Source organism: Oryzias latipes, chromosome 9 (assembly GCF_053564925.1).
Source record: "Oryzias latipes strain Hd-rR chromosome 9, Olatipes_Hd-rR_3.1".
NCBI lineage: Eukaryota > Metazoa > Chordata > Actinopteri > Beloniformes > Adrianichthyidae > Oryzias > Oryzias latipes.
In genome coordinates, this window is record NC_136245.1 from 29147895 (window position 1) to 29429922 (window position 282028).

General features: G+C 39.1%; 19 protein-coding genes and 1 non-coding gene across 41 annotated transcripts in view; 11 read left to right on the forward strand and 9 right to left on the reverse strand.

Annotated features, from left to right (window-relative positions):
- The first annotated feature begins 388 nt into the window (after positions 1-388).
- Positions 389-4062, forward strand: ufd1l (ubiquitin recognition factor in ER associated degradation 1). Its single transcript, XM_004072170.4, has 12 exons — positions 389-587; positions 811-943; positions 1489-1521; positions 1606-1727; positions 2439-2569; positions 2651-2723; positions 2798-2866; positions 2949-3017; positions 3086-3136; positions 3217-3305; positions 3682-3766; positions 3862-4062. The coding sequence occupies exons 1-12, from the start codon at positions 585-587 to the stop codon at positions 3934-3936; spliced, it is 933 nt and encodes a 310-aa protein (XP_004072218.1). The 5' UTR covers positions 389-584; the 3' UTR covers positions 3937-4062.
- Positions 4063-4771: 709 nt separating this feature from the next.
- Positions 4772-5931, forward strand: LOC101172821 (uncharacterized). The gene is made up of 3 exons (XR_013658204.1): positions 4772-4859; positions 5650-5817; positions 5896-5931. It is a non-coding gene; the product is annotated as an uncharacterized LOC101172821 (transcript).
- Positions 5932-6261: 330 nt separating this feature from the next.
- Positions 6262-8042, reverse strand: mrpl40 (mitochondrial ribosomal protein L40). The gene is made up of 5 exons (XM_004072173.4): positions 7843-8042; positions 7626-7709; positions 7257-7412; positions 7072-7153; positions 6262-6955 (listed from the first exon to the last, which is right to left on the reverse strand). The coding sequence occupies exons 1-5, from the start codon at positions 7902-7904 to the stop codon at positions 6728-6730; spliced, it is 612 nt and encodes a 203-aa protein (XP_004072221.1). The 5' UTR covers positions 7905-8042; the 3' UTR covers positions 6262-6727.
- acaa2 (acetyl-CoA acyltransferase 2) lies at positions 8042-14116 on the forward strand. Its single transcript, XM_004072169.5, has 10 exons — positions 8042-8416; positions 10669-10835; positions 10929-11057; positions 11152-11268; positions 11364-11511; positions 11625-11800; positions 12164-12293; positions 12422-12492; positions 13111-13265; positions 13351-14116. The coding sequence occupies exons 1-10, from the start codon at positions 8401-8403 to the stop codon at positions 13430-13432; spliced, it is 1191 nt and encodes a 396-aa protein (XP_004072217.1). The 5' UTR covers positions 8042-8400; the 3' UTR covers positions 13433-14116.
- A 1679-nt stretch (positions 14117-15795) lies between these two features.
- On the forward strand, positions 15796-20684 carry rpl6 (ribosomal protein L6). The gene is made up of 6 exons (XM_078953246.1): positions 15796-16613; positions 16698-16802; positions 19030-19173; positions 20095-20143; positions 20231-20415; positions 20501-20684. Exons 1-6 carry the CDS (start codon positions 16467-16469, stop codon positions 20651-20653), a joined length of 783 nt encoding a protein of 260 aa, XP_078809372.1. The 5' UTR covers positions 15796-16466; the 3' UTR covers positions 20654-20684.
- A 555-nt stretch (positions 20685-21239) lies between these two features.
- Positions 21240-23037, reverse strand: dynll1 (dynein, light chain, LC8-type 1). The gene is made up of 3 exons (XM_004072168.4): positions 22898-23037; positions 22116-22254; positions 21240-21633 (listed from the first exon to the last, which is right to left on the reverse strand). Exons 2-3 carry the CDS (start codon positions 22245-22247, stop codon positions 21496-21498), a joined length of 270 nt encoding a protein of 89 aa, XP_004072216.1. The 5' UTR covers positions 22248-22254; positions 22898-23037; the 3' UTR covers positions 21240-21495.
- A 622-nt stretch (positions 23038-23659) lies between these two features.
- On the reverse strand, positions 23660-28061 carry polb (polymerase (DNA directed), beta). The gene is made up of 14 exons (XM_004072167.5): positions 27827-28061; positions 27473-27530; positions 26531-26597; positions 26234-26308; positions 26092-26150; positions 25897-25946; positions 25731-25782; positions 25606-25660; positions 25443-25515; positions 25303-25373; positions 25142-25228; positions 24932-25005; positions 24536-24675; positions 23660-24367 (listed from the first exon to the last, which is right to left on the reverse strand). The coding sequence occupies exons 1-14, from the start codon at positions 27885-27887 to the stop codon at positions 24273-24275; spliced, it is 1017 nt and encodes a 338-aa protein (XP_004072215.1). The 5' UTR covers positions 27888-28061; the 3' UTR covers positions 23660-24272.
- Positions 28062-28128: 67 nt separating this feature from the next.
- On the reverse strand, positions 28129-32156 carry enkd1 (enkurin domain containing 1). Of its 4 annotated transcripts, none has more exons than XM_023958270.2 (8): positions 31974-32156; positions 31076-31160; positions 30667-30894; positions 30223-30395; positions 30007-30141; positions 28975-29111; positions 28703-28839; positions 28129-28600 (listed from the first exon to the last, which is right to left on the reverse strand). In XM_023958270.2, the coding sequence occupies exons 2-8, from the start codon at positions 31158-31160 to the stop codon at positions 28440-28442; spliced, it is 1056 nt and encodes a 351-aa protein (XP_023814038.1). In that variant the 5' UTR covers positions 31974-32156; the 3' UTR covers positions 28129-28439. The 4 variants fall into 4 exon arrangements, with proteins under 4 accessions (XP_023814038.1, XP_078809369.1, XP_023814039.1 ...); XM_078953243.1 differs by having other exon boundaries at positions 28703-28869; XM_023958271.2 differs by having other exon boundaries at positions 31076-31175; positions 31974-32107.
- Positions 32157-32551: 395 nt separating this feature from the next.
- vdac3 (voltage-dependent anion channel 3) lies at positions 32552-41549 on the forward strand. 3 transcript variants are annotated; one of them, XM_004072166.5, is made up of 10 exons: positions 32577-32690; positions 35138-35307; positions 36735-36806; positions 37626-37675; positions 38406-38558; positions 38655-38707; positions 38799-39026; positions 39137-39287; positions 40567-40624; positions 41280-41549. In XM_004072166.5, the coding sequence occupies exons 2-10, from the start codon at positions 35196-35198 to the stop codon at positions 41369-41371; spliced, it is 969 nt and encodes a 322-aa protein (XP_004072214.1). In that variant the 5' UTR covers positions 32577-32690; positions 35138-35195; the 3' UTR covers positions 41372-41549. The 3 variants fall into 3 exon arrangements, with proteins under 3 accessions (XP_011477191.1, XP_004072214.1, XP_011477190.1); XM_011478888.4 differs by having other exon boundaries at positions 32593-32690; positions 35192-35307; XM_011478889.4 differs by lacking the exon at positions 35138-35307 and having other exon boundaries at positions 32552-32690.
- A 753-nt stretch (positions 41550-42302) lies between these two features.
- ikbkb (inhibitor of nuclear factor kappa B kinase subunit beta) lies at positions 42303-69676 on the reverse strand. The gene is made up of 22 exons (XM_004072165.5): positions 69448-69676; positions 68000-68115; positions 64061-64155; positions 61269-61389; positions 59593-59662; positions 54523-54611; positions 52987-53076; positions 52780-52904; positions 52347-52454; positions 52134-52263; positions 50170-50364; positions 49986-50100; positions 47586-47709; positions 47347-47498; positions 46421-46482; positions 46246-46346; positions 46121-46170; positions 45878-45977; positions 45425-45572; positions 45210-45307; positions 44177-44270; positions 42303-44098 (listed from the first exon to the last, which is right to left on the reverse strand). Exons 1-22 carry the CDS (start codon positions 69608-69610, stop codon positions 44039-44041), a joined length of 2406 nt encoding a protein of 801 aa, XP_004072213.3. The 5' UTR covers positions 69611-69676; the 3' UTR covers positions 42303-44038.
- Positions 69677-74186: 4510 nt separating this feature from the next.
- plat (plasminogen activator, tissue) lies at positions 74187-91064 on the forward strand. 5 transcript variants are annotated; one of them, XM_011478843.4, is made up of 15 exons: positions 74187-74357; positions 79747-79852; positions 80082-80205; positions 80355-80489; positions 81093-81203; positions 83456-83630; positions 84223-84314; positions 84394-84568; positions 85187-85272; positions 85386-85448; positions 85523-85727; positions 85805-85941; positions 88696-88836; positions 89004-89152; positions 89234-91064. In XM_011478843.4, exons 2-15 carry the CDS (start codon positions 79790-79792, stop codon positions 89399-89401), a joined length of 1824 nt encoding a protein of 607 aa, XP_011477145.1. In that variant the 5' UTR covers positions 74187-74357; positions 79747-79789; the 3' UTR covers positions 89402-91064.
- A 3453-nt stretch (positions 91065-94517) lies between these two features.
- On the forward strand, positions 94518-102675 carry si:dkeyp-117b11.1 (B-cell linker protein). 2 transcript variants are annotated; one of them, XM_023958269.2, is made up of 17 exons: positions 94518-94650; positions 97295-97320; positions 97397-97431; positions 97508-97530; positions 97624-97720; positions 97810-97883; positions 97969-98011; positions 98092-98175; positions 98985-99013; positions 99482-99518; positions 99632-99704; positions 99823-99856; positions 99951-100110; positions 100228-100262; positions 100675-100743; positions 101542-101700; positions 101799-102675. In XM_023958269.2, exons 1-17 carry the CDS (start codon positions 94642-94644, stop codon positions 101913-101915), a joined length of 1104 nt encoding a protein of 367 aa, XP_023814037.1. In that variant the 5' UTR covers positions 94518-94641; the 3' UTR covers positions 101916-102675. The 2 variants fall into 2 exon arrangements, with proteins under 2 accessions (XP_023814037.1, XP_078809373.1); XM_078953247.1 differs by having other exon boundaries at positions 99951-99987.
- A 1449-nt stretch (positions 102676-104124) lies between these two features.
- cltcl1 (clathrin, heavy chain-like 1) lies at positions 104125-135741 on the forward strand. Of its 3 annotated transcripts, none has more exons than XM_023958265.2 (32): positions 104125-104568; positions 114541-114748; positions 116030-116298; positions 117867-118028; positions 118129-118242; positions 118319-118492; positions 118600-118797; positions 119252-119452; positions 120606-120758; positions 120948-121070; positions 121394-121531; positions 122143-122307; positions 122410-122590; positions 122686-122849; positions 122925-123050; positions 123144-123286; positions 124627-124861; positions 124945-125067; positions 126153-126298; positions 126386-126569; positions 126687-126879; positions 126965-127122; positions 127855-128019; positions 128946-129221; positions 130131-130280; positions 130369-130500; positions 130592-130702; positions 130916-131086; positions 131223-131444; positions 131607-131633; positions 134007-134082; positions 134608-135741. In XM_023958265.2, the coding sequence occupies exons 1-32, from the start codon at positions 104527-104529 to the stop codon at positions 134733-134735; spliced, it is 5058 nt and encodes a 1685-aa protein (XP_023814033.1). In that variant the 5' UTR covers positions 104125-104526; the 3' UTR covers positions 134736-135741. The 3 variants fall into 3 exon arrangements, with proteins under 3 accessions (XP_023814033.1, XP_078809376.1, XP_023814036.1); XM_078953250.1 differs by having other exon boundaries at positions 131607-131627; XM_023958268.2 differs by lacking the exon at positions 131607-131633.
- Positions 135742-136595: 854 nt separating this feature from the next.
- On the forward strand, positions 136596-155869 carry si:dkey-178e17.1 (tricarboxylate transport protein B, mitochondrial). Its single transcript, XM_004072164.5, has 10 exons — positions 136596-136665; positions 137089-137466; positions 146389-146496; positions 147205-147304; positions 152449-152587; positions 153039-153123; positions 153248-153352; positions 153511-153626; positions 153922-153995; positions 154300-155869. The coding sequence occupies exons 2-10, from the start codon at positions 137355-137357 to the stop codon at positions 154412-154414; spliced, it is 954 nt and encodes a 317-aa protein (XP_004072212.1). The 5' UTR covers positions 136596-136665; positions 137089-137354; the 3' UTR covers positions 154415-155869.
- Positions 155870-159019: 3150 nt separating this feature from the next.
- Positions 159020-176271, forward strand: si:dkey-178e17.3 (somatomedin-B and thrombospondin type-1 domain-containing protein). Of its 4 annotated transcripts, none has more exons than XM_023958263.2 (5): positions 159020-159467; positions 169005-169190; positions 169605-169695; positions 174023-174181; positions 175026-176271. In XM_023958263.2, exons 1-5 carry the CDS (start codon positions 159218-159220, stop codon positions 175129-175131), a joined length of 792 nt encoding a protein of 263 aa, XP_023814031.1. In that variant the 5' UTR covers positions 159020-159217; the 3' UTR covers positions 175132-176271. The 4 variants fall into 4 exon arrangements, with proteins under 4 accessions (XP_023814031.1, XP_078809378.1, XP_023814029.1 ...); XM_078953252.1 differs by having other exon boundaries at positions 169008-169190; XM_023958261.2 differs by lacking the exons at positions 174023-174181; positions 175026-176271 and adding an exon at positions 170175-170982.
- Positions 176272-180140: 3869 nt separating this feature from the next.
- On the reverse strand, positions 180141-185744 carry snap29 (synaptosome associated protein 29). Of its 2 annotated transcripts, none has more exons than XM_004072161.5 (6): positions 185584-185744; positions 183653-183886; positions 183350-183543; positions 182112-182197; positions 181931-182035; positions 180141-180908 (listed from the first exon to the last, which is right to left on the reverse strand). In XM_004072161.5, exons 2-6 carry the CDS (start codon positions 183884-183886, stop codon positions 180751-180753), a joined length of 777 nt encoding a protein of 258 aa, XP_004072209.1. In that variant the 5' UTR covers positions 185584-185744; the 3' UTR covers positions 180141-180750. The 2 variants fall into 2 exon arrangements, with proteins under 2 accessions (XP_004072209.1, XP_078809379.1); XM_078953253.1 differs by lacking the exon at positions 185584-185744 and adding an exon at positions 185434-185560.
- Positions 185745-185850: 106 nt separating this feature from the next.
- On the forward strand, positions 185851-217274 carry pi4kab (phosphatidylinositol 4-kinase, catalytic, alpha b). Of its 4 annotated transcripts, none has more exons than XM_023958258.2 (55): positions 185871-186049; positions 188358-188474; positions 188940-189033; positions 189239-189327; positions 189418-189490; positions 189573-189838; positions 189975-190041; positions 190705-190853; positions 190939-191004; positions 191087-191183; positions 191259-191450; positions 191543-191643; positions 191738-191867; positions 194333-194462; positions 194548-194643; positions 194724-194907; positions 195330-195433; positions 196630-196798; positions 196890-196940; positions 200878-200986; positions 201593-201729; positions 201836-201969; positions 202048-202130; positions 202214-202284; positions 202383-202507; positions 202587-202668; positions 202978-203061; positions 203610-203699; positions 204261-204380; positions 205162-205176; positions 205289-205381; positions 205474-205630; positions 205747-205874; positions 205972-206130; positions 207429-207580; positions 207672-207779; positions 207865-207992; positions 208072-208230; positions 208351-208430; positions 208511-208710; positions 209098-209188; positions 209844-210011; positions 210110-210163; positions 210244-210364; positions 210468-210597; positions 211979-212122; positions 212969-213039; positions 213130-213236; positions 213327-213431; positions 213758-213883; positions 214006-214126; positions 215482-215641; positions 215713-215802; positions 216129-216212; positions 216295-217274. In XM_023958258.2, the coding sequence occupies exons 1-55, from the start codon at positions 185951-185953 to the stop codon at positions 216344-216346; spliced, it is 6312 nt and encodes a 2103-aa protein (XP_023814026.1). In that variant the 5' UTR covers positions 185871-185950; the 3' UTR covers positions 216347-217274. The 4 variants fall into 4 exon arrangements, with proteins under 4 accessions (XP_023814028.1, XP_023814026.1, XP_023814027.1 ...); XM_023958259.2 differs by having other exon boundaries at positions 191090-191183; XM_023958260.2 differs by lacking the exon at positions 205162-205176 and having other exon boundaries at positions 185851-186049.
- serpind1 (serpin peptidase inhibitor, clade D (heparin cofactor), member 1) lies at positions 197082-200597 on the reverse strand. Its single transcript, XM_004072160.4, has 7 exons — positions 200511-200597; positions 200094-200357; positions 199277-199920; positions 199055-199203; positions 198832-198956; positions 197823-197967; positions 197082-197745 (listed from the first exon to the last, which is right to left on the reverse strand). The coding sequence occupies exons 2-7, from the start codon at positions 200354-200356 to the stop codon at positions 197554-197556; spliced, it is 1518 nt and encodes a 505-aa protein (XP_004072208.1). The 5' UTR covers position 200357; positions 200511-200597; the 3' UTR covers positions 197082-197553.
- A 48422-nt stretch (positions 217275-265696) lies between the features above and the next one.
- hic2 (hypermethylated in cancer 2) lies at positions 265697-280504 on the reverse strand. Of its 3 annotated transcripts, none has more exons than XM_023958933.2 (2): positions 280398-280504; positions 265697-269298 (listed from the first exon to the last, which is right to left on the reverse strand). In XM_023958933.2, the coding sequence occupies exon 2, from the start codon at positions 269242-269244 to the stop codon at positions 267490-267492; it is 1755 nt and encodes a 584-aa protein (XP_023814701.1). In that variant the 5' UTR covers positions 269245-269298; positions 280398-280504; the 3' UTR covers positions 265697-267489. The 3 variants fall into 3 exon arrangements, with proteins under 3 accessions (XP_023814701.1, XP_004072207.1, XP_023814700.1); XM_004072159.5 differs by having other exon boundaries at positions 280183-280485; XM_023958932.2 differs by lacking the exon at positions 280398-280504 and adding an exon at positions 270209-270355.
- An 894-nt stretch (positions 280505-281398) lies between these two features.
- The window catches only part of LOC105354715 (uncharacterized), a 1316-nt gene continuing 686 nt past the window's right edge, over positions 281399-282028 (reverse strand). Inside the window, exons 1-2 of the mRNA XM_011479050.4 lie at positions 281769-282028; positions 281399-281668 (exon numbers count right to left, since the gene is read on the reverse strand). The exon at positions 281769-282028 is cut by the window's right edge and continues 686 nt beyond it. Coding sequence (XP_011477352.2) covers positions 281620-281668; positions 281769-282028 — 309 coding nt within the window. The 3' untranslated portion in view covers positions 281399-281619. The remainder of the gene's footprint in view (positions 281669-281768) is intronic.

Genomic DNA, 282028 nt, shown 5'->3' on the forward strand with positions numbered 1-282028 from the left:
AGACAGTTTGGATACAGTTCATTCCCATTTACACAAGTGGATCTACAGAACACAAAAAACAAAGAGGACTGTTTTTTCTTTCTGTATCTCTAATTTAAAAAAAAATGTCGGAATAAGGATGTCGAAGGATCTTTCGGTTTTTGTAGTTGAAATGTTAGGAATATTACACTGATTAGAACACAGTAGAATCAGTGATGGTGTAATTGGCTCAGTTATTATCAGCATTGATGTCTTTATAATATTTTTCTTCCGATAGTAGGTCAAATGGAGTAGTTATTGGTTTTGGAGGAGAACTGGACAGTTGAGGAGAATAAAGTTTTTTTTGTTTGTTTTTAATGGAACAATTAGGTTGTCCCCCACTCAAATTCCCCCTCCAACACAGTAGGTAGCGGTATTGCACCTTTTCATTTGTGTCTCCCGTCACTTAAATTACAAGAAGAAGAATTGTCGTCATATCCGCCTGTCAGCTTGTACACTTCCGGGAAAGAAAGAAAGACAACATCGAATACTCCGTGAACAAACAAAAAGACCTAAAATACATTGCTTTTACGGGTTTTAGTTCCTCTAAGACCTCATTTGTCATTATGGTAAGTGATGTTTACATTTACATACTGCTGACGACATGTTTCTATTAAAATAAACCGGATTTTAACCGGCTAGGCTAACTGGCAGCTAACAACAACATTACCTCAGAGCAGAAAGATGCTCTGTCACGATGAAAACAGAGTTGCACATGCCGGCTTTATTCTTGTGAAACGATCTGAAGTGCGGTTTGAAAATGACTTTCATGTGGTATGCACTCTTCCATAGTTTTCCTTCCATGTTTTTGACCCCCCAATGGGCCGGGGCTTTCCGAACCGCTTCTCCACTCAGTACCGGTGCTACTCGGTGTCCATGCTGGCGGGACCCAACGACCGCTCCGACGTGGAGAAAGGAGGCAAAAGTTGGTATAATTTCATCTAGAGAAAAGTCAAAGAAAGTCAAAAAATAGTGAACCATGAGTTTTAAGGGTGAAACTAAAGTTGAAGTTGTTTACCTACTCAAAACCAAACGGTAAATAACTTATATTAACGAGAAACGACTATCCTCTTTATGTTTATTTTATTAATTTATTTATTGCTTCTGGCACAAAATCTACAGATAACTGTCAATTGATTTATTTAAAAGCATATTTTATCAACTTCTTCTCAAACTAACGGATTTAATAGATACATTCATCTAATTCATACATTTTAAATAGTGCTATACCTTTTAAAATATTACATCTTAAAACAGTTCCTTAAAAACACATTGTTTTTATAGAAAATATTAATTTGAATGTTTAAATTTGGATACGATTTTACTTTAATTTGGATATGAATGATCTTTTTTTTATATAAAACCTGACTAAAGACATTATATTTTACATTTTTATTTAAATATGAAAACAAAGATTTCAATAACAACTGTTCAGTAACCAGAGAAAATCTGTTTTTCCGCTTTCACCAGTAATCATGCCACCTTCTGCTCTTGACCAGCTCAGTAAGTACAAGTATTTCTTTTTCTTCTTTCTCTTTCATAAACCCTTCACTAGAAAGGACCCTCTTCCTTTTTTGTTCTGTGAAGGCAGGCTCAACATCACGTACCCGATGCTGTTCAAGCTGACCAACAAAAACTCGGACAGAATGACACATTGTGGTGTTCTGGAGTTTGTAGCAGATGAGGGGATCTGCTACCTACCACACTGGGTGAGACACAGTAAATAGTTTGATGATTTAAAAAACAAACTGAAAAGCTGAAGATTTTTTTTCACATGGAGGTAAGATAGCCCTTTACCAGACCGCTAACCTGTTCAGGGTGGACCCTGCCTTCGCCCAACAAAAGCCAAGTTAGGCTCCAGCAACCTCATGTCATGAACCTGAAAAGGATTCGGCGTAATCTGAAGATGGGTGGATTTAATCCATCCACACATTTTCTTATTCTGCTGTGTCCCTGTAAGGGTTACGGGATTGCCAGAGTCTATCCTGGCTGCTGTGGGCGAAGGCAAGGTACACCTCAGACAGGTCACCAGCCGGTCACCAGCCGGTCACAGAGCAACAATAACACAATTTAGAGTAATCAGTCAACCCATGATGCATGTTTTTGGACTGTGGGAGGAAGCTTGAGTGCCCGGAGAAAAAGATGCAAACTCCACACAGAATGTACCCACCTGGGATTTGATGGGTGGATTTAAAACACTGCCAAACTAACAGCATCAATAGAAATAAAAGTAGTAAAAAAAAATAATTGTTTATGCAAAATGTACACAAATAAATCAAAGTTTGAGTGTGACAGCATGGTTTTATTGTCTTAAAAAAATCACAATTTTTTTGTTTTTGTTTAAGCTACTAAAGTCAGGGCAGCACTATGCTTCTTTTGTCTGTCTTGTTTCCTGACTTTTTAAAAATGTATTTATGTAGATGATGCAAAATCTCCTGCTGGAAGAAGGTGGTTTGGTTCAGGTGGAAAGTGTCAATCTCATGGTGGCCACTTATTCAAAGTTCCAACCTCAAAGTCCTGATTTTCTGGACATCACAAACCCCAAGGCAGTGTAAGAGCAATGGACATCTATGTGCCCTTTATGCATATAAAGTTTGGTAAGCGGAATTCCTGAGCTGTCACTTTATCACAGGCTGGAGAACGCACTGAGGAACTTTGCATGCTTGACAACTGGTGATGTTATTGCTATCAACTACAATGAAAAGGTAATTCATTTTATTTTGAAGGATATTTTCCTTTCAATAGTGCACACATTCTATAAAGCCTGTGTTTGCTTTAGATCTATGAGCTGCGAGTGATGGAGACCAAGCCAGATAAAGCTGTGTCCATCATTGAATGTGATATGAATGTGAGACTCTCTTTATTATTCTAGACAACATTAAACCTTTACATTATTTGCTATTTGAGTTTTATTTTGCTCCTCTGTTTAGGTTGACTTTGATGCACCTCTGGGTTACAAAGAACCTGAGCGGCGATCTCAGAACCAGGATGAACCCACGGTAAGGACTGAGCCTTAAGCAGTGAGTGAGATAAGTCATTAAAGGTTTAGTAAAAAACATTTCTGTAGGAGGAAGAGCCAGACCCAAGCAGTTATGCTGACATGGACCTCGGATTCAGAGTGAGTATGTTCCAACTAATAATGACCCAAAAGACAAATGAAAGCAATAAAATACTTTTCTTGATTTTATTTTTCGTTAGGCTTTTACTGGTTCTGGCAATCGTCTGGACGGTAAAACAAAAGGGATTGAGCCTAACCCTGTTCCTCTAGCAGCAAGTGACATTAAAAGGTGGTTTTGCATTTAAACTCTTCACAGTTGCATCTTTTTGTGTTTGTGTCAACTTTGTTGCATTTTAAGGTCCCTGCTTAGTAAATCATTTTTTTAATTAGTTTGATTTTTTTTTTCTTTTTCTTTTCTGCATATGGGACAGAATTTTGAGACAAAGTTTTGCATCTGGAATTAAAACTAAAAGTAAAAAAATTTTCATCTATTGTTGGCCTCATAAGTCAACTTACAGTCCTTGTTTGATCACATGTGCAGAGCCTGTTAGCAAGATTTTAAATAAATTGTGTAATAGTGATTAAAAGCTGTTGAGAACATCTCAATCTAATTACTGATTTTTTTTAATTCAATGTCCATTTTCATTTCAATCTTTTCATGACAGAGGAATTCCCAATTATGATTTCAAAGTTGGCAAAATCACTTTCATTAGAAACTCCCGACCTCAGCCCAGGAGAGTTGTCGATGATGTAAGTAGTTGATAGTTTTTCTATATATGTAATAAGATGTGCTTCCAAAATTAATTTACTTTTTTTTTTACTAATTTTTAATCTTTCTTCTCCAGGATGATGCCCTGAACAAGTTCATTGCCTTCTCTGGAGAGGGACAGTCACTACGCAAGAAAGGCAGAAAGCCTTAGAGCTGCAAGTGGAGAGTCAGGCCTATGTGACGTCTATTGTAGAGCTTTTATGTAGAATTTTGATTATATTTTTTGATTGAAATTCTCATATTCTCATTTGCTCAAATAAAGCAAAATTGCATTCTGGTTCTTGGGGTTTTTTCTGGTGATGTGAGTGAGGACAGTAGAAATTTGTCAGGAAATGCTTTATCACCAACACAGAAAATTATTATTAGAAAACAATTGGAAAGTTTTGTCATAATAATGTTACACTTTGAACATCCAGTGTTTTTTTTAAAATATCATTTTCCTTTTTTTTTAACAGTACACTTTGTTGCTAATATAATAGAGCATACATTTACTTTAGCTTTAGTTGTGGTGAAAAACAATATTTCTCTTGATGTGTAAAAACAATGCCTCATGCATTTTGCTGCTTTATTTATAAATAAATAAATGATTCTTTTTGGAATGTTTAGTCATTATTTATTAGCATGGAAATGGTATGTCAACACTTGCAGAAAACAGTTGAATTAGATGCAGTGATCACTTCAAATGACTTTATTTTAACTCATTTTGACAATAGATGGTAAGTTGTGATTTGGACAACACATTAAGGGATTTAATTAAAATTAAATAGGCCTAAATTATTTAACAATAAAAAGAAATTAGACTCTTGGTAAGCAGTGAAACGTCCTCAATGATAAACCAAGTCCTGTTGACTGCTGTCTTAACTCACTACTTCGATGGAATCAACCTGGATCAAGAAAACAGACATGTTATAAACAAAGAAAAAAATATTTTTGTTCGTTGTACTTTACTTTTTACAAAGTGAATCCCGCTTAGATGCACTGGCGCTTTTGTTTTGAAAAACAAAACCGGAAGTCCCTTTCTAGGTAATGCTATTGGACCTAGCTATGGACCGACCCGTGGTAACAACATGGAGGGTAATTTCACTAAAAAAAGAATACAAAATGTTAAATTTAGTGTGACAGTTTTCCACTTTAGCTTTCGAATCTTTTTTCTAATTGATCTAAAGTTGATGATTGTTACATTTGTTTGTAGTTTGAAGGCGGCTAGCTCTGTGTTTAGCTAAATAAAATCGTTAGCACGTAACAAATAACGTAAATGTGACATATTTCATATTTACCACAACCATGGAGCATAAACTGGGATATATTTATCGTTAATTGTAAGGAAAAGTGGTAAAATACATTTTTTTAACCTAAATACAATATAGAAATGTGAGGTTCAATTTATTGAACAACCACAAGGGGGCGCACGAAAAATCTGTTTTTTTAATTTGATTTCTTGAGTTATCACATTTTTCTTAAAGGAGTTTGATAAATCTAAAACCCACAGCTATATAATTTTAAGATGTGTGATCAACATATCTAAATGTCTCCCTTATAATGTGATTTCTCCCTCCATGGAATTTTTTTATACTGCAATGTGTAAAAACACTATAGAAAGTTGCATTGATTTGTCGTACCATGAATGGAGAAAAAAAGACCAAGAACACATGTGTGAAATCCGACCTTAATTTGGTCATCCTGTGTGTGTAAACCCCTGGTTTCAACTGTATATTTAAATACCATTACATTACATAAATACAAGTTCCTACATCCACACAAAACATTAATGCAGGAGTTCCTGCATTTAACTGTTTCAGGTCAGATTTAATGTGGTTATCTAATTTTGCTTTTGGTATTTATTTCTTGCCTTTTTCCCGCACAGCCACCGAGAGCATGTGACACCTACTGGAGTGAGTTCTGGCACTGCAAAAGTCTTGTGAATCGCTTCCACCATTATTACACTTACGGCACCACCCCATCATGCCATCAGTGGAAAGAGGACTACTATAATTGCAGAGAGTGGGAAAAATCTAGAAGCACAGAGACTAAGGTACAACTTTAGGACACGAATATTGCCTATTAAAATTCGTATTGCATAATTACAAGATTTGTTTTAAACTTATTTTAGGAAGCATTGCAGAGAAGTGAAAGAAAGCGGGTGGCAGAGCAAAAAAACTTTGACCCAGTGTGGGAACTGAGGTGTGAGCCTCCAAAAGACTGGAATTTGCCTCTGAACCAGGACAACACAGAAGACTCCTAAAAGGACCTCTTTGACTTTTGTGTATTTAATTTTTAATGGACACGAGATGTAGTGGAGCTGCAAACACTCACTGTTGATTAGGGGGAAAATGTTAGTCGACCATAAAGAGAATAATGTTTTGTGAAGCAGACCGACAAATTCAACAGGATTTTTCTGAAAAATACAGAATCACTGCTTTAATAGAATGATTGGGGGAGAAATGGTTTGATTTTAATATCATTGGATTGAAAATACTTATTAAAGTGAACAATAGATTTGTTTTATTTTCATTTTTTTTTCATGAAGTTTAATTTTTACCCTTACAGAAAACAAAAGGTTTTGTCTGGAAAGAAGCAGAAACACATATTTTGTAACCACCATCATGTTAACACTCTTCAATCTTGGTAAATGTTGTTTCTAGGGCTGTAATTACAGTCCTGTGTTCAATTCATACTAAAACATTCAGTTTAACACAAAAGAAAATTACAGTTAAAAATGAAACCGTAGACATTTTTTATTTTAAGTTTCTTAAAATAGAAAAAAATGGATCCACAGTTTGCATTGATGATATGTGACTTTGGCCTTCATAACTGAACATACATGAAGGCAGAAAGGCTCATCTCTCCTGCAGGCTCTCAAACATGCTTCATCTTGACTCAAGTGAAGCTCAAACATGTGAAAGCAGTCCTCTGGAGTTGCACAAACAGCGCTCCACTGTCCATCACTGTGTGTACACCTTTGTGATGTCATTATACTTTCCATCCGGGGCGTCATAATTTGGTATTGGGGGCGTGTATGAGGGACCCTCGCGGGTGAAGGGAAACAGATGTGGGTCTGGCTTCAGAGCCGATTGGTACAGCTCCTCAGACTCCAGCTTTAGCTCCTCCAGCGCCTCTCTCTGCGCCTCCAAAGCCAGTTCAATAGCCTCTACTTCAGCCTTGTGTTGTTGCTGATGTCAGAAAAAAGACAAGTATTGTATTTTTCAGAATATAGATAAGACCAAAGACATATATACAAGCTAATACAGGATGGATAACAATTTTTATTTTAAGGTTACATGATTACCTGTTTGTATCGACTCCAGTCCTTCAGCAGCAGCGCTCGGCTCTCACTCTCTTCAAATGACAGATCTGGAGCAGCACGTTTCCTTTAGTTAGATGGGAAACAGAATCAGTTTATGTGGAAGGGGACTCAACCAAAACAAGTTAAATAATGAAAGGTCATAAATACTCATAAACAACAACCTCTACCTTGTTTCATCCAAGCATTTGATGGGAGTGATGAAGTCCTCTATGGGAATGAGCTCAGGTGGAACCTTCTCCAGCTTTTTCAGCTTCTTCCTCAGCCGCTCCCTCATCATCTGCTCCCGCCGTGGATCCACTTTTTTTTTCTTTTTTGGCTCAGCTCTTAGGTAACATGAAGAAACAGTGAAGGTATGATAAAAGTATAGACAAAAACAATAACTTCACGTACCTGAACTTGCAACAAAAAGTTTCTCATAAATCTAAATCATAGTAACTAACTGACTGAGTCTTGGTAGGTTATAGCCAATGATTTCCTGGCCCACAACAGCATGAGCATGCCTCATCATTTAAAAAGAGTGAAGATGTAGATGGTACCTCAGGGGGGCTGACGTCTTCAGCTCCATCACAGGAACAACCAAGGGACCCCTCACAGCATGTGGATTTTCCCCGAAAATCACACTGAAAAGAAAAAAAAACAGTACACATCAGACTGTGTAGTCTGGTTACCGTCATGGGAAACTAACGAACAGCTGCAAAAAACTGAACTGTTTAGTGTTTTTGCACAACCTTGACAGTCTTTGATCAAACTCACCGTGACGGGACAGTCTGCCGGGAAAAAACCCTCCACAAACAGCGCGACAATGCCAAAGACATGTCTGCTCTTCGTGTTTTATTAATTTAGAGATCAACGCTGGGTAAAAAATAACAGAAAAGCATAAAAAACGCATCGACTGTCCCTTTCAAGGGATACGGCGCACGCGTCGCAAAGAAATTACGTATCAAGGAAAATCGTCTACTTCCGGGACTCGCACTTTCGAGCATTTCTATATCGCATAAAATTTAACAACACAATTAAAATTAATACATGTGTTTTCTAATTTAGCCACTGGGTCAATAATGCACCAATTTTAGTATATTTGTTTGTTATTTATGTTAAAAATGTAAAAGAAAATTTTAATTTCGTTTGGCGAATCTAACTGTGAGTTGGAAGTAAACGAAGCATGCTATATAGGGTAAAGGTCAGAGTGGGTTTGTCGAGTTGTACTCACCGTGAATAAGATTCGGATCATAACCCGAGAAATCTTTCTGTTCCAAATTGAAAAATCATCCACAGTTTGTTTTTGTTGAAGTTGGACTTTACAGGATCACGATGGCACTTCTCAGAGGTAAACAAACGCGTCAGATATTTGCAGAGATAAGCTCGGTAACTCTTTTATGCAGCAAACACGATCATTCTTATCGAACTATTACTAGGTAATGTTATCGTAAAAAAAAAACAAAATTGTATCTATAAAGTGTGTGTGTAAGTAAATGTCAGGTGAGTCCAACGCTTTAGAGGCTTTAAGGTCATTACAAAGTAGCTAAAGACAAAGGTCTGCCATAATGAATGAGTAAATCTGTTATCAAAAGATGACAAACATTATATTTCATACATTTATAAACTTAAATCTGCTTAAGGATGGTAGGCTATTTCTTATTTGAATATTTCTTTTAACAAAAATTATTTAGCTGTTGTCCTTTTTAAAGTATTTGCGCATTTTAGCAATTACATCTTTTCTCTCTAATCTATAATTACTTGTTAATGTTGAAACTTTAAAAAAAAAGTGTATCTACCAATTTGCTCTCATTTCACAAATGTAAAATAAATCTCACATGTGGATGCACCACATTTTGTAAACACTATGACGTGTTGCATGTAGGCAAAAGGTAACTGTATTATAATTATAGTTTGAAGGTCATTAAGACCATTATTAATGTAGATATTTACATTTTAATTGTTGACTACTTCTAGGCACAGCTGTTGATACTTTAATATTATTTTTGGTGTCACTTAACCCGCAGAGCCAATGCATGGTGACCATAACCACACGTAAGTAGATGTTTTAGGTTTTTTCAGGTGTTACCCGGTACACAATTATGCCACCAAAACATTTTTGTCACATTAAAAGATAAAGCTGTTTTAAAAATATATATGTATTTTTTTTTTGTTTTAATCTTTGCTTTTAATTCTGGGAAAAATATCTGCCCTGAGGTTAAAACTAGTGGTTAAAAAAATCTTTTTAATAAAGGTTACAAACTTCACATGAAAATTGCTTTCATATTTCTTACACAATTTAATAAATTGTGTAAGAAATATGAAAAACTTTAAGGTGCAGGTCTTTACGTAAGGAACATTTTAGATGTTAAACCTTAATACATCGTGAGCTGTTGAGTTGTGGATAGAGAACTCCACAATTTAGTGAACTTAGTTAACTTGCAAACCTCCAAAGAAATAAAATCTCATTAGCCATGAATCCTTTTTAGTCTGGGTTTGGCACGACTGCAGTCATTGAAAATGTCTAAATGACTCTACATTAGTTCAGCATTTGTCCTTTTCATAGGAGTGAAATAGAATAAATATACTTTAATACCTCTTAAGCATCACTGCTATTAAATATTGAGTGGCAATTAAATGCTTTGGGTGGTAATGGCGCCCCCTGGCTCATCTTCTGGACACGCTCCTGCTTTTTATTGATCTTGTAAAACAGGCCTGTAAGGTAAAGAAAACCTTTTCTATTAAAATTTTATCATTTCTTCATAAACATGTACTAGGAGGAAATTTCAGCCATGGAGACTTACCTTTGAAAAGTCTGTTTAAAACCTAATTCAAATAAACTCAATTTAAATGAAATGGAAAGTTTTTGGCATTAACCTCTAATTTCTCTTTCTAGTTCATTTTTGCACTTTTATTCAAATAAACTTAATAGAGGATGAAAAACAGTAGAAAAAATGTAAATAGTAATTTTTTTGCAATAGTATTGTTTTTGCACATCACAACAAACACACTTTATTTGCACACTTCAGGTCATTATATAATGCTAGTCAGTATTAAATGAAGCAGGTCAAGGCATTCTATTCTCAGTACAAACATTAGGACCTCGTCCAATGATTAATAATTTAAAGGGATATCTAAGATACTTGGTACCATTTTATTTTTTTTTAAGTTTCAGGTGTATCGTGTCCAGTGTGGAATGATTTATAATGAAATGTGTTTTCTCTGCTTTTTATTTATCTTGGAACATAGAACCTTTTTCTACATTTTAGCCTTTTTTTCCCTCCAAATGTGCAGTAACCGGGTCTATTTGCAATAACTCAATATTTAATATGCTGTGCTCACAGCAACTCATCTCATTCCATTCTATTTTGTCCATACATATTTAATATTTAACAGTTTCTGTACATATTGTTCTTTTATTTTGGCAGAGATTTATATACTATTTTTTTATTTTATTTTATTTTATTTAACTTCACCACTTCAAGGCTGCTGCAATTTCATTGTATCCCCATGTACAATGACAATAAAGATTCTGATTCATTGATGGAACTGGCTCACCTCTGGCTTCTGCATCGTGTACTAAATGGTTTCTTTTCTTCATAGGTGTGTTTGTTGTGTCAGCCAAGCGCACTCCCTTTGGAACCTATGGTGGAGTGCTGAAAGACCACAGTGCAACAGACTTGGCGGAGCATGCAGCCAAAGCCGCCCTCGCTGCAGGGGGTGTGGCCCCAGAGCTTATCAACAGCGTCATTTTGGGAAATGTCATGCAGGTATGTCGTGTCTGACCACAAGGCACGCTCATCTGACATGATTTTGGGTTGTCTGCTGTCGTTCAAATCCTTTTCATTTACTGTCTATTTTAGAGCTCGGCGGATGCCCCATACATTGCTCGCCATGTCGGCCTGAGGTGTGGCGTTCCCATCCCCGTGCCTGCTCTCACTGTGAACAGACTGTGTGGGTCTGGCTTCCAGTCTATCATCAATGGTACTCATGTAAGCTGGCTTTTAAAATCCTAACATGAATTCCATTTAATTGAACCTTGAGTTTGAAAGTTGCTTCTTATTCAAATGCCTTGTGTGTTTGCAGGAGATCTGCCTCAGAGAGTCAGAGGTGGTTTTGTGTGGAGGTTCAGAGAGCATGAGCCAGGCTCCCTATGCTGTTCGCAACATTCGCTTTGGAACAAAGTTTGGACTTGATCTTAAGGTTTGTCTTTGTATGTTGTCTCTGAAAACATGGGATGTGCAGAAAGAAAAAAACTTGCAGTTTAGAGGAAGACACTAAGATGAAATCTCTGACAGCTGGAGGACACCTTGTGGGCGGGTCTGACTGACCTGCATGTAAAGATACCAATGGGAATCACAGCAGAGAATCTGGCAGAAAAATACGAGATCACACGAGAGGACTGCGACAAATTTGCTTACCAGACGCAGCAAAGGTGGAAGGCAGGTGAGAAACTGCAACTTTTGATATCTTCCTTCCAGCGAAAAGTGCAAAAATATTTTGTCTTGGAGCGTATTTATCATGAATTTTAATTCTTGACGGTCAAACTCTGTTTACAGCTCACGAAGGGGGTCACTTCACAGCTGAAATTGCCCCCGTTGACATAAAAACAAAAAAAGGAAAGGTTCCCATGGCTCAGGATGAACACCCGCGGCCTCAAACCACACCAGAACAAATGGCCAAACTGCCGTCAGTCTTCAAAAAGGGGGGAACCGTCACTGCTGGAAATGCATCGGTCCGTTCGTGAACCCTCCGATTGTAACCTAATAGAAAAAACCCAAATAATTCTTTAATAACAGCATTTCCAGGCCTTTGGATGTTGTAAAAAATATGTTTATCTATATATTTTTAGCTCACAAAAAGCTCAAAGTTTTTTTTATTTTTTGCTCTGTATTTATTTTGAAAATATTACTTTTAGTGGTGACAAACATATGAATGAAATTAATCTGATTTTTGTGAAATGTAATAATAACCTGTCACTTCTACTTTACAAAAAATGGATGTAGGTTTAGTTCTAATAAAAGTAGGAGCAGACCTTTTTACTTCAGTAGCAAAAAAGAAATCAAATATCCCTAAATGTGAGTCTATTGCTCTCCAGGGGGTGTCTGATGGTGCTGCTGCTCTGGTGATTGCAAGTGATGATGCTCTGAAAGAACACAAGCTCACGCCGCTCGCCAGAATTGTGGCTTATCATGTGTCAGGCTGTGACCCGAGCATTATGGGTATCGGTAAGTGACACTGCTCCCAGAGAGATGTTATTTGAAGCCATCTGGGTTGATAGAAAGGAATGAACCTGAATAAACCTAAACATCTTTATATTAGAATGATAAATTTGGATTTCTTGGTGTCATTTCAGGTCCAGTCCCAGCGATTACAGGAGCTCTTAAGAAATCTGGTCTGTCTCTAAATGACATGGATCTGGTGGAGGTTAGTATTTTAAGATATGACAACAGGGTTAATTTTCTTTTTTAAATGTTTTTAATTAAAAATGGTAGCCTCTTCCTGATGTCAAAGGTGAACAAAACTTTGATTTTGGTTGTAGATTTGAACTAAATGCATGTAAATTTCACATGCACGCTGCATGTGAAATTTTTTGAAAATCGGTGAGAAAATGTGAAAATCTTCAGATCTCACACTTTACCACAACATGGCCACCAAGCAGCAGGTCCTGTTGCCATAACATAACAATTTTTAAACGTCCTTTGGATATTCGCGACACAAATGTGGGGGGTTTTTGAATATTTTTTTTTTTCCCTCATAAGAAAATTTTGGCCCCAGTCTTTTTGTTTTTGAAGGTTTCACTGGTTGCGATGTCATCATTGTAGGGGTTGATGACTTTCAATTTCATCAGATATTAGGTACATGCAAATTTTGGTGAGTTTGTGGCAGGGGCAAAATATTTGGCTCAATTGCTAAAATAATACTGTCCTTGCAATTAAGGACAGAATAAAGCGGTTAAAGTAAAGTGGTTACAGGGACACGCCATTTTCTGCCTTTGCTTTTAGTCATTGCATCTTCAGTTACGTGCTTGTGTGCTGCTTTCAGGTGAATGAAGCGTTTGCTCCCCAGTTTCTGGCTGTTTCAAAGGCTCTTGGGCTGGACCCAGAGAAAACCAATGTAAATGGCGGAGCTATTGCGATCGGGCATCCTCTCGGTGCCTCTGGAGCTCGCATCACTGGCCACCTTGTGCACGAACTCAGGTAAATATATGCTGCTATTGTTTGTGTGCATTGATATGTGTACAAGAAAAGGGTGCCACTACTCATCGGCCTTTGTTTGTCACAGGCGTAGAGGTGGAAAATACGCCGTTGGATCTGCCTGTATCGGTGGAGGTCAGGGCATCGCCATCATCCTCGAGAGGTGTTGACAGAAGAAACTGCCTTTGCTCATGGAATCTCCTGAAACAATGTCATGCAAACTCACCGGCTACTAATGTTCTAACAAGGAAAAACCTCTTGGTTCCAACCAAGAGAAGAAAAAATATTTGAATTGTTTCCCAGAGAGTCACTGACTGGATGAGCTCCAAAACGTGTTGCTATCATTTTCTTTAAGTACTCCTCTTCAGTCCAGTCGATAGATATAAATACAGGTTCATTTATGCATGTTAGCTAAAGTAATGACTCCAAATTGCCCTTTGGATTGAGAATGTTTTGCTTTTGTGTTCCTTGTGATGAACTCATGGCCTGAAGTGTGTATCGCACTTCTCACCTGCTAAAAACCTGAGATGACCTTTAGCAGGTTCCCATGACCCTCAATAGAATGAAGCTTGTCTAGAAAATCGTTAGATGGAAAATTTCACATCTTCAATCGTTCTCATAACTTGAGCTAATAAAGAAAATCAAGTTTCTGATTGTCATAATGATGGAAGAGGTTATTTCTGCTTACAAACATTGATTACTTCCTGATCATGATGGCAAGTAATATATTATCACAGACTGTTTGCCTTACTCGCTCCATGTTCAGGATTTGGTGTTGCCTTTAGTGGCTTTCTGTGGTAACTGATTTTGTACTTCAGTGTTAAAGTATCACAAATAAAATTTCTCAAAAATTACTTTTACTCGTTAATGTTTTTTTTTATTATTTTAATTGTACATATTTTAATTGTACAATCATATTTATTAGTTCAATTGTGTTCCTCCAGATTTATCTTCGTAGTACGGTGGCCCAGAACCGCCATTGCAGAAAAAAAAAGATGAGCAAAAAGAAAAAAGCAATTGCAAACAAAAAGAAAATGAAATGCAAATAAAAAATAAACGCTGCAAGTAATAACAGCCATGACAGCAAAAAATTTAAAAAAAAAGTGGTGCCAAAAAAAGAAAAAAAATGCAAACATAAAAAAAGCGATGCATCTACGAAAACGGTTGCAAATAAAAGGAAAGCCTTAGTGGAAGTGACATCGCCACGAAAGTAACGCCACAACAGATCTGGGGTCAGTTTGCTGTACGCACACCAGACGTCGATTGGCTTTTGCTACACACACTGCTGAGAGAAGGAGGAATACAGGAGTATGAATCGGAAGCTGAACAAGAAAGTGAAGTAAGTGAAAATGTTGGTGTTAAATGTTACTATGTGTAAATTTTTACTGCAAAAGCTTAGAGGCTTCTAAATGACTGTAAGAAGTAGCTAATTCATATGATTTACAGTAAAAAAGAAAGTCTTGAAGACTCTTTAGGAACCTGACATTTCTACAGCATGAGCTCCAGTTTACCAGGATGCATGGAAGGTTCACCCCTCAGAAGTACAACATCGAGAAAGACTTGCTGCATACATTAAACCCTTGTGCTATCCTAGGCACTTTAACATTGGGAGTTGGGTCATCTAGACCCACTAGACAGTGCGTTAAAACTTTTTTCTTCAATGATTTGTGAACCTCACTGGTGTCCATGGATTACATGAAATCTTTCCACCTTTTTCCACCTTTGTCATGGTAGGAATAACACGTCAATGTAAGGGTGGGGTCATCTGAGATAGCACAAGGGTTAAAAAGGTAAACATATTTTTTAATTTTTTGCTGTCATGGCGGTTATTATTTGCAGCATTTATTTTTTATTTGCATTTCCTCTTTTTTATTTGCATTTCATTTTCTTTTTGTTTGCAGTTGATTGTTTGTTTTTGCTCCTCTTTTTAAATTTGCATTTTATCTTTTTTATTTGCATTTCATTTTCTTATTGTTTGCAGTTGCTTTCTTTTTTTTTTGCTCCTCTTTTTTCTTTTTCTGCAATGGCGGTTCTGGGCCTTCCGGGCCACCGTAGTTTCCATTAGCACTATTTAAAAAAATATGCAAGAAAAAAAGTAAATATATTCCATTACCAAAAAATTTGTTAGTCTTGTCTTTGTTTTAAGAAACACTTATTTTCAAATTTAAATATTATAAAAGAAGCATGTTTAATGGGTACTGTACACTGTGACCTATATAATCAGATGCTTTCTTTGCTCAGTTTACATTTATATTTAGTTTTATAATTTGAAATTAAAGTAAATGTTTACATCCTCAGAAAAAACATTTACATGATATAAAGTCATTGCTGTAATTTGGCCCTTTAGGCAATTTATTTAATTATCAATTCACTATAAATATGTAGTTAATCTAAAAAGCCATTTTTTGTTTTAGAATTTATCCATTATGTTGTGGAACAGATCTTAAAACTACAACGACCAGTACATCTCAACACGACGCGGTTACGTCAGAATCGAGCGTCCTTATATGCGTATCATCCCCGGATGTCGGTCTTTTTTTCATAGCAAAGGTAAGATCCCCTTGCCTTCGTGTTACTGTTGGAATAAAAATCTACTTTCATCTGCCTTTCCGAATAAACCATATTGCATAAAACCGTCATGATGGCTGAGTTTTCATCTAGAGAGTCTGTTTGGCGATGATATTGCCGTGTTTAAGTCGCCAGCTCTTTAAAATCAGAGTCATTTATTTAATCGGGAATCGTAGGCCGCTGGCTAGCCTCCGGTCACTTCACAACATCAACTGTTTCATATAGAAACGTGCCTTTGCGCTTGTTTCGGTACTTTATAGCTATATTTCACATGTAATGGCATAAACTGATAAACTTGAAGTCACTGACAATTTAAGTGGCTAGCTGGCTAATATGAGGCTGGCGCCGCAGTGCTGTGCTAAATGCTAACTAGCATAATTGTCATGCTGCCTTGCACGGGATCGGTAAGACATGACTGTAAATCAAGTAATTGAAGGCAACATTCGTACTGTGCTGCATTAACTCGCGTCTCTGGCACACAATGGTGTTTGTTGTTCTTTATGTGCAAATTTACTTAGTTTAAAGTGTGAATGTTTAGTCAAGACTGTGTGACACGAATGGAGCCATCCCAGTCCCAGATAACCTTATGGGTTTCCATGCTAACATAAACATTGTATCTGCTTTAATTTCTAATAGATGGCAGAGGGAGATAAAAAGCCTGCCAAGAAGAAGCACGGTAGCCGGAACCCGGTTCTGGCCCGGGGTATCGGACGCTACTCCCGGTCTGCTATGTTCGCCCGCAGGGCCATGTACAAAAGGAAGACCAAGACCACTGAGACCAAGGTGAGTCCAATCCCACCACGCAGCCCCCATAGACGCCTGTACCCAAACATCTAAGCTCTGCACCACTTCACTGAATTGTTGCAGGTGGAGAAGAAGATTAAGATCAAGGAAAGACCTCGAGCCACTGTGGTGAAGACTGTTGGTGGAGACAAGAATGGAGGCACCCGTGTGGTCAAACTGCGTAAAATGGTAAGAGGTTTATGATGATTTTGCTGTTTAATTTGCTTTTTCACGTGTCTGCTGTCAGGCATCTTCACTAAGTCTGTATATTATTAGCAACTTTAAAATCAATTATTTCTTTGAGATCCACATTGGAAATTGTCCACCAATTTGTCAGTTTATAAAAAGAATGACTGTTCCCTGGTTACTAAATACGTGGGGCCAGTGCTGAACTTTCTTCTTGGTCGCGGGACCCAGAGGAAGGTTACGGTTACAGTTAGGGTCAGGTTAATAGCAACCAACAACATATGTTGCCTTGAACGCACTTTAAATACTTGCAGGCAATGCATCAGTGTGCATCTTGAATGGACGTATTATGTGTGACCAAGAGGAATTTCCGTCAGTTTTTGTGCTTGGTTGTATGTAAATGCATGCAAATAACATCAGCCTAAAGGCCCGTACACACCGGGACGAATATTCGCCAGGCGTTATTCGCCAGCGTTTTTCGCCACGTTTTTTGTGTTCACACCCAGGCGATTTTCGCTGACGATGAGTGGAGTGAACATGCAATTTCATTCCCTGACATTAGATGGCGCTTAATGTAAAACAGAAATACTCCTGTACACAAGGTGGCGCTGCGCAACTTTACGCTTCTGAAAGTCGCTTTTCACTCAGAAGAAGAGAGCAAGTATTTACACGCTTGTCAGAATCAAACAAAGAAAACATGAATATTTCAAGCACCAGTAGCTCCAACTGGTGCTTGGTTCGGGGATATTTTAGAATGTCCGTCATTATTGCTTCGCGGCTGTGTGTAGACGCTACTTGGCGTCTATCTTCTTCGCTGGTATGTGTGCTCAGCAAGGCAGTTTTGTGTTTGAGCGCCCCCAAGTTGTGTTTTACTGTAACTTCAGAAGCTCCAGACACGTGAGCAAAAGCGCCATTCTCATTGGTCGAGTAGATTTCGACGCGACGCGTCGAGGAAAAAAAAAACGAACCCGAGGCGTTTTTTTTTTTTGACGCTTTAACGCCTGGCGTTTTTTCGCGTCGGTGTGCACACTCTCGTTGGTGCCCTTTGTTTAGTCACGAGGCGTTAAACGTCGGCGAAAATCGCCGGCGAAATTCGTCCCGGTGTGAACAGGCCTTTACAATAAAACGTACTTGTTTTTTATTTCTGTGTTTACCAAATGAGAAATGGCCAATGTATTTGCCATAATATTATGTCTTTGTGTAGTATTAATAGTGAATAAAATATCCAACATTGTACTCGACCCACTCTAATGGCAAATCGTGTTTTTGGTGTAAACATGTTCTTGGGGGGATTTTTGGAGGACTTGTAAAAGGAAATGGAGATTAAAACTGCATTTCTGTGGATTAATTTAATCATTGTTGTGAATCAGGAGCAGAAGAAAAAATACAGTTGGCGCAGTGGCGTAGGAGCTACAAGGAGTGGGCCACAAGCTCCCCGCTCTGCTCCATTCTGATGCATCCCCTTGTAGACGACTAGATGCATGCACGTCTTCATTTTTCCCGTTTTGGCATCAAAGCTGTACAACTCGGTAGCTTTAATATTGCTCACCGCTTTTGTTGCACTGTTGATGTTAATGTTGAGTTATGAGAGGCTGTAAGGGAGCGGGAGAGAGACGCCTTTTTCATATTAAATTGCTGCTACTGAGTTATGATTTGAATAAAGAAATTCAGTAATCAGAAATGCAATTTTCAACTTAATCTTCTTAATGTGTCCTTCATGAGAAAAGTGCCACATAAACATGTTAAAAACACCAAAAACACAATTTTTATTGGAGCAGGTCTTTAAGGTTTGTTAAAGTTATAATTATCAGAGGACCCTGTATGGAGATAGTTGGTTTACTTCTAAAAATGCAAAGTATAACAATAGCAAAATTAATTTAACTCATTTTCTTTATGATTAAAAACTTGAGATATTTGTTGCCAATTTGAAGATTTTTCCAACTGGTAAAAGATCAATTCTGACAAAAATCATAGACACTGCCATAGATTTATTTCAAGCTATTAGAACGAGCATTTATCAAATACAAATATATCATTACTGAGAAACGAACAAGTGTTTGGGTTCTCATGTTGTACAGATTTTAACAAAATAACCCTATAAAAACCGTCCCACTGCTTATACACTTTTTATTTTACTCGATGGTCAAATGTGTGATCTGTTTGGGGGGACTATGCTCCATATTTTGATGGCCTTGTCTGCGCCTTAAAGTCAATGTTGTTGTGCGTGTAGCCTCGCTACTATCCCACAGAGGACGTGCCCCGCAAGCTGAAGAGCCACGGGAAGAAGCCCTTCTGCCAGCACAAGAGGAAGCTGCGCGCCTCCATCACACCCGGAACCGTGCTCATTCTGCTCACCGGCCGCCACCGCGGAAAGGTAAGAACCGCCGTTTTATCTGATCCGAACGCACTCCCAGAGCAAAATGACCGAGGTGGTGCACGTTGAAAGTTATTGGAATTGGATATCGCTGTGCCACCAAAGCACTAATAATTCAAGAGCGGATACAGGAGCCTGGCATCTGCATTAAGGCAGATAATTTTCATTCAGCATATTCAGTGGGCAAATGATCGTTTTTATTGACAGGAATGTTTGTTTGGTTCAAATTTAAGTGAGTTTTTCCTATTAATAATTATTTTAAAATTCCAGTAATAATAGCTTTTGGATTTTTGTTAAAACAGTTAAAAACCTTCTAGAATTCATATGCTTTTCTGGTCAAGAATTTAATTATATTGATTATTATTATTATGTGAAATGATCATAACATACTTCAGGAACACTGGCTTACCTTGTTTTTATTTTACATTTGTGATGATTATTAATTGTGACTTGTGGTATTATTCTTATGTGATAAGGCAGACTGTATGGAAGGCCTAAATTTATTCCACAAATCATTGATCTACACAAATTAAGAATAAATTTAGAATAAATCTCCACTCCGGCAGATTCTTGTCTCCTCCCCAAGAAAATATTCTGTGGAACAATAGTACAGAACTCCTGTGTGATCCACTCCACTGCCAGAGACATTGTCCTTCTCTCCCACTCACATGCTGCACTGCAAGTAAAAGAAGCAAGCATGCCCACACACAGTTTGAGCTGCAGTTGACCTATATAATGTCTAATTGACAAACTGAAAACCTGTTCTGTTACATCAAGCATTTTTTAAGTATAATTAGCTGACTGTAAATCCAAGTCAAATAGTTTTTAAATGGAGTGATGGAGTGTTTTCATGAAAAACAGCTTGTGTGAGTCTTTGATGTGAAATTTAGCCAATTCATCAAAATTCTGTTTTTTTTTCAGCGTGTGGTGTTCCTGAAGCAGCTTTCCAGTGGTCTTCTGCTTGTCACTGGTGAGGAAGAAAGAAGACTTAAAGAGAATTGATTTCATGAAGAAGTTTTGTGGTCATTTATGCTTTTCCCTTCCTTTTTTCTGTTAGGCCCTCTAGCCTTGAACAGAGTCCCCCTGCGCAGGGCACACCAGAAGTTTGTTATTGCCACCAACACCAAAGTTGACATCACTGGCATGAAGATCCCCAAAACCCTCAACGATGCGTACTTCAAGAAGAAGAAGCTGAGGAGACCCCGGCACCAAGAGGGAGAGATCTTTGATACAGAAAAAGAGGTAACGAATGGAAAATTCTCCTTTCAAGTCTGATTTCAGGAACAAATGATTTGACCACCCCCTTTTTTTTTGGTCTTGTGTTCAGAAATACCAGCTGACAGAGGAACGGAAGGAGATCCAGAAGGAGGTTGACTCTAAGCTCCTGCCTCTCATCAAAAAAGTTCCTCAGCTGAAAGGATATCTTCGCTCCTCCTTTTACCTGACGAATGGTGTCTACCCACACAAGCTGGTTTTCTAAATGTGTTGTAATAAAGAGTACCACCGTCTAATGCAGTTTCTTTTATTCAATGTCAACGCGCACGAAACACTCAGCAAAAAAGCATCTTTAGTTTTAAATGTATTCAGATTGTAAAAAAAGAAGCCCTCAATATGGGGTTTGTCTGTTGCAGATACTTAAAGTGATTAGCAGACGTCGAAAGAGATCCAGGGATGTCATGCAGCCAGTTTAACCCTTGTGCTATCCTACGGGGTCAAGATGACCATTGACATGTTATCCCTACCATGATAACGGCGGAGAGGATTTCATGTAATCCATGGACACCAGTGTAGATCACAAATCATTGAAGAAAAGGTTCAGCGCACTGTCTAGTGGGTCTAGATGACCCAACTCCCAATGTCAAAGTGCCTAGGATAGCACAACGGTTACAGCTGCATTTACTGCAGTTTTGAACCTATTATACATCCTGCCAGTTTAAATCTTTAGATGGTTCATTCCACTGAGGATGCATTTTAGAACATAATCTGGGAATTTGCTTTGTAAAATAAGGCATTTCTAGATCAAGCATATCTAATTCTTAGAAGTAAAAGAATGACCACAGCAGACATTGAGCTCAGACAGCTTAAGGGCTATGTTTTTAATTAAAAAAATGACACGTCTAATGTAACAAGACAAAAATAAATACAAGAATTTGATCTCTTTAGCATGGCCACGAGTATTATCCTCAAAACAACGGGTAGAAAGCAGCACGGAAAAAGGCCCCTTGCCAAGGAATGATAAGTGCCTTCTGTTGAGTCCGCCAGTACTGTACGGTCAAGTGAGGTTTTTTTTTGGTAAAAAAAAACAAACCAAAAACTCCTTCCTCAGCCAGACTTGAACAGCAGAATGGCCACCTGACCCAAGTAGAAGTAAATGAAATGCTTGGTCTCGTGAGTCACGTAGCTGCCGAAGTTCCTCCCAACAATGCAGTGCCAAGTCGGGTTGTATTTCTTGTCGAACTCCTGTGGAAGAGAAAGACGGATTCTGATTATGGAGAAAACATCCCAAATGTCCGGGTAACTTCACATGCAAGGTCAAATTGTGGTGGAGAATGCTGATTAGATTGAAGATGGGAAGCAATTATAAACAGTATGTTTTCAATTATTTTAGCTGTCCATAATAGACTACATATGGTGCGGTATTACCAACTATTCCAGAGTCACAGATGGTGATTTACAAGATTTTTGCACCGGTTTTCCTCCAAATTATCTTCAAAAATTTTTTTTAAAATAATTCTGACATTTCGCTATTTGAAATGAAGCATGACTTGTTAATCAGGAGATGAACACGTTGTACATTAATGTACATATTTCCATAAACTTGACTTTTTGAACCTGTTAATCTAGTTTTTTTGAGTCTTGGTGTTGAGTTTTGGGTACCACATTTTGAGAGTAATAAATGACAGATTGTGTGAATTCTGTGCGCTTAAATGATTGGTGTTTACCTTTTTAATGTATGCAGCGATGTCTTTCTCGATGTTGTACTTCTCCAGGGCCTGTGTGGCACACTCCACGGCGTCCTGCTGCATGTCCTCCGACATGTCGGCATTTTTGATCACTGCCTTTCTGTCAGACATGGTTGCCCTGGGTAACCAAGACACAGGGGAACAAACCATCACCCTCACATCATGCGCGATAACATAACGCCGGCTATAGAATGAAAGACTGTAGAAACAGCAACGAAGGATGAGAAGACGCTTCTTTATTGATGGACTGTTACGTAAACAGCTACATAATATTTGTACGAGCCATTTCTACAAGTATTACATAACTTCCATCCCAAGGAGGCTGGCAGTGTGCGTGCTCTGCGTAGTTTCTATGGATACGTAAGACATTTCAGATGATCCGAGTCCATTTTTCCAGGTTTTCATAAAAGAACTGATCAGATGATCGTGTAGTAAAACCCTAACCGCCTCCGACTGGTGATGTTTGCAGAGGGTGAAAAAAACCCCAAAAGGCTATGAAGAAATAATAATACTTAAACCAATCCCAAACACTATACTAAGTATAACCAAAAAAATCCCCAAAGAGGATGATTTTTCACATTATTTTAGTGAAATAATGAGATTTGTTTGTTTGCCGCAGGTGGCCACATGCGCACTCTGCAATGATGTGATGCTGAATTAGCTAAAGCTCAATGACGCGCTACTCATACATCGGGAAAAAATATATCAAAGAACATGCAAATAAACGAACACATTAAGGAAAATATGTCTAAAAAAAGTACCTTCTGGTCCACCGTACGCAGTGAGTCTAGTTTTAAAAAGATGACTGCTTCAGAGGCGACAACTCCCGCGAAGTGGTTGACACAAAAGTAATGTGGGTGTGTAACGGTAGAAAACTGCTGCCTTGGTACGCTCCTATTGGCCGCTACCAACACAAAACGCACCACCATTGGACAGCGCGGAGCTATTTTCGTGGCGTTTCTGTTTGCAGTTTATTTCAACCCACAATGCACTCCGGCACAAGGTTTGCTAGAGCATCCACTGGAAATAATTTGATCATGCGATAATGTTCAGGACTGTGGGATAGCGTTTAAAAACGACAAACAAAAGAACAGAAAAAACATTTATCTTATCTGACGAGATGACCTTTCTCGATCTAATGCGCAGAATGTGGAGCTCTGACGAGCAAAAGTTGCTCCCAAATTATATTTACTCCAGTTACCACACGGGGACGTGGTCTTTGGGAGGGCTGTGGTATCATCTGTGGATCAGGAAAAAAATACTTTTGTCCAAAAGTATTAAAAAAATGTGAGCTGTCACAAACACTTTATCACCACATATATAATGTATAACCCAATAATATTTTTTCTAATAGCTATTTTTTTGTAAATATTGGGTGATATTCATATAAATAATGTCCAATTAATCACACGTTTAAATAAAAATTGCCATAGCATAATTGCCGGTGAGCATAATTGCCAAATTGCCATATCTTATCTATCTATATATATCTTTTCCATTACTCAAACAAACACAATGACACATTTTATTCATGTTTGAAAGCAAAGAATAATTTACTGCGATCTACTGCATATTGCTTATTCATAACAAAAAATATCATGGCGGATTCAAGTTTTTAAGCACATTAAAAAAAAAACATATTTAAGAATTCAGTTAATTTTTTAAGAATTTAGTGTACAAGTGGAAACTGAAACTATCACATTGTATGTTTGTAACATTTCTATACAGTCTGCCCACAATAAAGGATGTAAAAAAAATAACCCACAAGGAAAAAAAGTGTAATACAAATAAAGAAAACATGTCATCATGATAAGAAGCAAACTTTTCTCTGAACAAACTCATGTTTCAGGAAGTATAATACCACTTTGGGTAATAAATTGAAAAGCTCAAACAGGTCAATTTTTACATTGATTCATAAGCTACAATAAAGTTGAATCACATCCAGAAAGATTTTTTTTCTCCAAATCTGTGCATTTCTCAATTAAAACATTATTGAGTCATTAAATAAAACGCTCGGTAGTTTCCTTTGTTGTATCACAAGCGAAACTATTCAAAAGTAACATAAACGCAGCTTTTTTTTTTCCAGTTCAGCTCTATTTCAAAGATAGTTTTAGCTGGAGGCTTTACTGTTGTCCTTTACTGGCTGCGATCTTTGGGCTCTTTAAACTTGTACTGGATGTATTCAAAAATGTCTCTCTCGCTGTCCACCGGCAGAGGTTCTCCTGCCACACCTGAAAAACATTCACACACACACACACACACAAAAAAAACAAGTAAAAAATTGCAACCTTATTTGAAAAAACAAAACACAATCTGTAAGTGCAGCCATAGACTGTAAAAGCAGTCTATGTTTTTAAAGTCTATGGGTATCGCTGACTATATATAGTCCTCATGCTCACCAGTGACACCAAGTGGTCGTATGGTGTATTCGTTTAGAGTGAAGCCCTTCTCCAAAGCATGAGCTCTCATATTTTTGTTAAAGATGTCACTTCCAGTGAAATACAAAACTCCACAGTAGTACTGGTCTTTGGGAATCAACCTTTGGAAAAGAAAAACACAATTGGATCAAAAAGCACAGGTAAAACAGAACAGTGAGAGGTTTTGCCTGCTCCGTTTAACAAACTATACCAATAACTGGCACAAATGCAGTCATGCAACATAAAAGTTGGTCCTCCTAATAGTCTGAAAGGTTTACACAAAAACTCCTTTTACTTGCAGAGAATCTGGAAACAAAACAATGAATGAACTTGGATGTATTTATGAATTTTGAAAAAGAACTTGTGAATCAAAATTACCTAATGTCAATACGCCTGTGAAGGTATTCTTCCTCATCCTCATCATCATTGCTCTGCTGCAGTTGGCAGACACCCTGAAAAAACAAGATCAGCACATCATGAGCAGAGTCATGTGCTGCAGCTGATGCATGCAGTTACTGCACTAACCCTGTTACCTAATGGAATTGCATGGAGCTGAGTGCATGAAAGAAAAACAAGCTGAAGGCTCACCATGAACTTGGTGTCTCCTTTGGACAGAGTGTCAGTCACAAAGCCAATGGACTCCAAGTGTTCAACCACAGCATGGAGGAGCTTGGGCTGAGGACAAAAGAACAGAAAACTGAGTTGCAGATAAAGATGGGAATAAAAGTATTCATGAGATTACTTTTTACCTGTTTCTCAGTCTGCGAGGTGTAGTTTGGGTGGGTCAGCAAAATATCAATATCACCACTCGACGCTGCACCTGGAAACCATAAACAGTTACAAACGCCACCAACCAGTAAAGAAAATGACTAAAGACAGTAAAGATCACCTCTTCTGTAGCTTCCACATATTGTTCCAATATATTCTGGATCAATTTTCTCCAACTCAGCAATGATAAGAGCCTTAAAAACACAAGATGATGAAAAGCTTGACAAATACACGACACTTTCCAGCCCGGAAGTAGAAAACATAGAAGCAAAAGGAAAAACTACCTCCATTTGTTCCATTTCAGCTCTTGGGATCCTTTTCTCAAACTCTTCAAAGTACCTAAATGAAGCAGATTAGTCACTAAACAGTCATTTTTGAGTATTTGAATAAGTAAATGTCAAACCTTTACCTGAGTCCAATCTTTTGATGGTGGTTAAGTTTGTGCTCAACCTTTTTCAAATCTGCAAAAGAATAGGAACATACGGAAAATCAACATAATGCAAAACATTTTAGAATTTGCAACACATTCATACTGATGTCACATAATAGTAATGCACATAAGAGACTTTACAAACCATCTAATGTCTTCACCCCTTCTTCAAAAAACTTCCTGGCGGCAGCAGGGCTAAATAAAAAAGACACACTAATTATATGTTTTTTAAATCATATCTGCAGAACAGAAATAACTTTTTTAGCTTCTCTTGAAGGACCACTGTAAAGGTCAATAAAAACCATGTCATCCAACTATACGAATAACATTACCAACATACCCAATTCCAGTAACTCTAGTGAGGAAGTTGATGGAAGAGCTGGTATCATCATTTCGGATCTATCGAAAAACATAAATAAATCAGTTTGTGTGACAACATGGATTCTATCAGCACATCCTCTGCAGTATCAGTAAACTCTCACCTTTTCTAGTTTTCTTAGTTTGCCAGTTTGTAGAAATTCATCAATCTTTTCTGCTATTTTGGCACCAACACCATCCTGAATCATGAAAGAGGAATTGAATGTAAATACGTAGGCGGATGCTTCAGCATTTTCAGGAGTTATAGAAAATGTAAGTTAACAAAATAGTTTAGGTTCAGATAGAGCTCATAAAACACTTCTTAAAACATTAACACATTCTTAAGACAACAAAAAACAATTCGGAAAATTTCACATCAAATAGGAGATATTTTAAATATATATATATATATCAGCACATACCAGTTTTTTTGCTTCTTCTCCGTTCCTAATCTTGCTTGGGTATTTAGAAATGGTAGATGCTGCTTTCCTATTATGAATGAAAGAGGTAAAAAAAATAAGATTAAAAAAAAAATATCAACGCAGGTATTAAACTCTGACTGAAGAAGATAAGAAAATCGTGTTGCTGAGAAGTTGGTGGAGAAAATGGAGGACTAAGTACTTAAGGTCCACAGTCCAGAACAACAAAGAGTGTGGGAAAAGAGGCATGTGCAAGCGGGTTGCAACGGGTGGAGGAAGGTGTGTAGTGTAACAAAAGAAAGAACGAAAGGAAAGCCGCAGAAAACTGTGGTAAGAGCAGCCATGTTTTTGAATTAGAGAGAGTGGCTCTGATGTGACAGGAGGCAGAGCTTTGGGTAGCAGAGATGAAGATGCTGAGGTTCTCTTTGGGTGTGATGAGGATGGATGAGATAAGGAAAGGTGTGAGATGTTTTGAGGATAAATGCAGGGAAGCAGACTGAGATGATTTTGACACGCTCAAAGGAAGGACAGTGATAATGTTGATCAAAGGATGCTGAGGTTGGAGCTACAGGAAAGAGGAGGTTCATGGATGTTGTTGAGGAGAAGGTGGGTAGTGTGAGTGAGGAGGATGCAGAGGAGGTTTAGTGGATGGAGGCGGATGATTCGGTGCAGCGATACCAAGGGAGCAGCAAAGAGAGAAAGCAGAAGGAACCACAAAACACACACTCATCATGCAACACAAACAAAGCACAATGTTAGGTTCTCGGCTCTATGAAAGATTTAGTGAAAATTTCTGTATTTCACAGGAAGGATTCAAAGAGCATGGACATATTTAAATGTAAAAATTGTGAAAAGGGGATGTTTTGGGCAGACATCATTGCTATAGTAATTATTTTTAAAAACAACAACAATGGGGCTTACACTCCCTTACTCTCCCGAACATACCTGTAAGCATTGTACTTGTGTATTGCCCTGTTGACATTTTTCTCGTAGTTGGCCAACTCTGCAAACAGAAACCCATTAAGGCATTCTCCCACCTCTCATGATTTTCAAAACACCGATCCGCCCATTCATCAGCTTAACTCTGCTAGCTTAGAGTCGGCTTTATGTTTGAGTGATTTTATCATAGTCATTAAGTTTAAATATTGTACATCAAAGTAACCTTGATGCTTTCTAACTGACGAGAAAGAAACATAATCAACGGGGCCACTCTCAATAAAGCATAATTAGCAAGATATGTGGGTATTTATTTTTAAATGGAAAGGCTAGCTTCTGCTAGCAAACCTTAACTTCACTTACCGATGAGAAAGTCCGTTATTCCTTCGTTTGGAGATTCCTGTGGTGCTTTTCTTTTGCTCATAGTGGATGTAATTCACTATTGTAGTGTTTTAAAAAAAATTCCCAAGTAATATTTGCGTGCGAAAGCGATTACAAGCTGCAAGGTGTCAGTCAGTTTCTGACTACCACGTTAGCAAAAGTTAGCTTGCTCTGAACAATGAGACATGGTGGGGGCGGGGCTGCGCGTGCGCACTTCGTCAAAAAGGATTCAAGTGTATTTATGGTTAAATTGGGTATAATACATAAAAAGACAAAGACACTGGTTCTGTACAAAGTATTATTGGATAAGATTTAAGAAAGAAAAATATACATTTTCATTACTGACAGTTATGTGGCTACAATACATCAAATACAGCTCAAAAGCAAAATAAATAAATTACAAGCAGATACACAACTGTTTTTCAAGATACCATGTATACATTTTATAAAATAAAAAATGCATTCAAAGCAAATAAATCTAATGTACAACTTTTTTGGGTATATTTCCACAGCAGTATCTAAATTGTGTTGATTTTTAAGGATCCTATTCCACCCTTTCCTATATATCCTCTTTATATATCCTCTTCTTGAGATGTTAGGAATCAGTTTTGATATAAACTTTGTCCCTGGAGAATATCTTTATTGCCTCCTCAATTTCAGAAAGCCTGCAGTCAAGATGAGCCCGACGTGAGCGAGTACTCAGGTTGTCTGCTTTCAGAGGGAGTGAGTTTAATTCCATCACCAGGGTGCGATGAGCTGAGGAGGAAAAAGTATAATTAACCAAGGAACTATAAAGTCTCACACTATACGTGGTGTATTAAGTATCAAAATCAACTAAAGGTGAAGGTAAATACATACTATCTTTCAGAGATTTCAGTGTTTCCTGCCTTTCACTGTCCTGCATTAAGGTGTGACCAGGTGGGATTGTAGGATCGGGTGTGTTTCTTTTTCTCTCCTCCTCCTCTTTGCGCCACTGTGCTTTCCTTTCCTCAAGGCTGTAAGTGCAATGTTCAAAACGAAACATACTTTTAAGTTATTAATTAGATTATCAAAACTTTTTCCATCTCAGAGGGGATCGTGGATAAGTTAAAGCCTGTTAAGAAGGTCAATTTTCTTGTTGGAATACTTACTACTGCGGGACCTGTCCTTTGACTGCGCTGGGCACAGGTTTATCTCTGAGGTCTGTCAGTGACTGAGAACGGCGAGTCACAGTTTTTCCTGCGGCTCTGGCATTGTGTCTGATGAAGTTTATTGCCTGACCTTGCACCTTAGAAAGGGACAAAGAAAAGATCGAAGACATGGATCCAACACACCAGAGAGCTTTTTTCTTATAAAATGTGTTTTGAATGTTTATTTCTTCAGTTTTAAAAACAAACTTGAGGCTTTTCAAAAAAGTAGGCTTTAAATCTTATTTCCAATAATAGTTATTCCCATTAAAGGGCCTATACCATGCAAAATCATTTTTTTTAGAATTATAATGTTAATTCCTCACAAAAAAAAAAAACCCAAAGCGGTATTTTGCTCTGTTCAAGCATTTCTGAGTACTCCTCTAATACTCTGTGTTCGGAGCACCAGCCTCTCGAAACCCACAAAAACAATTGGTCTCTCTTGAGCTGACACAGACCAGTGAGAACAGTCCCTTCCAGGAAGAATCTATGCTGCCACCTCCGGCCCCAAGCTAACACACCCACCCACCCACTTTCTCAGCGGAGCTAGCGGTGATCAGCTTTTATATGATATTTATATGTGATTTCCTTTTATATGCACATTATGCACATCCATCTTTGCAAAAGTTTGGAGGTTGTTTTTTTTTAATAAACAATTGCTGACACCGGTGGATGACGTAATGAAATGGGCTGCACCCACGAGGAGCAAAAGCCGGTGCCTCAGCGATCGGGTCGTCTTACTTCCGGGTTGGGAAGTAAAGCTCAGGGAAATAACTCATATTTGATTAAAAAATCATTCCATTGTCTGTTCCCAGTAATATTTTACCATATACATGGATGTTATTTAATATAAAGGCTTAACTATAGCACTCGCACATGTCCTCTAAAATGACCATTTCTGTCCAGAAATGTTGCCAAATGTGTTTATAAACTAAAATGTCACAGTAGAAAAAATAGGAATATTACATGTTTACAAAGTTACTCTTAATCTTTTACCTTCAAGTCCTGATCCTGCGCAGAGTTGCATGAATTTTTGAAAGCAAGTGAAGGTACTGATGGTGCAGCATAACTGCCATTAGAGTGGGCCTTGAGGAAGTTTTGACACTGTGGTTTTACCGTAGGTGTAGAACTCTACATGAGGGGAACAGATCGCACTTTCATGTAGAAAAGCTCAAAAGCGTTACATTCATGACAAATAAGAGTAGTCCTTGCCTCTAGCTGGGCCAGCACCCTGGAAGACACATGTTGGTATTTTGGAGCAGTCCACAAAGCTTTCACTGGAACAGGACGGGCCTGGGCTTTCTCAGCCTCCTGCTCTTTGCAGCGTTTCTGAATCTCCTTCAGCCGGCGTACGTTTTCTTTACCAAAGTCATGCACTCTCTGTTCTGCAGGGTCAAGCAACAAAAGTTAGCCAAATAATAGTTTTATCTTTTATTATTAGCCAAATTTACTACCATCCAGTTAAAAGTAGTGCACAAATATTGTTTTAGTTACCTTTGAGATTCTTATATTTACAACAAATCTGATAAATCTTAAAACAAGTTTAAAAAAGCACTGGTTTTGACTTAAATAGATGGAAAAAGCACAGCTGCGTTCCAATACACAGCTGTTTAAATACAATGAAATATCAATGGATTATAAAGCAGCTTCACTTACTCGGTTTTGGAGCAGGACTGACTGAGACGTTGTCTAGTTTCATCAGTTCTCCCACGACGCCTTTCCGACCCCGTTCCAGAATATGGGCTGCGTTGGGGCCAATGCGTGGACGGTGGTGGACTGCTGTACGAGAGCTATAGCAGCCTGGGAACACAACAGGATCAGGAGCAAAGGGGCCCAAGAAAAGGCCCAGAGTTCCAGCATGGTTCCCCTCTAAACGACCACGAGCTGAAAGAATCAAGTCAACAAGATGATGCCATTTTAATCCAAAATGAAGAAAATATAAAATGCTCAATATACATTTAGGAAAATGTTTTTTAATTAAGAAAAAAAAAGTGGCATTAAAAAAAACAGTTAACAGACAAATGCACATTACACCTGTATTTTTCTATGCTTGGGTGCTTCTAACCTGAAGCTGGTCGTTGGTAGTATTGAGGAAACAGTGAAGGGTCTGGGGGAATTGGGCCAGATATTGATGAAGGTCCTTCACACATCTAAAACAGAAGAAACTTCAAAAATATTACAACAAAAATAAATCTTTGTAAATGTTTTGCACACAAAGCATCATGGAAACTATACAACTCTCAGTCATGATGTAAAACAGATATTTCAAGAAAAAAACTTCATTTACTAGCTTTTTTTCCAACCTCATATTGACAAAATTAAAAAATATAAAACTTTATTTCATGAAGAACATACAAATCCAAAGCAAAGTTAGCATTAAATAAAATTGTAGAAATAAAATCAAGAGAAATGAGGGCATAAACCCAGATAAACCGATAAACAATTCAAGAGTTTCTTAACTCTTATAGAGGCCCACACAGAATATGACAACTTTTAAGAGAGGAAAAATAGGTGTGTTTTTAAAAGATTGGCATTAAATTAATCTAAAATAACAATATTTTTATTCTAATTATCATATAAATTATAATACAACCGAACTGAATGTTAAAGTGTGTTAATGTTGGAATTGTCTTCTTTGTTGAAAGCCACCTATATATAACATTCAAGATTTGTCTTTACCAAATTGGAATCATTTTTATTTTCAATATCATCTTTCATATAGAGCATCGATTATCTTGTATATTAAAGCTAAAAGGTTTTCTTGCTTTTGTTTGTTGCGCCCTTATCCTCACATATATTTCTGTTAAGTGAACAGCTATTGTTTATTAGCTGGTTCTAAAATACGCTACTTAGCTCGAACAAGAACTAATACAAACAAGCATGCAAGGAGAAATATAAAACACGCTTATCGGTAACGTTAATCAAAAATAAACCGCTCACTAAAATCAGTATACACTGTTTACCTTTTAAATGTCTCGTTAAAGGATTAGGGTTTTCTTCGATGACGCTCTGGTATCAACCACTTGTGGGGCTGTATAAGTCGTCACTATGGCAACGGAGCATGCGCACAAAGGTCGAACATCGAGGAAGAGGGCTGATACCCATAAAACCTTACTGTAAATGACAAATTCCGAAATTATAATGAAGATTCGCCTGCATATTATTTACAGTATAAAGAAGTAGTATTATAGCATGGATTTTGATTGGCCTGTTTTTTTGCTGATAGCTTTGGCAGGTGTATTTCTGTCGTGACTTGGTAACATATATTCCTTTCCCTGAGTTTCGTCTGTAAGGCAACGAGAAAACTCGATTTTACTGCTATACAGCATTCCACATGACATGTCAGGTCACCGTACTACGTGGCTCCGTACCACATCACAACTGACTAAATGTTTTTTTTTTCAGTAATTCTATCTTAAAATAAAATGTTGGTCTTCAGACAGACAGATAGATAGATAGATTCATAAAACACGAATACATATATATATATATATATATATATATATATATATATTCATTAAATATGTTTTGCTCAATGTCAATTGTACAAGGGCCCCGCCCTCGGTGAGGGTTTTACGACGCATGCGCAGTGGTGCCGCCTGTGCTTTCTCCTTCACCGTGTCCAGCTGCACATAACAGCGCTGCTAAAGTGTGCACAGTCCGTTGCTTTAAAGACAAAGGTAGGTCCACGCTTTGTCTGGAAGATTCTTTTATTTCTAAATCATCTCGTCCGTCTGCGCGCAGGACTTTCTAGTTGACAACAGTTTTTTTAAGGGTCGAGGCTGAAATGAGCCACTCAGACATTAGGGTGGGAGAACCGCAGCAACACAAACCAGATCCAGGCCTGCGGTGGCTGAAGTAGAACGTGAAGTTTAAACCTGTTTAGTCGCTCATTAACTCTCATCATGAATATATGCATGCTCCAACAAAAAGGTGAAAAAAATCCCAACGTGTCTTACTGGTTGATCAAACATCTGAACTATGTGACACAGGGGACTGGAGGTCTTAACTTTAAAATGTGGGGTTGAACGCTGCAGGCTGTTACCACCATTTGAAACCAGAGGTGGAGAGAATGCTCACAAAAACACACTGTCACTTGTGGGACTAGGGGGCGTGATGCCATGAATATTTTGAAATTTTTTTTTTTGGTCTGGAGCTGTGAGCACCTCATCAACCTGACACAGCGACTGTCTGTCAGTGAAGCTCTTGTTTATTTCAGGTTATCATGCTTATGATTTTATGTAATGGCAAGACAAACTATGCGTAAACACATGCTTACATGGAGAAGGCATCTTGTTATTGTACCCTCAGAACTTAAGGTGTAGTAAATAGAAGGTAAGTGCCACACATGTGCACTTTCTGTCTAATCTGATGCACCCAACCTAATCTCTGTCACACAAATACTTTTTCTTAAATTACTAGAAACCAACTTTAAACGCCCCTTTTCACCTTATCAGGACAGGAGGTTGAGTAACTGACTATTTAGTCTTATCTTTTCAGCAGAAAGTCCCCCCCCCCTTGTTTGTTGAACACAATTAGAATACAAATTCATAATTTTTCAAATCATTTTCGCTTTGAACTTGTAAGAAACGAAGAGACGTCGTTTGAAACAATACGTGATCAGAGTCCACAGATTGACTGTTCGGGACGGTCTGTCAGTCTGTGAGCGCGTCTTTCACCTTTGAGCTCAGGGCTCCGCGCCGGTTGTGAAAGTACAACCCTGAGTGTGTTAGTGTGTTACCAAAGTGGATGAACAATGCAGAAAAACAGAGCTGTTTGGGTTTTATAGGGGTAGAAATAGGTTGATCTTGGAGAAGGGCACATGTTGACAGCCAGGTCATGTGTTTTAGTGTCAGGTTCTGCAGAGCTAAGTTTAGAGTCTGCACTCACTTGAAGAGAAAGAGTCAGAAGTGGACCGCGTGGAAAGAGGGGAGACAAGATGTCAGTTGAAATGACAAAGACTTAGCCGGAGATGCGCTCGCTCAGCAGAAAATTCAGGTCATCTGGCAGCACTTAAGTCACAGAGAGCATCAAAGGGATGGCAGGGATTTTTGACATGTGACGTGTGAAAATAATGAAAAGCTTTAGAATGCTGACCCCCACTAAAAGATGGATACCAAACACACTTTACCCAAAACTGTAAATACAAAATAACCACAAAAATAAAAGATTATGGACAAAAATATCAATTAAAGCTCAGTTTTCAAGTGTACAGAATGATGTAAAACTTCTTTTATGGATCACAGAGAAAATAATTTTCACATGACCAAAACACAATTGGCATCATCAGTGAATGCAAATGTTGAAAGTCTTCGTTTTAAATCTGCTGTGTGTTTCATATATTACATTTTTAATGAAGAAAAACTTATTATTGAAGACCCACTCTTACAAAAATCACATTTTTGGTGTTTTTAAATTGTTCTTGTTGCATTTTTATCATGATGGAGGGCATATGTAAAGAAAAGTATGCTGAAATTGCATTTCTGAGTTTTTCTTCATTCTAATTGTGAATAAACGGCAAACCGAAAGCCTTCTGCTCTGCTCCATTCCAATGCATCTACTTACAGACAAATAGATCCATGTACGTCTTGGTTTTCCTCATCCAAGCTCAAAATTGTACAGCTGGATGGCGCCTATATTGGTCGCCATTTTTGTTGCGTCTGTAATGTTAAATTGGGGGCGTGAGACGCTTTAAGCTAGCGGGAGAGAGAGTGTAAACAACCGGCATAATCATGATTAAAAGCCCACTGGGAAGGCTCTGAAAATAAATCAAAATATAATCAGAGGGGATCTTTAACACGGGAGCTGTCCCCAGCAACAGGAAATAACGCCCGCTCTTTGGATTACTGTAACTGTTAGACTATTTGTCGATGGTTGGAGTGGAACTTTGAGTGAAAATTTGAGCATTCAATAAAACTGGATCCCATTTGAAGGGAAGTAAATGTTGCTCTCTGGATAATGTTTAAGACATCCAGCTGCAGATTTATGACAACCGTAATCCATAAATAAACCTTAGGTTATTTATTTACTTATAGTCCTTTCTGCTGCACTACTTTAGGAAATAAAAGTCAGAATAAAACACAAAACCTGTTGGTATTCTTGTGAAATTTCCACAATCAAACTGCAGAACCTCTCTCCAAAACATTCCTGTTGCGCCTGTTTGCTCCTCCATCGTCTGAAGAGACATGGCAGAGACAGAGGAGTTTGTGGAGCTTCAGGACAAGAATGGAGCAGGCCAGCAGGCTGAGTGCAAAGATGTTTGTGAGATGAGTCGGCACCACACGCCCAAAAGCCCCGGTGAGTGATGCATGTAGAGTCAGGCAAGTTCCCATCCGTGACTGATGGAGATCCAGAATGCATGGTTTGTCCGCTTTAGCCAGTCCCAGCATTTGAAGGTCTGCAATGGCTCCATCCTCGGTTTGCTGGCTGATGGCCGATGTTCTGCTCAAATGCTGTAGTTCATAGAAATGGGCAGCATGAGCTGAGAAGAGTCGGGACACAAGTCTGGAGGTAAATATTTGACTAGATGTAAGTTTTAAGTGACGTCAGGATGTTTATTGTGCTGCGTCAAAATTAAACGGGCAAATCCGCGTTGAATAATTCATCATAAGGTCGTGCATGCAGGCTAACTCAGGGGACAGCGATGGCCGTGTGAAACTGTGTGGTGCAGTGCAGCTGTGTGCACTGCTGACCGGACAATCCCGATTACTGCTTATGTTAGCTCTGCTGCAGCGCCTGTGGTCACATTTTTTTCCCCATGCATCTTTTGCATCTGAGCCTTTTTCCTTAAAAAAAATGTTCATGAGCTTAACAACCATGGCTGCTTTTATGGACTCTTGCCAGGGAATCGGCATGGAGGACAAGCTCACTTCCTGTGTGCTGCTGTAGTACAGTGAAGTGTGCTGATTTTATCAAAGTAAACATTTGTTTTTCCATGAAGTTTGTCTTGTGTGCTTAAAAGGCTACTTGATTTATACTCCACTTTTTCACTTTTGTATTTGATCACTTAATCAATTGTTTAATGTCTATGATGTAATGATGGTTGCTGATTGTCCTCAGTTTTAGGACTGGGTGTCACTTCTTTACTCCCCAATTCAACACAGTTCAGACAAATAAGGTTGTTTTTTATTGCCAACTTTTATTTTTTTATTAAATACGTTTTCACATAACTTGTTGCTTGAACTGAAAAACAGTTACGCTTATAAAAACAAATAAAAAATCTTTTAATGAAAAACAAATGGGAAAACAGTTTAAAAAATACAAGAAAACTCTATAAAAGAAAAGTGATTCATAAATGTGATGAAGAACTCACAATATTCTTATCATATAGAAATTGCTACGGAGTATTAGGGCCACCTTAAAAACAAATAAATAAATAAATGAAATTTAAAACAAAAGAATAAAATCGTAAAACTTTGAGGGGAAAAAAAGGTAAATTTATGAGCAGAAAGTCTTCAAATTATGATAAATTTAACGAAAAGCATATTGTAAAATGTTGAAAAAAGTCAAAATATTACCAGAATATAATTGTAAATTTATTAAATAAAAGTCGTAATTTGACAAAGAGAGTCAGTTTTTGCTTATAATTTCACAACCTTCTTTTTTTATTCTTCGTGGCTCTGATAGTCCGTCGTAAAAACTAGTTTTGACTTATTAAAAGTGTTTTCCAGTATCAGAAGAGCTGGAGTTTGTGTTGAGCTGTTGTGTGGACTCTTGTTTTTCAGGTACAATGGCTGTTCCTCCTGCATACTCAGACTTGGGAAAGTCTGCCAAAGACATCTTCAACAAAGGCTTTGGTGAGTGTTCATGAGAACAGGATGTATTAAAGAACACGACTGTTTGTTCTGCAGCAACTTTGCACCAGGATGTTGCTATTTATTATTGTGTCCTGCTGCAGTTCTGCACCGCAAGGACCAGAGTCTTTATTTCTTTTTTACTGCGCCTTTCAGCAGAAAGTTCCACCACACCACATACTCAAAAAATCACCAAAATTTGCACGCACCTAGTACTGGGGGAAAATGAATTTTGGGCGTAGTGAATGAGCCCTTCAAAAAATAGTGACATCATAGCAGGAGAAACCATCAAAGAAATGACAAAACAAAACACATGTTGGGGATATCTAAATGAAGTTTTAAAATTATTATGGGATGGATCCTACATGGGAAAACAAAAATTTTGTTCGAATGATCTTCAAGCTAAACATAAAAAATGACATTTGGTGGGGGTGATTAACAAAAAACCTCAGTTGCTAAGGAAATCCAAAAATTTACTTTTGCAAATTCTTCTATAAATCACACAGATCTATTTATCATCCCCACGCGACCAAAAAATGAAATGGTTGCTATGGAGACAAACAGAAAAGTGTTTTTCTTCTTTTTAAAAAACAAATTTGTGACATAAATATCTGACCAGGGTAGCAGGGGCAAAGGGGGGAGAGTGAGGGGCCTGTGGCAAGGCAGGGAAGGGTAGTGTCCGCAGGCCACACCGCTTGTAGCTTTAATTATTATTAATTTTTAGTAAGGATATATATATGTATGTATGTGTGTATGTGTATTAAAAAGTAAAAGTTAAACTTTTTCTGTAGTTTTATTTTATTCTACTCTTTTTGATCCCAGGTTATGGAGTTTTAAAGCTCGACATAAAGACCAAGTCTCAGAGTGGCGTAGTAAGTACAGCTGGTCTCTGAAAGATATAAAAGTTCAGTTGTTCAATTGTTTCTGTGTGAAGATAAACACTTGTGTGTAAGCTCTGGGTTCTTCTCCATAACTTCCTCTGTCTTTTCTCTCATCTGCTTCTTCTTTGGATTCTTCCTTCAGATGGTAAGATAGAGAGAAAATGTCTTTTTCCTTTTTCCAGACACTCCATGTCGGTAACTTGCACAACCTCCCTGCAGTTTCCCTTTTTTTGCAGCTTTAGTCTGTATGACACCAGCAGTCTGCTTTTGTCCGTAACCCTTGTGCTATCCTAGGCACTTTAACGTTGGGAGTTGGGTCATCTAGACCCACTAGACAGTGCACTGAACTTTTTTTCTTCAATGATTTGTGATCTTCACTGGTTTCCATGGATTACATGAAATCTTTCCACCTTTATCCACCTTTGTCATGGTAGGGAGAACACGTCAATGTAAGGGTGGGGTCATCTAAGATAGCACAAGGGTTAAGGACACTCCCACCACACTCCCCCACACAATCCAAGTTTTTCTTCCCAGTTTACTTTTGGAACAGTTTAAAGCTAAAAAAACCCAGCTAGTTTCTTCTTCCTTCGTTTCTCTGGATCTGTATTTGTCTCTTCTACCTTTTTGTGTCTTTGCTTGATTGTTTGGGCCCTTTTTCCGGCCCTCCCAAGCTCACTTTCTCAGCTTCGCCCTCCTTACCCAATCCGTCTTTGCTCCTCAGGAGTTCGCCACTTCCGGCTCCAACAACACGGACACGGGGAAGTCTGGAGGCCACCTGGAGACCAAGTACAAGCTGAACGAGCTGGGCCTTAGCTTCAACCAGAAATGGAACACCGATAACACGCTCACCACAGAGATCACCATGGAGGACCAGGTGAAGACACACGCTGGAAGTACTGTGATACATGGGAATATTTCACACTTTATTAGCTAAACTGAATGCAGGTTTGGGTTCCCCGTCTCTCTGCAGCTGGCGAAGGGCTTGAAGCTTGGTCTCGACTCGTCATTTGTGCCAAACACCGGGTGAGAAGACTCCTCGCCGTCCCAAACTCCAGGCGCTTTCTTGAAACTCCGTGACTTCATAGTATAACATAATTGCTTTTCGATTCCTTAGCAAGAAGAGTGCCAAACTGAAGACCGGTTACAAGCGGGAATATATGAACCTGGGCTGCGACCTGGACTTTGACATGGCTGGCCCGACCGTCCACGCCGCCGCCGTGCTGGGCTACGAGGGTTGGCTGGCCGGGTACCAGCTGGCTTTTGACACCGCTAAGTCTAAGCTTGCTCAAAACAATTTTGCCCTTGGATACAAAGCTGGCGACTTCCAGCTTCACACCCATGTGTGAGTCTTGAAATCCCAATGCAGGAAAAGAGAAAAATGTGGCTTATTTAAAACATTTGTGTCTAGATTCGGTTTCCATTCATCTCCCAGTGTTTTGTGCTGTATTTCAGAAATGATGGCACAGAGTTCGGAGGCTCCATTTACCAAAAAGTGAACAATAGCTTGGAGACGGCGGTTCACCTGGCGTGGACGGCGGGCAGCAACAACACGCGCTTTGGTATTGGAGCCAAATATCAGCTGGATAAAGATGCCAGCCTTTCTGTAAGATCCTGATCACTTTAATTGTCAATCAATGCGTTCTTAAAGGGACTTCCAACTTTTGCTACAGAAAAGCTTGTCTGAAGAAGAAAAATGTGTCAGATTTCACGGAAAACAGCCTGATCTTATATTTGCCAAATTTACTAGGATTTGTCTTTTTGGATATTTTTATTTTTTTAATTTCTTTTTACCCTGTCTTATTTCATCTAGTTTACTTTAGAGGGACCTGCTCAAATATAGGCAACAAATGCAGATTACTCAGAAGTTTGAGCTCAAATCGTTTTTTATGGAAACATTCTCGTCATTTTCAATTAGTCTCTTTTTTTATATTCGTTTTTTTATTCTCTTTATTTTATTTATTTATTGCCATTAAAGACTTGTGTCGTGACCCTATTATTTCAAACAACACTCATCCTGAAGCCACCAGGAAGATTTTTTTTTGGTTCCAAAATTGTCTTGAACCATTTATTACAATTTAATTGGCTATTTTTATTTTTCCTATTAGGACAGATTTATTGGTCTTAGCCCCTTAAATCCAGATAAACAACTTTATCTTTACAGTAATTTCTTCTGCCCTTAGCCAAAAGTACTGATATAGCCCACTCAGCAAACACATTCTTTCATTTGTAAAAAGATTATATTTTCTCACAAGGTTGCAGATACAAGATAAAAGCTTTTACGATCACCGCATCAACAGAACAATAAATAATAGATTAACATTTGATGCTAAAATAATTCCTATCATAATGCAATTACAATCATTATTTATACACACTTTTCTTAAAAGTTGCATAAAACATATTGTTTTTATTATATTTTATTTAGTCTTAAGGTGTATTCTAAAGCAAGAAAATATAAAGTTGGAAATACTAAAACAAGTACTTTAGTTTAAAAAAAAAAATTATATTCAAAAAAATCCATTTAAGGACAATAAGCAGTTAAAATTATGTTAAGTTTCTATGCATGAATTGTTTTTTCAGTTCAACAAAAGGCTTGAAAAACAGAATTAATTTAGAGATAATTGTTTTAATTATGTTAAAAAATACTTGTAAAAATATTTAACATAATAAATATATATAACATAATGCATTATATATTTAAAAAAAATATTTTTAGCAAACACAAAAAAATAGTTAATTTGGGTCCATTTGGATGTATTTTCTTTCTTTAAAAGAGTCTTCTTCTATATTCTCTCATTAACATTTTTTACAGGTTTAGATTTCTAATTTCCTCAATGTCAAAGGTGAAATGTTCATAATGAAGCTGCTGTTTGTGTTCTCAGACTAAGGTAAACAACGCCTGCCTTGTTGGAGTTGGATACACGCACACTCTTAGGCCAGGTGAGCTATCGTATATCTGCCTTTATTCCTGAAGGCCGTGTCACTCAGCCACTATGTACATTTTGCTCATGTTCCACGTATGAAGTTTCAGTCTTTCGTAAAACATGCGTGATACACATAATTCATAAGTGTTCATGCGTTCGTCATTTGTCCATGTGCGCAGATGGCTGTTGAGGGTTTTGGCCGACGAGTCTTTACGTGAATTCGATTTTGAGCTGTTCAAAATTTTGGGTTGTTTGAGAATTCCCCGGTTAACACGTATTTTACGTACCATAGTTTATATCCAATATTACATAAATCTTACGCAATTGTCCCCAATTTGTTTGAGATGCATAAGCAAATTTGTGGCTTTCCAAGATCATTAGATCGCACATATCCCGTTAAAGTTATGTCATTGATGCACGAATCAGTAATGAATTGCATGTAAACAGTGCAGCATTGACGCGCAGTTCATGTTCTACGGTGAGTGATGCGTTCTTTGCGTGGTTTATTCCTACTTCCGTAGTTTCAAGGTGGTTCATTCTATGAAAATGTCACACAAAGACTCACTTTTTCCAGGTTTATCCGTGTATGATCAATTTTCACCTGTGCAATATGCGCACAATGTGGCTGTGTGACAAGGCTTGCAGAGGATGCTGACTCTGATATCTTGCAGGAGTGAAGCTCACCCTCTCTGCCATGATTGATGGGAAGAACGTAAATGGCGGCGGACACAAAGTGGGATTGGGTTTTGAGCTGGAGGCATAAAATTCAGGAGAACAGATGAGAGGAAAGCGGCGCAGGGAGAGGAGGAGGATCCCACACAGATATGCAGACACACTCTCTTCAGCCTTAACCTGAAACCCAAAGCAGCCTGGAAGACCTTACAGTACTGTAATCCACTCCGACTCATGTCTGGGATAGAAAATAAAATCTTTTAAATATATTTTACCAGAGTACAATTCCTCTCTAATAATGTGCTGCTTTAAAAAAACCTTCAGGATCTCACTTGCGTGCTCTCTGAAATGTTTTAAAGTCTCGTTTAGTTTATGTGGTCAGTCTGAGTTCAAGAAGTTTTGTTATGCAGTGTTTCTTTTGCACGTTTTCAAGGCAAGAGGGATGATTTTAAAGGTTAGTCATTGGCAGATAAAGCCAATCCTCTTGATCTTAGTCTCAAGCTGTGAATAATTAGCTGCCTGAACGTCTAATTTTGGCTCCTCTTGTTGACTAAAGCGGAGGCAGACTTCAGTTTAGGCCTCTATCATCTCCTCTGTCTCGTTCTGTCTTCCGTCTTCCAGCATTGACCTTCACACTTCACCTCTGTCCTTTCTATAATAGGGCAAAGAAATTAGAACCTCAAAGTAATTTTAATGAATAAATATCAGTTAAAAAAAACCTTGATGCTGCCGTGTCTTTCTTTACTGGAGATTTTTAACCCTTATGCTATCCTAGGCACTTTAACATTGGGAGTTGGGTCATCTAGACCCACTAGACAGTGCTCTGAACCTTTTTTCTTCAATGATTTGTGATCTTCACTGGTGTCCATGGATTACATGAAATCTTTCCACCTTTATCCACCTTTGTCATGGTAGGGAGAAGACGTCAATGTAAGGGTGGGGTCATCTAAGATAGCACAAGGGTTAAGTGGGGATGTATAAGCAGATAGAAAAGCACAAAAGATTTTCAACAGACATAATTATAACATTCAGTTAAGTTTATTCAGAAGTGTCACACACTTAAAATGAATCAAAACCTTTGTGTGCTTCAGAAAAACTAAAGTGAATGATTTAAATGTTTTAAATCCTTTGTAATGACGATCAGCCTGAAATGTACACCATAGTTCATAGATTTCTGACTTTTACCCCTAAATATATACTGTAGTCACTACAGTGGACAGCTTTTTAAAAGCTTTTTTCCTTGCATGTAGATGGTAAAGATGCACCTTCTGTTCAAGCATTGAACATTTTAACAATTTTGTCCTTTTTCGTATATGCACATTTCACAGTCTGAAGGGAAGATTCATTACCAGGAATATCTAATAAGTCTTATAAAGTGTTTAAAAAAAGATTTTATGCAATAAAAAAACATAAAAAACAAATTCTGATTATGTCTTTTTAAAATACAAATGCAAGTTTCCTCTTTTAGAAATTTGATTTCTAATGTACAATTAAAGTACAGTAAATTATGGAAACATCACAGTTGACTTGTCTTAAAATTGGGAATTAACTTTGTTTTGATAAAATAAAAACAGCAATTAAGTTTCTTATATTTATGAACATAATATTTACAAAACCTAAAAACTAAATTAAAAAAATCGTCTTTTTGTTTAAGTCAGTCAGTTTTGTCATTGCCATTGTGGAGGGTTGATGTACCCATGAGCGTGTTTTATCCCCAAAACCAGAGCCACTAATAGTTTAAAAGGGCCTTTATCATGCAAAATTAACTTTGAGCTTTAAAGTGTATTACAATGTCAATTCTTCACAAAAGTAACCCTAAAGCGGTAGTTTGATCCGTTCACGTATCTTTAAGTATTCCTCTAAAAACCTACTCTCTGAGCACCAGCCCCTCCCAATCCACAAAAACGGGTAGTTTCTCACTTTGTACAGCCCCTTCCAGGAAAGATCTGGGCCGCTAGAACCAACACACACAACCACTTTCTCCGTGGAGCTGACGGTGATCGGCAACAACGCTTTCCTTTTATACGCACAATATGCAAATCTATCTTTGGAAAAATTTGGATGTTGTCTTCATGGACGAGGCGAAGACATGTTGCCGAGGCTGGCTCTAGGTTGACATCATGTAATGGGCGGGCACAAGGAGCGGGTCGTCTTACTTCCTTGTGGGAAAATGAACAGCGAAAATCACTTTCATTAAAAAAAAGGAAAAAATTCTTTAGTGTGCCAAAGATAAAATATTATCATCCATTTTAACCGTTTTGTCCCTTTTGGGGGTCTCGGGGGCTGCTGGAGCCTAACCTGGCGAATTGTGGGCAAAGGCAGGGGACATCCTGGACAGGTCGCCAGTCTGTTGCAGGGCCACAAGCACACACCCATTCACACTTGCAGTCGCACCGTGGACAATTTAGAGTCATCAATTAACCTATGAAGCATTTTTTTGGACGGTGGAGGAAGCCAGAGTCGCCGAAGAAAACCTACGCATGCACGGGGAGAACATGCAAACTCCACACAGGACTGTTTCAGGTACCCCAGCCAGGACTTGAGCGCTTGCTATTAGACAAGAGCGCTAACCAATGCGCCCCAATATTTTATCATATGTATGAATATAGTTTACTTTAAAAGGTTAAAAAAAAGCATGATATAGGCCCTTTAAGGCTGTAAATGAAGCAGCTGCACTCCTTGAACAGAACTGCAGCCCCCCTCCTGCAGTCCTGCATCTCGTCCACAGAGGGGTAGTAGAGTCCCACACTACTCCTGTTCAGGAGAGGTCGCTGGAAAAACTCTGCTCTCCACTCAGCCACGTCCACTCTCGCAGCATCTAAGGACAAAAAATAACTTCAGTATGCGTTTGCTACAATAATCAAATGAAGACATGATGACGCAGAGATGTGCAAACCTCCATGCTGCTCTCTGACTCCTGGATGGTGGTGTGTAGCAAACTCTGGAGGCGACTCTCAAACGTCCGGCTTTCTTCCAGGAGCGACTCGTCACTGCAGACACACAGAGGTTAGAAACCCAGCACAGGTGATGGCACCTTTTCTTAAGTGCAGGTGAAGGTTCTTTTTTTTTAAAATTCAAATCCTGAATCAGGAGCAGATCAACCTTTTTAGCTTCTAGTTCCACTTTAACTTTTGAGGGTAAAGTCCATCTTCATCCTCTGTAAAATTTCTGTAGCTGTTTAAACTTTATTTTTAGCGACACCATTAAATGTGTTTTAGATTTTCGCTTAATACATAGATGTCAAAGTGGAACCAAAAAAAAATCTGACGCCAACTTTAGCCTCGTCCAACTTTTAATGTGCTACGAATAAATGTAAAAAAAAAATAATAATAAAGGTCACTAGAAGGGTTTATTCTAAATGTAAGCATAAATGTGAATTCATCAATCAAGCAACTTTATTAGCAGCAGCATCCTGAATATAATGCTGAATATAATCCATTATTATGGTTTGTGGGAACTACTGTCGCAATAAACTCGTATTTGGAGTAAAGATTCCTGTTTTTTGTCTGTTAAATGTAGTTTCCTTTTATTTTGAAGTCAACGGCTCTTCTTCTGTTTCGTCACCGACTCTTTTCTGCAAAAAGAAACCTTCCGAATAAGTTTGTTTTCCGTTGACTTTGCTAGCTTGGAGATTTCATTTAGAGGTCAGAGCAGTGGCTTTGGGAACGTAGTGAATGCATTTCCGACACGCGTTGCGGCGACTTGACATGCATCCAAAATGAGTCGGATGTGATTGGAAGAATCCAGGAGTTTTTCAAAATGAAATTTCTTTCAGAATCAGATTATAAATAAAACAGAAAACATGTAGGTCATAGTGTTTTGTCCCTGCAGCCCGGTACCAATTGTCCAACAAACCGGTACCGATCTATTGCCTGGGGGCTGGGACCACTGCTTTAAGTGTTCGAATGTCCAGCTTCAAATGGACTTACATCTGCTGTAAGCTGTCTCTGGGGGTCAGAAGAGGCGGCACCGATGAAGGAGTACGCAGTCCATCAGGACTCCCACTGACCGGGCTTCTGACTTTGCTCTGCACAATAAACAACGGTGCATTTTACTGCATGTTTTTTCACAAAGTGCATTTGCCCTTTAGGCAAAGCATACGTGACATTAATGTTGAGGTCTTTGTGCGTTCACATGTCCTCACACAGGCCACTTTGAGCAGGTTCCACAGCTCCTTCTGTCGCCTCTCCTGCAGGCTCATCAGGATCTGTTCGCTCTCCGCCATCTTCTGGACCACGCCCTCCACCTTTGGTAGGAGCTCCATCACACGCTGGCGACACACCGCAGTCTTACTGCGAAACACACAGGGCCGGGTGACAAAAGAGAACATAAAAATCACGCCATATTTTTAAAATCAAAAAAATTTGTGTACAATTATTTATAAATATGTATATCTATATCTATCCATCTCTAACTGAAATGCACTGGATACAAAGGTATACGAGTTAGAGGCCAGCAGTCATTACTAAATCGTAAAAAATGAATAAATGAGGCCATTAGTTGAATCTCAACAACAAAACATGCAACGCTCCATATGTTGAAACCTTGTTTTACACATATTCATGATTTAATTTAACAACATCCTGTCTTTGGGTACCTGAGGTGTGTATAGAAATCTTTGAGCTTCCTCTCGTAGACCTGCACAGCCTGCAGGACCAGACGCATCACCTCCTGACCGTCTCCTGCACATCTCTGGTCTGAGCAGAGGGAATAAAGCGGGAGGAGAGGAAAAAAAAAAGGAAGAAAAAAAAAAACGAGACAAATTACAGGAGTTCTATTTTGCTCTCACCACGACCAGGGTTTAAATAAGGCGCGAGGTGATGCGTGGAAAAGGTCTAACCTCTGGGTTTTTCTCTGAGTTTTCGGAACAGCTCCATGGCTTTTCCTTCGCTGAGGATCAAAGAGAGAGGAGGCTCAAAGCCCAGCTGGTCCTTAAATTTTTCCATCTCTCGGGTTGAGACTTACAGCGTATCCAAGGCCTCTCCACACCTCCACGGCTGCCTCTGCACATCAACGATGTCTGGCTGCAGCTGCATCATCTCGTCCTCCAGTTCAGACACTTTTGCCTGGTGACCACACTGGCTTTTTAAAGAATGGAAATACTTGCTTGACATGCTTATTGTGGTCCGCTCAGGCCTACCTGACCACAGCTGACAGCCGTTTGCTCCATCTCCCTCCACACACTCATAAGCTTCTCTGACGCTGTGAAAAATAGAAAGTCGCAGTAAAACTGAAACACCTGGATCGAGTTGTTTCAGGTAATACAAATATAAACCATACATATAACTTATTATAGTCCCACTCTGATCATCTTTTCAAAGCATTGCCAGTGTTTTTTTTTTTTTTTTTTAATGATTTTATCGTTTTTAGCCATTCTGTAAAACATAGTTTCTGCAGAGTGGCAGTAGTTCATTAGAAATTTACCTCTGAGCAAATTTCCCCCAACACATCTTCATTTGGTAAGAAACATAATGCAATACCTAAATTTAGAAAAAATTACATTTTTATTGAGACAGCAAGAAAACCTTTTTTATGAAACATGGCAACCATTTATTGCTGAGAGCTCGGCCTGCCCACCATATATTTTACATGTCAAATAAACGTTTTTTCAAATGGCATTTTTTTGTCTGCTCTTAATTTCCAATGATTTAGATAATGAAATACTCAGAAAAGACATTTTAAGGACAATTTTCTTAATATATGTCCTCCATCATGAGAAAAATGCCAAAGGAACATGATGAAAACACCAAAAACATGATTTTGCCCAACATTTCTCGACATTTTTCTTGCACTGGTAATGTTAGGTGGGGGTTGTGAGGGGCTGAGCATGTCCGCAAAGGCATGATGGGAAATCTGCGTAGGGCTTACTCCCCACCTACAACTCGGAGGCAAATTTCTAATAAACTATTGCCACTCTGCAGAAACTATGTCCTAGAAAACAACGCAGGTTTTTGATTTGGGCTAAAAACGGCATCAACCTAATTAAAAGACCACTGGGAACTCTTTGAAAATAGATCAAATGATGATCGCAGTGGGTGTTTAAAACTTCATCCAATGAACACATACCAATCCCTGTGGCTGTCTGCTCCTGGTATTTGTCCATGTCGATGTGAAGGCTGGTGGTGAAGAACTCCAACTTGGCAGTAAGTCTTTGGTGCATGGAAACCATCTCATTCTTCTGTTTGGACAGTGAGGAGTTGTGTCTCAGCAGGCTCATGCTGGAAGAAAAAAAAACCTTTTTTAATAAAAAAAACAACAACCTTTAGCTAGTTTTTGGATGAAACTTGAGTCCGTGCGTGTCTCACATGGCAGCTTTCTGGCCCTGCTGCAGCCTTTGCCAGTCCTCCTTCAGGGAGCGGATGGTGTGCCACGCCTGACCACACGTCCTCCTCAGAGGGCTGTAAGGAAGGACGTGCTTGGGGTCCATTTCTGCAGAAAAAATGAGAGGTCAACAAAGAGAGTCAAGGACAAAAAAAAAGATCCACACCATAAACATTTATTTATCAGCAGGGTCCATAGTAATGAAAACGTTTTTCTCTTAAAAAACACAAAAGTTGGTAAAGGGTTATAAAATATAATTGTTTAAAAATACGTAGACCCCTTTATATGTTAGTCTGTAAAATAAAATAAAAAAATAGGCATTACAGAGTGAGAACTAAGACAACTCTGGACATTTTGTGAAACAATTAAATAATCAGTTAATAACAAATTCAAGAGTTAGAAGTTAACAAATGAACACAAATCTGTGTACAAATTGTATTTCTATGATACCTACACATCCTTAAGCTAAATATATTTCCCTTTTGCTAAAAATTGAGAGGATGCAGCCTTTTGGCCTTTTTTAAAAACTGTTTTATCATGAAAACAACATTTCAATAAAACAATCTATTAAAACAATAAAAGCTCTTTTGACGTCTGCAATGTTCCCAAACTGAAAGGTAACGCCACACATGTCCAGTCAGCTTTTATGGGTCAACATTGACTTTTAAGATACTTTTTCGTTTGCCTGTTTATCAAAACTTCACATTTCTTATGTAAGTTGTGAAAACTGCCCCGTCAGAGCTAAACAAGAGAGGAAGAACTTGGATAACTTCAGGTTGAAATCAGCCACTTCTCTCTTCCAAACTAAACCACATGTTTTGTTTTCTGTGCAGCTTCATGGCTCTGTGGTGAGAGTGGGTGTAAGAGTCCAGGTGCTAAACTGGCTTGACTCAATGAAAATATTTAGTCCCATATGAAAATAAGGAGGTTTAACTAAGTGACCAGATGATTTTTTTCCCCCTAAAAGTGCAATCACTGGACTTCTTGGTGCCAAATCTCTTGGAGTGATATAATTCTGGTGAAACTAAATAAAATCAACCCTTTACATTTTTTTTAACATATACTTCAAAAGTGTTAAGTAAAATCATTTCATGACATATTTATAAATGTATTTAACGATGAGACACTAACACAGGAGTGATAAATATCTGTTTTGAAATTTCTTGCTAAGTTTGCACCAAAGCACTTTTCTGATTGAAAAACATAAACTGGACTTAAAAGTTTCTTAAAAAAACGTTATAAAAAAACATTAAAAGGAAGAAGTTTGAATGTTTTAACGTTAAAGGTGCGAGGGACATTGCATGGTCCGCAGGCGCTACCCTCCCTCGCCGCCCCCTTGACCCCACCTCACTGGCTGAACGGTTGCAGCATGCCCCCTTAGTCTCCATTTCTGCCAAACTGGTCAAAGCCTCATGTGACAAATTCATTAAGAAAACAACTTTTTTTTAAATGTTCTATTGGTTTCCATAGGAACCATTTTATTTTTTTGTCGCCTGAGGCCTATGCCATTTTTAGAAGAATCTGCAAAAGTAAATTTTTGGATTTCTTTGGCGACAGAGGTTATTTCTTAAGCAACCCCACAATCCTAATATGCTCATATTGTATATCGTTGCGTTCAGTTTGAGATAACGACTCCTTCATTACATTTTCACAATATTCTGGTAAAAACATGTGCGAGCAACAGGGGAACGCCATTTTTGGGAGCTTGCCGCGCTAATGGCCTTCAAAATCTGCAACATTTTTTTCCAAATAGCTTCCCGATGATGCTCCAGGAGTTAAGATGCGATAGAAGGAGGTGTAATTTGTAGCTGGTGGTAAATTGTTTTTTTTAATTCAAAAAGTCAAAAGTCAACAAAACTAGTTGTAGACTTAAAAGCTGGCGGTGTATGTGAAATTTTGTGAAGGTCATTCAAACAAAAGTTTTCTTTTCCAATATTGTGTGAAAACTTCACGCTTTGCAAGAAAATGGCCACTGGCTCCGGTGGTCATCTTATAATAATTTCCAAACTTCCTTTGGAAATCTTCAACACGTGTTGTTTGATTTCATTAATAGATTTAAAACTTTTTTTTTAACCCATTAATAGATGTTCCCCATTACTTTTTTTGACGGATTTTCCCGCCGTGATGTCACCATTGGGATCCACTTTGCCAAATTAATTTTCACCAGGTAGGGCACTGTGTGCAAATTTTGGTGAGTTTTTTTAGTTTTTTCAGCCAAAGGTGCAATAAGAAAGAAGAATTGTAAAAACAATTCTGGTCTTTGAAGTCCAGGACTCCCAAACTGAAATGGCAGAACTGTTTCAAGGAAGAAGATTTTAAGTGCAGTCGATACGAATCAACTACAAGACAATGTCACAGAGATAAAAAGCAAATTTTGTACTTACGGACAAAGCGGATATTTTCAGGAAGCGTTCGAGGAGCAAACTGGGGTTGATAAGTGCAGGAGGAACGGTCAAATAAGAAGACCAGAGGCAGGTCTCTCCGTCGTCCATCCACCTCCTACAAACACAGACGATTGAAGCACCCCCTTCACATTCATGGTTTCCATGAAGGTGTTCGGAACAGTACCGAATAATCCACGGCGCACTGTGAAGCCGGCACGTGTGGCTCCAAGGCTAGCCCCGCCTCCAGCAGCAGCTCCTGGCTGGCTGCAGTTATGCCAGTGTCTTTTTCTATTCTCAGTTGCAGGTCAGCCACCGTCTCATCGTCCGCTACCGAGTATGTGAGGATCTTAGCGGACATCATGTTTAGGATGTGGACAAGCTGAAGGGACAGACACAGAAGAAGTCAGACTGGGAGGAAAAGTTTGGAAATCATTAAGTACATGTAGTTGTTTGGTGGAGTCGATTCAGATTTGGTGGTTAAACAAAAATCCGTCCTCTAACGTCATTTAATATTCTCACATTTTAAACAAAGCTTTTTTTGAGCAGCGATGTTTAAGTTTCTGGATTTAAAGGTCTTTGATTCAGTTTACTTCTTTAAATAGATAAATTGGTTTTGGAAAGAAGAACTGAATTTAATTTCAACTCAATCACAAGAGACAAATAGTTTTTATTACTATTTTTTAATAATTTTAGTTTCCACTGAGATCTAAAATAATGAGCTTTATAAGCTTTGCAAGCTTTCTGTCATTTTGTTTTTCATTAAATGAAAAAGAAATGTATTGATTTTTCTGCCAATAAAGAAAGTAAACAGACATAATGCTTTGGACTTCTTCAGTATTAGGTACTCAAATCTTAAATTCAAACCAAATTGAAGGCATGAATGTATGTTCTGAAGTCCTCCATGGCTCTTTTCTGATCAGTTTTGTGAAAGTTACTTTTTGTTTAATAGTAAAAATGTACGTTTTTTTGTAGCTTCAAACACTCAACATTCCAACTCCAAACACCAATGGGAAAGACTAATATCACATCATTACTACTCTATTACACTATTATTTTACATAACTGCTTACATTTTATTGAATTATAATGGCAATTATTCTATAGTCACACGATATTACATAATTATTCAAATACATTTACATTAATATTACATTATTATTATACTATAATTACACGTCATTTATGAAGATATTGTTAAATTAGTATAACAATATTGTTCCACTACTATAACAAAATTATTAAAATATTACACCCATTAAACTGCTGTAACACTGCTATTACATAGTTTTAAAATAGGATTACAATATTATTACACTATTAATACACAATTCTTATATATTTATTATAAAAATTATTTTTACAATATTATTACACTATTGTTACATTAATATTAATTCAATTCAATTCAATTTTATTTGTATAGCCCAAAATCACAACAAAGTAAAACATGTACTCAAAAGGATCACGAATACAAAGTGTTCAATAGGAAAATACTAAAATGAACTAACAAACTGCCTAAGCTATACTGGCATCCCTGCCCTTAGACCCCCCTTCGTGGTAAGGAAAAACTCCTAAAAAATTACAATTATTAAAAAAAATTACACTATTATACTATTTTAACACTATAAATATCTAGTTATTTTAATATCCTTACATTATTATTGTTAGTAGCAGCACCTATAGAACTTGTAGTCCAGTGTTTGATATGACAAAATCTTGTCAGATGACCTTTTGATGACCTTGGTTTGGTGATATAAAACTGTGAGGAGGTCCTGTAGAATACAACCCGCATGACAAGATTGGACAAGCAATTTTTTGTTATCTAGTTATCACCTAAAAAGTTTACTTTGTGTTTTTTGACCAAAGCTTTCAGCAGAGCCAACAAAAGGTGGTCTGTGAAACTGTTTTGTTCACTCACAATGGCAATAAAAACCCCTTTCATCCCTTGAAGTTTGGCGAACATTTAAAAAAAAAGTTTAAACAACTGTGACAATGAAAAATAATTCCAAACAAAACACCATCTTTAAGTTTTGCTTAGGAATTAACATTTCTCCTTCCGTACAAATATCACTTTTATTTAATAGCCAGTCACTTACACTCGGTTGAAACCATTTTTTTTAAAGAACCATCAGTTCATGAGTTGCTAACCTTGAGTTTCAGGATGAGCTCCAGCTGGGAGAAGCAGTCGGTGGGTGTGGCGTTGGGGTCTTTGCCTCGATTCTGAGGGGACCACATCAACATCAGCTGCAGCCACCTCTCCATCTTTTCAAGCAGTAGACTGCCAAACAAGAGTGAATATATGTGAGGGTAATTAACGTCCTCATGCATGCTTGTGCATTTTTGCTTCAGTAAAATATGTACCTGTTGAGGTTATTGGGCTGAGGCAGATGTTTAGAGAACTGGACTTCTCCTGAGAGGTCCTCATAAACCACAATGTGATCGTTTTCCTTCAGCCTGACTTTATTGTGCCTAAAATGATGCGGGATGGAAAACTGTAAGAACGGCAGAAAACTTTGAACACAGTGGTGACATTTCTTCTCTGTCGAGTGTACTTTTCCTCTACTTGAGAAATTCCCGTGACTCGCATGTCCACAAGAGACATTAATGTTGGCCAAGCCCTCATATCCTGCAATTCACTGGCAAATCCTGTTGTTTTTTTGACCTTTTTATGCTCTCAAATCCAGCAGTCCTGCAATAATATATTCTGCTAATATTCTTACTTTGGCTCAATATAAGAAAACGTCATTGATCGACCTAAAAAGTATGAAAACAGTCGAAAGAAACACGGATGTACCAGGGAACAGGCTGCCAGGTGGGTAAGAAAGGACGAAATCCTGTGATGCACTCAAACACCAAAGTGCCAAAGCTCCAGTAGTCCACAGTGACGGTGTACTGCATCCTCTCTATGAGCTCCGGGGCCTAAAAAAGGGGGAAAAGCAGCTGCTGCAGTCAGGATGTAAAGAAGAGGCCATGGATACAGGAGTTTCCTTCAAAGACTTACCAAGTACTGCAGAGTTCCCACAAAGGAGGTGCAGAGACTGCTCTGGTCCAACTCTTTAGCATAGCCCAGATCTATAATCTTGTGAATCAGCTGAGTTTATCATAGGGATAGAGGGAAAAAGGTTAAGTTGGCCAGAATTACAGATTTTTTTTTTCAATCAATAACAAGCAATTTTGAACACCGCGTTCTTTTTTTTTTTTTAAATATAATCACAATTATCCAAACACCCCACTCAGTTAGTATACATCTCTGATTTCTTTCACATTAACACACTTCAGTCAAAACATACACGCATTTGTGAAAATGCAAATAGTTTTCATATAACCGACAATTCCTCAATTATCAGACACCTTTGCATCCAGTTCCACACTGCTGTGACAAATAGAAAACTGTTTGGAAAAACTCAATTCAGGAAGTAGCATGCGCTACATTTCTGGCCAGTAACGTGCATGTAAGGTATGCATGAAATTAATAAAAGAAATAGTGACAAACCTCTAATACTTCTCCTGAGTAGTTTGAAATACAGGGTGACTGTGCACAACTAAAAAATTAAAAATTCTGCATGGATTTCTTGACTCAAATTTGGTCGTCTTCTTTTTAAATCAGGTCCTATCGACTCTTCACGTCCTCTTTTCCTCTACCTAAGCCTCCTCCTCTTCCTCCTCCTCTCCCTCTGCCTCTTTGATGCCCTCTCTTTCTCACGTCTTCATCTTTGTCTTCTAAATGATTACATGCGTGCTTCCACATGTAGTGGATGTGGTTATCCAGTCTGTTTATTAGTGTGGTCGTTAGCAATCTGGGGCTTTGTAAGTAACCTCACGATCAATACCTGTGTCTAAGGTGTCAAAATGAGTTTTACAAATCACTGTGTGTAATGTTGTGCAAAACTGCTGCTGCTGTGTTTTGCTCACAGGTAGAATATGGCAAATTGTGTGGAAACTTTTATTACAGTGTGTAAACAATTGTAAAAAACAAAAAACAAAAACTGCTTAAATGGGAAAAATGTCAGGTGTAAACATGTTGGTTTTGATCAAAACTAAACATCTTCTAATAATTTATTCTTTAAAATCACCTTATCAATGTTGCTCCTAAACTTTTCTGCGTGGTTGCTGAAGCACAATTTCTGAACTGTGATCTATGCTTCTAATTTAAACAAATTCTAACAAAATTGTTCTTCTAGTATGCAAGAGAAAAAACACCAACAGCTTGTTTGCGCAGCTCCTATAAAGTGAGCAGAGCGTGCACAAACATGCATATAACCTCTTTATTGTGTCTGCTCTGGGTTATGTAACATTTTTCAGGATAGAGCATGACATGCAATCATGCATTTGCAGAAATGAAAAATGAGGCCTCCATCAAACCTCAACCTCAGTTTTCAGTTCTAGCTTTTCCACATGAACGGTGGACGAGGAAAATACGCAGACTCCAAAGACGAAAGTCGCTGATTTGTATTTCATAACCCACTTCTTTTTACAGGCAGACGTGCTTTCTGTTGTGGTTTGGCTGTATTTGCACATCACAGCGCCTGGAACTCACTCTCTTTTCCCCCTGCTGAAGCACAATGTTTTCTGGTTTCAAGTCTCTGTGGATGATCCTCTTATTATGGAGGTAAGTGAGGGCTGAAGCTAAGGAAAGACAAAAAAGAGAGACATTTAAAAAGATTATTGAAGGCATTACAAATGATTTACACAAACATGGCAAATTAAAATGTGGGAAAATTCAAAATGAATGACTACAATGCCTATTTTTCAACACTGGTATTGTTAGGTTTAAAACAAGTACCGGTATTCCAATACTCAGATATTTAGGATCTGTTCCAAAAAAATAAAAAATAAATAAATAAAAGAGCACAAATATTTGTGATCGCTGATTTGCCATCTTTGTAAATATAGTAGAGTATAGTAAAAATACTTTTTTAGGCAATGTAATTATCTCTCTAAAATGCAGAATTTTAATTGAAGAAGCTTAACAAACCAAATAGGCTACTAAAACAGGAAGTAAATACACTTTCAAAGTAAAGTGTCTGTGAATGTTCCCATTTTCAAAGCAAAACTACTGATTATTTTCAATAGACTAGAGGCCGGTCGGCTGCCTCGGTCCCGTCGAGGCCTGACCAGAGCTCTTCCAGGGCCGGCGTTTGGGGGTGGGGGCCTGGGCTTGCTCCTGGGGGGGGCCGACGCTTTCTGGCTCCTCTCTCTCTGTGTGGGGGGGGGTGGTGCTGGGCCTGGGGTGTCGGCGCCTCCGGGGGTGGGGCCCCTGGGCTGGGTGGGCCTGGCCCCCTTGCTGGGGGGGGGGGGGGGGGGCAGCTGTCTGACCACCGGGGGACAGTCTACCAGCTGTCCCCAACTTACCCCCTTCCTCATATAACCTCATAATAGGGTGAGGGGGTGGGGGGCTTAGCCTGCGATGAGCCTTGGGGGGGGGGGTTTACTAGGCAGTGGCCCCCCTCCCATGGTTGCCGTATGGAGTGGGCCCCCCCTCTTTCGGTTTTATTTGCACCTTAGACATGTAGGGCCCTTGGTAGGGGGGGTGCTTGGACATCACTGCCAGCAAGCAGCGGATGTCCTCCTGGCACCCTACCCGCCAATTTTAACCACACCTTAGACATTTAGGGTCCCTTGGTGGGGAGGGTGAGGGGACGTCACTGTGAGTAATCAGGAGATGTCCCCTCAGTGCCCTACCCGCCAATTTTAACTGCACCCCCCTTAGCACACACACCCCTCCCCCCTCAATATATACATTCCAACATAAACACACACACATGCACACACACACCCTCTCAAACACACATACACGCACACACATTTTGCAAGGAAGGTGGGACCTAGGACCATCTGTCCCCTGCCTCTTCCCTGGTGGGGGGTACGGGCCCCTTTGCAACGGCGGCCGTGTCCCCGGGGTGCCGGCTTCCTGGGCCCGGCGGTGCTCTCTCCGCACGGCGGGGGGGTTCACATTACATCTGAGCCGGGAGTGTTCGTGTCCCTGGGGGGTGGGTTCTGGTCCTTGCTCCTGGGCGCTGGGCCCCGCCATATTTCCAACTGTGGCCGAGCCTGGTCGGGCCATATTTACAACACCCCTTGTGGGCCCTCTTTTTTTCCCCGGGGTTCCCCCCCTCTTGGGCGGGGGCGGCGGGCCCCTGCCCCGCTCCTCCCTGGACCAGCCGCGGGCCGGGCGGATGGCTGCCTGGAGCGCGGAGCGGGTCTCCCTTGGGGGGTCCTGGCTCGTACCTGGGGTTGGGGCGGGGGGATGCCCGGAACTCCTGGGTGGTGGTGGGGTGCTCGTCTGGGGCTGTGGGCGTCCGTCTCCGGTGGGGCCCTGCGTTGGGTTCTCCCGGCGCGGCGGGGGGGCTGCTCTCCTGGTTGGGCTGGGGCGGCGCTCTCTCTCCCTCCGTGCTTCCCTGCTCTCTGGCTCTGGGGGCCTTGCGGCGGTCCTGCTGGCCCTGGCCTGGGTGGCGGGCTTGGTCGCCCGGGCGGCGGTTGTTCCCTGCCGGTTCCCGTGTGGCGTTGGGGGGATTCCGGCTGCCGCTGCTGCTGCGGTGGGGGTCTTGGGGTGGGGATGGCTGGGCACTCTCCCTCCTCCTTTCCACGTTCCACCATCCATTTTAGAAGAACATAAACACTCACCTGAGCACAGGTGTTAGCTCACCTTTGCACTTACAGTTTGCATGACTGAATGACTGAAATATTTCACACTAGTTGGTTTTAAGGCATAAGTATGCGTGTGAACACTATCTGTTTTGTATATATGTCGACAGGTGGACATTTTTTGCAGCTAGCAGGTGTGTTTATAACATTTGAGTGTGTGTGTGGACAGGCTCCGCCCTTATTGTACTACATTTGAACGTTACCATAATGATTAACAACCAGTAAACTTGTTGCTTTATGCTGCTTCATGGTCTTATCCCCCTTCCCCTCCTATTATCACCCCCTACCCCCCCTCTCTCTATCGTCCCTCTCTCTTCTTCCCCTCTTTCCTTTTCCGTCCGGTCCAACACCAAAGATTTTCAGACATGATTGAAATTAATAAAGTTTGGCCTCAATTACAAAAGGGGTTTATCCAGACATACCTTTGGTTTGTCTGAAGATTAATAACCCCTCTTGTTAAAGTAAAATCTGTCCAACACAGCTCTCATCTGTCTGCCCAGCTGTTGGACAGGACAAGTTAAAAAAAAAAAAAAAAAAAAAAAAAAAAAAAAAAAAAAAATTAGAAAATTCAGTTTTCTAAAATAATTTCTGAAAGCTGATTTTGTTTTAAATGTAGTTGACCATTTAAACAAAACAATATAATAAATACAAAAGTAAAAATATGATGAAAATCTCGTGATGTCATATTTTTGCTCGTCATCTACTTTAGTAAATTCCTGCTTTAGAGGACCTCTTGAAAATGAGATGCTGCATCTCAAGGGGCTTATCCCAATGTTGCAATGTTTAAATACATAAATATATCTACTATAACTTTAGTCATCCCAAAAACTTTAAGGATGGGAAAACTGTGGAGAACATTTTCAGGATGTGTTGTTAAAGGATCCAAAGCAACAGTGATGTTTATGCTTTCTTTAAAACTTTTGAGTGTGACAAATATTTCATTCTTTCAAAATCTTTAGGTTTTTATCTGTTATTCTTGTTCTATATCAAAACGTGTCCATGATGGTGATTAAGTGTATAATTTTAATTTTCATACATTCAGTAAAAGACATGCATATAACAACCATTCAACATAAACCAATGAACAGTAAAAATGTTAATTATTTAACAAATCTCACTGTTTTCCACTCTCTTTCTTTAGTATTTATAACGTAGATTATAACATTCATATAACATTGTGACAGTGACCAATGTCTAATTTATTCTGGTTGATCTCTGAATTTAACCTACTTTGTGAATTAAATGGAATTGCCACCTAAGTAAGGTGAATTAGATCCTGATGTGATGCTGGGATCTGAAAAACTATCTTTGGGGGCCACAAAGGGATTATTTATGTCAGACGACTTATCCGAGTCTATACATGGGACATGAATAAAGGATAGAATCATTTTTATTAAAGTGTTGTCTTTTGAGGAATTTTGGGTCTATAGATGACCATATTAAGATTGAAGAGTTTGTTACACTATAAATTTGATCCAAAAAGCATACATTTAGCAGCTTCCTGTACCCTCTCTTAAAGATTTGTTCAAACCGCATTGTGCAGAACTTTGATCTCAAATATTAAAATATTAGCTCAGCCAGTACAGTGTTCCCTCGCTATATTCACCTTTTACAGTCTCGCTTGTTTTGCGTTTTTCTGTGCAATTTTCCATTCTTTTTTGTTTTCTTTAAACAGCACACTGTATTCTGCGTCTGTATTCTAGTCAATCAGCCTCCTCCATGGTGTGTTTTCTGTGTAGAATGCTTTGACCTTCCCAGAGTTATATAAATCTTCGACCCCAATATCTGTCTGGAAAAAAAAAGTGTACAAAGTGTGTAGAAATGGATTTTACAGCCTCAAAAAGCATCTGTAATTCTACTTTGCAGATTTCACCTCTCGCTTGTTATGTTTAGAACGTAACCCACGCGATAAACGAGAGAACACTGTACATTCACAGAGACGGTAGAATTAGATTGTTAGTACACTTTTTCTGTCGTGGAGTTGCTTGTGTAACAAACCACCTAGTGGTGACTTGGTGAACTGACATAACCTCAACTTTTTACGCTTTTTGCACAAGCGTCAACCCAGAAGTTTTCAGTGGAAACAAGATATGCAGACTCTTGAGCATTTAGCTACCTGCACATGGTGGTGTGTTTTTTTTTTAAATACATTGATGCACCCTCTTTACCAGGTAGCATGCCTGTTAATTTACAACTGAATTTTTTTTTTAAACCCTTGTGTTATCGTGTGGGGTCCAGATGACCCCACCCTTAGATTGACTTGTTCTCCCTACCATGACAAAGGTGGATAAAGGTGAAGAGGATTTCATGTAATCCATGGACACCAGTGTAGATCACAAATCATTGAAGAAAACAGATTCAGCACACTGCCTTGATAGATGGCACAAGGGTTAATGAGAATAGTCAAGACTTTGTTAAAGCTGACAAACAAATTCTATTCAATATTTTAATTGCAAGAGGGAGCCCAGCAAAAGAAAAAAGTCAGGGAGTTAACCTCATGAGAGGTTTAGCTGCCAAAGGTCAGAGAAAACATTTTTTTAATTCACACAGTGACCGGTGTGTAAGAGTGCAGACCAAAGCGGAAACTTTATCGTTTGTGTACCTGGGATTGTGTATGTTTCACTCGGTCATGTGACGGTCCTTAATGAATCTGTCATTGCCGGGAAAGGTCCAGCAACTTTTCCCCGGAAAGGGATTTTCTCTGTGTGTTATTCACAGAGCCAAAGGCAGGTGTTGATGTTCAAGTTGGTACACCGTGTTTGTAATCGCACAGCCTGCGCTGACGTCATGCTTACAGAATGAGTGGGAGCTTTACCCCAGTGACTAACAGGAGGGTCACTGAAAGCTTTACCGAAACTTTTCCTCCTTACGACTGAAGACGGATCGCAGTGACGTTACAGTTAAATGATTCTGTCAGTCTCACAGACCGGACCGCTCAAGCAGTCACCGTTCACAAACTCACAAATGTCACGTAGAAGAATCAACACGGAGCCCTCCCTCATTCCACAGCAGTTATCCAAGACGTTCAGATACTGCGGGCAGAAAAAAAAAACACTGAGTAACATGAGCCATGTGAAAAACAGCACACAAGTAAACCTAATGTAGTTTATTCTTCTGATATTGAACTGTTAAGAGCAGTTCTGCTGAAAAGAACTTTTTGTCTCATAATCTGACATCGTAGTAGGGAGTTAAAGATGGACAATTTTTGCTATTTGGCACTTCTAAAGCACTTCAAATAAACTAAAGAAAACAGAAAAACAGGAAGTACCAAGTCCTCTTTCTAACTGCATACAGTACAGATTTGCTTCTTAAAACTTAACAAGTAAAAGAGATTTTTTTAAAACTTTATCCACTATACCTACCTCAACTAGGATGTTTTCAACCAGTTGTGATGATTAAAACTTTTTATGGCTCTGAAGTTTGTGGAGGACTTTTTTTATTTCAACATTGTCAAGCTTTAAACTACGATAAATCTTTGATTTAGTTTAAAAGCGCTCCCAGTGGCGTTTAAATTGCTATGCCCTTTTGAGAAAAAAAAAAACCTGTATCATATTCTAGGACATAGTTTCTGCAGAGAGGCAGGAGTTCGTTAGAAAATAATTTGAGCTGTGAGCGTGAAGGTTGGCACGGTAAGCCCCATCCCCTCTTTCTGTCACCCATAAATGAAAGGTCCCCGTTTACATGCTCTACTGCTAGCCTATAGCCCCTCACAACCCCAACCTAACATTACCGGTGCAACAAACATGGGATTTATCCAATATTGATCCAGATTCCAGCTCAGATGAGGAAAACAAAGACGTAGATGGATCTATTCATATACAAGTGGACGCATCAGAATGGAGCAGAGTGGGGAGCTTGCGTAGTTTCTACAAGGCCACAGTTTGAATTTAAAAAAAAAAAATCCAGCAGAACATGTTAAAAACACCAAAAATGAGATTTTCACCAAAGTGGGTCTTTAAAATGAAAACCAAAGAATCGAGAAACAGGAAGTGCTTCTAGCTTTTCTCCACATTCATTGTAAAAATGTTAAAACAAAAGTTTGCATCGGTGAAAACTGTTAACATTTTCCCCTTAAGGATATTTTTTTTATTCAAAAAGTGGATTTTTGGGGTTAGGGTTGTGTGACAAATGCTATAAATTTGCTGTTCAGTAAAACATATTTGTAAAAATTATTTTGAATTTGCAATATTTTGTCTTGGGCAGCATGTTTTGCAATTCGCTGCAGATTTGTTATTTAGAACCTGCAAAAAAGGAGTTGGCCTTGTGCAATTGGTATATAAGGTTGTGTGGCGTGATGGTCAACACTCTGGCCTCTGAATCCAGAGATCCGAGTACAAATGTCAGTAGAACCTTAAACCCAACCAACACTCTGAACAAATGAATGACAACTTTTGGCAGCTAAAATTACCTGGCCACTTTATATCAAAAAAATATCCTAGTATTTATCTTTAGTCTTGTGGCCTTTGGTCTTAAATGCTTTTTTTTGTTTTCGCCTTAAAACGGCAATCTGACATGAGGAAAGCATAAAAGAGATTACTAATCCTTGTAAAATCTGCAATGATTTAGATCTTAAACACAAAATTCAACAGATTTCTAATCTGCTGGGGGAAAACCACACACTGTGACCACAAACGTCACCTTTCTCAGATCTCCTCCCTGACAGTACTCCATAGCAAGCAGCGGTAGATCGTTGGCGGTCACAAGCTTCTGCATCCCCGCAGGAACATCTCGAGCCGCGACCACGTTGACGTGATTCAGCCTGGTGGAGAACAGGACATCAGATACCCGACAAAGGAACAGTTCTCTTTTCTTTGGTAGACTGACGTCACGTAAGACCAGAACAGAAAACAAACTCAAGTCTTTTTTGATGCTCTGTCTAGTGAAGGCACCAAAACTAATAAACTCAATAAAGAGTCAAAGCTTTCAAATAGACCCCTTATTGACACTAAAATATCGTCTTTGCAACCTTTGCAGCATCGTCTCTTTTTGTCCTCACTTCATGTCTAAACCTCTTTTTATTAAAACAGATCAAAGGAAAGCTTAATAACAAAAGTCGCCACGTGTCTTAGAAACCATGAATGCTGATGCTGAAGTATGAAAACTGCTGTAACCGCTTCAAGAGAAAAGAAAGTTTTAGAAGCAACAATGAAAAAATATTCAGTTGTTTCTTATCCTTCCCACCTAAAACCTTCATCTGACATTTAAAGTCCAGCTTCGATTAGTTTTTGATGTTCTGTAAAAGTGTTCCCAGTGGTCTTTTTACCATGATTATGCCATTTTTAGCCAAAAACCTGCTTCGTTTAAGGACATTAGAAAATGACACTTTTTTTTTTCATTTCAAGAGTTTAGGCAAAACTCAACACAATAAGGACTTTCAATGCAATTTGTTTTTAACTCCAATTCTGACTGTTTTTTCGCAGAATGGATCTTTTAGCTTTTATTTTTTTATGAAATAACACAATTGAATCTATAATTTTAGCATTATTGTCATTTCACAAGTTGTTACAACCTTAAAACACCTTTATTGGAAGATTACAAGCTGTTAAACCGCATTGTTAACACAGCAAAGGACTTTGGAGCGAAGGTAGAACTTCACAAAACGTTAATACCCAAATTTAATTGGTTTCCGTCAACTTGTTATAGATTTTTAAAATTTGAGTTTCTTCTCTATTCTAAGGCAAGACTAAGTTTTCCTCTTCCAAGCCTTGGAGACTTATGCGCTTATTGCAGTTGAAGGTTGTCCGAAACTCTTCAATTACCGGATTAAAAACAATGGCTTGGAGTTTCTGGATGATTGAAATCTGCGTATCTGGAAAGTCCCGGTAAATACCAACGTCTAAAATGGTATTTCTTGCTTCATTAATTGGTAACTAAAGTACTTTTAGGCGTATTATAATGTTAAGTGGTATTTTTATCTATTCATGCATTTGTTTTAAAAACCTGCACTCTGAGCACCAATCCACGAAAACGAGCGGTTTCTCACACTGTGACATCAGATAGTGAGGAACAGCCGCTTCTGGGAAGAGTGTGCGCTGTTCACTACTTTCTCTAGTGAAAATATAACTTATAAACATGAATAATATGTTTGCCCAGTTTGCGTAGAATTCATCAAGCACGCATTCTATTATCTAATTTACAATTGCTGTTGCGCAAACATAAAAAAATTAATTTGAGCAAGGACTATCTTTATGGTTCTTATTTTGGTTTTTGTCAGGTTACATAAAATTGCACTTTAATAAACTGGATGGAAAATAGCTGCTTTATAATTTCTAGGTCACACTACAGCCTTTAGCTAAAAAGTATTATTGAAAACTATTGCAACTTTTATTTCAACTTCTAAGAAAAACAGACGAAGCTTCAAGCTTTTTATACTGCAACTACTACAAGAAAAAACAAAAAAACCATGAGATCCTGGTGGGACTGGTACATCATTAATACAGAATAGAGATTTTCTCTCTTTTTTTTACATTTTTTGGTTGCTGGTGTGGCGTGCGATTTTTGTTAAGGAAGAAGTGTACCTTGGCTTAAAAAAGGTTGAAAAACACTGGCATGACACAAGACAACCTCCAGAGAGACATTGCATTTATAAAACAAAACATGTTTTTGAGTGTTTGCGTAAATCTGTGTTAAGTAGCTGTAATACTATAATGATAGTGTGCCTCGTCCCCTGCCCTGTGGCTTTGAAGCGTGGGTGCTGAGGAGGCTGTGGTTGTCTGAAAACATCACACGTGTTAAAGTGGGTCTAAGAAAAGAAGAAGGGTTTATGCTCATGGTCGCACCATAAAATGAGAAACGCATCACTCCTCCAAAACAAAACACCACATAAGTTGGCGTGGAACTCCAGTGACCTGACATATAACGGAAACCGATTGAAAAAAAAAAAAAAAAAAAAAGTCCGTCTAAGCAGAACAAAACTAGGAGGCGGCATTTTTTATGGTGCTGAAAATAACCAAACTCCTCAAAATAACCCCAACAGCCACGCTGCTCCAATTATTTACCCAGTGACTTTTGCATTTGGCCATACCGATTCAATATTTGCTTTGATATGCTTTTTTAAAAGGATGGGTACTTAAAAGTCAAACCTCAAAAACGTCAAACTTGTCAACAGAACCCAATAAGCCGAGTCAAACCATGACTATTTTACTACGTGGAGCCAAAAGAAGCCTGGGGGGAAGAAAGACATGGAAAAATCTATCTTTTTTTATTTTCTTAGCAGCGTTTCAAACAACTTTGTGAGGTGTTATTGCAGAAAAAGACAGTTCCAAAACTCTGTAAACAGAGAGACAAACTCAAACAAAACAAAAAGGAAAAGTTGTGGAATCTCAGCTGCAGAGAGAAAACAGCTAAAAGGTGAGGCTCTGATAGAAACCATTAGAGGAAGATCTAGAAAAACAAGAACGTGTCTCCCACAGACTCCATGATACACTGACCTTTTCATGATCTGAATCTCCAGTTTCCATCGTTCTTTGTTTCGCTCACTCAACTCCTGGCGGCACTGCTTTATAGCAATTTGCTCCTCTGTGTCCTGAAACAAAAAAAACAACCAGATTTGAGCAGAATTTTAAATTAAAAAATTGTTTCTTAAAGGTTTATCATAACTTTGAGCTGCATGTCCCATCCTCCCGCTCCATTTTAACCCTAGATATCCTTTTATAAAATATAATCTTAAATCACGTCAGCTCCACGGGTGCTTGGGTTTAATGAGGTTGTCCATTTATTTATACATAGCTCTCCTATGATCAAACTGCAGTGAGCATTCCCTGAGCATGAGCTCTGCCGTTCCAGATGAGCTCGTCCTCAATGTCCAGCCAAGCTTCTCAGGTTTGACCCTTGACAAACACTGAGTTTCCCGTGAAACATGATTGGTATGTGGAAAAAATAAATAAATAAAAAAAAAATCAAGGAAAAATATTGGTTTAAAATAAATGTGAAATTGTATAAAAGTATTTTTATAAAACATCTCTGAGCTGCATCATTCAGTTTAAACAAAATGAGCTTGTTTCAGGTTTTAACACCCCCGGAAGCATTAAAAAAAGTTTATACAACAAAATAACATTAAAAATGACGCAAGTTAGAGTAATACAATAAACCGTCAACACCTCCTCTGTAACTGGGTCTTAGACTTTATGACCGGCAGGCCTCCGTTTGTCAGGAGGGCCAGCAGAATTTCAGTCAGCATCATCACTAACACTGGCACCCCTCAGGGATGCGGCAGCAGTTTTGAATACCTGGGTGTCCATTTCAGAGAGGGCCTTACCAAACACCAAAGGCTGTATTTCCTGAGGAGGCTGAGAAAGTTTGGCATGTCTTCCAGCACCTTCTACAGTGGTTGAGAGCACCATATCCAGCGGCATCATAGCTAAGACCGCCGAGAGGATCCCCAGGATACCACTGCCCTCTCTGCAGAGCTTTCATCACCCCAGAGTCCACAGAGGAGCTGCATCCACACTCAAAGACCCCACCCACAACACAGACCACTCACACTTCTGCCCCCAAGACCGGAGGTCCACAAATGTGAAATGCAAGGCAACGAGACTCAAAAACTCTTTCCTTTCCAGAAGACTGTGATGCTGATCAAATATATAAAACGCACATTTTACTATTGGTCGCCAAGAAAACCATAAGGGGAAATTGGAAAAATGTAGGATCACCATCTGAAGCTGAATGGAAACAAAAAATGTCTCTACAGCTAAACACAGGCGTCTTTTAACGTAGATGGTCCACGGTTAAACTTTATTTGTGGTTGTGACTGTTTTTTGTACCTTTGTTCATGGTAGTACAAGTATCTGTTTAACGTGTCACATCTTGCCTCAATTCGATTTTTGGTTTTAACTAAATTTAAAAAGTTTACTGTAGACTATATTGGATGTGGACTTATGGTCGAACTCGTTTCAGAGAATTGTAGTATCTGTTACGTTTTGCGATGAGAAAAAACAAAACAAAAAAAAAGATCAACTCTTTCTTCCCTGCTGCTATCAGACTTCTGAACAGGACTCATAATCACGCAATCACTTCGACTTTGCTTCTGCACCTTGCAACAATCACGTTTTGTTATTGCACATAATGTACATTAGACACTTTACAATAACAGGTTACTTTTCACTTTTCTGCTTTTATTCCATTTTGCATTCTTTGTTTTTATACTCTACTTTGTGTTCACTTTTTTACTTACTACATTAATTACTTCTATTTTTGTGTCTTATTTATATACATCGGCAAAGGTGACACGACAAAAGAATTTCATTGGTTTCCCTGTTGCATATGACAATGAACACTTCGAACCTTGAATCATGAATTGCCATTTTTTATGGTACGATGATCAACACAATCCATTTTTTTCACTGTTTCACATCAAGGAAGATACATCATCCTACCTTCATTCAGTCAATAATCTATAAAAAAAAAACTCAGGGTATTAACTCATCCTAGCAGCAGTGATGCCTGCTGAACAAATCCATTTCTCAAATGCTTTTAGGGGTTTCTGAAGCCCACCCCAGCTACTGCTGGGCAAAGGAGGGGTTACACCCTGGACAGGTTGCCATTCCGTTGAAGGGCCAGACACCCACACAGGAACACTTTAGAATCTTCCATCAGCCTTTGAAGAATATTTTTGCCTGAAGAAAACCCACAGATCCACAAGGATAACATGCACACTCCACACAGGACAGTCCCAGCTGGGATTCGAACGAGGGTCGCCTCGCTGAGCACAAACCATGTCACCACCATACAGCCCTTTGTCTGCTAAACCCACCTTTGTCAAGTACTTTTCCTGCTCTTTGTAAGCAGTAGTTACAGATTAATGCAGTGTGATCTTAAAGTAAAAACAAAGGACATAACCTGCAATGTTTGGCTGTGACGAATGCTAGTAAACAAAAGGAACAGAAATAACATTGAAAAGATTTATTTTTAAAATGATAAGCAGCGTTTATCTCTTCATCATGTAAGCATGATTAAGTTGTGTGAGTCAAAATTAAACGTGTTTGTAGGTGAGTAATAAAGCTGAAGTACAAGGAGAGGAAGAGGAAGGTCACTCAGTGGGTGTGTACGTATTCTCACGCGGTCCATCCTCTCCTTACGTAGCCCGACATGACCGTCTTCCTGTGACTTACACTGATGTCACCCGTTTAAACACATTTCTTTTGTTTTTCAGATGCAACGAAAGCAGTTTCCTGTGCAAGATGAAATTTATCATGCCCTCTGGAATATGAACCCTGTGCTGGTTCCTTTTACACGACCAGAGAAACGGCCCCCAGACTCTGAAACATCCAGCGTTAATTGCTCAGAAGCAGAAGGCTACACCAGGTTTTTCTGTTTTATCCAGTTTAGCTCTGTGTTTCAAAGCTGGACTGCACAGCTTCTTTTTTATCACAAAGACATCCTTGAAACTTTTGATTTTTTGTTCGTTTTTGGATTTAGCTATGAGCCAAAGGTATTTTACAAAGCGCTAATGCAACTTTTAACAGAATTTTTGTCATTTTCTTCTAAATTATTAACAATTACATTTTCTTTCTTAGAATATTTTGAAACTGAAATGGTAGAAACATTATATTCAACAATGAATTTCATTACCATGTATCACTGTTTCTGTTACTTGGTGTTATTATTGCCTTATATAAAGAGTTTAAAGACTTTTACTTTGATGAAAATTGTGTTTTCTGTGTTTTTAACATGTTCTTGTAACATTTTTTTAATTTTATTTTTAATATTAAGAGAAGTTAGCTTAAAATAGATATTTAAGTATTTCTTTATTCACATTAGAAAAAAATGCCATTTGAAAAAGACTCCCCTCTCAGCAACAGGGAGGGGAAGGGATGCGTGGTTTCTCAGCACCAAGGGTGCCGCCCACCACTCACAGGCAAATTTCAAATGAGCTGCTGTTGCTCTGCAGAAACTATGTCCAAGAAGGTGCGTTTGATTTTGGCTAAAAACAGCATAATCCTAATTATAATTGCTGTAAAAGGTGTTAAAATAGATCAAAAGATGATCAAAGTGGGTCTTTAGGTTATTTTTTAACATAATTTTAAGATGCTTTAAATCGCCATAAACCTCTTATTGACATTTGGAAGCGTGCAGAGTTTCTAAATGCTTTAGTTTAAATAATTTGGCCCTTTTTCTGCATTTTTATTGTAGCTATAATTAAATTTAATAAACTTTCCAACTGAGCTAAGAATTGAGCTGAAATGTAGAAGAGACTTCCTAACTTTACCTGATGTTCCATGTCTTTAAAACTTAATATTCTCTTTCTAGAGAAACTTCTGGCTACATTTTATATCATATTTACAAATAATGTTCTTATGAAAACACAGTAATAGTAATAAAAAAAATATCTCCGTCTTGCTGTATAAAAAGGTTCTTGTTTATTTTTGTACCTTATTTTGCCATCTTGTGACATTCCCAAAGCCTCCGGTTCCAAGTCGCTCCTTCAGCTCCCAGGGCCCGCAGGTCTGCGGTTGCTGCAGGGGGACTCGGTTCATGGCCCCCTCACCTGAACACAAATATACAGCATGCACTGCAGCGTTTATGGAACCAAACAGAAACCCAGTCATTCTAAAATACCGATAAAAAGTTTAATTTCTATCTGAACGAATCATAAAAGGTCAGAGGTCATTGAATGATCCCTGTAATTCTCAGGGGGGCTCCTGCACATGTCAGCAGGTGTTTGACACATGAACACACTGCTCCAATTGTCTCAGGTGAGGGGCACCTTCTTCTTTTTCAGCTCCTTCCCCGGATGTTGAACAGGATCAGGGCTCATAGAAGGCCACAGCAGAAGAGGACAAGGGTTGGCTGTAGCCATTTTTCGGGAGTTTTTACCATTTTGTTTGGATTATTTTACAATCTTTCAAACAGCAAATATGATGTTTGGAGATGCTCCAACAGTCTTTACCTTTGACATGCTTGTCAAGATTATTTTTTTCTAATATCTTGTAAAAAAAAAAGTCCCCCTTCTCTTTCTAAGGTACAAACCATATCAGCAGGCCTTACAGGGATTACTGGGCAATTAGAATAAATACAATTTGCATTGTAGTTAGGGGAGTCGTCCCTATGGTCAAATAATTTTTATTTTTTTCTGGGATTTTATTATTTTAATTATTAAAAAAAAAAACATATATTCCGTTTAACAGTAACTCAAAGTAATGTCTGATTTTCATTGTCTGATTTCTTAACACGTTTGTTGGTTTCAAGGTATTCTAGTGAATTTTTCTTTAAACTACTAACATAATAATTAATACATAATCAAAACTGTACAAAATACACAAACCAAACAGCAGATCAATCATGCATTTAGTCAAACCTTTGACCTTTTTTAAAACCCTAATTATGATTATCTTTTAATTAAATCAATAACTAAGTCTCTGGCTCTATTATGAAAATATAAAATATCATTAGCAGCAAACTTAAATTGGACTAAAATTAGATGTTTATTTAAGTGTAAAAGAAAATAGTTAAGTGTTTATCTTTGTTACTTTTATATTAAGATGATGGAGTTGAACTCATAACAGTTTTTTAAGAAGGACAATAAAATATATCTAAGTTTTAATCTAAATATTTAACCTGTTAGACCGAAAGGTTCGGTGTTTGTCAGAATAAAATAAAGTACCGGCTCGTCAGTTTGTTTCATTGAGGCCTGGTCACCGTCACAGAAACGTTTCAACCCTCAAACTTGTATTTTTCAGTCTCAATGCTGCTGAAACGTACTTAAAACTTCTGCTCGGACCTTCTGTGTGTTCACAAACAAACATATTTGCTAATTATTTACTTAATTGTAGCGTAGCACACGTGTAGTTTCTATCAAAGTTCGATTTTTTTGTCCTACCTTGGTGGTGAACACTGTAAAAACGGTTCAGAAACTGCAACAAATGTTGTGTTTTGAAGGTTAATCTCGTATTTTCGGGGAAAGTTTGAACAAATCTGAAGAAGTTGAGGACTTCCTGCTTTTCAAGTTTCCTGTAAACCTGGGGGACTGACCCCGCCCACATGTGGGCGGAGCCAAAACAAGACGCTTTCTTTTACTTTCTTTTGTTTTATCTTCTATTTTTTTTAAATTCTTTTATTTCTACTCTCTAAAAGTTTTACATTGATTTGTTTCTTTTATTTCTGTTTTAACCACAGAGATATCTGTACTTAGCATCGTTTTTTATCATCTTTTCCCTCTTTTTAGATTAAATAAAACCCTTTTTGAGGACAAGTGCTTCCTGATTTTTTAAAATTACACCTGAAATACATAAACTTAACTTGCACAAACTAAATAGTCTTAGTAGCAGTTTTCAAAGCAGCTTATGTATCGATTATTTCTATAAAAAGGCTTAAAAACATGTGATTTTTTCTTTTTCTTTTTTTTTATTACTTATCTATATTTGGTAAAAAATAAAACCTTTTTCTTTAAGTGTTCTTTGATGATTTTGAAGCAGCTGTATTATTTTGCCTTCACAAAACATATATTCCAAAATTTTCTGCTGATATATTTATATATTAACTCAAACAAAAGTGATCTTCACTGGACCTTTTGTTTGTTTTCCCTGCTGGAACCCTCACCTGAGGAAGTGATGTTTAGGTGATTTGTTCGGATATGTTAAATTAAACCGTTTGACAAATACAGGCACTGAGGTTGTTTTAGGTCACAAACAGCCAAGTTTGTTGTCAAAAATAATTTGAGCAGGAGGTCCTAGATATATCTTTAGGGACCACATTTCTGGTTGATAATCAGTCATTTTAGGCACACATTTGCAAAGGTTTCGTTTAAAAAAAGGTGTTTAAGTCAAGGAACAGTTTTTGTTCTGTAAAGTTAAAGACCCACTCCAATGATAATCGTTTTTTTTGTGTTTTTAACACGTTCTTGTAACAATTTATGTTGATGGAGGACATACAGTGTGTAGAAAAACGCAAGCTTAAAATTGCATTTCTGGGTATTTCTTCATTAAAATCGTGAATCAGGAGAAGAAGAAAAAATAGGAAAAACATTGTACCGGTAACTGTGATGCAGAACCTGCAATGCAAAGTCACAAGCTCATTGCTCCCTTCTGATACATCCACTTGCAGACAAATAGATTCATGTATGTCTGAGCTGGCATCTGGCTCAAAACTGTACAGCTGGATAGCTTCAGTATTGCTCGTCATTTTAGTTGCACCAGTAATGTTAGGTTGGGGTTGTGAGGGGCTGTAAGCTAGTGGGAGAGTGTGTAAACAAAGGGATGATGGGAAGTAGGAACTGGCTTGAAAATGAAATAAATCAAAAGAAGAAACCTCAGGGGTGTCCACAAAAACGTAGGATCCTCCCCCTGGACGGACAGGCGATGTACCAGAACCCTTGGAAGAATTAGCTTATCTAACTCGACAACTACATGTTTAAATAGTCCAGCAGATGGGCTTCATAGGCTTCTTAGGGTCCGCAACCAAGGGTAGGAGCAAATCATAGATTGTTTTTCTGGTAATTTAATTTAGATTAATGATGATAGGAGAACAGGCATTTATTTCCTGTTTGCACACTTCCACAAGTGTGGTCCGGAAAGTCCGGAGCTGACAGCGGTTTTCTCAAGATGTACAGTAAATCTCTGTCTGTCATAATAAAATTCAAGTTTTACAATAAATCCCTGAATTTCCAAAAAGACATCTTAATATTGAAGCTTTTTCTGTGGATTTTGGTTGATCTGCAAGGAAATAGTAAAAAATAATGTCTTCATTCATCTGTTCACCTCTGGAATAAAAGCAGATCATCACCAAAACAGAGTGGTTGAACATTCCATCACTCCTGTGCGCTCGGATCTATCATTTTCTGCCATTTCAGTCATAAATATTTAGAGAAACAGTTTGGACACATTAAAGACTTTTAATAAGAGTAACGCTTGAGTCAGCCTCTAACTCCGTTTCAGTACCACTTAAAATATACATCTGTAATCATCTCCCTTCAGTTACTCATCAAAACAAAAGACAGAGATATTGTTTAGAGTATCTTAGATTTCAAAGCGTTTGCAAAACCTGTTTTTGTAAAAACACATTTGAACAGAAGCATCGTTACTGATTATCTTCCAATTTTTTGAGATGTCCATCAAATTTGTTTGTAGGATGTTCATGTATTAAACACTCACCAGTAAGGATGTTGCTTATAAAGAGCTTTGGTTTCAACTGAAGTCAAAGGTTCTTTTTCAGTGACGTCATCCCATCGATTCTTTTGCGTCTTAGGTTGAAAGATGCTGGATTTTTTGGAAGAAGAGGCACTTCAAACTTTCCAGCGTCACACAGTGATGCTGTGGAGGCTATTCTTAGATGGAAGTGTTTATCCGGAATCGAAAGCATCACCGGGCTTTGCTCTAAACGCTGAGACTCTGGTGGTTTGTGATGTTTTTGTGGTGTAATCTGTGAGAACGGTGTTATCAGATTGGACAGTTCAGGAGGAGGATGGAAGATTTTCCTGTTTATGAAAACAGAAGGAGATACGTCCCCCAGAGAAGACAGCGGTCCACCAAATAGGGCTATAAATGTGACACGGGAAAAAAAAACAGTTTTTGCTTTATTTATTTTGTGTATAATTTATTTATTTAAGCCTCAGATTATACAGATTTAGCCCCTAATTACATACTACAGAACCCACATTGTGTTTCCAAAATATTCTAATTCTTAATTGTCTCTACAATATAAATTAATTCCTTTAATATTTAAGGAAGACATTTTACAACAGCTACAGTTTGTTTTCAACCCCATTCATTTGTGTTTTTAAAAGTACAAATGGAAAAATTGACAAACAGAACCAAAAACAACATCAGCAAATTCCTGCATTTCATCTTACACTGCAAAAACTGAATCTTAGAAATATGAAATAAGATTCTAGTTTCAAGAAAAAATGTCTTATTTTCTATTTTGCAAAAAGGATGATCAAATCACGTCAATTTTAAAACAGCAAAAATAATCTTAATTGTAGAAAACTTTAGTGTCTAATGTTTTTTTCTTAAAATAAGAATTCTTGTTAATATTGGTAGATTTATATGCTTGTTTAAAGAAAATGCTTTGTATTATTTTTTACTTTTTCCCAGGGGGGGGGGGGGGGGGTGATTCAGCATTGTAGACCCAAACAGTATGAACCCAACACACTTATTTTGTTGTTAATAATTTCTGTTTGAACTAGTTCTAAATGATAGCTTTCATGTATAAAAAAGGGGGGGGGGTGAACTCTATAGAAAATAATAGAACTTCTTACCATCATAGATGTTGGCTTTTCATAATAAGAGTCTTGATGGGGTTTTTTTCTTTAGATTTGGAGCACATGTTCAACTGATACATAGAGCAGCCATTCAGCCAGGTCTCTTACATTATGACTTCTTTAGTGAACTTGAACTTATGCAAAAAAGTTTGAAATTAAGTTTACAAAAGTAATTCCATTGTGCAGGGCTTGCTTGATTAGTATTTCAAATACTATCATTTCTGCTCTTATGTTAGTTGTTGTAAAGCTGTTGAGGTAAGCAGTTAGGGCTTTGGCTGTCTCTGGGGGTAAATTTTATTAATGGGCGAATCAGATTTACCTGTCCATGTAGTTAGTCTATGAAGGTCTGTCAATCAGCATGTCAATAATTAATATAAAAATAAAAAATTAAACTTAAAAAAACTGGAGATTTCTTGGTTCGTCAACTAGAAATAATCTGAACTTTTGCATGGTATCCTTTTTTTGTGAAGAAAAGTGAAATAAAACAGACACAAATTAGAGTGACGCCCATTACATGCTAAAATGATGCACTCTGAGTAATACCATATGGGTTTCACTGCTGTACAAAGCGGTTGGCATGAATATTCGTGTAAAAAACCCACCTTAGTTCTATTGTTGAGGCGGATTTCCTGAGGAAAGGGATGGGTTGAACAAAGGGGGGGTGGTGGTGGTGGAGGGGGGGGGGGGGGGGGGGTTGTGGTTGGGATGAATTAGTTCTGGTGCCAGACACAGAGTCTCTCCCCATCATCAAAGATGCCCCGTAAACACTATCTCAATTAACACCTGTCAGAACAAAACCACACAATGAATAAATGTGACACTTTTCATCTTTAAGGATTAAAATGAACAAATTATCTATCACATATGAAATTCTTTAGAGGGGAAAGATCACAGAATAATTCAATATTATTCAATAAAATAGTTTTTGACGCTTATGTTGTCTTTATTTAGATCCAAAATAAACAATAACCCTGTGACTATGTCTGATTCTCTTTTGCTTGTTGCCAATAATTTTACAATATTGTTGAATTATTATTCAATGTACACACAGATTATTTTATTGTCTTGAACGGGGGATCATTGAAGAATTTTTGGGGGTAATCAAAGCATGGTGACATTTAATCTGCTTTTGTGTGAAAAGTTAAACGGTGTTTTTTTTTTTTTAAATAAAGAAATTGACTAACTGACTGACTGACTGACTGACTGACTGACTGACTGACTGACTGACTGACTGACTGACTGACTGACTGACTGACTGACGGACACAATAGTTTAAGGACTAACTGTATTGGACATGTATTTCTTCCTAAAATTGGTCTGCTGCTGCTAGGGTCCCTCCCCCGCGTGCGCGCGCGCTCGCGCAACCGTCATCCTCCTGCCCTGTAAAACGCGCTTACGGCTGAGGTCACGTCGGCCCTCCCCTACAGGATCCTGCGGGACCGGAGCGGTCCGATAAAAGCTGCCAGAACCATCCCCATCCAAACCTGAGACTTCTTTGGACGGAACCACATCTCATACCGACACCAGACCCGGTAAGAACCGTTTTCTCTCCTCTGGTCGCTGCTGTTTCCTCTTCCGACAGACCATCGCGCCTGATTACTGCGCGTTTATTCCACACTTATAGCAGTTTGTATTCATTTAGCACGAAAATGAAAACTGTAGATCTGCCGATTTCATAATTATCTTTTGGACAGAATCTTTATTAGACAAAAAATGTAAACGCAAAATAACAAAACAAAAAAATAGATGTTTGTTCAAAGATACCTGAACAACAATGTCTAACATTACTATGTATGTGATGTGTATTATAAATATAACCTTTTTTTTACTGAGCTGTCATAGAATTATTTATTTTAGCATCATTACTTATATTCTACAACCTTTAACACTATCGGAATTTGTTTAGAGTCACAAAGTCTGACCGCACTTTTTTTTTTTAGAAAAAACTCTTTTTTAAATCTTTGTGTGGCCATTAAACCATTCATATTTAAAATATAGCTTATAACTATTTACAATAATCGAATTACAATTTTTTTTTTATTATAGGCCCATTACTTTTGACAGCATCAAATAAAAGTTCCTTTCAAAATAAAATGCACCCTGCTGCAGTAGATTAACTTGAAATCATGATTTTAGAACTTTGCAGCTGAATAACAACTAGACATTAGAATATGAGCTTAAATGTGTTGTAATGATAAACCACTCTGACAATAGATCAAACTTTTTACCATCATCTTGCAAAGTTATTTGATGTGCGTTGATTTTGGAGGAATGGTAACGTTCTCAATGCCTCCTGATTTAGTGGAGTAATGTAAGGATTGGTTAAAAAAAATCAAAAATAAATGACAAAATGGAACTAATATTAATTCAGATTGATAGCATTTTTCTTTAAAGCCAAAGGGCCAAAATGGAGAGGATAAGAGTGGCTCCGGAGCCTCAGGTTGCAGACCCCTGTACTAGAAGAATCAGGATGAGAGGGTGATCCTGAGGTAACCCTCCTCCTGTCAGGCTCTGAGCTTCTCCATCACTCCGATTTGAGCTTAGAAAAAGCAGATCCAGAACCTTCATTCTAAGCGCTCAGCTGGGTTTCTGACTCACATTATCAGCGGCTTAGGCCTTTAAGTTTGCCTAATTAGACTGTGGGAACAGCTGATAACATGTAATGTTTGTATTGCTGGGAATTTCTCTGTGATTTTTGAAAAAACACCTTTAGTTGGAATAAAAGCAAGCTATTAATCCCACAATGCCTTCATGTCTGCAGTCCTGGAAGCTCGGATGACTCAGAACTACTCATTCTTACTCTGTTGACCTCTGAGATTGGATTTCTTCCTTTCTCATGGCAATATCCTTCTCCACATCCTTTCATATCCTCACATAAAAGCCAGTTTCTGTTAGAGACTCTTGTTTCCTGATGCCAACAACTAACAATGCTCATCTTTGTTCTGGAGAAACTGGTTCTCTGACTGACATAAAAAAAAACAACCTAAAAGTAATTTACAACTTTTTTTAGGAAGTAATCCCAAAAAGTATTTTGAAGGTGTTATGAAAGCTGTAGATACAGAATTTTCACACTCAAATTTGCTTTAGAATTCACAATCCTCCAAATATTGGAAGAAAAAATGAATAATGTTACACAAAAACGTCCAAATATTTATGGCTAAAACAGAGACGGACGGCAGACTTCCCCATAGAAATATCACTTCCTTATTTCTTTTCTTTAATTGTCTCTTCTTGCTTCCTTTTCTCTATAAAAGTCGCCTTGTACTTTTTCAGATTTCCCCTGAAAGCAGCTGTGAAACCTGACATATGTGCAAAGACACAGTTGACATCTATCCAGGTTGGACTTTTTGCAGTGCTGGTCACGCAGAGCATCCACGTTCCTTCATGTTTTCTAAGATCTGGAGCCCAGCTGGGCCCCTTTAATCGTCCATGCTGACACCAGAAATGAGGAGGGGAGGCTCAGGGATCCACTTCAAACTGTAATTTGAGTTGAGCAGCAAAGTGCAGCTTTCTGCCTCAACTCTATTGTCCTGCTGACTTTTCTGTTCGGTCACAATACGAGAGAAATGTCTCACATCCATTTACACGCTCAGTACACCATCATCACACTTTTGAGAACTCATCACAAATCTCCCTGTTAAAGACCTGTTCCTGAGACAGGAGTAGCTCTGTTTACTTTTGTTTGCATGCTTTTGTTGTGTTTGCCCCACTGAACTGCTGCACTTTTAGACCTGCTATTATGATTCATAGTCTGGCTTCAGATTCTCTGAAGATGTTTGTGGTTCTTCCACTCATATCTGACCTACTAACAGGAGGAACTACACTCCCTCTACACAGGCTGCATACTTGGTTGTATGTGTTACAGTTGTGAACAGGCTGGGTGTAGCACACAAAAAGCCTTAACCCCATCATTGCTGGTGTCCAATAAGCTTCTATCATGAGGAGCTGAAGTATTTGCTTTCAGATTTGATCAAAATTCGTTTAGAATTCCCAGTTTAGATGAAATAAAATCGTCTTAAATAAGAAAAATTTCTACATTTTGACTTAAAGTCCCACTCTGATCATCTTTTCATCTATATTTAAAGTATTCCCAGTGGTCTTTCAATTATAATTATGCAATTTTTAGGAAATTAAAAAAAAAACAACTGTCGTTTTGTAAGACATAGTTTCTGCAGAGCGGCAGCACTTCATTAGAAATTCATGAGCAGGACTGTTGGTGTGGAGTAAGCCCGCCCCCTTCCCTATCATTCACACCCCCAACCGAACATTACCGGTGCAGTAGATATATGGTGAGCAATATCCGAAGTAACCAGTTTTAATGCAGAGACAACTCAGACGAGGGAAACACAGACATACATGAATCTAGTGGAGCGGAGCAGGAAGCTTGTGGCTGGCCGTAGTAGCTTCTACAGTTTGTCACACCTTCAAACTCCAAATTCACAACATATTGTCTAAAGAAAATAAGCCGAATTTTCTTTATATATTCCTCCCTCATCAGAAAAAAGCCACAGGAACCTGTAAAAAACAAAAAAACAACAACAGAATTTTCATTAGGGTGACTCTTTAAGATGTTGATTTTTTATTTTATTTTAGTCCCTGAACTCACCGTTGAGTTTGCCAATCACCTGGGATTTTTACAGTGATGCAGGAATGGAACCGACACCCCTCATTAGGATTGTTTTCATTGAAAATTTTAACATGAATGATTCAAACAATTTTAGCTTGGAAATAACTAGGGTTCTAAAACATAATTGTGATTGCTCTTGGAAAAAAGCCTTGGAACTTTTGTTCAGTGGAGCTTTGTCTCTTTTTTTATGAAATTTTTTCACATTGTTTTGAACTTGTCTTTGATTTGATCGTGGATTTAAACATTTCTATTTTGTTTCCACATGTTAAACCTTTTCTTGTAAAACATAAAAACAATTTGATCGGAACTTCTTTTACTTTTGCAGGGGGGGGGGTACATTTTCAGGTTCATTATGAAATTTTTGTGCGATGCAACCAACAATATCTGTTCGAAAAGAATCTTGGGTTGTGCTAAGAATATGGATATCAATCATTACCACAAAAACTGGTATAAAGATAAATTAATCGAGCAAATTGTAAAGTAGAAAGTAGGTTGTGTGTTTGCTCGTAATAAGATGGAAAACAGACTACAGACGATGCAGAGAGCCCCTTCCAGCCTGCCCTGCCTGTGTTTTAACAGGAAACACATGTTTTGAGCTGACACGGCTGGAGACTGAACCACGCTGAATAGCTGCACAAAGGAAACACAAAGGAAACTGCTGTTTTGTTGTCAGTGAGGCTCGGCCGGCAGAGGGGAGGCTCAGAACGGCAGCTTTTCGTTTGCAGACCTGTCTTTTTTGGTGGTGAGTGTGTGTCTGTTGCATGCTTAAGGGGGGTTTCAGACAAGGAAAAGGTTGCAGGGTACAACCGTTTCTGACTTCTGGTTAGCTCCACAGTCCTGAGCCCTTTGTGTGAGCTCTGAGCATGGGTCTGTGTGTATTTGTGGCTGCAGACGCAGCTATTTTACCTCTGTGATGGCTCAGAACACAAAGCCTTTTCATAAGATCAGTCAACCCCAGAAAGTGAGTCAGTGAGGACCTATCTTCTTCATCTCTGATGGACTTTTCCTTCAAAGGAGCTTCCTAAAGTGGTTTTTGAAGCTGCAATAAACTCTTCCTTTCTGTTTCTCTGGTCAAATGGGTGCAGCCCCCCCCCCCCCCCCTATTTTTTCCCCTTCAGATGGTGATTCATGTTTATTCACTCTTTACTGAGAAACAGCTGTTCCGTCATGTAACACACATACCCTCCATTTTTCTCCACTCTGCTGGAGCTTAAATCTTATCAGGTTAAGAATCCTGGTTGGATTGTTTGAAGTGGTCGCTAATGTTTTTAGGATGAACATATTCCACTCTCTGTTTATTTCAAGGGGGAATTGGCATCTGTATGTGAATAAACTTAATGAGAGAGGGCTCAAAAAGAGAATCTAAACAAATCAGGGAAGAGAACTGAGGAAACTTGTTGGCCTTTCTCTGCCGAGAACTCATGTAAACTTTAACAAATAGCTTTTAGTTTTGCCAGATTGTTTCTCTTAAACAGCAAAATGATAGACATTTAGGAAAAGGTATAACCAAACAAGAAGACAATCTGTTTTTCTGCACATGTTGACAAATATTGATCGCTTACCTGCAACATTTGCAATAGGATTTTGCATGTCCATGTGCATCTCAGCTTTGACATCTTAGATTATATGACTTTACTACTACTATACTGCACAGAAATCTGTCTTTTTCTGGAGTTTCTGGAGTTTCCTCTTCTCTTGAATACCTATTTAAAAATCCATACAAATGTTGTCGTAACATACTTTTGGGATGAAGAGAAAGCACAAAAATACAAATACATATGGCTGCTAGATTGGCTTTTTTGAGGCAATATTCTGGTAAGCAACTGGATAATAACATTTTTTTATTTAGGATACTGACAAATTGCAAGAGTAATTTAGGGTTAAAATCATCTAATTAGTATTCTCTAATATTGAAGGATTTTTATTCCTGAAAATATTTTACTTAAAACTGGAATTTTGTAAATTTGCTTACTCCCACTTCTTTTTCTGGCAAATAATTAAACTCTTTTTGACAATTGTATCATCAAGTACAAAATATGTCCATTTATGATTAAGAATAATTATGATGCCATCATTTAGATGTGTATATATAAATATGCATATGTATCTTCACTACTTTTTTTTAATTTTTCAATCAAAATGTGACTAATCTATACTTTGATATATCTATGAATAGATGTATATCTCTTTTGTTTGTCTTCTTTAGTATTTTTTGTTTGTTTTGATAGCTTGAAATACATTAATTCCTAATTTTTAATTTTTAATCCCCTGCTGTGTTTGTGTTTTGTTTCCAGCAAACTGAAGTCCACCTGAAGTGAAAGTTCACCTGGGGCAACCATGACAAGATCTGTTCACCTTTTCTTTCTCCTTTCTGTTCTCTGCTGCAGCCTAGCGGACAATGTAAGTATTGCAGGGGATTAACAAGTTAATGTTTGTATTTTAGTTCTTTTATCTGTATTCTAGTGTCATGTGTAAGTAATCTTACATGATTTCTTCCTGCATGTTGATACAATTCATAAAGTTTTATTTCTGTAACAGACTTGCACTTTTTCATTGTTTTATGGAAAAAATCGAGTCTTTTCAGGCCTCATACTGATGCTCTGTGCTTACATGGTCGTTTGTGTTTTAGGCGGAGCAGCCCCGATCCAAGCGAGGAGCTCGTTTTTACAGAGGTGAGCCTGCCAGGCAGCCCGCTAGACAGACGCTTTGGATTATTCGTGTCCAGAAGTCCTCACCTTCCTTTGACAATCCCCGTGAGACTCATCCCACCTTCGTCACTAATTGCATCAACAGCATCATTTTCTTCTAACCCCTCACCATCTGTTATTATCTTTTTATGAATGTGTGTGTCGTTGTGCTTGTTTTGGTTGTTCGCTCATTTTCCATGTGTGTGTTTCCTCAGTGCTGTGTGTGGATAGTGAAACGTCAGCAGTGCATGGTTATGGGGACACATGGCTGCGATGGAAGGGGCAACGTGTGGAGTATTGTCATTGTGCATTAAGAGGACAAGAGCGCTGTCATTCTGTTCCCGTCATCAGTGAGTGCGACTTGAGCCATAGTCATAAAAAAACTGTCTCGTACTTTTTTCTTTCTTTTTTTTTATAAGTGTAACTTCAGTGTTTTATCATCTTCTTCCTTTGCTGAGTCTTCCTCTCTGCTGTCACAACCTCAGAGGATTTTTGTTGAAAAGCTGCTGAGTTTTGGTGCTTTTCAAGTGGGTGTAGTTTAGTCTAAGATTATTTGAAGTACTCCTGCCAGACCAGCCCTTTCACCTCCATTGACAAATCCTGTGAAGCATGATTACCCGTGGCTCAACCAAATTACAACCACATTTTCAGGCCATTTCTCCTCGTGTTTCCCTGAATGATGGGGGTGCTGTTATTCTTACCTTTGCTAGACTGTGGGAAATGTTGAAATAATAAATAAAATCCTGGATGGGTGGAAGGAAGTAGTAGTTCTGCTCCAGAAAGAGGCTTTAAACTCAGGCTGCAGAGGAGGGCTGCTCTAAGCAAGAATGAGTCAAGAAAACTCATTTTCATTCTTCAAGAAGCCACATTTTAAATTCTCTGTAACTTGTTTGGTCATTTCTCAGAGAATCTGGGTGACGTTCGAATGACTAAACGCTTTGTGTGTTTTCCAGACTGCTATGCGTCTCAGTGCTACAACGGAGGAACCTGTAAGGAATCTGTGTACACGTCTGACTACATCTGCCAGTGTCCACAAGGCTTTAAGGGGGCTCAGTGTGAGATCAGTGAGTACTTCTGACACATAGTAATACACAAACTGAAATATATAAACTCACAAAGAGAAGAATCAATTAAAAATGTCCTCAGATATTGTTTTTTATTTCTTAACAAATGTTAAAAAAAACTAGAGAAAGAGCAAAAAAATGGGATCCTTGATATTATGGAAAACAGTTACAGCATAATCCGTGTCCTTTAACGCACTTTACAGGTGATTGGAGTGCAACCTGCGGATCTTTTAGTTCTCCATTTTGGCTCTGTGGTTAAAGAAAATAAAGTGTTTCATTTTACAAAGTAACTGGAATTTAAAAAGAAAGGAAACTAACTCGAACTTTAATAAACTCATTTATAAACAGTTGAATGGCAGACAAGAAGAAAATAAAATAAACTGGAGGTCAGTAAGCACAACCAGAATTAAGGCACATCGGAATTCAAGCCAGAATTTCTATTTTTGAACAAATCCAAGGATTTTAAGTGCACTGTATGGTTAGAAAAAAGGAATTTAATGTTGATTAGTGTTTGAAATGCACCACAAATGGCAAAATAAATAGTGTTTTTTAAAATCCTTATTACTGCTGCCATTAAAAGGAGCCGGTTTAGCTCGTGCTGGTTTGCGGCGCTTTCCATCCGTGAAACCAGGGTTCAAATCCAGGCTGCTCCCTATTCCCTTCTCTGCTTCTGTGCCGGTCCCAAGCCCAGATAAATTGAGAGGGTTGCGTCAGGAAGGGCATCCAGTGTAAAACATTGCCAAGTTAACCATGCGACTCATCCTCGAAGGAGAGGTTGTTTCACCGTGGCGACCCCTGATGGGAAAAACCGAAAGAGAAAGAAGATTACTTCTGCCATTATGCTACCTGTTACTACATTTGCTGCATTGAGAGGATCCCATGTGACACAGGGTGTCTTGTAGTGGACCCTCCTGAATGTGGCCGCAAAAAGAAAACTGAAGAAACTGATAAGAGGAAGTGTCACCAAGGATCCCAAAAAAATTAAAGGTCAAAGCTTTGGGGAAAAAAAAGGATTTTGTTGGCAGCTGAAAGACACAAAAGTAGAGACAAATTAAGAAAACAATACTTTCCACTGAGAAAAGGAGGTCTTGTTATGGTCTGGGCTGTTTTGACGATCAGGGGGTCTATAACTTGAACAGAGGGCATTAAAATTAGCTGACTACGACTCCGCCCACAACTCACAGGTGAATTTTATTAATGACCCACTGTCGCTCTGCAGAAACTATGTCCTAGAAAAAAAACACTTTTTTTTGGTTTGGACTAAAAACAACATAAAAGACTTTAATCTGATGATGAAACCCTTCAAATCTGGGACAGTTTGGGGCAGTTTGCTCACAAGGTGTGTGTCAAAACAACTGCTGGCAGGTGATTGCAGTGACTGCATCAAAAGGTTGTGCAGCAAAACTTTATGTTTATGTTTTCCTGTCCTGTTTCAAAGTTTTTACTTTAAAATATTTTTTAAATGACAAAAAAAATGTAAAAGCAACGTCTAATTTCATGTTTTTTTCAGTAAGCTTTTATGTATAATTACCTTTGTCAGTGTTATTTCAGAGACAGTTGCTGATTTTTCTGAAGATGAATGAGGAAAGCATGACAGTTTTTAATACAAAATTTACAGTTAAACCTGTAAAACTTCATTGCTTTCTTATAAATGTCCTATTATTTTGCCAAAACACTACTAAAAAAAACATTTTCTGAGAAAAAAAAGCAGCTAATCTTAAGAGAAGCTGCAGCTCTCAGACTGTCTTTGTATTTAAGCTGAAGTAAAAACCAATAAAGTGGTGGTCTGTGATTCAAACCCAATTAAAGCTTGCTCATGAATCCTGATAAGGTCACAGTCTGACTCTGAGACAGCAGAACTGATTTCATCGCTCTGTGGCTTGGAAAGAAAAAATACACGCATCATAAATGATGCAAAGACATTTAGGGATATGAATGTTTTTGTTTCTATGGTTTTGGGGACACCCCACCCTGGGATAATTATCCCAAACCCAGTCATCACTGAGATTCTGGCAAAAAGAGTTAATATGGCCATAATTTATGTTTGGACATAGTTTGAAACCGCTGCTTGTAAAACTAGAATATAAATCTTGTTAGTTGTGAGCTTTTGTTTTCTATTACTTAAGAATTTTTTTTGCATTTTGTCGCCTGTTTTTCTCTATGTTCAGGGACAAGACTCGAATACATCAGCAGGGGGGCATCAGACTTGTAAATAACTGTGTTCCTGGTTTTTTTTGTCTTTTTTTCCACAGACTCTAACGAGAAGTGCATCGTGGGTAAGGGTGAGGGTTACCGCGGCACCTTGAGCGTCACACACTCAGGAGAGGAGTGCATCAACTGGAACTCCACGTCGTTGAGGGGAAAGAAGTTCACGGCGAGGAAAACAGACGCCAGCGGCCTTGGACTGGGGAATCACAACTTCTGCAGGCATGTGGGCTACAACATTTGTGGAAAAAGGGTTTAGGAGGAGGATAATTTTCTTCCAGTTTAAAAAAAGACATGCAGTATGGATGTCATAGTCTGATATTATTGCAGGTTTTATAATTGGAGGGGGACTTTGCTTTAAAGCTATCATTTGTAACACGTGAACCAAGGTTTTGCACAGGCTGGAGTCCAGAGAAATAGGATGAGAGGCAGGTGTGAGTGAAAAAAAAATGCAAAAAGTAGATTTACGGACAATTTAGATTAACCAATCAACCTATGAACCCATGAAGCATGTTTTGGGATGGTGGGAGGAAGCTGGGGACCCCAGAGAGAGCCTATGCATGCATGGATAGAACATGCAATTTCCACACAGAAAGGTCCCCCATTGATGTTCTGTTTTGGGTCCCCCAGCTGGGACTTGAACCGGGGGCCTTCTTGCTGTGAGGCAAGAAGGCGCCACCGTGCAGCCCCAGGATAAACATTTAAAGAATAATAAAGCTAAGACTAGCAAATGTGTCATAAAAGAATTATCAAGAGCAAAATGTGCACTTGTGTAAAAATCTGTTTGTAAACAATTGTTTCTATTTTATTTCAGGAACCCTGATCAGGACAGTGCTCCATGGTGCTACATCTACAAGGGCACCCAGGTTATCTGGGAGCTCTGCTCTTTGCCGAAATGTTCAGGAGGTAAAACGTTTACCAGAAAACAGACACTGTGGATTGGCCGAATCCATGCTCACAAGCGTCCTTTTGTGTTTTTGGGCAGACAGGAACAGAGAGTGCGTGCAGGGCTTGGGTAAGTCGTACCGAGGAACAGCGGCTGTCACTAAAAGCGGCTCCGCCTGTCTTCCGTGGGATGCTCCCGCCGTGAGGCGCAAACGCAACAATGCCTGGAAGTCAAATGCGCTGGATCTGGGGCTGAGCAACCACAATTTCTGCAGGTCAGCACAAACTGCATTTGGAAAAAGTCTGAAGCTACGGACACACCAGGCATGGAACGCACATTTCGCATATGGTGTTTACACTGGACAAGCAGGAAAGGGGCTTATTTTTCTTTTTCTGCTGTTTACTAGCGCATGTCCACCACCAACAGTTGAAAGACACGTTGTGTGAAATGTCGACGCGATGCAAATCTGGCCCAGGCTTTTTCTGTCACAGCTCAATTCCGATACATGAAAAACTTGGTGTCCTACAATTTTGGCTGGGCACAAACCACAATTGTTCATTTCTCTTTTATGGTCAATATTTAAACGGTTGGCACTTCCATGAATTGAAGGGGACGCCATCCATACGTCACTACCAAATACAAGTCCCTGATGGGTCAAAGTACGACCTGGTTTAACTTTCAGTGGATGCATGTTTTTTTTATGTAGAGGCCAAAAACTTAAGCAGAAACTTGTGTAGCGACGCGTGAATGCAGGATATTTTAAGGCAGATGCTCAAAATGTGCATTTATGTATGTTTACATAAACTTTTCATTGGAAAAGGCCGCTTGAATGCACGCTGTGAAGGTAGCTTGTAGGTAGCAATATAACTCAAGGCTTTCCTTTAACCAACAGGAATCCCGATGGGGATTCAGGCCCGTGGTGTCACACCTACAAGAAAATGCAGCTGACCTGGGAGCTGTGTGACATCCCAAAATGCTGTGAGTGCACACACCATCAACACCGTACATTAAATTAAAAAGCTAATTTAAGGTTTAAAGGCTTAACACACATCACGATTTGGTGAGACTAAACGTCCTCTTCGTTTTTTCAGCAAGAGCTCCATCCACCATCACCACTCTTGGCCCTCGAGCTCCCACTACAAATAACAACCAAGGTGCAATATCTGGCTGTCTTTACAACAATTTTTGCCACACACTCAGAAATTCATGCAATCTCCTTCTTCTGCAGCAACATGTGGCCAGCGTTTAGATAACACCCTCAGCCGCCCGGCCTTTCGCATATTCGGCGGCAGAGGAAGTGACATCACAGAGCAGCCCTGGCAGGCAGCCATCAACTTTTACGTTCCCCGTCACAAAAGACACTTCCACCTCTGTGGAGGAGTCCTCATCGACTCCTGTTGGGTGCTGTCCGCCGCGCACTGCTTCCAAGAGAAGTAGGAATTAATTCAGAGCACATCCCAAAATAGTCAGGCGACATTTTAACACATTTCCCTCCTTTTTATTTTTTCAGGGACAAGCCTGAAATTCTGCAGGTAATTTTGGGACGAACATTTCGAACGCAGAACTCCAACAGCGAGCAGATTTTTAAAGTTGAAAAGTTGTGGATTCATGAGAAGTTTGACAGTGAAACATACGACAACGACATCGGTGAGTATTTAGTTTTTATTTCCGCCATTTTTAGGTTTAAAATAGATTTTGTCATGGTCCTCTTTGGATTATCGTCAGTGAAATGGTGGCTGCTTCAGGGCCTTGACTCACCCCCTCTGCCCCTGCCTACCTGATCAGAGCTGCACGTGACAAATTCATGAAGAAAAAACAAGACTTATTTTCAAAATGTTTCTGTTGGTTTTTGCTCCATAGCAAATATTTTATTTTATTTTATGGTCTTCTGGAACAGGTCTATGTCATTTTAAGAAGAATTGGCAAAAGTAAATGTTTTGATTTTCTTGGCAACAAAGAATTTTTGTTAAACCTCGGCCACATTTCTTATGTGTTAATATTGTATGTCAGATTGTGTGAGGAGTTAAAATGTTTAGCTGACTAAAGGTATTTTTTTATTACAAAATTCAAGATGCCTCTTTCCAAGAAGGTTTGTAAGCTGGTGGCGAGTGTGGGAAATAATCATTTTAAAACTTCTTTTAGAAACACATTTATTGGCTAGTTTCTACTGCTGTATTATATCACTAGAGGAGACACGCCCGCTTTAGAAGCCTGGCCGACAGTGGCGGAGCGCGACGCCATCTTGGTGAGGTCGACGACGCCCACTTGACATTGATTTCCATTGATTTTAGTGGTGTCTAAGTAGCTTTTATAAACTGTATATATTTTTAGATTTAAATATATTTATACATATATATAAATATATTATATTTTATGTATATAATATATATATACATACATCATTTGTTGTTGTTAAAGAAGAGAAACAGTCAGCCTTAAAAGGTCAAACTTGAATGAAAATGCATTGTTGCAGGACTTCTTACAAATAAACATATTATTAGAAAGAATTTTTAAAATTAATTTCTAAACATTTAGAAGTTTTAGACCTCTTTGACATGCAATTTAAATTATTTAGAAAAACCCAACAATAAGTCAATAATAATAATAATAATATTAATAAATCAATCGTAAGTCAATACAAACTGTGAGGAAACTGGATTTTCTAGAAAGGACTGTATTAATAAAAATATTAGGTTGGTTCGTTCCCTTTTCAGTTTCCAGCACACAGAAATGAATGAATAATGACTCAGAGACGGCTACTTAGCTTCAGTGTAGATTTACTCCGCACAAAACAGCACAGATTTGTACGCAGGGTTACAGACAGAGGAACAGGATCACAAGGTCTGGACCAGGTCTGAACAAAGACACTCAGAAAAGGGCTTGGTATATATACCTGACATTTACATATTCAAAAGATGGTCTGGGGATCTATGGTGTGAAAAACCCACCCACATGCTGTTGCAGGCTGGATACTTGAAGGTCATAAAGCTTCAAGTGTCAGATCTCTCTGATGTTCCCACAGACATTTGCCAGAGCACAAACACCAGAACACACAAAAACTGAAAAGGGAGGATGAGGAGAAACTGTGAGGACAATAGCTTGTTTGTGCTGTCTTAGGATGCAATATAATTTTGAGATGATAATACATGCTCAGTGAATTAAGTTTAAACCATTAGTGTAATAAAAGGTATAGGTAAATGTAATAATAGTAAAAAGGGAGTTTCTAACTATTCTATTTCTAATTATTCCTAACACAAACAATAAATAATAAATAAATAATAAGTCAATAAATAATAAATATATATATATATATATATATATATTATTATTATTATTATTATTATTAACAATAATAATAATAATAATAATAATAATAATCAAAAGAAGTCCAAAAGTGAACAATAGATTTACCCTAAAAAAACAATCTGGCCTCTTATCAAAATCTGTTTCCACAAATGTTTTGAACAGCCAGACTGTATTTCTAGTTGGTACCACAGTGATCCATCTGGGTTAACTCTTTTGATAGCCAAGATCCACTTTTTCCTGAAGTCTGAGTCCATTGGAAACGTGACTCAGTCACTGAGTCAGAAAGGTATAAATCTGTATAAATAGCCTAGTATGCTGCATACAGGTTTAGCAAAATAAAATGTACATTTATATTGACAGCAAAATAAATGTACATCATGCAGCATGTTGATAACAGCCCTGCAGCATCATGCATGTCAACATGTGTTCTATTAATGAAGCCCCTGCAGCCTTAAAAGAAAAAAAAATAAAATACTTACCTGTGAAATGATATACCTTCCTCCTTCATGGACTCATTTTTCTGATTTTGGCAGTTGAAACCCGTACGATGAACTGGCATTATGCAAAAAATGTGTTCACATGCATTCACTGCAGCAGTTACTTGACCTCACCAAGATGGCGGTACTCTCCTCCCATGAGGAACCACGTGATGTCTCCTCTAGTGATATAACTCATTGGCTGTGATGTCTTCTTTAAAAAAAAATCATTTTTTTATCTTTTTTTTTTTTTTTGAGAGATGGGGGGGAGTTAAAGTGTCCACAATTCATTTTCAGTGGGTACTGGCTGTGTGTGGAGATTTTAAAGAATTTTTGGGGATGTGGCAGGGTTATATTTTTGCTCAAAGGCACTGTAGGAAGGGAAGAATTGCAAAAACAATCGAGTCCTTGCAGTCGGTTTCTGCTGCTACAAATAAAAAACATGCCTGAAAGGTTTTCATGAAAAGAAAGCAAAAAAATTGTTAGCATATTTTTACCTCAAAGCAATAACATGGAAAGAATAAGTGGGCAGCAAAGACTCGTTAAATGTTTGCGTCATCCCTCACACTTCATCTTACCAGCTGCCAATGCGTTACTCTGATTTTCCTTCCACTTGCAGCTATTTTGAAGCTGAAAACGGACATTGGCCTGTGTGCTGTGAACTCTGAAGAGGTTCTTCCAGCGTGCCTGCCTGACCGTGGGCTGGAGCTACCCGACTGGACTGAATGTGAAATCTCTGGCTATGGAAAAAGCTCTGAATGTAAGCAAACGCTGAAGCTGTGTTTTTTTCAGCCTGTGGTGGTCAGAAGTGAAGTGGTTGTACATTCCTTGAGATACCAGTAGGGGGCGGTGTGGGCCTGCTTTAATGGAAATCTCTGCTGGTTTTGTGTTTTGGGGATTCTGAATGAAACTGTCTTTATTTTATAGTTTCTCCAGAGTTTTCCGAGCGGGTTAAAAGAGGACACGTCCGCTTGTGGCCCAAAGAGCGATGCACTCCAGATGTGCTGTCTGAACGCACGGTCACATCAAACATGCTCTGTGCCGGAGACACCCGAGGCAAGGATGACGCCTGCAAGGTGGGAATCTTTTTCACCTTCATTAAAACCCAACTGTTAATATCACTTCTTATAACCATCCCATCCTCCTTTTATTCACAGGGAGACTCTGGTGGTCCTCTTGTTTGTCGGAACCAGAACAGGATGACTCTTATGGGCCTGGTCAGCTGGGGAGACGGCTGCGGGGAGAAAGATAAGCCTGGGGTCTACACACGCGTCTCCAATTACATTGACTGGATTAATAGAAAAATTCGAGTGAATCCGGTCTGAACCTCAGAGGGCCTGAAAGACGGGCTTGAACGGCCCACGAAAACAGAAGGTGTGAAACAGAAATCCTTAACTCTGCTGGTTAACCGGTGGCTCTAAACCCGAGCAGATGCAGATTTTTGTCGACGCAAGAACATACTTGGGGATGATGGAGCTCCTTGTTCCCAAGTTTCCTGTTTCTTTAGGTGTATTTTCAACATTTCATTGTGTGCAGACACAAGAAGAGAACTGGTTTTTCCTCACAGTGGGACAAAATTTATACTTAAAGTCCCACTCAGATCATTCTTTGATCTATTTTCAAAGCGTTCCCGGTGGTCTTTTAATTGGTTATGTCATTTTTAGCCAAAATTTAAAAACATGTAGTTCTACAGTTCATCAGAAATTGTGTGGGTGGAACTGTTGGCGCAAAGCAAGCCCACCCCCATTTCCCATGATGCATCTGGCTTGCCTGCTGCCCCTCACAACGCCAACCTAACATTACCAGTGCAATAAAAATGGCGACCAATATTGGAGCTAGTCAGCCCTACAGTTTTGAGCCATATTCCAGCTCAGAGGAGGAAAACAGAAATGGACGTGGATCTATTTGTCTACAAGTGGATCCATCAGAGGGTGTGACCTGCCCAGTGTACTTTCTATGTAACAAATACAATATTTTCTGCATTTTCTTTGGCTATTCCTGATTCACAATGATTTGAAATACTCAGAAATGTAATTTTGCGCTGAATTTTGCTGATATATGTCCTCCATCATCAGAAAAGTGTCACAAAAAACATGTTAAAAACACTAGAAACACAATTTTCATCAGAGTGGGTCTTTAATGTGTATTCTCAGAGTTTCATAAAGTGCAGACAAAGGGAGGAACTGTTTTCCTCACTGAGGGACAGCTGAGGAACAAAGTTTTAACATAGTGATGCCGCAATCTGTCATCTATTATAACAAATAGGAAACATAATAATCCCAATTTTAATTATTGATTAAACTCCTCAGGAATGCAGTTAGAGGACAAACACTTGGGTATTTACAGCATCATAAAAACGCACAAAATAAAAATAAATGTATGACTTGATCATATAATAAGGGGGTGAATGTTACAGGACATTAACAGTTGGTTGTCAAATCACTTCAGCACTTTCACTTGGCAGAAATGTTCCTTTTGACAGTGGCATCAGCTTTGCACAGTGGAATAAATCACAGGGACATTTCTCTGAAAGATCATTTTCTGAGGTTTATGTATTTTGTAAATATTAACATTAAATTATCTGTATTAACTAACTGGAGTTCCATAACTGAGTCAAAAGAACTTGAAAGTGTCTGCTGGTTCAGATTCTGCGTCTTTTCACTTATTTTTAATCCTTTTTCTTTCTAAATGAGTGTGTGATGATTGTTCCATTCGGAAATCAGCATGTCTGTTTGCCTGAGGAAGACTAAGACAGGCCTTATTTTCTACCTGCGCTCCTCTCCACCTGACTCCTTGATCTCATCATCTATAGATCGTATTTTTTCTTTTAAACTTATATTTAAACTAAGATTATGTGGATAATGTTTTATACTGTTTTGTAAAAACTTTAAAAAGTTGAGTTTCATTCTGTGTGGCATCATTATTTATTGTCATTGTCATTTAAACCACATACTATGTTACAATTAAAACATTATTTTTTAAAAGGTATAGTTTTGTCTTCTTTTGATTCGTTCTTCTCTGTCAGCTGCTGAGTTTTCAGAGTCCTGCAGCTCATTGCACCCATACTAGTTCAGGGTCTTTTAAGGTTTTTTTTCTTCTTTACTTTATGAATTTATCTTTTTTGTGGCGATGCTTGTTATCCCTCTTTTTAGTACAACCCCAGCTTCTTTATTTACAGATACATTTTTGATTATTCGACACAATAAATCTACAAAGAACCTGAAACTGTCCAAAAAAAAGGTGGTACATTTTTCCCTTTATTCTGCAAAAATTGACAATCAGTTTATATGTTTTATAATAAAATAAAACATGTAGAGCCAAAATAAAAATTTATACGTTCAAAAATAAACCAACGACGAGAACAAAATGTGAAAAATGTCTAAAAAACAGGTGAAGCTCCTCTGAATGCAAAGTTCCAAGGATTTACTCCTGAGGATTATCACAATGTGTCAAAACTCTTGTTATGCTTGAGATAGATAGATAGATAGATAGATAGATAGATAGATAGATAGATAGATAGATAGATAGATAGATAGATAGATAGATAGATAGATAGATAGATAGATAGATAGATAGATAGATAGATAGATAGATAGATAGATAGATAGATAGATAGATAGATAGATAGATAGATAGATAGATAGATAGACAGTTGTCACTGTCTACTTGGACAATGAAACAGTCACCATTACAGTGCAAAAAACAAAATCTGAAAAAGTATAATATAAACATGTTAATATGTACAAAGTATACAAAGAAAATGTGCAAATATGCAAAATATGAAATGTGCAAATATAAAAAATGTCTATAATTATGTGCAGAGTGATATGTACAGACGTAAAACACGTCAGATGTGCAAAAACAGCGTGGAGGTGGGAAAGTGTTTCACATAAGTTACATGGGATAAATACTTAAATAAGCAGACATACATATGCATATATATAAAAATATGCATTGGCGTGTGCTGTGGTAAATTTTTTTGTGCATTTTGGAGTTGAGCATGGTTGCCTTGGGAAAGAAACTAAAAACATTTTACATCCCTAATGAAAGCAATGCTAATGGAGGGATGGGTTTCATTCCTGCATCACTGTAAACAGCTGATACAATAGGAAAACCCTCCAGTGAGGGTTAAGATCTTCTGAAAGGCAGGAATTGAAGGTTGCAGATTCATGCCTCCTGCTGTGCTTTAACGCTCCATGGTTTCATCTTGGAGGAGGTTCTGGCTATTCTCGCTTTCATAAATATTGATGCTCTGAGTTTGAGGTAGATTTCCTGATGTGCTGACTCATGCATCCCTCAGCTGTGATGCGTTGAGCTGCAGTTATTGACCCGCGCTGCAGTTGATGGTTATGTGTTCCTGTGGGGATATCTTCCAATCTGGTTAATCTGTATTATGTAATGTAAACAGATATTCCTCTGGGGTTAGGAGGTGAGGTTAACGCATTTCAGAAACACTTTTCTTTGATCTGTGCCAGGAAGTTGCTCACACATGTCCCTTTCCCTACACCTTAATTTAGTTTTGCATTTATAGAAAGTGACCTTCACATTTCCACTTCTGTTTCAGGCCCACTGAAACAAAAACAGAAACAAAAACAAAAAAATGGGATTACATTTGCTTTTCTGGCATATCCTGTGACAGACTGGCGACCTGTCCAGGGCATCCCCTGCCTTCGCCCACAAGTGGCCGGGACGAAACGGAAAAGAAGATGAATGAATATCTGGCACATCTCAAAAATAATAAAATATAATTTAAAAAGTCAAGTTTTGATTTGTGATAGATCATTTAGTGAAGCCAAGTGGTGTTGCTTCTCTAAAATTATAACAACTACAATAACTGTTGAGTTTTGTGTGGATATTTAGAATCTGCATCTTCTTTTGAAACTGTCAAAAACTGGTAACAGTGTTTTTTTTTTTTTTTAGCTGCGCACCTTTGAATGTCACACGCTGTGAAACCAAACACCAAAGTCAGAATAAGACCTTTTCTCTTTATGAGACCAGAGCAAAGAGCTTAATTCATGCATTTATGGCACGTTGATCCCTCCTAAAAATCTCCTTCCTGATCTTCCTGAGCCAGGAGTCTGTAACCTGAGGCCCCGGAGCTGCATGCAGCTCCTTCATCCCTCCATCCTGGGGAAGAAAAATGATTCTATTTGAATAAATGATGGATTTGTAGTTAGGGTTTGTTTGTTTAAGGTAAATGGTAAATGGCGTATACTTATATAGCGCTTTTCTACCTTTTTCGAAGGCCCAAAGCGCTTTACAGTCACAGGTAATTAAGTTTTGTCATATATATTTATATTTTTAACTTGTCAGAAAACTGAGCATAAATGATGGCAAACGCTTCAATCTACTGTCACAGTGGTTTCTTATTAGAATGACCTTAGAAGCACACATTTTTATGTGCTTTCTGCTGCACAACAGTGTGTAGTTCCTGTAAAGAGGCAAAGTTCTTAAATTATAAAATTGCATTTGTCATTTACAGATTTTTTTTTCAAACGTGGATTTGACACCAATGTTGTGATGAAATAGTGGAAGGAGAAAATTGGTGCACCAAAGTCACAATGATGGAAAAAGGCCATGTTTTGACTTATTTCACACACTTGGGTGTATTTTATTATGAAAATAACTTGCATGTGCAGGTGTTAAAGTAAAAGAAGTTAAAATTACTTATATACAGAAAAATATAACCTTTTATACTTTAACTTTAACTGTTTACATTGTTAATGTTTAAAAGCTGCATTTTATAAATGAACAAATTAGTGGCCAGAAGCATAAATAAAAGTTTGTCTAATTAGGGAAGTGGGACTTTGTGGCTTTCACATAGTGAGTAACTAGACCAAAGGGCTCTTTAAGTGTTAAGTGTTGCAGACCCTTGTCCAAAGCAGAACTCAGCTGCTCACCTCTTAACTGCAGGAGAGCTGACATTACCTTTGGTTTTCAGCACAGGATAAATTTTATGATTCTTTTCTCCTAATGGTCTCAGCTTCACCCATCGTCTATGATATGCATTATCTATTAAATCAACCTACTGTTTATCTTTAGTTACAATAAATATCTTAATTAGTTTAAATTTTAAATTCTTTTCTTTTTTATGTATTTTATCTCAATGTTTCTTTGCCCTCCTGCTGTTTTAATTAATCAAATTTGATCATTTTTGTTTCCTTATATTTTCTGTTTTCACGTTGTGTGTGTATATTTTTTTGCACTTGTGAGTAAAGAACTTTGTGCTGCTTACATGAATAAAAAAAATGGTAAAAATAGTTTGAAGCAGTTTATTATTAGATTCTGCTGAATCGAAAAAAAATATCTTTTTTTTTTCTTTTCTGTTGAGGGGAACTTAGGAGGCGGGTTATTTCTGATGTGCGTTTCATTTAGAGGAAGACAGTCCTCTCAAAGCAGGTGTGGTTTCGGTCTGCTGTTTCAGGTAGGAAATGCAAATAAGTCCAATAAGAGCAGCTTCATGTTCTCTCTGCTTCACATCAGTTTAATCTTCACAACTATTTGCATCTAAGGAGCCGAACAGAGACTTCCTCATAACTTAAACGCCCAGGCTGGACCCCAAATCATGACAATGGTAAAGTAGTCTTTTTCAGATATTTTGGGATTAATTCTGCTGGAGTCTTGGGTAAAGTGAGAGGGATGTCAGCAAATGTTGTCGAAACTTGAAGGGGGCTGCAGTACTGTCACTATTTCTATTTTGAACCGTTGAATACGGCTTTAACAGAAAGTTCTGTGTAAGTTTTAAAGCAAACAAAGTCATGAAAGTTGTTGTTTAAATGATTTAAAAGCACTTTTTTCTATTTTGCTCTTTGCAGTCGTGTTTATGTATATTAAAAGAGTCTCTCAAAGACTTGCCTCCTTGAAAGGTTTGGGCTATATAAGGAAATTTGCAAAGATTTGACCTTAAAAATAAACTTTTTTTTAGCTGCTGCTTCTTTTTTTTGCGGTTTCATTTTTTAGAGGATATCTGAAAATAGATTTTAAATGAGGAATCATAGGAATTAAGAAATAAAAGTACACCGTTTATTTCTAGTTGGACAAAAACAATGCAAAAGTATAGTGTTTACCATGAATAGTAACTATGAATAGTATAGTGTTTACTTTATAAGATATAAATATCTTTTAAAGGTTAAGTTTGCTGACGTTTCTTACATTTATTCTCTTACTGTTCAAAAAAATCCTCTTTTTGTAAATGGTTTCTTTGGAAGTACTCAAAAATTGTATTTTGAATAATTAAAATTGTCTAACTGAACAGAATATTTAAAACTGATTTAACTAATACTGCTGTCCACCTTTCATAATAAAAGCACGTGAAATACTACAGGAACACTGTACCTATTGTGGGATCAGTGACACATTTGAATAATGGGTGTCTCATCCGTTTACAAATGAGGTGGATCACTTTTTCCTCATTCCCACTCCAAGAGCCACGAAAACTTTGCTCTGCTACAATAAAAATAGATTTTTTAACGTTTTTTTTCAAGGAGAGAACAGCTACTATCTGAGAACCTTTCTATTTGTCTGTAATGATTGACTCAACTCCAACACTTCCTCAAAATGTGTCTGAGCAGTATGGGAAAAACGCCACTTCTCAGTTCAGCCTGAAGTTTCACCTCAACCTGCTGACTGCAGATGATCTTGCTTCTAATTTAACCAGATTAATTTAATTTTTGAATAAATCCAGTTTATCCAAAATAGCCTACCAAGTACACGCTAATTAGGCAATTTTTTGCAGTATAAATGAACCAATAAACGTTTCACTGCACTGCATCCGTCCTGACAAGACCATAACTAATTTCCAAAAAATTAACTTAACTTAAGAAAAGATGCAACAAATGCAGAGACCCTATAGTTAACTTTAGCTTGATGTTTTTGTTGAAAAAAAGCTTTTAAATACAGAACTGAAACAGGTGCTTCTCGAATCCTAATACTTTTGTCCTCTAAAGGCAAATATATAACCTAACAGTAACTTAAAGGGAATTTTGCAATAAAAGTTTGACAAATATTGATTATCAAACATGTGCTCATCTAAAGTATTGCAGCTGGAATGGAAAAAACAAGCCACTGCACACATTTTCATACTTTACATTCATTATTTCAACAAATCAAATCAAATTTTTATTTATATAGCACTTTTCATATTTAACTCAACACAAAGTTTCATGTTACACAATCCTGCAGCCTCACAGAAGAATGTGCTCTGAAACATTTATAAAAACATTACTGCTTATGTTGTCATGCATTGGACAGGACTGTGTTAACAAATATGCCTTAAATTCACATGATAATTGTTTCTTTTTTTATGCAGGATTTACTAAACATTCAGTAAATGAGCCGTGTGCACTATTTTTCTACAAAAACCACAAGTCTTTTAGTAGGGTTCTCAGAATGATGAACCGATTTATTCTTTGTGGTACGCCTTTACATTCTTGACAAACACTTGTTCTGAAATGTGCTCTTTCGTCATCCTGCCCAAGTTTGCATGATGGCAAAAAACTTTGTCGGACAAGGAGTATTTTGTTTACTTTTGAGCATTATAAGGAAAGAACCTGCCTCCTGTATCTGGTCAAGCATTAAAGTTGCTACAGCTTTTTTTTTTTGGACGCCAGCTCACTCATGGCGGTTTGCCCCCCATCTCTGATGATCTCTGATAAATTGACAGACCTGTTTTCTTAAGAACCGAGCCACAATCTTGCAGGAAAACATAGTTGGGTTGAAACTTTGACATTTAAAGAGAAAGGAAGTAGCCCTGTCAAATTAGCAAGAGATCAATGGATTTGATAACTTTAGGAAACTGCATCAATTTTTTCACTACTACCTGCAAAATCAAAAAGGTCACAAAATAATATAGTTAGAATCCTTTTCGTTGACTAATTTACACTTAACTTTGAACAAAATTAGATAAACAACAGCTGTATTTGCTTGTTAAATACTTAGGATACTTAATGTTTTAGGGTCTTTTTCCACTGGTAAAGTGTTTTTTCTACCTGATTTGGGGGAAAACATAACATTTAAAACTTACATTTGGATCAACACTTTAACACATGCCCCCAATAGTTGCAAAGATATGCTGAACATTAGTGGTCTGGTTTTTTGCCACCCTCCACTACAGAGAGGAGTGTAAGAGGCCACTTTTGCCACAACTGAAAATCTGAGCCTACATGTCTGTCGCTCTGTTATTTACTTAGATTTTAAACACTTTTTCCCCCATCTTTCAGGCCTTTTTGGGAAAACTGAAGAACCCGTGAGTGTTATTAGATTGATTAAATTCTTAAAGTCTCACCAGAAATACATTTAAGCTTCATGTCACCTCCTTGCAGAAATCCTGTACCTTCACCTCCTCCCAGACAGCCAGGTAATACTAGTTTCACATCAGAACATTATGGAAGACTGTGTGGGTACTTATGTATTTTTCAAATGGTATTTTTCAGGCAAAACCTCACAGAGTGAGCTTGTAAGTCTTTTGTCTTCATTATCTATGTAAAATTGTGCAGGCTTTGTCCCTAAATTTTGCATTTGGTCACTTATTGACATTGTTTAATACCAGATAGATGATGTGTATGGGGATACGTATGAAATCCCTCCCTGTGAGCTTTCGCCTCGTGACGTCCCACAGACGCAAGCGCAGGACAACATTTACTCGGGTACAACTTTGACCTAAGATTTTATCGTTTTTGTAATGCAAATGGAAAAAAAAAACTCACAAACGTCACTTTTAATTTTTTTTTTCTAGACGACAGGCCACCCAACCCAGCAATTCCCAAGAGGGAGGCTGCCCCTCCACTTCCCCACCTATCTAAAAATCTGGTAACGCCAGCTGTCAATCAATAACCATCAGATTATGTTCAATCCGTCCTTCACTTTCAATGAATTTTGGACTTTTACCATCTAGAAACGACAACAACGTCAAGATTTATTCAGCGATACGAAAAAACGTGAGTCATTATTTTGACCATTACTTCTTGGTGTTTTGGTGTCATATTTGAATATCTCATGACTGCTTTATGCTCTCCAGCACCTCAAGTAGACAGAAATGAGAAGCCTGGGAGGAGGAAGATGATGCCGCTTCCTTCTCTAGCCTCTGAGTCTATTGATGAAGGTGCAGTAATCAGTTTAACCGTTATAGAAAATACTCTCACTAAAGGGTCACAATGAAAGAAAAGAATAAATTAATCTGTCATATACTCTGGATTACAAAGAAAAATACAACATCCAACACCAAACTGAAACAGAGAAGTGACTGCCCCCTACTGAAGTGTTCCTGAACTTCAGTTTAGAGATCTTTTTGACAAACTTGCAAAGCACAGACAGGCCATTCTGCTCTTTAAATACTTGATAAATGAGAGACATTTGTTTTTCATTCCAATTTCTCAGACGCATATCTAACATTTCTATTCAGAGCAATTTTAGACATGAAGTCTTTGCTAAAGTACAGATATCAGTTTACTTTTTGTAAAACCTTTCAGACAATGTGCAGAAAGAGGGAACCTTGATATAGGAAAACAACACCAATCTGAAATGTGAGTGTTTTTGAGTCTTAAATCAAGTTTTCTTTGTCAAGATAGTGGAGTAAAAGGATATGTGACTCATTTTAATAATGATTTTTTTTTTTAGATCTTAGCTTTGAGACAAAAGATTCTTTACTTTGCTGATTTTGAGAAAAGCTTGGAAAGGTGTTGTGCAAAAAGAAGCTAAACAACTTAAAACCTGGTAATAGATGCTTCAAAACAAGATTTTAAACCTTTGCCATGATCAAATAGTTTGCAGTGCAGAAAGAGGAAAAAAATCAGCCTTATAATGAAAAAAACAACACTCACAATGTTTCCTTTGACAAAAAAATTCTGTGGTGAAAACGTTAAAACTACAATGTAGAAACAACTGAGTTGTTCTTTCACTTCAATACTTTAGATGTTTATGAGGATCCAAACGAAGAGCCGGTGAGTAAAATGTCTCGTTCTTAACTTTTGCATGAAACCATCTGTGTTGACTTAGATTTGTTTGCAAATATTAAATTCGTATTGAAACACTCAAAAAAAAAAGGACTCTTTGTCATTCTTTGACTCTCTTAAAAATATAACAATTTTCTCTACTTTCTTCTAATTAAGTTTGGACTTAATTAGGACCCAATTCTTTGTTTCATCCTTCACTGTTTTCTAAAGCCAGATTAACAGAGTTTAACCTCCTCAGACTTCTAGTTGCAGTTGTGATGTTAACTTCATAAGAAGACTTTGTTCTCCAGAGGAGTTAAAACCGACATCTAAACCAGTTAGAATTTGCCTTTTATTTTAGGTATCTTTGAAGAGACTAGAATGAAAGAGGAAGATACTTTTTTACAGTATATTTAACATCTAAATGCAATGAAAACAATCCTTGTTCCCTGGTGTCTGTTTCTTCCTGTGTTTTAGGAAAAAAATGATGGCCTGTATGTGGAGCCAGAAGCAGGTGCGTTGGATTTGCATTTGTTCGCACGCACAAACAAAACGCTCATGTAGAATTTGCATAGCAGCATCACTAAGAAAAACTTCACACAACTGTGTGTCCCGTTCTCTTCCTAGTGTGCCCTACTGCTACACGTGCACCAATGAGAAAGCCCACGTCTCCCTTAACACCTTCAGTTCCTATACCGATGTAAGTTTATCTCAGCACAACGTTCCTCATTCGGCAATGCAAGCACTAATGTCTCCTGTCGTTGATGATCACACTGCTGCTGTGAAGCATGCATCAAGCTTTTCATTCTCACTTTCAGCAGGGTGAAGCCTCCGATTCCTGGAGGGAAATCTGTAAGTTTGTTTTCCTTTGGCAGCTTAAAAATGAATGGTCCTTGGTCTAAACACAATGTCATAACACACAAATGTCACACCACTTCCCTTTCAGAGTTCAATGTTTCCTCCAGTGATTGACAGAAGAACAGGTCAGGAGCCATCTTCTGTATTAAAACAAAATATGAACCAACCTGCTAAGTATAAGCATCCCACATGTCGCACCGAATTTGCCACTCTTACTCCCGGTGTGATCTCTCTGCTAAAGCCTCAGGGTAATTTCTTTTAAAGCCAGAGATCATCTTGTCACTAGCTGTGCAGCACTTTAAATATTAATCTGTAAAGACACAGGATGTATGCATGCTCAGGAGGCGTTTTCTCTCTGTTTTAAGGTGGAATGAGAGCAAATAAACCGTTGAGGTATGAGGTAAGTCATAAGTAGGATAGTAGTTGTTAAAAAATGTCTGTGATTTTAATTAATTTTATTATATATAAAGTGTGAAATTTTAAACCCTATAAACATGTGCCTGTAGATAAGTTTTATAAAACAATGAAAATATTTAAATGGGTAAAAATTTGTGTTCTGAGTGCGACTTACTGAATTAATTCCTACACCGTCATCAATGCATGATTTTAATATAGTGTTATCTTCATTTTGGAGATTTGATTGCTCATTTTTTAAAGACAGAAAAAGCATTGACTCAGATTTTTTTAAATTTGGTCACTTAAGATTATCGTCTTCTGTCTGAACTGTTTTGAGTTTAGTTATTATTTATCTTCAATAATATTTGAACAACCACAAACGGAGCTAAAATTGACTCATTTGCATTACTTTTCAGGTCAAAGAGTGGTTTGGTGGAGACTGTTCAAGAAAGACGGCCGAGGATTTGCTGGAGAGCGTAAACAAGGTTAACAGAGCTAAAACCGAGCTAAAACCTTCTTGAAAGATTGTAAAAGTGTGAATAAAAATTAAAACAACACAAAAATATTACATCGAATCTCACTAACCGTTTATTTTATTTGTAAAACTACACTGTTGTGTACATTTCATTCGGGTTTTGGAAGAGGAAATCTGTCACAGTCCCCTATGATTGGAGCTTTTCAGTAGATTTGAAAAATAACTTTTAGTTTCTGACTTTTTCTCTTAATCCTGTAATACATTCTATACAACAGACGTTCATAGCTGTGGGCACAGATGTTTAATAGACTTCTTCATCTTACATTTCATTACTTTGCTGCTGCCAGTGAGATCAAAATGAGCAAATGTTTTCATGAAAATGGCAAAACATCTCGCCATCAGCATTTGACATGTTGATTTAGCCACATTTTGTCTGAAAACTCTTTGAATTTACATCTTACAGCCAATCACTTATTTTCTAGCAGCTACCTTGTTTTTTTATCTGTTTCCAGTGGCTTTTTAAGTGTTTCCCTTTCAATCAACTTCCCTTTAATATTGGTTCAACCCCTTCATGCCTATGTCACTATTTTACAACATAACATTTAATCCAGGACTCGATTTGATTTATGGAAAGAACACTAAAGAATATATTTTTTTCAATAATTGGAAATAAATTCAGGCATGAAGGGGTTAAAGTGCTTTATAAATCAGGTTTGAGATAATCCAACATTTTCTGTAAATAAAACCCAATCTCAGTGAATCTAAATCCAAGATTTTCTTGTTTTCTTCTCCTCCCTTTGCCTTGTAGGATGGTGCCTTTCTCATTCGCCACAGCTCGGACCAAAGAAGCTGTCAGCCCTACACCCTCGTCGTGCTGTACCAGCAGAAGGTCTACAACGTCCCCATCCGTTTCCTGGAGGACGTGCAAGGTTATGCCCTTGGAAAAGAGGGCAAAAAGAATGAAGAGGTGAGGACAAGGAAGAAAAACATCTGCTCTCTTCTCATTTCACTGTGTTTACCACTTGTTTTCAATGAATTTTTACCATTTTTCCATCCCTCCTTCAGACTTTCAGCAGTCTCGATGAGATTATTTCTCACCACCAGAAAAATCAACTGCTCCTGATTGACAGCAAGAGCCAGGCCAAGCACTCAGTACATTTAACTTACCCTGTACGCCCTTAAGACTGCATTTACATTATGATGAGTTGACAAGGGTCATAAGGTCAAAAGTTCAAACAAAGTTTGCAATGGGAAGTTCAGTCACTTCTCCACAAAACCAGCAAAATAAAGAACTTCAGGTAACGCTGAAAATAATCAGCAAGGTCCTGATGTGGATGAAGATACAATTTCATATGAGGTTTTTCTGATAATTTTTCTCATTTATCGTATTTTTAAAAAAATGCAAGCTTTGATTTCTTGCCTGAAATGATAGCCTGTTAGTTAACTTGAACGTTTTTATTTGCTTCTGCAAACACAAACCTGATATTGATGCTTGTAGGGCTCATAAACAGTTGATCAGAGTGAAGTACGGTGGTAGTCCACCTTTTTTTTCTACTCTTATATTATATTATTTCATGTTACATCTGGATGAATCACTACTTTTTCTTTTAGCAATATTTGTTCGCACTTTGAAAATAGTGGGACTCTGGAAAACAGGAAAAGTTTCACATGTTTGCCTCTTTTTATACAAGAAGACTCAAAGCATTTCAGATTTAAAACTGCAATGCAACAGCATCCAAGTTTGTTTTCTTTAAAAAAAGGGGATCACATTCATATTTCTTTAGCTGTTATTTAGTTTACTTTATTTGAGAGTAAAAATCGTTACTTTTGGTGTGATACTTTAGTGTGATAGCAGACTGCATTTAAAAAAAGGACACTTTTTCTAAAAGTTGCTATGTGCAGAGCTGTTTTGACTTGGAATAAAGAACTGACTGGAGATCAAGGTGTGGTTTTGTCCTTTGAGAGCCGGAATCCTCCATTTCTGCCAAAAGGTTGTCAAAATTAGCGAGGATCCACATGATTCGTGTATTTTTAATTAAGATCATAAGCCACAACTGAAAAAAATCAAAATGTTAACACTTTTTTTGAAGTGCATTGGACAAATTATTTGTAATTGTGTAACATATTGTCTCTAAAATGATTAAACATAATATATTGAGCAGTTTATCATTTATCTTGTAAGTAAACAGACTAAATTGTATCTTTGTGGAGTCATGTTCAAAATAACAAAACATTTGGGGTTTGCACGTGGCAATTTTCAGCATTTAGGGGTGTGTAACTTCCTGCTGCAGTTTAGTTTATGACAGATGTATTTGAGAAATGTTCTCCAATAAGTGACTAAAACTCAGTCTCAACCACCAAGCTTTCACCTCCAGCATGTTTTAACCCACTGAACCAATGTTTCCAATTTGATCTATTTTTGGTATAAATGTATGCTTGTTGCTTTTTAATTTAATTTATATAACGTGAAGACCAGATGCAGTGCTGAGAAGAGAAGTGACTTTGCCAATCACATCTTCTGTTTACAATCAGTAGTTTTAATTGAAAACTAATCAAAAAAGTCCCCAGAGGCTATTGGTTAAGTATCCACTGTAGTTTTTCTCATGAGAAACAAAGCAATGGAATGAAAAAAAGATAGAAACAAAGCACAATTATCATAACAGTCTGAACACAAACCCGATGGACCAAAAACTGGTGAAAGTGTTTCACCAGAAGATTACAAAGAGGGATCAGGAATATATGACAACAAAGAAGTGGTAAGACATGTAATAAAAAAATGGCTTGCAGTTAAGAAAACTTATCAAATGAATGAGATTTATGTAAGTTTTAAACAGAATAGAATAAAATAGACTTTATTGTAGTTGCCAGTAGCAGTTAAATTGTGGGTGGTCCAACATCAGCAGTGTGCAAGGCGAAAAATAAAAATAATGAACCAATAAAAGACAGTACAAGTAAAAAAACAACAACATTTAATTGTTTACATTTTGGGAATCTACTTCCAGACAAGACATTCAAATAAACAAAACCAGTATTTTGTTCCATTAAACAATGTCTCTTTGGAGATTCCCTCAAATTCTTTATTTAAAATGTTCATAATTCTATATTTAGCAAAAGAAAGTGCCATCTGCAGTGAATCCAGATTATCATTGCCTCTGGGTTTTTCATTTGCCGATGTAACGGTGATGAAAGTCGGGGTTAAAAATGTCGAATTAGCAGCTTTCAAGGGGAAAACGCGTAGAAACGTCAGCATTCTCGGGGGCCCTGCGTCATCCATTGAGTGCACGTGCACTTTTCGGAAAGTGTTTCAGGCGTGAGAAGGTAGCGCGTGCGTGATGAACCCCGAGTTCGAAGTTGGTGGATCGAAAGGGGGCGGGGGTTGTTGCGGAAGGCTACACATCAGAGGGGTGTTGTGCAGCACTGCAGGGACAAAACGACAGCACAAGCTTCGTATGTAGTCATCAATTATAATGCATGTATGTTGATTTTTTTAAAAAGTTAGATGCGTTTGCTTAAAAGGGTTCTGAATGACCATGTTTGGTTCGGCTGTCATTCGTGAGGACTAGTTTTCTTGGCGGATGTGTGGAGTGTTTTATGGACTGCTGGCGTAGGGAGGCTCCAGAGAAGCAGTCGCAGGATTTGAGAGCGCGAGCCTCCCGGTTCACTAATAACTTTCCACCAGTTTGGCTTTTGGGGCGTCTAGGGCACAGTTAGAAGACCCCCCCCCCCCCCCTCTTTCTTCTTGTTGTCCCCGTCCCCTCTCCTTCTCCGTGGATTCTTCAGACTCGCAAAAACAATGGCTCAGATCCTCCCCATACGGTTCCAGGAACATCTGCAGGTAAGCTCGCTTCTTCAAATCCATTTGGGTTCGTCTTCCCTCCTCTGCGCCGCTCGGCGTTCGTGTAGTTCCGCGCACAGACGGCACATGCCGCATTTAAATGGCATCTGCTATAGCGCTGGAGGGTGGTGCTGAATATAGCCACAGGCCTGCTTTTCTCCCGCTGGGCTGAGGATGACTTGTAGAAATGGAACAGTGTGGTAGTAGCCGGTTCCGGTTCGGACCGGGCCGGCGCGTGCCTGTGCTGTGGACATCCTCCAGCTTCCCTCCGCGCCTCTGGCATCACAAACAGACAAACTGAAGCTTTTGGGGCCTTACAATGTTCATAATAAGGCACCAGTTTTCCATTGAACTTCTATAGCTGGGATCAATACAGAGTGGGCCCTCAGTCAATCATTCGGTGCCAAAAAATTCTCCTTCTAAATCAGCCAGAACAAAAGAAAACACAAACATCTACATATAAATCATCATCCGCAGCTGGATTTTTCCTATTTTTTTCTCTCCATGCTTTGGAATCTTCTCCTTGCGCTTGGAGTCTTGCAGCCCATAGAGAAAGTTTGTGACGCACCCCTCCACCTCCACTGGTCTGTAGCCCGTTGTTATGGTAACAGCAGGCAGTGAAATGGCCTTTTAGTAAAAGGGAAAAAGCTCAGTCCCCCACCTCCCCCCTCTCACTATTCCTTTCCTCTGGCCTGTAGCCCCACTTTCTCAGCCAAATATCTTCTATAACTGCTGGAGGAAAAAAGGCCAAGCCTTGCATCCTCCTGTAACTGGCTCCTCTTGTCCCCTCTGAAGGACCCTGCTGTAGAGCCTCACATCATCTAGTCCCTCAGTCCATGCTGCTCTTCATCACCAGTCTTTCTCTTAAGAAAACACAGACTTTCCCAGCTCTGACCCCAGTTGTGAGTAAAGGTAGCTCCAGCCGAGTGAAAAATGCTTGGAATTTGCGAACCCAAGACTTTAGGCCTCTAGTTGTAGAGCTTTTTTTTTTTTTTTTTGCCGTAGCATTAACAGCACCATGTTTGATGTCTGGGTTCAGAAGTGCTGTTTCTTCCTTCTGCCGCCTCTTTAGTGCCTTAGGGTTAATAAATCAAGATTATTCTGAACAACAAATGTAGAAAACTTTATTTTTACTCCAAATATGGGTCAAAGCGGATGAACTAATATCCTGGTTGGGTGTGATTTACTACACAAAGTCATTAATCATGATGACAAAATAGATCAACGGAAGAATTATGAGTCGAAACGGACCTCTTCTGCTGACTCCAGCAGCTTGAGCAGGTACAGACATGCCAGCTCTGATGCTCCTCAACCCGCCCCCCCTTGGCTGTTTGAGCTGATGAAACGGTGCCCCCACCTCAAACTAACGGACGTTTTTGATTGACAGTCAAGCTAAGCAGATTGAGATTGGACGTTGACTCCAGCAGGGGCTGACGGCGTCCGAGATGAGCATCTGTGCTCAGTCACCAAAACCCACCCATGAATTCACTGAATGCGCACCACACCGTATACTGTGTGTGCATCTTTCTGTGAAACCAAATAAGTCACTAACTCTTAAGCTTGTAATGGATAGAACAATACATTTAATGTAAGCATTTGGGAAGATACAAAGGATAAAATCCTACTACCCGTTGAGATTCTCTATTAAAGGTAGATGTCTGATGATCCTGACAGCCCTTAAAACAAACTGTGGTAACTCAGAGGTGGGGGTAATTTCCAGATATGTACTACAGTAAAAATAGAACAGATATTACTTAAATAGAAGTTAATTAAGAGTAAAAAAGTACAAAAGTGACTAAAGTACAGAGTAAAAATGTAAACTTACGTGATTTATAGTCTAAAAAAGTATTTGTAAATTCTGAAGCAAAAATAACTTGTTTAGTCTATTGGCCAGTATTTAAAACATATTCAGGGTTATTAAGATATACAAAAATGTTTTTGGTTTACTTTAAAGGATAAAAAGCTCATCAGATTTCACTGCTGCTCTACAAACATTACAAACCGATTGTAATGAGGAAGAGGAGGATGTTACCTGTTTTCACAGCATGGTTTTACGCTCAAAATTAAGTTATTTTACTCTGTGATTACTTTTGAACAGAATATTACACTGATTTGTCTCCACAGATGGAATGGAAGTTAAAACAAAATACTAGATAGTTACAGTCCATTAGTTAGTAGTACTTTTCTATCATCTTCTGGAATAAAAGGACAAATTATGATTCAGAAAAACTACTCTAAGGAGTAAAATTTGGCCAAAACTTACTTAAGTAAATGAGTAACTGTAACTCACTAGTACTGACCTTTGGTCCCACAATAGAACTGTACCCAAATTGATAAAAACTATTAAATTATTGCTCATTTTTGCAAGTCTTGTACAGAAAGCTTTGTCAGAGGCTTTTTAGCTGACAGAGTTGACTTGATTGCAGAAACCAGGAATGTCACCGTCTCCAGTCTGCATCCACAGGCTTTATCAAGCAGACTCAGCTGCTGAAACAGAAAACGGGAATTGGGATTGTCATCCCTCAACGGGAGAAAGGTCTTTTTCACTTAACAGACATGTTTTTTTTGTTTGTTTTTTATTTCTCAAAGTTGCATATTTAATAGAGGTGGGGGTAAATATTTTAGTTCCACTATGTTGTTGTCTTTGTGTTAAAACTGATCATTGAAGTGCTCAGGTATTTTCCCTGGAGCGCACCTTCCTCACGCCTCCTTTCAAGAGGTGATGAACATAAATGATGAACAAAAATATACCGGTACACCTAAAGCTGAAGGTAATATGCGTCCCAAAAGAAAGTAGGAAAACTTAATTTGAATGGGGGCTCAATTTCAAGAAAACAATTATTTGATACTGCAGAATGCTATCAGTACAATTCATTTCTTGTATTGTTTTTCAGGTTGTATGTTGGTTGTAAACTTGAGTTGATCCAGGATTTTAGCACAAATTTCCATTTATTTAGCCTCTGTTGACCGAGATGTTTTAGACATTTTGTCCTTCATAAAGCACAGTTGTGTATCATCATACTGGTGTTTGTAGCTACAGATTGCATGTGTACTTGCATATGGAGTCCTATACTGTTCATAATTAAATAAATAAATATTTAATTAAATAAATAAATATGAACTCATGCAAATACACAATAAACTAATAAATCTCTCATAAATATATAAAAAGATCATGAAATTGTGAAAAATCTGCACACAGACTTTAAATGAGCCATTATATTATACAATATATTTCATTTGGCTTTAAAAACCTGTTCATTATTTTAAAACAACATTTTAAAATATTCATTTTTAATCATGTTGAATATTATTATAATTCTGTCTTTTTTCAGAAGCTCGTATTTCAAAATCAATATTTTCCAAAGTAGCTTTGTTTTTATTTCATGTTGCTGTTTTTCACAATGGCGTATTCATTTCATGAAGAGCTTTTTCAGGGTCTATCTGTCAATCAGTGAAAGTGGGCGGGATCTAAACGTTCATTGGCTCATCCATGGAAATCGACTCTTATTCCTCGATACCCGCTCAGCGGGTATCGAGGAGATTACATGTTTCAGCGATATCTGCACGGCTTTGCTGACATTAGATATCAAATAGAGACAAAAAATCTGTCTGCAGCAAAAGATGCAAACATGGACGACTCTGTTTTTGTAGTTTGAGGATTTGTGTGGACCAAACCACAGAGGAGCTCCGGTCGTCCACGTCTCGAAGTCCCCGGTTGAAACACTCCTCATTCTTACGCCATTCACTCAGAGCTCACATCGTGCCTAATGTCGGCTCGCAGGAGGCGAGCTGGCGGACCGAGAGACCAGGCAGCTGCGCGGCAAAGCGGGACAAGCCTGCTCGTGCCTCCTGAACCTTATGATATTTTTCTATTTTCATTGAGACAATGATTATAATCAGGTCCTCTGATTTTATTTTTCCTCTCGGGGAAAATATTGAACCTTTCCTGCGATGACGTTTCTGACATCTTAACACTCTCCATGTGCATTGTGCATCCATGCATTGTTACTGAGATAAGCACAAGCAACCGCTCCATGTGGCTATCAGGCTAAAAACATTAGCTGGTAGCCCCTCCCACACGCATGTTGCGTTCATGGAACTCTAGTTCACAGAAGCTTAGTGGAACTCCAACAACCACTCAGCCTAACTTAGGCCACTACTAGATGTAAATGAGAAGATGAAAATTGCAGAACAGACCACAAAATTACCCGAATTATGCACACTCGCCCAAAGCCACTTTTATCCGCAAATTTAGAACCTAAAACTGCCCAATTTCTATTAACACTGTGGATGTGTTGAGGTGCATACTCCCCCTAGTGTCGAGGGGCATTGCGCCGTCACGTTTGCTGAAGAATCTTTGATCTATGTAGTCAGGGTGCTGCTGCTCATGTCTGAGTAAAGGAGTAGCCAATCACAAAAGTGTCTCCGCTTTGTCCAGTTTGATTGACAGATAGACTCATTCTCCTGAAAAAGCTCTTCATGAAATAAATAAGCCATTGTGAAAAACAGCAACATGAAATAAAAACAAAGCTACTTTGGAAAATATTGATTTTGAAATCGGAGCTTCTGAAAAAAGACTGAAAAAATATTCAACATGATTAAAAATGAATATTTTAAAATGTTGTTTTAAAATAATGAACAGGTTTTTAAAGCAAAATGAAATATATTGAATAATATTATGGCTACTTTAAAATCTGTGTGCAGATTTTTCACAATTTCATGATCTTTTTATATATTTATGAGAGATTTATTGGTTTATTGTGTATTTGCATGAGGTCATATTTATTTATTTAATTAAATATTTATTTATTTAATTATGAACAGTATAGGACTCCATACTTGCATCTTAAACCAAAGAGATAAATAAACGTATTGAGGTCTTTCTGTGCCACTTTTATCCATTGACTTCAGTAAAACATTAGCAGCGTTTAGATCTAGAAAGATGCATCTTATAAAATATTATACAAGTCTGTCTTCCTATCTACCTTTTTTTTTGTGAAACATAATAGAAAAAAGTCTGGTTGGTTTGTTTGTCAGCTGCAGCATCAACCAGCCTGGTGGTTAAAACATGTTTTTATTTTATATTTTATTCATATCTGTCAGTTGTATTTGTCCTTTTATGATAGATAGAAAGAAACTCATTTGTTCTTTATCATCAGCTGCTGATTCATCCCATATGACTCATGAATGGTGTTTGTGTTGTTTGATCAGTGACGCTCCGTTGCTTGCGTTATTGGTGCAATCATTTTCCTGATCATTATTCTTGTACGGGAGAGCTGACATCCTGGCATGTGTGATGCATGGCGTGAGGCGGTTTATGGGTCTGTGGAGACAGAAGGTTGTCGTTAATGTTTGATGTTTGTCTGTTGAAATTGAAGCGGGTGAGTCAGATGCCCCATCTTGGACAGTAAATTGCCAAAGGTTTGCGTTCCTGGAAGTACTCCTAAACGTCCAACTCGTCTTCCTCCTTTCTTTTCAGAGCTGCATAACTCACTCAGCCTCGTTCACACTGAATATATCCTCTCATTCTGTCTTTCTGTTTTAGTGCGATGCTCCACTTGTGCTCAGCTTCTGCTTCTCATCATTTCCTCCATCTTTACTAGCCCCAAACCCACAGATCACTTTGGCAAGTTTGGCACACATATGGCATCCAACTTCCTCTTTTCCCCAGATGCCTTTTTTTTGGACACCAACAGTAGATTATGTTGTGGTTATGATCAGCATTACAATCCTGATATGATTCATTTTTGTTTTGACATGATGAATTTTTAATTTCTCACAAAATTTTAAAGAAAATTCAATAAGGATAAAAGTAAAAATATAGAAAATAAAAAGAGTACTGGACAAAATTCCAATGACTTTTGAAAAATGACCCATTATCTGCATTTTTTTACTTTGAAGTCTCTGATTTTTCCAGATGTCGTTTGAAAAATCAAGTGTATCCCTGATGTTTTCTCTGGGCCACTTCCCTGCAGTCACAGTACATTCTCAAATCCTAACACATTTAGGAGGAGAGCCTCGGGTGACCTTATCAAAAACACAACTCTGCTATATACATGTACACATCGGGCATATGATGCGCGTCCAAGAACGCACTGAACGCGGGTTCTTGAACACACTCTTAGCGTACAGTGTTCAGACTGGACTGTCGCTACCCGATACTGGGCATGTGCTCACTGTAGGAAGTGGCTTGGTGAAAAATGTCAAAGCAAACAAACTTAAATTACTAATTTCTCCTCCAAGATCACTTTTCAAATGGTTGGGACTTCCATAAAGAAAAAAAGATGCTGCTCATATGTTATTACCAAATCAGAATCCCTGATTGGTCAAAGTTCAGCTGATTTAACCTTCAATGTAAATTCAATAGCCACGTGTATAGTATGTAAAGCCCGAAAACGTACTTAAAATATTGTGTTGCGACGCGTGAACGCAAGGGTTTTGTAAAGGAAAACCCGAAATGCAGATATACACACGTTTACATAGACTTTTCTTTGGAGGTGGTTACTTGAACACGCATTGCTGAGGGCGGTTTGAAGATAGCATGACATTGACTTTTTAAAAAAATATTGACTGTGTGAGAACTGGACCAAGTGAGTGTGACACCACCCTTAGGAAATGCTTTACCTCTGGCTCCAGCAAAATGAAGTCAATTCATTCGCCATTTTTACACGATATGATTGCCGCCATGTTCTATCTAGACGTTGTCAGTAAGCAGTAATTGGTCTAAAATAGTCTGAGTGGCCGTTTCTGCAGTAACCGCCCCCACCACTTAGGAGTAAGCTTGTTGGAAGTTCATAGCCCTACCATTTGAAAGTGGGTTCAGGAGAAGATGTCAAATGTTTTGAAAGTTGGACATGGGGGGCCAGTAGGGAGCACATGCTTTTTATTAAGGCATCTGATTGGCCAGAATAAAACTTGCATAACTTGCAATAAAGAGAAAAAATCTTGGTCATTTTCTCGATCCAGTTCTTGTATACAGTCAAAGCTTGTTTTTCTGTTTTATCTCCTGTTTTTCCTCACTTTCTAGCGTGTTTGTTCTGTCACTCCCCTACAGGGTTATTTTATTATGGTTTGTATGTCCTAGCTGTCGGTCGGTCGGTTGTGGTTGTTGAAATCTGTTGGAGATTTTTGTTGTTTTTCTCCACAATGTGAGGAAACCGCATATGGCCTGTTATTCCCACAAGTTCTTAACAACAGTTTGGTGCTGAAAGGCTTCAGATGAACATCTCCAAAAGCCGGTCCTTAGGTTGCCTTGCTGTGGATGTTCAAATCACTTTGCTTGTACTGTTGCACCTAATTCAGCTTGTCAGCACTTCCTTGAGCTCTGCAAAATCCTGATAATGATGCAGCATTTGAGTCAGGTTTATTGTAGTCGGGAGATGTGAAACATTTAAAGCAAGGTTGCCTGAGGAGAAGGATTGAAAAAGCTCATCTTGACTGTATAATAGAGCACAGAACATTTTTGAATTAAAAACCTGTCAAAATACAACAACAGTATTTTGCTTTTTTTATTTTCATTAATAACTAGATCAGAGCTGGAGGTCTTTTGTGTTGGACAATTTTCACTGTAACAATAGAGGTTTATGAATCTTCTAACACGTGAGGTATATATTTGTATAAACCCATTTTGTATTTGAGGATAAACTTTATTTATATTATGTTTTATACATTTTTTGTTAGTCCGGATGGAAAAGAGAAGAGAAAAGGAAAGAGTAAGATGCTAGAGAGGGGGGATAAGAGAGCAAGATGATTAAATAAATGTTTGTGGAGGGGTGGGTAATAGAACCACAAAGCAACACATTGCTGGAAAGATATCATCATTACTGTCAGGTGTAGATTTTAGTCAAAAGGGCGGGGTTTGGCTACAGACACTCAAATGTTACAAACATACCTGTTGGCCCTAAAACCTCGAAACATACATGTCACCATGTACATAGCTGAAAGGCACGTATTTATGCATACAAACAAACACACTGGCACCTGTGTTCAGGTGATGATCCGCCATCTACTGTAGTGGATGATGGAATGTAAAAAGAGGGGCAGGTCAACCCCACACCAAGACCCCAGCCGAAGCAGCAGGGGCAGCCACGGCCCCACACCTGCACAAGATTGTAGATCAAGGGATTCCATCCAAAGGGCAACCCAACGTCGCCACCCACAGCGAGTCCAGTGGGACCGCCACAGGGCCCCCAACACCAGAGAGCAAGGGGGCACTAAGTGTGAGCCCTAGCCCAGCTAGAGAACACTCCTGCCATGCCAGGGGGCCTAGCACATGACCCCACATACAGGAGAGTCCCCCCAGCCCCTGACGAACAGCCCGGCATCACCTGGGAGTTCTGAGCATCCCTCTACCCAAGCCAAGAACCAGCCCCCCCGAAAGGGAGACCCGCCCCTTGCTCCAGGCACCCCTCCTGTTGGGAGTTTTGAAGAGGCCCACCGCTTGGAGGCAAGAACCAGAACCAGCACCACAGGGACACTGACACCCTCAGATTTGCATGTGATGCAATTCCCGGGTCATGACCTAGCCAGAGAACTCGGGTATCCTTCTCTCTGCGTAGAGAGAGGACCACCAAGCCCAGGAAGGTAGCACCTGAGGGACACTGCCACCGCCACTGAGGGCCCTGTTCCCCTACCAGAGAGTTGGTTGATTTTAAATATATAAATTGTGATAGTACCATCATAGTTGTTTCATCCGACTAGATGTAATTAAAACTAAGTTAATTGAGACTTTTCTTTGAATGCAGATCTCATCTGCTCAACCCTGACTGCTGACCGCTAACATTCTTGTTGTTCTGAAGAAGACTTGGCCTAAATGGCTCAGCGGTCATGATTTGTTGTCCTGCTCTGCCAGCCAACTGAGAGATAGTAGTGTCCTTGTGAAGAGGATTCCTTTCTGCTTGCCTCAGACTGCATAATTCAGCGTCTTCATTCATTGGAAGACCACTGCTTGTTGTTCGCTATCTTTTCAGTTCTGTTTTTAGTTTATACAATAATTTAAGGAGCGGCTTTCTGTGCAGAATTGTCATCAGCTGTTTGTTTTGGTTTTAGTTATGACATTGCAAAGGAAAATATGTCATCTTCAGCTGTAGTTCACAGAACTCACGTAAGTCTTCAAAACCCAGAATCAAAGTTGGTATATTGTTGATTTACCAGCTCAACATCTCTGCATCTTACTCAGGCCTGATCCAAAACGCGTCGGCAGTGTCACAACCAGGATATCAGACTTTTAAAGACCCACTCCCATGAAAGTTGTGCTTTTGATCTTTTCAACATGTAGCATTTTTTACATGTTCTTGATAGAGGACATATATAAAGATAGTTAGATGTAAAACTACAAAAATTGGGAAGTCTGATAGTTTTTGATTTTTTTTTACTTTAGAACTTCATCAGATCATTAGTCCATTAAACAAATGTCAATCTCCCTTCATGGTTTGAACCGGTCTTATCTTCTCATTTTTTTCATTGACTCAAAAGCTTCACTCCTTTCATATCCGTGTCCAGTCATTGGGAAAGTCTCTACACCTTCTGAGAGTTCTTTCTTTTCCCCTTTTCTTTATTTATAAAACCATAAAACTTGCTTCATTGTTGGGTCAACATGGAGTTTTCTGTAAATGCTTACATTTTGCTCATCTGTGTGTCAAGTTTTCATGATTATCTTTTGCTGATCTCATGTTAAATCATAGCGTCTCTATGTTTCTATTTGCTTAATTAATATATATATTTTTTAACCTTTTGATTTCTTCTTACCACAACTAACATTTTGAAATGTGGACTCATGAATAAAGGCTAGCGTTATGTTGTGACTGCATAATGAAAAACCTTCAGAAGTGATTGGTTGATGCCAATCATAAAAACAACGATAGTCCTTTAAAAATGCTTTGTCCTGTAGCAGCCAACATTACTTTTCAGTAGATGATGATGAGCACAGCTGGTGGATGTACTTTCTCATTTTCTGCCCCTCTTTTCCAGCTGCAGAACCTGGGCATAAACCCAGCCAACATTGGCTTCAGTTATCTGACCATGGAGTCGGACAAGTTCATCTGCATCAGAGAGAAGGTGGGAGACCAGAACCAAGTGGTGATTGTTGACTTGTTGGACCCCACGAACCCTCTGAGGAGACCCATTTCTGCAGACAGCGCCATAATGAATCCCGCCAGCAAGGTTATCGCCTTAAAGGGTAAAAAAGACAGAAATAGCTAAACAAACATGGATGGATGAAAAAATAATCTGTGGCTGACAGAGAAAAAAGTTCTTTTTGGTTTTGACTTAAGGCCAGATCTTGAGTGTATTATTGTGCTTAAATACTTAAAAAGTAATTGTGTGAAGACTTGGGCATACGAAGTCTTTGCCTTAACCATTTAACACTGGAGGTAGTTCATTGTTAAACTATCATAACTCTTTAACCGTTTATGCAATTAACGTAACTCCAGCAGATTCGGAAAGGGTGAAAAGCGGCCTCATGCTGCTTTCCTACACTTAACAATATCAAAAAGCGTTGCATATTTGTGCAAAGCTGCTTTTCTCCACGTCTGATTATGTTGATCGTTGAACGGTGGAAGGGGCACAGTGTGTCAAGAGCATCTGTTATTTAGGTGTCCCCAATGACATCTCTGGTGTTAAATAGTTAAAGGGATATTTGTAGAAGTGCCATAAATGCTGTAAATATTTAAGGTGTTGCTCCTTTATACAAAATCAGTTAAACAAACGATCATCTGCGTGTTTGTAGCTCCTAAAGCACAGATCCTAATGCTTTTTTCTGCTTCCCCCTCCTGTTTCTTTACCTGTGGTCTATCTTTGTCTCCTTGCTTTTACCTGATTGACACTTTGCTTTTTCTCCTTTGCGTTCTGTCATTTCACAGACGGTGAGTTGCTTTCTGTCAGTCTGTCTATCTATCTCATAAAGCTTCCCATATCTTTCACAAAGAACTTTTTTTGTAACAAATTTAAGACTGAAAACAGTTTAGAGGGAACAGTTCGATGTGACCTGCGGACGATCCTCTCCTTTTTGAGGCCTGTACATGTGTTAGCATGACTTGTGTCTGTGGTATGCAGCATCAGATCTTACTCAGGCAAAAGTGCAGGACTCTATGTGCAAAGCTTAGTGTAAGCGTGTGCCAGGGTTCATATCACCATCACAATCGTCCTCTGCTCCACATAAGGGAACTGTGATAAAACCGGTGTGTTGTGGGATTTTGTGTAGTTTCAGCACTCACCTGCATTACATCACCTTTTTGTTTTGTTACACGGTTGTGGAAGCTAATGCAGCCTCTGTTCTTTGTAGCTTCATAAGGCATGTGCTCTGTAGATTTTTAGACAGTTTTATTCATGATTTCCACTAATTTATCATCCAAACAGTGAGTGGCATTTCATTGACCATATCCTATGGCGTTTAATGGGTTGAACTGCAAAATCATCTGTTCACCTCTTGCTAATTGTCATGTTATTTTCCTCCTTCCAGCTGCAAAGACCCTGCAGATTTTCAACATTGAGATGAAAAGTAAGATGAAAGCTCACACCATGACGGAGGAAGTCATGTTCTGGAAGTGGATATCAGTAAACACTGTCGCCCTGGTGACGGATTCAGCCGTCTACCACTGGAGCATGGAGGGGGATTCCCAACCGACCAAAGTATTCGATCGGCACGCCAGTCTGGCGGGATGTCAGATCATTAACTACCGAACTGACGAGCAACAGAAGTGGTTACTGCTGATTGGAATCTCTGCACAGGTATGACGGCAGAGGCATGTTTAGTGAAGACGTCATGAGGTACAATGTCAGGTCTTTGGAAAGAATTATTTCTTTATACTCTGGAGCCCCACGGAACCAAAAATAAAATCAGTACAGCTCACTTTAGAAAGAACTTCGCAGGTCCTTTAAAAAGTCTGGATGCTTTATGCTTAAGATCATTTTAAAAAGAGGAAAAGTTCAACTCATTCAAAGTAAATGAATCACATGGCTGCAACACTGTGCCTTTAAAACCTGTTTAGTGTAGGTTTAAAATGTTTATCTTGTTTACCTCAGAACAAGGATGTTGCAGTCTGACTGTTTAAGAGTGAGGACAACCAGTTCAAACAGGTGACATTAATACAGGTAACCAGTGGAGGATTTGAAGAGCTTCTTAAAGAAAAAGGAAAAGGTCTGTGAGGGACAGAAATCTCGGTTTGTTAAAGCTAAATACTTGTTTTCTGTCCCATTAGACAAAGACATTCTTTTAAAAATCTACAAAGCGATTTCCTTGATTTTTCTTATTTTTCTTTTTTTTTTAACATTCTGTCTCTTGCAGTTGAAGTGTTTCTGTGATGAACATTGCAGACCAAACTATGGGACAACTTGACCAATACTGTTTTTCCTCTGCATTTGTTGGACAAAGACAGTCGCTTTTTAATGAGTTATTGATGTTCAGTAATGATGTCACATGTTTATCTTTTTATTTTGTCCTAATGGATTTTTAGTCATCATTCCTTCTGTAACACATTCATCTCTGCTTATTTTTTTTGGAAAAGCTCAAGTTTGGTGAAAAATAGCTGGAAAGAAGTAAAATGGTGGCCCCTTGCTACATGGCGGTTCACCTTTTGCAGTCTTTCTGTTATGCAGGGTTTTTATTTGTACTTCTGTGTCTGTAACTCTGCATGCTTTTTTTCTTTTACAGTGCATTGTGTTCCGTGTCCTGATTGGTCGTAAACCGTGTCAATCTGCACAAATCTTCCTTTTCATTCTATAAAATTTGACTTTTTTTATGAACGTTTGAATGTTAAGAGTTTTATTAGGAGAGAAAAGTGTTGAAATGTGTTTCTGAGAAAAGTGTATAACATGAATATGGAGGGGTTTTACAGCTAAAAAGTCTAAAATGGTAAAATAAGTAGGATTACTGCTTTGCAGATTTAATTTATTGATTGTTGTTTTTAGAACGTAACTTCAATGCTAAACAAGGGACCTCTTTATTTCATAATAAAAGCTGCTGCTTTGTTCTTTTATAAGTACATTTAGGCATAATGCCTGTGATGGGCAACTCCCTCGACAGGAAAAACCTACAAATATCTGTCTATTTAGTAGTGTTTTAACTAATAATAAGAATCATTTCCAAGACTCACTGTGTATTTCTGTGAATGTAAAAATTTTAAATAACTATTTTAAAAAATTCCGGCCATACCTAAAGTCTTCCAAAAAAATGGGCCACGTGTGTTATTTCTCATCAACAAATGTGTTGTGATCATGTCAGGGTTTTGAACCTGCAAAGTTTAGTCACTGACCATCAATGCTTTGTTCTATTCTAACTCTCTTGTTTGGTTCGGCAGCAAAACCGTGTGGTTGGAGCAATGCAGCTTTATTCCGTCGACAGAAAAGTGTCCCAGCCCATCGAGGGCCATGCGGCTGCCTTTGGGGAGTTTACAGTGGAGGGAAATGCCAAACCTTCCACCCTCTTCTGCTTTGCTGTGCGCTCACAGGCTGGAGGAAAGGTTTAAATAATCCATCCAAATCTTCACTTAAATTATTGACATCATCATATGTGACTGTCACAGTTAAGTCCTCTAATTTATGCAATCTTTTTTGTTTCAGTTGCACATAATTGAAGTCGGTCAGCCAGCTGCAGGAAACCAGCCGTTTGCTAAGAAAGCAGTGGATGTTTTCTTCCCTCCAGAGGCTCAGACAGACTTTCCTGTGGCCATGCAGGTGAAGAATCTGAACAAGGAGGTGGACTTTTAAGCTCCATTTGATGCTTAATGCACTGTCTGCTTTTTTTTTTTAGATTGGAAACAAACACGGTGTAATATATTTGATTACAAAGTACGGTTACATTCATCTGTACGACCTTGAGTGTGGAGTTTGCATCTACATGAACCGAATCAGCGCAGAGACCATCTTTGTAACGGCGCCCCATGAGGCCACGTCAGGGATCATCGGTGTCAACAAAAAGGGACAAGTGAGAAACAAAGCGTTTTACTGATTCACGCTGATGTTATGGAGCAGGAAATCAGAAAAGCAACTTTGAAATGCTTTCATGTTAATTTAATCTTCTCTTCTCTGTAGGTCTTATCCGTGTGTGTCGAAGAGGAGAACGTTGTGAATTACGTCACAAACGTCCTGCAGAACCCAGATCTCGCTCTGAAGATTGCTGTGAGGTCGAACCTTGCGGGAGCTGAAGAACTTTTTGGGAGGAAGTTCAACACCCTGTTTGCTCAGGGAAGTTACTCAGAGGCTGCAAAGGTTGCTGCATCAGCACCCAAGGTATGCTAAAGGTCTCTGCAGGGGAACACCGCTCGTTCTAATGCACACCAGATGAGAAGGGAGGTTTTTTACTGCTAAATTTTAGAATGTAGGTCAGCGTCTCTCAAAACTTTTAATGCGAACTTTTAAACTCCACATTAGATTTGTGTGAGTGTGAATGGGTGTGTGTGATATGTGTGACCCTGCGACAGACTGGCGAACCGTCCAGGGCATCCCCTGCCTTCGCCCACAAGTGTCCGGGAAAGGCTCCGGCAGCCCCGTGACCCCGAAAGGGATAAAATGGCAGAAGATGTACATTAGATTTAATGATGGGGAAAAAGTAAACATGCTTTCATGGGGACTTATCGCATCAACCATGAAATTCTTGAAACGATTCAGACTTTTCTCTACTCCCTTGTTTTTTTTCCTCTCACCAATAATCCCCCCATTGTGTTGATGTCTGTCCTCCCCTCAGGGTATCCTGCGAACGGCAGAAACCATTCGTAAGTTCCAGAGCGTCCCAGCCCAGCCGGGTCAGGCCTCCCCTCTCTTGCAATACTTTGGGATTCTCTTGGACCAGGGCCAGCTCAACAAGTTTGAGTCTCTGGAGCTGTGCAGGCCTGTTCTGCAACAGGGCCGCAAGCAGCTTCTAGAGAAATGGCTGAAGGAGGACAAGGTGGGTGTGTGAGCGCTGGAACAGCTGTGTGATGCTGGAATTTAGGGATAATTGCTGTGACTGGTTTGCTCCGCAACGAAGCAGCAGTCCTTAAAAAGTTTACTCAGATCATATCGGCCCTACTATGAAGTGAATTTAAAAAGTAGACACATGTATAGTTCTTGTTCCTGCGCTACACACAAATCTCCTGTACCTTTAAAACCTGACCTTAAAAATGTTGGAGCTTCTTCCTAATCCACTTAAAGAGCCTCAACAACTTAGTGCATGAACAAATAGTATGTGATGGTGTCCGTATAAATAGTATGGACGAATATTTCAAGCATGTAGGTTTTTTTTTTGGAACACTTGGAGTGAATTATTTCTTCAAATATGTCGTCAAATCCCATCATACCAACGTATCAACCAATATATAAGGCCCCACTCCAATTATCCTTTGACCTATTTTCAAAGCAAATTATGATTATGCCAGTTTCAGCTAAATCAAAAGTTCTGTGCCGTTTTTTAGGCCATAGTTTCTGCAGAGTGGCAGTAGTTCATTAGAAATTTGCCTCTTGAGTTGTGGCCTGGCCTGGACCCCTCTCCGTTGCTGAGAGCTCTCTGTTTTCATGCTCTCCTGCTAGCATACAACCCCTCACAGCCCCAACCTAGCATAGCCGGTGCAACAAAAACGGTGTGTAATATTGGAGCTATCCAGCTGTACAGAGGCAACAAAGACATTCCTGGATCTAGACGTCTGTGTGTGGATGCATAGGAATGGAGCGGAGCAGGGAGCTTGCGCCACGTCCAGCATATTGTCTACATCACAAATGCCCTCTATTTCAAACAGCTTTTTTTGTCTGCTCCTGATTCACAATATTTAAATAGAGAAATTCTCAGGAATGCAATTTTAAGCTTAATTTTCTTTATGTATGTCCTCTATCATCAGAAAATTGCTACAATAATATTTTAAAAACCCTCATCAACACAATTTTCATCTTAGTGAGTCTATAAGGTCCCCTGCTGTGGCCCTGCAACAGTAAAAACAACAAACAAAAAAAAAAACAACCTTTGTTGTACAAAAGATTATGCATTGGACTAGTTTTCAGGAATGTTTTGCTGCAATGTTGGTTTTCACCCGACCATCCTTGTGATTATGGCTGTATTTGTGATGCAGCTGGAGTGTTCAGAGGAGCTGGGAGACCTGGTGAAAGCCACTGACCCAACACTGGCTCTTAGTGTGTACCTCAGAGCCAACGTCCCCAACAAGGTCATTCAGTGCTTTGCAGAGACGGGCCAATTCCAGAAAATAGTACTGTATGCCAAAAAGGTAAGCAAATAACTCGGATATCTCATTTTTGTTTTCATAATAAATTATTTATTAAAACATAACACTCCTTGGATTGCATTTGTTTTTTTTTTTTCTTCCCAATATCTAGTCATTTGCTTTTCTTTTTTTAATTGCAAAAATGTAAATAAAGCTGCAAACAATTAGTCATTTTCTGTTCATTTTGCAAAGGTTGGCTACTCTCCAGACTGGATCTTTTTGTTGAGGAATGTGATGCGTGTCAGTCCAGATCAGGGACTACAGTTTGCCCAGATGCTGGTCCAGGACGAGGAGCCGCTGGCCAACATCAACCAGGTGAAGCAGACATTGGCACTAGCCTCCCATGTGTTACAGCCCACAAACACTCTGCAGGAGTCTCCATCTGTGTTATGCCAGATGTGGCAGCAATTTCAGGAATTCAGTCAGTTTGCGACTCCCTCGTTCCTTCAAAGCCACTCAGACGCTTTAATATGCTGCAGACGGGAGGATGGAAGAGTGTAGGTTAAGGCGTTTGCCTCCACAGATCCAAAGACATTGAAAGATTTCCCTGGTTGCTGCCTGAGTGAAATCGTTCTTCACAGATGGTTGGTGATTAAACTAACTGGCACGAAGCTAACATTTTGCTTTCTTTGTGGTAGATTGTGGATGTTTTCATGGAGGGCAGCTTGATCCAGCAGTGCACCTCCTTTCTTTTGGATGCTTTAAAGAACAACCGCCCCACCGAAGGACACTTGCAAACACGTCTGCTGGAGATGAACCTGATACACGCACCCCAGGTGAACTTCCTGACTTGAATTTGCTGAAGATATTTTCAATGAAGATGCCATTCACACCCATATGACAGAAGCCAACTGCTGTTTTCACCCAGGTTAGAAGAATCAGACTAAGTATGAGTGCAGACTGACTTTATAATCATCAGGGATTTTTGCACTGCTGGAGAGGTTCTCTCTAAGCTGTAAAAAATGATGAAAGCTCCTGGTCCGGCCCTTCGTGGCCCACAAGTCCAAAAGTCTGCCCACCCCGGGTTAGATGTAGAAAATATTACTAATAAAACATGGTGGATTGGAGGTTTTACCCTTAGTGGTCTGAGGCCTTCTTGTGTGTTTTACCACTTGCTCTAATTATTTATCTTTTAAATAGTTGTGGAAATAACTCTTTTGTTTTAATACTAAAATCTTTTTTAAAACCTTTACATTAAATTCATTCCTAATTCATTGTAAACAATTGAGTTAGGAAATTACCGAGTTCAAGTGTTTCTTTTTTTAGTTTATATGAGCTACGTTTTGTTTGCTGAGAAGACGCCATTGTTCCGTTCTCATCCAGACGCCAAATTCTCCGTGATTTTAAAGCTGATTTGTGTGTTCATGTGTACTTCCAACATTTCTAGGTTGCAGATGCAATCCTGGGGAACCAGATGTTCACGCACTACGACCGCGCTCATGTAGCACAGCTGTGCGAGAAGGCGGGGCTTCTGCAGAGAGCTCTCGAACACTACACTGACATGTACGACATCAAACGAGCTGTGGTGCACACGCATCTGCTCAACCCCGAGGTTTGTTTGTGGAGGTGCAGTCAGGCTTGTGAACATCCATCTCCATTGGGCTTGTTTTATTCTTTTTCCTCACTTTCCACCTTATTCTGTTTTGTCTTCTAGTGGCTCTTAAACTTTTTTGGCTCCTTGTCTGTTGAAGACTCGCTGGAGTGTTTGAGGGCCATGCTGTCAGCTAACATCCGGCAGAACCTGCAGTTGTGTGTCCAGGTAGCCTCAAAGTATCACGAGCAGCTGGGAACTCAGGCGCTGGTAGAGCTTTTTGAGTCCTTCAAGAGTTATGAGGGTAGGAGAGATGATGTTCTGTCTGCATCCTGTCGGATTCCAACAAGTCTTTTTAAACCGCTGCTTTGCCGTTTCCTCTCACGAACTCCACTCAAGGCTTGTTTTACTTCCTGGGGTCCATCGTGAATTTCAGCCAGGAGCCCGATGTCCACTTCAAGTACATTCAGGCTGCCTGTAAGACGGGCCAAATCAAAGAGGTGGAAAGAATCTGCAGGGAGAGCAACTGCTATGACCCAGACCGGGTTAAAAACTTCCTCAAGGTAGGGAGACCCTTTGTGAACAAACGTTTGCACACAGCTGATCGTACGTGAATCTCATGGTTCCTCTGTTTGCAGGAGGCTAAGCTAACTGACCAGCTTCCTCTCATCATTGTGTGTGATCGCTTTGACTTTGTCCATGACCTGGTGCTGTACCTCTACCGCAACAGTCTGCAAAAGTACATTGAAATCTACGTGCAGAAAGTAAGATCCACGCTGCTACTGAGACGTTTGGGCATAACTTTCTATCTAATGCAGATTGCCTTTTGTTTCAAACTTGTCTTCATCCGTTTTTAGGTGAACCCCAGCCGTCTGCCTGTGGTGATCGGTGGGTTGTTGGATGTTGACTGCTCGGAGGATGTCATCAAGAATCTGATCATGGTGGTACGAGGACAGTTTTCCACTGATGAGCTGGTGGAGGAAGTTGAGAAAAGGAACAGGTGAAGCCATCCCCCCCGTTTTTTTTTTTTTGCCGAGTTCTTACCTGTTGCACCGCTTCGATCTGCCACAACGACAAACGATTACGCAGAATCATTGAAAATACTTCAATCTGTCTAAAGTGAACTTCAGCTTTTGTATAGCATTATTAGCCAAAGGAATATAGAGTTAAATAGAGCTTTTAGGTATTTTAGTCCTTCTGGCACTGAAATGTTTTTTAAAAAGAGGTTGTAGCTCCGAATATAGATGACCTTTTGTCTGTCAGCTTTAAATAATTATTGTGATGTGAATAGAGGCAATCCTCTTGCTTCATTGCAGAGTTCTGCCGGACTGCATTGGGTGTTGGTGTTGAACACTTATGTAAGATACACCGAAAAACCCTAAAGATTTATTACCACGAACCCTCCCCCCCTCAGAATATTCTGAGATTGATAGAACTGATTGATAAATGCAGAACACCACCATCTAGTGTTAGTGATTGGTATTACACTGCCCTAAAGTCCCTATAACTTTTTTTTTTTTTTTAGTTTGGCTGCAGAAGTTTATGGGGTTAAATCAGCTTAAAGTAAAAGAAAAACGAGATTTAAAATTAGAAAAAATTATATGGTAAACAATAAAAGTTTTAAAAAGTTTTCGAATTTGAAAACAGTTTTAAACTCAAAAGTATGCATTTTTAAACTTGAAGGAAATATCGAAAATTTAAAAGAAATGTTTTCATCTAGAAAAAAATTTATATCTGAAAGTTTGTAAATTTGAAAGTTGCATTTTTGACTTCTGTTTCTTATTTCTATCCTTTTACACTTTAGTTCATCAATTTACAGTTTTAATTCAGCCTTTCCTTTTTTTTTGCTGATCTTAATTTACTTTGGTGTGCAGCTTTGAGCCCATTGGCTACCGGGACATGATTGACATCACTTTGAAAGATGTTATGTTGACGTCATTTCCGCTCCAAAACGGCATCTGTGTCATCCCTCCTCTGATGTGGCGTACAGCGGTGATGATGCTCTCCCAAAGTTTGATACATCTATAACAGTAGATGCTGTTTTAGAGCAAAAATAACGAGTTTAAAATATATTTCTTTCAAATTTACAATTTTTTCCCCAATTTTTTTAAATATATTTCCTTTAAGTTTACAATGTGGATTTTAGAGCTGTTTTAAATGTACAATCTGGTTTTTCATTCACTTTAAGATTATTCTGATTTGACCCCATAAAAGTACTTTTTGTTAAACTAACTCGTTTAAATACTGTGATCCATTATTTCAGAATTTCTGTAAATAAGTGCTTCCTAATTCATTTCACTTTCTAAAAGCATTTTTTTTCATTTCAACTGCTCTTGTTAGGCTAAAGCTTTTGTTGCCATGGCTGGAGTCCCGTATCCATGAAGGGTGTGAGGAGCCAGCTACCCATAATGCTCTGGCTAAGATCTACATTGACAGCAACAACACGCCGGAGCGCTTCCTGAAGGAGAACCCGTTTTATGACAGCGCCATCGTGGGACGCTACTGTGAGAAGAGAGACCCTCATCTGGCCTGCGTGGCTTATGAACGAGGACAATGTGACATGGAGCTCATCAAAGTGTGTGAAGAGCAAATCATCAGTTTGAGGAGAACTCTTTGATGGAAAGTTTCAACCACAGTTTTCCTTTTTTTCCCTGTCAGGTTTGCAATGAAAACTCATTATTTAAGAGTGAAGCTCGTTATCTGGTACGACGGAAAGACCCAGAACTTTGGGCCAAAGTCTTGGATGAGGACAACCCTTTCAGAAGACCGCTCATTGACCAGGTTGGGTTTTTTCCTCTGCTCCCTAAAGGTCATGTAACACAGCCACTATGCACATTTTCCATTTATTAAATTTTGGTCTTTCATGATACATGCGTGGTGTATGTAATTCTTGAGTGTTTCTTGCGTTTGTCATTATGTGCAGATGTCCGTCGAGGGTTTCGGCCGACAGGTCTTTACGTGAATTTGGTTTTGAAAATTTTTGGTGGGTGGAGAATTGCGTAGTTTACGCGTATTTCACATAGTTTGTACGCAGTTATTACATACATTTTATGTTGTGCGTGATTTTTGCAAGATGCCTACGCAAATATTTGGCTTCTTTTCCACGTATGTCCGCAGATGTCTAACAGACTTTTCCAGTATGTACCACAGAAGTATAACTTTTATGTTGCGTGTACGGTACACATATCATGTTCTACGCTTTTTTAAGTATTCTTTGTGTGGCTTAATCTTCCGTGGTTTTGAAGTGGTTAATTTGTGATACTTCTGTAAAAATTTCACATAACGACCCCAACTTTTCTCACTTTTTCCACATCTCTTCATGTATGACAAATTTTCATCTGTGCAGTATGCACTGTGTGACATCGCCTTAAGTAACCACAAATAAGAGCTGTTTTCTCCACTTTAATAAAGCCACTGCGTGGACCTTAGCACTAGGACAGCACCACATGAGGAAAACTCGCAATTTGCTATATTGGTGATCAATATTGCAATATTGCTTGATATTGCAATAAGGATAAATTTGCAATTTATTGTGCAGGCTGACTTACAGAGTAGCCTCTCGAAGCCATACACTAACCACCGCTAGCTTGATAGCTACAAGGCTACACCTAGCGTGACAGGGTGGCCATATGGAACCCTGGACAAAAATACTCCACATAAACTGCAAACGTTTGTTAACCTCGACCTGATGGTCGGAGGAGGGACGAATGTGCAAAAGTTCCATAAAGTCCAACCAGTTTGAATCAGAACCAGTTTGTAGTCCAGTTGAAACCCGGAATGAATCTGCAAGCCGCCATTGCCGCCTTGCCGTCACTTCTGCAACGGTCTTGTCGGTCACTTTAATGTCCATTGGAACCTATTCTCAGGTGGTACAGACAGCTCTCTCAGAAACTCAGGATCCAGAGGAGGTGTCGGTGACTGTCAAAGCCTTCATGACTGCAGACCTGCCCAACGAGCTGATTGAACTCCTGGAGAAGATCGTGCTCGATAACTCTGTCTTCAGTGAACACAGGTACGTCATTCTCACAGCTTCATCTTTCCTGAAGCAAACTCTGTTGTGCTTGACATTCTACTTAATTTCCTCTGTGACGTCCCCTAGAAACCTCCAGAACCTGCTGATTTTGACAGCCATCAAGGCCGACCGCACTCGGGTGATGGAGTACGTTAACCGGCTCGACAACTACGACGCTCCTGATATCGCAAACATCGCCATCAGCAATGAGCTCTTCGAAGAGGCGTTTGCTATTTTCAAGAAGTTTGACGTCAACACCTCTGCAATTCAGGTTAAAAATAAAGTCCACATTTTTAGTTTGTACCAGTTTACGCAAGTTGTTTTTGACCACCTGTTGATGAAAAAAATAAACAGATCTTTGGAAGTTAATTTGCTGCTTCCTCCTCAGGTTCTGATCGAGCACATCGGCAACTTGGACCGGGCCTATGAGTTTGCAGAGCGCTGTAATGAGCCTGCAGTTTGGAGCCAGTTGGGGCGAGCACAGCTGCACAGAGACTTGGTCAAGGAGGCCATTGACTCCTACATTAAAGCTGTGGACCCTTCAGCATACATGGAGGTGGTAAATGCAGCCAGCAAGAACAGTAAGGCGTTGTTGTGTAGCATTTCTACGCTTTGCATTTGTTAGTCGTCTGTGTGGCTGAGCTGAGATTTTTTTCTTTTTTGTAGATAACTGGGAAGATTTGGTCAAGTTTCTGCAGATGGCTCGAAAGAAAGCCAGAGAATCGTACGTGGAGACGGAGCTGATCTTTGCTTTGGCGAAAACGAACCGTCTGGCAGAGCTGGAAGAGTTTGTCAGTGGACCCAACAACGCTCACATACAGCAGGTACACTCTGCTGTACATCCAAAATCCAACTTTTGGTGTTTTTAACATGTTCATGTAATATTTTTCTGATGATGGAGGACAAAAATTATGAAAATGAAGCTTAAGATTGCATTTCTGAGTTTTTCTTTATTCAAAGGTTGGGAATCGGGGCCCATTGAAAAAAAACTGTTTAAGAAAGAGCTTATTTGTGTGATAGAAAATACGCTGGGTAGGCCACAAGCTTTCTGCTCCACTCCAATTTGGTACAACCACTTGTAGACGACTAGATCCGTGTACGTCTTTGTTTTCCTCCACTGAGCTGGTATCTGAATCCAAACTTTACGGCTGGATAGCTCCAATATTGCTAGCTATTTTTGTTGTACCCGTAATATTAGGGTGGGGCTGTGAGGAGCTGTAAGCTAGCAGGAAAACCCGTTAACAGAGAGTTATGGGTGACGGGGAGAGGGGGGGGTTGCACCAATGGTCCTGCTCACGAGTTAAATTTCTGAAGAACTACTGTCACTCTGCAGAAAGTTAGCCTCAAAATGTCATGATCATAATTAAAAGACCACTGGTAAAGGTTTTACAAAAGATCAAAAGAGGATCGATGTGGGACTTTCACAGTAAAGGTCGCCTGTTAGACCAACCTTTAATAAAAAATATAAAAGAACCTAAAATGCTGCATGTTTGTATTATTTGATAGAAACTCACTGGTAAATGTGTAAATATCTGATCTTTTTGCTCCTTCTGTAGGTCGGCGATAGATGTTATGAGGAGGGCATGTACGAAGCAGCCAAACTGCTGTACAACAACGTGTCCAACTTTGCCCGTCTGGCCTCTACATTAGTCCACCTGGAAGAATATCAGGCAGCTGTGGACAGCGCCAGGAAGGCCAACAGCACACGGACCTGGAAAGAGGCAAGAAATACAAACACACACACACTTAGAATCGTCCACTGACAATTATTTTTTGCCAGGCCCCCTCCCCCCCTATGAAAAAGAAAATGTTTCCACCCCCTATGCCCTCTCTTCCACCCCACACACACACACGCCAGTGACAATATATTAGGTTAGTATCTATAGAAATTTTGTAAGTATACCTGAAATTGTATCTTTTAACATTAACAAAAGAAAAAAGCAATATATTATAAATCCACGTTCAACAAATATTAACTTCTGTTTTGCCAAACCGAAACCCTGTTATAGTCTAAAGCAAAAAAAGAAGCTTAAAGAGCCTGAAAATAAAAAAAATCTTTCATTCCTTACTGAAACTAGAAACATTTTGAACAACTGAACCATTTGATGCTGAGAAAATAATTCAATCAATAAATAATATTAAACGTAAATTGATCTGAAACATTAGCAGCACCAATATATTTAACGATTTTAGTCTGAAGAAACAGGTAAAAAACATTGTGCTGATTTTTTTCTAAATGATGGATTCTTTATTTATGATCTCATAAAGTGCAGCCGTTTTCCTGCTGTCTGTATGTCAAATACTGACACCAACTAAACCACAGGCAGACAAAGAATACATTTATGGAAAATAAAGACACGTCATCAATATGTCTACAATAGTTCATAAAGAATGACATCATTAGCATGAGCTAAGTCATCTAAAGGCACAGAAGATCCTGGTGTTGGGCAATCCCGTGCCCCCACTATTTGAGAAGCACTGACTTAGAGCCAGAAACAAACGACGTCTGCTCTTTTTGTAGATTTACCTTTTTGAGTGAGCAATGGAGAATTAGACTAACGTAAATGCAAGTGAGCTAGAGACCAGGGTTTAAATTCCCCACACTGGTGTTCTTCATTCCTTTGTCCCTCTCTGATCTCCATTAAAGGTTTGCTTTGCGTGCGTGGATGGCGAGGAGTTTCGGCTGGCGCAGATCTGCGGCCTGCACATTGTGATCCACGCCGATGAGCTGGAGGACCTGATCAGCTACTATCAGGACCGTGGGTACTTCGAGGAGCTGATCGCGCTGCTGGAGGCTGCGCTGGGTCTGGAGCGGGCCCACATGGGCATGTTCACAGAGCTCGCCATCCTCTACTCCAAGTTCAAACAGCAGAAAATGAGAGAGCATCTGGAGCTCTTCTGGTCCAGAGTCAACATCCCGAAGGTACATCTTCTCCAGTTTTCTGTCTGTTATTTTGGTTCCTTTTTATCGACAAGAGTTTCTTAAAACATTTCAAGCTTCAGTTGTGAGTATATTAAAAATTTGCATCAATAATCCTCCGTTATGAGGAGGCTCTAGTCATCCAAATTTTCATTCTACTAACATTCATATGGCATATCGGCAAAATCAGGCCATGCTTTTACTTTGAAGAAAAATCCTGAGAAGATTTTGTGAGCGTAAAAGTAACTTGATCTGAAGAATTGCCCTCCTAAGATTTCCACAAAAAGGTTTTCAGTGACTCCAGATGAAGATTTCGATTCACACAATTGCATTTAAATTAAGTTTTTGATTTGACATGATTCAATAAATATGGATTTTTCTTGGTAACATTTTAATTCTAAAACCAGTTTTGTTTAGTACTGACAAAACATTATTTCAGTAGCTAAACTAAGGTAACAAATCATGAATTCCTACCTTAAAAACTAACAGGAAACGTGTTTTCTGCCAGAAAAAAATACAATTAATTTAAAGAAAGATCAATCTATGACATTTATACTGTGTTTTCAAATAAGAGATAATTTCTTCCTCCATTTATCAGGCTTTTTATTTAACCCTTTAACGCACAGGGATCGTAACCACCGTAACTTTTTCATGCAATTTACGTAATTCCAGGGACTTTTGAACTGGAGAAAAGCAGTTTTGCACTGATCTGCAACACTTAAGTTGTAATGTTTTACACAATTGACATAAATCAGCTGATTCTGTTGCGGGAAACAATGTCTTTGCACTGGAATGCAACACGATCCTAATGGCGTGTGTTATGTAGGAGTTGCCAGCAACATTGTCAGCGTTAAAGCCTGTTCCTCGGCTTGGATGGTGTAAAATCTTTGTTGTGGATGTTTCCCCGTCCAGGTTCTTCGTGCAGCGGAACAGGCTCATTTATGGGGCGAGCTGGTTTTCCTCTACGATAAGTACGAGGAGTACGACAACGCCATCCTCACCATGATGAACCATCCGACTGATGCTTGGAAAGAAAGCCTCTTCAAAGACATCATTGCTAAGGTGAGCTCAGGCTCAGGTTTGATTCCGATTACTAAAACAAGCTTTTTTTGGGGTGTAATTTAGTCAATTTTCTTTTTCCATCACTCAGGTCGCTAACGTGGAGCTGTATTATAAATCTCTGTCTTTCTACCTGGAATTCAAACCCCTCCTAGTCAACGACCTGCTGACTATTTTATCCCCTCGGCTGGACCACAGCAGAGCAGTCAACTTTTTTAGCAAGGTAACCACCGCAAGATCGATATCTGTTGTTGTGTTATTATTATTATTTTTATTATTAATGTCATTAAATGAGGTTTCTTTTTCCTGAGCAGATGAACCAGCTGAAGCTGGTCAAGCCGTACTTGAGGTCCGTCCAGAGTCACAACAATAAGTCTGTTAATGAAGCTCTGAACGACCTGCTGACAGAGGAGGAGGACTTCCAGGTAAGACCTTTACTCTGAAAATCAAAGGAGACTAACCTTCAAAAACAACCGAGGTCAAAAATATTTTTATTTTTAACTTTTATTTGTTAATTCCTATTTTTTGTCACAGAAATATACAGTAAGAAGTTAATTAGTCTTGAAACATTAAGTTTTCGTGTTAAAACCCCCTTGTATTGCTCTGCTTCAGTTCATTTGGGATTTTTATCTCAACAGGCCCTGAGAGCCTCCATCGATGCGTTTGACAACTTTGACACCATCGTTCTGGCTCAGAGGTTAGAAAAACACGAGCTGATCGAGTTCCGGCGTATTGCTGCTTACCTTTACAAGGGAAACAACCGCTGGAGGCAGAGTGTGGAGCTGTGCAAGAAGGACAAACTTTACAAAGTAAGAGGAGAGAAGAGGAAATCACATTCCAGTAGATGGCAGTCTTTCTCAATTCTTTGCTTCTTTTTTATTTTTATTTTTTGTATCCAGCAATCAAAGCTTTGAATGACTTACTTATTCTGTTGACCCGTCCCAGGATGCAATGCTGTACGCTGCAGAGTCCAAGGAAGCCGAGCTGGCAGAGACTCTGCTGCAGTGGTTCCTGGAGGAGGGCAGGAGGGAGTGCTTTGCCGCCTGCCTGTTCGCCTCCTATGACCTCCTGCACCCCGACGTGGTGCTGGAGCTCGCCTGGAGGCACAACATCATGGACTTTGCAATGCCCTACTTCATCCAGGTCATGAGAGAATACCTCACAAAGGTTAGAACTGAAGTTGTTTGTGAAAAATGACAAACAACTTCAGCACCAGGATACCTGGTGCTGGAGGGAATAAAGCTCTGAATGAGTGTCAATTATGGTAAAATGCTGACCTGTAGACATGCAAGGTCACATGCCATCATTTTTTTTTGGATTCTTTTCCAGGTTGATGAGTTTGCAGCGAAGGTGACGGTCTCTGGCCCTCTTTTTTTTTTTAAATTCTATGTGTCCCGTCTCTTTCTGTAACTTTAAACTTAGGTTTCTGATGTAGGAACCTAGCATGGATTGTAGCCTGAGTGCAACCTAACTTGCTGTGGTCCTGAAGATCTGTGGTGCTGGGTTACAGGTTTTGGCTCCTCTTCATCGTTAATGTTTTTGCAACTTACTCAGACTAAAATTTGTCCCTTTTGAGGCTCACTTCCACATTTTAATATAGTTTTTCACAAAAAATTACTTAAAATTATTTTAAAAAATAAATTATTTAAGTAAATATTTAGGAAAATGTTTTTGTGAAAAGATTTTCATTGAAAATATGGATTCCATCAGCAGAACTTTGTGTGCTGATTGAATAATTCTTAAAAAAACAAAAAAGGTAAAGTGGAGGTCAAGAGGCTTCTGGTAAAAACTACATTTCAGTGACCAGCACAGTGTCACTGCTTTACAATGATTGTAACTGATGTTTTCAGATAAAATAAACAAACACAACACATAAATGTGTTTTTGCTGGTTTACCTCTATTCAAATATCTTTTTTCTGTTTTTAAATCCCATTTTGAAAAGTGATGATGCTGGACCCAAAGCCTGTTTGAAACGTGTAGAGGTTGAACTTTATGGAGACTAACGGCTGTTTTTCATCTTCTAACTCTTCTCTCATGGAGCTGCATCTGCAAAAAAACAAAACCATCAACATGAAATATTTCCTTCCCAAAAATGAGCAAAACCTGACCTTCTTAAACAGTAGATGTATCCCCATGTTTCTAACTTCAGGTCAGAAAGTTCTCTTTATTTTAGCTGGAAAGCTTGATACTTAAATTGTAACTAATATTTTTCTCTATTATTTTCTAATGTAATTTTGACTTAACTCTATTTTCCATTAACGCTAATCTAATTTTTATTTTACCCAAATTTTTTTAAACATTTTTTTAAATCATGACTCAACAGAAATTCCCAATGATTCAGCTCGGCGGTTTGAGCCCCGTCCGCTTACTTTAGTGCACGTGGAAGCTGCTTCCACAGTGAGCTGAACGCCTGAGCAGAGGCTGTGGTCCCCCGACGTGCATCCTGGTTTTACTGCAGAACAAAGACAGGGTTTAGATCAGAACCAGTGAGGGTGACCTGCTTACAATTGTTTTAATTTAGATTTTGAAATGGTTTGTTTCAAGCAATCAAATAAGAATAGTTCACAAAACAATTACAATAATCAGTTATAGATTCATACAATGACGTATCAAACATAAGATAATTAAACAAAAAAATAAATATTGCTTGAAAGGGAATGGAAGGAAGCAAATTTATATAATCCCACCCCTGTTCTACCATAACCGTTTTACTACATGATTTTTTATTATCCGGTTCATAACTTTTATCAGACAGAATTAAGAATCCATAGGTATCAATAAAGCACATGACAAAGATGAATTACTTAAATTATCATGTACAAAATAACAATTTTAGAAATCAACATGGCAAATGCAGATCAGTTATCTTAAATATATGCAAATTATGTTCATTATAAAAATCATGTATATGATTAAAAGATAATCAGTAAAATAGACATAACACTGTTTCAAAAAACTTCATTGCAATAATTGATCAAGTATCAAAAGTTAAAAATGTGTAAACTATTTTTCATCAGGAAAAATCAAGAATCAATTTTTGGAGCAAGTTAAGTAATATCATTAGGAATCGATCAATTTAACCATTATCAATAATTGATTGAAGCATTTTTCATCATAATAAGGTAATGCTGAGAAATAAAATAAAGGGTCCATAATCTGTCGGATTGCGATGCATGCGAAGGGGGTGGAGTCACTGATCTGAATGCAAGCATGAACTCAAAGCAGAATGTGCCTTTTCCTTAACCTTCTTACCTGTTGAAGGCTTTAATTGTGCAAAAAAATAAATAAAATTAATAATAATAAAAAATATATATATTTATTTCTTATATTAAAAAAGGCTGGTTTTAAACAAACAACAGGGCATTATGTATAATATATCCAATTTCATGTTAAATATACTTAAAAATATTAAATAATTTTGCAGAGTTTCATAAATCCACATTTTTCCCACTCCTTTCAAATTTAAACGGATTTTTTCCCCCCAGCCAAGTGATCCGATTCTTTCTGTTGTGGCTTAACCTTAATGCTGGAAACAGTTGTTCTACCTGCATGTCTTCACTAAGTCACTTATACCAGAACTTTCGAGGAGTTCTTTTGTTTTTCCTTACTTTAGACTATCTGAATTAAATAACTTGGTACTGAAATAAAATGTTTTTAGAGCAGTAAGCTGCAGAAACTTAGACTGACCGAAACGATGGTGAGTGATTTTGTCTATTTGGCGCCCTCAGGTGGACAAACTGGACATTGCTGAGAGCAAGAGGAAGACTGAAGAAGAGGTGACGGAGCCTCAGCCAATAGTGTTTGGTAGGTTTACAGACTGCTTATGGTTCACCAGCAAACTAGAAAGTCCTTAACAGTCAATCTTAGGATCCACTGAAAGAATATGCAAAAGAATTTCATAGTAAAAGTGCCTGTTTCCTGTTTGGTGTTTAGTTTTTAGACTATTTTTTCTTATCCTTATGTTTTGGATGTGTGTTTGCACTATACTAGATTATGATGTTTAAATATAGCTTTAGAAATAAGTGCAATATCATTTTATTTTTTAATGTTAAAATGAATTCACTTTTGCTCCTTTTGCTTTCATTCTGAATTACGTGTTAAATGAAATTTTTTCCTTTTTTGTGGAGAAAGTACAGAACTGGTTTTCCAATTATAAAATTATTTTGCTACAATTATTTAGTCTATTCAAATATACACAGACTTTAATACAATTAAAAGTGAAATTATTCCTGAACTTTTTCAGTGAAGATTTCCTACTGTAAAGTTCAGTGTGAAAAGGTGAAACATTTCTTTTCCTCGCAGAGTTTTGAACGGTGTTTGTGTTTTCAGGCCAGCAGCTGATGCTGACTGCAGCTGCCGCTCCTCCAGTGGCTCCTCAGCCAGCGTACCCAGGCTACGGCTACCCCGCCACCGCCGCAGGTTACCCCGCCCAACCGGTGTACGGCTTCAACATGTAGAGCCCCAGCTCCTCCTGGTGCATCCTGGTTTTGACCCAAAACCAAAACTGCTGCTCTGGGTCTAAATATGGAGAATCCAACCTGAAAGTCCAGTAAAAAACTTCATCTCTAGGTTGTTGTTTTTTTTAAACTTTTCCCCAGTTTGGGTTAAATCAGACGCTGAAGGACTCCCATCTTCCATCCCTGACCTTGAACAGCATGATGTCACCTTTCCTTAAAGAATTAGCGTAGTTCCAGCAGACCTCTCTGTCCTGCTGCAGTTCCATTAAACTGCATCCATTGAGCAGCTTTTTTTAAAATATGTTATGTTCAGCACTGATGAAGAAGAGACTTCACTAGGGCGTGAAGAAGGGAAATGTTTTCCTGTCCCCTCCTTAAAGCACTGTCATGGCCTTACATACTCCGATGAGGCATTGTGTTTGTTCATGTTCACATCAGTCTCATGCTCTGACTAGAAAAATGTGCAATAGTTTTTCATGTCCTCTCACAACAGGTACAACGTGTTTGCTGTATTCGGGCTAAGGACACTTCTTAATGAAGGTTACAGCATTTGTGTGTGGGTTTGTGCGTGTGTGCACACAACAGACGCACAACAAAATCATCAGCCCAGTTTCTGGAAAAAAAAAAAAAAAAAGAGTTTAATGATGATTTTGTTCAAAAGACAAGAAAAGAATGCAGGTGATATTATATTATTAATAATAATGATGAATTGTTCTATGCCATAGTCTGTGCATGTGCTTCCAAATGATAATGCTGCAATCAGGAGCACAAGTGTCATGTTAACCTCAAATATATAAAGTATTACTGATGTGTTTAAAATAAGGAGGGAGGAAAGCTTTTTCCTGTGAATTTTCTTTTTCTTGCTAAGAAAATGTTGAAGCACCAAGAACTTGTGGAATAAACACACATCTTGGTGCCACTTAGATATCATTGCTGTACTTAAAGCAGTGTGTAAAGATACTGACGTAATCGAAGAAATGTCAAATATGAAATACTTTATCTGTTGTCTGCAGTGTGGTTATTTGTTTCCTCACAAAAATATATTCCTAAATATTTAAGGTTTTAAGGTCTTCCCTTCTTGCCAAGCTGAGCTTTCAAAGCATCTGAGCTTTTCAAGAGGCTGTTCAAGACTTTTCTCCCATCAGGAGAAGCTGGTTTACTCCCACTGCCTGATCAGATCTGTGAAAGGTCTGAGTGGAATAGAATGAGGCTGTTTTAGTGTGCAGTTAGACTCTTTTTTTTTAAGTTAATGTTTGCTCTGTGACACTTTTTCAACTGAGTGTAACAGACACTTTTAGATGCAGAAAATCGACAAAACACACTTGTGATAAAGAATAAAAAAATAAAAAATGTTGAAGAAATTAAATGAGAAAAAAAAGCATTTTCAGAATCAGAATCAGAAATACTTTATTGATCCCACACGTGGGAAATTTGTTTGTCACCCTAGCAACTGACAGCAGAGGGAAAAAAAACTTAGAATGAAAAAAACAAAAACAAAGAAAAATTTTAGGCTTAATGGGGGAAAAAAAGCATTAAAGTTTTCTAAAGGAAGATTTAAGAATTTAAAAATGAAGCTTTGCAGGTAAAAATGAACCAAAAGTCATGTTGGTATAAAAATTTTTTACTTGGATTTTGTTTATTTTGGAAGCTTAATTGTGACTTGATTATTCAAGTCCTAATTGGAGCACACAGGGCAGTAACCAGAGTGCTTGAATAATCAATTATTAATTATAATTAAGCTTCCAAATAAACAAAATCCAAGTAAATTTGTCACCACTGTCACCTTCACCTGTGGTGCCTCCCAAAACTGGAGGAGTGGCTACAGCAGATATCAGACATCTCAGCAGAGAAAAGCGCAGTGCTAGGAACAGAGAGGTTACTGCGCTGGACCCTCCAGCTCCCAGGCCTCTGGTAGAGGACCCGAGCTTGGGTGAGAAACACCCGCAGAGGGTGACGGGTCTTTTTTTCGCCCCCCCGAAGATTTATATCAGATTTTTGATGATTAATTACAACTTAATTGGGAAAACTAGAGGTAAAAGACCTACGACACATGTTAATGTTACCATTAGGCCTCTAATTATTCATATTTGTACTTTATTACATGACACACCAAAACTATTAAATGTGTAGTTTGTCAAAAAGAGTTAAGTTATTTGCTTGGAATTCCCACCCCTTTTATGCTTTACTTAACTATTTAATTTATCCCTTTTGCACCATTGTAGTTTTTAACTTTTCTGAAATATATTTAAAATCATCTCTGAATGCAGTTTAATTCCATGTACCTGGAAAATCTGTTCTGATTTTTTTTTTTTTTTTTTTTTCATTTTTTGCAACCGTAACGTTAAAAATCAAGAGGAGCAGTCAAGCTTCATTGGATCCCCTGTAGCTCAGCCCCGGCGTTACCATGGTTACAGACAACATTTATTGAAAGTAGTTGATCCCAACTTCCTCAAGAGTGTCCGCCCACTGTCAACCGAGAGATCCGGGAGAGCGTCTGCGCGCAGCGGAGATCACCTGCATCCAGGGCGCGCCGGCAGGACGGCGCAGCGTTTTTAGACCCACCTCACCTCACTTTAAGAGGGGAAAAAAGTGGTTTTCCTCAGATTTCACGGAGTAACTATGCAAGATCGTGGCTCCTTTTTCAACCCTTTCTCCAGACCGCGGTGTCTGGCGGCGGCGGCGCCGGCTGGAAAGGCGAAGTTAACCCACCCGGGAAAAGCCATCCTGGCAGGTGAGCTCACAGAACGCACGCACTCCTGTTTCTGAGGGTCACCTGAACACACCAGCTGGTTATGGTTTGAAGCCCTCACTTCATGCAAAGTAGACGACAAAGTGAAAAAAGTTCCAATGAGTCAAATTAGAGGTTCTGCAGGGATTTAGTGGGCAAACAATCAGTAAGGTAATAAATATAGGAGGCTGCTGCAGAATAACCTGTTTATGGTGTGTTTTTCTCACAGCAAAATAAACTGTGATTTTGTGGTTTTGAAATGAGCGTGTTGCTCAGAAAACAAAACAAAACAAAAAAAATATCTGCAGGTTCTTCTTTTCTCTAGAGACCCACATAGCAGAAAACCATCTGAGCCTTGGAGATGTTGAATCATCTCCAACTCTGCTGCTTTCGGTTGGTCTGGTCCCTGCATTTTATTCTTTTGTAAATTCCATTCACATAATTGAATTGGAGCGTGCAGTAATGTCATTGAGAGGACCTTCTCCTGGGACAGTGCATGCAATCGTGTGTGTGTGTGTGTGTGTGTGTCGGCACTGTGTGATGGCCATCAGATCACAAAGGACTAAGAATGCAGCACCAAGAGCCTCTTTATCGTTGCTGCTGATACATTTTATTCTTGATTGCCTTGAAACTTTAGACCTTCAAATGTCTTTAATTTTGTTTGTCTTGCTTTAACGTTATCTGTTCCAAAACTTGCTCAGCTGACCTTGATGAGCTTTCAATTCTATTGTCTTCCTGAACAGTTTGGACACTTTTCGTCTCTGATGAGTTCATTAGAGTGTTTAAATGAATCAACACGTGATGAGTTCTATCATTTATCATTTGTCTCAGGAAAACTCTGATTTAGAGACGCCTGCAAAGGTTTGTTATTTTTATGTTGTTCACAAAAATAAGCTGTCATGCACCAAGTTCTGAAGGCTTCCTGTTCCCTCCTGTGACCTCCAGCATCAGGCTCCAGCAGCTCCACCTGATGAAGAGTCACTCTTATGTGTGAAGGGTTCATGCTGGTTTTTAGCGGCTCTGTGCTGATTTTAGTGTTGCGCTCTGGCAGCTGTTACTTACTGAATGTTTCATAGTTTTCAATGAATCCTTTTGATAAAAAAAAAAAAAAGAAAAACAAGATTTTTGTTTTGGCTTCAAACAAACATTGAATATAAATCTGTGGACTTCAAACCACCCTTAGTAGTTCAGGACCTTTTTGAGCAGTTTTTAATTTTTCTTTTTTTTTTGCAATTTGTTTGTTTGTGGAAAAGCTTCATATCCATCTTTTTAGTACAACCACACCTTTTTTTTTTAGAAATATATTTCATTATTTAACACAATAATTCCACGATGAACTGGAAACTGTCCAAAAAAAACCCCACATTCTAGGACTAAATTTGACAATTTTTTACTGTGAAAAATCACAAAAATTGAGATTTAACAGTTTTTTTCATAGTTCAATTTTAATTTTAATTCAATTCAATTTCATTTTTATAGCCCAACATCACAACAACAGTCAACTTGATGGGCTTTTAATGTTTTATAACAAAGATTAGATACATTTAAAAAATGTATAAAGGCAAAATATGTAAAAATATCATAAAAACTATATACAATGAGCTTCCAAAGATTTATTCCAAAGGGTATAAATGTTTTAAAACTCTTGTTCTGCTTGTTTTAAAGCAAATAATTCTCAAATCTCTAAGCTATAATCCTTTATGTTGAATTTTAAATGATACTACAACAATTGTAAACATCCAATGTGAATGGCAAACACACCAGTAAGTTCACTAAAGATTCAAATAATTTTTTCATTTTTCTCGACGTAATCCTATTTTTTTTACCTCACATGTGGTGAGTTCAGGTGCATGTTTAGTGCCAAGCAGCATCAGAACACCTCATACTAATCTCCTGGATGATCGGATGTGTTTGGAAACGTGGAAACGACTCAATCACGTCACTGTTTTCCATCTAAACACCACTGAAAACAATTGGAGGTTACAAACAGATGAAGTGCTGACTGATTGCATGATCGGATTGAAAAGGCAGAAGGAAAAACCACAGGAGCTTCGTGCTGACAACCATAACTGTGCTGACTCCTTGGTCCCCGTCAGTCCTGTGCAGCCTGACTGACTGGTCGTGCTCCTCGCTGTTCCCACTGTGCCGTTTATCATGCATCCAGCCTGTTGATCAAGTTTTTCAACCTACTTTCAGCCACTCATTTTGATGACTCGGCTGGTTTCTTTGAGTCTGCACAGCTGAAACACTGAAAACGTTGTTTTCCTTAATCCAGCTCCACTTTCCAAATGCTACCTGACTGTTTTGCCAGTTGCGGCACAGAGATGCGCTTGAACATGGCTGATGGCTCTGTAGACAAAGCAAGAGGAAGGTCACAGCCTAATGGCTCAGAGAGCCTGCAGATAGCGGCTGGGAGGAGGGGGGCACCATTTTCAGTGATGATGACTGAAGCTGAGGCGTGGAAGGAGGGAGAGTTTTGTCTGCGAGACGCCTGAGGGAAAGACTGTGGCCTAAATAGGACTCTGGTTGTCCTTCCACCCACTCTGGGGGGGCTTTTATGTGGACCTCTGCTGCTCAACAGGGAGATACTCAGAATGTTTCTACTAAATACTATCACACTTTAATTGTTTTTTGTATCTTTATGATTTTTATTCTTGTTTTCCCTCCGTGATCCCTCTGTTTCTGGCTTTGGGGCAGCCAGCTCTGTTTTCTGAGAGGCTGTCTCCTCTCAGGCTCGGAGGGCTCGTCAAACTCTGCCTTACTCCCACTTTCCTCGCGTCACAGGCGACACGCCGAGTCCTCTCCCTTCCACTCGTCTCACTCCTTTCAGACCCGGGTATCAAGGGGAGAGACGATAAATCACAGCGCAGTCATCCATACCAACCCTAACCACTCCTTATTCTCTGCCCAAATCTCTAATCTCTTCTCTTAGATATTTGTCATGATTCTACTGGAGGATTCTGTCAGATCCCTTAGAGGATTTCTATATCCGTTTTTGCTTTTTATCATCATACCACATATCTTATTAAGCCTCCGACTGGTTTTGTTTTTCAATTCTTTAGACTCTTCTGTCAAACTGGACAGGAATGCAACATTAATCTTCTGAAAGCTCACGTTAATCAGTTTAGAAGTAATTAAGTTCTCTGCCTCAAATGCACTCTGTTCAAACCAAGAAAAATGGTTCCTTTCCAACGATCTTTCAACGCTGTCAGAACCTTCACATTTTGCCTCAACTGCTCAGAACTGAGGGCAATATCAACCAAAAGCTCCAAAATGCTCAGCTGGAAAGTTTGCACACAGGAACTGAAAAGTAGAAATCTGAAAGGCAGGATTTGGTAGGAAAGGGAAAAATAATATTTGTACAAGTACATAAAAAAACACATCTTCATAGTTCAAAAATGTAAACCTATTGCTTCATTTTTAACGTCGTAAAGCAAAAACTTAAATCGGACAACAAAATAAAACCAAAAACCTTAAAATTTTAAACAAAAATCAAAAAAAATTGAATGCATAAATCAAAACCGTATCAATTATACACAGTACAAAATGATAAAGTGTAGTTTTAGTGTTATTTGACATCTATCTGCAGCTTTTAATTGAGCTATGGTGACAATACCCCTTTGTAGAATTAATCAAGTTTTATTCTATTCTATTCTACTTCAGTAATGCTTAAATTGGACATTTAACGCCCTTCGCTGCTTACAGTGAGACCAACAGAAAACCTTCCAGAAAAGGTTTATAAACAGTTTCCAAACAAATTTCTAATTTTTAGGCCAGCAGAGATCGTTTCAAAGAAGAAAACAATCCATCCCAACAAACCTGCCCTCCCCCTGCAGTCAGACATCATTCAGAAAAACACATTCAAACTTGAAAGCTGCATCTCAGATACTACAGGAGCCATTCAGCATGTTAAGAGCTGATGTAGAAATGAGATCTGTTTAAAGACAACTCTGGGATTCAACACAATGCTAGACCCAGTATCCCAAACCAGTACTTAGATTTTTGGTTTTTTGTCATTTTGCATCCATATATGAAGCCCTTGTCTCACAGGTAAACTGGTTTCAGTTTGGCCTCAAACATATTTGAGAAAATCTACAAAACTGATGTTTTTGCAATGATACAGCTAAAGTTTAAGATTGATGTAAAGGGTAGTTAACTCAACATTTAAACAACGTGACGTCAGTGTAAGATGCTGAAAAAGAAAACTGCTCTTGGGCTTTAAAACTGTTTGTAGTCTTGTCTCCAGGTGTAAACAGCAAAAAAGCAAGAGCCGGCTTTTTCTGTTGATTTAAGTCAGCATTTCATTTTAGTGCTGCAGGCTTCAAAGCATTTTGTATGTAAAATTAATCAATATCCTCTCAGTAATTAAGAATGACTGCAAAATTAAAAGCCCACAAGGCAGTGGAAGCAGAAAGAATGGGGAACGTTCCTTTTATCTTATGCACAGACTCATTTTCAGGAATGTTTACGGGACACTTCCCGTTTGAAGCATCACTCCTCGGGCTTCATTTGTGCCAGAGATGTGGATGTGATGGCGTCGTCCCCCTTCAGGACCACACTCCTGAGATCCTCCCCCCAGAGAGATTGCTGTGCAAAGTTTGAAATAAAAATCAGCACAACTGTTAATTATCCATCCAGCTTGTGAGCCTGCTGATTCCTTTTCGGGGTCATGGGCTGCTGGAGCCTATCCCAGCTACTGTTGGGGGAAGGCAGGGTGAATAATTGATTATTCCAATTCATTTGTAGTCTAAATTAATCATTTCAAATGCCTTGATTGTTCTTTATTTTGAGTATAAATTCTTACAACTTATTAAAAACCATCAAAATAGCCTTTGAGTTAAACTGTTCTTGAATAAAGTGAATCAGCAGAATAACAAAAATGAAGAAAGTTGAAGAAAATGGAGCCTCGTATGAACGTCAGAGTTTTCTGAAATGTCATTTTCTCTTGACATAAACCAAACGTTCCCATTGAACCAGATGTTTCAGGCGCTCATTAGTGCCGGTGAACATCAGGCTGGAGAGGATTTCAGAGGAGGTTCCTCCCTGTCAGCTGTTGGCTCACCTCCTCTCCTCTCCTCCTGGTTCTATAGAAAAGTGGCTGTGAGTACCGTTCTGCCGTCTAAAAGGGTTTTTCAGTTGAACTTATTATTATCTGTACCTGCTTTTGTTTTTTTTTATAGAGATTTAACATATTACCGCCACATTTTTACTTTGGATTCCAGATGGTAGATTTTTCCTGCCTCTGTGTGTTGTTTTTTGTTTGTTTTTTAAAGTAATTTGTAGTTTACTCCAATGAAAATGGAGTTTTTAACATTTTCTTGTGGCATTTTTCTGATGATCGAGGACAAATATTACGAAAATTAGGCTCCAAATTGCATTTCTGAGTACCTCTTTATTGAAATTGCTGTTAATCAGGAACAGATGACGGAAAAAGCTTGTAGTGATGTCAGTGCTACAGTCGGCGGGCCACAAGCTCCCTGCTCTGCTCCATTCTGATGCATACATTTGTAGACAAATCGATCCATGTGTGTCTTTGTTTTCCTCATCTGAGCTGGTATCTGGCTCAAAACTGTACGGCTGGATGGCTCTAATATGGCAATTTTTGTTGCAGCAGTAGGTTGGGGTGGTAAGGGGCTGTAAGCTAGGTGGAGAGAGAGTAGACAAAGGGATGATGGGAAATCACTCAGAGGCTCCTCCAGAGTAACTCGGGCTGTTGTTAGAGGTGACTGTTAGATTCCATTTGGACAAATCTCTTTTTTTCCACAAAATGTATTGTCATTCCAGGGATCAACCTTTTGGTATAACATACCATAAGATAAAGCGTCAATTTTGTCATTTAAAAAAACTGAAACTGTGGATTTAGGAATCTCAAATGTGCAATCACAAATGACCAGAAATAGGAAAATTTGATCAATATTAAAACAGGCACTGATTTTAAAAAAATGTATTTGTTTTAATTTTATTCTAAATTAATACTGTCTATTACCCATGTTTTATAATTTTACTATATCTCAAACTCTGTTTTGTTTCTTTTAACGTCAACTGGACAAGGGACTTCAGATAGAAATCAGCCTGCGGCTATAATCTGGCATATTTTATAGTCGTTGTAATGTCCGTTAATACATGGTCCCTTTCTCAAAAAATAAAAAGGAAGGCAGGCTTCCTCCACACCAACAGTCCCGCCCACAACTCAGGCAAATCTCTAATGAACTAATGCCGCTCTGCAGAAACTCTGTCCTAGAAAACAACACTTTTTTTCTTTTCTTTTTTTTTTATTTGGCTGAAATCGGCATCATCATAATTAAAAGAACTCTGGGAAGGCTTTTACAATAGATTAAAAGAGGATCGGAGTGGGACTTTAATGCTGGCAGCTTAGATATAAATCATAAAAGCCCAGATTTTACTAAACAACTTTTCCCTGTTCAACCATTCGTGAAGTAAATCTGTCCAATCAGGGTCCAAACCTTCAGAGATTGTGCCGTTAATTCCTCTGCTTTTTGAGTTTTGAGTTCCACGTCAAATAGGGATTTAAATTTCCACATGCTGTCTTCAGACTGAGGCTGAGAGCAGCACGAGCTCGGCACCTGCCGTGTTGATTAAGTTATAAATTATTGTCTGGCTTAAGAAGGACAGCATTAAGTAGTAAATCCGCTCAGTCGCTCTCTGCTGTGATTTATTTAACTGTTAGTTTGAGGAAATGGTATTTTTCATGTAAAGGCCCGCTCCCAGCATCACTTCTTTGCCATTTCAATTTTTTTCACTGGTAATAGTAAGTGACAAATTTCTATGTGGATTCATTGATTTTTATGACACAATCTTGAGAAAGGGAGGAAGAGGGGGAGCTGCGTAGAAAAGACTGTGGAGATAAAGATTAATGACCATTTTGCTCACACAACCCACGTTTGGCAGCTACACAAGAGTCATTCCAGGTGTCATCCATAAAAGTGTGTGTCTGCAAAATGGACCAGAAGACAAACAAGCTGCATCTCCTCCACCAGCAGGTCTGATTAGGATGGATCGTGTTTGTGAGGCAGAGTTGTTGCCTCTGACAGACTGCTGGCTAGCTTGTTCTTTGCCGAAATGACACGAATGATGGTCAGTGTTTGCATTTCCCACAGACACAACTGATCCCAGATCAGGATCTCCTGTGATTTCTGTTGAATCGCAGCTCACTGGCACTCACTTCTTCATACTGATCAGAAGAACGGAGGATGTTCTTCTGAAAAGTCTAATCTGTAACCTGATAGGTGCGTTTGTTCCTTTGTGGAAAATGTTATTTAGGATTTTTTTAAAAGCAAAATCTTTGCAAAATATTTTTACCACTGCAGAGATTTTTTTCCAATCACTACTAATAATAGAAAAGAGAAGAATAGGAAGACAAACTTGTAATATGTATGATTTAAAAAAATGTTAATCCATTGTTACAACAAAGAGAAATTTGCCAGAAAATAAAAAATAAAAAAAATAAAGCGGTGTAACGACTAAATGGTTTAATCAATGAATTGGTTGAGGCAAGTTGTTAATGGAAATGACTTGAACCATTATAAAATCGAGCTGAGAGAAAAAAAGAGCAGAGAGGAAAACCACAGCAGTGAATTTCCTTATAATGACAGATGACCTTGATATCTAGTACACTTTTTAGTGACAGAAGAACAATGGAATACGTCAGATTTTTTTTAATTCGTTGGATCAAGAAGTATATGATTTTGACTTCAATGATAAATTGAACCAAAAAAACTTATATAATAGAAATGGTGAGCCCCTTAAAGGTTTAATGTTAGTTTTCTTTATGAAGCTAAAGAAAGTCATGGAAATCCCAGAATCTGAGCCTCTTGAGTCAGCTTTTAATGATGTTTGTTAAGGTTTCTTTACCTCCAGGAGATTGGTGTGTTTCTGTGCAAGTGCATGATGTGTGTGTACGGTGAATGTGTGTGCCCATGTCATTGAGGTAATGGATAGTCTTGGCCCCAGTAATGGAGCCCCTCCCTGCAGCCTGAGTGGATAATTTAATTATTGTCATCTCTCTCTCTCTTTAAAACCCTTTTCTTGGAAGCCATCTTCTTTGTGCATTGGCTGCTGTTTTGGACTAATTTCCATCCGCCCGCTGAAGCTCCACGTATTCTTTGTTTCATGTATGCGCATTTTTTCTTCTTGCAAACAAAAACAAATTCAATCACGTCCAGTCTTTTCTGTGCTTGGTCGGGTCTGCTTTCCCCATGAGGGGAACAGTTGATTCATCTTTGTGCAGCTCGTTACTCTTCCTCCCTCGGCAGCAATGCTTTTAATGTTTATGGACTAAAAGCCATCTGCAGAGTCACTGTAATGATTCATGACGTAATGGCACCAGCTTGGGGTTCGTAAAGGGCCAGGGGCCTGAGGAAGGTTTGGGAAAGCTGCAGTTGGACTTAAAGAACCACTACGATGAAAATTGGTACTTTTAACATGTCCTTGTGGCATTTTTCTGATGATAGAGTAAATTTATAAAGAAAATTAAGCTCAAATTTGCATTTCTGGGCATTTCTTTATTCAAATCAATGTTAATAAATCCGATTTTATAAAGAACATATTTTTGTCGAGAAAATACGTTAAGCTTTCTGCTTCAAGCTCTACAGTAACAGGGAGGAGAAGGGGGGCGGGGTTGCTCCGTGCCAAAAGTCCCCAACCCACAGCTCAAAGGTGACTTTCCAAGGAACTTTGGAAACAATGTCCTAGAAAATGACACAGGTTTTTTGCTCTTTGCTCAAATCTGCGTAATCACACTTAAGATCACTGGGAAGGCTTTTACAATCAATCTAAAGAAGATTGGAGAGAGCCTTTAATACGTGTTAATACAACCTGCTGTTGGTCCTTCACCTTCATTTGTGACTGTTTTAGAGAATATTTTTAAATTAACCCTTTGATTTAGTTTTTTTGCTTTGTTTGCAGGTGGAATTGCAGGTGGCATAGAGATCTGCATCACTTTTCCAACAGAATATGTCAAGACCCAGTTACAGCTGGACGAGAGGGCCAACCCACCGAAATACAGAGGAGTAGGTGGGTATCCGTCTGCCTCTCTGTCCTTTCATCCATGCAGGCTCCGTTTTTTGCGTCTGTCTCTCTCAGGAGCTCATTATTTAATTAGCGCCATCCACATGTACATCAGTGATTCTGGCAGGCTGTCACTGTGCTTGTTTATATGAGTAAGAACAGACAAATCCACACAAGCACGGATGAACCCCGATCAGTACACTTCAGCTGGAGCCTTGTGGGTTGGAGACTATGCTAATGAGCCCTTCAGACAGCTGTTGCTTCTTCTCGCTCGGCTGTTATTTATTTATTTTTAATCAAGCATCACAGTCTGCTGGACTGAACTCCCCAGGAATAAATGTATTTCTGACATGAACGAGTGAAAAAACTTGCTGCTTTTTTTGCTTTTGTAAAATTTTCTTTGTGACATAATTGCATGAAAAGCATTTTTGTATGTTATGAGTTCACGTGTGAAACACAAGTGTGTGATTTTGTTTTTCTACGGAGACTTCTAGAAAAATAACCAAAATCATTTTAATTCCAGAGAAACTGTAGATTCCACACCTTTATTTTCTTTATTAGTAGTGTGTTTTCTGCAAAATCTCAATGAAAACAGTTTTGCTTTTCTTTATTTTGATTGGCAGCTTTAAGATCTAACATTTCCACTCGATTTTAAGTTGTTAAAACCTCGGGTTGTGGATGTTTGTCATGCATTTTGTGTGTTTCTTTTTCCAGTCGACTGTGTGAGGCAGACGGTGAAGGGTCACGGCGTTAAAGGACTGTACAGAGGGCTCAGCTCATTGCTGTATGGATCTATACCCAAATCTGCTGTTAGGTATGAGGAGTTCTTTTGGTTTTGCTTCATTAATCCTGTTTAATAACTAAGGGAGTGCTACAGAGCAGAAAACAGTAGGGAACCAGAACAACAAAAAGTTTAGTTATAATCCTGATACATGATTAGATGATGATGTGACCAAATTGTTCCTTGAAATATAAGAGACTGAGGAGTGGAGACTCTCCTTCATCAAGAAGAATCTTTCAGACTAAATACAGGTGGCATCTCTCTTAATCATTCAGTGTAACAGTCCATGTAAACACCAGAAAGAAAGCAGAGTGGAGAAAAGAAACCAGAACAATCCCCGTTCAGCTGCAGGAAAGACTCAGAATCATCAAGGATAAACTCTATGTTTTATCCAAAAAAGTAACGTTTGAGCATGACATAAAGTCGAAACCCTCCAAATGGAAGATTTGGAAGGAAGGAAGCCAGATAGTTACAGAATTTCCCTCTTATTTTAGTAAGAAATGTTGGAAACAATGCATGATAATATGAACAAATAAAAAGCTTTAACTGGTGTGTATTTTGTAATTTCATCAATTTGTAAAGATCCAGTAAAGTATGTTAAATAACAATAATACATTTAGTTAAGAGGAGGTGATTTTCTGCCTAAAAACTCACACATTCCAATTATTCTATGCCATTACCCTCAAGGCTCAGCAGAAAAACCACATTAGCCATTGGAATAATTATGTTGTTATTTCACTGCTGTGGCATTTATCCACAGACAAGCGTGCGCATTGCAGGTCTTGTGCATGCACATGCACACCTTTTGCATGCATTTGTTGTTGCCTTTTTGTTCTGTGATTCTGCTTTTTTTTTCTCTCTTTCATTCTTTCAGTGTGTGTGTGCATGTGTGTGTCAGTGTGAAACACTGTGTTGTGTTATGCTGGAGGGCAGCATGTGTCTGTTTGATAGAGCGGCAGGCCCAGCCAGGCAGAGCAAAGATGCCATTCAAACTCAGACAGGGTCTCAGAGGGGTAAAGAGATTGAGACTTGGGTTGTTGTTGTTGCTGCTGTTGTGTGTGCAGATGCACTGTGTGTGTGTGCACACTTGTGCACATTGTCAGAGCTGTCAGTATCATTGCCACAGGGAGCTGAGAGGCTTTAGAATCTGTTTTAAGGAGAATTTTTCTGAGCGCTGATGGAGCGGAGACGTTTATTGCTTTTTGTGCTTTAACATCTGATTTAACTTTCATGATTACAGAGTTTACTTTTGCTGAACACAGAGATTTAGACCTGGATAAACTCTGTAAGAGTCAATAATGTTTTGTAAAGAAATTACTTACTACCATTCTGAAGGTTGTACCTTCACTGAAGTGGTTATTTTCTCATTTTTCCTGCAGCTAAATTATAAAAATAAATAAAAAGCTACCCTTTGTATGCCCCTGCCCTCCTCTCACTTAGTCACAAATGCCCTTACGTCTGGATAGGGGCTGTATGTGGGTAAAAATGGGTAAACCTGCACGGGGCTTGCAACAAATATCAAATTTATAGACCTCTTGGTGATCCCGTTGAACCAAAATGGAATTGGACATTTTTTCTATGAGCCTGCTGCGTGCGACAGGTCGTAGAGAACACTGAAACAACACATAAGGGTGAGATAGGGGAGACACAGGTGTGTTGTAGAGATTTTTGATCCCAAATTATGAGCACTGCGCCAAGAGCCCATTAGTGCTGTTCAAGTGATGCGTGTGTGTGCACCTTGCAGGCTCCTCAATTGCAGTCTGTTTAAAAATGTGGAAATTAGACATAAAAAGAAATAAAAACGTTTTGTTAAAGTTTTCTAAGACTTCCTCTTTGCTGAAGACAACACAAAAACTAATAAAACTTCAACATGTTCACTTTTTGTGTAGCTACAGAAAACATAGTTATAATGTTAGTTTTTTAGTGTAAATTTTATCAAACATATTGTGATCATATAATTGTTCAAAAATTACAGTTGACTTTGCACCAACATTGAAATAAATATAAAAAAAATGATCATTTAGAACGTATATATTTGTTTTTTGTGAGGTTGCATAAAATTGCATGTTAATAAACTGGAGGAAAAAACAACTACTAGTGTAAAATTTCAAATAATTTAGTTGAAAATTATTACAGAAAACTAACTTAACCTTTATTGCATCTTTTAGAAAAAACAGCTGCAACTTCCAGCTTTTTCTGCCACAATTAGCACAAAAATGCGCGTGAGATTGTGGAGGGACTGTACATCAATGCAGACTGTAGAGTTTCTCCTTTTTTCAATTTTTGGTTGCTGGTGTGCCGCAGGATTTTTGTCAAGGATAAAGTGGGCCTTGGCTCAAAAAAGGTTGAAAAACACTAATTTAGGGACCGGAAGTAATGAACATAACAAATACTTTTAAAGATATTGTCTCAGGTTTTTTCTGCAGACTGTGGGGGACTGTGACATGAATTGATGCTTGATCAAAATCTAGTACTTCACATTTAATTTAGGTAAAAGAAGTAAATTAAACAAAAAAAAATCAAATTAGCTCTTTCCCAGTAAAAACTTGAAATTTTAAATCGATAAAGATCTTGTTTAAAGATCTGAATTTAGACATATTTGAATGAATTTATCCAGCATATCCTCCTCTCCATCATCTCCTTTCCTGCTCCTTTTCTCCCCAGCGCTCCATCTCCTCCATCCCATTAGCTGATTACCCTTCCACCATCAGTAGAGCACTATAGAAGATTGTCAGAGATGTGAGGGAGGGGGACACGCAATTGAGCCTTTAACCTTTTCTTCTTATGAGCTCTTCATCCACACCAACATCCCTCCATCCTCTCCAGCGCTGTATTTCCATGTCCTCCTCACCTTCATCCACATGCGATGATCTGACCTCGTAGAGCCGCTAATGAAGATTGGACTGTCGAGGATGACTCATTTAACTGTGGCTGTCAGCCAAAAATGTGCGTCTTATTCTGAAAAGTTTAGGCTGCATGTAATTGGTGAGTGAAGTAAGCCCAGCGGTGATGTTTTTCCTCCTTAATGAACAGCGTTTGTGTTTCCAGAGAAGCTTTATATGTGCAGGTACATCTCATCTTTTACATTGTGAAGAAAGGAGCTCTTTACCTGTGTGAGGTTCACTCATGCTCGACAGTGGGAGCCATTTAACTCTGCAAAGTGTGTTTTTTCCAACTGACTGCAGCAAAAACTGCAAGAACAGATGTGAAGGCTTAATGAGACGAGGAGAAATTTTAAGCAGAAAAGGAGACGCAGAAAATAAAAAAAACAAAATCATCTCAGCCAATTATAGAAGATAAATGGGCAGCAGTTACTGTATGCGGTGCGTTTCAGCCTCAAAGCTCACACCCTAGTGAGCCTATTGAAGGAAACACTGAGTGTCAAGCTTAATTGAACTCTGGCACATAAAGAGACTGGGGACCGACTTACTGATTTCTCAGCTGGAGAATGACCACAAATGCACCTCACTGTAAAAAAATAAAAAAATAAAGTTCAGACCCTAACGCCGTTTGAGTAAAGACAGACAGCAGAAATCACAGCATTCATCAATGCTCTCTGGCAGTTCTCCCCCTCCCCTGTGCTACATCTTCCTGACAGGGTCCGGCTGTCGCCACAATTCGGCTCCTTCTAAAAATAACCTTTCTTCTAAAAGGCTCACCGGCACAACATTTTCTGATTGTGGAGAAAAACCAAAGTGGTTCTTTTCTGGTCAGTTGATGGTTACAAACACGCCACATCTTTAGTGAGGATGCAGCAGATAATCAGGATTATGCCTTAAAACATTTTTGCACTTTCACAGTCTGTCTAATCTGAGTCAAAATTAAGCTTTTTGACTTTTGGCGATTCTGCTCCTTGCTCCAAGCATCTTTCATTTTTCTTGATTTCACCCTGGTGCTGTCATCAAATAAACGTACTTTTCTAGAAGCAGGTTTTTTGGACTGTAGGGGGAAGTTGGAGTGCACAGGGATGAACATGCAAACTCCACACGAAAATATTCTAGCCGAGATTAGAACCAGGACCTCTCACTGAGCCGACCACTGTGTCACCGCCAGCCATTTGAAAATGTTGCTGAGAGCTGCAACATACTTTTTTTTTTCTAAATTGAAACAAAACTATCTTAAATTAAATAAATCAAACTAGCAAGGGGTTCAATGAGTTGAACATGTATTGTTTAACTGGATAGTATTTCCCATTTTTCATGCCAAAATCGAATGAAACATTTTTTCCTCACAAACTGTCCAATCCAGGGGTCTGCAGCCTGAAGCTTTGGAGCCTCTTTTATCTTTCTATCGTCACTCTTTGGCTTCAATGAAAAAATACAAATACTTAGAAAAAATAATGGCTTTTTAGTGGTTAATTTGTTCTAGTTTGTTAAGCTTTGTGGTGGTTTATTTTTTAGAATAAGCTTAAAGCACACAGTCCGATCTTAACTTTACAGCATCTAGTTGCTATTCAGGAGCAAAGTACTTAAAGAATAGAATCTAAATTTCTTTTCCTGTTTACATTTAATACAATTAGGAGAAAAGGCACCATATTGATAGAAAACACCATGTTTGACCTGACTGTCTCCCGTTTTTAATTCAAGTAAATCTGCTGTGTCAGGGGGATCTTATTTGACACAGGATATATTTTATTTTGAAAGGAACTTTTATTTGCTGTTCTCAAAAGTAGAAAAAAAAAAGCAAATGACTTTTATTTATAGAAATATATAACACTGTTATACTAATATTTGTACATATTTGAAAGCAACACATTTCAAAAATAAAAGACTTGATGGCTTTAAAAACATATATATATAAAGTTTATTTCTTAAAAAGGTCAAGTGGGAATTTGCAGCTTTTTCTGGGTTTTAGTCTATAAGAAATTGGCTCTTTTTGTGTATAACCCTTGTGCTATCCTATGACCCCACCCTTACATTGACGTGTTCTCCCTACCATGACAAAGGTGGATAAAGGTGGAAAGATTTCATGTAATCCATGGACACCAGTGAAGATCACAAATCATTGAAGAAAAAAGGTTCAGAGCACTGTCTAGTGGGTCTAGATGACCCAACTCCCAATGTTAAAGTGCCTAGGATAGCACAAGGGTTAAGGTTACAGACCCAGTGGTTTACTCTAAACAGCCATTAAAATTTTTTTTTTTCCTTCATTTTTTGCTCTCACGTCTGTTCTGTCAGGTTTGGGGTGTTTGAAATCCTCAGTAATCGGGCCAAGGATGAGTCCGGCCGGCTGGACAGCACCAGTGGCCTGCTGTGTGGGCTCGGAGCGGGCGTCATGGAGGCGGTGCTGGTGGTCTGTCCCATGGAAACTGTTAAGGTATGAACACAACTTACAACCTACGACAGGGAAAGTTTCCCACAGACTAAAACCCTAAAGGACCAAACTGTAAAGTTCAGACACTGATGAACTTCTTCTTTGAGTTACTGATTTTAATTTAAAACTCTTTATAGTTATTTTGCAAAAACTTTACTTTCCACAAACTTTGAATGTTTTTTTTAAAGGAGCTTAAACCTCTTTCAAGAATTCTGCTGCCCTTCTGTTAAAAAAAGTACAATCTCTGGGGATATTTTAAAAAATGAATTTTTTTTTCTAGAAAAAGGTTTGCACAACACATTACAGTGAATTTTCTCTGTAAGGTTTATAGCATCACTCAAAGCTCTTTTAACGGGCACTGGGCTGATTTGTATGCAGTATTTCTTAATCAGGTCGTGTTCTGATAAGAGTCAGGTTTTGGGTTTTGGTCATTGTGTTCTCTTTATCTCTCAAGGTGAAATTCATTCACGACCAGACTTCCGGCAACCCAAAATACAGAGGCTTCTTCCATGGAGTCAGAGAGATTGTTCGCTCTCAAGGTATGGAAAGTGTTTGATTGCAGCTGACATCTACTGGTGAGATGGGGTACTGCAGCTGACACAGAGGCACATTCTTTTCTGAAATGTTGGATGGAATGAAATCTTTTGTTTCTGACCTGATCAGGATTAAGAGGGACGTATCAGGGATTAACAGCAACCGTCCTCAAACAAGGATCCAACCAAGCTATTCGCTTTTTTGTCATGACGTCTCTCAGGAACTGGTACAAAGGTCCGTTCGCACGTCTTTATTTGGCATAGAGGTTATCTAGCTTTTAAAGGTGTAGCTTGGAGATAAATTTTAATCTTTTCCAGACCATAAAGAAATTTTCAAACTAGATCAGGGGTCGTTGTTTACTGTTGTTGACTCATATTTTCTTTTAAATTAAGGAGATAACCCAAATAAAGCTTTAAATCCTTTGGTGACGGGACTCTTCGGAGCAATAGCAGGAGCAGCAAGTGTGTTTGGAAACACTCCACTGGACGTCATTAAGACACGGATGCAGGTAAAACCACCTGACCTGAGAAATTTTTGGATCTGACATGAATAATCTAACCGTGAAGAATTGGAAAATGTCAACTATGTAATATGCACGATTAGGAGTAATTATAAGTAAAGAAGATAGCATCTTTTTCTTTTATTTTCCTTAATTTTCTCAACAGTTCATGAGTTATTATCTTAATTAGATTGGATATATGTGCGTTTAATTACTTTTTTGTCTTTTTCCCTTTCTTTTTGTTTCTGAAATTGCTTGAAATAAACTAAATCAATCAATAAAGTGAAACTGTTTTTCCTTCAAGGGTCTTGATGCTCATAAATATAAAAGCACGTTGGACTGCGCTGTAAAGATTCTCAAATATGAAGGCTTGGCAGCGTAAGTTTGTGGTTATTTCCAATTTTTTTTGTCAATCTCTCATCTAACAGAGATATTTTTGTATTTCTTTTTTGTGTTTCAAATTAGCACAGATATACAAATAAGTTCTCAGTGCATCTGGACTGAAATATTTCACAATTTATCCGACAATTTAAGTCTTGTAAAGTAAAAGAAAATAAAGAACATGTTGAATCCTTTTACCATAAAGGCAAGAAAATAGAAAATGGGAGCAAATGCATTTATCAGCAACCCAATGAGGTATTTTTCCAACACTGATGCTTTTTTTGTTGTGGTTCACCTGCAGTTTCTACAAAGGGACAGTCCCGCGGCTGGGCCGTGTGTGTCTGGATGTGGCCATAGTCTTCATCATCTACGAGGAAGTGGTGAAGGGCCTGAATAAGGTTTGGAAAACAGAGTGAGCTGCTAAAGCGTGGCAGTAGAAGAGAGCTTCCCTTGTGGATCCAAGTTTAGAAAACTTTTTTGTTTCTAAAGCTAAAGCCAGCTGCAGAAACTGAGAGCTAGATCAGGGTTAGATGGAAAAAGGTACTCCCCTTAATGGTTTTTCTCTTTTTAAAGGTTTCAAAGTAGCTTTCATGTTTTAAAAAAGAAAATCTCACGTTTCTAAATACATCTATTTAACTCTGCCAGAGCCAAAAAATGCACATTTTCAGGTTTTCTCCTCCTCTGTGAGTTTTCTGGATGTAATTTCCCAGAATGCTCCTTCCACATGTTCACAGCTGTTTCTCCGATGTTTACTGTAAGACAGCAGGTGTTAGTCTGAACTTTCTCCAGTCCGCTCTCTGTCTGCTCTTCTGCAAAACCTTGGTTTCAATCCAGAGAAAGCAGACCGCAGCTGGTTGTAGTTTACATCCACACGAACCGCAGCAATGCCTTCAAAAGATATTAGTTTTATATCATACTAAGTGTTTTAATAAAGCGTTGATTGTTAATTCTTATTATCAATTTGTTTTAGCTTTGTGGTAAATGCCAAACATGTTATAAAATGAAAGTTTAGTCAGAATTGAAAAATGAGAGTCAATTATTTTAAAAACAGCAAAGAAAATAAAGGATTTATTGTTTAAAAAACATTGTATTAAACATGTATTTATTCAGATTGAATGTTTGATGTAGAGGAGACTTTAAATGTCAGTCTGTGGCAAAAGTGTATGTAACATGTGAACTTGAATAACTGTTGAAAAAAAGGCCTCAGTCACACGGAGTTATATAGAAAAAAATATAAATTTTTCACCAGAACTGATTTATGAAATTCAACCTGTTTTTCTTTTGATTTTTAGCACTGATCCTATTTGCTGCAGGTTTTGTCTCCATCAGGAGGTTTGATGGTGAAATGTCATTTCTTTCACATTTGTGATTGTTGTTGTTTTTTTAAATTCACCCCTTTATTGATGTTAATCACATGTTCTAGACGTGATGTAGAACTTGAGATGGGGAGGAGAACATTTGGGAATCACTTTGTGTTGCTGCAACTTTTAGTGCCATGATCCATGCAGGTCACTCTTTTAACGAATGTGCCTTTTTGTCTTTGGTGTTTGTTCACAAATGAGAGTTTTTTTTGTTCACTTTGCTGTCACTCTTGGTAGAAAACAGTAATTCTTTGTTTTTTTTCCCCCCTTGCATTTTGGTCATTTTTCTGTGTAATCAAACAAATGCTGCTCTACTGCCAACACCCAGAAGTAAATATGTGTCCATTCTGGGTTGTGTTTGTGTGGGGGTGTGCTTAGGCTTTGTGGCTCTCAACAACAACAGTTGTGCAGCTATAATGCGACGTCCTCTTTCTGTCTGAAAACTGTGGGAAGTCTTGTGTTGAAAGGAGAATTAAAAAGTCATTAAACGTAGTGTTTGAAACCTTGAAAGTGCACAGATAGGTTGTTGTTTGATCCTTCCTCGCTCCCTTGTCTTGTGTTTTGGCCTCTTGGTTGCAACTAATAGTTTCAAGGACAAACCAAGCCGGCTGGGGAGAGCAGACCACAACAGGGTTCATTGTCCCAGTTTTGGCTAAAAGTCATATTGGCTGACTAAGCTTTCGTTCTTCAAACACAGGACAGTCATGAGCTCTCAGTGAGGAATGCTCAGATCTGAAGAAAACCGTAGAAACAATAAGAGTTTGGAGAAAAACTGAACCAGGAGACAAAAACATCTGAAAATGCAGGTGGACGTTAGATCCAGAGGACTTTAGCTGAAGGGGCCACTTTTCATTCCATATGTATTTAAACTCTAAAAACTGAAACTTCAGTGCAAATAAAAAAAAAAAAAGGAGAATCACTTGGATCAAAACAAATCATGACAGGGATGACGCCACGGGGGGAGCTGCCCCCTTACTTGCCCCCCAATTTCTGAGTCAATATTAGTATTGGCAAAGATTAAGAAATCCTTTCATTTGTAATGGCCTTTCACTCTGCTCTGAGAAGACCCAGCCTTCTACGCCATCCATCCATCCATCCATCCATCCATCCATCCATCCATCCATCCATCCATCCATCCATCCATCCATCCATCTCAAAACCCGCTGAATCCTTCTCAGAGTCACAAGGTCCAATCGAGCTACTGCTGGACGAAGGCGGGGAACACTCTGAACAGGTCACCAGTCTGTTGCAAGGTCACACACTGACATGCATACCTAGGGGCAATTTAGAGGCACCAATCAACCTATGAAGCATGTTTTTGGACCGTGGGAGGAAACCAGAGAAAACCCACACACGCATGAGGGGAACATGCAAACTCCACACGTAAGAGAAACCAGCCAGGATTTCAACTACAGACTTCTCACTGCAGCACTTCTGCTCCAATCTAGGGTTAATAGAGCTGCAGTTTAAACCTCCAAGGTGAGTAAAATCCTCCTCAGCAATCTGTCATTGCATTTTGTCTTGCATTTTGTGGTCAGGTCCTTCTCAAAAGAAAATTAAATTAAATTAAATTAAACCTTTTTGCGTGTGACATGCTTCTTCTCAGGTCACTGAACACATGTTTTAATATTGAAAATCATCATCATCTTATCTATAAAAGCGCTTTAACACAACAAAAAATTGAAACTATGTGCTGTGCATTAAAACTAAACATAATAAAAACCTGTTAAAAACAAGTTTAATAAATAAGTGAATATAGACATTAAAAAATAATAAAAACTTGAAGGTAAAAAAAAAACAATAAAAATGTAAAATTACATGTTTAACCAAATGCTAAGCTATAAAAATGAGTCTTAAGTCGAGTTTTAAAACTGACCGTGAAGATGCTTTAAAAAGCTCGTTCACCCCTGCACTTCCTGTCAGACCTGGGTACCTCAAGAAGAAGCTGATCAGCTGACCTGAGACGCCAGGCTGGAGTGTAGGGAAAGAGATGCTCAGCAAGATGAGGTGGGGTGAGACCACTCTAATCTTTAAAAACAAATTGACTCTAAAATGAACATGTAGCCATTGGAGAGAAACATGAGCTGGCGTGATTCTCACACATGGCTGGTGAAACTCCAAAACTTTAAATGCTGTGAGGATACTTGGCATTGCTTCCAGGGTGTTTGACAATGCTGTTTTGACTGTTCATTTTCCTTCATTCTAATGTTTAAAGCTCTCTGAAGTAGTGACAGTGGTTTCATTACCGGCTGTGCACACTGTGCTCTCGTTTTATCAAAGTACATAAGGATCATGTAAGCTTCATTTTGAACAACAGTCATGTACTTTGCTTATAAGACATAACTTTTTCACACTCAATTATTTTTTATTTTTTTTTGCAAGAACAAGTTTGTGCGCTTCTGCTCTGTGAGGTTGTTGTGATCAATTCAGAACATTTTCTCAATAGAACGTTTTTACTAATCTAATGTTGGAAAAGCAAAAAACATTCACCCTCAGTGTCTTCGAGTGACCAAATAGTGTGATGTGTTTTGACTAAATGAAGTCACGGACTGTACCGGACGCAATGCGGGTCTCGTACACTAGAGGGAGACGTGGGTCAAACAGCAGAGAGGCTCTCCTCTCCTCCAAAGATGACACGCGCACACGCACGCACATTTCTTGTTGATGACAGATGCCCAGTCCTTCTTCATATTTGTACAAAGGGGCTTTATGAAGAATATCAAAGCGATCACCAACTTCCTTCAGCTGGACATCATCACCTCGTCCTTCTCTTATCCTAGCTGAAAGTAGAACACCAGATGATTATTAGAAAGAAAACCACACAGGTACGCGTTCACTGTTGAAAGAAAAATCTTTTCCTTGCTTTATATTCCAAAAATGTGGCTAAAAAACGGAAAAATCTGATGTTTCATCTGCTGCGTTTTTGCCAAATTCAAGCATTTTAATTTGTTGTCTACTTTCTCTAAAAGCTGTTCAAAGTTAAAAACATGTTATCTATTGTGTTTAAATAAAGTTTTGGTGGAAGAAATACAGTTCCGATTTTTTTCAGATATTTTTTTTGTAGAAATGTGTGCCATAAAATTTGAGATAAGTTATTTAAAAAATTTTTTTGCCTTAATGGAAGTTTCAATTTTAATTCTATTTTATTTATATAGCCCCAATATTACAGCCATAGTCGTCTCAATTGGCGTCATACCGGTAACTACATAAAACATGAAATCATAAAGAATGAAGTCATAGAATTAAATTGGTAATGGCTAAACTAAACTAAACTAAAGTAAACTAAACAGACTGAGCTAGGGAATCCCTGCCCCTTATACCCTCCTTCTCGGAAAGGAAAAACTCACCCAAACGACAAAATATGATATTTTTTCATATATTATTTCAGTGGAATTGCTCCTTATTTTTTTACAACAACTTAACAATCCTGTCACTTAGACAAAATTGTATTTTCTTCTTTAAAGTCGTCTCAAAATCGGACTGTGAGCCGCTGTCCGCGGTGCTGAATTTATTAGTGATTGGGACTTCAATTGATCTGATTTATCACCTGTCCACGTGTTCTTTGCGTATTTTGATAAAATCAAAAGTAACGCTGGTTTCCTTAGAAAAGAGAGGCTAGTTTTGAATGGCTCAAGCAGCTGTAGCTGTGAAGGGGCGGCGTCCCACAGACAAATGGAGCTGTTGCGTAAGGGACTCCACTTTACGCATCAGTCGTGTGCGTCAGCAGGAGTTCCACAGCGATGGTGCACTTGAATTTTAAAACGAAAGTGTCACACTTACCTTGACATAAGTTTTTTTTGTCTTTGTCGAGCTAAACCTCACAGCGCGTGCAGCAAGTGGTTCCAGAGAAACTTCAACATGGAAACGCGTGGATGGAGCTCTGTGCACTTTGGTTTCGTGGTGTGTGGATATTTGGCGTTTTTCTGCGCTGAGTTTTTCCCAGTGGCGGAGGCGGGCTGCAGGGAGAGGATGAGCCCAAATTGCTGCAGCGGCCGAAACAACGACTGTTATGAGTCTAGCAGGAGGAAAACCGTGTGCTACTGTGACACCTACTGTCAGAAGACCGGCGACTGCTGCGAGGACTACCGGGGCGTGTGCCAAATATCTGGTGAGGATGTTCAACCAATTGGCCTGTTTGACATTACACATGAACGTTTCCAGTTTGAGTTTGGAGAAACTCCAGTTTTGTTTAGCTGGATGACTTCTCCAGGCCAGGGCTGGTTGGCGCTGATGTGACAAAGTGGGACATACTGCACTTATCTGTAGTTGTTTGGTTTTTGGTTTTGGGAACCAATAGGTGGCTTTCCCAGTAACTTACAGAAGCATCTCTTGTTGTTGCTGCCAGTCCTTTAAAATAAGTTGTGTTCAGAAATGTGCAATGTTGACCCTTGGCTTTCACATCATAGCTTGAAATTACACAGCCTGGCCATTGTTGGACACCACAAGGGAGCTAAACTGTGAGAGAATGGAAAAGAGAGTTTTGGAAACTCTTTGCTGTGTCATGCTGCTCCATATGGACAAATAAGGGAACAGGGTTCTCGACAAAAGAGGGCCAAAAATGGTAAAAGTTAAGGTAGAGCTTGCCGTGTTACAGAAAAGCACTGAGCTGAGTCTAATTTCTCTCCATACGATTGAGACTGTTTCTATGAGGCATCTCACAGTGATAATCAGTGAGAAGGCACCTTCAGTCTAAGAAGTCTTAAGTGCAGAAGAACAAGCCCCCACAGGGCCAACGAGCTCTTAAAGTGCAGTAACACCTCTATTTAGCACATTTATAGCCAACATTTGTTGGAGTCCTGTCTCTGTGCTGTCATGTAAACAGACTACCTCCTCCAGGCTTAAGTCCTGCTCTTAAAAAATAGCCACAAAATTTTTACATCCATGTTTAGCATAAAGTTTGTGGAAAATTTGGTGATCAACTTTAAAAACAAAATCATGTTTGCAGATATTTACAAGGATCCATAATGTTTTGGTGATGTTTTTAAACCCTTGATGCCTGAATTGATTTCTAATAATAATGAAAAAAAGTAATCACCTGTGTTTTGTTTTATGCAGATGCTAAGTTAAGATACCGGTAAGTTTGGTTTGAAAGAGGTTTGATGCATATTTGCATCAACAGGGGTTAATTCGCACATTAATAAGAAAAGCCTTTGAAGGTGTAGTAAAAATTGAAATTTATTAAAAATGTATTAGAGACATCTTTTGGTATTACTATGTCCCAACTGTGAGGTTTAATCCTTTAAAGCCCACTGTATTAAAGAACTGACAAAATCTTTTACTTTTTTAGGGAAATTAAAATGTTTTTTAAACCATGTGATGAAGTCCATAAAACTATTTGCAATATCCTTTTTTTAAATGAGATATAGAACGTATCAGTGATTATATTTTGGCTTTTCAGGAAAGTTTGGATCATGTTAATGAGGTGGGGGTCTCAGAAATGTGAGTATCAAATATGATACGAATAGTTACGAGGTAAAATGAACAGAAATGGGTGTAATCTAAAGTATAGACTAATGTGTTATATACAAGCAAAAACCCAAATAAAAAATAAGAAAACAGTGTTAATTTATTAGTCTTCATTTATTTAAAAAATGGTATTTTAGAGATTTTGGGTAAAATAAGTGTAGTCATCTTGCAGCAGAGAGACTTATAACTAAAAACATTTTAATGCATCATTTGCTAGGTGCGATAATAAGAAGAGGCATGCAAAAAAAGAAAGGAAAAAAAAAAGAATTAAGACCCCAGCTTCTGAAAATGGCGTTGACAGAACCAACACAGCTGCCACTTATAGGTTAGAGTCTAACACCCTCATGGTTCATCAGAGGTCACAGCCCCCATGTGCTCCCCTTTGACAGCTCGTTCTGACAAAAGCAGCCACCTGAAGGTGTCATGCAGGTGGCCTCTTTGGGGCCAAAAAGGCCTGTAGAGTTATTCAGTTGAAATATGGTGAGTCAGTATGGACTGAACCAACTCAACTGTGGCCTTCAGACTTTGAATGGAACAGTGAGTAATGAGTGATGCTGCAAAGGCAAACATGCCCACGTCCTGAGCAACCCCAGCACTTTACAGTATAAACACAGGCTGGATCCGTCACATCAAAGCACCCTGATATTTTATCATCTGCTCTTTGCTTGATCTGATTGTGAATCAGCAGTAGGACGACGCATCAAGTAGTTTGTTTGTGTTCTGTCTGTCACTGTAATTAACTCATGTCAGCTGTAGCTGAACAAACAGTTGACATCAGAGGAAAGACTCCAACTCTGGAAAACTGTGAACCCAACCAGACGGAAGCACAACTCTCCACTGATATCGGCCTCTGGAGAGGACGTGTCATTAAAGTATTTAGGAGGAACGTCCAGCGAATATGAAGTGTTTGATAAGAAACAGTTGTTAGGTTTTAATTATATGACAGTTTTTATTGCTCCTGTGGGGCTGTAAATGTGTGAACACAGCTCTGGAGTGTTTGAAAGAATAAATACAGACTCAAAGTAAAGTAAAGCAACCAGACTCACCAGATCTGCTCTTTAAAAAGGTGTTTGTATGAAAGAAACTAAAAAAAAAAACTCAGATAAACTCTTATTGAAGGTTTAAAATAATCTTTAGACTTTCAAAACAATCAATTTAAAGACCCACTCCAATGAAAATTAAGTTTTTGATTTTTTTTTAACATGTTCTTATGGCATTTTTATCACGAGGGAGGACATAATATAAAGAAAATTAAGATCAAAACTTTGTTTTTTCAAATCTTTGGGAATCAGAAGAAGTCGCAAAAATACTGTTTGAAAATGCTTGTGATGTAGGTTCTACACTGGCACAAGCTCCATGCTCTGCTCAATTCCGATGCATCCACTTGTAGACAAATTGATCCATGTACGCCTTTGTTTTCCTCGTCTGAGCTGGAATCTGGATCAAAATAACTGGATAGCTGTTGCTCACCATTTTTGTTGCATCGGTAATGTTAGGTTTGGAGGTGTGTGGGGGAGTGTGTAGACAAAGGAATGATGGGAAATGAGGTAAGGCTCACTCCACGCCAACAGTCCTTCCTGCCCAAAACTCAGAGGTAAATTTCTCATGAACCACTGCTGCTCTATGTCCTAGAAAATTTTGGCACAAAACAGCCAAATTATAATTAAAAGACTACTGGGAATGCATTTACAATCATTCAAAAGACAATTGGAGTGGTATTTAAAACTTTTCTGAAAGGGTATTTAAGGAATATTAACCATCTTTAGGATAATCACCCTTTTAACTGATACTTTAGAAAATTTCATGTGCGACTATATATACTCGAACAGCTAAATCTGTGAGAGATGGTCATTTTTTTTTTTAACGAGTGCATGTAAAAAGAAGTTATCGCACAATAATTTTCAGAATCTTTAACGTCAAATATCTCAGAAAAGGTCATTTTTCAGATTCACAATTTTCTTGCTCTGAAATGTTTTTAACTGCTAGATATCTACATCCATGAAGTAAATGATAAATTATCAAACGTCAGACATGCCAGTTGATGCCATCCAGTAAAAGGTTCAGGACAAACAGACGTATCAGGGAAAGTTGGTTTAAGGATGCAGGTCTGCTGCTAAAGTCCTGAGGGTTGTCCAAGCTGTCTTTTATCCGACAGGAAACTCCTCTGTTCAGAGCAGAGACTGACAGGGCAGAAGGTTAGTGTCAACAGGAATCTCAAACAGAAAAAGTTTGATGTTTAGCTTCCAAAGAAAACAAAAAAAGAGAAAATAATTTTCTAAGCCTGTTGACTTACAGCCAGTTGGAAATCAAAGTAAGTTCTTGTTCTTTTTTAAATGCTAAGCATCAAACTGGGCAGCTTCTCTGTTGTGGTGCCTGGTGGTTCTCAATCTGACAGGAAGTAAATACTTGTCTTTTCCTCAGAAATGAGTTTAATCAAGCGATCAACTCTTTCCTACAAAATTAAGCATCTCTCCTTCTCTCCCCGTCCTTGGGGGCTTTGTACATTATAATTGCACGTCTGCTTCCTCCCGCCAAAGTTCACTCCCTCTTTCTCTCCCACATACTCTGCATTTGAAGAGAAACATGCCAGCTGTTGTTCACACATGTTTAACTTCTGGCCTCGTATTGATCAGAAAATGTGGCAATGGTGTGTTTGTTGGGTTCCAATATAACTAACCTTTACAGATCCAAACAGTTCCAGCGGCAAACACAAACTGACTCGGCGGCTGCACACTCAAACTAAAACAAACAGGAAACGAGAAATGAGTTGGACATTAGCCTGAAGACGACCAAAGAAAAACAGTGACGAATTAACGTCCAATCAAAAAAATTCCTTAGAAGTTAATCAACAGCTAAACATATTTCATGTTGAGAATGTAGAAAACCACAGAGTTCACATTACTTTAAGCAAATTTGTTAAAATGGTTTCAAATAAATATTCAAGACTGTTGAATATGGAAGGGTCATCTGGCATCTGCACTGAGGCCAGCAACAATGTGCAAACTTTAATTTTTCGGCAAGTTATACACAAGAATCGGAACCATTACTGACTTCAGGCATAAACATACCCATTTGCTCAAGTCTTTGTTTACAGTAATGGAAAATATGTTTAAAGAACTGCCAGAATGTTTGTTTTTGTTTTATTTTGGTAAATGACCAAGATCCTCAAAAAGGTTTTACTTTTAGTCCCACTCTGATCATCTTTTTTCAAAGCGTTCCCAGTGGTCTTTTAATTATGATTATGCTGTTTTTAGCCAAAATCAATAAAGCTGTATCTCTTTTTATGACATAGTTTCTGCAGAGCGGCAGTAGTTCATTAGAAATTTACTTCTGAGTTGGCTTGGAGTAAGCCTGCCCCTGCTTCCTGACATCCTTCTGTTTATGTGCTCTCCCATTAGCTTAGAGCCCCTCGAAACCCACCTCACAATACCAGTGCAAAGAAAATTGGAGAGCAATATCTGAGCTATCCAGCCGTACGTCTTTGTACCAGATGGCAGCTCAGACAAGTGAAAAACCAAGACGTTCACGGATCTATGTGTTTGCAAGTGGATGCATCGGAATGGAGCGGAGTGGGAAGCTTGTGGCCTGGCGATTGTAGCTTCTACGTCACAACTACAAGCTTCTTCCATCAGCATTTTTGGCTACACAATTAGTTTGAATAAAGAAATACTCATATGGCAATTTTAAACTTCATTTTCTCTCTCTCTCTCTCTCTCTCTCTCTCTCTCTCTCTCTCTCTCTCTCTCTCTCTCTCTGTATATATATACGTCCTCCATCATGAGAAAGATGCCATAAAAACATGTTATAAACCCCAGAAACATAATTTTCAATGGAGTGGGTCCTTAACCCTTTTCCTCTGTACTCAATTATGTACATGCATTAACATTATACTGCAGTCAAGGTTATGTGAAATGGAATTTATTTATTAACTCACACTGAAAAAGAGATTTTGCAAGAATAGGATAACAAATTTGTTCAAACTGGTCTATCTACGCTCATTGTTTGTGTTTTCTGTCAGTTCAGATGTCTGCTGATGTTCTGGTTTGTGTCATGAGGTCAAGCGATGCAAAAAGATTTGATTCAATAGTAAACATTAGTGGCTCTTCTTTTCAGCGTATCAGTAAACATTTGTCCTCTGGATTCTTTGTTGAAACTTACTGTCTTTCATGCTTGACTTCTGCGTTGGTTTTTCTACAAAGGAAATTAAGAAACCGGAGTGGTATATGGGTGGAGTGGACCTCCAGCTTTGAAGCCAATTGCATTTCCTTTGAGAAGAAGTGGGGGTGGATGCAGACTGAAAAGAAAGAAAGAAAATGTCTAAAACAAGGAGACAGATGGGGAGACCAAAGTGTTAAAGGAAGATAAAGCAAATTGGGGTTTTATCCTAGAACCCAATAATGGGTCCACAGGAGCAGAAGTGAAAAGTCCTAAAAAATCAGGTGTTTGAAGCTTCAAATGTGAATGTCAAAGAGTAAAAATGTAATTATGTAATTAATTCATTTGTGAACTACAACTCCTGCATTTAGATTTCTCCATAAGCAGAACTAAAATCATGACTAAAGTCAGAGATTTATGAAATGTTTACATTTTTTTTTATCTGCAGGGGAGTGAGAAGTTGTTTTTTTTTTAAAATCTTTCAAAGTTTCTAAAAACTTGTTTTTCTTTAATCTTTTCTACTTGTACAGTTTTAAAATTTGTTTTCATCTGTGCTGAAAAAGTTGTAAAATTTGCACATTTTCTAGTGTCCTCAAACAATTATTTATCACCATGGTCAGGTTTTTGGTGATCAAACTCTAAAATCTACAGATGCTTCTAAACAGCATTTGGTTCTTGTTTTGGGGTCAGAGGTCAAAGGTGGTTGCTGGTTCTCCTACGGAGGACATTCTCGCCAACAATGCCATCAGGGCAGAATGACAGCAGTGTGGGTCAGGCTGTCAGCAGGGTGATGGTGTGGGTGGCGGGAGATCCCCTTCGGTGGTAACAGAAGCAGAGCCCGGGGACCACCACGGTTTAGTCATTTCCCCTCTGAACTCTGGGGGCTTGGAGTGAACAGGCAGAGACTTGCAGACTGGTCCTTAGTTCTGCTTCCGCATGAATCGTAGCACTGTTGCCCCTTGGGTGCGGGAAGTACCCAACCCTGATTTCACTGGACACCCTCTGCAGACTCAAGTGCTCTGCTTACTTGTGTTTGTGTTGGACTGAGAAAAACTGTATCATTAAGGTTGGAGGAGGTGATAAAGACTCTGGTGTCTGACCACATTGTTTTTCTGGACAAAATGTTACCAGATAATGTTTTACTTTGGATAAGAATGAGTGTGTGAGGTTAAATGGTTTTTCATGAGTGTGTGAGCTTGCATGGTGATCTGGGAAAGGCATGTGTCAGGTGGGCAGCACTAATGTGCAGGAATCCAGAGATTCCACAGTGGCTTTGTGGATGGGCTGTGTCACTGAGACAGCCCCCTCCGCCCCCCCTCCGCCCCGGCAGGACCATGGGAATTAACCGAACAGGCGGCTCCTTAAAAGCCCTCTCGCCCCTGTTCGCACACACCATCATTCAGCCACAGCTTTGTGCTGATTGTTGAATACTAGGATAATAGAATAAGGCGGATTAGATAACATACATCCTGTTATGTTTCAGGACTTCTCTGCAATTATGGGCTTCAACCTACATGCACCTGCTCTCACTGACTTGAACTTTTTGTCGCGTCTACATGGACTCAAATGGACTAAATAGGAAACTGTAAAGTTAAATTTTGGTGATACCTCTTTGTATTTTTTGAGCACATGCCTTGTTGATCTGTGCATTTCCTCCCCAAAACAAGGCTACCAAAAGTCTGCCGGTATTAAATATCTGAGCTTGATAGGGCTTGATTGCTTGGCTTTGATCATTGGAGCAATCTAATGCAACTTCCTCTTAGCTTGGTGTAATTAGCTAAATCAGCCTACTACACAAGGAGTCTGATGGCTGTTGTTGTTGCCATTTATATGGCATGCTGAGTTCATGGGTGTGCATGTCTGGGTTGGGGGTGGGGGGCAGGATGCAGAGTTAGCCTCTGTGTAAATGGACCCCACACATATGACCTGCCCTGCAGACTTCCTGTGTCTGGTTCTTAGCTGATCTGACAGGGGTTATAATGACAGGTTTCCTTGGAGAAGCCGGCCTACCTGAGTCCACTTCACCATGAGTTACACTTGAAAGAAGTAAATCTTCAACAAACAAAAAAAACTATCTTCTGACTGAGACAGAGTTAATTTATGTGGAATTTCTATTATCTGATGTAAAAAAAATATTACCTTTTTTGGGTTGTAAACCAGCAAAAAGGATAACAGCTGATTGTTCTTTCAAAGATTAAAGACCCCCTCCTGTGAAATTTGTGTTTTTAACATTTATAAAGAAAATTAAGGTTAAAACTAAATTTCTCTGTATTTCTTTACTCAAATTGTTGTGAATCAGGTGCAAACAAAAAGATTGTGTCATAAAGCAGACAGGCACGCCACAAACTCCCTGCTCCACTCCATTCTGATGTTTCCACCTGTAGACGACTAGATCCATGTACGGCTGGATAGCTGTAATATTGCTCACCATTTTTGTTCCACTGCCAATGTAATGGTGTATGGGGGACTGTAAGCTAAAAGGGGAGCTTGTAAACAGAGAGCTCTCAGCAACAGGAAGGGAAAGGGCGAGGGGTTGATCTGCGTCAACAGTCCTGTTCACAACTCATTGGTGAATTTCTAATGAAGTACTGCTGCTCTGCAGAAATTATGTCCTAAAAAACGAAACTGATTTTTTGATTTGGGCTAAAATTGGCACAATCATGATTAAAAGACCACTGGAACAACTTTGCAAATAGATCAAAAGATGGTGCATCTTTAACCCTTGTGCTATCCTATCCCATTTTAACATAAAAAGTTGGGTCATCTAGACCCACTAGACAGTGCGCTAAACTTTTTTTCTTCAATGATTTGTGATCTTCACTGGTGTCCATGGATTACATGAAATCTTTCCACCTTTATCCACCTTTGTCATGGTAGTAATAACACGTCAATGTAAGGGTGGAGTCATCTAAGATGGCACAAGGGTTAAGGGGGAGACCTTTATTCGTGTATAAGATTAATCAGTTATGAGGCTTTAAACTATTCAGTTGTCAGGAAGGCACAAAATACATTTAAAGCATTTGCTGTAAATGAGCTCAATTTCCTGCAACATTTTGTGTGAAGGAGCAGCTGTTTTCAAGTGACGCTGACAAAATGCTTTTAACATTTTGCTCAGTATTAAAACAATGAACTGTATTTCCTGGTTTGGAAATGCCTCTGAGGCTCAGAGAGGAACCACAATTAAACTTACATTTGATCTGGTACTGAAGCTTTTTAGACAGCTTCAGTTCTTAGGATAGTGAAAAATGGCTGCAAAGAAAAATGCCCAATCAGCTTTCAAACTTCTGCCATCTGGATTAGAATAGTCTTATACCAGCTACCTTCATGTTTTCGATCCCTGCATCCATGGTCATCGTATTTGGTTTTCCTATAGACCCTCCTGCCTGGCAGCTCTAGACTCAGCATCCTTCTACTAATATATTCACTGTCTCCCCTCTGGACATGTCCCAACCATCTCAGTCTGGCCTCTCTGACTTTATCTCAAAAACCTCTGACATGTGCTGTCCCTCTGATGTACTCATTCCTGATCCTATCCATCCTGGTCATTCTCAGCATCTTCAACTCTGCTGCCTCCAGCTCTGCTTCCTGTCTTTTCCTCTCTGTAGGCCGGACAATATGGCTGGTCTCAATTCGCATATTTAGTTTGACAAAGACTTTTTTTTTTTACGTCAGATTCCCTTCCTGACACAGCCCTCTGTATTTATCCGGGCTTAGGACAGGCACAATGAGACCCAGGCTTGGGCGCCCTCGTGGAGATAACACCACATATAGACAATAGTCCAAACCCTCAAATTTTAGTAAAAAATAATGTCACACAAAAAGAAAAAAATACGTTTACAACTTTTTTCTTCATTGCCTTCGTAGTCCACTAAGAAATATTTTACCTGTACTGTCTACAGGAAATAATATGTTAAAATAATAAAAGCAGTCTTTTGTACATTTATAGAAATATTTGATATCAATTTGCTGCCATTTAAATGAGAAAAAAAGTTGTAGCTCATATTTGTCTTCCTGCTTCTCCCAGTAGCCATTGACTGTGTGGTGGGTTCCTGGGGTGCGTGGTCCTTGTGCACATCCAAGTGTGGAGTTGGCAGCACAGAGAGGAGTCGTCAAGTCTCTGTCCCCCCCAGGAATGGAGGTGCGCCATGCCCTGACCTCAGACAGAGAAGAGGTTGCTATGGAAATGCTGCCGTATGCAGCGCCGCTAAAGGTAAATGTCTGACCTCTTCTGCGCACCTGAGCATGTATGTCTTCAGCTGTGTCCTTGTAGTCTGAACTCTCTGAATTTGGTTTGTTCTCATGAGGTTCTAGATTCAAGAGGGAACACATCTGTTGTGAAATCTCAACTGCAGTTACGTTCATTCAACACCCTCAGTCATGCTGTTAACATATATAAAAGCCTTCTAGCTAGTAAAACAGATTACACACAATTTTCCAGGTGGAATGTGTCCAAAAACAACCATGCATCACTGTTGTCAACTCTGCTACTATTCTGGAAATGTCTGATTCTGTCAGTCAGAAACACTGAGAAGAAAGAGCTGCAGAGAAAAAAAAAGAAACAACATGGATGTGTAAAAACAAAAATGTTTCCTTTTGCATTCACTTTATTCTACATTTAAACCAGAGGTGGCAAAGATCCTGCCTGATTCTTTCAAGAGGAACTTCAAGGACCCTTGGAGACGACCACATATGATGATCAAGGAGGAGAAGGCCAGGTAAGCCCTTCACAGCAGACCACACGCCACCAACCTGCTTTGAGTGACAGTTAATCCTTCCTTCATCAACAAACAGCAAATGATTAGCAAGGAGAAAAGACTGGAGACGTCAGAAATATGTGAGGTAAATGAGGAAAAGACCAAAAATATGGCTGAACGTGGTGGAAGACACTCAATGAATCGACTCATTGATTTCAGGTAGTTCATCCTCTCTGGGTGGGGGAATGCTCCAGGTGGAGGAGTTTAAATATCTTGGGGTCTTGTTCATGAATGAGGCAAGATCGGAGCGTGAGATCGATAAGTGGATTGGTGCAGCATCTGCCCTTATATGGTCGCTGTACCGGTCTGTTTGGGTGAAGAGAGAGCTGAGCCAGAAAGCAAAGCTCTCAATTTACTGGTTGATTCCAAAACTCTCCTATGGTCATGACCGAAAGAACGAGGTCCTGAATGCAAGCGGCTGAAATAAGCTTTCTCCGTAGGGTGGCTGGGCGCCCCAGAGATAGGGTGAGAAGCTCATTCACCTGCGGAGAGCTCGGAGGAGAACCTCTTCACATCGAGAGGAGCCAGTTGAGGTGCTCGGGCACCAAGTCCGGATGCCTCCTGGACGCCTCCCTGGGGAGACGTTCCGGGCATATCACACTGGGTGGAGGCCCCAGGGGAGACCCAGGACACACTGAAGAGACTGTGTCTCTTGGCTGGCCTAGGAACGTCTCAAGGGCCCTTCCTCAGAGGAGCTGGGGGATGGGCCAAGGAGAGGGAAGTCTGGGTAGTTTTGCTTAGACTGCTTTCCGACCCGGTCCTGGATGAGCAGAAGATGGATGGATGGATGGATGGATGGATGGATGAATTTCAGATTTTGAAATCATGTTTTCAATTATCTCATTTTTAAGAATTTGTGTAAGTCACCATCCATGTCTATGGACACTCGGTCCAGTTCTTTAATGCAGTCAGTGATAACAAAAACCACAAGACAAATGAGTGAACATCTACCACATCACGGTTCTCCTTACTATTGCTTTGGTGCAGAGGTGCTGAAAGAGGCCTTGATGAGGTGCGCTGCCAACTAGTCGTCAGGGGTTTCAGTGGAACATAAGTCGCTAAACTTAATTTTTGATTATGAGGAATTAATCAAAAAATGTTTTGGTAACATTTGGAATTTGGACAAGTTTTACCAAGTAAAATTACAATATTTGAAATAATATATTTCTTCATACACCCCTAATCTAAACTACGACGGAGTATTAGGGCCACCAAAAAAAAAAAAATTAGAGCCACCAAAAAAAAAAAAAAGTAAAATTACGAGATTTTATCTCGTAAATTTAGGAGATAAAAACTCGTAAATTTACGACTTTTTATCTCATACATTTACGACTTAAAATCTCATAAATTTACGAGAAAAAAGTCGTAGATTAAGGAAAAAACACCGAAGTTGTCCGTTTATCGGAACCTAGCTTGAAGATGAAGTATGTGGAGCCTTTTGTGAAGCTTCATTTCCGGATTATTATAGGTTTAAAACAAAGAGATTCTGAACCTTTTGGCGACTCAAAATCAGATTATTTTCCGTGTAGCAGTCTTTCCGGGGTTCAGTGTCAGTAAAGCGGAGTTTAATATGTAAAATAAGGAGCTCAGAGACACGTTTGGGTGTAGACAATCGCTGCAGCCTTTATTCTCCTTTTCATTCACATTTTCTGAAGTTCATTTGTCTCATTACGTCATGAACCTGTCATCCCAACACCAATGCGGAAGTAAACAGTGTTACAAACGCCCCCTCCTGCAGATGAAATGTCCCGTTTCAGCATAAAACAATAAAGAGGAATGAAAATAGTGTTTTATATTAGCTTTGGAACGTTGAAAATGCCAAAAAAAGTGCTCCTCCTTTTGTGTGACGGAAGCGTCACACAGACGTAGAGTCTTGTCTTTGGTGAAGAAAGGATTCAAGCGAACAGCTGCAGGGACACCGACGACGGCTTCATCGGGCTGCAGAGATCCTGCAAACCAACCATCAATAAATAAAACTTTAATGAATTGTAAATCAAACAAATGACCTTCCAGACATTTGGAACGTTATCAATAAACATTCAGCTCACCTGTTCAACAAAGTTTAGTCGGTCTGCTCTGCTGCTGCACGGCGTTCACCTGCTGCTCTGCATGCTAACTTCCACTGTAATCTCCTAAAATTACGACTTTTTTTCTCCTAAATTTACGAGTTTTTATCTCCTAAATTTACGAGTTTTTATCTCCTAAATTTACGAGATAAAATCTCGTAATTTTACTTTTTTTTTTTTTTTGGTGGCTCTAATTTTTTTTTTTTTTGGTGGCCCTAATACTCCGTCGTACTAAACTGAGTCTGTAAAAGGCCTGAATAATTTATTTTCTAAAGACCTTCGGGGAAAAACTTAAAACATCTTTTTTCACTTAAAATGTCCCAAAAACTAAAATGTTTTTGCAAGTAAATCATTTTTTAAATATTTCAGAATAGTGTCATTTTAACACAATTGTACGTTACATTTATTATTTAATGCTGGTTTGATATCAGTTTCTGCTCTCGCAGCTGAAAGGTCACCGTAAGGCGAGCTTTATGTGAAGATTAGCAAACGCAGACCAAAGCCAAGGCTGTCAGGGAAATCTCAGCCTTGAAATTACTCTGTCTATGTAACATGAACTCGAGTGCTACGTCTCTACATCATACACTGACCTTTACGAATAAGCCAACTATGATCCAATAATAGAGAAACTAGTATTATCCATGATTGTGGTTGTTTTTCAGAGCTGGAAAATGAAGGGAATAAAATGTTGGCTGGTGTTCTGAAGGCCCCCATCTTATTGAAACTGAGTGAAACTGACATCAGATATTTTTGTTTGAATAAAGAACAGCAGATCTATGAGTACGTCAGCTATTCGAAGCAGTGAGCGCCAGTTTAAACTGATGATTTCGAGAATTTGGTTGGAAAAAGAGGACTAACACTGATTACTTGCACATTTCTCATTTTATAGAAATGCATGAATAGACAAAATTATATATATATATTTGAGCACAATTCTATAAAACCATATAAGTTAGTCAGTTAGTTTTTGTGTGATAAAAAAATGCTTCAAACATTCACTATGACCTTCTCTCAGAATAATTAAAGAATTGTGTTTTTATTCAAACATTTTATTGAATTAGGTTCTACACTCACTTGTGCTTTGCTCAAGTTTCTATATATACATATATTTTAAATAAAATCAACCAAACACAAGCTAGATAAAACACAGTTTGATTAAAAAAAACCTTTCGACTGGGGTTTCTTGTTGGTAATAGTTGTCTCAGTACGAGACAAAGGAAATATTGGAGTGAAGTTCAAAGAGTTTTCCAAAGAACACAGCTATCAGAAAAGCTGGGCTTTAATTGTTTCCAGTCTGCACACAGAGCTGTGTTGACATGGGGATAGCGCAGGTGACCGAATGGATCTTCTTCAAAAGACACAAATCTCATCCACACATTTGTCAGTCAGTTGGTTAAACCATCAGATGGTACCAAGCCAAGTCAAACTTTAGCTTTTAGCAAACTTTAGCTTTAGAACAGAGAGAAAGAGGAGAGGGAGAAAGGAGAAGAGGCAGACATGAGTCCGCATCTGGATTTGTTGTTTGTCTTTTTGTTCCAGTGGAGTTTAGTACAATTACAATCTTAAAAACATGTTTTGAAACACTGAGGGGAAACTCAAGTGTCAATCATTAAAGGAGTGGGTTGTTTTGGTCTGGAGTTTCTGTCTTCTGCACAAGTCCGTGTTGGAGTAGAGACAGCCTCTTTATGACATAAAAAATATATATATTATATATATATTATATATATATATATATATGTGTATATGTATATATGTATATAGTACAAAAACATTAATTTCTTTTAACCAAATACCAAATACTAATTTTGTCAAAACTATTTGTGTGCGCGAAATGTAAATTTTGCCCCAAAAATACTAATTTTGCCCACACAATACTCATTTGCGCATGCAAAATACTAATTTGTGTGCATTAAATGCTAATTTTGCCCACAAAAAAAGTCTTTTTTTTTAATTTGACAGTCATGTCTAGGGCAGCATATCTGAATGTGCGGAGGACCTGCAGTGTTTTTCCCCCCACTGTCGGTAACACAGCTAAATTAGCTCCAAAGCCATCTCCAACAATGACATGCTGACCTCCTGATTGCAGATCCATTTACATGCTATCTCACGTAGCTTTCATACCATGATTTCTGATCCCAAACATTGATAGAATTATCAAATGTGGAAGGAATTAGTGCTTCATTCAATTTGTAATTCCTTTTTTTCCTGCTGTTTTGCTGCAGTTACTGCGTCTATCTGCGCGTGAAACAGGCGAGTTCAGCTTGTAAGCTAAAGCTGTGGAGCGCTCAGCTTGTGAGAGAAAGGCTGATCTGTGCTGAGTGTCAGAGCGATGCCATGTCCAAGTCCGATCGGTGTGAAGGTGACGGCCTGAAAAACATAAGGTGAAAATCTAAGATGTATACCAAACTAATTTTTTGGAGAGTTGAGTTGGAGAATTTCTTAGTAACTATAAGAAATCTTGATCTATGTTTTTTGTTAAATCTATCTTTTTTATTGTTTTTTAATATCTTTTTAAGTCATCACAGGATAGAGGTATTACTCAGGAATTCTGTAATGAAAAGAAAACTTCCCAACTACATTCTTGAATCAAAACGTTTTCTGTTATAAATGTATTCCATTTACCGGTACATCATAAGATATCTGTTGATGTATAAAAGTTCATTGTAGAATAAATTATTGACCATGAGTTTTAAACACAGTAAAGATATAAAGAAATTAAAAAATAAATGCCAAATTTGTCATTTGAGTGGAAACTGTGTTTTGTCAAATTGAGTTTTCTCTTTCTGTTTGCATACTTAGTGTTTAAACTATGAAAACATAAAACTAGTTTCATTTTGTGTAGTTTTCATATAGATTCTGTGAACAAACAGAAGCAGTTTCTTCCTTTCAATTTTGAGAACTCAAGATTTCAAACTTTAACACCCCTGTTTTTTTTGTAATAAAGACAAATGCATTACATTATTGCATACATTTACAAGACTAACCATTAATACTAAATGGTAATGACCTGGATGTAAGTGGTGTTATTTTTTTCATATTTATGCTATAAAAACAGAAAAAGTAGTTTGTGTTCAAATTAAAAAAGAAGTCACAATCTTGTTTTTTTTCCATAAATAAGAGGGTTTGTCTTTTAAAAAAATCAGCAAATAATCAGCATCACCTTTTTATCAATATCACATCCCATATTGGTTGCTACTTTTTGATCTGCTTTCATCCTGTTTCCAGAACATTCTGGGCAGCAGCTTCAGCTCCAGGTTGTCAAGGCTCATGGGTGCGGGAATCGTCCTCTGAGCACTGCCGGTGTCCTCCTTACTCTGTCCTCTACGTTTGAGCGGGACATCCGAATCCAAAGACACGCTTGTCTTGAGGCCTGTCTCTGGCCAAGCCTGATCCAGACCCTCCAATCCAGAATGTTGGATGGTTTACTCAAGGATATCAGCTGCATCCTGCCACTTTTACTCCTCACCTCAACCTGTGTACTGTATGCCAAGGGCTTAGCACAGACATTTTTGCATTCATTTTTATATTTTACAGCCACGTTATTTACATTTTTCCCCCCTGAAGCTCAGCACAGTCTTGTCTTTTTACCTCTGACACTTTCTATCTACCTCCACCTTAGCAAATGCATAAATGTGTTATGTATAGATACATATTTTCCTTCATACGTTTTCTACTTTTGATTGTTTAACCATAATGTATATTTGTCTATGTAGCTACTTATACCAAAAGTAAAACACAAAAATGCAGTTTGAGTCAGAATGCAAACAACCCTCAGAGGTTGGAATAGGCTTTATCCACCTTTTTTCTGATATGTCTGTGCATCAATGTTTGATATTTCTTTCTGATTAGCAGCTCTCATAACATACTACATTTACAACTAATGAAGAAAACCTGGTATTTACTGCTGGGTTATTGGTTTTAGCTCGTCTTTCTAATGGCTTCTTCTTTTCAGCCACTGATTTGTTTGAAATGGAAGCTTAAATTCCTCTGTTTAGACCTGACTGTGTTTAAGAGGAAAAAGGAGCCATATGAGAGAATTCCAGCATGTTTTTTTTTTTTTCTGTCCTCTTTTTTTGACAGAAAAAAAAGCTCCAAGACTGTTTTGTCTCACAGCCTGTCCTGAACTCAGCATCCTCCTGTATAAATATTGCATAGGGCCAAGTCACGCCTCACTATTAATCACTTGGAACACATCCTGACGCCTCAAACTGCGTTTTCTTCTCTGCTCTTTTTTTCTCTCATGACTTGGTGTTTTCTTTGAAAGCAGCAGCACAGCTGGTTTGAAAGGAAAAAGCAGGTGTAGTCTCAGTAGCGAAAGTTTTCTCCCGGAAAATTTTTTTTTTTTTTTTTTTTTTTCCCCCACGCGTTTTGTGTGTTTATTTATTTTTTTAAGCAAGCTATGAATTTATCGGTGCTTTACAGCATATTCTTTATACTGTCCATTTATGAAAAATAAACGACTTTACTGTCATCCTCTGTATTGACTTTTCTATGTTGCATTATGTTTTTTTAATTTTACACAAGAATCTTTCATAAATGTGGGTATAGTGAAGATGAATACTCCTGCTGTAAGACTAGTTTTTACCTGTAGCCCAGTAAAAAGAAAAACATGAAATGTTACCATCATTATATGTTTTTGTAGCATTCTTGGGATTTTTTTCCTGGTGTGTATAGGAGAAGAAGACAAGTGATGACAACTAATATGTGTAATTTTACTTTTCTGCCACATTTTTCTTCAATTTTAGGCTTGTTTTTGTGTGATGTTGGTGATATAATATGATGTGCAGACAGATGAAGTACGATAGCGGCTTGCGTCACACATGTTGGTACACCTGTGACTGTTTTTTTGTTGTTATCATCTTTACAGAAATGTTCCAGGCTTCAAATGGCAGTTTCCTCCCCCTTTGTGTGTTCACATGGAAGAGTGCAATTGTTTCTTTTTTCTGTTTAGTTGTTTCTTTTACAAAGAAAACCAGATTCCATTAACATATTTAATTCACAGCATACACATTATCACAGGAAATTATGCAAAACAAGTTTTGGCCAGTTTACATTTAATTTATAATAGATCAGCCTTCCAAGACAAAGTTTCATAAAATATTCCCCAAAGAGTCTAAACTCTGATACTTTTACTCTGTCAGTAGGCAGTTTTGCTTCCTCCTGTTTTTTTGATAGAAAAAACTTTAAATGTAGTATTTTCCAGTTTCAACAAGAGCTTTGTAAATACTTAAGTTTAACCATTTCAATTTCACAAGCTTTTATTAGATTTTTTTCATTTTTTTCCTGAACAAAAAAGTGTCATTTGCAAAGAGAGATTGTCAATTATATATATAGAGAGGGAAAAAAAACCCACCTCTCTCACCCTCCGCGGGTGGGTGAGAGGGTCCTGCGTAGTATCTTAGCTGTTCCTAGCACTGTTCTTTTCTGGACTTAGATGTCTGAGGTCTTTCCAGGGATCTGCTGTAGCCAGTCCGCCAGCTGCCCCGAGTGCTCCAATTACCACAGGCACCACTGTCACCTTCACTTTCCAGGCTTTCTCCAGTTCTTCTCTGAGTCTCTGGTATTTCTCCAGTTTCTCATGTTCCTTCTTCCTGATGTTCCCATCGCTTGGCACTGCCACATCCACCACAACAGCTTTCCTCTGTTCTTTATCCACCACTACAATGACTGGTTGGTTCGCCATTACCATCCTATCAGTCTGGATTTGGAAGTCCCACAGGATCTTTGCCCTCTCATTTTCTATACCTTCTGAGGTATTTCCCATTTTGACCTTGGGGTTTCCAGTTCATATTCTGCACACATGTTCCTGTATATTATTCCAGCCACTTGATTGTGGCGCTCCATGTATGCTTCACCTGCCAGCATCTAACACACTGCAGCTATGTGCTGGATTGTTTCAGGCGCCTCTTTGCACAGCCTTCACCTTGGGTTTTGTCTGGTGTGGTAGATCTGAGCCTCTATCGCTCTGGTGCTCAGGGCTTGTTACTGAGCTGCCAGGATGAGCGCTTCAGTGCTGTCCTGTAGGCCAGCCCTTTCCAGCCATTGGTAGGACTTCTTGATATCAGCCATTTCAATTATGGTCCGATGATACATCCCATGCAGGGGCTTGTCCATGAGGATCTGTCCTCCAGTACGGCATCCTCTGCTCTCCATTGCTGGAGACATTCAATAAGCATACCGACAGTTGGGGCCTTGAGCTTGATGTATTCATGGATCTTGGATGTTTCATCGTGGATAGTGGCTTCCACGCTCACTAGTCCTCTGCCTCCAAATTTGCAGTTGTTTCACACTTTTTTGTTATGTATATGATTCCACATGTGTTAATTTATAGTTTTGATGTCTTCAGTGTGACTCTACAATTTTCATAATCATGAAAAATTTTGTCCAAACTTTTGGTCTGTACTGTATACACACACACACACACACATATTAAAGAATAGGGCCTTATATTGACCCTTGTGGGAGTCCACATTCAATATTTATGCATTTTGAGGTCTGACCTGCAAACTACATGTTGTATTTGCTGTATTTACACGAGTTTTTACACAAGTTTCGTGAATGTTCTTTTTACTTCACAAACCACCTGTTACAAGATGATAAGCAAATCCAGAGGTTTCTTTTTTTGTGATCTAAGTTGTTCCATTCACTCACAATGTAAGGACAATTTGATTGTTGGTCAATATGCTTTTGAATTTGTGAATTTTTGTCTCAATGCAACATTCCACGCAGAAACAAAAAGGATCTATTAATTTTGGAATGGAATGCAAAATGCAAAAATCTTGAAATGTGCTGATTCTACTTTCAGCTTTTTCATTAGCCTCCCCAGCAGCCTCTGCTGTCCTCCTTCCATCCTCTGCACCAAACTCCCCTTCGTCAGCACAACTCTTTATTTTCTCTCACTACAACAGTGGCAATAGAGTGTGCTGTCAGCCTGACGGTGCATCTTCTCTGCTGCGCTGCCTCGGCTGCTGAACTGCTTTCTAAAGAGCAGGAAGGCTCATCTCTTGCCCCAGTGGCTGATGGGCAACGACAGCAGTGTGTTCTGGGATTACAGTCAATGAAAAGGGGGGCATTCCAGCACTGGGGTGGGGGGCTTTTGTCACACCATGGCCACTGTTTGCTTTTGCCAAGACAGCTGTGTGGTGAAAGAATCCAGAGGTGACTGCCGTTTATCTGTGGAACCTTAACCTCAAGGTCTCTTCTTCACCAGTTTGAATAAAAACTACCCTGACCAATCATTATATTGACCCCATTTACATCCTACCTTCGGAGGTAAGATTTCAGAATATCGGGCATTCGTTGATTTACAGGTCACATTCAATGGTCGGAGGAGAACACAAATAAGCAGAGGAAAAAAATGCAGAATGTTGAGACAAAACATCACAAAAAAAACATTTTAAAGTAGCAAAGTGACCAAAACATGATAGGAAAAACAATCATTTTAACCAAAGAAGTGCAAAATATGAGAAAGAGCACGTAAATATAAAGAAATAATCACAAAAAGACATTATAATCCGCAATAAATAAGAAATTACCACGTGTCCAAATAGGATCTTTCATAAAGCACAGAATTCAGGCAAAAGAGTAACAAACAAATGGTCCACCAAAAAAGAAAATAATTTTTTGAACTAATTTTGTCTTTAAAAGGGTTTCAATTCATAAAAAGTATAATTTACTGTGCTTAGAAACTCTTTAAATAGCAAGTTACTATGCTTATCCATCACACGTGTAACAGAAAAACCATTAGGCATAACAAAAAGCGTACTCGTGTAGACATGCCCGGGGGGCCTCAAGGGGCCCCTGGTAGCGGGTACCCCCATCTTCCTTTCTGTCGCGCCCCCAACTCAAATGTCCTTCAAAGAAGCCTGAACTGTAATTACCAAGTCATGCTAAAGACTGCTTGTTGCGGCTGCATGAGCAGCTGGTTTGACGCAGAGGAATGATAATGAATGGACATCATCTCTGCGTGAGGACATGAGCAGAAGGCGCTCATCACACTAAACGCTCACACATCATCGGATGCTCATTTGACTAAAAACAAAAAGCAGCACAGATGTTGGTTTGAAATATGCCCCTTGATATTACAATTACCGGTATTAATAGTTAAAACACATTTGTTTCCTTCTAATAATTTTCTTCTAATTTTGCGTTTTATACTATAATTATTGGGGAAATTTGCCATTTAATATAAATAATACCAAACCAGGATTTTTACGATGGTCATTTAGTTTTTAATCCTGAACCACAGTGCCACCTAGTGGTAATTTGACCTCACTAATCCATCAACACAAAAGTTTTTTTTAACTTTAGTCAAAAAAGTATTCGCAGAACACATGGAAGTTCCTTGATTAAGCTTTTATTGGATATCTGTGCTTGATTACACACAAACATGAACTTATGTAGGAATTTTGGCCAATTTAGTACTGTGATTTATTTGTCTGAAGAAAAAAAGAAAAGAAAAATCAGAGAAATAATCATTGTATTCCAATGGTGCAAGTTTTCCTTCATCTCTTATGTTTACAATCAAAACTAAAATATTTGAGATATTTATTTGATATTTAAGAGGTGTTTTATAGAACAATTTATCAAATGAAATGTAACTGTGAATCAAAACCAAAGAAAGTACGTGTAAGGCAAACGTGACTTGAGCTTGTTTACTGCTTGTTTTTCTTTTTATACATCAACTGGGGTCAGATCCGGATCTGTCCTTACATCAGGAACATCTTTAAAAAATTAAATAACAACAAGTCTTTTTTTTCAACAGATGGTTTCCTTTTTATCTGTAAAATATTTCACATTTTATTTTGAATGACAAAAACTTGGTGATGAAGAAAATCTATTGTAAAAATTAAAAAAAGGAGTGAAAGAAGATTTTCCAAAGACAAAAAAAAAAAGACAGTAAATTGAACTGAAATGAAGGGTCAGACGTGGAAATGTCAGAGTGTGGGTCCTACAGCTTTTTAAGCTGTTGGTTTGTGTTACTGATCTTCCCATCCATCATGTCCACTTTGCTTAGAAGTGAACCAATAGAGTCGTCCTGGCTGTCAATTTCCGACTGGAGTCCAAGTCCGAGGTTCTTCAGTCTTTGCAAGCCTCCACACATTTCATCTAAATCAATCACAGCAGATGTGGTTAAAGAAGTCACATTTCAACCACATTTTTTTCAACAAAAAAACTGAACATATCCCACAATTCATCACTGTGTAAAATCACTTTTAACCCCCATTACCTCATTACATTTACTTTAAGACTATATGACAAATATATCAATTTTGGGGTAAATTTAGCCTTTTTATTCTTTGCAGCGTTTACCCTGTTTAGTAAGGTTTGCAGTCATTTGCTAATACGAACATCTCTTAAGGTGGACTGTTTGAATGTGCACATATAACACTTGTGTAAATGGCATATACCATGCTATTTTTAAGACTTTAATAGTAAACAATATCCCACGAATATGATAATATTTTACCTTTGGCACACAAAATAACAATTTTTTTTTTATTAAATACGAGTTATTTTCGCAAGTTAATTTTCCAAGTTGGAAGTAAATTGACTCAGTCTCTGAGGCACCACCTTTCGCTCCTTGTGGGTGCCGCAAATTTCATGACATCAACCTATAGTCGGCCTCGCTAGCGTGTCTGCATTTCTCCAGACTCCTCCTGTAAGGTGCAGCTCTCACTGGTCTTCGTCAGCTTGTGATAACCCACTCGTTTTTGTGGATAAGGAGGGGCTGGTGCTCAGAGAAACGTTTTTTAGAGGAATACTTAGAAATGCTTGAATGGATCAGAATACCGGTTTGGGGTTTCTTTTCATAAGGAATGAACATTATAATATACTTAAAGCTCAAAAAATAGATTTTGCATAGGCCTCTCAAAAAATCATGCAGCAACAGCTGCTTGTTTGGGTGCAGTGTTGTCTGAAAGAAACTCTGACTACAAAGTGTGTTATGTTGCATTCATAGTGTAATGAACCACACCAGGGTTCCCTTGCAAATGAGACCAGCCAGGCCCTTTCAGGCAGACCACATCGTGTTGATCAAGCATTCTTATTTAAAAGGAAGTTTAAATGTCATTTTAAGAAATTACTCAACCCTATAACCGAAATACAAAGTGTCCTGTTAGATTTCTTACCCAAGTTTTTGTCAAGGGTCTGATGAGCCTCTCTGAGGTGTTGGTTCTTAGGGTATCCATTCTGTCTAGGTAAACCCCCATCTACTGAGGAAGAAGCTCCAAAACCTGGAAGCGAAGATCACAAGTATGTAGGATGTACTGTGACACGTTTGAACATTGACATTTTCATGTTCATCCTTACCTGATGTTTCCAGTTTCCTCAGGTTGGGGTGGCTGGCTTGATACTTGTCTTCATATTCTCTGCTGTTGGACAGAGCGCTCTGTAACCTAAAAAATAACCCACAGAAAAAGTATTCATGTATATAATTCAAAACCGTTCATATAGACAGTAGAAAATAGTATCATATCATAGTAGGAGGTATTTTATCTGACCTAGCATTGGCTCACATTTATGGAGAGCTTGCATTTTTGCATACTAGCTCAAGGTGACTGTTTTTGTGACTTTATTGTTGTTTATTGTTATATTTTACATCCATCCAGAGTATATGACTGCTTTGTAAACAGTTGTGAGAGGCGGTTTGTTTGATAATGTTTCTGTTGGGCTCTCTACATGGATTCGTCTGTAGCTGTGCTGATATTTAAGGACGTGTGTAGGAAGAAGTGAAAGCACCTTCCTTAAAGAACAGACAAGATGTACAGAGTAAAAATAAAACAAGTCCACTCTGGCTTTTGAAAATGTTTTGTGCATTCTGGTGTAATGAACAAATATGGTAAGTTTTCCAAAAGCAGATTCGGTTTAATCAAATGTAGTCTTGGTAACACAGTGTACAAAATAAAATGCCCTTGAGCAAGGCTCTTAACTCCTACTCAGAGCTCCCAGGAGCAACAGTAGTTTCACTTTGCAGCTCCCAGGTGTCAATGTGAAACTGTTTCAATGTGAAACTATCAGTGTGAATAAAACATTCTAAAAAAAGTGGGCTGCCTTTCAGATAACTTTTTTTTTATTCAAAAGTTTCTTTAAAAAATTAAGAAATTGAAAAAAAATTAAATGTATTTTTAATTAGTTAACTTTACAAAACAATATTTTTTTATTCGAAATATAAAGCTTTTTTTGTAAGCATTTTTTTTCAGAATTGTCAATCTTTTCCCCCCAAAACTGATTTAAGACTTTTAAAAACAGACTAAAATTTGAGACAGAGATCACTCTCTTGTCTTGGGGGTTTTGAATATTATTCCTGTAAATGTAGGACAAGATTGAGCCTGAAAGGTGTTAGAAGTGAGTAAAAATAATCACCAAACACGTAAATGACATGTTGGATTCTCTGAAAAGGAAAGTTGTGTTTATAAGAAGCTGAAACCAATGTTAAATAAGTAAGGTAAGAATATTTAAAAAGATTCTGGATTTCAATTAATGTTAACTGTAAAATGATGACAGTCAACAAGCACTTCTAATCTAAAGAAGAAATAAGTAAAGCGTACCTTTCATTGGCCTGGTAGGTCGTTGGCTCCTCAGCTGGCGGCTTTGTCTCTGGTTTGCTCTTAAAATAATTGACAAGTCCTCCCCATACACTCTTGATGCTGTTGATATGTTTTTGGCTGGTCTTGAGGTCCTGATCCATGTTGTCCAACATCTTGTCGGTCCTCTTTAGAACCTCACCCTGACGTACCAGCTCCTATGAAGGAAGATGAACCAGGTTTCTCAAACTGCCGCTCTCTCAGAAACATTCAGAAATGATGTCTGCATTTGAATAAATCTGATTTTATATGATTAGATTTACACACTTCTGCAGTTTCCACACCCATCTTCTCTGATTCATAGATCAGGCCAAGAGAGCGGTGACTGCTGTCCACAGCAGATTGAGCTGTACGCATCACTTCCTGCTGCAGGTACCTCTGCCGCCTCTGTGCTTCAGTCAACCCATCATCGGGGTCATCATCAAAACCCCTGCTTTTAGGCTTAAAATCTTCCTCATCGTCATCATCTGCAAATGGATTGTGGGATTTAGGGTAGGCCATCTGTAAAGAAAAGTCAGTTCAGAAAATAAAAAAAGAAAAATAAATTAATCTCAGCTGCGCCTCTCATTTCACGGCATCAAAAATAGGAGATGAGTGGTAACAAGTTACATTTACATAAGGAACTAACTGTAAAAGATGAGTTTCATAACACTCTTACTCAGCTGCAGTGAGTTTCTTAATTGTTTTGTTTGTTCTAGTTAAAAAAGCACAATGACTTGGTTTTTACAACGGCAGAGAACTGCAAAAAAAAAAAAAAAATCCACCATTATAAACATAATAAGGCTTGGTTTTTGACTTTATGGCCATAACACATCAGGGGATCCTCTATCAATATTTTGAAATATTACAGACAGAATACTATGTGTAAAGCACATTAAATATAACATATTTAAAAGTCCAATTAATACTCATAATTGGACTTTGTTTATTAACTAAGTAGAGACATAATTTTATCAATTCTAAGAAGGATAACTGATATAATTATTGAATTTGGTATGCCCAATTTATGATTTTTGACAATATCAGATTTTCCAGTGTCATAAAACTTGTCAATCCAAAGCAAGTAGACCTTGCTAATTAATATCTCACTGGAAAGACAGGAAGCTATCAATAAATCTCATTGTTGCCAAAAAGATTCACCAAAGACATATTGTTCTTCCATTTGGTTAGTTTAACAATTTATTTTAGAATCTGGAAATAGTAGTATTTGCTCTTCAGTTTACCCTTTGCTTTACTACGGTAATTTCCATGAATAGTTAAAGTAATAATTAATCCGGTGCTAAGTACTCAAGCAGAATTTTTCACTAATTGTTTTACCCTACTAGTCATTCAACTATTTACTCGAGTAAATAGTTTAATGACTAATGTTTCCTTTTATTTGAGTTTTCTTTAAGTAATTTGTTATATTTAGACACAAGGTATTTCACTAGAGTAAACAGCTGTTTTTCTGTGAGAAAAAAAAAGCTTTAGGCGTATTTAAACTTTTTGAGCACATCTATGATAACTCTTATTCATCCAGGACGCTGTTCCATAGCAGAAAACGTTTGAAATTGGTCACTAAGACATAAAAAACAAAATGTTTTACATTTAAAAAGCTAAGTTTAAACCCTACTCTACTGAAACAAACGTAAACAAAAACAATAACAACAAGAAAGACAATATAATCAGCAAACTGCTAAAAATTATTGATAAAAAAAATAAAGCTTTCACAACAATAAAAAGTGGTGGGGGGGGGGGCACAAAAATGAAACAAAAACATTTGTCATTTCAGAATATGGGGGGGGGGATCGATCAACCAATTGATTGGTTAGCAATTCAGACAGTCAGACAGTATTGCGTAACAAACTTTTCGAAGAAATATTATTAAAGGCTAACTGGTCCTCATGTTGCAAGTTTTATGAACAAAAAACATACGGATGATATTTTAAAAGAATATTATCATGTTTTTTTCATTTACTTAACGGCCGAAGAACGTAAAAAAGAACGAAATGAATGATTTTTGATATAAAACTCGAGGGTGTTGTCAGGCTGCTATCACTCACACAGACCTAGCTTTTCTAGAAAGATCATAAATAAGTCAACAAATTAAAAAAAATACAATAAAAGCAGCAACAAAACAGAGTTGATGGTCATTCTCACACGACACACTACAGTTATAACGACACCGCAAAACTGTAAAGAAAACCAACTCGACAAACCTTCGATGATTTTGTGTTAATATCAGCTGACAGAAGAGAGCGACTCCTCTTCCTGTTACGTCAGATGACGTCACCGCGTCCAACGGTCAATCGTCCGCAACCAATTCGCAAACTAAAACATAAAGTGTTTTTATTCATAAAAAAAATTGAATAAATAATTGCTATTACACAATTATGTTTTTTACTCCATTTCACCCAGAATAATTTATAAATAAAATCCTTTTTTAAAAGTAAAATACGCTTTTGGGAAGTATGTCTTCTCCCGGCCGCCGTACTGCGGCTCTCCCAGCTCCCAGTTGCAACGCCCCCCCCGCCTCGAATCCTCTCCTGATTGTATTCATTGCTCTGCCTTCATGTAGGGGCGATCATGTCTGTGATAGGAGGTGGAACGAGAAGCTTTTATTTTAACACAGTTCTGTCTCTGGCTCGATCTCTCGCCGCCCAGCGTCCAGCACCGCTCGAAAAGGTACAAACGAAGGAACCCGGGTGTAAATTAGCGTTATTTGGCCAAGTTGGTAGCGACAGTCAGTTGGTGGTGAGGGTGTTGCTTCGCTTCCGCACAGGAGGCGGTGTCTTGTTTTGGTCCCAAATATGACAGGCAGGCTGATTGTTTTTGACGGATCTGTTGGGAATCGATTGCGTGGCGGCGTGACTGCGGGGTTTGTGTGAGTGGAGAAGGAGGGAAACCGAGGGCACCGGGTCCCGGTGAGGCGCCCGGTACCGCGTCAGGCGGAGCGGGGCTTTCACAGCACTGCAGTCAAACAGGTTTAAAGACTGGAAAAAGTTGATTGTGTTGACAAGGCGAAAGGACAACCTGTTGACACTGGAAGATGGAGCAAAGGAGACGAGGGGAAAAAAACGTCGAGTTTGATCATTCTAATGGATCATCACTTGGAAAATACATCATGATTATACATCACTGATTGATTCCACTTTGAACCAATTTGTTACGGTTTTAACATATGTTGGTATTTAATTTAAAAATTCGCGATTTTATTAATGTTTACTTGAAGTCACTATGTTCTTAAAATTAAATAACACTTTTTATAAATGGAAATAATTCATCTAAGTAAGTTGAAATGGAATTTATTGTCGTTTCTTGTTTAAATAGTTTATAGGTTGAATAAGGCAGATAGATGCTATTTTATCACCATAATTTTGTTGTTACACTTTCCTTTTTTTTGAGTATCAAAGATTGCAACCAAGTAAGTAACCAAGAAACATTTCAGTCGTCTTACTTACCGGTAGTCTTACCTGAGTATTGGCTTAACCAGACATATTAAATTTCCAGTTAAATTTAAACCACATTTATTCTGTATTTGTACTCTTGCTTGTGTAGTTTTTACACTTTGTTTCTAAGTTGATTTGCTTTTCTCTCAGGAACGTCACATTTAATCATCAACCTACCCACCTGTTGCACCTTATGTCTTGTGTGTTTTGTGTCAAAAGGGTGTATATTTTTCTGCATTGTCTGCAGTTTTGAGATGCAACGGTTTTTGGTGACCAATACCTTAACCATAGCCTCCTCTTGTAACCCATCTACACCCGTGCTATGAATGGAGCACAGTTTCTCAGCCGCTGCACAGTCAACCTCAAATTATTTCTGTTGTCTGCCTGATCTCCTTTGGGTTGTACTCAAACCAACTTCAGTATTGGATGAATATCTCATTTGTGAGATGATTAAATATTTCATCACGGCCATGGTGCAGCGGTAGGGCGGTCGACCTCTGATCGGAAGATTGCAGGTTCGATTTCAGCCATGTGTCGAAGTGTCCTGGGGCAAGACGATGAACCCCACCTTGCCTCTGGTGGAAAGTTGGCACCAGTGTCTGAATGTGTGTGTGAATGGGGGAATGTGACTGTAAGGCGCTTTGGGCCTTCGAGGAAGGTAGAAAGCGCTAAAAAAGTATACGCCATTTACCATTTCTATCATATTTTATACCATATACTATTTAGAGGTGCAATGATTCATTTGGACAGCGATTTGATTCATATCCTAATTTGTGTTTACCGATTCAATTCATAGTCGATATTTCATTTTGAACAAATTAGTTTTTTGACCTGAAATCAATCCAGGTCATCTTTAGCCAACACTTCAACTAGTGAGACTCAGAGAGAAATACCTGGGTAATTAACAGTACAGGTGAAGTTTTCCAGATTCCTTGCAAGACAATCAAGTGTAAATGAAATATGTTTACAAACAATTAAACAAGAATTCATGGAAAATCTATTTACATTGTAGTTTTCTAAAGTTCAGCCCAAATAATCCAAAAGGAACATCATTAGAACATTCTACTGCATGGTCGCATGTCTTTGCTAAATTCTTAGTGTTTCCACACAAGGGGGCTGAAATGATGGACTGATGATCTTTTGGTGCCATCAAACGTGTGTTGTCCGCTGTGATGCATTTGGTCGTTTTTACGTTATAGAAAAATAAACCTATAGTACCTAAATCCAAATGGTATTTTCCAACATAGAATATAATTTATATATTTCATTGTGAAATGATTTATAATTTTATAGATTGTTTCAGTTTATCAAATTAGTTGATTAGATATTACTCATTTTTTTCTATTCTATTCTACCATGAAAAAAACACTGTCCTCACTTTGATCTGTAATTGATGACTCTGATTGGGTGTACAGACTTTGTTGGATAAAATTTTGCCATTTTATAAACATTTTTTTTGATTCTTGAAGTATTCATTGTTTGGATATGTGATTTATTTATTCTTCATTGTTTATGACACTTTCTTCATGATTCCTCTCTTGTAGGTCCAGAAGCTACAATGCATGTGTCCTGTGGAGGTCCGTGGTGTTTTCACTGTAGACGTGCGCCGCATAGATGCTGTGATTGCACTTGGCGTGTTTCTGGTGGAGTCTGGCTTACAGGTGAGGGGTTGGTCTTGAAGAAATTTGCTGCACATCTTCAAGCAATTTTTTAAAATGTATTTATTTAGTCATCTATGCTGTTTTTAATTTGATCTCATATGCAAGCCTCACTGAGATTTAGTGTTTTTTTTAGAAATATTATTACTATGATACCATGTCATAACTACTAGTGCATTTTTGCTCTCAACTTTTCATCGTGGATCATCAGAACAAGCTCAATAATCAGATTAAGTTGCAGATTAGACATCCAGACGACCATGTCAGCCTCTAACCTCATCACACTGAGGAAAAGCTTCTGGGAACGCCACTATTCCATTTAAATACAAGTGTCATAGCAGCCTTGGAGCTGCATCTGACTGTCAGAATTAATGTAGCATCTTAATTTAGATTTCTCAGAGCTTGGTGGTGAAAGTGCTGCCTAGTGCAATTTGTTATGGTGGGTCATGATTTGCTTTACCCCGGCAGCACAAAGACATGCTTGTTTCCTACTTGCTGAGCCTGTTGAGAGGGCTGCCACGGGTCCAGTGGATCGAAGAAAGCTGTGGGAAGAAAGGAAAGGGTAAGAGGAATCCTCTTATTATTGCTTCACTGGGGCCTCTGCTTACACGAGGCAGTTGACTAAGTACCAGTTAAGTCACAATCAAATGCACAACTCTGAGGTTTGCACTTCTAGCTAGAAATAGTTTATACACCAGATGCATTTACTGGTCTTTCTTTCGTGCACTTTCTGCTTCACCTTTGTGTGTTTTTTTTGTGTTCTGCAGAATTTCTCCCGATTGCAGAAAACTTCAGTTTCTGTCTCATAACACTTCTGGCAGATGTCGCTCAGATGGATGCTGAGTCCCAACAAGAGGTCAGCGGACAAAGTGGTCTTCAGATTTCAGTACTTGCTCATTTTTTTTGCTCATAGTTTTTTTTCTTTTGTTTACTGTTGTTCTTATAGATCTTAAACACCATAATGGAAGTCATGCAGGCATTTCAAGAGATGTGCCAAAGTCCCAATAAACATGACAAAGGTTTGCTCTCAAATTCAGCAATCTGTTTGCTCTGGAAAAGCCTTCATCTTCCTCGTCTTACTAGTGGCTATTTTGTCTCTAGTTTACTTGTGCAGGTACACTGTTCCCAGTCTGTTCGGCATGACTCGGGCCTTTGGCCGCTACAGCAGCACAGATGAAGCCCTGCTGACCAAGCTGTTCCCCAGGAGTTCACCGCAGGCCCGATGCGTCCCCGAAGAAAAGGAGGGCGTGCGGCGCCGATCCTTTAACGACTTCCGTTCTATTTTGCCTCCCTCGCTGCTCAACGTTGTGTGCCAAACCGATTCTCTGCGGAGACATACGGGGAACAACCGGGATTCCTCTGCGCAGGTGCTTTATTTGGGCTTTTTGAATTCAAATTTGAACTGTCATCTCGTTTGTTTATCTTACGGATATGTTTGAAATTTTTAATCTTTTTGATGAGTTTTGTTTGACTCTTTTGTTGTGTTAAAATCTGCTCCCATAGATCTCCACAGATCCAGCAGGTCCTTCGCCCTGCTCTCCCACAGCTCCTGGTCCACTTTATTTTGAAGGTAAAAGTCTTCTATTTTTCACCTGTTTGATTGAGCATCTCCAGGACTTGTCAATGAAAGCCATCAATGTTACATAACAGCTCAGTTCCTAACTGTTCTATTCAGTTATTTTGCAGATGCTTTATGCAAGCAACTTTAGGTTTTCTCACAATTCAAGGCAATGAAGGGTTAGGTGTTTGCCCATGAGCACAATGGGCATGGCAGTACAGGATGTGAACAACCATAATCTTCTTCTAAAAATCCCATTCAACCATGAAAGATGTTGATTTTGTGACATAATCTTCATCGTTGGTCTTTCAAAATTTTTTTTTTTGCCTTAAACAGATTCAGGATATTTGTGTTTTGTCTCATTCAAAAAAGCAGGATTTTTGTTTTTTGTACTTTGTCGCGAGCAAAAACAACATGATTCTTGGGTTATTATGTTTTGTTTCATCCAAAAAATTAGGATTTTTGTGGTTTGTTTTTGCCCCAAACAAAAAAAGAGGATCTATGTGTTTATCTCATGTAATTAATTGTAATATATCATTGCGTCTTGTTTTAAGTTGTACTTTTTTGTGGTGCAGTATGAGGTGCCGGTGAGACGTGAACCCTGTTTCTTGAAATTTCAAATCTGAAGGAATCAGTCTTGTGTCATCTCCATCACCTCATCTTTTTTGTTTGCAGGTGCCTGTTTCCCAGAATGCAGTGCAGTGGACCCTGAACACTATTTTTCCACAGTCAGTTCCAGTTTCTCAGTGTCGCCCCTGTCTGTGGGAGCAGGTGAAAGTGAGGTGGAGGTGTCTGTGGAAGTCCTCCAGCATCTCATCGACATGGTGCGGTAACTGAGCTTACAAAGAGGCTGTGGTTCCTCCTGCTGTAGATTTAACTGTTTTTGTCGTGTCCATCGTTGACCTTTAGGTGAAGAAGTTTGTTTCTGACTCCTCGCTGAAAACTCTGGATGCTGTTTTGACAGAAGTCCTGGAAGTAAGTAAAAAGCAGCTTTCACTACATATTTGTTGAAAGTAGTGAAATAATCTGTATGCGCTTTTTTTTTTTGGGTGTTTAGCAGAATCCCGGGATCGGCCTCTGCTACAAAACCTTCAGTGACACTCTGTATGTGTGTGTTTTCAAAATGCTGCGGGACACTCTGTACAACCTGAAAGGTGGGGGTCACCTGCATTTATCGTGCATTTAAAGCAAACGGTTTGCTACACGACTTCGTCATGCTTTCCTCACAGATCTGCAGCCGGCATTCGTGCGAGAAGTGCACGACTTTGTACTTGAGCAGTTCAGCAGCAGCCAAACCGAGCTGCAGAGGGTACTTTATGACACGGGGGGGTTACCCAGTGAACAGAGTCCCCTCAAGCTTCGTTGCCAAGCCAATGCTGCCTGCGTGGACCTCATGGTGTGGGCCGTCAAAGATGAGCAAGGTAATCCATCCTTGCTAACGCTCCCTGCAGAGGGATGCTGCATGTCTTAAGTGAACCACTTTCCTTTTTTTTTTCGGGTCTATTTTTGTCAGGAGCTGAAAATCTTTGCACCAAACTGACAGAGAAGCTCCAGTCGAAAGCATCCAGTAAAGTCATCATTGCCCACATGCCCCTGCTCATCTGCTGTTTAAAGGTATAACACAGGAACTAAAAAAGAGCAGAGCTGAGATCAACCAGTTTCATTCTGCTAAAAATTGGGGCTTTCTCCATCTTGTCTTTGTTTCCAGGGCCTGGGCCGTCTGTGTGAACGCTTCCCAGTGATTGCTCATTCTGCTTCCACCTCGCTAAGAGACTTCCTGGTCGTTCCTTCTCCTGCTCTAACAAAACTGTACAAGTATCACAGTCAGTACAGTACTGGTATGTGTACCACACAAATTTCTTAAAATCAACCCGTTAACTAAAGCTCCACATTAGAATAAAATAAAATAAAACTTTATTGATCCCATAACGAGGAAATTGATTAGGTACCATTTCTTGATAAAAAGCTGCAGATGATAAATAACACATCAAATAATAGTGTCTGCGTTGTTGTAGTCTTATCGCTGACAGAAGGGAAAATCCGCCAAAGTGCTTCTTCCTGCAGCGACGGTGTTTCAGGCTCTGACTGAAGGAGCTGCTCAGTGCACCAGCGGTCTCATGTAGAGGGTGATGAGGATTGTCCATGATGGTTTTAGTTTCTGTTGCATCCTCCTCTCACCCATCACAGTCCATCATTTTGTTTTTAAATAAACCAGAGTTTATTTCAATACGTTCAAAGACCTTAATGACTTTCATCTTAAACATAGTTTTAAACTGGGTTTTCAAAAAACCTGGTGTTTGCATAAAAATGTGCATTTATTGTTTTACTTTGTTTTTTTTTTCCTTACAGCGTTCATGTATGGTGGCCCTGAAGTGCAAATCACGTCAACAAACCACTTAATGCAAAAACTTAAGTAAATATCACGACAACAGTTAAAAAAGGAAAAAAATATAACAAACAATAAAATATAAATAAAAATACATTTTAGGAATCAAAATTTCGGGAACCGAAACATGATGTAAAATAAAAAAATAAAAAAGTAACTTCAGAAATGATGAAAAATTAAACAAAATAAGAAACTGAAAATAGGAAATCACTGAGTTGATGATGACATTTTTTCACCTTTTCAGCAGGAAGTTCTTTGGCATGGCGATATCTACAGACAGAAGATATCTCTTGTTAATGGCCATAAAAAATCAGCGATTGATCAACTGTTTTTCCCTAACTTATCCTGTCCAGCAGCTCAGCAAACAGATTAGAGCTGAATGCCTCTTGTGTTGGACAGATTTTACGGTTACATTAGGGGGTTTGTTAATCTTCGGACACACAAGGTGTATATTTGTACAAACCCGTTTTGTATTTGAAGCTTAACTTTATTTATAACGGTTATATTTGTATACTTTTTGATCAATCAGCTCTTTACTACAGTTTGGACAAAACATCTGCTTTTCCCTCTTCTCCAAAACTCAAACATCATCAACCAATCAGTGACGTCTCATAGAACTTACCTTTTCCAGTTTCTTCTTTTTTGTTTTATGTTTTTTAACATTTCATTTTGATTTCCGGAAATTACTTTGTTTTCCTTCTTTTTAACGTTTAGTTTCTAAATTTTTTTTTGTTTTTTTAATGATTTGCTTTATTTAAAATTGTCGTTGTGATCTTTGATATGTTTTTGCGTTGAGTGATTTGTTGATGTGATCTGCACTTGAGGGCCACCGTATTCATGCATTCAGCCATGCATTTAAAAAAAAACAACAACAAATAATTTGAGTTGGAATCCGAAACATAACAGAAGCGATTCATGTTGTGGTTTTATGTCAAACATCAATAAGCGTGTGTGTCACCTTGGGCTGTCATCCATCATTGATCATCTCAGCAGCCACACACAGAGGGTTGTGCTTTTTCATTGATTCTCCATCTATCTAACTCGGATCATGTTCTTTTAAATGTGTCCTGTCCGAGCTTTGGTTTTATATAAAACGTTACAAATTGCATTTCCATAAATTTTTGATTTGATTTACTTATATTTTCAAACACAGAATAAAATAGTTAAATGTATAAGGATCAACGGAAAGTGATGAAATTCTCAAAAAAAACAGTACGTAGAAGAAAAATGAATTTCCTTCCCAATGTTACAATATTTTATACATATATTTTTACGTATGTTGACAAAAGAATTTTAAAAAAATCCTCAAGGTACCAAAAGAATGTCATGATTGCGCCCCATTAGATTTCTCATGTTCTAATTTTTACGTTTCCAAATTTGACAGTTTGTATATATTTTTTTAAACTGTGTAACATTTTTACTCATTTTGCTGCTTTACGTTGTTCCACAACTTCCCCCCACCGACAGAAAGGCACAGACTCTTTTGGGTTGTTTGATGTGGTTTTTCTCCTTAGTTTCGGTAGGTTCTCTGGAACTAGTTTGTTTTTGGCTTTATAAATTATTCTTATTGTATTTTATTTTATTATAACTGTAACATTAAGTAATTTCGATATATTCAATAAAATAATACCTACTTAATAAAGTGTCGCTTTATGAATTATTCTTGTTTTTTTATGTGCATAGTGCCTGCAGGCTGGTTTTGTACCATAGTTGAGGTAGTGCAGTACTAGAGCACAATATAATTTGTACATATTGAGAAAATATTTAACCTGCTTAGTTTCCCTACTTTTTGTTATTTTTAGCAACACTTTTAATTTGGGTTTTATTTATGGAATTTAATCTCTGTGTTTCAGTTACTCCCCCAAAAACGATACATTTAGTTTTGTTTAGATTTATGGATGGTTCTCTCTTTTGTAGGGGCTGGAGAGATTAGGATAAATGTCACCAATGAGCACTCTCAGTCGATGATCAACGTGCTGCCCAACAAAAAGGACCAGCCCTCCATGTATGAGCAGCTCAGAGACATTTCCATCGATAACATCTGCAGGTGAGTTTTAAACGTGCAGGGCACAGCTTTATACTCTGGATGTTTCCGTGTTAACGCTTCTGAAAACATTCTTTTCCCTTCGCAGATGTCTGAAGGCTGGTTTGACCATGGATAACGTGATAGTGGAGGCTTTCTTGGCCAGTCTGTCCAACCGTTTGTACATTTCTCAGGAGAATGAAAAGTGAGCAACGTTAATAAATTAACAAGTCCGCTTACAATCAGATGAGGAGTTTAAAAACATACCACATGCTCTGCTGGCAGGGATGCCCATCTAATTCCAGATCACACCATCCGAGCGCTGGGCCACATAGCTGTGGCTCTGAGAGACACTCCCAATGTGATGGAGCATATCCTGCAAATCCTTCAACAGAAGTTCTGCCAGCCTCCGTCTCAGATGGATGTTCTCATCATTGACCAGCTTGGCTGTATGGTCATCACAGGAAATGTAAGCGAAAAGAGTGGGGACATTTCTGCAGGGCAGCAGGAGTCCCTCTTTTGAAATGAGGATATTTGCATAACAGCTGAAGAGTTGAAAGATAAACAGACAGTTTAACAACATAGATGATGTAATTGTGGCTTAAGCAGAACAGAAGGAACTCCCTTCCCTTTGCCAGATGGGCTTAAACATTATTATTACTGTACATTTTCTGGATGGTGTTCAGCTCTTTAGTCCAGAGTTCTTAAAGAAAAGAGCCAAGTTGGCACATTAATGAGGTTTAATTGGCTGATATTAGCTACTTTTCAGGATGAAAGGCTGCAATTGAGGATTTCATGCAATGAAAACTTCGATTTAAATTTAGGAAAAGTGGTGTCAGATTTAGACTTTTTTTTTATCTTGTTACCTTTTTCTTCTTCTTCTCTTTTAAGCAATACATCTACCAGGATGTGTGGAACCTGTTCCAGCAGATAAGCGTCAAAGCCAGTTCAGTGGTTTATTCAGCCACCAAAGACTACAGGGATCACGGTTACAGGTAAGTCAAGTATGCCAAACATGCAATTATCTATGCATTCTGGCTTTAATGTATTTAATACACACACTGTACCCTAACAATACTATGGTTGCCCCGCCTCCCGCCTAGAATTGTTGACTGGAAATGAATTATGCAACAATCCGGATTTTTCTTTTTGTTATTAAATGAACTGTGAGAGTTTAAATAATAGAATAAAACTTTATTAATCCCACAAAGAGGAAATTGCCTCAATTACTTACCTTTATATCAGCCGGGGAGCCGGTTTAGCTCTTGCTGGTTTGCGGCGCCTTCCGTTCGTGAAACCAGGGTTCGACTCCGGGCTGCTCCCTGTTCCCTTCTCTACCTCTGCCGGTTCCAAGCCCGGTTTAAGAAGGTTGCGTCAGAAAGGGCATCCGGCGTAAAACATTGCCAAATCTACCATGCGACTCGTTCGCTGTGGCGACCCCTGATGGGAGAAGCCGAAAGTGGGAAAAAAAAACAAAAAAAAAAAACTTACCTTTATATCAGCCAAATTTAGTTGTAGACATTTTTTTCCAGAAGAATCCAGAGGACAAAAGGTTAGTCTTCACTCGCTGGTGTCTGACCTCAAATCTCCATCGTTATTCTGTGTACGGTGTGCAAAGGCACAATGAGACAGGACAGTAATAGCGTTTTAACAGCAGCTTTTTTAAAAAAAGAAGAAAAATTAGGAAAATACTGAGCACCCACCACCAGCTGAAAAAAACATTTTGTAGCAGTGGTAAAATAATTCCATTATTTCAATAACTTTACATTAATTAAACTAAGATTTTATTCTAATCTTAAACTAGGCCATATTTGAAAGAAGTAGGAAAATAGAAAAGCTGTCCTGCTTGTATGGCTATGATGGAATAAAGTTTCTGTCCTAAATCACAATCTGATATGTGAGATATTTGCAATATTTTATAACCAAATCACCATATTTCTTAAGCCAGCCGTAAGTTGGTTGCATTTTTTTCCTTCTTTAATTCGATTTTTTTGGTTAACTTGTACAAAATAATTTTTTTTTGCATTGTACTAGCTTTTCATAAATCTGGTGGAAAAAAGGTTCTCTTTTGTTAATTTTACATTGAATTTTATCTGTTTTGCTTATTTAAAAAAAAATCATATTTAGTTGAATGAAACTTCTGGTTTGTGTGTTTTCTCCTTATTTCATATTTTGTCTCTGTCCATATTAGACACTGCTCCCTGGCGGTGATCAACGCTCTCGCCAACATCGCAGCCAACTTGCAGGGGGAGCAGCTGGTGGACGAACTGCTGGTAAATCTTTTAGAGTTGTTTGTCCAACTGGGCCTGGAAGGAAAAAGAGCCAGCGAGAGGGCATCCGACAAGGGGACGGCGCTGAAGGTACGCGATTCATTGTTTAAACCCCAAAACATGGCAGAAAAAATGGCTAACGGTCCCATTTGGCCCCTCGTGGCTCCTCCTCCCACCACAGGCATCGAGTAGTGCCGGAAACCTCGGAGTGCTCATTCCTGTGATTGCTGTGGTGAGTGCTGTACAGATGATTTCTGTTCATCCGCAGAGCTCGGGTGAATCATCTCCATTATTATTTGAGGCGAATGCAAAGCGTGTAGTTAGGTTTTAACTTTGTGAGCAAATATTGACCAAGCCGGTTGCAGAACAGACATTTGTGTTTCCAGTTCAGTGCTGGATGTTCTTTTATTTATTCTGATCACATACCGTTGTCCTTCATTAATCGTTTACATCTAATGAACGTTTTGCTGAAACAGGAGTTGCATTGAACAAAAATGGACTTATAAAACATTCGTTTTTATTCCGATCATATGTGTATGAGAGTTGTTGTTTTCCAAGAATATAAATTAAAGTTTTTTTTTCACATAAAATCTTATATTACAGCTTAAAGCGCCTCTTTAAATGACGCTTTTGCTGAGCTGTTGGATTATCCATTTGCCTTATTGCAAAGAAAAAAACAATAGAAAAAGAATAGCACACATACACCGAGTGAAGGTCCCAGGGCAAAAAAATTAAACATGTTCAATGGGAGAAAATTTTCATGAGAAAAAAACCCCTCCTCTGTCAGTTTAGGTGCCTGATCTACTAACAAATAGATGGACTTTTTTGAAGAAGCGTTGAAGTCTTCAGCTCTGTGAAGGATTGACGACCCTGCCTATGAACACAAGACAGTCAGTGCGGTGCTCATAGATGAGGAAGAGGAAGGGATGGTCCACGACAAAGCGGATCTGAGAGGACAGAGGCATGAAGCCCACTTGGGTCAGAGAGGCAGCCTCGGTTCCCTCCTCATTGACTGTGATGGTTCCCTGGTGCTTCAGCTGCACACAGAGATCAGAGTTAATGTGTGTGATAGATGTTATTCCTCAAAGGGACCATTGCTTCAGTCTGGACTCACCCAACTCATGACGACTCTTTCTGACGTCATTCCAGAGAAGTCCCCACTCCCCTGGAACATGTCGGAGAGGCCCATCTCCTTAAGGTTTTGAATCAAGTCGTAGCTTTGCTCCAGTGTGAAACGAGGTAACAAAACCTCACGGGTCCTAAGAAAGAGAAAAAATGGGGAGACCTGGTTATAAATCATATAAAATCCAAAAAGTTGACAAAATCCACCCAAAAAAAATTTGTGTTTTTAACATGTCCTCCATCATTTTTCTGATGATGGACGACATGTATTAAGTAAATTTAGTTCACAATTGCATTTTTGAGTATTTCTTTGTTTAAATCGTAAATCAGGAGCAGACGAAAAAAAGAAATAGAGCTTAAAAATTTCGTTGTGCAGGCCAAAAGCTCCTTATCGCTCCATTCTGATGCATCCACTTACAGACAAATAGATCCACGTACGTCTTTATTTTTCTTGTCTGAGCTGGAATCTGGCTCAAAACTGTACAGCTAGATAGCTGTGACATTACTGGCCTTTTTTTGTTGCACCAGTAATGTAAGGTTGGGGTTGTGAGGGGCTTTAAACTAGCTGTTTGTGGTTGACGGCAAGGGGGGTTGTTGTTGTTCCGCTTCAACAGTCCTGCTCACAACTCAAAGGCGAATTTCTGATAAACTACTGCAGGTCTGTAGAAACTATGTCCTAGAAAAAGACACAAGCTCTTAACATTTTGGTTAAAAACGGCATAATCCTTATGTAAAGACCACTGGGAACACTTCTAAAATAGATCAAAAGATGATGGGACTTTAAAAATGTTTCATACTAACCATTAATGTGTGACGTTACTGTGAAGGAGGCTAAGCTGGTAACTAATTGATGAAATAATGTTAAAGGTCAAAAAAATCTACCGCTATTCAAATTCCTATTTTTTTCCTGAGAGGTCTTAGCGCCGGAATGAGCATCAAACTGTCCTTTTATAAATGATGAAACCCCAAATACTTGAATTCGTCAATAATATGAAGCCAACCTGTTTGTCATGTTTTTGAGCCACTTGTTGACAACAGTTGGTGAGATCTGCCTCTCCAGGGTTCTCATCCCGCTGATCTTCCTTGGTAAGGCGATGAGCATGCTGATGTTTCCTGAGTATGGGAGCTGCGCGGAAGAACGGTTACATCTTCATTAAGTCGAGTCACCAAGCGGTTTGTGGATTAGAGAGCACCTCCACCAAACAAGAGCTGCCGAGCACCCACCTGTAGGATGTCACAGTCCAGTTCATGGTCGGCAGCAGCCAGATAGTTCCCCTTATTGGCCATCATCGGCACACGTACGCTTGTTTTTTCAGTAATTCGGAAATTGCGATAGTAAGTCATCTCCTTTGGGAATTTCTGCTCCCACGTCCCTGTTTAGCCAAAGAATTGACAGATCACTTGCGTTAAGAATTCACACATCTTAGGAGTTTTCTTTCCACTTACCTTTAAAGTACAGGTAGTTTAGCAGCATCAGCACCATATTTGGATCCACACTCTTCAGTGGATCTTTGATCAGCCCCTTGGTAAGTTTCTGTATGCGGCTGTTGGCCTTCTCCAGGAATGCTGGATCTCTGAAGTTGACTGACTGCGGCTCAGCAAAATAATAATTCTTGCTCTGTGTACGGAAGCCGTCTTTCATGGAGACTTCTTTCTTAATGTAGACGTCATTTACAGAGCGTAACGTGTAGCCAAAGTTCCTCCTGAAGAGCCTGTGGGTGAGCTTCCTGAACAGCTTATGCACCGTCGTGTTATCATAGTGATGGCTAGCGTTGACAAAATCTGCAAATCCCAGAGCTTCGTAGATCTGCTCATGTGTCCCCGGCCCGGCGCCTAAAGACATCATCCCCATGGCGATGGAGATCCCCGCAGGTGCTAGCAGGATGTTGTCGCTCTGGTTTACGTGGTTCCGGAGACTCCGGTAAAGGTTGAAGCCGAAATGGGCATTCACGGTGTTGAGGCGCTGGAGACGAGATCGGCCGTGGAAAAGCCTCAGGAGCCGAGCTCTTCGGATCTTTGGGTCAGAGGCTTCGGCAAAGATGTCAATGTCAGGGGGTGGTGTTGAAATCTCATCAATCTCATCGCCCTCGCTGAAAAACAATAAAAAGTTAAAATTTAGGTATCAGAGTTTCCTGCTTTCTGAATCATCAAGGTTACTTGAAAAAGGCTGAAAATGGTCTGTTGTAAACCTACTCTGACTTTCATTAAGTGCAAAGCATTTGAGTTATTTTCCTAACATTGGATTTTGAATAATCTTACTTACATGTAATCATCACTGCCAGCAGCAAGAATTTTATCAAAATCGATGTAATCTTCATCCTCAAAGCCATCAAAAACTAACTCATTAGTGACTGTATTTGCTTTGTGGAACTCCATGGGAATGGCCTCCACATCCTCTGTCCCAGCCGGCTGTAAGCCTCTAGGGTTTGGATCTGGACCGCTGAAGTGAGTGCCGAGGTCTTTGATGCCGGCCGAGCATGGAGCAGCCAGCAGAGAGGCCGCAGCAATGACCATAATGACCCACATCCTGAAAGCAGAAGAAATGTTTTTTGAAGTGTAGCTTATTGTCGGGTCCCTTCAGCAAAAGGATCATTAGATTAAATGAATTTTGATGAAGCTGTAGGTGGAAGACGATCTCTTTTGTTCCTCAAAAATGCTGTTATTTTGTTAAATCTCTTACCTTTGCTGTGAACTTGTGGGAAGTGCTGCGTTGCCTCTGTTTGTAGGACTAATAACACAAATCTGGACTTTGATTCAGGGTTCTCCTAAACAAATATACAAGATCAAACAGTTCAAAAAGTCTACTGACAGACTAAAAGCTTTAACTCTTCACAATTCCAAACTGTTGAAGTACTTTATTATTTAGATGTAATATTTTAATTTAAAAAATTCAACGTGTCTTGTGTTTGACATAAGAGGGTGTCTTGCAAACATTTTTACTCAAAGCACCCCCTTAAAACAAAAAAAACCTTCACATTTAGGTTTGTGTACTTAAATGATTAACTCTTCCGCATTTTTCTGACCTTTTCTGTTTTTGTGACTTGTAGTTGACAAGACGGCTTCAGCCAATCAAGGAGGCCAAGCCCCGCCTTCAAAAGCTCTTCAGGGACTTTTGGTTGTATTCTGTGGTCATGGGTTTTGCTGCAGAGGGATCAGGTGAGCGATGTTTTCATGATGTGTTCCATTAAAAAATGTTCTGGTTCAGTGACCTTTGGTTCCCTAAAACACAAACACAAAAGGTGAGAAAAAAGAGAATGTAAATTCTCTTTGAAAATGTTATTGGACTGATTGAAATGACTCCATCCAGTGAAATTAAGAGAGACAGAGGTCTATTTTGTCGGGGGGTCTGAACATACAACTCCAAGATCCAGTGCCCTGGAAATTTCCCAGAAGTCTCTGCAAAAAAACAGAGTGCTTTGATGCTCACTAGTTTGGCAAATATAGACAACACTGCATTCCGTTTAAACTATTTTTATTTGCAATAAGTGTAAATTTAAGTTTTCTTGATCAGAACACAGTGGATTTATAAACAGTCTTTGTAAAATGTTTATATTTAGTACATTTTTACTTTAGCAAAGGGGTAACATCATATTTTAAAGAAAGTACTGAGCATGTGTCCGAATTGCTTTATAATGCAGGGACTATATTACACTGGATAGTCCTGTGCTGTATAGTTTTTTAGGCGTTAAGTAGTGATAAGGCTTTCGATCAGAGTCAGAGTTTTAGATGATCCATTTCTTCTGTATTCTTTTTTTTATTCAGGACTTTGGCCTGAAGAGTGGTATGAAGGTGTGTGTGAGATTGCCACCAAGTCTCCTCTTCTCACTTTTCCGAGTGGAGAACCACTTCGCTCTGAACTACAGTACAATTCGGCGTTGAAAAATGACACTGTGACACCGGTAATTTTGAAATCCTGGACAGGATTTCTATATATTTTTTTGCATTAGTTAAGGTTTCAGTAAGATTCCAGTGCTAACTGTATTATTATTACTTTACTGCCCTCAGGCGGAGCTGAGTGAACTTCGGGCAACCATTAGCAATCTTATCGACCCCACTCCAGAAGGATCTGCCCTCATTAACAAGCTAGACTTTGCCATGTCCACCTACCTGCTCTCCGTCTACAGATTAGAGTACATGAGGTCAGCCTCACTGCCATTTTAATCCTTTGTCTCAACAGATCTCTAAAGCCTGTTTTTAACACCTTTGTGTTTCATTAGGATGCTGCGATCCAACGATCCTGATCGGTTCCAGGTCATGTTTCGCTACTTTGAGGACAAAGCCATCCAGAAAGACAAATCTGGTAAACTTTGATCTCCATACACAATAAACTACCAAATTCTACTTTTGCGATTCTATTTCTTACATCAACTTTGACCATTGCAGGCATGCTGCAGTGCATTATTTGTGTAGGTGATAGGGTCTTTGATGTCTTTCTCCAGATGATGGCTGATAAGGTACCTTTGAACAATCCAAAAGTGAAAGACATCTTTGGAATTAGATCATGTTAAGCACAAATCATGGTTAAAAATTTTCACATTTTTTCTGTTTTAAGCCAAAAACTAAAGCGCATGAAGAGGAGCTGGAGCGACATGCTCAGTTCTTGTTGGTCAACTTTAACCACACCCACAAGAGGATCCGCAGAGTAGCAGACAAATACCTGTCTGGTCTGGCTGAGACGTGAGTTCTGATCATAGTTCTAGCTTGTCTGGCTCCAGTCTTTGGATGTTTTTCATGCATTTCTGTGTTCCACAACCAGATTCCCCCACCTTCTTTGGAGTGGTCGAGTGTTGAAGACCATGCTGGATATTTTGCAGACCCTGTCTCTGTCTCTGAGTGCAGTAAGTATCAGGACAAGGGTGGCTGAACCATATAAGTTTGAATCCCCTTAGATCGCAGATGTCAAACTCCAGGCCTCGAGGGTCCCTGTCCTAAATGTTTTTGGAAATAGCCTCTCTTTGACAAAATACACCTGATCCAGGTTATCAGCAGCGATTAGGGCTGAGTTTCTTAAAAAGAAGAAGGATGCTGCCCCTCCACGGCCTTGAGTCCAACACCCCCGCCTTAGATGAACGAGTCAGACTGAAAGATGGTCAAATGTTTGGGCACGTGTAGAAGTTTGCATTGTTTTTCTTCTACATTTGTTTTAGGACATTCATAAAGATCAGCCATACTATGACATTCCAGACACTCCCCACAGGATCACTGTGCCGGACACGTATGAAGCCAGAGAGGTGAGTCGGTCTGCTTTAATGTTTGTGACCACCAGAGGGAAGCAAAGCACTTTTTTTTAATCTAATTTTTTACATGTGCCACTTTCTATGGTAGTTTTCATATCCTTTATGTTTCTTTTTTGCTATATTTTTTAATAATATAAATGATTAACCAAGCCCTAAGTTCAAACAGGTAGTTTTTTTTGTTTTACAAATTTTAAGGACCAAATCCCTTTAAAGGTCATAACCTCATTCACACACACACATAGTTAATACACAGATGGTGGCAGAGTCACTATGCAATGCACTATCCAGGCCACCAGGAGCAATGTGGGGTTCAGTGTCTTGTCCAAGGACACTTTGGCACCCATGGGTGGGAACCAATCCTGGAATCAGAGACTTACCACTCTACATCTGCGCCACGGCAATCCCAACTAATCAAGTTGATTTTTAAAATGTTCTGACATCAAATGGAAGTAAAATGGAATAAGCAAGCATTTTTTAATGAAAAAACTCAATAATGGAGTGCTCAGTCCGCATCTTCTTCTAAAGGACTCTTTTTGTTCCAGAGCATTGTGAAGGACTTTGCTGCTCGCTGTGGAGAGATCCTGAAGGAGGCGATGAAATGGGCTCCTTCAGTCACAAAGTCCCACCTACAGGTCCGTTGTTTCTCTTTTGGATTTAATTATTGACATTTAAAATAAACAAATTAAAATGGATGAAATATCGAGATATGTCCTGATCTGATCACGTGATCAAAAAAGGCTTAATCACGTCGTTTCGGACTCTATCGGAATGGAATGTTGCATTCTTATAAGGGATTGGATATTTATTGTATTGATGAGCACAAAAATGTTTCTATCTTATTATTACAGATAAATACTCAAATAGAAGTCTGCATATCATAAACGGGTTACAAAAATATTTCGCCAGAAAACACTGAAGTTAGTTGGCGCTAGTTTGAACACGAGACGCACAAAAATAGCTGTTGGCAAGATTTTCGCAGATTCAGACTTCCAGGCTCAATAACTTAATAATTTTTAAAACTGACAGCATATGTCTCTATTGGTTTGTTTTAACGGCAGAAACTCAAAATCAAATAACTGTGAATCGGATCTGGGCTTAAAAAGCCTGATCGGGACATCCCTAGTATTGACCTGTTTTGTGTTACATTAGACTGTCAGGCTTTACTTAGGAGCTTTCTGTTTTTATGAACATAGGAGTACCTCAACAAGCATCAGATGTGGGTATCGGGTTTGTCTCAGCACACCGGGCTTGCCATGGCCACGGAGAGCATACTGCACTTTGCAGGCTACAACCGGCAGAGTACCACTCTTGGCGTGAGTCTAACACACAAAAGCTCTTCCAGGCTCGCTCCCATCTCAATTCAGTTTTTATCCTTCTGAATTTAAATCCAAATAAAAACGTTTCTAATTTGGCAGAAACATGTATTTTCTCATTATTACACAGTGTCATTTTAGCATTACTCTATAGGCTTGCAGACTATTTGTTAGTGTTTTTGTTGAAACGGCATGTTGCGCTTCACTTCCTTTTCAAAAACAGGGATTTTTTTCCCCTCCTACACAAATATACTGTACATTTGTCTCACAGCCGCCTCTGGGCCTGATGCTCATTAACCTTTGTCCACCACTTTAACAACTTAAATGTGGCGTGTTTACGGTAGCTGCTTTAGCAAAACCTGTGCGTTTTTGTAAGTACTGATCTAAAGTCTCTTATAGCCTTTACACCTATGTTTCTCATTCTGTAGCAGTGGCATACAGCAGCTCTGTAAACAATGACTTATCCACTTGTTTGCAGTGCTGTATGTCAGTACAGTGGCATGCTTAACTAGTGTGTGACATTATTTTGCTTGCTCTGCATTTCCTACATGTCTGGGGGCCTGCCTTCTGCATATATCTGTCTTTTCATTTGCTTCATTTGTTGTATTTTGTCTTTATTAAAACTGCTCCGAACTGCCTACCTGGTTGCTTGGCTGATTTTGCGGATTTGCTGGTTGCCTGGTTACTTACCTGCAATGGACGGGTGGGGTTGGTTGACTGGTTGCCCATTTGGCTAACTGGTTCATGCTGACGTTGTCCTCCACCATGTGGTCAACCATAGGCTGCTTACCCTCAGGTTGGTCTCAACACTACACGAAGAAAGACAGGGCTAAGGCATGAATCCTTCAGCATACCCAGAAATATTGTGTCTCGCCGTCCCAGCCTCTAACTTTGCATTTCCTCATCAGACCACCCTGCTGACGGAGAGGCCGGCATGCGTGAAGAAGGACTACTCCAACTTCATGGCGTCCTTGAACTTGCGAAACCGTTACACAGGAGAGGTAAAGCTGATCTCAAAAAGCTGCTTTTTCACGCTACTTAAAACCAGTTTTTTGTGTCGATGACCATTTCTTTAAAATTGATTTTTGTTTAGGTGATCGGTATGATTGAATTCTCTGAGGCAACTCAGAGCAAGTCAGACCTGAAAAAGTTGATGATCCTTCAGATGACCAGCGCCCTTGATAAAAAAGACCCAGAAGGCTTCACTCAGACCATGTTCAAGATGGCTGCTCTGCTTATCACAACCAAAAGTGACTGTTTCCACTTCTTCATTTTGTCTGAAGACTTCTGCCTCTGCAAGATTTTAGTTTATACTTTCCTCCAGTTGTTTTTATTTATTTATTTCCTGTTTCTTGTTGTTGTTCAGACTGTGATCAGCAACTGCTGCACCAACTGTGCTGGTCTCCACTGAAGATGTTTACAGAACATGGCATGGAAACGGCCATCGCCTGCTGGGAATGGCTCCTGGCTGCACACAACGGAGTGGAAGTGCCGGTACGTTCTCCGCTCTGAGTGAATTGGATAACGAGGAAGAGCAAAAGAGAGAAGAATGTAAAAAAAAAAAAATGAACTGCTTTTCCTGTCTTCATAGTTCATGCGTGAGATGGCGGGGGCTTGGCAGATGACGGTGGAGTTGAAGATGGGTTTGTTTTCGGAGACTAAAGTGGAAGCCGGACCTTTAGCTGTGTCAGAGGAGAGTCAGCCAACACCCTGTGCTCCTGATGTCATCCCGCACTTTCTTTGGATCGAGGTTCGTCACAAATCGATGAAGACATGATCCGTTCTAAGCTTCTACAAGCTCCAAAAGACTTCTACTTACTACTTACTAAAAGAGATTAAAACCAAATATCACTGCCGCCCCTGAAAGACCCACTCCAGTCATCTTTTGATCTATTATAAAAGCGTTCCCAGAGGTCTTCTAATTATGGTTTTGCCGTTTTAAGCCAAAATTTAAGACAACACAACAAAACCTGTGTTCTTTTTTTAGGAAATGGTTTCTGCAGAACGGCAGTAGTTCAATAGAAATTGACCCCTGAGTTTTGGGCAGGACTGTAGGTGTGGAAAAAGTCCGTCCCCACTTTTCCATTCCCCCATTTGTTTATACTTTCCCCCGCTAGCTTACAGCCCTTTACTGGTGAAACAAAAATGGAGAGCATTTATGGAGTTTGCAGCTGAACAGTTTTAAGCCAGATGCCAACTCTGACGAGGAAAACCAAGACATTTATGGATCTAGTCATTTGCAAGTGGATTCACAACGGTTTGAATAAAAAAATACTCAGGAATGCAAGTTTTAGCTTAATTTTCTTGAATATACTGTAAAAAAAAGCCACGATAACATGTTAAAAACACTAAAAACACAATTATCTTCTGAGTGGATTTTTATCTGTTAGGTTTAAAACGTGTGTGGTGTGATGTAAAACAAATTAGAAGAGTTTATAAATGAGATATGTTCTGATTATTGTTAACTTTTGTCGTTTATATCGGCCCAAAACAAGCCCACTCAATGGATTTGTAACCTGTTGTGTTTTTAAACAAGGTTTTTCTTATTTTTTAAAATGTTTTATGTAGACACATAAGGCTCAGAAGTAGGCTTTTAAATTACAAGTGTTTTAAAGATCAAACTTTAAAGTTTTTTTTTATTGAAAAAAGATACAGTGGGGCAAAAAAGTATTTAGTCAGCCACCAATTGTGCAAGTTCTCCTACCTAAAAAGATGAGAGAAGCATGTAATTTTCATCAAAGGTAAACCTCAACTATGAGAGACAAAATGAGAAACAAAATCCAGAAAATCACATTGTCTGATTTTTAAACATTTTTTTTGTAAAAGGAGCAAAGGAAATAAAAGGGGTAACAGGTTACAGACAGAAACCATCAACAATTACACAACAAAGTCTAAAAACAAGCAGCATAATTATTTTAAAATCACCTCTTAGTGATCATCAGAAGCTTAGAAACGCACCACATATGAAATACAACAAAAATGTGATCCATTAGTTAGAACAATAATGTGGTGTTTACTGTAAAACTAAAAGGACTGCTCTTCCTTCAGTTCCTGGTGCAGCGGTTTGAGATAGCCAAGTACAGCAGTGAAGACCAGGTGGAGATTTTCACATCGATTCTACAGAGATCTCTGTCTCTCAGTGTGGGAGGATCCAAAAGCAGCCTGAACCGCCATGTTGCCGCCATTGGACCAAGATTCAGGTATCATTTCTTCTCCTGCCTCTGGCTAAGGCAGACAGACGGGTTACATTTAAATTTCCTGAATCCTGTGCTGGTGTTTCTTCATTTGAAGACTGCTGACTCTGGGCTTGAATCTGCTGCACGCTGACATTGTGACAAACACAACCATCAGAAATGTCCTTCGAGAGAAGATTTACTCCACCGCTTTTGATTACTTCAGGTAAAACAGTAAAAAGAAGCTCTCTCCGAACAAGTTTTTTTAAAGCTTGTTCCCCAACACTGCGGTCATCTTTCTTCTCCTACAGCGGGGCTCCCAAATTTCCCACTCAGACAGACAAACGGTTGAGAGAGGACATTAGCATAATGATAAAGTTCTACACCTGCCTGCAGTCTGACAAGAAGTATCTGGCGGCCAACCAGCTGGTCCCCCAAGGTAGAGAATTTAGAAAACTCTGAATCTTGCTGCCTATTCATTTTTATTTCCCTGTTGACGAAAAAGGTTTTTCGTTCAGATCTTCAAGATATGTCGGTGAACAGCCTGTCGGTACTTGCTGTAGCAGACAGCCGTGGCAGTCTGGACGTAGCTGTAGGACAGAGACAGCAGGTTCTTCAAGGGTGGATCAACACATACCCTCTGTCCTCTGGGATGTCCACCTTATCCAAGAAATCAGGTAAACCTCTCAGCACGGTGACATGCTTGGGTTCATCTGAGGGAAACTCTGACTCCATCTGTTCCTCATAGGCTGATCATTCTGCTATGAGGTGACTTGTGTATTTCTCCTCTGTTCTAGGGCTTTCTAAAAAGAACAACAGAGGTTCTCAGCTCCATAAATACTACATGAAACGAAGGACTTTGCTGCTGGCTCTGCTGGTATTTATGGCGTTATTTTACAAGTACAATAAAAAAAAAAAGTCTACACCTCGAGCTTAAACCTGCATCTTCCCCTTCAGGCCAGTGAAATCGAGCGACTGACAACATGGTACAACCCGTTATCCTCTCCAGAACTTGCCATTGCCACTGAGCAGTCGGTAGAGACCAGCATTGCTAACTGGAGATCCAAATACATCAGCCTGACTGAAAAACAGTGGAAGGACACTGTCAACTTGGCCTGGAGTATATCGCCTTACCTGGCTCTGCAGTTGCCCACCAGGTTCTCAACAAAACGCCCTACTCCTTCCCTACAAAGAGTTTAACATACAAATCTAGAAGAGTTCTACTATTATGTTTGAAGCTTTTGAAGTATGTGATGTTTTCAAAAAGCTTAAGTTGATATTCAATTTCTCTGGTGGGACTTCCTTCACACGTGGAAGTGACTGATGAATTCTTACTGAAGTTCTGGGCCCAAACAGTGAAAGCAACAACCACTTTCCAGTTTAAATCCCTTTTTCTATTTTTAATATTTGGTTTTATCTTTTTAATAAAACGTATTAATTTGCTGATTCTAAAATGAAGATGCGTCTTCAGACCTTTACTAAAGGATTTAACACACAGGAGAGTTTTTTTTTTTAGTTTGACTTTGTTTGTGTGCTTTTTTTAGATTTAAAAACACAGAGTCCATCGCCTCTGAGGTGACTCGTCTTGTGCGTATGGATCCGGCTGCTGTGTGCAACGTTCCTGAGGCCATTAAGGTGAGATCCTGTAGTTTAAACTGCAAAGAGAAGTGATGTAGTAGCAGTCTTACAGCAGTTTAGCTTTAAATCATGTTTTTATGGGTTTTTCGGTTCATTTTCCATCTAGAAAGGGCAAAAATCTTTTATAATAATGAGAAAACTGGCTTAGCAGTTTGTTGTTTTGTTGTTATAATAGCGGTAGGCAATGTGGGATCTGAACCTGTGAACATTCAATCAGCGGTGCTCCAAAGCTGCCTCTTTGTGGTGAAGCTCTGGCTTTTTCCTTGCCTTCATTTTATTTTAAAGAGTTTTTGAAGTTCCTGTTGCTGCACATCTGCTTCAACCTTTTTGTGAGGTGAACAGAAGAAAACTGTTTTATTCTTCTGAATAAATGTCATTTATTAGGGATTTTTTTGTCATTGTAGTAAAACTTCTGATATGAAATATTACTTGTAATGATTCTGTTTAGTTCTTCATCTAATGAGCCTCACTCGTCTAAAAATAAGGAGCAAATCTCTCGTCAAACAACCCCATTCAGCAGACAATCAGTTTGACATGAGTTTTCTCTCTCGTGCCTTAGTCATGAGCATCACTATCTGAGGACACTAGTCTGCACAGCACCACATTCATCAATGATCATCCTGTTGGTCTTAACTTTGGTGTTTTCCCTCAGTTCCTTGTGACGTGGCACACGATTGATGCCGACTCCCCAGAGCTGAGTCACATCCTGTGCTGGGCCCCTGCAGACCCTCCAACCGGGCTGTCCTACTTCTCCTCCATGTACCCTCCTCATCCTCTCACCGCTCAGTATGGGGTCAAAGTGCTTCGCTCCTTTCCTCCAGTAGGCACACAAACACAGACAGTGGTTTATTTATTTATTAACTATTTATGATCAGAGCTTTTTGATATATATATTTATTCATTCTCTTTTTTTAATAGGATGCCATTTTGTTTTACATTCCTCAAATAGTCCAGGCCCTCCGTTACGACAAGGTGAACCCTTCATTTTCCAACGCTTTGATTCTGTTTTACTTCTTCAATTTGAGCGATTTTCTCATTTCCTGTAAATGCAGATGGGTTATGTCAGAGAGTACATCCTCTGGGCCGCCCAAAAGTCTCAACTGTTGGCTCACCAATTCATCTGGAACATGAAGACCAACATTTACCAGGATGAGGAAGGAAACCTAAAAGACCGTGAGTCTGGTCAAGCACGAGGAGAGCGAGGCCTCCAAGTGTCACCCACCTTGATCCTGTTGTGTGTGTGTGTGTGTGTGTGTGTGTGTGTGTGTCATCGCAGCGGACATCGGACAGCTGCTGGAAGAGATGGTGGAGGAGATCACCGGTTCTCTCTCTGGTCCAGCCAAAGCTTTTTACCAGGGAGAGTTTGACTTCTTCAACAAGATTACCAATGTGTCGGCCATTATCAAGTACGCCCACACTCAATGTGAATGGCTTTGTGATGACATAAACATTGACTGTGGAGGTTTTGGTTTATCTTTCCATCTGGTTTTTATAGCCATTTAGATTCAGAGTGCAGACTTGCTTTTGGCTTATTTAAAGACCATAGAGGTGTAACGATTCCTTTCAACAGATCTATTTATATCATAATTAATGGTTGCCGATACGATTCTTAGTCGATATTGGTTCATTTTATATGATACGATTAACTGGCCTAAAATCGATCCAGGACGTCTTTAGCCGAAAAATTCTAAACATGCTAGCGAGGCCCGATGGCTTCAGCGGGACTGACATTAGTCTCTGCTACTGCAGCTACTAGAATAGTCTATTCTATTCAGAATAGAATAGATCAGATCTTGTTTTGTCATTGTCATTGTCACAGGCACAATGAAATTAAAAGTGTTTCTTGGTCCGTGCAACACTCTAACGTAACCCATGGTACAAAAAAAGTACAACTAAAAATCATAAATAATGGAAAAAAGGTTTTTATAATGGTGTTGGTCGATTTGATTAGTGGCTTGCCTCAGACAGACCGATCTATAAATTCATTGATTTATAGGACTATAAAGCAATGAATCACTACTCCTCTACTAGACCTATGATTCCCACAGGTGTTGGTTCTCTCTTCCCCAGAACCATGGCTTTAGTTATTTGAGATTTTACAGACATGTAAACCGTGAGATTCACCTGGTTTTATGATGAGCATTAAAACAGTTTTGATGCAGGATCTTTTTTACTTTTATTTTATGGACCTGTGCAAATAATATTTATTGTGCTGCAGTCAAACACAAATCCATTGTACTCTATGGCTCTAAACTTTATCAACAATACTTAAACTTTTTATCGTAATGAAACTTGCCATCTTCTCTGTGATCACACTGATGTTTATGAGGAGATGTACCCTCCCGTGAGTCTGATGTTTTGTTCTGTTCTGCTGTTGGTTCATTAAACCGTTAGATGATCTCCTGTCGTTCTGATTAGGCCTCACTCTGGTAAACACTGCGCTCTACCGCCTCTGCGTCTGACTTTCTGCCCTCCAGAGCGTTTCGTGTCGTTTGATGAATTGTTTTGTGACATCTTCTACCTGGAAAGTGTTTTGCCAGACCTCTTGGGGGCGGCAGATTCCCTTTTGCCCTCATTAGGCCTGTAATTGCAACAATCCAGGGGAGGAACCTTCAGTGTCTCTTGGCGTCCACTACCCATCACTTCATTCTCCACTGACTGGTCTCTGTGACCAACACCATAGCCAGGCTGTCACTTTTATTCAGGAGTCATTCTGTGAGATGCTTGCAAATGAGTCCAAAGTGTGGAAATACTGTCTTCAGATTTGTTTTTCCTTGTCTTTATTAGGCCTTTTCCCAAAGGGGAGGAGAGGAAAAAAGCCTGTCTGGAGGCCCTGTCTCAGATTAAAGTTCAGCCTGGCTGTTATCTCCCCAGTAACCCAGAAGCCATAGTTTTAGACATAGACTACAAGTCTGGAACTCCCATGCAGAGGTGAGTTCGAATGAACCAACAACCCCTTTGTTCTCAGAGGAGGTTGAGGTTATATTGTTATACAAAGTAAAAAATAAAATAAATTTAATTTCATTTTGAAGTTGGTCAATTGCAAGGATTTGATGGAAAAGATTAACAGCAAAAAAAACTAATAGCAAAATGACTTTTTGATATAACTTTTAATGCTTTTCTTTCCAAATCCCTTTTGCAATTTTTTTTAAAAACTTACCCTGAAGTACAAATCACTCAACGCAAAAGCATATTAAAGATCACGATTAAAAAAAAAAAAACAATAAAACAGCACTATTGCATTTACAAGATCAAAACTTAATTCCAGAAGTCAAAACATAATTCCAAAAACACAAAACGTAATTCTAAAGTAAATAAATAAAACAAAATGTAATTTCCAAAAATCAAAATGAAATGTTAAAAATATAAAACAAATTAAGAAACGGAAAAGGTTGGTACTATGGGACATAACTGATTGGATGATGACGTTTGCTTGCCTTTACAACCGGACGTTATTTAGCATGGGAATATCTTCAGAAAGAAGATATTTCTTTAGGTTTCTGGCCACGCCCACTGCAAAAGTTCCACAGTTCAGGCAAAACATCTGCTGCTTTCTCTCTTATTAAAAAACTCAACTCATCATCCAATCAGTGATTGCTTTCTTATTTTGTGTTTTCATTATATTATTTGTTTTCTTTTTCTAACTGTTATGATCCTTAATACATTTTGCATTGGGTGATTTGTCGATGGGATTTGCACTTCAGGGCCACTGTGGTTACTTAACATAATAAAATCCCTAAAACTCTGATGATTTTCTGTTCTTTGTTTTGTTTTCAGTGCTGCCAAAGCTCCATACTTGGCTAAGTTCAAAGTTAGAAGATGTGGAGTCAGTGAGCTGGAAAAACAAGGTACTCCTGGGCCGCTTCGTGCGATAACCCTCCGTACTCTGCTGCACAAACTCAGTGTGTTTCTGTTTTTTCACGAATAAATCCTCACAGGTCTGCAGAGTCACTCGAATCCTGTGGATGAAGAAAAGAGCGAGGAAGAGGCCAAGAAGATCTGCTGGCAGGCAGCCATCTTTAAAGTTGGAGATGACTGCAGACAGGTGTCTCACAACTGACAAACCTCATGAATGTTTGACTTGTTTTAGCCACAGGCATTTTTGTTGTTAAGCCTTTGTGTACTGTGGCTACAGGACATGCTGGCTCTTCAGATTATCAGCCTCTTTAAGAACATCTTCCAGCTGGTGGGGCTAGATCTCTACGTGTTTCCTTACAGGGTGGTGGCCACTGCACCAGGGGTAAGATCCAGCATTTACAGGGTGCCTTGGTTTGAACAGGAAGCTTTTGCACAATAAAAACAGATCGAAGCAGATTCCTTATTTCAAAACTTCATAGGCAAATTAGGGCGGTGCCATAAATCCATTTTATCAATAAAGAAAATTTATTTAGGGGAAATGTGGATTTTTTTTCACCCCCCCAACACTCTTGGGCTTCCATTGTTCCGAGTAAAGTCACCTTGCTTGTTTCGTAATGCACAGATATTAAAAGAGCAACTAGGCCCAAAAAACCTTTATTTACAAGCTGTCAGTTTGTCGCTTTTGATTGTACTTTGTTTTGACTTCAGTGTGGAGTCATCGAGTGCATCCCTGACTGCAAATCTCGTGACCAGCTGGGCCGACAGACAGACTTCGGCATGTATGACTACTTCAGGAACCAGTATGGAGATGAGTCCACCCTGGCATTTCAGAAGGTAGAAGTCCCCTAGCCTCATGCAGTCATTTCCATGTCAGTTGGGGATAAAACGTTTTCTCCTCCACTGTGATCACTTGTTCTGAAAGTTCTGCCCCACATTTCCTCCTGTTGCCTTTCCAGGCGCGCTACAACTTCATCCGCAGTATGGCAGCTTACAGCTTACTGCTCTTCCTGCTCCAAATCAAAGACAGACACAATGGCAACATCATGCTGGACAGCAAGGGACACCTCATCCACATTGGTGTGTTTTATCTTCTATTTTAAACTTTAGATAATGGAATTATGATTCAGATTTATGGTTTCCACAAGGGATGCCACAGTTATCAGTTTAAAACCGAAGCATATGTCACATCATCGAACTGAATTGTGGGGAAAGTCAATCGTGGCATCCCTACTGTTTACATTGAAACACATGTTGTACTGAACTTATTGTTTCCACAAGGCTTAGTATAACCCAGGGGTCTGCAACCTTCAACACCTTACTGTTCAACACTCTGTAACAACAAACATGAACGTGCGCGCACCCCCAACACTTGTGCGCCCTCTTACTCTCACGCAGTCCTTTCTCTTACACACACAGCCTGCCGACACACATACACATACTCATTTTACACCTATATAGTTAGTTCATTAGTTAGATAGGTAGTGGTTAGTTGTTACTGTTATTTGTTTATAAAGAGTAGTGCGTTGTAATTATGAATTGTATTCATTTGCGATGCGGCCGTCGGGGGATTTTGTATTCTGCTACGGCGGGGTTGGGGGTGGGGGTGGGCTTCATCACTGTGGTGATCCAAAATCCCACACCGTCACAACTGTAGTTTATATCTTGTGGGACACAAGAAAAAGCGACTTTTCCAGTACCGATAGCAGAACCGTTAAGGTCAGATCTTATGGAGACTGTGGTCTTGAAGAATGTTGCCCTGGGGCTCATTTAATACTGGGGCTCAATACCCATCCCTAGTCTTAAGTGGGAATTCTGGCTGTGCTTACTGACCTCAAATAGATTTTCTGTGGTACGTGGCTTTCAAAGAACTGTCAGAATGTTAAATTTGGTAAACCATGAAGCTGCACTGCTTTATGGATTGTTGGAGCATTATGGGTACTATAATTAGGAGCTTGGCGCAATGATACGTACAGCGCTTCAACTGTTTGTTAACGAGTTGAACAGCGTTTGACTAGTTTGACTATTTTGTTTTTCTTAATGCGTTGTTTAGTCAGAATAAAACCTTACTTTTAAAATAAAATAAAAATTGCATTTTCTTCAACCTGAGAGCCACAATAGAGGAGTAAAAGAGCCACATGTGCCTCCGGAGCCTCAGGCTGCAGACCCCTGGTATAAACTAACTGAAAGCTCTTTCCTCATTCTTATTTGTTTGTTAGCCAATAAAAAAAAAGAGTTTTTCTGAGTTTTCTAGTTGTTTTATTGGTTTTTCGCAATACATAAAGTTCATATCAAACTGAAGCAAAATCATGACACAAAAATCGAGGTTTGAACCAAACTGTGGTGAAAGTGAATTGTTGCATCCTTAGTTTGCAGCATCTTTCTGCTTGATGGTGGTGGATCATAAGTTGCTGTGTTTTCGTGTGTTCTCTCAGACTTTGGCTTCATGTTTGAAAGTTCTCCTGGCGGGAACTTGGGCTGGGAGCCAGATATCAAGCTCACCGATGAGATGGTGATGATCATGGGCGGGAAGATGGAGGCGACACCTTTCAAGTGGTTCATGGAGATGTGTGTGAGGGGTTACCTGGCTGTCAGGTGAGTGTTGAGGTTCTAAAGTAACTACTATAGAAAAGTTGAAGCTAAACACACATTCTTCTGTGAATTAGGCCATACATGGATGCCGTGGTCTCCTTAGTCAACCTGATGCTGGACACTGGCCTTCCCTGCTTCCGAGGGCAGACCATCAAACTACTCAAGTAAGTCAATTGTGCCTGTGAAGCTATGTACACACCGGGCATGTGTGGTGCATTCAAGGAACGCGCTGAACATAGAATTGTGAATGTGTTTTTGGCATGTGGTGATCACACCAGACTGTCGCTACCTGATACTAGTGCATGTACCTACAGTTGGAAGAGGCTTAGTCTAAATTGTCACGTTTACATAGATTTTTTATTGAAAGTTTACTCTGAACGCAAGTTTCCGAGCCCGGTGGGAAGGTAGCATCTGTGGGGGGTTTTTGCAGAGAGGTGAGGAGGTAGGTTGATAGCTATTGTTGCCAACTGTGTTTTTTCTCCACATGTAGGCAACGATTCAACCCTGGTTTGAGTGAAAAAGATGCCGCTGCCTTCATCATCAAAGTCATCCAGAACTGTTTCCTCAGCAACAGGTCACCTATGTTTATTTATTTTCTTTTTTTTTTCTCAGAAAGTTTTTGTCTGACGGCATTTCCCCCTTTGTTCTGTTTCCAGGAGTCGAACCTACGACATGATCCAGTATTACCAGAATCAGATTCCATACTAAACGTTTGTGCCTGAGCATGTTTGATGGTGCAGTGTGTGTGCCTTTGTTAAATTCACCTCAGTGAACGTCGCGCTTCACTGTTTCTGCTCATTTGTTAGGTGGTTTTGCCTTTTTTCTTTTGAAACAAAATAAGTGTCCACAATTGTTCTCGATTCCTCTATTTATTTTTGAAAATTGATGTTGTTGCTCTTGATCATTAAACTATTGCACTACCATCTTCAGAGAACTTCATGAAAGACTCTTGATGATCTGCACGTTCGGTTAATTATTTATTCAAGTTTGTGCAAATTTGTAATGGAAGCAATGTTTGTGAATGTAAATGATTTTGATTATAGATGTGGGCGCATATGGACTCTAGAGAAGTAGACCAGTTTCCGTTCTAACCAATGAGGCCTCCTTACCATCTTGTACTTGACTGTACTACTGTGCTTGTTCTTCCGTTGACCAGTGACTTATTTAATCTTCAGCATGGTACTCTGCTTGTAATTACCTGTCAGACTTGACTGCCTGGAAATGTGTGCATTTTGGAGTTTTATATTGCCAGTTTTGACGGTGGATGATGCTCACAAGCTCCAGGAAACACTGAGACTCACTTTGTACAGTTGCAACAGCAGAAGGGGATTGCCCTTTTTACCATAATAATAATTTATTATTATTAAAAGCTTGCATTGAGGCACGGTTTAAATGTTTGGCAGTTGCATGGGGCATCGACTTCGGTGTCGCTTGTGTCAAATGTGGCTTTTTCTAAAGTGTCTTTACTGAGTGCTTTGCCCTGAGTCCACGCATAACTTGAGCCTCCATGTTGTTGCTGGTTTTAAAAACTTCTTTGTAAATTTGTACCATGACCCATTTTCTGTCCCCTTTTCTATAATCATGCCTTTTGAATGAGATTGCACATGGGATCAATTAAAGAACTTTTAATTTCAAATGTGTTTATGCCTTCTTTTTTTTTTTTAAGAAAAGCAAAAATGTAATATAAGATGACCTGATGAAGTTAAAAATGAGCAACAGAAACGGCATACAATGGATTAATTCTTGTAGACATGCAAATTTAACCCTTGTGCTATCCTAGGCACTTTAACATTGGGAGTTGGGTCATCTAGACCCACTAGACAGTGCGCTAAACCTTTGTTCTTCAATGATATGTGATCTACACTGGTGTCCATGGATTACATGAAATCCTCTTCACCTTTATCCACCTTTGTCATGGTAGGGATAACATGCCAATGTAAGGATCGGGTCATCTGGACCCCTTAGGATAGTCAAATATTTTAGACCAATATCCAGAACCAGAAAGTAGGAGACGGTGTACCTCTGATTCTTTACATCTGTCACATAAAGGAGAAACAGAAGGATAAAGGCTGTGCAGCTTAACCTTTGGGTAACACAAACGATGGACAATCTTAAATAGAATGAGTTGATCCTCAGTTAAGTGAACCTTGGCTAAGCATTTATGCAAGTCATTTATAATCTAGCTATTCAATATTTACAATAATTAAATTGTAACAGTGTTATATTTCTCTGCATACCGTTAATTCATCTTCCTTTTGACGGCAGAACATACACGTTCTGTTCAAATTAAATTACACACGCTATATCAATAAAGATCCCCCACTGCAGCATGGTTACTTGAATTTAGAGTGCAAGATTGTCAAATCAAACATTCTATCATTATGGCTTTGGTGCGTCTTCCTCCTTATTCTCCTTTTACTTTTAAATATTAACATGATGACGTTGGTGTAGTATCTTTTAAAAATATATATATATATATTGTAAATGCAATTTAGGAACTTCTGAACAGCAACTAACTCTAACTCCTCCAGCAGAGGGCATCATGGCTTTAATGTGGATCAGCTTTTGAGCTTGTTCAAAAAATGCCTGAAAAGAAGCCACTTAGTGGAAACTACTTTGAAGGAAAAATAAGCAGCTTCAACCTCTTTGATTCAGAAATGCCTTCAGTTCAAAGAGGTCTATAAACTCATGAAAATGCAGATATCAGGCTTCAAAAACAACATTTCATAAATGTTGAAAGTGTGGTTTAAGAGATCCTGTTGGGAAAAACAACCCACCTCACACCAGATGGTTTCTGGCACAAACTTGTCTCCTGTGTAACAGTAACAGTGTTGTGTGACTGTCTCCCACAAAACAGGTTTTCGTTCAAACCTGTGGAGAGGCGGCTGCATGTCGCAGGCCTGCAAAACCGGTGTTGTAAATTGGCAGGTTTGTATCAGTTTTACCAGTGTTTTGAAAATATAATACGAGTTGTTGTTTTTTAAGATGTTTTTACAAAATAGAACAACTCTAAGATTTTCCATTAAAAAAATGTTTAAAGAAAGAGAAAAATGTCACCATAACATGGCCATCCCTGCTGCAGCATCCAAGTGTGTTTGGGGCTTGTGGAGGTGGGACAAGTCAGTCAAGGTATTGAGAGCTCTCACGAAACAGCCGATGTGGTTTTGGTCGACAAATTGGAGGCCAAACAATCGGTATGAAACAAAAAGATTGAGAGCAATGAGGAAAGATAAATAGATCCCATGACAGAAACTCTCAACTTTCTAAATCTGCAAAATGTATTTAATTGGAGGAAGATGATTGTGTGGGCGTGTTCTCAGCTCTATTTGCTTAATATTTTATAAGGTACAGATGGGAAAACACCTTGATGTATTTTTAATGAGGCAGATTACTGACTGCCCTGACTTCTCATGTGCTTGTGGAGTTATAGTCTTCAGGTTTCATATTCAGGTTGTTTGAAAGTGTGGCAACATGGCAGGTTGGATGCACCTCTGGGATCTGAACAGAAAGACAAAGAAAGATATTGATTATTTGCAAGTGTAAAAAAAATTAATTTAAAAGACAGTTTTTCTGTGATTATCTTTTTTTTTTTTTTTACAATAAACAAATGTATAAAATATGTGGATTTCTAAAACAGAATATCAACTCTTGTTGGCTACTTTATAAGGAACACCTGGCCAATTGCTCATTAACACAAAATTGTAATCAGCCAATCACGTTTTTACAAATATACAGCGTGTGTCAGAAATTTCATCACCTGCTGTTTCAGTAAATTATTTCTAACACAAGAGGCCTTCAGTTCTAATCTGTTTGCTCAGCTGTTGGACAAACAAGTTAAAAAACAAAACAAAAACTGATGATCTACTGGGATTTTCCCCAACAACTATCTCTAGGGTTTACAGAGAATGGTCCGAAAAAGAGAGAAAATCCAGTGAGCAGCGGTTCGGTGTGCAGAAATGCCTTGTTGAAATCAGAGATCAGCGGAAAATGGCCAGACTGGTTCCAGCTGATAGAAAGACAACAGTGAGTCAAAGAACCACTGGTTACAACCGAGGTCTACAGAAGACCGCCTCTGAACGCACCACATGTTCAATCTTCAGCCAGATGGACCTCACCGGGTGCCCCTCCTGTCAGCTAAGAACAGGAAACTGAGGCTACATTTCACACAGGCTCACCAAAACTGGACAATTGAAGATTGGAAATACGTTGTCTGTCTGATGAGTCTCCATTTCTGCTGCAACATTCGGATGGTGGGGTAAGGATTTGGCGTCAATAACATGAAAGCATGAATCCCTCCTTCCTTGTATAAATGATTCAGGCTATTGGTGTGGGGGATATTTTCTTGGCACACTTTGGGTCCCTTATTACCCGATTGAGCGTGGCTACAATACAACATGTTGCTGACCATGTCCATCCCTTTATGACCACATTGTACCCATCTTCTGATGGCTTCTTCTAGCAGGATACGGTGCCATGTCAGAAAGCTGGAATCATCTCAGACTGGTTTCTGTGTTTTAGCAGAGAAGGTGAAATGTCTCCTTCATGGAGACATGTCTCCCTGTGTTCATCACATGTACAGAACAGCAGGGCATCTTGTGACACAATCATGCATCTGAAGCTGGTGCAGCTGTGGCTCAGCATGCCAGCCATGCGCCGTCCAGTAAATTACTCTTTACTGCACTGTTCCAGATATTAAAGCTGTGTGGAGAGAGGCTGAGCAGAAAAGGACATTTGTTTGCAGACAGGCAAGCCTTTTGATGGGAGGCTGGAGCTAATCAGGAATATGAGTTGCCCAGAATAGAAGCACTGATGTGTTTGCATTCATCCCTAAATAGTGTGTCTGCCACTAACATTATTATTATGATTATTCCTATGAACTGATCAAATTTAAATCTAATCTTATCTTTGACTGTGTGTAAATGCATCAGACTGTTGTTGGTTGTCATGTGTGACAGTGCCATGGCTACAAATGAAACAGAAAAAATCGGATTTGAGTTTGGCTTGAGCTAAGTGGTCACGGTGCAAACCAGAAAGGTGCAAATGACCCGAGCAGAAAACAAGCGGTTTCCTTAATTAAGCAAAAAAATCTGCCAATGGGATAAAAAAAAATAACAGTCTTCCCAAGAATTCTTATTTAAAAGAAAGACATTCTAGACACAGATACAAGTTTTATTGAATTAAGATTATTTTCTTTATAAAAAACTTTCTTGAATAAAACAAGACAATTTTTCTGTAAACTAGAGTTTTTTACTTTCTCAAGATTTAGTTAGTAGTAACTAATAATCATATAGATTAGAGTTTTTTTTTAAATCAACATTTCCACAAAGATTTGTCATGAGAAGGAAGCAAAAATGTGAGCTAGTGTGCAGAGAAAGAAGACCCGAGTTTCCCAATTCTTGGTGACACCTTGTCTGTCTCGGCTGCATTTTGCATGTAGCTGGAGGGCAGCGGGGGGGTCCATCTCTCCTCTACACTGTTGGTCATTTGTTTGATCTGATGCTCATTTTCAGGAGAGGCTAAACTCAACCAGCATGTTTCTCTGCACACTGAAGGCTGCTGGCTGCATGCAGGTCTAAAGACGTAGCAAACCTGGAAAATACATTTTAAAGCAGCACTTTCCAAGGAAAAATACTGGAGGCAAAAGCTCCTTTTTCTTTTCCTTTTGTGTTTTTGATGCCCACGCGGTTCGTGTTATTGGTCACGGCGGTGAATAGGTCCTTGTGTGCGCCCTCTCCTTATCATGTGACCTTTGATCTGTTTGGACAGCGTGACCAACTGAGCCAGGAAAAGAGAACCCAAAGGAAACCAAACAAATAGAGAATTTTTTGACTGTAAAAAAAACCTCAGATACATGTTGTTTTTGCTTTTTTTGGCTGTGTCATGTTTCTTCTATGCATCATCTGACCTCAAAGGTCTGGCCTTGTACTTGAACACATCAGAATCTGCCATGCCTGCCGTGATGCTTTTTAAAATTGCATTTCTTTTTTAGAGTCAAATCTCTGCTGCAACACTTGGTTTCAGAAAAAGTTCCAGCTCGTGGAGATAAAAATAGCAAACTCAGTCTTTGCCCTGACAACACCCTCCTCGCTGTTATTCTCACATCAACCTTTTACCTCTTGCCTCGCCCTCAGCAGCCCTGCAGATTTTCACACAAACGGGTCTTCGGCACTAACAGATATACTCTGGGTCTTTACTGAGCTGAAAAAATTACAATTTAAAATAATATACACAAAAACACAAGTAACTTAAAGGTGACTTTCAGAAGTCAGAAAGAAGCTTCATAATTTAACAAAAAACATTATAAAAACAACTTATTAAAACCTTTTTTGTGGACATATTTTATTGTATTTCACTTACAGAGTAAAATAACCAAATACGGTATTTTTTAAGTCTAGATTTTAAAGCAATATTACTAATAAATGACTGGTTGGAACAAGGTCTTTGAAAAAATAAGAAAAGTATATTTTCTTTTTACAGTGTTTCCCGGATACGCAAGCATCCAGCTGCAGAATAAATTCTGCTTTTTAACTCATTGATGCCTGACTTTATTTCTATCTGTAAAAAAAATTACTTGCGTTTTTGCTTTGTAAGTAAATGCTAAATTAAGATATTTTTTACAGCCAACGTGGTTTGAGGCATATTTGCATTAATAGGCGACGTGGGGTTAATAGTTTTACTAAGAGTTTAAAAAGCTGGTTTCTGTTCTTGCAAAGGCCATGCAGCAATTTAAAAGCAGTTGCTCTCATGTTAATGTCTTGGGCCGTTTTCCCCTCAAAACCTAAGACAAAATCAGCCAAAGTAATATATCTGACAATAATAGTGGTTAACCCTTGTGCTATCTTAGATGACCCCACCCTTATATTGACATGTTCTCCTCTACCATGGCAAAGGTGGATGAAGGTGGAAAGATTTCATGTAATCCATGGACACCAGTGAAGATCACAAATCATTGAAGAAAAAAGGTTCAGAGCACTGTCTAGTGGGTCTAAATGACCCAACTCCCAACGTTAAAGTGCCTAGGATAGCACAAGGGTTAAAAGTATCATAAGCAATTAAGATTGACAAAGGTTGTCCTAAATACAGTTCAGATAGAACTCTGAAAGGCTTTGAGGTCTACAGTTTGTTAGCTGCATGTTGCAGTTCTAAGACTGGCCAGCAGAGGGCCAGATTCAGATGATCCTCAGGCTGCAGGAACATCAGCTCATTTATTGAATAGTGCTCTTCCAACATGTCAGAAGTGCAGGGAATATAATGCGACTTCTTCAAAACTAATTAATCTCACATTGATCCTCTTTAGTGTATCAAATATTTTTATAAATTGAGTGCATGATCAGTAAGAATATTTTCGTGAAACCTGGACGTCAATTCTTTGCTCCAAACCTGCAGGTTCTCCACAGTTACATTAATGAAGCACGGCATTAATTACCCAGGCACACACAAAAAAAACTTTGCCACCCTTAACCGCCATGGCTACTGTTGCTACGGAGACCCATTCAGATGCCCGGTGGTGACCTCTGACCTGCAGGGAGGCTGGTGAATGTGGCTGAATGAGGCGGCTAAACCGGGGCATCTGGGGTATCATCTGGCGCCTAACAAAGGCCCTCGCCAGCTGGGGAGGAGGGCAAAAGATGCAGAGGAGAGGGAGACGGAGAAGGGGGCACAGAGGAGAAGAAAACAGAGAGAAAAAAGCCAGCACCCCTTTTCTTCTTGCCCCTCTTAAGAGAAAGTGGCCATTGACACTGTGCATCTCATTAAAGTGTGTGCACCCCTCCTTTTCTCTGCTGTGCAGAGCCCGGGCAGCTGCCTCTCCCTGTTTGGCCATTCAAGCTCAAGTGCAGTCCACTGCAGGAAAGAGAAAGGAGGCAGACAGAGAGAAGGTTGGGACTCCAAGGGCTGAGGGGGGGCCAGGGGGAGTAGAGGGTCTGGACATATGCCACCACCACCGGAGCTGCAAGGGATACAGGCTGCCATTTCTTCTCAAATACATCAAAACACTTATTTTTGGGCTGTCTGATCAAAATAAAACAGTTAAAAACCCAAATGGACATTTTTTGCATTGTGGCATCAACGTTGCAGTTTTGGCTCCCTTCTCCACCTCCTTTAAAGTTTCCAATAGAAATTGATTTTTTTGGACGTTTTTAACAGATTCTTGTAGGATTTCTTTTCTCATGATAGGGATTCATTAATAAAGAAAAGTTACATAAACAAAAGCTGTTTGAAAATGTCTGTAGATATGATGCAGCTGCTGCTGTCTGCGAGACACAAGCTCCCTGCTCAGCTTCATTCTGATGCATGCACTTGCAGACAAACAGATCCACATATGTCTTTGTTTTCTTTATCTAAGCTGGCTTCTGACTCCTAACTGTATAGTACATAGCTCCAATATTGCTCGCCATTTTTGTTGCACCTTTAACGTTAGGTTGGGGTTCTAAGGGGCTATAAGCTAGCGAAATAGCGTGTAAACAAATGGATGATAGGAAATGAACAGCAACAGTCCCGCCCAAAACTGAAAGTCGAGTTACTTCTGCTGCTCTGTAGAAACTATGTCCTGGAAAGTGAAAAAACCAGCATAAGCATAAAAGACCACTGACTGCTTTAAAAAGATGACTGGAGTGGGACTTCAAAGTAACTTTTCCCTCATACTCTGTGAAATCAGTTCAGGAGTGATGTGGTGTCATCGGGGCGCCAGACGCTGCCCCCGTTTAAACGGACACGAGATAAAACATGCAAACAGCTGCTGGGTGGCAGCACAGACAGCAAACAATGACACGCACACCCATCAGAGCCCTTCTGCTGTCCCCACAGGCCTGAAGGACATTGTGGAAACTGCACAGGTCTCTGAGAGGGGTCATGGTCATGTGGCGATTGTGCTCGGCGTATGTGTGTTTTTGTGTAAGTGAGTGCAGCAGGTGGGGGTTCTGTAATAAGAGAGTAGAGAAATCACTAATATGATGGGCGGGATTAAACTGGAGTGTGTTATGCTAATGAAAGAACACTGCAGGTGGCAGAGGGTGAGGCATGAGCAAATGCTGCGTCTGCCTGCAGGAAAAATAAAAAGACCCGTTTGTCTGTGTTTGCACACAGAAGCGACCATCTGATGAGGAGGTGACTCCATGAAAACAACACAAATCTTAAGAAATCGCCCCTTGCTCTTTCCTGCTCTCCTTTACAAGTCTGAAATCCTAAATTGTAGGCTATAGCAACAGAACCCCCCCATATATCTGTCATTTCCACTGATGAATGAGCCATTGCATGTGGATTTTAATTACTGCTCTGTAGAGGTAGGAATTGGCCATGCATTAAATTGGAATGAGACGTATTTTTTTCCCTCAGCAGGGGAGAGATTGGAGGGTAAAAGGAGAAATTGGTTACTGTACTTTAATTGAGCCATCAAAAGACCCATAACTGTGCGAGGCTAACAAGAAAGAAGCAGAAGAAAAGAAGTACATCTTTTGAATACCAACAATACAACTTTTAAATCCTGATAGTCTCTGATGTAAGTATGCTACGCAGATCTGATACAAGTGAAATACATTTTGAGATGTTACAATGATAGCTTGATTACTTCTGTTCAAGAAAAGTCTGGATCAAATTTAAAGCCACAGACATTTCCTCACCATCCAGACATTCACATAATGCTCCCTCAAAGTTTTGTCACAAGTAATGGGCTGACAGGAACAGGCAGCTTTTCTCTCATTAGTCTCATTCCAAGTATTGTGTTCCTAGAGATCAGCTACCAACTGAACTATTTTCTCCTCTGCAAAAATGCCAGGGCTGATTCCAGTAAGCCGTTGGGGGTTACCCTGGTGGTCATATTGTTGAATCTGTTGTGCTTTGAGATAATAAAGTTCATTCTGATGAGCAGGGAATCAACCGAAGGAGCCAGATGTCACATAATTAAGCTGTAATTAAGGTTCAGCCTAAAAGAATCACCTTAAAACAAATGGAAAATATGTCTGCATACACCCTTTTCCCAACTAAAGTCGAATAAGGGTAAACATTACTTTCTGTTTATTTATTTTTTTGGTTGTGAAATAGTTTTCTTTTGTAAAATGGACAAACCCAGTCTGCTAGTTGGCATCCAGTATTTAAGGATTCCCTAAAAAGCTTTCATGAAATCAATATGACATTTAAAATTTTCAAAATAGTTTAAAACCCTGGAAAAATCCTTTTACTGAGACTTTACTTTTACTTTCTGCATGACAGAATGAAATAATGTTTCTTATGCATTAGGCCATAGTTTATTTAGCTACTTACTACACACTGCACCACTTCTCTGTAAATTACAAATTTTAAACATTTATGATATAAACAGGAATTAAACACATACTTTTTCTGTTATGAAAACTCACGGTGAAAGTCTACTCAGTTTCCAACATTATCTTGTTACTAAAAAAGATCTCTTCTATAATGCCAGAGAGACCAAATATTTAATCTATTTAAAACTTTTTTTTTTTACAAAACACAGGTCGATTTTTGTCTTTCTGGTATTGTAGCACAAAGTTGTTCAAATATTTTGATTGTTTGTCAAAATCAATAGAATTTAGTATAAAAAAGACTTTCAATCTCCAGGTATGAGGTATAGAAGTGTCTATAATGTCTCAGTCAGCTTGTGTAAATGTGTAAAAGTAATATATATGAAGGTACTTAAGAAATATGCAGAGAAAATAGGTGTTTGAGCTAAACTTTATGATAACTATTTAGACCGGGCAAATTAAATAGTTGACTTTTGTGAAGTATTAGATTTGGTTCTGTTTAGTTTCAGTTTAAACCGTTATTTTCTTTTTTTATTTCTGTAAAATTCTATTTGTGTCCGACCATGTAAAAAAAACCCAGCTAATGTTATGTTATGTTATTTCCCGTTTTAAAATAACCTTGTTGTACAAGAATCTTCTTTTAGGTTCAGCTTTTTTTGTTGTTTAGATAGATTAGTTCTCTAGGATAAAAGATGACATGACGGTGACAAAAAACACAGTAAAAAACAATTAAAAAGTAAAACAAGGAAATAAAACTAATTAATTTAAATAAGTGTTAATTAAAAAGGAGTGTAGCCACCCTGATTTAAAGGTTTTATGGCACTGGGAATAAAAGATGGTGTGTACCTGTTTGACTTCAGCTCTTGTAGGAGAGGGTAACCAATTTTGTTTGGCACATTATTGTTGTTAAATTATACTTAATTTCTTTCACTGGCCTATAAATATAATTATCAAGTAAATATAATCTATATTATCATCTAGATGACTTATACTGATGTAAATCGAACGTGTTTATGAAATATGTCATGATCAAAGAGATGGAGAGACTTTGAGTGACACACGTCATGGGAGTTTTTCCACTTCTGTCAAGCTCAAAAGGTGCAAAAAGATGACAAATTTCAGCTCATCTGTTCTTTAATCTCAGCAGCTTTAAAGGGACTCAAGTGTTTTTTTATGGTATTGGTCCAGCTGACTGTAGTTTGGTGGAAAATATGTCCATCACATGATTTGATTGCAGGTTATGAGGGTCAGCACATGGTCATCTGTACTCAGCTGACAAGCTGCGCTGCTCTCTGATAACAAGCCAGACGGGCAAAGGACAGGAAAAGCATGACCCAACAAACAACACATGACCCTGACAAAGATCTTTGTCTGTTTGCGCTGTGTGATTTCCCCTTTATTCTCAGATTGGCCCTCTGCCGTTCACCTTTGAAGTGGGTCGAACCCGGCTTGAATCACGAAGAGATTGTTGACACTTCTTTTTTTTCATTTCAGATTCAAACTGGGCAAATGAAATATTGTGTAGTTCCTCTTTTATAAAGAAGCACAAATGTTTGTTGTTTAAGCAGGTTTTATGATTTCAGATAAATACAGGAAGCAACATGGCCAAAGGGATAGTTTCACTCGATACTAACTAACATATGCATAGAAGGAAATAAATGGATCAGTTTACTTCAAAGACACCATAACATATATTGAAATGTGGAAAGACAGTTTCACTGATAGCAAACAACTATTTTAAAATTCATTATAAAGCTCTAAAAATAAGATAAATACACTTACAGTCCACCAACATAATTGAGTTTTCTGATTTTGAAAAGTTTACAAAACTTTACAAGACACATAATGATTTTTTAAACTAAAAATAATCCTTTTCTGAAGAAAAATCCTTGCAGTCACAATGAAACCTGGCAAATCAAGATCCTATCTAGCTGATGAAATAAAACTTCAAAATGATTTTAATGTTTAATAATGGGAATATTCCTCTATCTCCTTTGTAATTTCCAAATGTAATGTTTCTACAATAAAACCTGTCTATCACAGATTTTTATAAACACTATCACATCAACATACTAATGAAAATCAACTACTTTTCTAAAATTAGGTGAAAAATAATCTAAGCATGTACTGCACAGATCTGTAACCCTTGTGCTATCCTAGGCACTTTAACTTTGGGAGTTGGGTCATCTAGACCCACTAGACAGTGCGCTGAACCTTTTTTCTTCAATGATTTGTGATCTTCACTGGTGTCCATGGATTACATGAAATCTTTCCACCTTTATCCACCTTTGTCATGGTAGGAAGAACACGTCAATGTAAGGGTGGGGTCATCTAAGATAGCATAAGGGTTAAAGACTGCAAAAACATAATCTCAAGAAAGTAAAAAGACTTGTTTCAAGAAGAATTATCTCACCTTCTGTCTTGAAAAAGTTATATCTTAACAAGAATGTTTTTGATAAGTAATCTTAGTTTAGGAACACATGTCTTAGTGAATGGAAATTGTTTTAAAAAGTAAAAATTCTTGTTTTTTTGCAGTGAACACAGAATAAACAGGAGTGCTTTAAGACAAAATAAAATAAAAAAAACTGGGTCCCATTCATGATATCTGCAGAGCGGCAGTAGTTAATTATAAATTTGTCTCTGAGTTTTGGGTAGGACGGTTGGCACAGAGTACGTCTGTCCCCTTCCCATCATACATTTGTTTATGTGCTGTCCTGCTAGCTTGCAGTCCCCCATCCTAACATTACTGGTGTAACAAAAAATGGCGAGCAATAATAGAGCCATCCAGCTCAGAAAATGAAAACAAGGACATGCATGGATTTAGTGGTCTACAAGTGGATCCATCAGAATGGAGCAGAGCTGGGAACTAGTGGCTTGCCATTGGGGGTCCTACTTCACATTTATAAGCTTTTTCAAACTGCATTTGGTTGATGTGAACGCAGGAATACTCAGAAATGTAATTTTAACCTTAATGTTCTTAAGATATGTCCTCCATCATGAGAAAGATGCTCCAAGAGCAGAAAGAGACTGTGGAGTTGCCATGACATCAGTACTAGTACCAAAGTGAAGGTATATGCAGCCGCAGTCATCCCCTGTTTGCTATACTCCATTGAGTGTACCACACTCTACCGCAGACATATCAAGGCTCTAACACGACTTCAGCTTCGCCACCTTCGCTTCATTCTCAACATCAAGTGGCAAGATCGTATCCCAGATGTTGAGGTTTTGAGACGTGCCAACACAGTTAGCGTTGATGCCCTAATAACATCTGCACAACTTCGATGGGCAGGGCACATGTGTCGGATGCCCAACAATAGATTACCCAAAGCAGTATTCTACTCAGAACTTTCTCAAGGAAAAAGGAGCCGCGGTGGACAGAAACTACGCTATAAAGATGTGCTAAAGCGACACATGAAGAGAGCAGGCATCCCACACTACAACTGGGAAGAAGAAGCCATACAAAAATCCAAATGGCGTGCAACTTTAAAGGAAGCCATTATAACCATTGAGGACCAACGCCAACGTGAATACCAACAGGCACATTACCGGCGTCACTCCGTAGCAACTTCAACCGATTTCAAATGCTTGACATGTGATCGCTTCTGCAGATCCCGTGCTGGACTAGCAGCCCACATGAGAGCCTGTCATTTTTAATCCTCAAACTCAAGACAGTCCACTTCGACACACGAAGGACAGCCATAAGAGCCTGTTAAAAACATCAAAAACAGCATTTTAATAATTGGGTGTTTAATGATTATTTGTCTTTACTGTTTATCTGCAGAATTTTTTAAAGTAAACTGAATGAAAAAATGGAAAAACACTTTGATAATGCTTCAATATTGATTTATCATTTCTAAATAAATTAAACAAACTTTTATTCAGTCTTGCAGAGAATTGTAATTCACAAATAGTTTTGTTTTTGTTCCCAGTTCTTCCCCTGAAGGTCAGTTTTCCCTCCTCTCTGCTGCGATCTTCGTCACTCTTCTCTTCACCTCTTTTTTTCTCACTGCTGATCTCCATCCCTCCCTCTCCTGCTGCTCCTCCTCTTCTGTTAATGGACTGTTGGCAGAGATTCAAGGGAAGCCTTGCACTGCAGGTCTTCCCTACTTGGCAGAGCTCCCAGTCTGTGTGTGTGTGTCTGTGTGCATGTGTGCGTGTGTTTGAGTAGCTCTCATAATCGCAGCCATTCAGCACCTCCTCAGAGTGTGTCCATGTTTACATGAGAGAGGTCAGGGAGCAGGCAACAACTCCTTCCTCGTCACACACTTGCACATCAAAAACAGATGCACAGATGCGCACGCACACACATATACACACATACACACAGGTCAAGGAAAAGACAAAGTGTGTGTGTGCTGTGTGCATCTCTGACCTGTATTTTTTTCGTGAAGTTGCATTTACTTTAAACATAAGGCCGTAAAGTTAGCGAGGCAACCCTCTGATTGGAAGGTTGTTGGTGCAATTCCCACCAATTAATCAAAGTGTCAGAATGGTAAAAACACCAAAAACAAGATTTATTTGTTGGAGTGGATCTTTAAAGCCAAAATGTGATTTTGATTGACTGATAAGAAAAGCAGACTGTTTAGCCATTGGTTCAAAGTGAAGACCTATTTGATCATGTGACATGGAGAGACGTTAAAACCTGGCGGACTTGTATGTGAGGTTGATTATTCCTATTGAAATTGTGCCAAAGTTTGTCAAACCAAACTTATGCATTTTTCAGATTTTTTAATTTTCTTTTGGCCTGTATATTAAAGTATAAATATTAACCCCCAAAAAAGCTGTTACAAATACATTTAGGTTCGCCATTTCTTATCCAAGATTGTCAATTGAGAGAGGGAAGAATACATGGACATTGTTTTTAATAAAAATCATCTGCTTCCATGACAGCAGTCCGGGTCTCTGTCATCATTTGATGATGCAATTGTGTGTCCTCATCCTGACCCGGAAATGTCAAAAGTCCCCCCTCAGAGCTCTTTGTACTTTTATTTTAGGTTTAGCATATTAATTTTCATCACTAAAACAACCTCAGCTGCATCAGATCCAAAACACACCAACAATAACCACTTATGAGGCAGAAAGGAAATTAACTGATACATAAAAATATGGGAAAATGTCATATTTATGTGTACATGCAGTTTAAAGCACTCACTAAGTCCTTAGTGAGTTTGGGGTGACTTGAATTTTAAAAAGCTTTTCCGTCTGAGTGACAGCTCACCATAAACAGGGAACTTCTTTTCACACCTGAAGTGTACATGAACTGATGCTTCCTACGTTTGTCTTTTTCTCTTGGCTGCCATGTTTGGATTGGTTCATTTTTTTCTCTTCAGTTTCAGTCATCAAACCCTTTTGTTTACTCTGAGTGGACCTCTCTGGGTTTGTTTCTGAAAGTTTCATGAAGGCTTCGTGAGTTCATGAAGGATGGATCATTCAACTAAAGAGCACATCTAATTGAGATTCGTGGAGTTTTGAAGCAAAATGTTTTTTTCTTCCATTTTGATCTTGTTTTCTATGCTACCATCATCCCAGTCAAGGTCATGGGGTCTGCTGGAGACTATTCCACCACAGCCTTTGCCTGAGGGCAGTTTGAAATGACAAGTCGAGCTGACATTGATGTATTGGCTCATAGGAAGAAGTCAGTGCACCAAGAGTAAACCACTGCATCCACAAAGAAGAACCCGCGTTTTTCTTTAACAGGCGAGATTCTTTTTTTCCAACTTTCAAGAGATTCTGATAACTTGTCAGACTTTGCAGACAGATTCAGCAACATATTTTAAAAGACGGTTGCAGCACTATGGGATATAATTCAACGTTGAAAGAAACATCTGGAGATTTTCACAGCCCCAACGATACGCTAATGGAAGCAGAAGCTAGAGTGCTGTCTATCTCTGCAAATGAGATGGCTGAGGTGGTTGTGTCAGGCCTGCAGGTAGATGGGATTTTATCAGTTTATCAAGATTATGACGTGTCTTGGAAGCTGTGTATATTAAGGGATATTGATTGTGAACTGAGATGAATATCATAAAAGGAAAGAGGACCACAGTGTGGCTCCACATGAAACTTTTCTAAAGGGTCTTAAAGAGAAAAGTCTGACTGATGACAGACTTTCTTAACAATGGGATCAACAAGAATCGACAGGAATCCTGCAGTTTTTTTCTTGATCTGTGCAGCAACAGAAGTGACGCGAGTTCAGTCGTGTTTCACGGACACAAAGTCTTTAGACACTTTATGACAAAACTTGTGGTCCTTCAACATAAAAAGGGAACTTTTTCTCCTATTGCCATCAGAAAAGCAAACTTTCTTTTCATTCTTTCTGTAACTTCTATAAAAAGAAACTTGTTTTACAAAAGAAGACAAATGATTCTCAGTCATTAAAGTTACCAGACCTTCAGTAAAGTCACATCTGTCTGAGGAATGTTTTATTTGCTTATTTATTTATATGCAAATTTCAAAGATACAGGAGCTTTGAATTGTTTTCACTTTTGCACTGTAATTAATTTTGAATAAAATATTAGATTTTCATATAGACCTTTAGGCTTTAATTTTGTGGTTTTTATTTTTAAGTCATACATTAAATGATGTGTTAATGCTGATAAACTGTAGTTAAGTGTTCAATAATTTGGTCAGTCTAACCTATGTAAGTTTAAGATTCACAATGCAGAAGAATTTAAATGGTCACATTCATTTTGATATTGGATATTTCATTTAAAAAAACATATATTTTTCATTCTTTTTAGTGATTTAAAAAAAAATCTAGTCCCTATTTTTTTTAATCAAATGCATTTTAAATACTTTTTCATTAAAAATGTTTTTTTCCAGACCAGATTAGGATGTTCTGTCTAGTAAATAACCACAAAAAAAATGTAACTGAAAAACATTTGTGCTGAACTTGTATTGAAAGGGCCAGGGCTGAAAAGACAGTCTGAGATGAGAGTTTATTTTTCAGATATGAAAACAAACACTCAAAGCTCCTGTCTTTGTCGGTGCTGCAAAGATCAATCTGAAGGTAAGATGTCAACTTTTTGAAAGCAAACGGCCCCCAGATTGCTTTTCTTTTCTGTAATGGCTTTAAATATTCAAATCTAGGTAACCTTAACCTTTTACATGGGTCATTTCTGTCAATTTACAGTGTCTTTGTGTATGCAGACGGTGAAAACCCTCTTGGAGTCATCAGAAGGCTTTTTGTCCAAACAAAGCATGCTGACAACACCTCCCAGCTCTCAGCAGATGACCTGTACGCAGGCGTTAAAATTCTTCTCTTGGAGGTTTGTTGCTGGCATAGAGGAATGCTCTATCTCTTCTCCCATGCTCTGTTTTCTCTTTCATTTGTTTTTCTTTTTGCTCTGGGTCTAATAGCTACCTTGTGCTCCTCCCTGGGGGCATGGGGACCATTCCCTTTCCATTTGCATGTCAGGAAAGGGTGTGTGAGCCGTCCAACTGTCTGCGTTTGAATCTCACATAGCCCTGGGTTATTCTTGTCATCACTAGATGCCAATTCTGCTTCATGGAAAAAAGATAAAACACCTTCAGCTGTGGCATAGGCTTTCCATTCATCGCTGTTTAAGTTAACACTCATGATCCGTGTGATTAAGTGTTAGATTTAAAAATGGAAAACCACTTCTCTTTTCCCACTTCCTCCTGACAGAATAATCAGTTAGAACTTATTTATTTTCTATTAACACTTATTAAATGAGACCCACTCAGAGGAAAATAGCATATTTGCTGTTTTTAACATGTTCTTGATGGAGGACAAAAATTAAGATAGTAGCATTTTCAAACATTTCTTTCATTATGAATCAGGAGCAGAAGAAAAATGTCATTGGAAAGAGCTTAGATGTGATGTGGGGCCTACAATGGCTTCCTGCTCTGGTCCATTGTGATGCATCCACTTGCAAGCAGATCTGTGAATGTCTTGGTTTTCCTCATCTGAGCTAATATGTGGCTCACAAATGTTCGGTTTGCTCGCCAGTTTTGTTGCACCAATACAGTTAGGTTGGTGTTGTGAGGGGCTGTAAGTTAGCAGGGGAGAGTGAAATAAAAAGGGATGATGGGAAATGAAAACAGGCTTACTCTGCGCCAACAGTCCAGCCTATTTCTAATTTCTAATAAATTACAGCTTCTCTGCATAAACTATGTCCTATAAACAATACTGATTTTTTTAGGCTAAAAATGGCATAATCCTAATTAAAAGACCACTGGGAATGCTTTAACCTTGTGCTATCTTAGATGACCCCACCTTTACATTGACGTGTTCTCCCTACCATGACAAAGGTGGATAAAGGTGGAAAGATTTCATGTAATCCATGGACACCAGTGAAGATCACAAGTCATTGAAGAAAAAAGGTTCAGAGCACTGTCTAGTGGGTCTAGATGACCCAACTCCCAACGGTAAAGTGCCTAGGATAGCACAAGGGTTACAAAACCAAAAGGTGATCTGAGTGGGACTTTCACCATTGGTTAAACTTCTTTTGCCTCAATAAAGACAAAAATAATCTGAAAAACTGCCACTCGGGTAAAACCAAGTGTCTAACTCCTGTCCTTCTTCTGTTCTATTATTTCTGAACAAGCAACAGCTTTCAGCTTAGAGCTGGTTTAGTAATTCTCCAAGCAGATTAGGATGCCTACTGCATGCTTGCAAGGGATTGGGCACAAGAACACAATACACCAAGACAGATTACCTCTCGTGAGTGGCACACAGCTGACCAGACTTATAGTGGATTTCTTTGCACCACCTTCATCCACAAGCCTGCAGTCACTCACAACAAAGCATATAGAGGTGCAACACAAACATACATGCACAGATGCAATTCACACAGATAGGCTATCCAAGCACTTCAGCAAGAGGATCTGACATGCACAAGGTAATGCATTCAACAGCACATTTACAGCTATCAATAGTCACGTACATTTAAAAGCAGGCTTTGTTTTCAGGGATTTCAGCCGTGCAGCTATGCCTTAAGGTTTTGTCTGATTTTCATTTCAGTCATTCATCAAAAAACAAGAATAAAAGTCAATTTAGATGTTGCTAAGGGAGCAGAGGGAACTGAGATTCTGATTTAAATTACAACAGCTCTGGCTGCAGTGCATGCTGGTCCGCTGCACCTGCACTCACAGGGGAGATAAGGATATACTGCATGAATTCTCCTACTCTGATTCTGGGATGCACCAAAAGGACTGATAGTAATAAAAAACTGATCATTTTCTTTCATCTTTCTTTTTTGTTAATGCAGTACTATAGTAAAAACTATAGTACTGCATTAACAAAAAAAAAAAAAATCTAGCCACAGGGGTTGCAAGCCAGTAACTTCTGTGCCGGTCCCAAGCCCGGATAAATAGAGAGGGTTGCGTCAGGAAGGGCATCCGGCGTAAAAATTGCCAAAATAACCATGCGAATCATCCACAACACTTTAGACATACCGGATCGGTCGAGGCCCGGGTTAACAACGACCGCCACCGATGCTGTTAACCTACAGGGTGTCGGTGGAAATTTGACTACTGTTGGTCGAAGAAAGAGGGGAGGCAGAAGGGTCCGTTGCCAGAGAGAGAAGGGAAAAGGCAGGAACATAGGTTTGAGAATAGGGACTCTTAACGTTGGCACAATGACAGGGAAAGGCAGAGAGCTGGCAGACATGATGGAGAGAAGGAAGGTAGATGTACTGTGTGTGCAGGAGACAAGGTGGAAGGGCAGCAAGGCACGTAGTATTGGAGGAGGATACAAACTTTTCTATCATGGTGTTGATAGGAAGAGAAACGGGGTAGGAGTGATTCTGAAGGGGGAGTTTGTAAACAGTGTTCTAGAGGTGAAAAGAGTCTCAGACAGGATGATGAGCCTAAAGTTAGAAATTGAAGGGGTGATGGTGAATGTAGTCAGTGGGTATGCGCCACAGGTTGGCTGTGAGTTAGAAGTGAAGGAGAGATTTTGGAGTGAGTTGGATGAGGTCATAGAGAGTTTTCCCAGAGGAGAGAGAGTTGTTATTGGAGCAGACTTTAATGGGCATGTTGGTGAGGGCAACAGAGGTGATGAGGAGGTGATGGGCAGGTTTGGTGTGAAGGAAAGGAATCTGGAGGGACAGATGGTGGTGGACTTTGCGAAGAGGATGGAAATGGCTGTAGTCAACACTTACTTCCAGAAGAGAGAGGAACATAGAGTGACATACAGAAGTGGAGGTAGGAGTACTCAGGTGGACTACATCCTATGTAGACGAGGTCATTTGAGAGAGGTTAATGACTGCAAAGTGGTGGTAGGAGAGAGTGTAGCCAGACAGCACCGCATGGTGGTGTGTAAGATGACTCTGGAGGTCAGGAAGAAGAAGATAGGGAAAACAGAAAAGAAGACCAAGTGGTGGAAGCTACAGAATGAAGAAACTTGTGAGGAATTTAGGCAGAAGTTGAGGCAGGTCCTGGGTGGTCAGGATGAGCTTCCAGAGGACTGGAAAACTACAGCAGAGATTATCAGGGAAACAGGTAGGAAGGTGCTAGGTGTGTCATCTGGAAAGAGGAAAGACGGTAAAGAGACTTGGTGGTGGAATGAGGAAGTACAGGAATGCGTCCAGAGGAAGAGGTTGGCTAAAAGGAAGTGGGATGTAGAAAGGACTGAGGAAGGTAGACAGGAGTACAAGGAAGCGCAGCGTAGAGTGAAGAGAGAGGTGGCAAAGGCCAAACAGAAAGCTTACGATGAGCTTTATGACAGGTTAGACACAAAGGAAGGAGAGAAGGACTTGTACAGGCTAGCCAGACAGAGAGACAGAGATGGGAAGGACGTGCAACAGATAAGGGCGATTAAGGACAGAGATGGAAAGGTGCTAACAACCCAAGAGAGTGTACAGAAAAGATGGAAGGAGTATTTTGAGGAGCTGATGAACGAGGAAAATGACAGGGAAAGAAGGGAGGAAGATGTGGTTGTTGTGGAGCAGGAAGTAGCAGAGATTGGAAAGGATGAGGTTAGGAAGGCTCTGAAAAGGATGAAGAGCGGAAAGGCCGTTGGTCCTGATGACGTACCTGTGGAGGTATGGAAGTGCTTAGGAGAGACAGCAGTGGAATTCCTAACAAGGTTGTTCAATAGGATTTTAGAGAGTGAGAAGATGCCTGAGGAATGGAGGAGAAGCGTTCTGGTCCCGATCTTTAAGAACAAGGGTGACATGCAGAACTGCAGCAACTATAGAGGAATAAAGTTGATGAGCCACACAATGAAGCTGTGGGAAAGAGTAGTGGAAGCCAGGCTTAGGAAGAAGGTGGAGATTTGTGAGCAGCAGTATGGTTTCATGCCCCGTAAGAGCACCACTGATGCCATTTTTGCTTTGAGAATGTTGATGGAAAAGTACAGAGAAGGTCAGAAGGAGCTGCATTGTGTGTTCGTAGATTTAGAGAAGGCGTATGACAGGGTGCCGAGGGAGGAGCTGTGGTACTGTATGAGGTCGTCTGGAGTGGCAGAGAAGTATGTCAGAGTAGTTCAGGACATGTATGAGAGAAGTATGACGGTGGTGAGATGTGCTGTAGGTCAGACAGAGGAGTTCAAGGTGGAGGTGGGACTACACCAAGGATCAGCTTTGAGTCCTTTTTTGTTTGCTATGCTGATGGACAGGCTGACAGACGAGGTAAGACAGGAATCTCCCTGGACAATGATGTTTGCGGATGACATTGTAATTTGCAGTGAGAGTAGAGAGCAGGTGGAGGAACAGCTAGAGAGGTGGAGGTTTGCTCTGGAAAGAAGAGGTATGAAGGTCAGTCGTAGTAAGACAGAATACATGTGTCTGAACGAGAGGGATCAAGGTAGAAGCGTTAGGTTACAGGGGACTGAGGTGAAGAAGGTGCAGGAGTTTAAGTACTTGGGGTCAACAGTTCAGTGTGATGGGGATTGTGGAAAAGAGGTGAAGAGGCGAGTGCAGGCAGGTTGGAGCGGTTGGAGGAAAGTGTCAGGAGTGTTGTGTGACAGAAGAGTGCCAGCAAGACTCAAAGGAAAGGTGTACAAGACAGTGGTGAGACCAGCTCTGCTCTATGGGTTAGAGACGGTAGCAGTGAGACAGAGACAAGAGGCTGAGATGGAGGTAGCGGAGATGAAGATGTTGAGGTTCTCCTTAGGAGTGACCAGGTTAGACAGGATAAGGAACGAGTACATCAGAGGGACGGCTCACGTTGCCTGTGTTAGCGACAAAGTCAGAGAAGCCAGACTGAGATGGTTTGGACATGTTCAGAGGAGGGATAGTGGATATATTGGTAGAAGGATGTTGGAGATGGAGCTGCCTGGCCGGAGGGCAAGAGGACGGCCAAAGAGGAGATATATGGATGTCTTAACAGAGGACATGAAGTTGGCTAACGTTAGGGTAGAAGATGTTCATGATAGAGTGAGGTGGAAAAAGATGATTCGCTGTGGCGACCCCTGATGGGAAAAGCCGAAAGAGAAAGAAGAAGCAGTACTATAGTAAAAAAGTTTATATTTTTATATGTGTTCCTTTACCTCTTGGCTGCACTGATCACAGATTTGTTGTTCGAGGTCTGGAACATCCTTTAAAAGAAACCTTTTCCTGTAGAAAACTCGAAACTTTTTATTTACTGCTAGTAATACAAAAACATTATAAATCATCACTTTGAAAAAAATACGTTTCCAAAAATTGCTTAAAGTGCCGCTCCGGTCATCTTTTGAGTTATTTTCAAAGCGTTCCCAGTGGTGTTTTCATTAAGATGTAATTAAGATTAAGCAGTTTTAATTCTAGTCAAATAGGAAAAATAACTATGTTCCATGGTATCTGGCTCAAGACAGTAGTAATTAGAAATCTGCCTTGAGTTGTGGGCGGGACCATTGGTACAAAGCAACCCCCCCCCCCCCCTTCCTTCCGGCACATTGCGGGGAGCTTGTTTATTTCTATGCCACAAATACACTCATTTCAAACTGAATTTTTTCTCCTGCTCCTGATTTTCAACAATTTGAATAAAGAAATACTCGGAAATGCAATTTTGAGTTTAATTCTCCTAATATACGTCATCCATCATTTAAAAAAGGCAACATGAACATGTTAGAAACACTAAAAACAGAAATTTTGTTTTGGAAATGCTTATTAAGAATAAGATACCTGTTGTGATTTATGTAAAAAAAAAACTTCATAAAACATAAACATATTGTGTCATGTTGAAGGGATCAAATTCTTTCTCTGTCTAAGTAGCTGAAATAGTTAATTTTTGTTTAACGTTGAGTACAACATTCTCTGTGCCAGCTTCTTCCTAGTCTATTATATAAACTCTAAAGGATATAATAAGGTTTGTTAGCACTGAACAATAAAGAGTGATAGTACTGTTTTACTTTTTGAAAAAATAAAAAAACTGCATTTAATCACAGATTCTAGAGGATTATGAGTCATTTATTGACAGTAGCTTGATCAGACAAATGGTTGAAAAGCTGCTGGTGCAGCTAAAGCTCTGCCTACATGTCCACACAGAGCAGGTCTGGCCCAGAATAAGGTCTTATGGTCCCAGAGGGCCAGAGAAGGTCTCAGGGCCCCAGTGCTTCAGAATAGCTAGGTGATCTATATTCATTGGCCAGCTTTGGAGACGCCTGCTGTCATGACCTCCCCACCCCCTACAGAAGACCAAACCAGGGAATTGCATGTGTGTTTGTGTGTACAAGCTCCTCGTGGTACTAATGCAGTGTGACAGAGATGAATGGTCCTGGACCACATGGCTTTCAGCGAAGAAGAGTCCAGAGAGTGGAGAGTGGAAGGAGTTATCTGCATAAGGAATGGGCAGCGTTTAGGTGAAGACAGAAGAAAGGGGTTTGAATGGGGGGGGAGTCCAAATGAGAGAGGAAAAACTGGAGGTAAAGTAGTGGATGAGAGGCTGAAATAAGGAGGAGACTGCAGGTCTTGGAATGAGCATGCAGCAAGCATGCAGCAAACTGCTTTCTCGCTGCAGAGAAACGTTTTTATTGCTTATGAATACACGGAAGGAAAATTGTGTTCCCCGATCCCAAAAGAGAACAGTAGGGCAAATTAAAAAGGTACGAAGGATGCATCTGACAAAAAAGGAAGCAGCCGAAGTAATAGCCATGAACAGATTATTCATTGATTGGGTAAGAACAGTGGGGAAAAGCATGGAAGAAGTAGTGGCTTTTACACCAAAGCCCCTCTTATGGGTCCGGCCCTCATTTAAATTGTTCAGAATAACTCTTAGAGCGCTTGACCAAGTACAATCTAATCATTCAGCACAGCAAAATGATGGGAAAAAGCTCAGGTTTTAGGTAAGCATTGATACTTATACTAAAGGATATTCAAAATACCATAATTCCAGCATGTAAACACAAAAAAAGCCAGAAGATCTTTAGTTTAAGTCTTCATAAATTCATTGAAACGTAGCACTTGAAAGACAATGTCCTCGGATTCCAAATATATCAGTTTCATTTCAGTGGGACAAGCATCCAAGGTAAAAGTGTGGCATCGTGGTATCAATATTTAAGCACAATCTGCAAACTCACTTAGAACACCAAACATGTCAACAAACATCTCAAAGTGTCTTAACTTCCTGACTGCAAGTAATCCAAATCAGCTCTCTGTAGAGTACAACCACTGCATACTAATGAAATAATTCCTTCTGTTATCTACAGAGGACATTTAAGGCTTTTCAATGATACCAGCTATGAAGGGGTGGGGCTGTGGGAATCGTAGTTATATGCTATTGTAGTTCTTTCTGGATGTCAGGAGGATCGGGAACTTCAGCTAACAGGCTGTTCCGACCATTTTTTCAATACAATAAATTAGTAAATCTCCAAATTCCCTTATATGGCAAGCTTTGACTGACATTGCACTGTAAAACAAAACATAACATTTCAACATAAAACATGAGTTATAGGGCTGCCTTAAAATTTTAAGTCAAGATACCAAACTTGATTTAGTGTTAACATAAGCTTTTGTTGTATTAAACTAAAATATCTTGTTAAACCAAAGTACTGGTGTTTTATTCTGATATAGATTTAAAAGTCGTGTAAACTTATTTTGGTTTAAATTATTTTTCTCATTTAAAAACTTAAATTGTGTTAAGCAAGGGGTGTCAATCAAATTAAGTTGCAAATATTATTCAAAAGAAAAAGACATTTCTTTGACTAGACCAAAATAATCCTGTAAAAGAATTGAAAATTAGAAGCACAACAGTTGAGCACCAACATTCCTCCATCCTTCCTTCTTCCTAACCTGCTGCATCCCTTTTGCTGCTGCCTGAGCCTATCCTGACTACTGGGTGAAGGCAGGGTGCACCCTGGACAGGTTACAAGTTTGTTGCAGGGGAGGAAATTAACACAAGTGAAATGAACAAACAAGCTCCAAATAGAGGAATCCTGGGTGGGATTTGAACAAGAGCCTTCTTACTCTAAGGTGAGGGCGCTAACCCCTGCACCTCAGTGCAGTGTCTGATCTTAACCGTTGAGCTATCCCAGATGACCCCACCCTTACTTTGACGTGTTCTCCCTACCATGACAAAGGTGGATAAAGGTGGAAAGATTTCATGTAATCCATGGACACCAGTGAGGTTCACAAATCATTGAAGAAAAAAGGTTCAGAGCACTGTCTAGTGGGTCTAGATGACCCAACTCCCAATGCTAAAGTGCCTAGGATAGCACAAGGGTTACAGGAAGGCTTCATGAGTCGTCTTCTTCTGAGCAAAAAGCAAACATTTTCCATCTTAGCGCCATCTAAAGGTTGCAAATTAGAAGGGCCAAAAGAGGATTGAACTAATGATCTTAAATCAACTAAACGTAAAATCTCATATAAATTGAAACACAATATTGCTGTTTTTTTGTTGTTTTTAGTTCTTTTTAGTAAACAACCCTTTGCCTTGTAAATGACTTTTAATTTGTAAATTCCTAAACTTATTACTTATGAAATGGTTACTTTATTCCCGTGAAAATATGTTTTTAACACATAATTCAACATATTTTTTCTTGTAAAAAATGTAGTATTATTATGTTCATGATAACTGTGCAACTTTTTTCTTGTAAATGTTTTACTTTATTCTCATATATCTTTTATTTTTTTATTTTTACGGTGGTCCTAATAGTTGTAAAAATTACACTGACAGGCAGTATTTTTAAGTAGTTTATATAAAGTCAAGTGGCTGTATTTACAAATTACAATCAGCGGACATGTTTGCATTATGATGCTACATTTTATCCTTTTATTCTACATTGTTAGACTTTTGTCAAAAACACGCGAGAGTCCACAACAATTGTTGTGTTTTGGTTTGTGTTTATAAGTGAAATTATTGACTGTGATATGACAAACATACGAAAACTTGAATTCTTCTTAACAGCATAGGAACTGGAAAAATTATATTTTCTACAAATATTGTGTGAAAACTTGAATAGCGGACATAATGCATGGGGGAAATGAGGCAGTGTTCATGTAATTATATGACTGTATGATCTGGTTGCTAAATTATAGTACCAAATTGGAATTATTATTGTGTTGCATGTACGTGGTATCTATGGAAGAGCTTCTGAATGAACAGATTAAACCTGCTATGTTAAGTAATATTGTGTGTTTATTGATGCATATGAGATGTCCTGCCAATAATCGTTTTCAAAGTAACAAACACGGACAAACTTTTCACCCTCTTAAGTGTTGGAGGTGGTATCATTGGGGTGTTTATGTGCTCGATGCACCATGCTGGTTCCAATTATGGATCTGGCGTCCTCTCAGCTCCCTCCTCTGCCACGATTAACAGCGCTCTCCTGTCACACTAATGAACATGCCAGAGAGCAGTGAAAGAGAAAAGAGCGCAGGCTAAATCAGAGAGGGGGTGGTTATGAAAGAGACAGAACCCAGAGGGAGATGGAAGGTATGTGGTGGAATATCAATACAGGAATGAAGTAAGACTGCTGAGGAAAAGAGCTGAGAAAATAAAGAGGTGATTAAAGAGACGCAGTTTTCTTTGTCAGACCAAGACCAATCAGGTTTCTTTGTAACACTGGAGCATGTCATTTGCTGTATACTGTAAGTGCACTGTGTGTAGCTGCATAACACTTGTGTTTTAGATCTGCAGGTTAACATCTGGATGCTGAAAGGAACAAGGCTTTGTTCATTTGATTATGGCCAAAAAAAAACGTGTTTGTGGTGTTGTCCTCTGGACACACAGATGCTGTTTACACTGAATGACAATTTACCTTCAAAACACTAATAGCACTGTGAGTTAGGGGCCCTTTGAGGGATCTGCAGGAGTTGCATTGTATTCTTTGTAACCTTGTAGCACAAGGTTACAAACCTTGTAACCGACGGCACTCGTCAGCATTCAGTGCAGCAGACAGCCTTGACTGACGGTAATGTCAGGATTATTAAATCTGACAATGCCTAAGATGTTCAGCTCCTTTATTTTCTCTGCTAAATGAAACTGAGCCATGGAAAGATGATGGAGAAAATACTTAACAGGTACGTGCTTATTTGTACAATGTCACATTTGGACGCCTTTAGATTTAATGTCTATAAACGACCATCAGGAATAATTCTATCAGCTTTTTAATAAATCATTTACAGCCATGCATCTAACTTAGATTTCCAGGAGAAATTCACAGAATAAGGAAGAAGGTTGATGGAGGTTGCTGTGGCAACACTAATGATACCCACCCCCCAACTGTCTTTGTGTGCTGGCTCAAGTAATTGCAGCCTCAGCTGAGGTTTCTAGTGCTGAGGAAAGAAATAAAAGGATGCAAGCGGGCACAATGACACAAACCTGAAGCACATCCGAAAATTAAAATAAATAATGAACATACTTCCACGCGCATGGACTTCACATTATTGTTATTAATTTATACTATATTTACAAAGTGCAGATGTGATCTCTTTGAGAGAAGATCGCATGAAGCTGCAGCTGCTTTAACACCAACAATGCAGATATCTGCATCTCCACGAGTCAGACAATCATCAATAAAATGGATTTTACAACATGTTCCTTTGCACAACTTATATAGAAACTTTTACACTGTGTGTAAAGTAGAAAAATAAAGAATAATTTTACTTTATTCAGCTATTATGGCAAACATTTTACGGATGTTTATTTCGTGTTTTGATTGAATTCATTCAATTCGATTGGACTTTATTTGTGTAGCGCCTTTCATGCTGCAGAGCATCTCAAAGTTCTTCCCATAACAAAAGAGATATTAGTAAGATTAAACAAAACAGTAGTTAAAATAGTAAACATAGTAAAAATAATACTACTAATAAAAAATAAATAAATAAAAACACATTAAAAAAACAACACATACACATCCCACCAGTACAATCAAATCCCAGTTAATTGTTAAGGTTCATAAAATCAAATGAAAACATGTGGACAAGTAAAAATATATGTACAAGCTTAACTAAAAAGATGTGTTTTAAGTTTTTTTCTTAAAACCTCCACAGTGGATGAAGCCCTCACGTGCTCCGGTTGTCTGTTTCTCTTGGTTTGTTTGTCTTGCAACTCTACTTATACAGCTTTTCTTTTGTGAAATACCTAATAGGAGGTGGGCTACCCCTCAAAGACGAGATGTGGCATCCCAAGGGACTAATCCTCCCACTGCTTATTGTTTACATAGATAAATATAAAGGGACTTTAAAGTGAACCTTGCCAAATATTTCATCTTCATGAAATTCAGTAGAAGCCAAAAAGACCTAAAGATCTTGATGAGGGCATCGGGATAGGATGTATGGTTGAGTTAATTGTTCTTTAGCTGAGTGTTGAAGCTTCATATTTAATGCAAGCAGCAACAGACAGCCGCTGTAGAGATGTGAAAAATGATGTAAAGTGGGTCCCTTTATGCTCATTAAAAATGAGGCGAGCAGCAGCATTTTGAATCATCTGGAGGAATTCAAGTGTGCTGCAAGATGTGTCTAGTAATAATTAATAAAGCATGATAGCCGGCAAAGGGAGTTGAGTTGCATATTGGACGAATGGAGTTCAATGTCTCTTTAACTGCAAAAGGAAAAACAAAATTCATGCAAAATGAGAGTTTTTTTTTAAGTTAAGCTTTATATCAAAGAATAACCCCAAAAAACACTTCAGACACAAATCATTAGAATAAAACAAGAGGTTGTCAAAGATTAGAAACACAAAGATCCCAAAATTTGTTGCAGATTTGGTGAGATTTGTATCCAAGAAGATCTGAAGATGATGATGCAGCTAAACAGGACTTCTATTTCAAAGGATTGAGTCTCCATTGTGAGTGAGATGGAGGGATGCATAGTGACACTGTCAGGTCATCTGATGGAAATGACAGGAGAGCTGTGTGTCATCACCATGGCAATGAGGAAAACCGGAGATGATGGTGTTTAAAAATGTGATATTGGCAGAGAAGAACACAGGGCCAAGAACAGATCCCTTTGGAAAAACTACAGGTGAACAATAAATCTAGGATTTCTACCCCAAACAAGATCCATTGTCAGATCTTCTGCCGGTAGGATTGGAGTCAATTAAGAACTCTGACAGATTAAACAATGTTTTAAAGGCAATCGCAGGTTTGCGTGGCTGCAGTTTGGGCTGGAATAAACCAGAGGGTTGGGCTGCAGCTTTTGCTGAGCACAAAGGACTCCATCACAGAAAAGAACGGCTTTTTACCACAGACTGAATGACATCAAGAAAGCTTCTTTAAGAGAATTTGAAAGTTTTAAAGTTAACTAAGATTTAAAAAAAAGGGTCTAATCATCCAGTACTAAAAAACCTTTGCTACCCTGCTTGAGTGAAGTTTAACAAACTGTGATGGTAAAGCAAACATTGCCCAGATACGAAAACGTTAAGATCTTTTTATTTTATGTATATACACACTTTCTGGATGATATGAAGGCATGTAATCAACATGCACTTAAAGGAAATAAACTCTAAATCCACCAAAACAACATTACCATTTGAGATTTGGGAGTGTTCACATTTTTAAAAGGTGGGAATAAAAAATATTATTATTAATATTAATATTAATATTATTTTTTTTGCTTTAAGTTATCTTCAATGTCTTTCGGCTGCTCCCTTTAGAGGCTGCCACAGTGAATCATCTACCTCCATTAAATCCTGTCTTCTGCATCCTCATGTCCTGCTTGGCCGTATTCATGAACCTCCTCTTTGGTCTCCCTCTAGGCCAATTTCTTGGTTACTCCAATCTCACCACCCTTGCACAAACAGGTTTTGTGCTTTCAGGTGTTTTACAATAGTTCCACATAATGAACTACCATTAGAATGAACCAGTTTTACCAAAAGCCTAGTGTAATGTATATCGCTCAACCCTCAATCCCAGATGAGTTGACAGAAGAGTTATAACTGTAGGTGGAGAGAGGCTTAGACCCATAGGCTGATTACTGATTACCACAGTACTGCTGAGTATGCTAAAGCATGTTGGCTCAAGGTGGGTTGGGTCACTATGATTAAGGAAAGCAGGGGTGGGTGTTGTGGTTTGGAGAGCTGAAGAGGGGACTGCCACTGAGACCCCAGCACCAAAAATAGGTGTCAGATCCAAGTAAAGCCATTAAAGCCGTATTTCTCTTCCTTTCGCCTCTGCATCAGGAAAAAAGAAGAAAAAACCCCCACAACAAATGGAAACAATATTAACTTTATGATACAATTTTAAGCACAATCCTTTGGACACCACATAGACAGACTGTCTAGACCTCCCATAAAAAATATGTTGGAATCTCACAAGAAAACCTTGAAGTAAAGACTTCAACAATCCACAAAAATGCTGATTTCTTTGCGTGGGTTTGAAGATCTTCTGTCAAGATTATTATTTCCATTTGTAGGCATGTGTGTGTGAACTCATGAACAATATCAGCTTTTACGCTTATTTCTCCCCTGGAGATACCGCATGACTGTTGCATGTCAAGATAGTGTCGAGGTGTAAGCGTCCAGTTGCTGGGGGTGATATCATAATGAAGTTGGCTTTTATTGACTCAACAGTCACAGTCTAGAGACCATATGCAGCTTCAGGACATAGCTATTTAAATGCATACATGGGAACAAAACAGAATTATACTTTGTCTTCCATATGTTGTAATAAACTAGAAAAAAAGAACATCAGCTTATACATTGAGATTTGATGAAGTGGCTTCGGTTCACTAGAAGATTTTGTACTATGATCCATTTGTGTCAACAACTTCATAAACTTTAGAATTGGAGCAATTTAAACCAAATTGGATGGGAATAAAGCTTTTCCAGTTTTGGGATCATGCCTATCTTTTCAGGACATGACATCGAGTCCTGTCATTTTTGACAAATAAACCAGTTTATCCGGTGTATTTTTTTTCTCAGCAGGCTGGGTTCTGCGTCGTGATTGACTGAAGGCCATTGTCAATCAATTTCATCTGTGGCGTGTCTCCTGTGCAGAATACATTCAGTTCATCACATTTACACGAGTCCTTCATTGTTTTCATTCTCTAATTCTGGACAGAAAAGGTTTAAACTTTGAGAATTTTATCAAGTGAGAAAAGTATGAAAATGTTCACGTTTGTCTGAGAAAAATGTAAAAAGAGTGTAGTGATGAGTTCTACTACCTTAAAACATCTATAATCCTACTTTGCGGGTTCCACCTATTCCACCGATTCCACTTGGCTGGTGTCACAGCAGGCAGACGACTGGATCCAAATGCAACAGGTTTATTAGGCAGGCAGAGGTCAATAACGAGCATGGGAGCATCAGAGAAGAGACAGGGGTAGTCAGGATCCAGGCGAGAGTCGGGGCAGGCGACAGTTAAACTGAGTCAGAAACAGATCAGGTCCAAATTCAATGCTCGGTAATGAAGGCAGAGTGGCAGAAACAATACTTCACACTGAGCTTCACTCATTGCAGTGTTTAAATATGCTGTGGTTTATTTGGTGAATGAGAGTCAGGTGTGCGGCAACCAGGAAGTGTGCGTTGGGGTTGCCAGGAGAAATAGTCTGGTTAGAACTCTGGAGATAGTTCCCGCTGGTGACCAGAGGGGGAGACAGAGCTCTGACTTCTGACAACTGGAGACAAGATGCCACCCAAACATTATTAGCAGGAAACAGAAATGCTACACGATTTCCGAATGATAGCGCCTTTTAATAAAACTTTTTAATGTGAATAGATGGTCAAGATGAGCTTAAAATCGGGCAATAAATTCATTTTATTTCAATAATTTGACCATTATTTTAAACATTTTATTCTTTTCAAAAAGGATATTGACATTAGAAAAAGTGTTTGGATTTGTAAGACTGTTAACGCTTTTACACCGGAGCTTTAGCTCCAGTGTTAACATTCCTTTGACAACCGTAACTTTTTTAACCCTTAACGTGATCAATGTGAATCACCAATTCATGCAACACTTTATATTACTACTGTGTTGTATATTGGTGAAAAGCTACTTTTTAAAGTGTTGCTTACCGGTGCAAAGCTGCCTTTCTCTACCGATCAGCTGATTTACCTTGATCACGTTATGGTATGTTAAAGGGCAAAGTAGATTTTGACATTGACATCTCCGGTGTTTAAGTTTTAAAGCTTAAGACAGAAAAAAAACGTAACTGTTAGGGTTGCCAATTAAATTAGTCTTTTCTTTATCAAAAAAACAACAACATTTCGACAGAAATTGGGAGGGGGCGTGAACTTCTGGTTCGGGCTAATAATGTCTTGGCACCATGTTGCTGTCTGTAGCCAGGTCCTCGTGCCTAACCTTGGTTCTTTTTAGAATGTAATCCCCGTGATAAACGAGGGATAAATGTCTGCTAAAAATGCTCACCAGAGGTAAATTCTATATAACCGGTCAGTAAGAAGATGCATGTTTTTCCCATTTTAAATGTTTAATGTGATATAAAATAAAATAAAATCAAAAAATAATAAAGGCACTTAGGGTAACCAAAGAATCCAAAAAAGGTTTTGAAATAGGAGTTTTATTTGCTGAAGTAGCAACCTATCTAACAGTAACCTGGTGACCTGATGGGGGCTTAAGACCTTTAGTTTTTAGTGTAGCCTTATACACTACTCTCTCACCTCACAGCGAGAAGGTTTAATTCCCAGTTGCTGTGTGACGTTTCCATGTTCACTCTGTGCATGTGTGGGTTTTCTTCATTTTCATCCCATAGTCCAAAAAGTTTGTTATGACTAAATTATGTCTGGGTGATAATATGAGTGTCTGTGCTTTTTGTCCTGTGATGGACTGACGAACCAACCATCCAGAGTGTACCTCGTCCTCAAAGTGGCTGGAATAGGCTCCAGCAACCCTGCGACCTTAGAAGGGATCAAGCAAGTTTGGAAAATGGATAAATGAAATTAAATATGATGTTTAAAGTGCTCTTGGGAGCAGTTAAGATTACAACTTTCATCAAACCTACAACTTCCTGTTTCAAGCAGATTTCAAAGCGAAGGTAGCAGTTGCTTGCTCAATTCATTAAATAACCACACATATTAGTCAATCTCAAACCCCAACCTTCCTTTTCAAATGTTACGCAAACAAGGAAGTAACAAATGCTGCAATCCTTCCAAGGACAATTGGAAGATAGGTTGCTGAAAAGAAATGTCATGAAGTCCACCTGTATGTCTAAAATAAACCTACCTACTTTCTGAGGTTTTTTTATTTGCATTACTTTATTAGTTGTTCATGATGATTACATTTTGACTTTAAAATAAAATAAAAAATACTATTTGCTGTAATGATTTACAAAATTGAAGCAGCCTAAGAATTCCAATCAATACATGAAATAAAATGAAAGTCTGAAGCCAAACTGTAGAAAAAATATTTTGAGTAAAATAAAGTTCTAAATGGACAAGAATATCAAAAAGAAGTGTAAAAAAAGCGGTATCATAGGCTCACTGTGAAACAGAAAAAGCTGTTTCGCACGGAATAAAAGCCATGAAGAGCCAAGCAAAGTGAACTAAATAAACAATGACATGATAAGCGGAAATGCAACAGCACAGAAGTCTTATGACCGGTGGCTGTTCTGCCACACCAAATCAATAATCTTCAACGTTGAAGCTATATAATGCTAATTCCACAGCATTACATGGAGTCACACCAAGGAGGAAACTGCGATATCTTCTCTAATCAATTGCACAAAGTCCTTCATATGACTCTGTGTTGTCCGATGAGCTGAACAGTGATGTTGCTGCTGGAGCACATATTAAATCCAAACATTCGAGCGCTCCCTGGCCAGTAAGAAACTTGGAATCCGACTGCAGGTTTCAATCTTCCACATATTTACCCTCCCTCCTGCTTGCCACACACAAACACTGCTGCCAGGCAGGGTGGAATTACCAGAGATCTGCTTCAACTTGCCCCACGACATTCCCCAGAAACCATGGCAACCTCACACGGTATGGTGAGAACGTGTGTGGTGTGTTTACTTGCCTTTAAGGGTCTCCAGTGCCCATCAGCCTCACACAGTCTGATTGACTGTGCCGACCCTCAGAGGAGCACTCCACATCTTTCAGAAGCTGAATAGGGTCAAGCTTGCATGGCAACAATCTCCTCTTCCTTTGTGGCTCTCCTGGATCCCTAAAAGAAACCAGGAGGGCATAAAACTTATTCACCACTCACCCACTCACTTGCACATGCACGCTTTCTTCTTCTTTCTTCCTCACAGAAACAGACAAACATGGACACATACAGAATGTGGCGATCTCCTGGGAATGGGGGCATAAGTGCAGTGCAACCCCAAACTGACCCTTCAATGAAGGTGCATGCATTTGTGCACACCCACGCTGCATACAGACACTCTCTTAAGGGCTCAAGTACCGTGTCTCATCATTGAACTCTATCTATCTTTAACCCTTTTCAGTATGTGAACAGCGTAGTGTGACACCTTGGTTGTACAGAGTTGAAGGTGGATTCCTGAGCAGGCCTGGTTACAGGCGAGGACAGTTAAGGGTCAGCTTTCACGTCTCTTCCTCCTCTCAATTATTCATGCGGTGTAACATCTTTTTCCAAGCCAATCACTGCAAGTGGAGAACGCAGAGTGGAGGCTGCAAGGGAAGGGCGTGGATTGAAAGAGTTGATGGGTTAGCGAGCTCTGCAAAAGGCTGCAATTCACTCATCCTCTGGGCTCCATTAGGTCCTGGAAGGCACCAGACATGAAAGTATCTGATTCCACAAGCATTAACGCCACATTTACACTTATTTCAGCTTCACGCCCTCCCTCTCCCAAAGTGAAACACAAACATGTTGACTCAGTAATGCCACTGACTGTAGAGTCTGCATTAGCATAGTAATTGTGTAGTGAGTACAGGGACATGCACAGCAGGAGGTTATTCGATTGATTCCAGGTGAATTCTTTTTACCAAAACCGGCAAAAAACCAGGTTCACTTTGTGTTGAAATATAAGGAGTTTCTTGTATCGAAAAATATAGATTTTTTTTAAAGAACTATTGAAAGATTTTACATTGATTTGGGGATTTTTTGTATGACTCTTCTAGCATCGGAGTCAGTTTTGGACCTTCATTTTTCATACAAAAGCTCTGGAGTTCGTAGAACACTTTCTGATTGTGTCAACGACGCACAACTGAAAAACAGAAAAATGGACATACAAAACCAGTTAAAAGACAAGAGATGACAAATCACCTGCATTTTAAAGAAACAGTGACCATGAGTATGAACCTAAATTCAACTATTAAAAATATATGTTCACAGCTTAATAGAGAAAAATCATATTAATTTATTTGTTTGCGTGTTTGTTTGCTTGCTTAATAACCTATTTATTTATTTATTTATTTATTTATTTATTTATTTATTTATTTATTTATTTATTTATTTATTTATTTATTTATTTATTTATTTATTTATTTATTTATCTATCCATTCATTCATTCATCCATTCATGTAGTGCCTTTCCCAGACAACAGTCACAAAGTGCTTTACAGGAGAAAAATAAAACAAGTCATGAAAAATGATAAAAAAATACAGCACAGTCAAAAACATAAAATTATAAAATACAATCAGCCAGCCAGATGCCATTAAATGGGACTGGAAATTTATTCATTTTTTAATTTGTTTGTTTATTATAAAGGACAAAGCACACTCAACAACATAATAAAAGTTGAGTTGTGTATCTATTTCCAACCAAAGAAAAAAACACACACACACACTAAAGAGCCATGAATTATTCCTCCCTCCCTCCCTCACTCTCTCCCTCACTCTCTCCCTCACTCACTCCCTCCCTCACTCACTCACTCACTCACTCACTCACTCACTCACTCACTCACTCACTCACTCACTCACTCACTCACTCACTCACTCACTCACTCACTCACTCGGTTATTTATCAATTAGGACATGATACACTATATATATATATACACACACACACAAACACACACACACAAACACTAAGTGGATACACATTATATAAATATGCCTTTGGTTGTTTTGAGCTGCTCTTACAGAGGCTGACACTGACCTCCCTCCCATGATGCAATCTGATTCCTTCAGGGCAATGGGTGTAGCTCTCTGTCACCATATTTTCTGCCCCATAACAAACAACCTTCACTTATATCTTAGTTTTCCTTTTTTGCCCCCCCCCCCTTTCCTGCTTTTCCTCTGTCATAAGACATAAAGCAGGATCACAACAGGAAACTGGAGAAGGGAGACGCAAGAGTTAAAGGTTGTAAACGCTTACATGATTAGATCTAAAAAGGTAGAAAGTTAAAGGCAAAAAGCAACAGGAAGATACTAGAAGTAAAAAGGATAGGAAGTGAGCAGATCAATTTTTCAATTACTGTGAAACCTTAGGCATGCAAGGGTGTATCGAGGAAAAGCTACGTAAAATAAACAACATATGAGAAGAGTGAATGAGGGAGGTGTTACACAAAATAAAAATAAATGTGTTCATTATGGGGTTTGTTAAAATTTCCCTGTGAAAGAAAAAAATAAAATAATTTAGTCGAGAATCTAAGAGAACATTTAAAAAAAGATTCAGATTAAAACAAAAAAGAACAAATCATTTTTCTGTTACAAAGTTTACAACGAAAGGAGACATATTTCAAATAAATCAAATTAGAAAAGAACATTTTGGCATGTGAGCTCAGGTTAAACAACAAAAAATTACAGTTAAATGTCAGTAAACAACATCAACTGTTACAATCAAAAAAAGGTTTAGATGTGTTAAAAACTAAATTCACCACATGAGACAAATATAAAACCTTATACATCGGATGTAAAAACTGGAGTTCATTTTCTAACTAGATTTCCTATTTTCTTGGAGTGAAACGCTGGTCTCCCATGAATATTTCATGTTTAACATTATTATAAAAGCAGGAACAAAGTATTTTCCTAATTCAAATTAATAAATGTGAAGATTATTTTATTTGAATACATGATTGTGGTCATTATAATGTTTAATGTGAAATCTTGTGTAATTATAATTGATTATAAGTCAAGAATTACAGACTTATTATTTGATAATAAATAATGTTTTCATGTTCAAGTAAGTGTTCAAATACATTCGTTTTTATGTTCCATTTCAACATCTTGTTTTTTACTGGTTTTGCTTAATGCCACATCCTTTCCATTTGGCTTTTAGGAGGCACTTATTTAAGCTGACCTTAAGCTGTTAAAAAAAAAGAAAAGAAAAAAATCCCACATTAGGTCCTGGAATCTAACCAGACTCTTTATGCAGTGATGTGTACTAAAATGAGCACCACAGAGCAAGAGCTAGCCAAAAAGTCAGAACAAGGTACTATCAGAATGAAGACAACGTGACACAAAATAAAGTATTGTTGTGATTGGTACTTGCGCGCGTAGTGGTTTATGTTGGGTTAAAATTCTCGCTGGGGCCTTTATGTGTGGATTTTCTATGATCTCCCTGTGCATTTGTGGGTTTTCTCTGGGCAGTCTGGCGTCCTCCCACAGTCTGAAAACATGCTTCATAGGTTGGTGGATAACTCTAAAATTTCTCCATGGGTATGTGATTGTGTGGTCCTGCGACATGCTGGCACCCTGTCTGAGGTGTTTGCCCACTCCACCCAACAGTAGCCAGGAGCTCCGGCAACCCAGGGACCCCAAAGGGGAAACAGCAGGTAAAGAAAATGTATAGATGGATGGATGCAATTTGTAAAGTGAGCAACCTTGGGAGCAATTTCGGGCAGATAACTCAGGCAGCGCGTTTACTTCGGTTACTCCTGCTAGGGCGGTTCAGTTAATCAACTCACCTGTTCAGTGTCCTATTTAAGTCCAGGTGTGTAAGCTGTTCATCCTTCTTTACTGCAGCGCTGTGTTTGTCACCCCACCCTCCACCTGTGAGCCCCGTTAGGGGCAGTTATTACCCAAAAGTTCATGGAAATTTGTCTTATGCCAAACTAAAAGAATGTGAAATGCCAACTAGAGGCATGTGAAATGCAAAGTTAAAGGAATGTGAAAGCAAAACAAAAGTGAAAATAAATATTATTATTACTGCATGAGTTGTCTGACTGAAATTAATTTGGTCAAAATGAAAATGCATCCCATGAGTAAATTTGTTTTAATTTTTAATATGTAATTGTGTGAAATTTAAAACACAAAGCATCGTGTGGTTCTTAAAATAGTTCTTGCACTACATTTACTTTGAAAAACCAATTAAAAACCCCATACCTAGAAAAACTGTATATTGAAGTCTGCTGTTTATTTTTATTCACTTTTTTTAAATTGTCCAAAGCTCATAAATAGTGTTTTAATGTCTTTGCATGTTTCTGCCATGTAGGAATTTAATTTAAAAAAAAGTTGTAAAAAATATATGCTTTGCCCAAAACCTGAGTTCTCCCCTTTTGAACTTGATCTTCACATGATGTGTTTATTTTCCTCCATACGTTTAGCTTCCATTTCTGCTCAGAAGCAGCAGCTTTGCTCATAGAAGGAGTTTAAACGGACAAGATGTTTAAACGCTTTCATAGATCATTTCATGAGGCTGTCATGACTGACTGTGGCTCACCCTTCCTATTGGATTACCATTTGTGTTTGACAACTGTAAATAGAGTTGTTCCCATGTCAGACATCAGTGTTTATCAGCACTTTCTGATCATCAGTCCGTTATGCGGATGAGAAAATAGGAGCAGATTTTTAATTTACCCACACTGAAAAGAACTATGATCAGAATAAAAACAGACACACACTGAAACACAATTACCCAGACCCAGAAGGGCTATAAACCATTCATTACAGAAGAGAGGAGAAGCAAATCAGTTTACTCCCACACCATGACACTTTACTTAAGACCTTCCTCTTATGAAAGCCTTCCTGTCTGTGTTTGAATGTGCTGTATTGCTCGTCATAAAAGGCAAATGACTTCAAAAGATGTCCTCTCATTTGAAAAAGGGGGTTTCATCAAGGTTTTTCTCTACATCAACACGAACAAGAGGCATTTCTGAATGTGCCGTCACATTTCATTTCAGAGCTTTCAATGCAGCCGCACATGGATTTCTTTTGCATATGCAGTCATGAAAAGGTATTGGGTGAGGCAAATTTAGCTTTTGGCCTTCAAATTGCAATTCTTCCAGTTCCCTTGAATAATAGAACACCACCATTATTTAAGAAAAAAAAAAAGTTGTCCAAACATTTCTCTGATGCATTTATTGAAACCTGAAGATTCATTGTTGATCTTTTTTCATATGAAGCTACGTTCACACTGCCCTTGGCAACACGTGTTTAAGCAGTCACGTCCAATAAAAATCCTGTATAAATGCGCGTAATTGTGAGTTGAAACTCTCAGGTTCATGCGTAGTTTTCAGACAGTTCCTGAGCTCCACGAATAAAACACGTGGCCATTGAATGCCAGTGCCAAGTTAAACCAGGTTGAACTTTGACCAATCAGGGATTCAGCTTTGCTAGGGACATTTGGGTGGCGTCCTTTTTAATTCACAGAAGTGCCAAACTTTTGAAAACTGATCAGAATAGAGCTGTGAAAGAAAGAAACTGAAGCAAAAATCACGAGATTTGCACCAGTTTGACATTTCACGCCACCCCTCTTCCAACTGTATATGGCGGACATGCGCTAGTAAATAGTAGAAAGAAGATGAAGAAGCCCCTCCCTGCTTGTCAGCATGAACACTATGGGCTAAACGCACCCGGCATGTGATGCATGTTCAAGAACACGTTTAAACTTGCATTCTTGAATGCCCAGTTTAAAGTCCCACTCCCATCATTTTTCGATTTATTTTCAAAGCTTTCCCACTGGTCTCTTTCTATGACTATGCCGTATTTATCCAAATTAAATGAAACTGACGTTTTTAGTCTCCACAGAGCGGCAGGAGTTCATCAGAAATTCGCCTCTAACTTGTGGGCGGGACCATTGGCATGGATTAAGCCTGCCCCCATTTCCCATCATCCCTTTGTTAACACGCTCTCTTGCTAGCTTACAGCCCCTGAAAGCCCCAACCTAACATTACCTGTGCAACAAAAATGGCGAGCGATATTGGAGCTATCCAGCTGTACAGTTTTGAGCCAGCTCAAACAAGGAAAACAAAGACGTACATGAATCTATTTGTCTGCAAGTTAATGCATCCGAATGGAGTGGGGCAGAGAGCTTGTCGCTTGTCATACTAGCCTCCATGTCACAACTACAAGCTTTTTCCAATAGCATTTTTGCGTCTGGCCCTGATTCAAAACAATCTGAATAGAGAAATACTCAGAAACGAAATTTTTAGCTTAATCCTCTTAATATATGTCCTTCATTATCAGAGTGGATCTTTAAGACCATCTTTCATCCTTAAAGCTTTAGTGATTTTTGCTGGAAAAAGTGCTAATTAAGTTGACAACTACCATTCTTCCAGGTTAAAATACAGTAAGACTAAACATAAAGGCAGGCGACCAACCTTTAATTCTTTTTCAGCTCTGATGAGCAGATAATACTGATAATGAGTGTAAATACCACAATGATAGATCTCAAAGCACTTTACTCTGAACTGCCCACAGACCTCACAAAGGTTTGGTGCATTTTTTGTTACGCCTTACAGTACTACCCTGCAAACGAACTGGCATTAGCATGCTCTGAAAGGAGCAGAGCTGGGGTTAAAGGGAGCAGGTGAAAATCTCACTATGAATCATTTCCCCTCCCTGTCACTGCCATTGTTCCTGTCCTCACACATGGCAGGGGCATAAAGAAAGGATCCTATTATTCCAGCCCAAGCCTGTTCTCCCCGTTTATCGTTTAAAGAGGGGAAAGAGCCGGGGAATATTCTGATGGAAAGCAGGGCCTCCGTGGCAGCCGAGCAGTTGTGTGCCAGCTGAAAAGACTTTGGCGGGATGAAGCTGCGGCGGTGCCCACCACCTGCCGAGCTCTTTTTCCTTTATCTTCCCCTCACTCTCTGCTCCCTTTCTCTGCTTTCAAGCCAAGCGGTTGGTGACTCAGCATTTCAAGTTCAATTCAAGCACATAAAATAAAAGGGGGAAAGGCGAGGACAAAAACGTGGGGAACAGATTAATTTCTTGAGTGGGGGAGACAGATTCGTTGACGTAGTAATTTGTTTTGCATTAAAAAGAGAGCAAGCTGCACCTGGAACAGGACTTTGGAAGAGATTTTCATGGAGGCTAAAGGGGGACAAGTTTTATGTTGCATTTTTTTATCAAACAGATGATAGAAAACAACATTCTGCCTCCAGTTCTGTGTTTCATGGAGTCCAGAGGACTCACTCCTGTGCTCCAGCAGAGGCCTTGGAGATCCTTCAGCGCTCCACAACCCAACTGACTGAATTTGAGATCAGGTATTGATGCTCACTATATGCTCAGCCTCCATCAATACTGATGGGTTATTGATGAAGGAGTGAATCCTGGTACTGCACCATCTTGATACCACCACTGTCAAGTAAACATTGGTGTGATGAAATATGGAGCCAGAGCCAGAGAAAAGCTTTGTCAAATATATATTAATGTATATCTGTGCACAAACACGCTGGGAAAAAAATCAATGAAATCCCACATAAATGGAGATGTATACATTGCCTGCAGCATTGCACTTTTGTGCCAGGACACGTGTCTTCCCAGTGGGACAGCATCTGATGCCCTCTTCCCCTGAGGAGGAGGGAAAAGAGAGGAGAGTGGAGCTGCACTGAAAGGAGTAATGACCCCCACAGACAGAGGCAGAAAGTAGGAAACAGCTTTGGAAAGCAGAGGTAAAACTGAGACCAGAGGACAGAGAACACAGCTTTGAACTTAAGGGAAGAGCACCAGCCAATCCTAAGATATTTTTTCCCCAGTGCTGTCAGGCTGTCAACGTATTGAGGCTCCTAAATATTTATTAAACAGATCATTAATAATAAATGTGCATCTAAACATTAAAAGAAAAATCACATGTGAAATCTTGTGAGCTCAATGCCCCAAAGAGGCATCACAAATGCTCAAAAGGCCTTTCAGATTCTTGAGTCTCTCGTGAAAAGAACTTTGTGCCAATGCAAACTTCTACTTCTGTGTTCACAACTGAAACTTAGCTGTTTAGATACTTTTATTTTATTTTGATTTTTAAAAAACATTAGAAAAAACTGAATGAAGTCTGTAGAAAATTGAAGCATTGTTGAGATCTTTGGAAACCAGCAATTGTGCAACAAATTGTTAGGTTTGTTGCCTAGCAACAACTGCAGCAATGATGTCATTTTTTCTACAAAAAGGCCTCTTTTGGTCAAACTTTGTAAACAAGCAGACAATAACATGAACTAAAAGGAAAATAGTTGTTAGAAAGTGACTTATAGAATACCCTTATCTTGAATTCTTTTCTTTTAATTTTGTTGTATAGATTATAGATTATTATTATTATAGACTATAGATTTCTGTGTAAAAAACCTGCTTTGTCTTAAGATTGGAAGACAAAAAGTACACGCACACAATCTTTGTCATTTAAAAAATGAAGAGCAAAATCCCCCAAGTGCTTCAGACCATTTCTCCGTCAGAGGTCAAAAGAGAACCAGTGACAGAGACGAGACTGTAGTCCATCTGCTTAACATCAGCATGGAGACAAGAAGGTCATCTGGCACTGGAGATAAAGGTGGGTGTGGGTTGAGTGTGTGTTTTTTGTGAACACCACCTAAACAGACCCCGTCCATCTCCCTCGCCCAGCATGGGCAGGCCAGGCATCGCTCATCCACATTCCTCAGATTATAGAGGGCCATCCCAAACGAGCAGAGGCAAGCCTGGACCCACCTGGGCAGACCCTGGTGAATTCCACTCATGCTCACAGACCCACTTGGCTGGGAAGAGCTGGGGAGAAGTGGGGCGTCTGTTTACCGGTTCACCGTAAACGCTAAATATACTCCAACAAAAGGCACTCTGTGTGTAACGTCTGTACCCAGCAAACCTCCCCACACCATTGTGTTCGCTTGACGCTGGTATTAGTGTAGAGAGGGGCTCGGCTGGGGGAGGGCAGGGTAGGGCCATCGACACCAGGACTATTGTTTCTCAGCAGCCCCCATTCAGGGTCACTTAGTATGTGACACCTACAGGGGCACGGTGTGTTACAAATGGCACAAATAGGGAAACAAATGTGCCAGCTTCCTACACTCTGACCCGGGCCTGGGTGAAGGGAGGCAGAATACAAAGTAAAAAGTGAGAGTTTGCCGTCAATATTAGGACACGACGGGATGGGAATGGAAGGAGAAACACTGACATGATAGATGATGACATTAATAATTGAAACGAGACCTGCTTCATAGTCAAAAGCATACAAAGTAAGTGTAATTTACACACAAGCATGAGCTGATGTTGGTAACAGCAAAGTGTCTGCTTGGGGGTTGGAAAAAAAATAGACATACGGGAGTGGGGGAAGATTGAGGGCAGTAAACAAGGAAAAAAAGGCTACTGCTGAGTTGGTTCTTAGAAACAGTGAAACTCAGTAATTTAAAGAGCTACTCAAATAATTATGTGATCTATTGTAAAAGCGTTCCCAGTGTTTTTAAATTACGGTTATTTTATTCAAAATCAAAAACTGTGTTGTATTCTTGGACATATTTCCTGCAGAGCAGCAGTAATTCATTAGAAATTTGTCTCAGAGTTGTGGGCGGGACTGTTGATGCCAAGGAAGCCTTCACCAAACTAACATTAGCGGTGCAACAAAAACGGCGAGTAACATTGTAGCTATCCAGTCGTTCAGTTTTGAGCCAGTTTCCAGCTCAGAGGAGGAAAACAAAGACGCACGTGGATCTAGTCGTCTGCAAGTGGACGCATCAGAATGGAGCGAAACGGGGAGCTTGTGATCCGCTGATTGTAGCTTCTAGGTTGCAAATACAACATTTTCGAAGGGCATATTTTTCATCTGCGCCTCATATACAACAATTGGAATAGAAATGCAATTTTAGGCCTAATCATTTTTGCTGCTCCATCATCAGAAAAATGCCACATCAACCCAATTTTGACAAGAGTGGGTCTTAATTCTGATATCTCACAGTAAAACAAATGTGATGTTTAATACTTTTAATAAAACAACACTTTTAATAAAATTCAACTAGATTCTACAAGAAAACATTAACAATGTACTTTGAAAGTCTGTCAAAGTTTGGTGAAATTCAAATTTTTGCTTTGTCTGAAAAAAGTAGCATACAAGAATTTTCTGCTTGTAATCAATCACTTTCAGGTTTGTATCACTCGTTTAAATATTTCTGTTGAATGTTTCTTTTAATGTTTTAGTTAAACCACTTTGCATTTTCTTTGTACACAAAATATGCTGTACAAATAAATTTGCTTTGCAATTACTGAAATTACTGCATCAAACTAGACTTCAAATATCCAAACCCTGTTTTTGTTTTTGCTCCTAATAGGCGTACTGTACTTTATTTGCAGTTTTGTTACAGTCAATAATTTTAACTTTTATTTCTTATCTTTTTTTTTTGGTCTTTGGAGGTACTCAGAATACAGATTCTATGTTTCGTCTTTGTTTTCAGAGTTGACATGGCTTACGTTTTTATTTGTAGATTAGGCTGACTACAGGCAATAGTTAGACTCTCCTGTAGTTTAACATGACCAAAAATAAACTAAAATATGAGTAGTCATAAAATCATGGCACTCCTCTTTCAAATAGCTTTTGTTATTGTAGGTTATATTTTATTTCTGCAGACATTGCAACGTGAACATTATTTAGTTAAGTTAAAAATAAAAGCATGTGTCTTAATTGAATAATTCCTAAAGGTAAGGGATTACTTTTGAATAAAAAGTAATTGGAACATTTTACAGTTTGAAAGTGACTTGAACAACACTAAGTTTAAAATCAATTTTTCTCATTTATTCTTCTGTTAAAGTGAGTAAAAAACTGATTTAAAAAATAAGGACTTTAGGTCCAGATGCCATACCTTCCAAACAAGGCAAACCTTCAACAAATGAAGAAATGTTTTACAGCAGTTAGTTGAGAAAATTGCCCTCGTTTTTATAAACGATTGATCAAATTACTTCCCATTTAATACGATAGAAAGTGAAACACAGCATAGAATGGAAGTAAAGGATAAAAAAGGCTTTTGTTTATTCTTTTAGATACCATCATCCATCAGAGCTTTAAAGTTTAACTGTGACCCCTGGAGAAAGACTGTCGTCCTGTGTGTTTACTCATAAACTCCTTCCAGGATGCTCTCAAGATTCAGTCAGCTCTGGTGTCAAATGTTCAACTGACCTAATTGAAGAAGTTCATTCACACCCAGCTCAACAGTCCAATGGTCCCTATGCATTCTGCCCTTATATGTGAGTGAGACTGCCAACAGGTTTTCATTTCACAGGAATGAGTTACCCAACCCTTATGAACCCGTCACTAAGGCATGTCTGTGGTGTGCATTTATTAACCCTACGGCAAAAAAAGAAGTCTGCAGTTCCTCAAGTAAGACAAAGTGTGACCTCGCCAGTTGGGAAACATTACCCAATTCGATTTTATCAGTGAAAAGGATCACTTACACCATCCCAAAGACAGAATCGTTCCAACTTTTGACAAACGAGGACAAACGGTGTTGGTGTTCAATCAAGCTTTTAATGAAAAGATCATAAAATAACAGTTTATTTTTCCTCACTGCTGTACATTAAGACTGCAAGGTTGTGAGTGCCGAGGTCAGCTGTATTACACTTTTATGACACTTTTAGAGTTTGAGAGCCCCATCGCTACGCACGGCAGTGGCTCCGACCTGAATACGAGCTCTCTGAAGAGTGGAGATAAAGAGAGAGCCCAGCCTGGGTGCTGCCAAAAGCCACAACAAGGGTCAGGAAACCTCTCCCTAAATATTGGTGTGTTTGCAGTCTAGACAGTGGCATCTGTGTTTGCATTAGTGGAGGTTTATGCAGAAAAAGTGCACCTGGGTGTGTACACCTTTGCATGCAAAGTGTGTTTGCCAAGGGGGAGGTGCCTCTTGGCCTTTAATTATTCATCACCAAAGACCCTACATGTCCATTTCAGAGCCCCTCAGCCCATACATCCTGATACATTATTGAGAGGCTGTTCTTGAAGAAAACCAGAGAGGAAGCTCAATACACTCACTTCATGAGCAGTTCCACTAATCAACTCTTCAAGTACTCTGTTTTTTAGCAGCTAATCATGTCTGTCCGGTAATGCACATCAAGGTGACACGATGACTTTAAAATTTCATAAAGATATGTAAATAAAAAGGTTTGTATGAAAATAAGCTGCTATAAACTCTTCCAAAAAGACATTTTTGTTACAGATGGACGGCAAAAAACGATTTATGTCATGGCAAGACAGCACATTTCTGTAAACACTGAATATTTTGAGGTAATTTGGTGTTTTATGTTTATTAGTCGCTAATGCAAAAAAAAATGTCAAGCAAATACTGAAAAATGCAAAGGAACAGAGTACAGGCCCCTCCGCATGAACACAAAGATTACTGGGGGCCAAAGGGCTAAAGCAGGGGTCAGGTGTATCTGAGATAAAGCAAGGGACAATAAAGCTTAGACAGGGTTTAATGGCACTGGAGGCCATTTTAAAACTGGCTTTGGTTCAGTCTGCTATGAGGGCTTTGGGGGTGGGTGGGGGCATCTTCATAACAGCTGGACAGACCATCCCCTCTTCGGTACAAAATGCCCAGAAAAAAGATGGAGGAAGTAAGAATTTGAAAAGGACTGGTCCAAGCACAAGCTCATGGAGGGGTCTCCATCTAAGAAGGTTTAAAGCTTTTCTAACACTGCATAATGATATGGAAATTTTCCCAAACACAAAAAATAATGAGGTAAGATGAGAAGAATGGAAAGTAAAATGCAAGTTAAAAAATCTGAAGCACTCAGGTCCTCCCACAGGCGTTGAAAAACATACAAAGTGCACTTAGTAAAGCTATCTCATCCATGTTTCTAAAACGCTCCGATGCGGAACTAACAGTAAAGACAAAAACGACATGTGTATAAGATATGGAAAAAAATGGCAAAGTGGTTTATGATATGAGATAAAAGATTAAATGAGAACATTAGAGAGAAATTTGGAAAACATGCATGGTTCTGCTGTGTAAATGTTTTTTTTTTAAGAGTCAGCAGCATGGCAACACCCAGGGAGAGCAAGCTTAAAAAGATACAGTAGCCCCGCTTTGCACAGGCAGTGTCCCGCCTGCGCCCACAGACGCACGCACACACGGGGTTAGAGTTCAGTCCACCAATGTGTGCAGTCAGAGAGAACTCAAGACAGCATGGGCAAAAAAAAAAAAAAAAAAATCACCCATAGTGAATTACAAGCAATAAAAACCCTACAGAATGTCTGATACAACTGAGAAGATGTTCCATAGACCATTTCCTTTGAGCTGGAATAAATACATCCTTTATCTCACACAAATGTTCACAGAATGTGGTTAATGGCTATGTCATGTCTTATTTTTGATTCTCAGCTTGAAATCCTCAAAAAGAAAAAAAAAGAAAAAAAAGGGGATCCTGCCTCCACCTCAGACCCACACTTTGAGCAAATTCTTTGAAGAGGTGAGGGCAGGCCCAGAAATAAATACATTCATCACTGACAATAGACATTTGATTTAAAAAAAGAACACTGTCAATAAGTGTTTGCGCCAACTTTGTCAAAGGCTCAGCCAGCCGGGTGTGTGTGTGAGTGTGTGTGTGTAAAGGGTGGGGGGCTTTACTCACAGAATACAAGCAAAAAGGAGTTTCAAAACATCGCAAAAGCAGAATAACAAGAACATTCACAGTTAAGACTACCAGATAAGCCTGTTTACATGCAAAGAACAAATCAATGCTACATTCTCCAGATAAAACTGCCTGCTTCATGAGATGCACCATGTTCAACAACGGGGGGTGTTACTCAAAGAGTTACAACATCACCTCACTGACTCAGACCCAGGCAGAGGAGGCGCTCCTCCAGTGTGTTTGGGTAAACAGAGACAACACTGAGCTAAAGACCCTGACTGACAATGCATTTTGATTATTATGTCAAGGATGCACTTCCCACCCCTCCTTCCATCAGTCCCATCAGAAGACAGGCCAGAGGGCAGAGAGGACTGGGGAGCAGGGTCACCCCCAAAGCCAGCTGGCAAATTGCACACCCTCCCCCTAATTGAAAATGCAATAGTCCACCCCATATTTAATGCTAATGTTTTATTTTGGCAGCATTCTCTGTGGAAAAGCAGAAGAATCATACAAACATGGGGGAAAAAAAAAAAAATAACAACACATCCCCGCCTGGCCGAGCCTCTACTGAGGTCTGTAAAACTGTAAAGGTTTATGTAAACAATGAGATAAATACATATGTTTCTTTTATTTAGAGCCACACATGGTTCCATAATCATTCAAATGTGCTTTGGTTTAAAAAATAGTTTGTGAATTTGGGTATGAGCTTTTCTTCTAAGTTCTTTGTACAAGTTTGCAACTATTTGACATACTGTGTTTACTAACTAAAATGTAGACTTGTTTCAAGCTGCCTCGCCTTTGTCAAGGCTTTTTCATATTCGTTGAAAAGTACCCCCCTGTCTGCTTAAATATGAAACTAGTGTTTTGATTTTCCCATGATCAAAATACAGAGAAATCGATACAATGCTATATCTTACAAATGTAGCTGGAGTCTGCAGTCAAAGATGCAGTACTATCCCTGAAGTATCTGAATTGTAGTAGTTCTAGTAGTAATAATAGTAGTAGTAGTAGTATGGTCACAGTTTGGATTTTTTTTTTCTTTCTTTGTTATGTCATCAAACAAGCAAGCATTCAAATGCAGCTGCAAAAAACTTTGCAGAGATGGCTAAAGGTCGTATTGTACAGACACCTTTTGCATTACAGACATTACACTGTACTGCAGCAGTGCTGGAACGTACAATAGTGTTTGAAGGCAATGCATTGTGGACTCCCTCTGAAGAGGTCACAAGCAACAATGTTACAAGCAATAAAAAAAAAACATCTTTGTTGTTGAGGAGTGTGAAAAAATTGAATGTACCATGCAATAACAAAACAGCAACATCTGAACAGCAAGACATCAAAATCCAACATAACCCATGTAACAAATCTGGGAGTCCAGGATGCAGGTACCTTAAATGATAGTGATATCTGTAGTTGTAGCTGCATCCCCATGATAAACATTTCACAGGCCTTAACACGAGGACATGAGAGGTATTGAAATTAAACAAAAAAATATCCAGAGTACAGTTAAACATAACAGAGGAATGCCTACACCAAAAACTTGCACTGAAGGCTTATCATCCACAGTGTGACTGTTAAGACTGAATACACTGGACAGAAATCAGAGGGGTCATTCCCAACTTGTGGTTGCTTACGATGAGGTACAGCTTAAAACAGTTTTTAAATAACAATATTAAAAAAAAAGAAAATATGTGAAACAACGGAATATATTCAAAAGGATCTTGTAGGAGACCAACATGTTGTCTGGCTGTCCAGTGCATCTCTGCTTCTCCCTTCTTATTACAAGTTTTCACAAATCTGGCTCAAAAGGGAAAAAAAAAACCTACAGGCATCTTGAACTTCACATTAAAAAAAATTATGATTATATTTTCTCTTTTTTTTGGTCTGAACTGAACATAAAATGTTGTCAAGTCCTGTTTTTAAAAATCAGGAAATATAAAGTGATAAGGACTCTGGATACAAACATAAAGAAGTAAGAAAAACATGCTCAAGGAACATGTGTTTGCACTTCACCAGTTTTAAGTGGTAAAGTTTACATTATAACCGCCCACCAATCAGCACAAGCTTTCCTTGCAAAGCACAAAACCACTTTTCGGTCTTGGAAGTCATTGGCCAAAACTCCCTCAAGAAAGTGGATTTCTTTGCTTGCATTTAGTATATAATTCATAATTTGTTTTGTACAGCAAAAGAAAAGAGAAATAATTTAGTATGCTATATATCTTAAGTACATCTTTTTAAAAACTTTGGTTATGAACTTGTCCAGCAATGCTTGTTTGTTAGCTCTGTTCTCAACATTCATAAGATCTTTGGAACACTATAAATCTAAACTAACAAACTACCCACTATTTGCTCCTGGCAGGATGCTACAGTACGTGAAGTGGGGCCACAGTACCCAGGACCCCTCGAAAGCTATTTCTGACAAGTACAACAGCTAAAAACAATATTAAGGTGTTAAATCTATGAGCATCAAAAACCTGTGTTGAGAGATGGGCAGGTTAAAGCATAAGGTGTAAAGTTACCATAATCTACACTTTTTACAATTAATTACATAGAAACTTTGAACTAATCAACAGAATTCATAAGAGTAATCAGAGGTAGCGAGGTCACGAGCCTATGTAAATAGACTTCTCTTTTTTTTTCCAAGGGGAGGAAAGCTATACAGAAAAAAATAAAAAATAAACGTACCCACTCAACATTTTATCCAGTCTAAATCATCTCCTCTTAACCCCCATTAAACCAAACCAGCTTCCCTCCCCCCATCACAAGAAAAATCCCAGAAACTTCCAGTTTAGACATTCACTGAAAACATGACAAGCTCTTGAGGTAAAACTAGTACCTCAAAAGGGTTCATCTTTGCAGCCAGGGTTCATTCCTGGGGGGCGCCAACAGGCGAAACCATAAAAAAAATCCCCTCTACATCAACTCAAACAACAGTAAAGGGTTTTGGGTATTTGCCATTTGTTAAAACAAACGTGTCTTTCCATGAGAACCCTTTTTTTTTTTTTACAAATAAGTTTTTAATTAAAGCATGGAGATGGTCCCAAACTCAGGTACCCCTCTTCTTCCAAACAGATATTGACCACCAACTAAACAATGGATATAAAGCTGTCAAGGTTTAAAAAGAGAAACAAAAAGCTTAATTATTGCCAGCGCTGTTTGGTTTGTGGTTTTTGGTCAAAATAGCTCTGGTGTACAGGTGGGAGTCAATCTGTTTGAGGACCAAATGGAAAAACAAAAAGAACAAAAAGTGAAAGGCTGCTGAGGGGTATGAGGTAAAGTAGGGGGGGGAGGGTTACATATCAGTACCCACATTCACATTTAACAGACCAGAAGTCATGCCACTCCACCATGGCTTTGTGACTTTGGAGAGAGACGACGTTGAATCGTCCCACGAGAACTCCTGAGAGGCGAGCAGACGTCATTTAACAGAAATGATGACTTCATCCTTGCATTATAACAAGATCTCACCATCAACAAGAGAGCACTGTGACCAGTGGCTACATCATTCACTCAGCCAGGGCGTCCTAAACTGGAATTAATATGTAGAACTATGCATGTCTGCCTGTGAATGTGTGCATTTCTTTGTTTTTGAGATGGAAAAAGGTAGAGAAATGTTTCCTTTGTTTTCTATTCCCAGAGTTCTTTGGCTTTATGCATTTCTAAGAGGGTGAGGTGTGCATTCTCAGGTGACTGATGAGGTTGCGCTGCTGGGTAAACTTCCCACCACATAGCTGGCATTCATACGGCTTCTCCCCAGAGTGAACGCGCATGTGCTCCGTCAGGCGGTACTGGCGTGTGAAGCGCATGCCACACTCCTCGCATGCGAAGGGCTTGAGGCCTAGGTGACTGCGCATGTGGCGTGTCATGGTTCCCCTCTGAGTGAACATTTTTCCGCAGATGTTGCAGGGGAAGGGCCTGGTTAGCCAGTGGCTTTTTTCATGTTGCCTCAGCGTTGCAGGGTCTTTATAGCTTTTGCTGCAGACTGTACACTTGAATGGACGAGTTTCAGAGCCAAAGCTGGAGGGACCAACAGGTGCGGAGAGGTCCTCTGCTTCCTCCTCATCTTCCTCTTTCACAAAGGTTCCCCCTTCTTCTTTGATATATAGCTCATCCTCTGTGTGCGTCTCCACATGAGCATTTAGCTGCTCTGAACTGGGAAAGCCCTTACCACAGGGAATGCACACATAGAGGTTGTCCCCGAATGCTGGCTCAAAGCCTTCTTGTCGATACACATAGTTTGCGCTTTGGTGTCCCCCTCCTGCTCCTCCTCTGCCTCCTGCACTCTCTCCATCACTTTGTCCACTTTCTTCACTGTGGTCCTGGCCATTCTCTCCCACTTCTTCATCATCTTTACACTGGAAGGATTGGTCTGTAGTAAAGCTGCTACCGTTCCCTCCTCCAATGGTGGAGGACCGGCCGTCTTTAGGACCTACAATCACCCCATTGACAAGGGGCCGGTCGTGATCTTCAGATTTCAACCCTGATACTTCCTTCTTAGGCCATTCATTCTTGCGGGCACCCTGCCTTGTTTTTTTGCTGGGCGGTGGGCCATCAGATTGGTTTAGAGGCTCCTCTGAGGTTTTAGAGGAGGAATGGTCCATGTTCTCTGAGGTGCATGTGTCTACACCTGGTAGGGTGGTTGAGGAGTCATCCAGTGAGGCACTGTTGGTTGTGGACACTGAGGCAGATTGAGGGGATTCTTGGGAGTTGCTATGAGGGCTGAGGGCATCAGTAGCTGTTCCTGCAGAGTGAGGGCTCTTCTTGGAAAGGTCTAGTCCAAGATCTGGCTCTCCAGCACTTGCTCCACTGCTAAGATTACCATTACTGCTGCCATTGCCCCCATTTTTTCCAGAATTCCCAACAAACATCTCATCATCTGAGAGCTTGTCCCGAAGGCCTTCATCTGGCTGCTGCTGGTCGGCATCCGAAGGCGTTGAGGGATAGTGGTTATTTGGGCCAGCAGGGGTAGAAGAGGAAAGGCGTTGGTTATTGAGGCGTAAGCGGCTAATAGGACCTGGAGTGGAGGGCTTTCCTGGCAAAGGTTTTCCACCACTACGCTTAAGCTTCTTCCTGCACAGAGCTGCAAGATCATGGAGCTGGAGGTAGCTGGCTGCAGTCAAGAGGGCACTGAAATTCTGATCACTACTCTGGTCTGATGAGGACAGGAGTTTTCCAGTGTAGATAAAGTCCAGAACTTGCCTAAATACAGAGGGATTGACCATCTCTGTGTCAAGGTTAATGAGGTTATCGTGGAGGACCAGAGATTTGAAGTAGATGCTGCTTGCCGCCAAGATGTTCTTGTGGGCACGGAAGAGTGCATTCTCCACCACAATGATAACATCACACAGGAAGCCCTTGGCTCTCTGCTGGTTGAGTTGCAGCAGCAGTTGTTTGGCATGGTTTGGCAGTTCCATTTCCTCCTTCCTTCTTGCCTTCTCTCTCTCTTCCTGCACAAGCACCACCTAAAGCTGAAAAGGATAAAGAAAAACTGGTTAGCTGGGAAAGGCACCAATGCAATTTTTTTCTGTCATACAACATGTTAGCCCTCCAAACAAACAATTAGAGCTTTGAGATGTGATCTGATAAAGATTTGAAAATTATTTCAACTTTGTAGTGTGTTTTTTTGCAGCGTCAAAACAGGAGGTTGAGTCTAAAGACAAACTAAGCTTAGATTGTTCAAAAAAAATGTTAGTTCTTGTACTAGATTGGTTTTGTTTTAAAGTGCCACTCCAATAACCTTTTGATTTATTGTAAAAAATGTTCCTAGGGTCTTTTAATTAAAATTATGCAATTTTAAGGCAAAGTTTAAAAAAAACGGTGTTGTTTTTTAGGACAGTTTCATCAGGGCCGCAGGAATTAGTCCCTTTAGAGTTGAGGGTGAGATTGTTTGTGAGAAGTAAGCCTACATTCTTTTCCCATAATCCCTTACATCTCTCTACTTACAGCTAATCAAAACCCCAACCTAACATTACAAGTGGATGCATCAGAATGGAGCGAAGTTCTAATGTAGACGACAACAACAACCTTTTTAATTCAGCATTTTTTGTCTGCTTCTGATCAACCACAATTTGAATAAACAAATGTTCAAAAAAGGCTGTTATGATCATTATTTTCTGAATACATGTCCTCCTTTGTGAGAAAAATGCTACAATAACATGCTAAAAACACACACAAAAAAAACATTTTCATTGGAGTGGGTATTTAAAGTTTTTGGCAATACTGATTAGCATCACAGGGGTTTAAAGTAAGCTAATTAATTTTACATCAATTCTAGCTGATCCAACTTTTCAACCATTTTTCAATACAATCGGATGATAGTACAGAAACTGGATCCCAGCCCCCCTCTCATCTTCCTGTTGAAACAAATTGCAACCTTACATGGGTCAAGTTCTGGTTGTGTTCATTGCTCCTGTTCTGGCACAAAAGCCACAGAGGTGGAAAGGAAGCACGGATAGTGTAACTCCTTTTCTTATGTGCCTCTTCTGGCTTTCTCATCCCATCTTCACCACAGTAACTTTAGTTTCAGTGGGGTGCCCGCCTTGGAAAGGTGGCTACTCAAGTCTGCATTAGGTCATGGTAATGTCAGACCAGCCCCATTGTCTAAGGGTGGGGGGTCGGTGGCAAAGCAGGGCTGGGGGAGGGATTACATGACACCTGAGCAGGTAAAACTACACAGGGCCACGAACAGAAGGAGGGGGAGGGTGTGGCCGCCCTTGTCTTTGAGCCAAAGAGGTGCTTATTTATGGAGATAGGACAGGAGAGCATCATTCACCAATAAGCGTCTACATTCCACACATCTGTTTTTCCTGTCTGACCCAAATACAGTCCAGGTTACAGACTTAAGAGGAACAGACTTGATGTTTAGCTGTAAAAGTATTGGGTATTAAAAACCTTCAGCAGATGCTTAACAAAAATGCTTTTATTCAATCTATTAAATATATCAAAATCTGCATTTTTTTCCACTTTGCCAGTCGAGAATTGACAGTATCTGAACCGCTAGAGTGATGAAGGCACATGGCTTAAAATCAAAGATGTACTATATTACATTCTGCTATACTAGGGAAAGTCTAAGGGCTTAGAGGTAAACATCAAATGTACATCTGACAAAAACCCCTGTCAAAACTCTCTCATTAAAAAAAGTACAGATCAATAATTGGTTACATTTTATCTGCAGAGATGTTAAAATAAAAGGAAATTGACAAGTTTACTTCTTGAGAAGACCCACAATTTTTAAGGTCATTGTTATTATGGGAGTTGACCAAAATAGACACAACATCCTGTCTACACATACCGGTAATACAAAAGTAAGTGTGATAATGGTATCAAGCTAGCTTTGTTTCATTTGATGGCACACCATTCAGACTGTTCACCATGTTTAGAAGATCATTTTTCTATGGTGATCATCCAAATGGGTCAAATCACAAAGATCCAGGAGTGGAAAGCAGGAAACATAGAATTGGGTCATATAAATTATATGAGCACAGGTATAAAGACGCAAACTGTTTACAAAAACATTTACATTAACATTGATAAAACTGATAATGGGAATGATAGAAATTTGAGCTGGGGTGCAGTTAGGCTGGTGTGACAAGTAAGACCTTTTTTTTCGCAAGTTGGACTGTGAGAACAGACGTCTGCAGTTCTTGTTCCTTACACATCCAGGAGCCAAATTTGTCTACAGTACAGTACAGCAACTATGATATCGATTGGTCAAACATTTTATGTCAGTGGAGCTTTTGCAGAAAGCAGAGTCATGTGAGGCTGCATACACACAAGGACACAAGAGAGAGGATTTCACCCAACCAAGAAAGATCTGTTCCACTCTGTGTTTTGTTACAAGTTGCTTTTAGTATTGATGGTATTACTATGAGAGACCTTTAAAAGGATTTTAGAAGAGTCTTGGGGTTTCTCATGAAAAATAAAATATCCTGACCAGAAAAACCACTGGTTACGGAAAAACAGATGTTTTGCTTCTAGAAGAGCTTGAACTGGGCTTAATGCTTTGTCACATGCGACCGCTACAAATGAAAAGTCAATGTGAACATTATTGACTGAATATGAGAACTGGACAAAGCACCCCTCATGTTCCAAATAGGAAATACCTGCCGGCTCCAAGAAGCCAAAATCCCATAGACTTCTACTGAGAACTAAACAGCTTTTACTCAGTCATTCTGTTTGTAAGAATAACCATTCTTGCTCTGATATCTTTTAACAAGTCAATGGAAATTCATTTTTTCATATATTTTTTTAAGTCAAAAGTTTTTCAAGTTATAAACTGACCAATCAGAAGCCTAAATAAAAGTATGTTGCATCCGCTGGACCCCACCTCCAATGTTTAACAGATTCTCTTTAGGTTGCTTTGAGTGGAGGGAATGTGGACTTTAAACATGTTCACTCCTGATTTGGCGACAGTTGCCATAGAAACGTTGATTCAGACCACTCGGACCAATCGCTGTCGTCCGGCTCCAACATGGCGACTGAATTGGCTTTATTTTGCTGAAGCCAGAAGTAAGGCATTTTCTATGGGTGACGTCACAGATGCTCAGTCCAGTTCTTTCTTATAAAGTCAATAAAACTTCAGCGTTCAAAACTCTAGCGTTCATGCATTGCTAAGAAAGTTTTTAAGGTTTCAGGCCAGCTGAACCAATTATGAACTTGTAGTGATGTATGGGAAGTGTCCTTTTTCAAAACATGGAAGTGCCAACCGTTCATACATCATTTATGAAATAAAAATATATAGTTGCAGTTTGTGCCCAGCCAGAATTACATGAAACCAAGTCCTTCATTCATGGAAATAGAGAAATGAAAGAAAAAGTGGTGCAAGATTTGCGACATTTTGCACCAAGCCTTCTTCAACTGTAAGTAGATGCGCTAGTATCAGGTAGCAACAGATAGATATGCGAGAACACCAGGTGCTAAAAGCGCGTTCAAAAACCTTTGTTCAGCGTGTTTCTGAACATGCTACACATGCCTGGTGTGAACATAGCTCAACATAGAGGAAGCCACACTGTTGAATACTGAGGAAACCCATTTGATACCAATGGGACAGCAAGCAAACCTGCTCTCAGACAAAAATGTTTCTCCTAATAAGTAGTTTTAACCTCAACATTGAAATGACCAGGGGTGTCGCTGTCTAAGTGGTTGATACGATCAGCTGAAGTGGTCGTTGCGTGCAGGTCCACGCCTGGGCTTGTCTCCTTTGCTTTGACACTTCTCATGATCTTCTTACCCCTCCCCCCGTCTTTCCTCTGCATATCTACCTCTGTCTTTTATCTAACTAGCCTCCCTCTGATCTACAACCACGTCCCATGAACAGCCCACTGTGCCCAGTGTCATTCACCATGAACCTTCCTGGAATACATAACCCTGTTAATCAGAGAGCGCTAAAAGGGGTTCACAGCACTAAGCCCAGCACAGGAGGTAATGGAGAAGAGAGCTGAAGGGAAAAAAAGAAGGCCTCTGCCACCATGCCAGCCAGGAAGCCATATATCATTCTTTCTTACCATACACACCTCTGCATGCTTTATGGGGGGATTCTAGAGGCTTTTCCAACAGACCGACATAAAAAGGGGGCTGAGCTCCGAGTAGAGAGGCCAATTCAGGAGGAAAAAAAAAAAAAAAGAAAAAAAAAGCCTTACCCCACCCCCTCCTCTTCTCATCCCTCGTTCTCCCCTTCCTTCACCCACCCATCACCCACACAGCTACACTCACCACTCGGCCCCTTCACTGCTGCGCTGCGCCGGCTAGATTCCAGGGAGTTGCTAATGGATTACGGCTGATCTGTATGCAGCAAGGATGCGACCTCCTAATGATGCTACCCAGAAAAAGTGGCACTTCACTACAGGGGGCAGGTAGCTTTCTCTCCAGGTGCCTGGTACTGGATGGATAATCTAGACATTTTTCTACATCTTACTCAGCTTTATTGAATAAAAACTCTCAATGTAAAACTTAAGGTGAGCAACAATCCGAGATAGGAAAGAGACGTTTATTGAATTCCTCAGTGACCACTTTATGTAAACTACGGTATTTTGTATACAAAATGGAGAGTAGAAGCAGGGACTGTGTTTTATATATGGTTGACATTGGATTTAGGAGATGGCACGATTACTAAAAACAAAAGTTACCTCGACTTATTTTCACACCAGGCTCGGAAATGCTCGTTCAACCAACCACTTCCAAAAAAACGTCTATGTAAAAGCACACATATACCTATTTCGGTTTATAAATTCTCACGTTGGGCTGCACGGTGGCGCAGTGGTTAGCGCTCTTGCCTCAAAGCAAGAAGGCCCATGGTTCAAGTCCCAGCTGGGGGACATGAAAAATCAACATCAATGGGGGACTTTTCTGTGTGGAGCTTGCATATTCTTCCCGTGTATGCGTGGGTTCTCTTCGGGGTCTCCGGCTTCCTCCCACCGTCCAAAAACATGCTTTATAGGTTAATTGGTAACTCTAAATTGTCCCTAGGTGTGAGTGTGAGAGTGAATGGATGTGTGATTGTGGACATTCTACCCTGCGACAGACTGGCAAACTGTCCAGGGCATTCCCTGCCTTCGCCCACAAGTGGCCGGGATAGGCTCCGGTAGCCCCATGACCCAAAAAGGGAATAAACCAGATAGAAAATGAATGAAGGAAATTCTCACGTTCATGTGCCGCAACGCAACTTTCTAAGTACGTTTGTGAGCTCCATGTACAAAACGCAGAAAAATTGACCATGGGCTGAAAGTCAGATGGACTTTGAACTATCAGGGACTCGGCTTTGGTAGTGACGTATGGATAGCGTCCATAAACAATCAGAATCTGAATCAGCTTTAAGGGCCATGCACAGGGCATATACAAGGAATTTGGCTTTGGTGTCTTGTGCTCTCGTGCAAACCAGCACCAGGTATAAAAAGGTGTAAAGACAAAAAAGGATACATATGGAAAAAAAAGTAATATAAGATAGTATAGGAATAAATAAATCATGAAGGACAAACTAATAATTTTCGTTTGTGCCCAGCCGGTTTTACATGACACCAATCCTTACATATATTGGAATGGAGCTGTTAAAAAAAAATAGTCTGGGGCAAGATTTGCTTTGACATTTCATACCAATCCTCTCCCAACTGTGAGTACATACACTAGTATTGGTTGGCGACAGACTTGTGTGAACACCATAAGTAAAAAAAAAACATGTTCAAAACTTGCATTCAGGATGTTTTTGAACATCAAAGAAATGTACAGTCCAATAAAAAACATATAAAACACACAAAAAAATAGCCTTTGGTCTGCACAAGTGGACATTTTGTATTGTTTTAAGAAAATCTACCAAAAATATGACAGCAGCAGAGGTGAGTCAAAATGTTGCAAGATACAAATTAATATCGTAGCTGTTACAAAACCAAAGAGCTGGATGATCAGGTTTGACCTCATTCATTGGCATCAGTAAATTCCTCTCACAGACGCGATTCTGATTTAAACTTCAAGAAAGTATAAGTTACAGACTCTGTGGTCATGCAGCAAAGGTGACCGAGTGGTTGAGGGACTAATCTCCTTAACACAGGGTATGGAACCAAGAGAGAGGGCAGAGGTGAGGCAAAGTCCTCTGGCGCAATAACAAAACACACCCTACAACTGTGAAAGGTCATCTGCTTGAAGTGATAGAAAACCAGACCGAATAGAAATTTAAAAACATATTCAGGTTCCATGTCTGGGGTTTTTAACTCAATGTTTCTAAAAACAGTTGACTTTACAGAGCTGCAAGTGAACATTCCCAACCTGTACGGAAGAATTGGTGGCTGCAGACCAACCGACTTAAAAATGAGAGGCCATCACCTACAGGGGCCATAAGGGCTTGGGTGTGCATGCACTAAAAGACAGTGCACTCAGATGTATACACACAGTAAGAGGAGTATGCTGGTGGGCAGGGAAAGTGGGGGAGGGGTCGAGGGGGATGGTGCGAAGCCAGTTTGAAATACAAACACTGAGCAGCCACCTCACAGTCAAAGCAACATGGCTGACCTTGCATGGGTATGGCTGATCCATGCATGGGGCAATTTTTTTTCTTCCTTTTTTGTGTTTTTCTCATAAATAAAAGAATAAAAAGACATTCTGAAATACAATGAGGAGACTGAAGCAGACAGATGGACTCTGGCTAACAAAAATGAAAATAAAGCCATTTATTTTTTGATATTATTTACTGTACTTTTTTGGATAAAGATAATCACTGTATAGGGTTACAAAACATTTAACTACATGTGTTAACTCCTATATGGTTAATGCAATAAGAGCAAATTTGGATGCTTTTTTTTTAAACTCTCAACCTCTTTTAGGGAACCCTGGTTTCTTGTTTTCAGGATGTTTGAGAAATGGGTTACTAGAGTGCAATATCTGCATTGTTTATTTTTATTTTAAATCTACACTTTTCTAAATTAGATCTTGCGAGCTAAGCTCCTCAGGTGAGCATTAAGCCTAACCTGTGCATTTGCTTCTGGATTGACAAAGCTTAGGATAATGCATAAAAACAACTTCCGATTCTCCAAGTTTAGTAGCAGTCCAGTCCAGACAAACATAATTCTGTACAATCTCCACAAAAAGGCAGCAGGTTTGGTGCAACTTTGATGTAAAAACATTGTGATTAGCTCAAAAAAAGTCATGTTTTTCAATCAAACGTGCTTTTGTACAGGTGCATGATCACAATGCTGCATGAGGGTGTATAATTTACATTATTCATGCTGCAGACTGAAGAAAATCTCTCCAATTAAATCTAATTTTCTGTCGGGCAGTTTGGCCACATCTCCGACATTAAAAAAGTAATTTCTGCAGCACAGCTAGATTAAAATAAAAATAAAAAGCCTAGATCAATTTATCTGGGAAGAAAATGTTTCCAAGCATCCAAAATACAACAGTTCTGTCCATAAACCAAGGAAGATCTTTTTACAAAAACAAATCAATAAAGAAACAAGCGTTGATATATGCTATGAGACAACTGTCACTTTTGGTTAAACCTTGAAGAAAGAACAGGTTTGAAAAAGTTAATCAACATTTAAGTTAGAATATGAAATGGTCCTCACAGACATCAAAAGATTTCGCTTATAGCCAAATAAAGTCACAAGAAGCATGACAAAAAAATAAATATATATATTAAATCTGGTGACTGAATTCACTCTACCCAATTTAATTTTAAAAAATGAATGGAAAGTTATATTTTGGAAGAAGGAAAAAAAACACACTGAAAAGTAAATTTAATAAACATGATAGGTAAAACCGGCCCAGTTAGTTCTTGGCTAAAACCTGACACCTTGATGCTGCACCCAACTTTTGTTGTGGTAGATAACACCACCCTATTTGTTCTGGCATCAGATTATTTATTCTGCGGCTAACAGAAAAATACTTCTGCAAAGTAGTAAGCTTTGTGAAGTGATAATGATAGTTATGAGCAATGTCTGTCATTTCGTGCTTTAATAGTTATCAGCAGACAAATCACTTTAGAATATAAATCAAGGGAGATCCTTTTCATATTAAAATAGAAAATTCACAGCCAAAAAATATATCATGAAGCCGAGATATCCATCTCTTAATTGCACAAGAGTTTTCACAACAGTTCTTGCTTGAAGTATAAACAAAAACTGCAAATTTCCCTTGTGTCTGAGGGGGGGAAAAAACGTAATTATGATATTACTGCTTAAAAATCTTAAAAACTTAGCATAACTATTATGAGATCGAGAAGTTACGATAGACAAAACATGGAAACCAGAAATGCTCGAGCATTTCCAAAACAAGTAGAAATTTCCTTCAGGTTTTATGTTTAAGCATGCATTTATTTGAAGAACAAGTCTTTTAAACAGAAACTTGCTGAATTTACCAGCAGTTTGGTTACTAAACATTTATGTCAACTGTAATCCAGTGTGCCCTTTTCCAGAAGTGAAGCAATCAACCGCTTTACTAACAAATAAAAGTCCGATTAGTGTGATAAGGGGTCCTCTGTTTTAAAGAATCAAGTTGATGAGATAACCTCCAGAAAACCACCAAACCCACATGACCTGGTGCATAATTGTTTGGTTAAGGACAGCAGGTCAGGTGAGCAGCCAGCCTGTGTGATCCAAGGTTTCGCACCCCCCTCCTACTCTTCCTTCAGCTTCTAAACACTGCATAACCTTCTAGCTATCTGCACTGCATTCCACATTCTTCTTCTTAAAGCACAACAACAAGCCTGCCCTGAGGTGCTTCAACCACCGAACAAACCCAGTGGCCCTCAAACAGGCGGCCCTGGGACGGCCGATCCTTGCAGCCTTGCTCAATCTGTAAGTCCTCCTGCAACATGTCAGCAGAACATATAAGCAGCCTTCTTACGGCACCGTGTTGCCCATACATGCCACAGTGAGCCACCATCACACCGCACACAGGATGCACCAACCGATCATGACGGACACGCTGAAATCACCCTACAGGACAGAAACTGCAGTCTGTATGGTGATCAATGACACTCTGCCCACAGATCAGTCGGCTTTGTCACTTTAATGGCCAGAAATAATTTGTTTGACCCTCCGTGCTGGGTCACCTACTTTTATCACAACAAAAACAAGTGGCTCTGATTGTTTACGCAATAACAACTGTTGTTGCAGATCATCTCCTTCACATCTAAAAAAAATGATCAACAGTTCCTCGTGAAGGAGTCTACTGTTAGATCAGTCTTTGTGCCTAATACAATTGCTAGCTACAAATGCAACAGTGATAGCATCAAATGCTTTAGGCAGCCCAGCCAGTAGGCCCGACCCAGCTCCAAATTAGATTAAATTGTTTTTTGGAAGCAACTCGTTCGGGCTTGAAAGCTGTTTTCAACGTGACAGCTGAAAAACACAATTCACTCATTTTGAGGCCAACAGGCAGAGCAACTGAGCAGTTCTGCTTGGGTGTGACCAGCCAAAATGACATCTTATAGTCTCCATATTACAGGCTGCAGCGAAACTCAGTGGAGAATAGGAGGTTGTAGAATCAAGTATGAGTTCTCTTTAGATGGTGTAAAGAAAGTTATTTTTTTAAAGAGGGACTTGTAAAAAGGCAAACATGTCAGATGGAGGCCTGGAGAGTCAAATAAGATTATGCAAAACCGTGCTACTCCCATGGTTTACAAACAAACCTAACTGTTGTTGGACAAATAGGAGTCTCTTTATGTCTGAAATCATGAGAGGGTAATAAATAGCTGTTTTTTTTTTTTTTTTCAAAAGTAAAAAAGATGCTAGTCCCGGTTTTAAAATTAAAGTAGAAAAAGAATCAACAAATTAAACGGACTTACAAAAAACAAACACCAGGGGAATACAAAAAAATGGCATTCCATGAGCATATTACTGCAGGGCCCTTTGGTAATTCAGCTCCATTGATCAGCTGAGCTCCTATCAAAGGGTCTCCTGAATGAAATCATCAAATGTGAAAGGCACTGATCAATCACCTCTAATGCGCCACAGTTTCAATAAAACCACGCAGTTTCGGGTCATTGTGACGTTACACCCACAACATGGGCCACGCGTGGCACCAGCTCAACTAGCAGCCACGGAAAAGCCTAAACCGAACCTTCTGTATCGATTTGATCCACGTCGGAACCGCAACTTCTTCACTGCAACTTCTTCACAGCGCAAACGCGCTGCGCCCACGTTCACGAGCCAATCCCATTAAATCATTTTTAATTGGCCCTACCTAAGACCAAGGTGGCTTAACCTACATCTAAACAATGCAGGTTGCACCACAAGGTTCGTCTGCGCCTGTCTGTGTGCCCACCACTCGCTCTGAATCCACTCCTCCGTCCAGGCTCCAGCTCGTGATTTTACGCGTAAATTGCGCATGGTTTAATAAAGTTGCGCCTAGCTCCATTTGTTGGGTTTTTTTTGTAACCAAATGGATCGCATCCATATGGAGCTTTACCCCACGTTTAAAATCACCCACGGGGGGGGGTGTAAAAACCCGAGCTCTGGATTGAATTCGTATCAAAATATTTCTGTCGCCTGGTAGTTTTTGCCAGCCTGGTAATTATCTGGCACACGCTAGTCCTGTGGGGCACCTCCGCTCCGCTCGCGACGCCAAAATAATCTCCACGACCATGCGTCTTTGCAAAACATATCGCCTTTCGTGAACCTCTAACCGGGGGGAAACTGAAGGGTTTCCTGGTTTGCCAAGCAGGCGGGTGGAGGCACAATAGGCACCAACAGAGCCCCCTTTTTTTGGCACGCCGTGGAAAAAAAGATACCACCGTGGTGACGCCGAAAATCCTTGCGGTTCTTCTTGCAGCTGATGCGTACAACGGATCCGATCAAAACAGACACAAAACCCGCACAGGCGTCAAATTACAAACAACATTAAAGAGAATTACGCGTTTGAAATACCTGTTTACATGGGTAGGATCGGTCTCAAGCGTTCTTTACCATCCTCCTGCTCATCTCACAGCCTTCGGGACGCCATGTTGCAAGCTTATGACGTTAGGCTTCCTCACCCCTGACCCACATTTGAATAGAAACCAGCCCAGAGCGCAGCAGAAAAATACAGCCCACTGTGGGAGGGTTTGGCCACTTTCTCAAACCAGGACCCCTGGCAACTTTACCTGCACGATAGCAAAACCAGGCGGGGAGGGGTTCAGTTCAGATTGCGGCTGTAGGCCCTTTTTGGTTGCAGCTCTTACTGCTGAGGGCAGGTCTACTCTGATATTACTATGAGTTTATGTTTGGGAAGTGTATATCCATTGATATAAATTCAATATATTTTTTAAAATAAGCAGATTTTTAACCTTTAAAATACAATAACGAACACCATGATAAATGCATTTATTATTATTATTATTATTATTATTATTATTATTATTATTATTATTATTATTATTATTATTATTATTATTATTATTATTATTATTATTATTAGGCTTTAATTCCATAATTTGTTCAATAAAAAAGCAAGTTGACTTTTTTTATATGTGAAACCCAATAAAAATCTAAAATATTTATCAAACTGTTCCTAAGATATACAGAGTCTGTGGTTTGTCTTTTTTTTAATAGACCCTTATTCTAATCATTTTAATCTGGCCTTAATTTTAGTGATGGCCTCATTATTTTATCTTAAGGGGGGGGGGGGGGGGGCTGTCAGAAAGGGAAAAGATGAGGGTCTAAAAGTGGGCACCAGATGTGCGGAAGAGTGGTGATATCCAGACTCCTCCTCCCACGTAAGCCCCCTCCTCATCCTCCTCCCATCCAATAAAAAAGCTGCATTCATGTTTTCATCTAATCTCTTCTAAGTTTTGAATCAAGCTGCCTTTTAACAATATCTTTTACAGTCCATTTCATATAAGGCTCGTGCAGATTAAAAAAAAACATTAGAGAGATCATCTTCTATTGTTTTGACTTTTTATGTATCTGCTTTGTAGGTGGACGTGCATGCAGAGCACCTCCAAGTGCTCTACTGACATCATGTGGCCGCAGCGTGAACTGCACCCTCGGCGGATGAGCCCAGCATCGAGTTTCTGTTGGATTTTCATCCGGAGGTCAAAGCTGCTCCGTTCATGAACACAGTTGCAAAATATCATTAAAGCATTTGAGTGAAAACAAAATAAACTCAGTTGCAGTCTTTTTAATGCAATAAAGGAACAAAATAGGCTAAATAATGTACGCATGCAATCTAAAATTAATTTGATAAAAAGGCCTATTTATTTAATTCAGAGATACATAATAATTAGCTTTTAAACCGTTTTTATGCACATTCATGTTCTTTGCCTTATTGAAATCTAAAAACAGCTCCTCAGGTCTTTGTAGATCTCCAATATGCCCTTGGCGGACTTAGGGCTGAACTGGATGTTTGGACGGACCAAGTCTTCTATGAGCTCTCCTTTCAGAAGAAAAGAGAGAGAAGGGGGAAAAAAGATCAACACACAAGCACAAAAAAATAAAAGTGTTGTAAATTAAATCATGCAACGTTTGTGCGTCACCTCCTCTGGCAGCAGGCCCTGCACACAGTGGAGTAGAGCGAGGCTCTGAGCGCGCTGCAGCCTCTGATGTACAGGATGGGGGTCACAGCCGCGTTTACTCGGGGTAGAATGCGGATGGGATCTGTGCCGTCGTTCTTGAAGGTGTGGCACTGGCTGTTAGCAAATAAACAAACGATGGCCCAACATAATAAAGGAAGCCAGGTTCCTATGAAGAACACAGCCACCACCAGAATGAGGTACACAGAGGAGCGCTTGCTGTC

Coding starts and splice junctions, on each gene's coding strand:
- ufd1l (XM_004072170.4), top strand. Junction 1,522..1,605: donor TTCTGCTCTTGACCAGCTCA/GTAAGTACAAGT, acceptor TGTTCTGTGAAG/GCAGGCTCAACATCACGTAC. Junction 1,728..2,438: donor TCTGCTACCTACCACACTGG/GTGAGACACAGT, acceptor GTATTTATGTAG/ATGATGCAAAATCTCCTGCT.
- mrpl40 (XM_004072173.4), bottom strand. CDS start 7,904: ATGTCTTTGGCATTGTCGCGCTGTTTGTGGAGGGTTTTTTCCCGGCAG. Junction 7,413..7,625: donor AAGACGTCAGCCCCCCTGAG/GTACCATCTACA, acceptor ATGTTACCTAAG/AGCTGAGCCAAAAAAGAAAA. Junction 6,956..7,071: donor ACTGGAGTCGATACAAACAG/GTAATCATGTAA, acceptor TTCTGACATCAG/CAACAACACAAGGCTGAAGT.
- acaa2 (XM_004072169.5), top strand. Junction 10,836..10,928: donor TTTTGGGAAATGTCATGCAG/GTATGTCGTGTC, acceptor TGTCTATTTTAG/AGCTCGGCGGATGCCCCATA. Junction 12,294..12,421: donor CCCGAGCATTATGGGTATCG/GTAAGTGACACT, acceptor GTGTCATTTCAG/GTCCAGTCCCAGCGATTACA.
- rpl6 (XM_078953246.1), top strand. CDS start 16,467: ATGGCAGAGGGAGATAAAAAGCCTGCCAAGAAGAAGCACGGTAGCCGG. Junction 19,174..20,094: donor CCGGCCGCCACCGCGGAAAG/GTAAGAACCGCC, acceptor TTTTTTTTTCAG/CGTGTGGTGTTCCTGAAGCA. Junction 20,416..20,500: donor TCTTTGATACAGAAAAAGAG/GTAACGAATGGA, acceptor TCTTGTGTTCAG/AAATACCAGCTGACAGAGGA.
- dynll1 (XM_004072168.4), bottom strand. CDS start 22,247: ATGTCTGACAGAAAGGCAGTGATCAAAAATGCCGACATGTCGGAGGAC. Junction 21,634..22,115: donor TCGCTGCATACATTAAAAAG/GTAAACACCAAT, acceptor TCTCTTCCACAG/GAGTTCGACAAGAAATACAA.
- polb (XM_004072167.5), bottom strand. CDS start 27,887: ATGAGCAAAAGAAAAGCACCACAGGAATCTCCAAACGAAGGAATAACG. Junction 26,598..27,472: donor CACAAGTACAATGCTTACAG/GTATGTTCGGGA, acceptor CATTCATAATAG/GAAAGCAGCATCTACCATTT. Junction 25,783..25,896: donor AGGGGTGAAGACATTAGATG/GTTTGTAAAGTC, acceptor ATTCTTTTGCAG/ATTTGAAAAAGGTTGAGCAC.
- enkd1 (XM_078953243.1), bottom strand. CDS start 31,160: ATGTGTGAAGGACCTTCATCAATATCTGGCCCAATTCCCCCAGACCCT. Junction 30,895..31,075: donor CTACCAACGACCAGCTTCAG/GTTAGAAGCACC, acceptor TGATTCTTTCAG/CTCGTGGTCGTTTAGAGGGG. Junction 28,601..28,702: donor ACTGAAATCTCTGAAAGATA/GTATGTATTTAC, acceptor TTTCCTCCTCAG/CTCATCGCACCCTGGTGATG.
- vdac3 (XM_004072166.5), top strand. CDS start 35,196: ATGGCAGAGACAGAGGAGTTTGTGGAGCTTCAGGACAAGAATGGAGCA. Junction 38,708..38,798: donor TCATTTGTGCCAAACACCGG/GTGAGAAGACTC, acceptor TCGATTCCTTAG/CAAGAAGAGTGCCAAACTGA. Junction 39,027..39,136: donor TTCCAGCTTCACACCCATGT/GTGAGTCTTGAA, acceptor GCTGTATTTCAG/AAATGATGGCACAGAGTTCG.
- ikbkb (XM_004072165.5), bottom strand. CDS start 69,610: ATGTGGGCGGGGTCAGTCCCCCAGGTTTACAGGAAACTTGAAAAGCAG. Junction 59,663..61,268: donor AGGGAGGAGATCTGAGAAAG/GTGACGTTTGTG, acceptor TTCTGCCCGCAG/TATCTGAACGTCTTGGATAA. Junction 52,264..52,346: donor CAGCCCAATAACCTCAACAG/GTACATATTTTA, acceptor CTTGTTTGGCAG/TCTACTGCTTGAAAAGATGG.
- plat (XM_011478843.4), top strand. CDS start 79,790: ATGACAAGATCTGTTCACCTTTTCTTTCTCCTTTCTGTTCTCTGCTGC. Junction 83,631..84,222: donor GGGAATCACAACTTCTGCAG/GCATGTGGGCTA, acceptor ATTTTATTTCAG/GAACCCTGATCAGGACAGTG. Junction 88,837..89,003: donor CTATGGAAAAAGCTCTGAAT/GTAAGCAAACGC, acceptor TTTATTTTATAG/TTTCTCCAGAGTTTTCCGAG.
- si:dkeyp-117b11.1 (XM_023958269.2), top strand. Junction 97,721..97,809: donor GCAGGACAACATTTACTCGG/GTACAACTTTGA, acceptor TTTTTTTTCTAG/ACGACAGGCCACCCAACCCA. Junction 97,884..97,968: donor CCCACCTATCTAAAAATCTG/GTAACGCCAGCT, acceptor TTTACCATCTAG/AAACGACAACAACGTCAAGA.
- cltcl1 (XM_023958265.2), top strand. CDS start 104,527: ATGGCTCAGATCCTCCCCATACGGTTCCAGGAACATCTGCAG. Junction 118,029..118,128: donor GCTCACAGGCTGGAGGAAAG/GTTTAAATAATC, acceptor TTTTTGTTTCAG/TTGCACATAATTGAAGTCGG. Junction 122,850..122,924: donor GGGTTAAAAACTTCCTCAAG/GTAGGGAGACCC, acceptor CTCTGTTTGCAG/GAGGCTAAGCTAACTGACCA.
- si:dkey-178e17.1 (XM_004072164.5), top strand. CDS start 137,355: ATGCAAGATCGTGGCTCCTTTTTCAACCCTTTCTCCAGACCGCGGTGT. Junction 146,497..147,204: donor ACCGAAATACAGAGGAGTAG/GTGGGTATCCGT, acceptor TTCTTTTTCCAG/TCGACTGTGTGAGGCAGACG. Junction 153,353..153,510: donor TCTCAGGAACTGGTACAAAG/GTCCGTTCGCAC, acceptor TTTTAAATTAAG/GAGATAACCCAAATAAAGCT.
- si:dkey-178e17.3 (XM_023958261.2), top strand. CDS start 159,218: ATGGAAACGCGTGGATGGAGCTCTGTGCACTTTGGTTTCGTGGTGTGT. Junction 159,468..169,004: donor GGGCGTGTGCCAAATATCTG/GTGAGGATGTTC, acceptor TGCTTCTCCCAG/TAGCCATTGACTGTGTGGTG. Junction 169,696..170,174: donor ATCAAGGAGGAGAAGGCCAG/GTAAGCCCTTCA, acceptor CTTTCTCCGTAG/GGTGGCTGGGCGCCCCAGAG.
- snap29 (XM_004072161.5), bottom strand. CDS start 183,886: ATGGCCTACCCTAAATCCCACAATCCATTTGCAGATGATGACGATGAG. Junction 182,198..183,349: donor ACCTACCAGGCCAATGAAAG/GTACGCTTTACT, acceptor GTTATTTTTTAG/GTTACAGAGCGCTCTGTCCA. Junction 182,036..182,111: donor GAGGAAACTGGAAACATCAG/GTAAGGATGAAC, acceptor CTTCGCTTCCAG/GTTTTGGAGCTTCTTCCTCA.
- pi4kab (XM_078953249.1), top strand. CDS start 185,951: ATGTCTGTGATAGGAGGTGGAACGAGAAGCTTTTATTTTAACACAGTT. Junction 189,491..189,572: donor TCCCAATAAACATGACAAAG/GTTTGCTCTCAA, acceptor TTTTGTCTCTAG/TTTACTTGTGCAGGTACACT. Junction 196,941..200,877: donor TCATTCCTGTGATTGCTGTG/GTGAGTGCTGTA, acceptor TGTGACTTGTAG/TTGACAAGACGGCTTCAGCC.
- serpind1 (XM_004072160.4), bottom strand. CDS start 200,356: ATGTGGGTCATTATGGTCATTGCTGCGGCCTCTCTGCTGGCTGCTCCA. Junction 199,204..199,276: donor AAACTACCTGTACTTTAAAG/GTAAGTGGAAAG, acceptor TTGGCTAAACAG/GGACGTGGGAGCAGAAATTC. Junction 197,746..197,822: donor AAAGAGTCGTCATGAGTTGG/GTGAGTCCAGAC, acceptor CTCTGTGTGCAG/CTGAAGCACCAGGGAACCAT.
- hic2 (XM_023958933.2), bottom strand. CDS start 269,244: ATGGAACTGCCAAACCATGCCAAACAACTGCTGCTGCAACTCAACCAG.